This window comes from Ahaetulla prasina, chromosome 8, assembly GCF_028640845.1.
Source record: "Ahaetulla prasina isolate Xishuangbanna chromosome 8, ASM2864084v1, whole genome shotgun sequence".
NCBI lineage: Eukaryota > Metazoa > Chordata > Lepidosauria > Squamata > Colubridae > Ahaetulla > Ahaetulla prasina.
The window spans coordinates 43,881,254-44,169,611 of record NC_080546.1 but is presented as its reverse complement, the minus strand read 5'-3'; the positions used below and the strand labels follow the sequence as shown (position 1 = coordinate 44,169,611).

The window sequence follows — 288,358 nt, the reverse complement described above, 5'->3', positions numbered from 1 at the left end:
GCACTGGCTGCCTGTGGTTTTCCAAGTGCACTTCAAGGTGTTGGTTACCACCTTTAAAGCGCTCCATGGCATAGGACCGGGATATCTTCGGGACCGCCTTCTGTTCCACATGCCTCCCACCGGCCGGTACGCTCCCATAGAGAGGGCCTCCTCAGGGTGCCGTCAGCCAAACAGTGTAGGCTGGCGACCCCCAGGGGGAGAGCCTTCTCTGTGGGGCACCTACCTCTGGAATGAGCTTCCCCAGGACTTGACAACTTCCTGACCTCCGGACCTTTCACATGAGCTTAAAACATATCTATTCTTCCGAGCAGGACTGGCTTAATAGGGTTTTTAAACATGGATTTTATTGGGGTTTATTTTATATTTTGTATTGTATTTTAAATTTAGGCTATTGGAATAAGTTTTTTAAATAGTGTTTTTATTGAAATGTATTGTATTATTTTATTTGCCTGTTCACCGCCCTGAGTCCTTCGGGAGAAGTATAAAATAAATTATTATTATTATTATTATTATTATTATTATTATTATTATTATTATTATTATTATTATTATTATTATTTATTTATTCACATTTTTATACTGCCCTTCTCCAAAGACTCAGGGTGGTGTACAGCAGATAAAACAACAATAATCCAAAAATTTTTTAAATACAATACCAAGTTTAAAAATCTAATTTAAACGCTGTATGATTAAAAATATTAAATAAGAAAATTACAAAAGATAAAAAACCCTGTTAAAAGCCCACTAAAAACCCACAATATTAAAATCAATCAGGCCAGCCCTGCTTGGTGAAAAAAGAAGGTCCTGAGCTCGCGCTTAAAGGTCTGAAGATCAGGGAGAAGACGGAGTCGCACCGGCAACTCGTCCCACAGGGCCGAGGCCCCCACAGCGAACGCTCTTCCCCTGGGGGCCGACTGCCAACATTGGTTGGCCGACGGCACCCTAAGGAGGGCCTCCCTGTGAGAGCGCACTGGATGCACCGGACGATGGGAGGTAACTGGCGGCAGCAGGCGGTCCCGTAAATATCCCGGTCCCATGCCATGGAGCGCTTTAAAGGTGATGACCAACACCTTGAAGCGCACCCGGAAGACCACCGGCAACCAGTTCAGCCTGCGCAGGAGAGGTCCCCCTGTCAACACCGTCTGCGAATTGTCAGAGAGGTAGGAGGAGAACCACCGCAAAATGGTGCCTCCCACCCCCAAACCCCCCCAACCGTCACAGCAAGATACCATGGTGGATGGTATCAAACGCTGCTGACAAATTTAACAGGACAAGAACAGAGGAACAACCTCTGTCCCGTGCCCTCCAGAGATCATCAACCAACGCGACCAAAGCTGTCTTTGTGCTGTATCCAGGCCTGAAGCCAGACTGGCACGGTTCTAGATAAACAGTTTCCTCCAGGTACCGGGGAAACTGCCATGCCACCACACTCTCAACAACCTTCGCCAAAATCTAAAGTTAAGCCAGCCCTGCTCGATGGAACAAAAATGTCTTTAGCTCGCGTCGAAAGGTCCGGAGGTCGGGGAGTTGTCGTAACCCTGGAGGCAGTTCGTACCAGAATGAAACAAAAGAATTATAATTTAATTTAAACCAACCATAATAAACAAGTGAGACACACATTTATGAACAAAAGCCATAGAAATTATATATACAAAAGTGAGAAATTATTTCTTCTGGTATTGGAAGCTAGCCAAAGTCAGCAATCGCCATGCTTCCATGGGAAGGACATTACAAAACCAGAATGCCACACAGAAAATACTGGCTGTGGACTGCCATATAATGCATCAGACTATGTATCATCATGAAGTGGGATATATATATATATATATATTTGTCACAACAATATATATAAGCATCACACAAAAAGATTATATAGTATATAAACATATATATGAGGAAATATAAGGAAGTATAAGCATATATATATATATATATATTTGTTTTCTGAGGTATATATATATATATGAAGAAAAAAAGAAAAACAATAGAACAGGAACGGTAGGCACGTTTGTGCTCTTATGCACGCCCCTTATGGTCCTCTTTATTTATTTATTTATTTATTTATTTATTTGATTTTTTATACCGCCCTTCTCCCGAAGGACTCAGGGCGGTGTACAGACAAAATAAAAACAGACAAGACAATATACAGTATAAAATGCAAGATTAAAAAACTTATAATTAGCCTAAAAATTTAAAATGTATAAAAACTAAAACCCCATTTAAAATTAATAATAAAAATTATAAAATCAATAAAATTTAAGCCAGCCCCGCGCGAATGAAAAGATGTGTCTTCAGTTCGTGGCGAAAGGTCCGAAGGTCAGGTACTTGGCGTAAACCGGGAAGTTCGTTCCAGAGTGTGGAGCCCCAGAGAAGGACCTCCCCCGGGGGCCCGCCAGCCGACATTGCTTGGCGGACGGCACCCTGAGAAGTCCCTCTCTGTGAGAGCGTACGGGTCGGTGGGAGGCATGTGGTAACAGCAGGCGGTCCCGTAAGTACTCAGGCCCTAAGCCATGGAGCGCTTTAAAGGTCATAACCAAAACCTTAAAGTGCACCCAAAAGGCCACAGGTAGCCAGTGCAGTCTGCGCAGGAGCGGTGTTACATGGGAGCTACGAGCTCCTCTATCACCCGCGCAGCTGCATTCTGGACTAACTGAAGCCTTCGAGTGCACCTCAAGGGGAGCCCCATGTAGAGAGCATTACAATAATCCAAGCGAGAGGTAACGAGTGCGTGAGTGACTGTGCACAAGGCATCCCGATCAAGGAAGGGGCGCAACTGCCGAACCAGGCGGACCTGGTGGAAGGCCCCCCTGGAGACGGCCGTCAAATGATAGAGGGAGCCCCTCGTGGCTCCCACATAACACCCATCCTGCGCAGGCTGCACTGGCTACCTGTGGCCTTCCGGGTGCGCTTCAAGGTGTTGGTGACCACCTTTAAAGCGCTCCATGGCATAGGGCCGGGTTATCTACGGGACCGCCTACTGCTACTGAATACCTCTCATCGACCCGTGCGCTCTCACAGGGAGGGACTCCTCAGGGTGCCGTCAGCGAGGCAATGTCGTCTGGTGGCGCCCAGGGGGAGGGCCTTCTCTGTGGGGGCTCCCACCCTCTGGAACGAACTGCCCCCGGGACTTCGTCAACTTCCGGACCTTCGGACCTTCCGCCGTGAGCTCAAAACATACTTATTTCATTGCGCAGGACTGAGTTAGGTTTTAATTAATGGGTTTTAAGTGGGGTTTTATTTTTTATATTTTTAATTATTTTAATTGTTAGGCTTTATAATAAGTTTTTTAATTGTTTTTTAGATTGTATTTATCTGTTTTTTTAGATGCCTGTAAACCGCCCTGAGTCCTGTGGGAGATAGGGCGGTATATAAATTTGAACAATTTGAACAATAAATGGTCTTCAAACGACAGCCGCTCATCCAGGAGGACACCTAAGTTGCGCACCCTATCCTTTGGGGCCAATAACTAGCCTCCAACAGTCAGCTGCAGCTGCAGCTGACTGAATCGAGATGCCGGCATCCACAGCCACTCCGTCTTGGAGGGATTGAGCTTGAGCCTGTTTCTCCCCATCCAGACCCGTACGGCTTCCAAACACCGGGACAGCACTTCAACAACTTCATTGGGGTAGCCTGGGGTGGAGAAGTACAGCTGAGTGTCATCAGCGTACTGATGGTACCTCACCCCGAAGCCACTGATGATCTCACCCAACGGCTTCATATAGATGTTGAACAGAAGGCGAGAGAATTGACCCTGCGGCACCCACAAGTGAGGCCCCTCACGGTCGACCTCTGCCCCCTGTCAACACCGTCTGCGACGGTCGGAGAGATAGGAGGAGAACCACCGATGAGCGGTGCCTCCACTCCCAATCCCCCAGCCGGCGCAGCAGATACCATGGTGGATGGTATCAAAAGCCGCTGAGAGGTCTAATAGGACCAGGGCAGAGGAATAACCCCTGTCCCTGGCCTCCAGAGATCATCCACCAATGCGACCAAAGCTGTCTCCGTGCTGTAACGGGTCAGAAGCCGGACTGGAGCAGGTCTAGATAGACGGATTCATCCAGGTATTGGGGTAGCTGTCGCCACAGCACTCTCTACAACTTCGCAACAAAGCGAAGGTTGGAGACTGGGCGATAGTTTCCCAAAATAGCGGGTCAAGAGGGCTTCTTGAGGAGGGTCTCACCACCGCCTCTTTCAAGGCGGCAGGGAAAACCCCTTCCAACAAAGAAGCATTTATAATCCTCTGGAGCCTCGTGTCACCTCCTGAGTGGCCAGCACCAGCCAGGAAGGACACGGGTCCAGTAAACATGTAGTGGCGTGAAGCCTCCCCAACAACCTGTCCACGTCCTCGGGGGCCACAGGGTCAAACTCATCCCAAACAGACTCAACAAGACGTGCCTCCTCTCCCTCGCTTGGATCATCCCAATTTCGGTCCAGACCATCCCGGGCTGGCGATTTTGTCGTATAGATAACCACTAAACTCCTCGGCACGTCCCTGCAAAGGGTCATCCGCACCTCCTGATGAAGGAGGCGGGTCACCAGGCTGGGGCGGCGGGCGGTTATCTGCCGGCGCAATGAGGGTGGGCGTGGGCGCCTCGCCTCCCTCATTGCCACTAGGTAGGTCCTAGAATAGGACCTAACTAGTGTCGATCAACCGAACGACTGGACCTCCAGGTGCTCTCTAGGCGTCTTCTCCGGCGTTTCATCTCCTCAGCCCCTCGGAGAACCAAGGGCCGGACGAGATCTGCACCGGGTCAGAAGCCGGACTGGAACGGGTCTAGATAGACGGATTCATCCAGGTATTGGGGTAGCTGTCGCGCCACAGCACTCTCTACAACTTTCGCAACAAAGCGAAGGTTGGAGACTGGACGATAGTTTCCCAAAATAGCCGGGTCCAAAGAGGGCTTCTTGAGGAGGGGTCTCACCACCGCCTCTTTCAAGGCGGCAGGGAAAACCCCTTCCAACAAAGAAGCATTTATAATCCTCTGGAGCCAGCCTCGTGTCACCTCCTGAGTGGCCAGCACCAGCCAGGAAGGACACGGGTCCAGTAAACATGTAGTGGCGTGAAGCCTCCCCAACAACCTGTCCACGTCCTCGGGAGCCACAGGGTCAAATTCATCCCAAACAGACTCAACAAGACGTGCCTCCTCTCCCTCGCTTGGATCATCCCAATTTCGGTCCAGACCATCCCGGAGCTGAGCGATTTTGTCGTATAGATAACCACTAAACTCCTCGGCACGTCCCTGCAAAGGGTCATCCCGCACCTCCTGATGAAGGAGGCGGGTCACCAGGCTGGGGCGGCGGGCGGTTATCTGCCGGCGCAATGAGGGTGGAGGCGTAGCGCCTCGCCTCCCTCATTGCCACTAGGTAGGTCCTAGAATAGGACCTAACTAGTGTCCGATCAACCGAACGACTGGACCTCCAGGTGCTCTCTAGGCGTCTTCTCCGGCGTTTCATCTCCTCAGCCCCTCGGAGAACCAAGGGCCGGACGAGATCTGCGCGGGTCAGAGGCCGCAAAGGCACGACACGGTCCAAGGCCCCAGCCGCGGCCTGTTCCCAGGCCGCAACTAGTTCCTCAGTCGTGCCGTGGGCCAGATCCTCAGGGAATGGCCCAAGCTCCGTCAGGAACCTCTCAGGGTCCATCAGGCGCCTGGGGCGGGACCACCGGGTAGGATCCGTCTCCCTGCTATGGTGGGTGGCGGTTGAAGTCTAGGCGAAGGAGAAAATGATCGGACCATGACATTGGTTCTATTACTAAATCATCTAATATCAGATCATTTAACCACTGACCAGAGATATAAATCAGATCCAGCGTGCCTCCCCCCATGTGCGTAGGGCCATCATTTACTCGAATCAGGTCCAAGGCCGTCATGGAAGCCTGGAACTCCCGAGCTGCAGTCGATAATAAGCCAGCTGATGGCAAGTTGAAATCCCCCATAACTATAAGTCTGGGGGTCTCAACTGCCACAGTGGCAAATAACTCCAGCAGTTCGGGCAGGGCTGTGGTCACGCAGCAAGGAGCCAGGTACGCGATCAACAAGCCCAACTGATTCCTATGGCCCCACCTCACATAGAGGGATTCACAGCCGGCAATCTGAGGAACAGTGGCCTCCCTCGGCTCTAGATCTTCCTTAATAACAACCGCCACCCCTCCACCCCTACCCTGGGCCCTCGGCTGATGAAATGCTCGGAAACCTGGAGGGCACAGTTCAACGAGGGGAACCCCCCCCTCTGGGCCCAACCAGGTCTCCGTAATGCCCATAAGGTCCGCGGACTCCCCCTGAATAAGATCGCAAATCAAGGGGGCTTTATTTGCCACGGACCGGGCATTACATAACATCAACCGAAGATCCAGGCTCTGAGGATCATGGCCGCCCGAGGAACGGGTAGAGACTGAGGGGCCGGAACACGTGATCGCTTTCAAACATCGAGCACGTGCTCCCCACACTCGATACGGCCCCCCCTCCGCCATATCTGCCTCTCCCACTTAGGAATTCTTAGGAATGGGGTGAGGTCAATAGTAGAAAGTTTTTGGTTAAAGCTTTTGGGATTATGGGAAGAGACCACAGAATCAGGTAAAGTGTTCCAAGCACTGATCATTCTATTACAGAAGTCATATTTTCTGCAATCTAGATTAAAGCAGTTAACATTAAGTTTAAATCTATTGGTTGCTCTTGTATTATTGCAATTAAAGCTGAAGTAGTCTTTAACAGGAAGGACATTACAATAGATGATTCTATGAGTTAAATTTAGGTCTTGTCGAAGGCGACTGACTTCTAAGTTTTCTAAGCCTAGGATTTCAAGTCTGGTGGGATAAGGTATTTTGTTGTTTTCAGAGGAGTGAAGAACTCTTCTTGTAAAATATTTCTGGATACGTTCAATTGTATTGATGTCAGAAAGGTGGTGAGGGTTCCAGACAGGCGAGCTGTATTCTAGAATTGGTCTAGCAAATGTTTTATATGCTCTGGTTAGTAGTGTAGTATAGTATCAAGGAAGGACTCCTCAACAGACAATAGTGTTTAGGAAAGTACATACTCAGAGAGGTTCTCCCTCAAATACTGTGATTGTCGAGCTTAGAAAGCCAATCAATTTGTCTACATGAGTTGCAGCCAGAACTATGACAGCTATGAATGTGAATCTTGTAATAACTCATAAGAAATAACTCTTCCAAAATTCTGAGATGCATTATATCTGGGTTTGTTAACCAGAAAAAAAGTGCAATTCCTGAAGAACATTCATTATCTTGACCATAAATCTGATTAATTTAAAGGAAGAAGCTTCTCAAAAATTAAAGTATGATAATCTATGAAAATGAATGTCATTTGTACAGATGCCAATAGCCATTAATCAAATTAACTAATCCTGGGCAAGAATATTAACTGAAAATCATATTACCAGTTTTTACATGTAAAAAATGTAACTACATTCGAGAAGAAATATGAAGTGTTCTTTGATTTGTCTAAAAGATACTTCTAGTACTTCAAAATGTGTTTTATAGAATTAATATTAAAAATGATGGCAAAAATATTACAAACTTTATTATAGAGAGCCAAAAAGTTTTGTTTCCTTCAGATTTTGGAACCTAAACTGGGCATTTTTGCTTTACCATAAAATATTGAATTATAAAGTATCTTTTAATTGTCATAATTCTTACATTAATACATGAAAGTTCTACAAAACATTGCATTTTGGTTTATGTTTAAGTTGTTGTTAAAAAGTTTTATTCATTCTTTGCTTTTCACATTTGCAAAACTTTGAGTTTGGAGAAAGAAGCAGATTTCTTGCTTCATTTCATATTTAAATGAGGGCTAATCAGTTACACTCATATAACAGGTAATGTGAAGATATCATGAACTATCACAGTTATTTTTTAAAAATGAAAGAAAATAATATCAATATATATATATATAATATTATATATACACAATATTGGTTTAATGAGCAGAACCAACCCTAAATGCTAATGTTTTGGTTTGCTGCCAAAACCTGTCATAATTTCTATTCCCAATTAGTCTGAAGTGACATGATTCTATTGCACTAATGTTCACTGGGTTAAGAATAAAATTGTAAATATTGCATAAGGTGCATGAATAAGATTACTTTGTAAGTTATTATTCCCACTACTGCATTATGAATATAGTCACTGTCTATGGCATGCCAACGAGAAAGATTGGAAATACAGCTTTCTTTTAACAAAGATGCCTTTTTAAAAGGTCCAAAATCTGTAATGCATGGTAATTCATGCTAAAGCACCTGAGCTAGTTTGTTGGGCATTGCTGAATCAAAAAGAAAAACAACCCTGTGTAACAAATCCATGACCCATCCTTCAACTGGTGAGCATTGTTAGCTGATGTATAGTTTTGAAGGCTAAATGCTCACTTCTATGCAGATGATGTCCACATTGCTAGCTACATCTGGGCAAGTGCAGCATCCAGATCCACAAAAAAACAAAAAAACAAACAAAACCCCTCTTATTAACTGTCTCTATCACAGGTGATGCCAGAAACTCAGATATCCTTTATGGTTGCCTAATATCCTTTTCATTTTTATTTTTATTTTGGCCCAGTGTGCCGAATCATTCTTTGAAATTCCAGCTACTCTGGGAAACCATCTATGCTTTGCTGTGAAGCATTTGGAAAATTAAAAGGCTGCCAGAACTGAAGCTGGCTGCTAACTCTGTAGCCGATAAATTCACCAGGGGCCATTGTAAAAGGAAAGTACACCAGAGAACATTTTGCCTAAGGCTCTTACAACTTCAATCCAGCTCTCAGCCCCCTAGCTTTGCTTTATAACAAAAGATAGATCTATTTTTCATTAGTTTAAATATTTTGATTAAAAGCTATGGCACATCATTGATTCTCTTGTTAAATATTTTATTAGAAGACATTGCTTTGGACATAAATGACAGTTTGTATTTTACTAGCATCTTTTCAAAGCATATTTCTTAGGAACCACTGGCAGTCTAAGACCTACTTACCTGCACTTTATGTATATTATAGATAAACAATGTAGTTCTGACTGCACTCAGAGGCAGCACTGAATTCACTCCAAGTCATTCCCCTCCTTTTCCATGCAACATAGGAACTTCTCCAGTGCCAGAGAGATGGATAGCTTCTATGGCATTTTTGGAATATAGAAGAGGAACATTATTTTAAAAGGCATTATTTTCAAGTAACAGTTGAAATTTTAATTGAAGTTTCAATTAACAATGAAATCTACTTTTGTGAATGAGGAAACAAAGCATGCATCTTCTAATATCTTCCAATTTGGAAAAAGTGCAAAGAAGGCAACTAAGATGATTAAAGGCTGGGAGACAAAAAAAATAATATGAAGAATGGTTGCAGGAATTGTGTATGGCTAATCTAGAGAAAAGAAGGATTGGGGAGACATGATAGCAGTAGCCCAGTATTTGAAGTGCTGCCACAAGAAGCGAGAGTGTCAACTCATTTTCCAAAGCACCATAGGGCAGGACAAGAAACAATGGATTGAAAATAATCAAGGAGAGAAACAACCTATTAGGAGAAACTTCCTGACAATGAGAACAATTAACCAATGGAACAGCTTGCTGTTAAAAGCTGTGGATGCTTCATCACTGGAGGTTTTTAAGAAGAAACTGGACAATCACTTGTCTGAATTGATATAGGGTCTCCTGCTTGAATAGGGTATCATGTCCCCCTTAGTCCTTCTTTTCTCTACACTAGCCAGACCCAAATCCTATATTGCTTCTGAATATACTGAAGAGTACTTGGCCTAAAATTGAACCTTGGGGTACCCCACTACTTCTCTCAATATGAATGTAGTTGTGTTTAGAACTACATGTTGACAAGGGTTTGACAGCCAGTTACAAATTCATCTCGTGATGATGTTGTTTACCTGCATTTTTCTAGCTTACCAAGAAGAATATTGTGAGTGAACCTGGAACATTCAATTTAACATTAAATAAAGTGTCTGCTTAAGGGCATGTAATGTTTAGATATTTTGGCAATAATTGATTATCACTTTTTTGTCATCTTCTGATTGAAGAAAGTAATAGATAAAAGTAAGTATAAAGCAACTGTTGGAAACTGTTGTAAATCTATGCACAGGAAAATCACATTCATAAAGAGAAATTGATAAGCTAACAATAAATGGTTTCCAATGAGTATCTATGTCACGCATGTCAAACTTGCAGGCTTCGGGCCGGATGCATCACACGCTGGCCCTGCCCACCTCCAGTTTAGGAAAGGTGAAAAAAGTTGTGATACGTCACATGACAATGTGTCATCATGAGTTTGACACTCCTGATCTATGTGCTATCCCAACAATTACATTTTCCTAGACTTGTTAAATAAATAGGGTTGAATTTGAATTGTACCTTCATAAGAAATGATCAAAATTATTTTTAAAAATTTCTTGAATATGTGGATTGCTTTTTTAAAAAAAGGAGTTCTGTTTCTGCGTTTTTAATATACTAAATCTCAGCTGTTGCTCCTTTTACATGGCATCCACATGTTGGCCTAATATATTTTTGGCAGCTTACCAAGTTTTCAGTGAAACAGCTATTCTGCATATTGAAACAGTGGCAGAAAAGGTGAGCCAAATTTATCAATAGTTAAATGCAGAGTCTGCAGAGTCCTTTCGTTGTTCAGTTTCTGAGAGATTCAAAACCTATGCTTGTGAAGGAGCAAATCAGCAGCAGATGTGAAGGGCACAGAGCCCTAGCTTAAATAATGGAAAATAAATACAGTGAGCATGCTGAAGTCAAATGATTGGCAGTTCAGCTACCACAAATCAATGAAACACTGTACTGCAAACTGTTAACTATGAAAAAACTATGTGGCTTTTGAGAATTAATACATAATATTTAGCTTCTCCATATATCTGGTTTCCTTTCTTACAAGCGAGCCTCAACTCTGATTTGTCATCAACAGAAGCAACTTTGTAGTATACTTTTCATGTATGAGAAGCTGCAAAATTTCAACATTGAATTCAATGTCATTTTCTGAAAAAAAATGTTTTGTATCATTTACTGTTTTACAAAGGATTCTAGAAATTGGGATTTCCATTTCTTTTTCTCACTTCGGGAAAGGCACATTTAAGCCAAACATTGGAGTGCTTCCCTACATTAAGTAGATCTTCATAAAAAAATTGCTTACCATCAAAATATGAAGAAGAAAATATTTGGCCTAGAAGATTTTTATCCTAGCTAATTGTGGAAGTAAATTTGAGTTGTTGTTTTTTTACTCCCAAAACAACAAACAACATTTAGACAAACATTAGGAAACATCCAAAACTCTGACTTGTAAATATTTCAAATGACCAGGTTCTTGGGTCCTTTTCATATTTCTTGGAAAAAAATGCTTCACATATGAACAGCACCCTTAGACTTCATCAGAATCCTTGGTGTTCTCTGAGCTTGATTGTTTTCTTGGAGAGGTTTTATTAATCTTACTGTCATTATCTGACTTCAGATAATTATACTTTCGTCGGAAATTGAATTTTCCTTGTGTACTTCCTGGACTAACCAAAGAATCATGTAATGCTTTAACCAACATTTTAACTAGTAAGTACAACCTCATTCAACTGCTCAACAGACAGCAAATGTCTGAATTAAAAACCCACTGAGGCAGAAATTGGTTCTGCAGGTAGTATAATGAATTGAATTTACATCAAGCTGCACATCTGTACAGCCAAAGCTAGATGCCTATTTGCTAATAGGAGGAAGAATGACATAACACAGCATCTGTAGTCCAACTACATATTGTAGTCACTTTATTATTTGCAGAATTCTCTGTCACAAAAAGAAAACCTGTATTGAATTCCCTGCATTAAATGTATATGCCATCTCGTGCAACTGGACTGAAGACCCAATCACATATTGTTTTCTGTAATATAGAAACCACCATGAAGTAATACACACAATTACAACACTATTGCAAAAATAATAACTCTAATAATAGGAACAACCGTAACAGTTAATGCAGTGGTAGTCAAAGAAAACACTTATAAAGGTGAGTTTCTTTTTCTCTACCCATGAAATTCCACAACTGGAATAACCTGAAGGAAGAGAAAATTGTCTACCCAAAGGCTTGTCTACTTGACTGACCTGTTGCCAACCTCAGTCCACCCGGTTGTGGCTCTGGCAAAGGCAAAATGCGCCACCAACATTCATATTTGTCAGAGACTGTCAGACAATGGCTGGCACAGGATATTGTCATTTTATGTCATTTATTGCCAGATCATGCAGACGTGCACAATAACATACAGTGGACCATATAAAACAGGAAAGCAGTTTCTTTTCTGGACTAGGGCTCAGTTTGCACTTTGAATTGGATAAGAACACTTAATACATTTTATTTCCATTTCATTAAGTTCATGCATTTAATTATTTTCTTCTTCCATTTCATTAATCGTTACAATTTGGTACTAACCTTTTGGAAATTTTCAATGGCTTCATATCACTATGTAGCTGTTAGGTAGAATATTATTTGAAAGAATGGTTTTCCAGACATTAAGCCACAAGCATAAATAACTTTGATTCAATTAACTGCAGTTCTCTTCTTTGTGTGTGTGGGAATGATTGCTAATTCACTATAATGAGCTGAACATGTGTTTGTAAAAATATTTTTAAAATGAAAGATAAAAGATATCTGGCACTCCGGCTTAAATTAATACAGTGTGTCTCCAAGGGATGTTAAACTATCACTCTTGGGATTTTTCATTATTCACTTTAGTGACTCGTACTGCTAAAAGTTATATTTAAGCAACAGTTGGAGAACAACGACTGTCTGGCCCTGCAGGGAAAAAATATATCATAGGATAAGGAAAATCTTGGAAGGAATGAGGTGTTAGTAAAAGAGTTTCTTCTCTTCCAGCTGGGGCTTTTACTGCAGGCTAGATGACACTGTTGACTTCCTGTCCTCTGGTAGAGAATAATTAAGAAACCATTTCCCAAGTCTCTAAGCAGTTACAAATTCCAGGACTAGTGAGATCACTCAAGCCAAAGTTCAATAAGAGTATTTCCTTTCCATTTAGTCTTTGTCTTGGTTGGGCCATGAGACTTTTTCCCCTTATGCTTGGGGATTCTGTTTACTTCTTCATTCCAGTTTCCTGTTTACATTGAGAATATTTATGGCATTTTAAGCATTCGAGTTCTGTCAACATAGTCCACATATGGACACAAATAATGAATGATTTCATGGAAACTTGGAAAGGAATGCATACATTTTCATGTGGCAATAGAAGTATAAAAACAATAAAAGAAAATTTGCCCAATGTGTGAAGAGAATGAGGGAGTGTTTCAATCAATCCAATTAGAATAGAGCTGAAAGGGACTTTGGAGGTCTTCTAGTCCAACCCCCTGCTCAAGAAGAAGATAGATACCATTTCAGATAGATGGCTGTCGGTCTTTTCTTAAAAACCTCCAGCTATGAAGCACCTACAACTTCTGAAGGCAAGCTGTTCCACTGGGTGATTCTCCTCACTGTTAGGAAGTTTCTCCTTACAGGTTGTTTGTCTCCTTGATTAGTTACCATCCATTGTTTCTTAGTTAGCCTTCTGGTGCTTTGGAAAATAAGTTGACACTCTCGTTTCTTTGTGGCAGCATTTTAAATACTGGGATGCTGCTATTATGTCTCCCCTAGTCCTTCTTTTCTCTAGACTAGCTATACCCAATTCCTGAAACCATTCTTCATATATTTTTGCCTCTTAATCATCTTAGTTGCTCTTCTTTGCACTTTTTCCAAAGTCTCAACATCTTTTTTGTAATATGGTGATTAAAACTGGATGCAATATTCTGTGGTCTTACTAAGGCTTTATAAAGCACTACTAATACTTCATGTGATTTTGATTCTATGCCTCTGTTTATAAAATTAAGGATTGTATTAGCTTTTTTGGCTGCCGCTGTGCATTGCTGGCTCTTATTTAAGTGTTCATCCAGTAGAAGTCGAAGGTCCCCATTACAGTTCATGGTTTTACCTAATCTGTACCTTTGGGGTTTTTTTTTAGCCTAGGTGGAAAACCTTGCTTTTCTCCACTTTAAATAAAGTGGTATAGACTGTAGTGAATTTTATTTTGCCAAAAATTTTAATAGGTACGATAAAACAGAGTTTAAAAAAGCAATATGTGCATATGTCAAGATTAAAATAGAAGAATCTTTTTGGATGGTGATCCACTTTGACAAATTAGCGGATAATTGTTTGTACAATAACTTTGCTACTAATGGTTTAAGGAAAAACTCTTAATATTAAGTTAATTATTAAGACTGTGAAACATTGCTTAGACTTTCATTGGTGAGCTGGTGTTATTCTTGTCATTAAATTCAGTAGGCATAAGATGCTGTGCCTCAAAGAGATGCTTTGTGTCATTTTGATTGGTAGTTCAAATAGTTAATAGAGGTCCTGCACAGCACAGATTGTTAAGTTAGTAACATGGTTGTTAAGTGAATCTGGCTTTTCCATTGACTTTGCTGATTATAACGTCACAAAAGATGATCACATTTATTTATTTATTTATTTATTTATTATTTGCATTTCTATACCGCCCTTCTCTGAAGACTCAGAGCAGTTTACGGCCAAGATAAAACACATATACAAAAGTTAAAACACAATATTTCAATTAAAAATCTGATTCAATTGGCTGAAATATTAAAATAACGAGTAAAACTATAAAACCAAACCATCAATAAAACCACCCATTAAAATTGCCATTAGGCTAGCCCTTCTCGGTGAAACAAAAAGGTCTTGAGCTCACGCTTAAAGGTCCGGAGGTCGGGGAGTAGGCGTAGCCCCAAAGGTAATTCATTCCACAGAAAAGAGAAGGCTTTTCCCCTGGGGGCCGCCAGCCGACATTGTTTGGCTGACAGCACCCTGAGGAGGCCCTCTCTGTGAGAGCGCATAGGTCGATGGAAGGCTATTGGTGGCAGTAGGCGGTCCCGTAAGTAACCTGGTCCCATGCCATGGAGCACTTTAAAGGTGATCACCAACACCTTGAATTGCACCCGGAAGACCACCAGCAGCCAGTGCAGCTTGCGCAGGAGAGGTGTTATATGGGAGCTATGAGACGCTCCCTCTATCCCCCGCGCAGCCGCATTCTGTACCAGTTGAAGTCTCCTGGTGCGCTTCAAGGGGAGCCCCATGTAGAGAGCATTGCAGTAATCCAGGTGGGAGGTAACGAGGTCATGAGTGACCGTGCATAATGAGATCCGGTCCAGGAAGGGCGAATCAGGCGCACCTGATAAAAAGCTCCCCTGGCGATGGCCGTCAGGTGCTCTTCTAACGACAGCCGTGCATCCAGGAGAACACCTAAGCTGCAAACCAACTCCCTGGGGGGCCAGTGACTCCCCCCCCCAGTCAGCGACGGAACTAACTGACTGTACCGGGACGCCAGTATCCACAGCCACTCCGTCTTGGATGGGTTGAGTCAAAGTCTGTTCATCCCCATCCAGACCCGAACGGCTTCGAGGCACCGGGACATCACATCGATGGCTTCGTTGGGGTGGTTCGGGGTGGAAATGTACAGCTGAGTATCATCAGCGTACAGCTGGCAACTCACCCCAAAACCACTGATGATCTCCCCCAGCGGCTTCATATAGATGTTAAACAGGAGAGGCGAGAGAACCGACCGCTGTGGCACCCCACACGTGAGGTGCCTTGTGGCCGATCTCTGCCCCCCTGCCAACACCATCTGCAAGCGGTCAGAGAGATAGGAGGAGAACCACCGAAAAACGGTGCCCCCCACTCCCAAACCCCCCAACCGCTGCAGCAAGATACCATGGTCAATGGTATCAAAAGCCGCTGACAGGTCTAATAGGACCAGGATAGAGGAACAACCCCTATCCCGAACCCTCCAGAGATCATCAACCAACGCGACCAAAGCTGTCTCTGTGCTGTACCCAGGCCAGAAGCCGGACTGGCATGGGTCTAGATAGACAGTTTCCTCCAAGTACTGGGAAAGCTGCCATGCCACTACACTCTCAACAACCTTCTCTACAAAATGAAGGTTGGAGACAGGCCGATAATTAGCTAACATTGCTGGATCCAGGGAGGGCTTCTTGAGTAGGGGCCTCATCACCACCTCTTTCAGGGCAGTTGGGAAGATACGCTCTACCAAAGAAGCATTAATAATTCCCAGGAGCCAGCCTCGTGTGACCTCCTGTGTGGCCAGCACCAACCAGGAGGGACATGGATCCAGTAAACATGTGGTCGCATTCAGCCTCCCCAGTATCCTGTCCATGTCCTCGGGAGTCACAGAGTCGAATTCCCCCCAAATAATATTCTCAAGAACTGCCTCTGCCGTTCCACCCGAATCTACCCAATCAGCGTCCAGCCCGTCCTGGATCTGAGCGATTTTATCGTGCAGATACAGTCCAAACTCCTCAGCACATCCTTGCAAGGGGTCCTCCCAAGCTCCCTGAAAAAGAAGAGAGCGGGTCACCCTAAACAAGGCGGCTGGGCGGTTATCTGCTGATGCGATAAGGGCAGAAAAGTATTCCCGCTTTGCTGCTCCTATCGCCACTAGGTAGGTCTGAATATGTGACCATACTAGTGTTCGGTCAGATTCAGAATGGCTGGCCCTCCAATCGCTGTCCAGGCGTCTTTTCCAGAGCTTCATTTCTCTCAGCTCCTCAGAGAACCAAGGAGCTGGTCGAGAATGGCACTGGGTCAGAGGCCGTAAAGGCACGACGTGGTCCAAAGCCCCCACCGCCGCCCTTTCCCAGGCAGTGACAAGTTCTTCAGCTGAGCCATGGGCTAGATCTCAGGAATTGGCCCAAGCTCTGTCAGCAACCTCTCCGGGTCCATCAGGCGCCTGGGATGGAACCATTGAACCGGCTCCATCTCCCTGCGGTGTGGGTTTGCAGTTTGAAAGTCGAGATGGAGGAGCAAATAATCCGACCATGACAGGGGTGTAATAACTAAATCCCCCAATTCCAGATCATTCAGCCACTGTCCAGAGACAAAGATCAAGTCCAGCATGTTCCCCCCAATGTGAGTGGGACCATTCACTAACTGGGTCAGGTCCAAGGCTGTCATGGAAGCCATGAACTCCCAGGCTATTGCCGATGCTTCGCCTACTGACGGCAAGTTGAAATCCCCCATGACCATAAGTCTGGGGGAGTCAACTGCCGCCTTGGCTATCACATCGAACAGCTCAGGCAGGGCTGCCATCACGTGGCAGGGAGCCAGGTACGTGATCAGCAAGCCCACCTGCAACCCCTGGCCCCACCGCACAAGGAGAGACTCACATCTGGCTATCTGCGGGACAGTGACCTCCCTCGGCTCTAGACTCTCGTTAATAATAACCGCCACCCCCCCACCCCTACCTTGTACCCTTGGCTGATGGAATGCTCGGAAACCCGGTGGGCACATTTCTACAAGGGGGACCCCCCCTTCCATGCCCAACCAGGTCTCCGTAATGCCCATCAGGCCTGTACCCTCCTCTTGTATAAGATCTGAGATGAGGGGGGCTTTATTCATCATGGACCTGGCATTGCACAGCATCAGCCGAAGGTCAAGGCTCTGAGGATTCCAGCCACCCAGGGAACGGGAAAAGACAGAGGGACCGGAGTGCGCAATCACTTGTAAACAGCGAGGACGCACTCCCCGAACATGATATGGGCCCCCGCTTCCGCCATACCTGCCCCTCCCATTAACCATGTCGATTGAATAGCCCTCATGGCCTCGGGCACTAGCCTCCTCCCCCAGTTTTGCCTCCGAACCTACCTCTAAATTGTGAGCTCTTGCAAGGTCTGGCCCCCGCCCAAGTGGGTCTTCCCCCCGACCCAACCTAACCCTCCCTCCCCTTAAAAACTCTTTAAAAGCCTTGATTAAAAAACTCCTAAGGTTCCTTTTTGATGCATGTCACCTCTTGGGATTCCAAAATCCGTCATCAAGGTAGGCCCTCGATAGAGTGGAGGGCCAAATCTGCGAGAGGGGGGCATCTCGCAGTCCAAGAAGTTGTGCAGGTGAGTACATAGTGTTGTGGAAGTGATGAGAAGTCTAATCCCAGCCAGTCCAGATGGAAATATTTTCAACCGGGGACTAGCATAGATGACAAAATGAAGGTCTGAAGATGGAGAAAGACCTAAAATGGCCGCCTTTTCCGCGGACATCGCCAATCTGGCCTTCCCAGTCTCCAATAACCCCAAAAGGGTAGCCTCCGCCACTTAGGATGGAACTCAGCTACCTTGGCTACCTCGGGGTTCTTTGGGGACTCTGTGGCATCAAGACATCACCGCCGGCGACCCCACCACCACCACCAAACTGCCGCCGCCGGAGTTGTCGTCGCCGCCACCATAGCCACGAGCCACAGCTTCGCCCAAGCCACATTCCAACCACCAGCCTCACTCATCGCTCTTCAGGCTGTCCAGGTGACCCATGGACTTCCAAGGGCTCCGCGAGGTCCACTGGGTCCCACGATGAGACAACACCGTCGCCGCCGCCGCCACCGCCGCCATCATGCAGGGCCAAGTCAAAGACCTCCGCTCGCCCTGAGTCTCCTATTGGACCAGCCACCCTCCAGGCTGGAAGATGTTTCACCGGCTGAACCGAGGGCCAGAGAGTTCACAAGCGTCTTCCCCTGGTCGGCCTGGGCAGCTAGGAGAAGGTTGCCGCTGCAGCCACGCCGTCGAAGCACCGCCGTCGCCGCTGCCACCGCTGCCGCCGTCCCATGCCGACCGAAAACACGAAAACACATGATCTTGGGAAGGAAGAAAGTATATTAAATTATAAAGAAACCAGAGCTTTTCTTATTGGGATTAATGGAAAAATAATTAGAAAAGAATTACAAAATATTATTTTTATATTACAGGATTACTGGTGCAAACTTTATATGTGCAAAAATGGAAAGATTCTAAACAGGACTGGCTGGTGAAGATGATAAAATAGCAAGCAGGGCAAAATTAACCTGTTTGATTAGAGAAAGATCAACAGCTACACTTAGCTGTTGAAAACCTAGTCAGAAAAAAGACAAAAATCATATTTTGATTTATGGGTTTTAAGATTAGAAAGACTAGTTTATGGAAAGAAGGAAACTTTATCTATTGTCCTAATACTACTTTAGAGAATGATATTTTCAGCATCATTCATCTCATAACAGCTACTGGATACAGATTGTGACAGATTCTTTTAAAATGCAAATAGCCCCTTCAAGGACTCTGGACAAGGCAGAATAATTATCTTGTTATTTCGATGACTTCAGCTCTCTGCTGAAACAATTTCTTTCCATTGGCTATCATAATGGAAAAGCTTTACCTAGTATAAATTCAGAGTTTGCTAGTGTCCTAATACTGTCCAGTTAAATCTACAAGCCATGTTACCATTTCCTGAACTTAACTTGATATGATTTGACTTATTGTGACATCACTTTTCTCACTTTACCTGACATACTGTCTAGCCAGATTTTCTGAAACACATTTGCTGCTGCTTCATTTCCCCATCACCCCCAGGGACCTGGGGGAAAGGATAACACTTTGTAACATTCTGTGCTTGTCCTTTTTTAGATTTTTGTTTTCAGTTGTAAATGTACAAGTGGTATCTGTAAAAATTTGCTGGACTCTACAATGTAGTAAAATAACTTTCTTTTGCCTCTGCTTTATATCAGTCATAAATTTGTTTATAATAGCTCTAAAAGTTTATTATTTATCATATTAATTGAAAAACAATAGATCGCTCTCATTTATACATTAATCATGCATTTATGTCCATAAACCCTACTGAAATTAAGAATATACTGTAGGTATCACTTAAAGGGAATCCCTAAAATGAATATTTACCATATATATTCCTTTGACATTTATCAGGCTATTCAACATCTGATAAAAACACATTATTGCAACAAAAGAGACCGAGAGATAAGTCCATTTCAATAGATTATGATTTGTAAATGTTTCACTGAGTTGAACAATGTTTGTTCAGTCTTATTTGTGCATGTTGAAGACGGACATTTAAAGATATTTGGATACCCAATCTTTTGTTTCATTTTCTGGACCAGCCTTCTTCAGCTTTATGATCTTTGGATATTTGGAAACCACAACTTCCCAACCAGCATCCCTAGAAAGCATCCTGTTTATAAATACTGTTTTTGGGTTATTTTTGCTTTTAAAATTCTTCAGCCATCCTTCCTCCAATGAAAAAATAAGATTAATGCACCATTTTAATGTGATTTTCATCAAAAGCATACACATTACAAATAATCTAGCAATTTAAGCAACCTTACTGAACATAGGTGAAATATAGCAAGATATAAATTAGTGAAATCTTGGACATAAGCCTAGGGGTCCACTGAACAGTTCCAACAAGCCTCAGAAAATAACATTTAGATGCAGTAATTTAATTTGGTTTAATTATAATTAGAGGAAAATTAAATGCAGACAAATTTAGATTTTATCCTGGCCCAGTTTACTTTTCAGAGTGTTGCCTTGGCATGCCCATAAAAAACCGAAAACAGCCTGGCATTTAATTAGTTAGTATCTTACTATACAGAAATAAATTTGCCTGTCCTGTAAATCACTAAATTAGAATTGAAATAAATAACTGATTGGTAATTTAGTAATTTATCAAATAACCAAAATAATCCTAGTATATTGTTAATTATCTAAGATATTCACTTCATACACTATCCAGGTGTTCTTAAAAAAATCTCTTTCCTAACTATTTCTCTTAGCCAAAGCAAGGGATAAGGCTCAGGAGGTATGGAGTGTTAATTTATTTCTTGGGTAAAAGAGATACTCAAACAAAGATGAGCCTCCCTCTTCAGAAAGCACTTGCATATTTTCTAACACAATGTGTTTAAAAAAACAGGTCAGCCCAGTACTGGGCACATCAGCCAATTATTGTTTTTTTCCTTTTCCAATATTTTTCAGTTATTCAATCCAGCCTATATAATGAGATTTCCTAATGGCTTTCAATTTAATTATTAACAAGGTACGACAACCTTTTGGGGAATCACTCAAGATTATCTAATGAGCTCCACTGATACTTGAGATCGCTCAGACTATTTCTTTTTTACTGTTTTCATTTAAATTACAATTTTCTACTTCTAGGAATCTTCTGATGGCTCACTGTCAAACAAAGTAAGGGGGTGGGGAAATGAAAGACGTTTTCAAAATGCTCTTACTCTTTTCTCACAAGATGCCAGCTGGCTACAAATTATAAGAACTGAAATCCAACACATCTGGAGGTAGCAGTGTTCATATTTAACTCCTTTTTAACGTGCTAGATTTGCTTCACAATACATCTTGAAAATAGGAGCTGGTTTATGTTATGGAAATTTGTTCAAATTTTGTTCTTAATGATTGGACTGAACCACTTTGCAACTCTGCTTTCTTCCTTTGTCTTCTGTGTTTATTTATCTTCTATTCCCTACAGTTGCTTTCCACTCATAGTTCCCATCACCAATCTCTTTCCACTTATGACTGTATGACTGTAACTTGTTGCTGGCAATCCTTATGATTTATACTGACCATCAATTGTGGTGTAAATGTTGTACCTTGATGAACGTATCTTTTCTTTTATGTACACTGAGAGCATATGCACCAAGACAAATTCCTTGTGTGTCCAATCACACTTGGCCAATAAAATTCTATTCTATTCTATTCTATTCTATTCTATTCTATTCTATTCTATTCTATTCTATTCTACTTGTTCTTATTTTCTCATGTTCATTCTGTATCTGTGTGTTCTTCGATATTTAAAGGTGGGGGGGATTTAGCTAATAAAGCTATTGCTTTACACGCTTTACAGTTTGCTTCTCAAAAGAATAGCACTATAAAAGTACAGTAAACAATGTATTTCATTCAAAATGCCTGAAAAGAATTACAATTGGTATGTTTACACACCCCACATGCATATATGCACAAAGAAAAAAAGAAATATTCTGTAAATATCAAGAAACAGTGTTTGTACTCATAAAATTATAGTCTGCAGGGAATCATTCTGAATTTACTCCAGTTCATAAATACGTCACATTTTTTTCTTTTATATGTAGTGCCAGTTTTTCTACCTTTATATGAATTACCATTATATGCAGTATATTACTGAATGAAATGTAACAATTAGAGCATCCAAATAATATTTTGTTCTAAATCCATTATAGATTAGTATAATTCATATTGTACAACCTCACTGAAATTAGAACAATAATGCGGCAGAATATCTAAATGAAATTTGTGAGATGTAACATACTTACTGGAAAAATTAAAAAAAATATTTATGGAAAATTATTATTTCCATCAGCTATTTATGGTACATAGGTTGGAGTAACACAGTCTGTTTCCTAGATTCCCTAAATGGTGTGTAGGACTAATTATGCTGAATCCATACCTGTTAAATGGCCTCCTGGCTCCACTACAACACCTGTACCTTAAGCAGTTATTAGGCTGCTGATATACATGCTTTATATAAAAATAATTATGTACACATACAATTTCACACACATAAACCATGTAATCAGGACAACAAAGGCAAGGAGAAAATTTAATTTGATTTAATTAAAATTTAAAATAAAAAGGAAATAAATTATTTGAATACAGTTCACACGATAACTCTTCATGTAATTAATAGTTTTTCCTGTCTACACAATAGATATTACTCTTCAGAGGCAACCAATTAACACATTCACTGGGCCATATCCAAAACTTTACAAGGATATTGATGCCCTTTGGCCACAAGTTGTTTACATCTGCCACAGAAATTTTATTATATAGAACCTCTGAGTTCCTAACTCAATTATCTTGCTGTATATGAATGTGGTTATTACAGATGTTCCCTAAACATACAGATATTGAAGTGCTTTTTCTAGAATGAGATTCATTATAATTTTTTTTAGATTTATATACTATTTTTCATATAGGAATACAAGATAATAGAGATACCATTCTCTCTTGTCCACAAAACAACAACCTTATGAGGTGACGAGTCTGGACTATCACGCTATCATGCCTTTGTTGTCTTGTCTATGTCTAAGGCTGACCCTGCATTAAGATCTCCCTGGTCTTGGCCCAAGAGATTAACTACTATATCACACTAGTTTTTAAATAGTTCAATAGACATTATGTCATTCCTGTTTTCCTTCACTGAGTTTCCATAAAAAAGGTAAAAGGTGAAAAAGTCCATTATAAAGCATCCTTGCTAACAGATTAGAAGTTGACCATGACATCAGTTATTGGATACGATTACTATGCACAGCAATTAAAATAAACTGAATCTCTTTGGAATATTAAACCATTTGGCTGCAATTACATATGGGTGGTAAGTTGTTAACTAGCTCATAAAACTGTGCTTTTCACAACTATAATGTGAATAATCTCATCATAGTAAAGCAAATGTTTTAACCATACTGCTAATAAATAACTTAAATGACTATGGCATTGTAAGAGTGTGTACACATCATTCTTCCTGATGATCACTATCTTAGAAAGCTAAAAGAGGACAAGGATGTTTCAAAAGAATTCAAGAGCAGTAGAAAAGTAATTACGAGGGAAGCCAAGAGGCACAGGAGCTAATAATCAGGACTATCTGGAAAGTTAATGCATTCCAGACTAGCACTATGTTGAAAGCTGAAAACTGAAGTAGATGAAACAGGAACTTTGCTCTTGAAAATTAAGAATTTTCAGAACCTGACATATCGAATTTACATACTGATTTTATCTGACATCATATTCCAAACATATATTGTATACATTTTTTCTGTACTATCATTTCATCTCAGCTAGCTGTATAAACAGTAGTTCGAAGGGAGGAGATAGGAAAGGATAGGATAGGAATTTTACTTTAGTATTATAAAATATATAAAAACCTGGCCTGAAAGGAGCTGTGTTCTGGTCACAACAGAGGTGGTATTAAGCTGGTATGGACTGGTTTGGACGAACTGGTAGCGATGACTGTGGGTGGCCCTGGCGTAATGCCATCCTATTTATCCATGTTTTCAAGGCTGGACCCATGCATGGAAGGTGCATGCACGAGCAAAGCACATGCATGGAGGGCCAGGCACATAAGCGAAGGTGCACATGCACATGAGGTGGACCGGTGGTAAGAATATTGGAAAGCCACCAATGTGTCACAGCAATACAGGAAGCAGCCAGCCTTCTTTAAAACCAGAGCTTTAGCTTGAAAGATTAATTTATTTGTCCTGGTGTAGTAAGAAGTGAAGGTATCTATTTCTAATTTGTTCCAATTTTGGAGCATTCTACCTATGATGTTGACAACCTTCAAATGGGTGATAATTGGGTGTCTCTCATTTTAAAATAATCTTGTAAATCCCTGAATCAAATACACCCACACCTCACCAAATTATTAAGAGTAACTGTCAAATACACTATTCTAAAAGAAATTTGCCTTTTCTTGTATGTGATGTGAGATCTTCCTCTTTCCAGTGTGGTATTTTTGCAAAATATATATGAAACTAAAAGTAGAGAAATTGAAGATGAATCAGGCTTTGGTTAAGTTAATAAATACTCAAATTGTCATATTTTATACTGAGTACAGTTCACAACCCTGCTATACATACAGCTATCACTTTAGAATTTCTCATTTGTTCTGTAACCCCCTTTACAAATATTTTTGTGCATTCCAAGAATACGTGGAAGAGTCATGCAACAGAAACCGGATGTTCTGCTGTTATCCGGCTTTGCATATTGAAAATCTGCAGAAATTATGTGTACCAGTTTAATGTAAGTGACACAGTGAGTGACACAGTAAATCTGATAACAACAAATAGCTTTACTTGAGTCAGCTAATAGAAAAGTATATGTTTCCTCAGAATGAGTGTGTAATATGTTCTTCATTTCCTATGAAAATTGAAACTGTCTTCTATAAAAAGGTAAATGTTCCCCTTGCATATACGTGCTAGTCGTTCCTGACTCTAGGGGGCTGTGCTCATCTCCATTTCAAAGCCAAAGAGCCAGCGCTGTCCAAAGATGTCTCGATGGTCATGTGGCCGGCATGACTCAATGCCAAAGGCGCACAGAACGCTGTTACCTTCCCACCAAAGGTGGTCCCTATTTTTCTACTTGCATTTTTTACGTGCTTTCAAAGTGCTAGGTTGGCAGAAGCTGGGACAAGTAACGGGAGCTCACCCCATTACGTGGGATTCGAACCGCTGAACTGCCGACCTTTCAATCGACAAGCTCAGCATCTTACCCACTAAGCCACCGCATCCCTTGTCTCCTATACCTACCCCCTTATTAAGAAACATGGCAGTAAAAGTTAGTTTTCAAAGTCTCTTCTTGGAGCAGACACGCAAGCACTGCTGCAACATTTTAAGTTTATTCAATGTTTCATTTCCCCTGCATTGTAGAGTAGAATATTTCATATTTATATTTTTCACCAGTCACATGAATTTTATAAAAACAACAGCAAGTAGAAAATAATCTTATGTACATGCTAAAACACCGAAGTTTCCACACTCACCCTTCTTCTTCACAGTGTATTTGATTTTTCTCTTGCTATAGAGGGTTTTTTTTCCCCCCAGTGTCTGGAGCCGCATTTCTCAATCTTGGCAACTTTAAGATAAATGGAAGTCAACAGTCAGACTTTCCTATTCATGTTTCCCCAGCCATCTCCAGACTCCACACATCTTAAAGTTGCCAAGGTTGACAAACACTGATCACAGGTCTGAGACTTTTGGGTTTCTGGATAGAGAAGACCTGTCAGATGCAAGCAACCAGAAAAGCTCAGTGAATAGGCCAAGCAATTACTTCATTGTCAAACACCTTTTTACAAGAATCTCATCAGAGTGGCTGCCTTCCCCTGGAAATGGCAGATATAGTTTTAAGGATATGATCTTAAGAATTCCTCCCCTGAATCAACTCCATGCTGGAATATCTCTTTATTCCTCTAGGATTCCCTTTCCCTTCAGCTGGTAATTTCATCACAGGAACACCAAAACATAGGTAGAATAGAATAGAATAGAATAGAATAGAATAGAATAGAATAGAATAGAATAGAACAGAACAGAACAGAACAGAACAGAATAGAATAGAATAGAATAGAATAGAATAGAATAGAATTCTTTATTGGCCAAGTGTGATTGGACACACAAGGAATTTGTCTTAGGTGTATATGCTCTCAGTGTACATAGGGAAAATAAAATACATTCACCGAGAATAAAAAGATACAACACTTAGTGATAGTCAATTAAGAACATAATGTGGACAAGGCCAGGAATGATCACCACTGTCATTGCATTGTCATCATCAACATTATTATCATTCAATAAGTATAACAGACATAATTATTCAGATGTATTTAATACTTCCCCTTTTTTTGCAATTACGAAAGACTAAAGGTTAACAAAAACAAAGTTAGAATTCTGGGGACTATTGCCATAATTTTGAAGGGTCCAAATGGACCCATAAATCTGGAGATTGCAGCCATGATTATAATGAAAAGGTGTACAAAGTAGAATAACTTACAAACAAATGAGAAATTATTGTAAGATATAACTATCAATGGCAGCTTGTTATATTTTAATTGCCATGTTGATCACTAATTATCCCAGTATCATGTGCTAGGAAATGTATACAAGGCACTCATGATGCATTCAGGTCTTTTATTGATGGGCTCCACACGTCTTCCTGCTTGGCCATTCTTAATCCAGAATCTTGTATTAAATAGGCCAATGATATGATGGTTATTATGGCCTTAAACCGGGGTGCTATTGAGCAGGTTCTGACAGGTTCTGGAGAGCTGGTAGTGAAAATTTTGAGTAGTTCAGAGAACCAGCAAATACCACCTCTGGCTGGCCCCAGAGTGGGGTGGGAATGGAGATTTTGCAATATCTTTCCCCCAGAGGTGGCGAGGGAATGGGTATTTTGCACTACCCTTCCCCTGGAGTAGAGCTCTCCCAAAAGCACCAGGAATGATCCTGGAGGCTTGAAGGGAAGAGCTCCCTTGGTAACCCAAAGAGCTCCGGATCCAGGACGCCTCTGTCTTTTTTTGGCAAAGCAAAATGCCACAACCACATCTGCGATCAATATCGAGTTTAAATGGATTTTTGATTTAACCAGACAGAGCAATGTCGGGGCGCAAGGTGGATGTAAGTACCAGTCCTCAATCCTGTGTGTGGATTCCATTTGAGAAGAAAGGAAATGGCGTCTGAGTATAATGGGCATGAAAGTGAAAGTCAAAGAGATGCTTATTAACATTGTTACCATTTATAACTTTGCTTAAACTTGCTGGATTTTCCGTTTATATGAAGAAACTATAAAGTGAAATCTGGAAAGATTATACAACTGATTTAATCAACTTAAATACTGTGTTTACGAAAAGATTGGACTTTGTTTCAAATTATAAAATCAGAGTAAGATGGCTTCTATACAAATACAGCCTGCTGTCTTCAAGAAAGTTGGAGCCCCACTAGTTCAACTACATAAATTACAAGAGGAGCTGAAGGAATTTCTGAAGGCTCAAATTTTTGCTTGGGATAAAAAAATTAAGGAAATTGAGGAGCAAATATTGAAAATTAAATATTCAGCTGAGAATGAAGAGATCAGAGAAGGTGTGGTGGCAGCAATTAAGACTCTGGCTGAATGTATAAAACAATTGGATGAAAAAGTGGAAGAGATTGATCAAGTTAATTTGAACTTAAAAAGCAAAATAGAGGAGTTCCAGACCAATATAAAGTAGTTGGATGATAGAGTTGAAGAAATTAATCAAGTTAATTTGGATTTAAAAAATAAAATAGAGGTGCTCCAGATCAAGGCGGAGAGAGCAGAAGAAGAGCGGGTTTTATTGCAATACAGAGTTATGGAATCTGCATTGAGGGTAAGAGATCTGAAAGAAAATAAACAAGAGGATTTAAAAAAGATTTTTGCAGAGGCTTTTGCACAGCTGATTGGACAGAAACCAGTGGACTTTGAAATCCAAATTGAAAAAATTTATCGTGTTAAGGAATAGCCATAGGAAAAGAAAAACAGTAGTTGTACAGAAAAACCAGTCTATAGTTTAGAGCAGGGGTCTCCAACCTTGATCCCTTTAAGACTTGTGGACTTCAACTCCCAGAGTCCCTCAGCCAGCAAAGCTTGCTGAGGAACTCTGGGAGTTGAAGTCTGCAAGTCTTAAAGGGACCAAGGTTGGAAACCCCTGGTTTAGAGCATTATTAGATCATGTACAGCCCAATAAAGGGAGACTAGTGATGGAACTGTCTTACTTAGCAACATTATATCTAAAAGTTTGAATGGAGAAATAAAAAAATAATATCTGGGTCACATGAGAAGAAAAAAGAAATCAAAACAAATGGAAATAGCTGTTATGTTTTTCAGTTCTATTTTTTTTTTCTAAATAGGCTTGACTAATTCCTATACTACATCTGATTACAAATCAATTGTTCTCTTTCATAAAGCAAACAGGATGTACTTTAGAGTCTTTCTGTTCTTTATTTAGATCAAGTCATTTTGCAATAATTTATCTTTGGCAAACTGCAGTTAACAACATTAACATCATTTCCTTATTTAAGGAAGTGAGCAATCATGCTGCCTGAATAGAGGCACATAAAATTAGGGATTTTCTATCCTATGTGGTAGCATGACATCGTCTAAAGTCTTATGCTTGATATTCTATGATCTGGAGAGAGGTAACCTAGTTATTTTAAAACGGAATCAAAGTTTGACTATAAATTAGTTCTCATTTCAGTGCTAAATAAAAAAAATCCCAGTTCTCGGTGTCTTATCAATATAGCATAATATATATAAGGAAGAGAGGTAAGCGATCTGGGATCTTAATCAGGCTAAGAATTCGCATTAAAACTCCTCTGCCTTCAATTTTCCTAACAAATATATGCTCACTTGCAAATAAGATGGATGAAATACTCCTCTTAAACAAATACTATTCTGATTTTCGCAATTCAGCAGTCCTATGCTTCTCTGAAACCTGGTTAAATGAATCAATTGAAAATAGCAGCCTGAACATTCCAGGGTTTCAGATTGAATGATCAGACAGGATTCCAGAAACATCTGGTAAAAAGAAAGGAGGAGGCTTATATATATTAATAGAAACTGGTGTCAAGATTTTAAAATAATTTACAAATTCTGTGACAACAATTTAGAGACTCTAATTATCAACTGCAAACCTTACTATTCGCCCCATGAATTTTCCTCATTTCTTCTAATTGCTATTTATGTCCCACCACAAGCCTGTGTAAACAAGGCATTACGAACTCTAGCTGACCAAATCATGGAGGCTGAAGCCAAACACCCTGATTCACTGGCCATTGTTTTGGGAGATCTAAACAAGGCAAACTTAAAGAAAGAGCTACCAAAATACTTTCAGCATGTCAATTGTCCCACCAGAGGCAAGAATACTCTAGACCATTGCTACACAACACTAAAAGATGCTTATCAGTCTTTACCACGTGCAGCTGTAGGACACTCTGATCATTGCATGATTCACGTTGTACCTCCTTACAGGCAAAGACTTAAAGCCACAAAATCAATAATTAAATCAGTAAAGACATGGACGGAGGAATCAAAATTAAAACTACAGGCATGTTTTGACTGCACTGATTGGAATATTTTTAAAGATACCTCTGCAGACCTGGATGAACTCACAGATACTGTAACATCATATGTCAGCTTCTGTGAAGACCTATGTGTACCTACAAGGAACTTGCGGATACACAGTAACAACAAACCTTGGTTTACACCTAAACTTAAGCAGCTACGACATTCCAAAGAGGAAGCCTACAGAAAAGGTGATAAAATGCTGTACAATCAGGCCAGAAATGCACTAACAAGGGAGATCAGAGCAGCAAAAAGAAGCTACTCTGAAAAGCTAAAGAATCAGTTTTCAGCAAATGAACCAGCAAACATGTGGAAAACTCTTAAAAATATCACCGGCTATGGCAAATCTCCTTCCCAGGCTGAAGGTAATCAACAACTGGCAGATGACCTGAATGAGTTTTACTGCAGGTTTGAAAGGAAACTACAGCCACCTATCTCCACAACCCCCATCTCAGACACACCAACAACAGCCAAGCCTCCTACAACTGACCCCATTTCATTGGGTTCACAACCCCTAGTGATCACAGAAAAGGAAGTGCAGGACCTATTTCACAGACAAAAGCCAGGAAAAGCTCCAGGCCCAGACAAAATAACTCCTTCTTGCTTAAACGTCTGTGCTGACCAGTTGGCCCCCATCTTCACCCATATTTTCAATAAATCATTAGAGATGTGTTATGTTCCTTCTTGCTTCAAATGCTCTACCATCATCCCAGTGCCGAAGAAGCCCACCATCAAGGAACTGAATGACTACAGACCAGTTGCTTTAACATCTGTAGTCATGAAAACCTTTGAAAGGCTAGTGCTTTCCTACCTGAAAACCATCATGGATCCGCTGTTAGACCTCTTGCAATTTGCATACCGAGCAAATAGATCAACAGATGATGCTGTTAATATGGCTCTGCACTACATCCTACAACATCTTGAGTCTCCAAAGACCTATGCAAGGGTCCTTTTTGTAGACTTTAGTTCAGCATTCAATACCATCATTCCAGACATTCTTCTAACTAAGCTAAACCAGCTACAGGTACCGGAACAGACTTGTAAGTGGATCACAAGCTTCCTAACAAACAGGAAGCAGCAGGTGAAGCTAAGCAAGATCACATCAAATACCTGTACAATTAGCACAGGGCCCCCCCAAGGCTGTGTGCTCTCCCACTTCTCTTCTCTGTATACCAATGACTGCATCTCCAATGATCCATCTGTTAAGCTACTGAAGTTCGCAGATGACACAACAGTGATTGGTCTCATTCGAGACAATGACGAATCCGCATATAGACGAGAGGTCGAATGAATAGCCTTGTGGTGCAACCAAAACAATCTGGAACTGAACACACTCAAAACCGTAGAAATGGTGGTAGACTTTAGGAGAAACCCTTCCATACTTCCACCTCTCACAATACTTGACAACACAGTATCAACAGTAGAAACCTTCAAATTTCTAGGTTCTATCATATCGCAAGATCTAAAATGGACAGCTAACATCAAAAACATCATTAAAAAAGGACAACAAAGAATGTTCTTTCTGCGCCAACTCAGGAAGCTCAAACTGCCCAAGGAGCTGCTGATTCAGTTCTACAGAGGAATTATTGAGTCTGTCATTTGCACCTCTATAACGGTCTGGTTCGGTTCTGCAACCCAACAAGAAAAACACAGACTTCAGAGGATAATTAGAACTGCAGAAAAAATAATTGCTACCAACCTGCCTTCCATTGAGGACCTGTATACTGCACGAATCAAGAAGAGGGCCGTGAAAATATTTCAGATCCCTCACATCCAGGACATAAACTGTTTCAACTCCTACTCTCAAAACGACGCTATAGAGCACTGCATACCAGAACAACTAGACACAAGAACAGTTTTTTCCCGAAGGCCATCACTCTGCTAAACAAATAATTCCATCAACACTGTCAGACTATTTACTGAATCTGCACTACTATTAATCGTGTCATAGTTCCCATCACCAATCTCTTTCCACTTATGACTGTATGGCTATAACTTTGTTGCTGGCAATCCTTATGATTTATATTGATATATTGACCATCAATTGTGTTGTAAATGTTGTACCTTGATGAACGTATCTTTTCGTACACTGACAGCATATGCACCAAGACAAATTCCTTGTGTGTCCAATCACACTTGGCCAATAAAATTCTATTCATTGTAAATGATTTATAGCTTAATACAGCGTAATATCAATGAAACATGTTACTGGATAAAGGTTATGATCAGCATTAAATAGTAATAGCAATGGTTTTAACTAAGTGTGTTTCAAGATATGCAGTATAAACTACAAAATAGGCAATAATTATATCTTCTTTTACTCAGAAGGGATCTTAGTATCAAATTTTAACTACCATGAATTAATCAGGTTCTCACTCCGGATCATTCTCTTATCAGATGCTTTTTAAAAATGGAAGGAAGGAAGGAAGGAAGGAAGGAAGGAAGATAGATTTTTATTTTTCAATACAACATAATTATATTGGGTTCAAGTCATGTACAAACTTCTACACAGGAGCATGACATAATATAACATGTGACAGCTCTGAGAGCTTAAAGAAATTAGGTGGTATATATTATTTGGATACTTTCTCCAAATAATCCTTTGATATCCTTTTTTGCAACTTCTGAGCTCTTAAACTAGCAATAATGTATCATACATAGTCTGTTGATGTCAGAAACTATAGAGAACGTTATAAGTTAAAACTAGCAGCTTGAATTAGGAGTGGCAATGAATAAGGAAGCTAATGAAGATCATACAAATAATCATCGCCTTGCAATCACAATAGGGACCATAAAATTCATCATCAAGTGAGGTGATTATTAAATGAGGTATCACATGACTGCACCTAATTTTACAAGCTTTTTTTGCCACAGTTGTTAAGCAATGCATCACATGTCTGTGAAGTTTCACCTTCCCTGCTAGCTTCCTTACTGACTTTGCTTGGCAAGAGGCCAGCTGGGAAGGTTGCAAATGGAGATCATGTGACCACAGAATGCTGTAATCTTCATAAATGTGTGACAGCTTTCAAGTGCCCAACTCATAATCAGGTAAGAAGGTTTGGTGTTAAGCACTGATATTATGATACATTTATTGGCTATATGTTTTATTTAGACGAAGGGTTTCCTTTGTCTAAAATGTTATAGGTTTTCTTGCTTGAGCAGGGGGTTGAACTAGAAGACCTCAAAGGTCCCTTCTAATTCTGTTATTCTGTTCTGTTAATAAGGTGAAACAGATGTTTTCTCTTTTCATTGTAATTTTTCATTTTAAGTTCTTTATTTTTGAAACCTTAAAAAATCAGATTAAACCAGTTGATGTTTTAATAATTAAATGTGATATTCAAATGGCAAACCAAAAGAACCACTTGGAAGACTTTATTATACTGGATTTATAAAAGAGAAACTTCTCTTTATATATTTATTTATCTCTTCTTTCTTAGCTATATTCTTGTTTTTTTTCTTTATTTCTGTATTTTCATTTTTTATTTTTTTCTGTACTTTCTATTTTTTATTTTGTTTTCTTGCAATTTGTATTAGTTTTTATCTGTATAAATGTAATGCTTATTGAAATTATTATTTAAAAAACTTCAGTCTTTAACCTATCTTGGTTGAGGTCTTGGCCTCTTAAAGCAAAGAAGGTTATCCTTTCTTTTCTTTACATCCTGCAATGGTATTGCAGTTATTGGGGTGTTTTAAAAGCAAACTGAAAAATTAGGATAATTTCCATCTTAAAATACAGTGGTTTATTTTTCTAAGAATGGGAGGGGGAAGAGAATGTACTTTTATATGCTTCAATGCCTTTATTTCAGTATATGTTACTGTATTGTAAAATCAAAAGCTTTCCAAGTATACACTTACATGAGTTAAAATCACTCTGACAATCTGAGTTCATGGCTGAAACATAGCCCTTCCAAATATCTTTTAATTATTGTCTGAGCTTATCAGAGCAGTTTTTTAGAAAGCTATTGTCATCAATTAAACTGGATCATCTTTTAAGATTCTAGAGCTCCTGGGCAGAATCATTATCTTTTCCCCATTTTCTTCTTACTTAATCATATGCCCATTATTTTTCATTTTTTCACTGAAATCAATTTCAGAGTAAACAATCTAAAACAACTGAATGTTGACATTTTTTAACATCATGAATTAAAAAAATAAAGACATGTAATCATTTCAAAGGATACATTGCTTTGAATGCTGCCCCCTTCATATATAAGCCAGGGCAATAGTTGAGAAATTGATATAGAAATATGCTTAAGGCAGGGCTGTCAAACTCACGGCCTGGATGGGTCATGTGCTGGCCACAGCCTGTTTAGCGAAGGGGGGTGAGTCATGATACATCACATGACAACACGAGTTTGACACCCCTGGTTTAAGGAAATTCTCCATTTTCCATAGTTGCCACAAAAAATTAGCTTTGAATAACTGCTCTTGGTCTCTGAATTCTTTTTTACTTGCTGTTATGCTGAATAACTATGTTGTACCAGAGGTAAGTCAATATTTTGATATCTTTACTCACTGATGCCAAACTCAATCAATCTGTTATATCTGTAAAAAAAAAAAAACCCTTCATGCCAGCCAAAACAGATGGCAGTTGAACCCACTAAAAAAGAACCATAAAGAGCAACACTATTCTCTTTAATATTAATGAAAGAAACTGACCTTAATTCCAGTGGAGACCTAGACTGATATATATTTTCCAAATTTGCAAATATTTTTATCACCAGCTGGTCCATCAACTACACATATATTTACATGCAGTTATTACACTGTCACAAAGAACACAGATGCCAAAGAAATTAAAAAATATGGTAACCTTGAACCAGTCACTCTCTCTGAGCCCAACTCATCTCAAAACGCTTTCGTTGTAGGACAGAGATGAAAGTATGTTAGATATGTTCACACCTTGAGCTATTTGTAAAAATAATAAAGGCAGGATTCCAAAAAATGATATATGAAAGAAACATAGCTGAAAGTAGCTTTCACAAATGTTATTGATTTTATATCCATTGTTTTCTTTCCTTGCCATTCTTGCCTCTATATTATATCAATTCTTATATTACCTTTCTTCTTTAAATTATTTACCTCTTTTTATTGATGTTTTTTTATAAGTTTCATCAAAGCATGAATTTCTTGGTCTTTCCCTTTCAATCCAGTCACCCTTCCTTCTTAAATTGTTTTGCATTAGTTGACAACAAGAGTTATGGTTGACTCCTAATGATCATCCAGATTATTCAAGCCAGAAACAGTAACCCTATATTATGAATTAATAGAGAGGTCCTGTGCTTATTATACTTAATACAATGCCTGAATATTTTTTTTCCATACAATTTACAAAACATGATTAGGCTTAATTTAGACCACACTTTTTTTTTTACCTGTTATAGGTCAAAATCAGCTCTTTAAATTATACCTACAAACTAATAAGCAACCAACCAACCCAGGACTTGCAATGCAGGTGTCCAGGCTTCCACTGATAGCAGCTGGTGAGCATTCATGCAGCTACATTCTATATACAAGTAAAGCTTCCGGATGGTTTTAAATCATCAGATCATTCTGGAGTAAAGTGCAACAACCTAGTATATAATTTATTATCAACCGAAAGGATTAATGCATTTTATTTTAATGAATTTAAACTAAAAATAAGGGAGCATAAGTGTGTACTTGATGATCAGAAGAAAATCAGAAAGGTGTTATGGGTGATCATGTTTCACAATACACAATTATTGTGTATTAGTAATTAGTGTAAAATATATATTTCAAAAGTAACATATCAGTTCTAGAGTAGCATACTCTTTTTTTTTCTTTTTTCTTTTGCCCAGCAGACAAATTTTAAGACTTTATTTAAATCCAGATTTAGATTTGTTTAAATCCAGTAAGAACAATTTAGAATTTTATCTGGCCAGTAAATCCTCAGCTCCATTCAGTCACCCCAGTCCACCCCTTAATTAAGGGATTACAGGGTTGGGAAAAAAACCCCAATTTGGAATGCTGTTAAAAGACATTTTGAAATATAAATTTGTGATATCATGGAAATAAATGGTATTTTATGTCTTTCAACATTTATACTTCAAAAAGTTTGTAATATTTTCAGAAACTGATTTCCACCTATTGCCCCAATCCAGCATACAAAGGAGGACAAGGGTCACATGGGACAACGCGAACATCAGAAAATTATCTTTCCTTACAGTGGTTATATTTTTTAAAGTTGCTCACCCTTCCTTTCTTCCTTCCTCTTAGCTGCATACAGTATTTTCCCACTTTATTTCTCTCATTCTATGACTGCCTTGGTCCTCCTGCTATCAGTTCTTCTTGCTAGCCCATTTCCATTACAATTCATTTGATAATATTGTATACTTTCATTTGTTCTCTAATCCATGAGCAGGTCTTTCTATATTGTCTTGCAGTCCGGGCATGGATCTTTCTGCTCTTTGTGCCACTCTTAGCTTTTGTGTTGATTTTGAGGTTAATGTCCATGTTTCACCAGCATATGTTAAAGCAGGTAGCACACAATGATGGAAAACTTTTTTTCTTCAGTCATAGGGAGAGGTTATTCTGGAAAATTATGTTTAGCTTGCTGAGTGCCTGCCAACCACATTTAACACACCATACAATTTCTTTTATTATATCACCTTCCGTTGAGATCCATTGGTCAAGGTATTGGTCTACTAGATCTAGTTCTTCTGCAGATAGATAGATAGATAGATAGATAGATAGATAGATAAGTAGATAGGTAGATAGATAGATAGATAGATAGATTGTACCAAATTTACTGTATATTTTCTGATAAAGAAATAAAGGGAGATTAGTATAGATCTATTTCAAGCTTTTTAGCTCTCATCAGTTAGCCATATCCTTACTCGGATTTGAACTTGGGCTGCCTGCATATTAGACAGTTGTATTAACCTCTGAGCCATAAGTTCTCCCTTTATCAGCTAAGCTGAGGTTTTCACGGGTGTTTGTATATAGGTCTTTGGTTGTTCGGGTTTTCTCCCGTGTAAAATTGGAAATGTCTTGGCGACGTTTCGACGAAGTCTCATTCGTCATCTTCAGGCTTCAGCTTCGTGCTTCTGGGAGCAATGTGTGATCGCAGCTGTTTCTTCCTTTTAACTGCTTGTGGGGGTTTGAACTGATTGGGTGGGAGCTTGGCTGTGCTCTGATTGGATGGGGTTTTTTCTGTGCTCTGATTGGCTGGGGGTGTGTCCTGTGTTGGTGGGGGCTTGGTTGTGCGGGTTTGGGTGTGTTTTCTGGGTGTGCGGGTTTGGGTCTGCTTTCTGGGTGGATGTGCAGTGGTGACATCCTGTGTGGACCTTGTGAGTGTGGGTCTGGTGTCATTCCTCGTGTTAGGGACTCGTTTGTCAATAAGGGCGGGTTTCCAAATGGCTGGTAGGCGGGAGGTGTCATCTCGTTTGTTCATGCTGTGTGGGCGTTTTTCTATCTCAATGGCTTCTCTGGGTGCACATCCACCCAGAAAGCAGACCCAAACCCACACTGATCATGAAGCACGACCAAGGACCAGAAGCCAGACCGCAGCTGCAACATTAGCCATTTCAAACCCCTCCAATCCATTCATGCAGCAGACTGACACCCACTATGAAGATGTAGCACGACCACAAAGCCAAACAACAGCTATGCAGCTCACCAGATCAAATCCCCCTGCAGCACAGACTAGACTGAGCACAACCAAGCCCCCACCAACACAGGACACACCCCCAGCCAATCAGAGCACAGAAAAACCCCCATCCAATCAGAGCACAGCCAAGCTCCCACCCAATCAGTTCAAACCCCCACAAGCAGTTAAAAGGAAGAAACAGCTGCGATCACATTGCTCCCAGAAGCTGAAGCCTGAAGATGACGAATGAGACTTCGTCGAAACGTCGCCAAGACATTTCCAATTTTACACGGGAGAAAACCCGAACAACCAAAGACCTATATATATATATATATATATTTCTTTTTTTTTGAGGTTTTCGCGGGTGTTTGTATGAAGGTCTTTGGTTATTCGGGTTTTCTCCCGCGTAAAATTGGAAGTGTCTTGGCGACGTTTCGACGAAGTCTCATTCGTCATCTTCAGGCTTCAGCTTCGTGCTTCTGGGAGCAGTGTGTGATTGCAGCTGTTTCTTCCTTTTTAACTGCTAGTGGGGGTTTGAACTGATTGGGTAGGAGCTTGGCTGTGCTCTAATTGGATGGGGTTTTTTTGTGCTCTGATTGGCTGGGGGTGTGTCCTGTTTGGGTGGGGGCTTGGTTGTGCTCAGATTAATGTGAGTTGCAGGGGGATTTGAGCTGGTGAGTTGCATTGCTATTGTTTGGCTTCGTGTTTGTGGTCATGCTACATCTTCATAGTGGGTGTCTGTCTGTTGTATGTATGGATTGGAGGGGTTTGAAATGGCTAATGTTGCAGCTGCGGTCTGGCTTCTGGTCCTTGGTCGTGCTTCCTGATCAGTGTGGGTTTGAGTCTGCTTTCTGGGTGGATGTGTGGTGGTGACATCCTGTGTGGACCTCGTGAGTGTGGGTCTGGTGTCATTCCTCGTGTTATATATATTTTCTGAGGTTTTCGCGGGTGTTTGTATGTAGGTCTTTGGTTATTCGGATTTTCTCCCGTGTAAAATTGGAAGTGTCTTGGCGACGTTTTGACAAAGTCTCATTCGTCATCTTCAGGCTTCAGCTTCGTGCTTCTGGGAGCAAGAAGAAGCTCCCAGAAGCATGAAGCACGAAGAAGCACGAAGCTCCCAGAAGCTGAAGCCTGAAGATGACGAATGAGACTTCATCGAAACGTCGCCAAGACACTTCCAATTTTACGCGGGAGAAAACCCGAATAACCAAAGACCTAAACACACACACACACACACACACACACACACACACACATATTTGGTGAAAATGTATTAAAAATAATGTAAGATTGTTTACATTTTTCTGTCTGTTTGATGAATTATGCCCATTTTAGGGACAATTCCTTTAACCTGGTTCCTACCCTTGAAAAAGTACAAAATTTATCTTGGTCATTTTAGTCCATTTTTTGATTTTTCACAATCAAGCAAGACAACAAACTGATGGCAGGTGGACCAAGGTAGTCATTAAATTGATCCCACTTGATAAAAAGTGCCATGAAAGAGACCTAAAACAAGATGGATAGATAACATTAGCAAGTATTGTGGACCCAATTGGCAATTGGTTGGAAACATGCAGAAGAAGACTTCATCCTGCTGTGGATAGACAATGACTAAAATGAATGATGATGAATTTGTCTCATTAACTGAGAACAGAATATTCAAAGCACAAATAAAAATAAAATGAAATATTATACAACTTAGTGCCAGATTTGAATGGATCTTGGACCAAGTGGTCTTTAGGAGCCTTTTCCCTAAAGCAATTTGGTGTGTCTACCCATACTTATTCCTCATCCCATCTATTTAAACCATAGTACCTGGTAGTTTTCTAATAAAATATTTTAAATTATTATTTTCTCTTTTCTTAAGGAATTATAGCAGGGATGTCAAAATAGCACCTTGTGGGCCAGATGTGCTAATGTGCTCATGTGCTGGCCCTACCCCTGCCTGGTTTAGTGAAGTCCCGATATGTCACATGAAGCCACCATGATGAAGCAAGTTTGACACCCCTGAATTATAGCGACTGATACCACCTCAGAACGGATGTTTGCCTATGTTGGAAATACATATTTAATTTAGAAGTCATAGCTATTAATTCTCGAACAATATCCCAGTAGTGCTCTACATCAGGTTTTCAGACCATAGTAATACTACTTTTAAAACATTCTGCTTGTAAATGCTGGTGCTCAGACCCTTTGGTCACTATATCTATCAGCTCATTCCTTAATAAAAAGTAGCAAAATTTTCTCTTTGGTTATGGAAAATAAAATAAAAACATATGCAAGCATAGTGAACAGATGCTCACTTAATGGCATAATAAATGTTCTTATACTGCCCTATAATTAGGTAGCCAAAAAGAAGGACCACTTAAAAGAGTTTCCGCTGTGAGGAATTCTACAGATACTTGGTATTTTCACACAGTAGTAAAATGCTGTTAGAGCAGCTGCAAACTTTAGCCAGAGGAATGAAATAATGTGAATAGCTCCTTGCATACCAACTTCAGATGATTCTACCCCATCATTTCTTTTTCTGTTTGGGATAGAATTAAAGAAGAATACAGGGCACTCTTGTTCGATTGCATCAAATCCATCTTAAATAAACAGCTATCCTCCTCTTTCAGCAGCCAATATTCACTGCCTAATTAAATCAGAAGCACTCACATTCCCCAATGTATGAGCCTTTTGGCCTTTGCAAATAAATCACCAGACCATGATTTAATTCTAATCTCCATTCCCCAGTGGCTCACTTTTCATGTTTACTTAAATACTGCCCTTCAGTGTGATTTTTCTCCCACTGAGTACCATATATAGATCCCTTGCCACCTATGTGTCCCATAAATTGCTTTAAATAACTCACCACTATAGCTTGACAGTTTCTTGTCAAGAACTTCTCTTTTCTTTGCATATCTCTCTCAGGATTCCAGTTAAGTTTATCTTTCAACTCTCATCTAAAGTACATCTTGGAGGTGTTTCCGGAACAAGTAAAAAAGTAGCATAGCAATACTTTCAGCTAAAACTGCTATCGCTGATGACAATGAAAAATATTATTATAAATACATATGCAAATAAATAAGATAAATTATTTATTTCAAAATGCATATGCTGCCTTTTAAAAAAGACACTCAAAAAAGTTATAAGTTTTTTTTAAAAAATAAGATTGTTTCGAAATAAGTCTGCTTTGCTTGCTGTTCCCATTATTTCTGGTGAAAGAGAAACTCTCATGTTTCAAATGACTATTTTAAGAACCAGACATTTTCATGAAACTATCCACTGAAATAGCAAGCCTTTGACTAATGTCCAAAGTTTTTCCTGCTGCCACTGAATCACTATGACCATTTGACATATAATTGGGGAATTAAAAGTAGTTGTTAAATTAAATAGAATAGTTATTATGTCTTGAGCAAACGAATTTGCTATATTTTCCCCATGAACAATTTAGAATTAAATCCTTTAGCTTTCTGATTTGTATTATTTGAAAAGCGGCAGTTGATTAAACCCAGTTGATAAGGAATGACACAGACATTCTGAATTCTTTCCAAATGTTTAAAGCAGAATTAATCACCAGCATTTTCATTCATGAAGCATGAACATGACCAAAGAGCACCAACATTGAATATTTACTTCATATGATCTATAAAAAAATTTCAAGATAAAAAAAGAAATACTATAAAATATTGCAAAAAGGGCACTAAACTATTGATTAATGGTATCGTACATCCTGATGGAAAATAAGCAATTGAAGAAACTTCTTCTTTGAATTATCCTTAGGTTTTGTACAATGTTGAAACTTGTATCTGGTTGGTTTTTTTTCCAGAAATAAATTCCAAGTTTATACTAATTTTAAGTATATTCTCTTGATTTTGCCACAATTTTGCATAATATGAGGCAAAATATTAGGGTGAATAAGTGCTACTGCTACTGGCAGTGGTGTTATTGTATTTGTTTCTGTTTCAAAGACCACACGATGGTCTGATGATAATGATTTGGCTTGTCAACAAATCTTATCCTTAAACTTGGCTACCCAGTGAACTTCATAGATAAGTACAAATTTAAACCCCAGGTCCTTTTTATCAAACCCAAAGAAATTTTATAAGTTCTAACCAGTGCAGTAACTTAGAAAGCATCAAAAATTACTAAACTGTCATCATAATGAACATATTTCTTTGTCAGGAAGAGCTCTGTGCTTGGGGAAAAAATGACTGGCTAGTATTCATCCTAAAGTAATCAGTGACAGCAACATGACTTTAAATCAATTCCCCAAGCTCTGTTTTGCTTTAGGCAAAGTATATGGCCACTTCCCTTCAAAGACCCTCTTCAAGGAGCAGGGATTTCCCCAGCAGGGAAGCCAGTCATCTTAAGGCAAAGAAAGCCAAGCAGATGCCCGCTTAGTTAGGATGCCCAAGGCATGGTCTGAACTGCTGAGATAGCCTGGATAATTAGCTTTCTCTTCCCCCGCCCCCCAAAAGATCCTTTGAGTAGTAGAGAGGGAGAGACTGAAAAGGCCTTTCAGTGTATTCCAATCTAGACTTATAAGTGATGTAACCTAGGTATAATTGTACCGTTTCTGGTGCTTGTCTTTTCCTGAAAGTGTCTTTGCAGCTGCATTATTGGTTTAGGTTTATGGTTTATTTAATTTCTATACTGCCCTTCTCCCAAAGGACTAATTTTGACAAGCATATGAAAACTGTAACCTGATTTATTAATATATTTTTTTAGAAAAATGGCTGAAAGTGTTAGCCTGGGCCCAATTTCTTTGGTCCTGGTGCAATTAATATGCCTTTCACTAAAATATTTTAAAAAGGCATTCTGAAAACGCATTTCACATTGATAGAACATAGAACAATAGAGTTGGGAGGGACCTTGGAGGTCTTCTGGTCCAAGCCCCTTGTTGAGCAGGAGACCCTCTACCTGGCAGTCAGGAAGCTAAAATATTTTAGCCTGGGAAATTGGGAGGGTTTTTTTTGTTTTTTGTTGGAGCGGTATATTTCTTGCTCTGGGAGTCAAGGACATTTGCCTGCACCTGGATGGGAATGACTGAGGATTGTCTCCAGTTGAGTCTGAACACTGGATTGGACCATGTGATGAACTTGTGGATTTGAAGCAGGGTTGTGAACTTTCTTTTTTTTTTAAACAAGTTTTTATTGGTTTTTTAATTTACCCCCCTACACACATACATAGTTTATGAACAGAGTATTGGCTATATCATATCCCATACAATTCAATATATTCAAATATATTTTACTTAGTTACAATTTCTGCCAGAATATTCTTTTTTCATAATTTTTATCCATATCCTAATATTTCCTTGCTCATTTCACTAAGTCACATCTTCTTTCACCCTCAAGTTCTAATTTATCCATTTTTATTAATATTCATTCTCTTTCATTATTTTTTTAACTATTTCAATTTTTATCCTAATATATTCAAATATATTCGGGGTTGCCTTTCTTCCATTTCATCTTTTCCTTTTCACAGCAATCCTTTCTTCTTCCCTTTCCTCTTCCTCCCTTCTTTCATCCTACCTACTTTCTTCTCTCTTCTCCTACTCCTTCTCTACTTCCCCTTCCTTTCTCCCCCTCCTCCGTACTTTCTCCCTATCTAACCTTCGCCCCTACTCTTATTTCTCCTACCTTTCCTCCTCTCCTCTTTCCTTTCTTCTTTCTCTCTCCCTCCTTCTCCCTTTCCATCTCCCTCCTTCTTCTTATCTCTCTCCATTGCTGTATTTATTTTCATTTCAATATTTCTGGTGTCCAACCCTGATTTTCTCATTTATTAAATATATTTCTCAAACCTCCCCTCATATATTTTAGTTATCAACATTGTTTTCATCTTATTCCATTTATATCTTTCAATCAATTAATACAACCTTCCACCTCTTATTTTCTTAGAGTTTTTGTTCGCAATTGAATATTATTCTCTTCCAATAATATACATCATTTACTAACATTTCAATTTTATTCCCTTTTACATCTTAATTTCAGTCATTTTCACTTATGAACCGTACTATCACATTTCATCTGCTGGACTATTTTTTTTAAACAATGTACTTCTTATTTTTTACCTTCTTTTCAATTTTATATCTTGACTTCAATTAATTTTTCCATTCTTTTATTTATTTAAAATTTATTTCCTTACCATCAATTATAATTTTCTCTCATTCCATGAATTCTCAGAAACAAAAAGAAAAAGAAAACATATATCCCATTTTATCTTTCAAATTTCATCTACTTATCCATTTTACATTAAACAGTGTATTCCTTCTTTTTTACTCCCTTCATTCACTTCATTTCTACCTTTCTTACTACCCTTTTACAATAATCTATATATTTCTTTCTACCCCCAAAGCAATAGGGTGGTACCACCTAAAAATCATTTTCTCATAAGAAGTTCTACCATAAAGTATATAGAACAATATAAAAAGGCATGTCAGTTTTGCATCTTTTAATATGATGATGGTGATGATGTATAAGATATGCATTATATCTGTGGAATGTTATTATACCCCTCCCTAAGCAGTTTACACAATATTGCCCACAACAATCTGGATTCTCATTTTACCAACCTCAGAAGGATGGAAGGCTGAGTCAACTTTGAGCCAGTGAGAATCGAACTGTTGCAGAATTAGCCCTGCAATACTGCATTCTAACCACTGAGCCACCACAACTCTGGTCTTAACTCTTAACACTATTGCACTATTCTTTTTTTCCATTTAGAAATGGCTTTCTCTATGTTTTAAGAATATATCATGTTTTAAATATTCAGTTCAACCATAGTATACTATTGATATTAAGGATTTTTGGAAGCTAATCCACTGAATATTTACTCAGAACAGAATTTCTCTCAGTTCAGTTCAATTTCTTGTACTTATGGGAAGATCTGAATAAGACTTTAGTCTGGTTGCTAAGCAACAGACAGAATATTTTCTGTCACTCCATCCCCTTTTTATGAAAATAAGTCATCAAGAGGGCTGCTTCACCTTCAGTGAAATTATCACATTACTAGCTATCCCTGTAGGACACACCCAAGACATTTGGCTGGTTGAAACAAAAGACTCAATGGCACTGAATGGCATTGCATTATTCTATATGAAAAACTCACTGACGAAGGACACCTTCCACCACCCCCACCACCCGCAAACCTTAAATCAGTGAGCAATCCTTGGAACTGTAAAAGTGCTATAGCACAGATTTGTCTTATAACTTATGGGATGGAATTTCCAACAAATTCTGAAAAAATGGAATAGGGAACACAATAGTTAAGGAGCAGGCAAGGCTATTGCACAAAGGATCCTGAGTCAAGGCAGAGGAAAAATATTAAAAAGGTTGGCCAAATGTTTTAAACAATCTATTCGTAGAGCTTGCTTATGTTTCTTTTTTTAAATGCTTGCTTTGAGGTTATTTCTATCTGTAAAAATGGATGAAAATGTATAAATAAAAAGAGAACAAAGGAACTCAATAGAATAATGTTAACCTGACAAGAGTAAGTTATATTCTTAGTGACACAATTTCATCTTGGCTGTTTGCTAGGGCTGAATCTTTTCTTCGCCTTCTCTTTCCACTGCTATTATTATTTATTGGATTATTCTTACCCTGTCAATCCTTTCTGAGGAAAACTTGATAAAACAGACAAAAAAGGCTGAGATATAATCTGGGAGGAAATAGGTGAGCTATCAATGAAGAATATTTATACCGTTTTGGTTTAGCCATAATTTATGTTTGAAAGCATATTTCTGCATGCACAAATATCTGATTTTCATAAGAATAAAAATAATTATTCCATTGGATTGATTTTTGAAGGATTTGGTGGAAGGTAGGATTTTTGGCATTTTTGCAGAACTACAGTCCACAAGATTCATTAAAGAAAGCTGTAATAGTAAGTAATACTGGATCAATCAAAGGATTAATTGGTTCATGGATTAATGTACTATTCTGCTTTGACTAATTTGCAAGTAAATACTTTCAAAATTAATAATCTTGGACAAATCATATTGTAAATATAAATTTTCATGTATGTATTTGTTTATTACATTTCTATACTTCTACAAGCTATTAATCTAAGGACTCTTGTTGGTTAATATGTGATATGGATGAAATGGTATGGGGGAAAACAATTTAATACATCCATAGTACAAATGAAATCAAATCAAATACTGGAATAATAAAATAACAAGTGAAGAAGAACAAATACAATTAAAAAATAAGTGGTCTAATCCAGGGGTCTCCAACCTTGGCAACTTTAAGACTTGTGGACTTCAATCCCAGAGTTCCTCAGCCAGCAAAGCTGGCCGAGGAACCCTGGGAGTTGAAGTCCACAAGTCTTAAGTCTACAAGTTTATTTTTTATTTATTTATTTTTGTCACACAGTATATATAAGCATAAGCATGAAATAATTATACAATATATAAGCATATATATGAGTATGAGTTGTAATAACTATATTAATTGGATATAACAAAGAAAAACAATAGGACAGGAACGGTAGGCACGTTTGTGCTCTTATGCATGCCCCTTACAGACCTCTTAGGAATGGGGTGAGGTCAATGGTAAATAGTTTTTGGTTGAAACTTTTGAGATTTTGGGAAGAGACCACAGAGTCAGGTAGTGTGTTCCAAGCATTAACAACTCTGTTACTGAAGTCATATAGTCCACAAGTCTTAAAGTTGCCAAGGTTGGAGAATCCTGGTCTAATCTAATAAGAACATCCTTCAGAAGAATTCTGAATACAGTTGGGAAGAGAACCAGCTTGATTTCCACAGAACTAGCACTGCTTCTGAGAAGTAGCACAGCCTGGTTTCAGCTCCCTTTGCCTTCTGAAAGTGGATCAGTGGGACAGTTTCTCCCAAACGATTGAAGAGCAGATGTGGTATTCAGCAGGTTCTGACCAGTACTGGAAAACCAGTAGCGGACATTTTAAGTAGTTTGGAGAACCGGTAAATACCACCTCTGAGTGGCCCCACCCCATCTATTGTCTGCCTCCTGAGTCTCAGTTGATTGGAAAGAAATGAGGATTTTGCAGTATCCTTCCCCTGCCACACCCAACAAGCCACGTCCACCAAGCCACGCACACAGAACTGGTAGTAAAAAAATTTGAATCCCACCACTGTTGAAGTGGACGTTATAACTTAATACATATTACCCACAGTTTACAAAATTTACATTTCTTCCGTTACTACAAATAAGGTTTTTTTTAAAAAAAACAAACAAACTACAGTCTCTTCTTGTTTAGGATAACAGTCTAATTATCTGGCAGTTCACTCGTTTTCCAAGACTTCGTAATGTGCACAATCCATAAAATTTTTAGAGACTGCGATTAGCGAGCTCAAAGAGAGCCATTTTGAAAATATCTTTGCTGTCTCTCAACAGAAGACTTGCTGAGTTTGTATTATTTCAGGCAGACAGAAGAAAAAGTCTATAGTTTAAAGTTTGGAAGGTAGTTAAAAGTTATGTGTAAAAGCTCTGAATTCTTCACATCGTAATAGGCAATCAACCACTACATAAACAGTTGCAATAAAGATTCTAATCTAGCTAAGACATTACTTAAAAGTTTTCTAAATCAACTGGAGGACTTAATAAGGAGTTTAGTGTCTGGGAAGCTGCAATTTACTATTTACAGCTAAGACCTGGTACAAAGCCTAACAATAAAAGTTTGCCAAGAGTGTCAGGTGTTTTACTTTTACATTTTAAGATGTGAATCATCTGTTTGGAGATTTAAATTCATTCAAAGCAAATAGACATTCCCTAATGCTTCTCTTTTTCTAGCTTCAGTTTTGACTTTTTGCCTGGTCTTCACAATTTTCCAGTAAAGGACATACCCTCTTATTGCAGAAAACTGTGCTATAGAATGTAAGTGTTGTATAAGTATGGTTTTTTATTAGTATTCTGCCATCTTCACTGAACAAATGGTATACTGATTTGTTTTTTTATCTTGAATATATCTAATCAATTTTCTTGCTATGACCTTTTACATACCAACTTCTGCTATTATGAGACTCCAGTTTCTTTACAGCATTTGTACAGTTCTACAACAGAATATAGCAATAGCAATAGCTCTTAAACTTATATATTTCCCCATAGTACTTTACAGCCTCTTGAGCGGTTTACAATCTCAGCATTTTTCCTCCAACAATCTGGGTATTCATTTTACCAACCTCATAAGGATGGAAGGCTGAGTCAACCTTAAGCCAGTCAGGATTGAACTCTAGACTATATGCAGAGTTCTAACCACTGCATTCTAACCACTGCACCAGCATGGCTCTTAGTAAAGAGTAAATAAAAAGAAAATATATAGAGAAGTGACTTGCAACCTTTATCACATGTACAAGCAATTTTAGTAACTCTTCACATTGGTTTGTTTAGAACCAATGATCTGTATTCAACTTGTATTCCATTTCTTATCTATAGAGTGTGACAAATTCCTAAGCATCATCCCTTCAGTCCTCAGTCCTTTGAGGTTTACCAGAAATAGCAACATATCTTAACCACATAAATCAATTTTGTATTTCTTTCTTTTACTTCTAACAGCCTTAATCTTTAACCCATAGTCTTGTAGAATTTAATTTCTTTTAATTTCTTTTTTTTTGCCTTCTCATAGGATTCTTCAAAACTTTAACAAGTCTGTTTTGTAAATCCAATATAAAAAATTATCCAGGGTTGGTTTATTAATTATATTTCTGTTTATTTTTGAAACATCAACCTGGTTTACGTAAATGAAGACTCAACCACCCATGCCAAAGGGGTCTAAAGGTTGAATCGTGGCAACTGGACCAAACTTTGTTAATCTGACATGTTTCATTGCTCATCATGGTTCAACCTTAGACACCTTTGGTCTGGATAATTGAGTCTTCATTGACATATTGCAAACCATTTTTGGGAGAAACCTCTGAAGTTAGTTTGACCAGAACTGGTACATTCCAATGACTCTCTGACTTTGCCTAACTAATTTTGCTCTGATGGATGAAGTTGCTTGGATGAGCAACAAAACGTCTCAGATTAGCAAATCTTGGTCCAGTTGCCATGATTCAACCTTTAGACACATCAATGTGGTTTCTTTTGTATATCCAGTGAGATATCCCTTTTCATGTCATTCTCATAGTCTATCATTAGTATATCCACTTTCAAAGTCATCTCTGTCTTGTCAGATAAAACTTGTTCCTCATTTGCCGTTGCTTGCATAGCTTTTGGGGGGCACGATCTATCTATAGAAGCAAATGTCATTATTGACATTGTTGATATTAATTTCTGGTTCCATTTTTCAAAAGTGTCCTTCAGTATTTCCAATATTACAATATTGTGCATCATCTTATTAGTCCCAGTTAATTAGCTGTCATTAGTCTTGTGCATTTTTCTCCTTTAACTAAAATATTTAGTTCCCTCTAGTGTCTAATTTTTAAAATTAGTTATCTTTATTGTGTCTTGGAAAAAGTCCAAACAAATCTATTTCCCAAGGCAAGGATTCTTTATAATTAATTCCATAATCTTATTCCAAATTTATCTGGGCCCTTAATCCATTTACAACTTTCTAGGATCAAAGTCTTATTTAACTTTTTGGTGTTTATTTCATTTTTTAAAATATTCTTAATCTTATAATTAAAAATGTCTTTCACTAAGGATTGAAGGCAAACTCACCCAACATTTTCAGACTTGTCAATCGAAAGGTCCCTAATAGATTAAAAGTAGGTAACAAGCAACTACCAAATGTGATTAGAAAAGATGTTTGCACAGCTTTAAAAGGTAATGACCACAGTTGCAAGTAATATGGCTATTTGTGTCAACTCCGAGTACTCAAAACTGCCAAAGACCACTATCTTGCAGTCTTTTCTCAAGGAGCAGCTGTTCAAAGTTCACGTGGGCAAGTTTCTATTCTCTCCTTATCTGGAGAGGTTCCAAAGACACATTTTATTCACCAGCTGTTCATTATTTGATGGAGTTGTCCTTCATCTTCAGTCTTCCATTTCTTCCTCCAAGAATCCTTAGTGTCTTACCAGCATCTTAGTATTATTTTCCATTAGCTTTTTCTGTCATGAAATCTTACTTATCATTGATCTGAGTTTATTAAAATCAGCTTTGTGAAGTACGCAGGATACTGTCTCTTTTCTGCAAAACAGAAACGATTCCCACAAGATGCAAATAGTCTTGACTCTCCTGATTTTAGGAAGATTTTAAAAATCTGGTTTCTCCATCACTCATTAAGTCAGGAAATTGTGTGAACTCATTTTAGTTGTGTGTTATGGGTATTAGTGGCTCTGTTCAGTATGCCTTTAATTAATATATTTTGTATTGTGGCATTTTAAATTATTTTTAAGCACCAATCATAGTTCATCAGTGGGTGGCCATAAAAATAAAAAAGAATGAAAACATGACTTTTACCAAATTGTACTTCCTTTAAAAACCAAGCAGTCAGGCATTATACAATCACTTTTTCCAAAATTTCTGCTATCTTTAAAATTTTAGTGAATGTCATCTAAAAAACCTGTAGTTTTATCATACTTCTAATGTTGCATTGTTGGGGCATTATAAGAAACTAGAAAGCCTTCAAAATTCCCATTTTGTCAGACTCTAATTTCTCCATTTTGCAGCTGGCAATGAACCCTTTGTCACCCATTCTACAAATGTAGAATATTTTCCTACCATATTTGTGGGAATTTAGATCTTGGAATAGAGAAAATATTAGCTTGGCTTTTTTAAAGAGATGCTAATAAAGATGCCACTGTAATACAATCATTCACATTTTAATCTTCATTATATAAAAAAAATAGAAACCTCTGCCAATACCTTGTTAACATAACCAGAGCTTCACTGAGAAGGTTTTAATATTGTTCTGCCTGCAAATCATGTTCCTGCCCCCAATTTCTCAAAGGGAGATTTTGTAAACCCCCCTGCTTAACAACACACCTGTCCTTGTTGTGTTGGTCAAGTGGAGGAAATTGTCCATTATGTTCCCCACTGCCCTATTTACTATGAGATCAGAACCAAAATATTAATTGTAGATGAACTGAAGGTGCTTGAATTATCTTCTTGTAGTTCTGCTTCCAACCGTCAGCAACCACGTTGGTACTTTTATTCTACTTTCATTTAAACTTTAGGAAAAGTACTTCCATTCTTGGTTGCAACGTTGGCTTTATTTTGTTCTAACCTTTTACTTCTAATGCTTCTATTTCTCTGTCTTATAATTTCATGGTTTTGTTATTCTTGCATGTATTTTATGGCATTCCTAAATTATGATTTGTGATTACAACAATAATCTTATTTATTTACTATCTTAATTATTCTTTTATTTTTATTTTATTTATTTATTTTGTCACAACATCATATAAAAAGATTTTATAGTATATAAACATATATATGAGTAAATATTGGGAGGTTATAAGCATCCATATATATATAGGAAGAAGAAAAGAAAAACAATAGGACAGGAACGGTAGGCACATTTGTGCGCTTATGCACGCCCCTTATGGTCCTCTTAGGAATAGGGTGAGGTCAATAGTAGAAAGTTTTTGGTTAAAGCTTTTAGGATTATGGGAAAAGACCACAGAGTCAGGTAAAGTATTCCAAGCACTGATGATTCTGTTACAGAAGTCATATTTTCTGCAATCTAGATTAAAGCGGTTAACATTAAGTTTAAATCTGTTGGTTGCTCTTGTATTATTGCAGTTAAAGCTGAAGTAGTCTTTAACAGGAAGGACATTACAACAGATGATTCTATGAGTTAAATTTAGGTCTTGTCGAAGGCGACGGAGTTCCAAGTTTTCTAAGCCTAGAATTTCAAGTCTGGTGGGATAAGGTATTTTGTTGTTTTCAGAGGAATGGAGAACTCTTCTTGTGAAATATTTCTGGACTCGTTCAATTGTATTGATGTCAGAGTTGTGTTGAGGCGAGCTGTATTCTAGAATTGGTCTAGCAAATGTTTTGTATGCTTTGGTTAGTAGTGTAGTGTTTTTGGAAAAGAAGCTACGCAAGATTAGGTTTACAACTCTTAGAGCCTTTTTTGCTATGTAGTTACAGTGGGCTTTGGCACTTAGATCATTTGACATGAAAACTCCAAGGTCTTTAACGGGGTGGGGGTCATCTGTAAGGTAATGTCCATCAAGTATGTACTTAGTGTTTGGGTTCTTTTTTCCAATATGTAAGACTGAGCATTTGCTGGTTGAGATTTGGAGTTGCCAAGTTTTAGACCAAGTGGTTAGATGATCAAGGTCTTTTTGGATGATAGATGCATTGTCTGTGGTGTTAAATAGTTTGACATCGTCAGCAAAGAGAACACAATTACTTGCGATATGGTCACAAAGATCATTAATGTATAGTATGAAGAGTGTTGGTCCAAGGACGCTGCCTTGAGGAACGCCACTCTTGACAGGAACAGGATTTGATAGAGCATTGCCAATTTTGACCACTTGTTGTCTGTTAGACAGAAAAGCAGATATCCATTTGTGAAGGGGTCCTGAAATGCCATAGGATTTTAGTTTTAGGAGAAGTTTATCGTGTACTACTGAGTCAAAAGCTTTGCAGAAGTCTATGTAGATTGCATCTATTGTTTTGCCTTGATCAAGATTTGTAGTCCATATGTTTTTACAGTGAAGAAGTTGAAATTCTACTGGGAAGTAACATCTACTGGGAAGTTGAGTCTGTAACAATATGAGATTTAGAGGTGATATTCAGCAGGTTCTGATCAGTTCTGGAGAACCGGTAGTGGAAATTTTGAATAGTTCAGAGAACTGGTAAACTGCCCCCATCTATTCTCTGCCTCCCGAATCACAGCTGGTCGGGAGGATATGGAGATTTTACAGTATCCTTCCCCCACCATGCCTACCAAGCCATGCCATGCCCACTAAGCCATGCCCACAGAACTGGTAGTAAAAATGTTTGAATCCCATCACTGGTGAGACTGTTGCCACTTTTGCTTGTTAGGTTCAGTTTTCATGACACCTTCCAAACTTGACTAAAAGTTTAAAGGTCTGGAGTATTATTCTAAAGTCTTCTGGAAAGATTGTGGTACCAAATGATTTTAATCATAGGTAGGTTCTAAAGAAATGTAAGCGAAAACCAAAGAAATATCTCATTTTTGTGGAGTCTTGTACTCTTTGGGTCTATTAGGTATCAACCAGTCCTCTGAGTTAGACTCAACCCTAGCATCTGATATTTTTGATGAAAGGAGGAAATATGACTCCAATAATTCAGTCCAATGAATCCAATGAATCCATTGATTATTCAGTCAACGAATGTGAAGTCAAATGCCAATTGCCCTTCCTCAAACCTACTCTTTCTCAGTCAGTAAATAGGAACTGGAACTGGAACATCCATTTAGTAAAGATCTATAATTGCTTCCTTTCAGGTCTAGTAAATATTTTATACAGTATCAACTTCAGTATTTTCCCAGACCTTGTGGCAATGAAGGGACTCATCTGCTGCTCTCTGTTCACTTTTTCCATAGCAGACAGAGCAGATATTAAAATATAACATTTGAACAGAATCACAATCCAAGGCCTAAGTAAGAAAGTACTTAGAAAGTAAGTACTGTAGAGTTACATAGATAAAAATTCTCTGATTTTCCCCTCTAATTTTTTATCTCTATGTCACATCAGCATATTTGACATTATTTTTCTATAATTATACATCAAATTCGTCTGGTGCTTAATTTTTTAAAGTAGTTTCTAAAATAGATGTGTACCATATATGCCCTATATGACATTTTAAAGCTATGCCACTTTATTGACACTATGGTTATTTTTAGTATTATTTCTATAAGACATACTTTATTCCATCTTTTCCCAGTAAGTCAAAGAAGAACATATGTTGTTTTCTTTCTTTATATTGAATAGTTTAAGCTAATATATCATTTATTTATTTATTTATTTATTTATTTATTTATTTATTTATTTATTTATTTATTTATTTATTTATTTATTTATTTATTTATTTATTTATTTATTTATTTATTGTTTCAATTTCTATACCGCCCTTCTCCCAAAGGACTCAGGGCGGTTTACAGCCAAAGTAAAGACAGTTAATACAATTTTTAAGACCAGTTTAAAAGGAAAATTTAGAGTTGGTTGAAGAACTTAAAACCAATAAAACCCCTTATTAAAACCCCACTAGGCCAGTCCTGCATGGTGAAACAAAAATGTTTTCAGCTCGCGTCGAAAGGTCCAAAGAGCAGGGAGTTGACTGATACCTGGTGGTAACTTGTTCCAGAGAGTTGGTGCCCCCACAGAGAAGGCCCTCCCCCTGGGCGCCGCCAGCCGACATTGACTGGTCGACGGCACCCTGAGGAAAACCTCCCTATGGGAGCGCACTGGTCGATGGGAGGTCGCCGGTAGCAGCAGGCGGTCCCGTAAGTAACCCAGTCCTATGCCATGGAGCGCTTTGAAGGTGGTAACTAACACCTTGAATTGCACCCGAAAGACCACCGGAAGCCAGTGCAGCCTGCGCAGGAGAGGTGTTATATGGGAGCAATGAGTCGCTCCCTCTATCACCCGCACAGCCACATTCTGAACTAATTGGAGTCTTCGGGTGCTCTTCAAGGGAAGCCCCATGTAGAGAGCATTGCAATAGTCCAGACGAGAAATGACGAGGGCGTGAGTGACTGTGCACAAGGAATCCCAGTGCAAGAAGGGACGCAACTGGCATATCAGGCAGACCTGGTAAAAAGCTCCTCTGGCGACGGCCGTCAAATGCTCTTCCAACGACAATCGTGCATCCAGAAGGACGCCCAGATTGCGGACCTTCTCTGTGGGGGCCAATGACTCATCGCCATTTAATGGAACATCTTAGTATTGTGTCTGAAATAACTTTCATAGTAAACAGTTTGAACTTGATAATTTTCTTTTATAATGACAGATTATATATTATTGATTTGTACTGATCATCCCCTTAAGAGATACACTTACAAATTAAGATATTTCATATGTAGCTGGGGTTTTGTTATTTTAATAATTCCATACTTACCAAATCTCTCTCCCTAGTAACAACCTGATATAGAATCATTGTATTTCAACTATCACATATTTAATTCCATCAAACAACTCTGTGAAGAATGGAGCATTAGTGACTTTAAAACAAACTAGACAATTTTTTTGCGGTATTAATGCATATAATGTGGATTTTAAGACTACAAAAATATGGATGATCTTTTGTTCTCACTGTTCAGTCACAGTTATTTTCAACTCTTTGTGATCAAATGGACCATTTTTATCAGTCAGTAACTGCTTCTTTGAGATCTTATAAGATTACAATTTTGTCATCAGTAATAATATTAACTCAAGTATTTTACCTCTGATGCAGTGGTGAGTTTCAAATAATTTCACCACCGGTCCTCAAAAATGTGAGCGCGCATGCAAGCACTACTTCTGCACATGTGTGCACGCATGGCTTCTGCGCATGCACGTATGCACAGCTTCTGTACATGCATCTGCTCATGGCTTCCGCACATGCATTCACACACAGCTTTCACGCATGCACATACTCACAGCTTCCGTGCATGCACACATGCATGGCTTCCACCATACAGTGAGGCTCTACTGAGCAGCCTTTCGGGGCCTTCTGCCCTGCTCCCCTCCATCTCAGCACTCCGGGGTAGCAGCTGCTTCTCTCCACACTGCTGGGAGAGCATCTTGTGCAATTTAGCAGCTGTGAGCCGCCACTTTCCTCTAAATCTGATCTGGATAGCATTGCAGCACAGAGAAGCAAGAGTCAGGTTGAATGCTTTTTCTCTCAGCTGCTGCGCTTTCCGGATGGGACTTAGAGGAAAGTGGTGGCTTACAGCTGCTAAATTGCACAAGATGCTCTCCCAGCAAGAGCAGCAGTGGAGATAAGCAGCTACTGACCTGGAGAGCACATGGAGCGCCTCCACAAGCGGCCAAAGCTCCGCAAGGGATGGAAGAAGTGGCTGCAAGATCTCCGCTGCAGCGCTTTCTGGATGGGACTTCTTGCAGGTAAGAAGAACCGTCCAGTCCATTCCCAAACTGCTTCAGCCTCCTGTGCCCACCGCCTTTGGCCTAGCAGGCTGAGTAAACTGCTTCAGCCTGGGAGGCAATAGTTTGAGGCCAGAGGAGGGCAAAATCTATTCCAATTCTAGATTTGGTTCTAGAACAGTAATTATCTCCAGCCTTCTCTCTATTGAAAATTTATTTTAATCAAAGTCAAATATTAAAAAAGATGTTTAAAAAGAAAACCGAAAGACTGGCTATAAAACAAAAGCCAAAAGATTGTTACAAATATTATTAGCAGTATATTATGAAAGTTTGGATCTTATCTTGCTGGCAGCAAAACATAGTTTGCAAGGAAGTAGAATCTCTTCTTTGGTCTATTGTTTGAACTTACAGTGTAGGATACAAGAATGATATTAGAGCTGGATGGAAACTGTGTTTGTATGGATTTTGTGAAAACACAAAAGAAACCTATTGCATTGTAATGGGTGATAGTTCAAATTGACATTTAGTAATATAGTAGAAATAGAAACTGTTAGAAGTAGCCCTCAACTTACAGCCACTTATTTGGTTACTATTCAAAATTACAACAGCACTGAAAAAAAGTGATTTGCAACCAGTTTTCTCACTTACAACCATTACAGGATCATCATGGTCAAATGATCAAACTTTGACCACTTGGCAACCAGCAGTATTTTTATAATTGCAGCACCCTGGGGTCACATGGTGACCATTTGCAATCTTCCTAGCAGACTTCTGACGAGTAAACTTAACAACAGTCACTTAACAACATGTCAAAAAGGTCATAAAACCAGGCATGTTTTACTTAATAAACTTGCTTAGCAATAGAAATTCTGGTCCCAGTTGTGGTTGTAAGTCAAGGACTACCTGTACTATGTACCTGTACCACTCTATTCTCACCATTCAGTACAGACTATAAAAAGTCTGCACAGATCTACTGTTGAATGTCTATGAAAAAACCTTCCAAATGCAATCCAAGTAATATACTCCTCAAAAACTGAGATCTTATCATAATGTCATATGAAAGACAACAAAAAAGAGAAAGGGAACAGTCTTTGTTGCTCTTCAAGGTTCCTGAAGTCAATATTAATATTTCCAATTTATGACAATTCTAATCAGATCCGAAAACAAGTGAAAACCCAGTGCCGAATGATCCAACATTCATTTACATGTGGATGTTCATGCCATATTCTCTTTACATTTTCCTATTTTAATTTCATTTTTCATTAAATGTGCTTTAGAATACAAGCTAAACAATGGAGATCTTGAAGAGACTAAATATAAAGAGACAAAACTGTAATTATTTTAGTCATTTTCCTTTGAACATTATAAATGACTAGACTTAAAGCCATCATAATGCTGTTTTTTTGTAAAATATTTCAAATGGCTTCCTTTGAGTTCCAGCATAGTTGCAGACAGCAAATGCTTTCATTACTAAAAACAGTCTATTTACTCTATCCTCATTAACCTTTAGCCTTCTCTTTCCTATTTCCTGTGCACTGGTCCCAGACCTGATATGCATGTATGAATGTTCCATAGAAATACTGATTCAATTCATATATCTTTATAACTCTTTAAAATACAAAGAAACTATTTTTAATGCAATCCCTCAGATGTCGTGCGCGCATGTGTGTGTGTGTGTGTGTGTGTGTGTATGTGTGCATTTGTGCATGTGCGTGTATGTATATGTATTTGTATATGTATAGAGATTTATTCTAAAGAGCTTTCTAGATATAAAAGCAGGATTACCCCAGGGCCTGTGTCCCTCCAAAAGTTGCCATTAATTTATACTTTTAAATATTACATGACATTATATAAACTGAATGTAATATATTTCATTTCTATAGAAAGAAAAAAAATGCTATTGGCTAACTAAATGCTAACTTTATAATTTTTTTCCTTTAAATGGGGAAAAGCAAATTGGTTTCAAATTAGGCAAAATATGAGAAACTACATTTTAAATATAATTGCAGTATAGGACAGTGGGGGCTTGGATTTAACAAATTACAAAGGGTTTTTTTCGTATGTATGTATGTATGTATATTTGTTTTCTGAGGTTTTCGCGGATGTTTGTATGTAGGTCTTTGGTTATTCGGGTTTTCTCCCGCGTAAAATTGGAAGTGTCTTGGCGACGTTTTGATGAAGTCTCATTCGTCATCTTCAGGCTGGTGTTTACAGCTTCGTGCTTCTAGGAGCAATGTGTGATCGCCAAGACATTTCCAATTTTACGCGGGAGAAAACCCAAATAACCAAAGACCTACATACATACATACATATATATATACATATATATATATGACTATCAGGTTATTTTGTTCTAGTCTCTAATTAAAAATCAGCCAATCTCAGAAGCAACTGGCAAAATTCTTTACTGTTCAAAGGATTCAGCACTGTTGTAAATATATAAAGGTTTTGAACATCAGAAAATTAGAAACAGAGAAATTTTTTATTCAGATACAGTCCTAAATATGTTAGAATTCTAATTTTCCAGGTTCCAGATGGGGATTTTATGCAAATAAAATAAATGTCATATCTACCTCTTACATTTTCTAGTTCCACAATGTGAGGAAAATAGGAATCGATAGGGGAGAAATGGCAATGTCTTTTTAGATTTTATGTTTGTGGGCAAAATTAATTATTAATTAATATTTTAAAACATCCATATATTTTCATTTCAGACTATTTTTATAATGTCTTCATCACTTCTCATGCATGCAAACTGAAAGCAAGAATAGCAATTTATATAGTCATTTAATAATAACATGATATTATATGTGTAACATTAAAATATCCACAAATAATATATTTTAAGCTAAAACCATGCTTATTATTGCTTGAGGAAATGCCTTTGCCCTTTGTAATACTGCACCAGTCAGTAATAAGTTCTGTCATAATTAACTGTTGACTAAAAGACAAAGATTTAGTATGCCAACAAATTATCTGTCTAGTTGTGTAAATAAAAGTCAAGCCTGCTTTTGGTTCCAAATATACACAGAAATTTAAAATATAATTATAATTGTACATTAAAGCCACATTTCTATACAAAAGTACTGGCATAATTATGAATACCAAGAAAGTCAAATTATAACAGAACAACATGATGAATATAAGCATTAAGTTTAAAATATGTGAATAATCTATGTTATGATCTGCATTTATCAAATATGTTGGAAATTATAGGAAGTTAGCACCCATTTCTCTCCTAGAAAAATGAAATATTCTAGGAAACATTAAAAAGGCAGAATATTATATTTTCACTAAAGGAGAAACATGTTTCTAAAGACAAATGAAGAGTCTCAGCTTGCTGCACTGCCCCAGCAAATATTTTGGTGCCAATCTATCTACAGGACAAAGGCTGGGCCAGCTTATCTACAAAATAAAAGACATGGCCCTCAGGACAAGATAGGATTAGCCCTCACTCAAGATCCAAACGAGGACAAAGCTGTTAAGCCCATGATGGCAAACCTATGGCATGCGTGCTACAGGTGGCACGTGGAGCCATATCTGTGGGTATGCAAGTATTGCCCTAGCTCAGCTCCAGCATGCATACGCGTGCCGGCCAGCTGATCTTTGGGCCTTCCGGGCCCACAGGAAGTCAGGAAACGAGCTGTTTCTGGTCTCCGGAGGACCTCTGGGAGGATGGGGAAGGCTGTTTTCACTCTCCCCAGGCTCCTAGAAAGCCTCTGGAGTCTGGGTAGGGTGAAAAACAGGCCTACAGGACCCACCGTACAATCACGTGCCAAAAGCAGGGGTCGTGCACACATGCACAGGGTGCATTGAACCTACAGGGCCCACTGTGCAATCACATGCCAAAAGCAGGGGTCGTGCACACATGTGCATTGAACCTCGCACACCCATGCGTGACCCCCCGTGCTCTCCCCGCTTTTGGCACATGACAGGAAAAAGGTATGCCATCACTGCATTAAGCCATAATAGGAATGGCCCAAAGCAGTGGTGAAATCCAATTTTTTTTACTACCGGTTCTGTGGACGTGATTGGTGGGCGTAGTGTGGCTTGGTGGACGCGACTTGGTGGGCATGGCAGGGGAAGGATACTGCAAAATCTCCATTCCCACCCCACTCTGGGGCCAGTCAGAGCTGGTATTTGCCAGTTCTCTGAACTACTCAAAATTTCCGCTACCGGTTCTCCGAACTGCTCAAAATTTCCGCTACTGGTTCTCCAGAACCTGTCAGAACCTGCTAGATTTCACCCCTGGCCCAAAGCCCTTCATTACATCATCACCCAGCAAGATTCAACCAGGCCTGGGACTCAAGACAACATACAAAGTTACCCCTGCATGGCCCTATGGGAGCCTGACAACCAATCAGAGTACATTTCTTACACAGGACAGGAAGCTCCAAGGCGGGGCCCTAGGGAGGGTGTAAATCTCTTTCCCTCTCTCACCCATGTGCTTTTTTTGCCCAAACTATGTGGTCCTATCCACCATTAAACTATCTTTCCAAGCAGTCTTCTTGTTTCCAGTGTCTTTCTTCCCACTTGGAACTGATCCAGATGGACTTTTCTTCCAACAGAATATTGATGAGCTTTGAAATGGACAATAAAATATCTTTCAAAAAACTACTTTTGTTTCCATTCTTTTATTCTTTTATAGCAGAATTCTTTCTCTGTGACTTTTTTGAATTCTGAGACCTGCTATTCTATGTGCTTATCATTCACACACATTCCCATTACATACATCTATAAATAAATCTATAATTCAAAACAAAATACAGTATAGAAGCTTTGGACAACAGGAAAAAGAGATATTAAGAAGTCAGCAATAAATGTGGACATAAATTCTGTCCTGTTTCTTTTCTTTTTTTATGTTGTTTTTCAATAAAGATCAAATAGATGGCAATAAGGACAAGAGAAATTATATACATCCATGGAAGTATATTCTCTGAATATATTCCTCAGAATTATAAGGACTGCCAACATTTGCAAATCATATTCAAAAGCAAAAAACCTGCAATATTGTAACTTTTAATACTTTGGTGGCAAATAATTTTTGTTTTTATCTCAAGTGATAAAAATGTTAAGCTAAGATCTCTTTTATCTGACATGTTTGAGAGATATCTGCAAGTTTTTCAGTGATACAAAATATGAAGACTGAGCCATCTTGTCTTCAGCTAGGATTTCATTCAAGAGCTCAGAATCTACATCTGTTGGGCAGAAAATAAAAATTCATGTTGGACGTGAACTTACCTGTTTTATTTCAAAATAAATGCATATATTCATTTTATTTCACTCTAGCAAAGTGAAAGAAAATTTCCAGATTCTCCAACTGCAGGTATATATTCAAAGTATATTCAAGATATTTTTTTAAAGTGTGTTTTCATTTCTTAGCAAGTATGGGTAAAGGGAAGTAACTAGTGTTGAAAGAAAGCCTCCAAGTTTCATTTCTGTGTGTTATTGTTACATTAAACTGCTACTATCTTAGATTGGATGTTTATGTGAGGAAAGTTTAATCCTAAATAATGGTGGGTGGGGGTGGGATGAGTATAACCATGTCGCTAAGCAACAGCATGTTGTCACGTCCTGCTCTCACTTGATCCTATTGCAAATTGCACAGCTGAAAGCTTTCCATCTCAGAGACTATATGACTTAAAATTCATTCCAAGCAGGAGTGGGGGAGGACTACAAACCATAAAAGTTGGTGGTGCTACAAGAGAAACCAAAATGAAAATCAAAGCACTCTATAAATAAAGCCATTACAAGGAAAGGAGGCATGGAAAAAACCAGCCATTTCATTTAAAAAGTCTAGAAAGGGACATTAAGCAGAAGCAATGGCTTGATTTATCTGTTTCATTTTTCATTTCACTGCAATGAATGAATCCATTCTTGCTCATATAAATCACAAGTGTGAGTTTCATTCAGACTCAGACTGAGTAAGAAGGGTTAATACTCTGAAAATTCTGATTTGAATGGAATTTTCTCTGTGGGTTCTTTTTTTAGAAAAATAGAATACGCACATACACATACACATTACATACATAAAACTACATGTACGGGAAAGATCTCTCTGTCTCAAGGTTGTAGCCTATAAACTTTACAAAATTAGGCATAATATGTCTGAACATTGTGTTATCTTGTAAAGTTTAAATAGTGTCCTAGATTTCAATAAGTCTCAAAAAGCTTAAATCCAAGTACTGTTTGGTCATATAGCACACTATGTTAAATTCAATTAATTTAATTGCATGAGAGTTATTGTCTTTTAGGAATGACACAGTTCAGAAATATCTACATTAATAATTCACTGTCTTATCTATATTATTATGGAATGCTGCTTAGATGCATTATTCTTGGGATTCTGAATCCTGTTGTGTCAGAAGAAATGAGATTAGAAATATGTATCAAAGAGGACACTAGTCAAAATAAAATTAAGTCATAATGCTCAAAATTACTATCAGGCCAGTTACCACAGAGGAAATCTCTGTGGAGCCAATCATAAAGAATTTAGAAGGATGGAGAAAGATGCAATTATCCATTTGAAATGGTTGCCTTTTCCTCATTCTGACAACTGAGTTTTCTGATGACATAAAAGAATACCTGTGATATACTTTACTTAGATGTTCATACATGATTTAGATGAAAATAAATAATGCATGCTGTTCAATAAAACCAGCTCAAGAAATTCAATGAAAATTATCTTCCTTAAGAACATTGGCTAAATTCTGGAGGAGAAGATACCTATCTAGACATGAACATTTGCAGTTCTACAGATTAAAATTTGAAATCAAAAGCAAATGTGATATAAGAAGATCTGTTTTAAAAATACCATGTATTTGACTTGATTGGTAGACCTTGTTTCAGAAGCAATCTAAGACACAAGACTGTGTATACTCTATATTAGACAAGAACTTACATATGCTGAACTGATGGAACTTAATGTTGAAAGCTTTTATGTTAAGATACCAAAGTAAGTTTTCAGAAGGAATATTTTTTGAGGATTCTGTTACAGATCAACAATCAGTTACAAGAGAAGGAGTTCTAATCTCAGTTATGTAGATATTAGTTTAAAGACTAACTCTGCATAATTCTGCATAACACAAGAGATCAAATACATTTTTACTTGTCTTGGTAATAATTTTCTCTTTTATAAAATTAAAGTGGCACTTTGGATTCTGACACTTTTGATTTGGTCTATATTAAAAAGTTGACTATAGATACTAAAGCGGTAGAAATGTTAATTGTAAGCACTCATTTAATTTCAATAAAAGAATTTATGGGAAAAACTATTAAATACAAACTATCTGTGATAGAAAGGCTGATCTTATTAATCAAGAGAAATAGTGTGAAAGATGCAATGGGAAGGAAATCTTATTGTAGTTGGCTGGAATCTCATGAAAGGAAATAAAGAAGGCTTCCTGTTTGGGATATGAGCGCACATTTCTTGTCTCTCTCTCTCTCTCTTGATAAAAGTGCTTTCAAATTCCTGAATTATCAGACTATATAAGGACTTTCATCACTGGATAAATAAAACTTTTTATTACAAGTTATTTGCTTTTAAGAGCTATTGAAATGGCCACTAAATCTACGCATTCAACAGCTGACTTAATTTTAACTGCACCACTCTTTGCCAAGCCATGCAAGATGACTGAGAAAGATTCTTCCACTGCTTCATTAAAAGAAGTTCTGGCTCAGGTACTTCAAACTGATCAAACGAGATCTGGCAGAGCCTAAACATGATTTAAAACAGATGCAAAAAACAAAACAAAACCCTCAGTATGAGGATCAATTGCCTGCCCATAAGGCAATTACTCAAGGCAGTCATAATATTTTGCATAAATGAATTCCTTATTTAGAATCACAATTGCATAGGAAAACTCTACATGTGATTGGTACTGACAGCCCTGCCAAATAAACCTGACTGAATTTTTTTTTTCAGAAAGCTGCTTTGTTTGGGAACTATTTTCCAGTCAAGATTGATCATGTGATTAACATTCCTTTAATCAGGAGAAAGATCAGGAGAAAGAACTAATTCCAATTTTGTGCAATTCCTTTGTGTTACCACAAGATATGAGATTTTACAAATATTTATTCAAAAATCAGTAAAGTCTCCCATGAAGCAGAATTCTAGTCAACACAAAATGTCAAATTGTCCTGATTTTAGTATGAAGGTTTCAAAAGAGAGATTACAAAAGCTTAAACCTTCACCAAATTAATACAATTTCAACATTTCATGCATTTTGCAGCTCACTCTGCATTAATTGAGATCAGATTCACAGATTTGATAATGCAGAAGCCTTTATCCTAACTTTAAAATCAGCTCATGGAGAATAGAATAGAATAGAATAGAATAGAATAGAATAGAATAGAATAGAATAGAATAGAATAGTTGCAAGGGACATTAGAAGTCTAGTCCAAACCCCTGCTTAGGCAGGAAACCCTACACCACTTCAGACAAATGGTTATCCAACATTTTCTTTAACACTTCCAGTGTTGGAGCATTCACAACTTCTGGGGGCAAGTTGTTCCACTGATTAATTGTTCTAACTGTCAGGAAATTTCTCCTTAGTTCTAAGTTACTTTTCTCCTTGATTGGTTTCCACCCATTGCTTCTTGTCCTGCCCTCGGATACTTTGGAGAATAGCTTGACTTCCACTTCTTTGTGGCAGGCCCTGAGATATTGGAACACCGCTATTATGTCACACCTGGTCCTTCTTTTCATTAAACTAGACATACCCAGTTCCTACAATTGTTCTTCATATGTTTTAGCCTCCAGTCCCCTAATCATCTTTGTTGCTCTTCTCTGCACTCTTTCTAGAGTCTCCACATCTTTTTTATATTGTGGTAACCAAAACTGAATGCAGTATTCCAAGTGTGGCCTTACCAAGGCATTATAAAGTGGTATTAATACTTCACGTGATTTTGATTCTATCCCTCTGTTTATGCAGCCTAGAACTGTGTTGGCTTTTTTGGCAGCTGCTACACACTGCCAAAAAAGCCAACACAGTTCTAATAAGCCTGACTGTTTTTCATTCTATGAAAACTGCTATAGGAGACATCTGAATTTACCTATAGCTACGTTGTAAAAGCCTCAATTTAAAAACCTGTGTGCCTGCACCTTTTTTTCTATACTCAGTTTAGTTTATGTTATGATTACTTCCAAGATAGCAAGTCTGATCATATTGCCAATTTTACCATTTGTTTTTAACACACACTACATTTGTTTAACTAATAATGTTTGAAACTGTTGTGTAATCATCAGTGTAGGAAGACAAAAAACTATGCCTTTCATTTTGGAAAATTGTCAAGTTCCATGATTTTTATGAGGGTGGAGATTCGTTCTCTGAGCTTGTGGATTGGTTTCCAAATGTTTCATTACCAGGCTAAGTAACATCTTCAGGTAAGTTTAGAGGATGTCAATGTCAATGTTCTTCTGTTTATAAGGGTGAAGTTATATTTGGTTCAAAAAGGATTCCCAGTTGATGTACAATGTTATTACCGCAAATAGGCATTATTTAATTCTATGTACTATGATAGTGCACTGCAATAGGTACTATTAATGTTTATAAACTTAATTTAAATTCTATTATGTTTACAACAGGAATGACTGTTTTTCTGATAAAGAGATTTCAATGAAACATTGTATGATTAGCGATATCAATATACGGGCATTAAAAAAAAACTCTGTAAGGAGAGAAACAGTCAAGACTTTTATGGATGAATTTAATTTAATAGACCTAGCACTGATGTATCAACTAAAAGAATATACATTTTATTCAAGTATGAATTTGAAATTATTATCACCTTTATATTATCAAATTCCAGAAATTAATATTGATGTTTGTTATTGATGTCTGATCATAATGTGCAATCATCTTGAAATGTGTATTTTAAAAAGAATAGTAACTTGCTGCCTATGACCATTTTCCTATAGATCTATGCTGCTTATGAACAAATATAATGAAATAGGAAACACATTTATTCAAAATAAATTAGGTCAAAAACATAATTATATAATGTATTAGAAATATATGTGTACTTGAATATATGATTGCTTAGATAATTATACACAGAATTGTTACTATCTGTGTTTCCCCAAAAATAAGACCAGGTCTTATTTTCTTTTGTGCCCCAAAATAAGCACTAGGATTTATTTTTGGGGGGTGTCTTATTTCTTTTCCATGTACAGGAGGCCTTCTTCTGCTTGCTTGTGGCAGTGCAAGAGGCCACATGGCGTACCAGTGCCTCTGCCTCAAGGCAGGAGGGCTGGAGCTGCCTCACATGCCCTGCACTGGCTTACCTCAAGGTCCCACAGCCAGGCACCCATGCCACAACATCTGTCTCGCTTCGCGGCTGCTCTATTGTGGCTGTGAACAAGCAGAAGAAGTGTGCCGGTAGCCCCGTGGACTGCTGCTGCACATGGCTGCCAGTGTTGCCAGTATGAGGCAGATGTCAAGGCATGGAAGGACTGCCTGTGGGGGCTAAGGTAAGCCAATGCAGGGCATGTTGGGCAGCTCCAACTCCTCACATCGCCTCATGGCTGCAGCACCCTGAGCAACCAGATGGAGTGGGGCTTATTTTGGGTGTAGGGCTTATATTAGGCACATACACAAAAAACCACACTAGGGTTTATTTTCGGGATAAGTCTTATTTTCAGGGAAACAGGGTATTTACTGCTAAAATTACCTATCTTTTTATCATTTTTCCTTTTTCACTATTTTTCAAAAGCGCCTTCTATTTATTTCCTTGTATGTATTTTATGTTTATGGCCACTATTTTAAAAGCAATAAAATAATACATTAAAACATGAAAGAAAACTAAGGATAATACAGTTTCTGTGAGGAATAGTACAATTAATAAGCATAGTATAGTGCAATATAGATAGTACAATGAGAATAGTATATAGTCCTAGTGAGGAAGAAAACTTAAGATACATCTTAAGGCATTAGTTTGATTGAAAACAGCCTTCAAAAGAATGAGACTTAAGAGAGATGTGGAAATCAAATGAAGGGTTAATGACCAAAAGACTACAAAGTTTCAATTCTGGCAGGTAGGAAAGGAATGGAAGATAAAAGATGAACTAAGGTTAAAACAGTGACAGAGACTGTCAATATTTCTTGTCATCAGAAGGAAGGAAGACAAAGGAAACATTGGGCTCACTGTATATTTTAAATTGATTAATCCAATCAGATCACCAGTAGAAAACGGGGGAATACACTTTTTTTGTCTTTATCTTTACATCTGAAGGAATGTAAGGTACAAACTCTTTCTCCTTTTTTAATAGTAAAATATTCCAGTGGTCCAGAGGAATGCAATGGATTAAGCACAATTTTGAGATGGTGCCACATAATATTCTCAACTATGAAACAGGGATGAGCACTGCCCCCTAGAGTTGGACACAACTGGACAGAGGAAACCTTTACCTTTTTTTAAAGGAAGGCATTTCTAAACTGGCTGGGTAACCACAGTAAGAGTCAGTACCATGTTTTCCCCAAAATAAGACCCTGTTTTATATTTTTTGAACCCCGAAATAAGTGCTTGGCTTTATATGTGGGACGGCTTATTTTTGTGAAAGGCTTATTTTAGTGCATGTGCTCAAAAGCCCAATTGGGCTTATTATCAGGAGACTTTTTTATTTTTTTATTTATTTATCCCCTGGGGGCTGCCAACCTACATTGTTTGGTCAACGGCACCCTGAGGAGGCCCGCTCTGTGGGAGCGCACAGGTCGTTGGGAGGCAATTGGTGGCAGAAGGCGGTCTCGAAAATACCCCGGTCCCAAGCCATGGAGCGCTTTAAAGGTGGTAACCAGCACCTTGAATTGCACCCAGGAGGCTACCGGCAGCCAGTGCAGGCCGCGCAGGATGGGTGTTATATGGGAGCAATGCGGTGCCCCCTCTATCACTCGCGTGGCCGCATTCTGGACTAGCTGGAGCCTCCTGGTGCTCTTCAAGGGGAGCCCCATGTAGAAAGCATTGCAATAGTCCAGGTTGGGAAGTGACAAGGGCATGAGTGACCGTGCATAAGGAGTCCCGATCAAGGAAGGGGCGCAACTGGCAAATCAGGCGAACCTGATAAAATGCTCCCCTGGCGACAGCCGTCAAGTGTTCTTCTAAGGACAGCCGATCGTCCAGGAGAACACCTAAGTTGCGTATCCTTCCCCTGGGGGTCAGTATTTCCCCCCCCCCACAGTCAGCGATGGCGTAAGCTGACTGTACCGGGACGCCGGAACCCACAGCCACTCAGTCTTGGAAGGGTTGAGCTGGAGCCTGTTCCTCCCCATCCAGACCCGCACGGCCTCAAGACACCGGCCCATCACCTCGATAGCTTCGTTGGGGTGGTTCAGGGTGGAAATGTACAGCTGCGTATCATCAGCGTACAGATGATAATCCACCCCGAAACCACGGATAACCTTGCCCAGTGGCTTCATATAGATGTTGAACAGGATACATCCAGCAACCACTCAAGGAGCCCTCCGGGACCCTCCAGCAGAATCCCCAAGGGGCCACCAAAGCTCCATGGGGGAGGGAAGCCACTGTCACTGTTGCCGCCATCGCCATCTCTTAAGGGTATCGTCGTCGCCGGCGTCATAGATGGTCCAAAATGCAGCCATCACCCCGAAATAACAACTCCCTAACAACAGGACTCCAAGGCCCAAAAGGGATCCACCAGGCACCCAAACATCGCAGGGTTCCAACTTCCAAAAGCTGTTTCAAGTTGTTTCAAGTTCCAGGCGCATTTCATCTGGGCTGCAGGCCATTGCTGGTTCCCCAGGGGTGGGAGCCGCCGTCTCCCCAGCCGTCTCAGTCACCACTGACAAGCAAAATGTGCCGGCATAGGCCGAAACAACCGGGAGAAGTCCTCAGCGGCCTCCACCCCCAACCGGGCCCACAGGCCCACAGCCTCCCTCTGCGCCATGATTCCGATCTTTTCTTGCTGCTTTAGCTCTCCACCTCGGCTCACCACTTCGGCACGCCCACGCACGCCACCTTGGCTCATCCACGACCATCCTGCCTCCTCTGCTGCCCCAGTCGCCCTCAGCCACTGCTGACGGCAAAAACAAACTGCTGCCAGCAGTACTGGCCTCACCGGGAAAACGCTGAAGGCCGCCCGCTGCCCCAATCAGCGCCGCGCACCTGGAAACGCCACACCAGGAACCGCCGCCTACAGCCGTCCATGCCATGCCTCCGTTCCTGTCGGCCTGACCCTTCCTGACGCGCTGACGCAATGTTTCTGCAGCCGTTGGGGGGGGTTGTGCTAGTAAAACCCCACACACACTACCCACTTTTGCCATGCCTCCATTTCTGTCGCCATGCCTCCGTTCCTGTCGGCCGGACCCTTCCCGAGGGCGGAAAAACCCCTCGCGATGTTTCTGCAGCCGGGTGGGGGGGGAGTCATGCCAGCAAAAAACCCCACACCGCCCACGCCGCCCACTGTCATCATACCTTCGTTCTTGTCAGCCCGACCCTTCCCGAGGGCGAAAAACCCCTCGTCGGGCCAACGCGATGTTTCTGCAGCCGGGTGGGGGAGGGGTCATGCTGGTAAAAAAAAAACCACGCCGCCCAGCCTAGCCAGGAACAAACAACCAGACCATCGCTCCTACAGAACTACACCGCCATCTTGCTCATGCTTCTTTTAATCTTTTATGTCTTATTTTTGGGGAAACAGGGTAATAATAACTATACATTGAGTTGGAAATTTAGAAAAGTAAATATATTAAATAAACAAAGTTAAAAAGAAGAACAGATATATGAAAAACTATTTTAAAAAAGCAGAAAAAAAACTGCCAGAAACTCTATGTGCATTATATTTAAATATTATTCCCAAAAAAGTCAGTGATTCACACGACAATTTGTAGCTGTTAAAAAGCCTTCAGTTTCTACCAGCAGAGAAAATCTGACATCCACCCTTTTGAATATTTTATTGAATGTGAAGTTAACTTGATATTATTTATCAAGAAAATTCACATTTTAAAAGACCTGCTACTATTTATGTTCTATTTAATGGTATTACACTTCTTAAATGTTTGTTTCGTTGTTGGATTGCCACCTTATAATGATTTTGTAGCTATTTTGATACTTGTTTGGTTAATATTTTATTTTGCTGTTTTTATATGTTATATATTATTTTGTTATATATTATATGTTATATATTATTTTGAACTACCGAGAAATGATTGTTGGCATACAAATGAAATTCATAAATCAATAAATTCCCTGAATCATAAATAACCTCAATGTTGACTTTTAGCAAAAAAAACCCACCCTATATTTACTTTTTAATACAAAAAGGAAGTTTGTATTTTCAAGCCCTGACTCAATTTAATATATTAACACATCAGGTTTTTCAGATGAGTCAAAGTATCTGGTCCATATTTAAATTTTGAAACACACATTAGTTGATTATATAGCCACTATCATGAATTAGGAAGACAAAAGTCCATTTAGAATAAAAAAAATCTTTAAAATACTCATTACAAAGTAATTGATTTAAAGAAAGTATTCCAGATTCTGCCGAGAGCTTTGAATAAAACATTTTGTCCCTATTTTTAGGATAATTTTCAGAAAATTAAATATTTATGATCATTAACATCAAAAACCAAACTCTAACTCCAAAAAGCCCAAACATATTTGTGGCTGCTTGTAAACCAAGACATTCCGTTCTAGACCCGTTCCAGTCCGGCTTCCGACCCGGATACAGCACGGAGACAGCTTTGGTCGCATTGGTGGATGATCTCTGGAGGGCCAGGGTCAGGGGATATTCCTCTGCCCTGGTCCTATTAGACCTCTCAGCGGCGTTCGATACCATCGATCATGGTATCCTGCTGCGCCGGTTGGGGGATTGGGAGTGGAGGCACCGATATCGGTGGTTCTCCTCCTATCTCTCCGACCGTCGCAGACGGTGTTGACAGGGGGGCAGAGGTCGACTGCGAGGGGCCTCACTTGTGGGGTCCCACAGGGGTCGATTCTCTCGCCCCTGCTGTTCAACATCTACATGAAGCCGTTGGGTGAGATCATCAGTGGTTTCGGGTGAGATACCAGCAGTACGCTGACGACACCCAGCTGTACTTTTCCACCCCGACCACCCCAATGAAGTTGTTGAAGTGCTGTCCCGGTGTTTGGAGGCTGTACGGGTCTGGATGGGGAGAAACAGGCTCAAGCTTAATCCTCCAAGACGGAGTGGCTGTGGATGCCGGCACCCGATTCAGTCAGCTGCAGCCGCGCTGGCTGTTGGAGGCGAGTTACTGGCCCCAAAGGATAGGGTGCGCAACTTGGGTGTCCTTCTGGATGATCGGCTGTCGCTTGAAGATCATTTGACGGCCGCCTCCAGGAGGGCCTTCCACCAGGTTCGCCTGGTCCGCAGTTGCGCCTTCCTTGATCGGGATGCCTTATGCACAGTCACTCATGCGCCTGCTACCTCTCGCTTGGATTACTGTAATGCTCTCTACATGGGGCTCCCTGAAGTGCGCTCGGAGGCTTCAGTTAGTCCAGAATGCAGCTGCGCTGGTGATAGAGGAGCTACACGTAGCTCCCATGTAACACCGCCTCCTGCGCAGACTGCACTGGCTGCCTGTGGCCTTCGGGTGCACTTTAAGGTGTTGGTTATGACCTTTAAAGCGCCCATGGCTTAGGACCTGGGTACTTACGGGACCGCCTGCTGTTACCACACGCCTCCCACCGACCCGCACGCCCCACAGAGAGGGACTTCTCAGGGTGCCGTCCGCCAAACAATGTCGGCTGGCGGCCCCAGGAAGGGCCTTCTCTGTGGGGCTCCCACACTCTGGAACGAGCTTCCCCGGTTTACGCCAAATACCTGACCTTGGACATTTCGTCGCGAACTCAAGACTCACCTTTTTATCACAAGGGCTGGCTTAAATTGGGATTTTAATCTTATATTTAGTAATTTTAAACGGGGTTTTTTAGTATGGTAAATTTTAATCATTGGGCTAATTTAAATAAGTTTTTTAAATTGTATTTTAAATTTGTATATTGTATTGCCGGTTTTATTATGCCTGTACACCGCCCTGAGTCCTTCGGGAGAAGGGCGGTATAAAAATCAAATAAAATAAATAAATAAAATAAATAAATAAATAAAATTAAGCCAACCCATTCAGGGTTGGGAAACATTAACCAGTTGGGTTCTGCAGAAATCCATCATAGGTCAAATATTATTGATTTTTTATTATTACTGATATGTATAAAAGGAATTGAAGGGCTGCTTATCAAATCTGCAGATAACATTAAATCGGAGGACTGACTAATACTCAGGATGATTGAATAAGATTGCAAATCTAACTCCTATTGAAAAATTGTGCTGAAAGAAGAAAATGTTCTTCAACAGAGATGTACACAAACACATACATGTGTACATATATATATATATATATATATATATATATATATATATATATATATATATATATATATATATATATATATATATATATATATATATATATATATATGTATATATGTATATATATATATAAGGAGAAAAAAAATATAGGGCACACACATTCAGTAGGGTATTCATAGCCTGAAATATTTTCTGTCCTAAAGGTTGTAATAAAGATTTAGATATTTGATAGCTTGAAGGCACTTTAGTGTGAACATTAATAGCCTTAGCCTAAACCAGCAAGGTAAAAAGAGCTAACACAGTTCTGGGTTGTATTACAGTAGAAGCAGCAGTGAATCAAAGATGCATGAAATCCTTGTTTTTCTCTACTCTGCACTAGTACGATCACATCTGGAATTCTATGTGCAATACTAAGTATCACATTTCTGGATGGACATACACATATTCAGAGGAAGAAGTAAAAATGAAGAGTTTTACTGTAAAGACTATTCCAAAGACTTTACAGTTTCCAAGAGAAAGGAAATCAAAACAAGTTATGGAGAAAAATAAAGGAAAAGTAGAGATAAAGGATACAAGAGATAAAGCACACAGACTCCTGTAAAAAGAAATGCCGGTGAATGCGCTCATTAGAGCAGGGGTGTCAAACTTGATTTCCTTGAGGGCTGCAGCAGGGTTGTGTTTGACCTCTGGGCCCAGGTGGTCATGGCCGGGTTGGGTATGAACAGATTGACATCATTCGTGTTGGGGGCACACCTCCCAGACTCTGTTTTCAGCTGTGACAGCCTCTTCCAGCATTCTGCCAGCACTGGTAGACCTCTGCAGGAGGCCATCGCAGCTGAAAACGGAGCTCAGGAGGGCTGCACACGGCCCTCCTGAGTTCCATTTTTGCTGGCAGATGGTCCTTCACTGTTTCCAGGGCAGCCTTGCGGGCCAGATCTAAGCACCCCAGGGGCCAGATCCGGCCTGCGGGAGGTGAGTTTGACACCCCTGCATTAGAGCCATCACCCAGGGTTTAATGCAGAACCCTTTAAGACTCTATAAGAGTTGTAGATTAGTTTATCAAACTGTGAGGACATTTGTTGAAGATCTGACTCTAGTGCCACTGATTTTTTAGTACTTTATGACTATTGAATATAAGTAGAGTGCACATAATAGTTTAGGATTTATTCTGGGTTTGGGTTTTTTTTACTACTTTGTCTGGTCTTTGACTATAAAATGGCTAAACTGAAGTCAGTTGACTTTTTTTCATTCCTGGCACATGCATAAGTCACATGATCTTTGACTGTTTTCCTGCTAGCATGTAGCAAATTATGTCCGTGTAATGTTATACTATGTCTGTTGTGACCCAAGTTCCTGGACCCGGACTCCTGGACTTGGATGATTCAGAAAGTGAGGGAGAAGACCTGGCCAGCCCTGCTTCTCGTGAGCCCTTTCCCTCCCTGGCACCCACTCAAAGGGAGGAGGAGGGGCCGGCAAAGCCTGATTCCATGGAGCCTCCTTCTGATTTGGCAACGCCCCAAGAACAGTTTTGGAGTGATGCAAGATTACGAAGACCTGATCGGCGTGCGCAGCAGCGGAAGAGTTGGGACAAAGCCAAGTCATAATTGTCATGCAGTGATATCTGCAGAGACTATAAATAGGAGGCGGGACTTCCTGGTTTTTTGTCTTGGACAAAGTAATGAATTTGCGCGGGCAATCTGTATCAACGGAGGGAAGAATATATTTGTGAGTAATTCTGGCCTTATCTGTAATTTCCTTGTTATCTCCAGAAACTTGGCAGGCCCTTGGGTAGACGTAGCCAGGACATTTATATATATGTAAATAAATCAGAAAAGAGGCCTCTGACTGACTCTTTGCTGGGAGTATTGGGGGAAGGGAAACAGAACAATGTCCGTGTAATGTATCTCTTAAAATAAATTTAATTTCTGTTATATTTAGAAAACATGTTTCACTGATTATGCCCAGGTCAAGTTCCCTCTATGCAGACAGAAAACACTTCAACCTTAACAAGTATAAATATTTGGGAATATTAATGACTACTACGCTGCACTGTACTAAGATTATTGGTTTCCTTCTGGCTAACTTTGTATAGCTTTGAAGCAGCATACTGTAAAAATAAAGAATCTAGATCTCACAGAAATCACAGTTTACCTTCTTCCAGCAATATTTTTGTCTTTTTTCTAAATGGTTGGAATGGAAACTAATTTTCCTGAATAGATCATATGAGAATCATTCCCACTGTCATGTGAAATATGGTACTACATATATTTTGATTTAATGGATTTAAAATGCTGGCTTTGCAATGATGAGAATCGTTGAATTGTAATTAATCACATAAATTTATTATGTGCATATTCCATGCTATGAAGGAGTCAAATTTATTAAATTGAAATAATTGTTTCCATCCTGCTGTCATTTCATTGCCTATGAAGAATTGTGAATGATTCAGCTAATATTCTGAAAGTAAGAGATAACTATAACTCTCCTTTATAAAATATCCAGTGCAGCTAGAAAAGGGGCTTCGTTATATGACATTTAATCTTATCTAATTTAAATCAACCAGTGAATGGTTTTATCTTGAAGGAGATTTACTCCTTCAAACTGCAATTCAGAGAAATATCCAATAAGGGAGGGGTGAGGTGTCTAATATATCAGTTCTCAGATGAATGTATCTTTCAAATTTCAAAAGTCTACTTTTAATTCTTAATGTGTTGAAAGGAAATCCACAAAAGATGATTTTTTTTTATCATAAATTGGCTGCCAAACAAAGTGAATAGCAGAAGGAGCAATGAACACACGTAGGCTTCTGATACAGATGGATAATTTTCTAATTAATTTATTACCATATAAAGTGCCTATGATTGTAAAGCCTGTTGCAGTAAGAAAATAAATTGAATTTAATTTTTTGTCTTCAGAATTTCAAGATAAAATCTTGAATGTTTCTGTCTTGAGTTCAGAAGCTGTTTCTGAAAGCTGTCATGAAGAATGGACCTCACAGCTTCAATGCCTGACTACATATGGTTTAATATTCTATATTAGAATATTAAGTCATAACAAATGAAAATTTAATATAAAGCATAACAGGATGCAATTTCCAATTGCATCAATAAAATATAGTGTAGAATCTTGAAAAGAAATACAGACTTGGAAAGAAAAGTAGCTTTATATGGATTGTGTGTCTATAAAAATGTGCATTCCACTGCATGCAAGATGAACAGTAGCGTGTACATCTAAGTTCTCATTTTTCTGAAATTAAGACAAGGCTGTCTATGATGAGATACACATTTTGGTATATATGGCATTCAATTCTAGGCTGAGCAGTGATTTGAGATGTCTCCAGATGGATGGCTCCTCACGCTACCAGTCTGCTTTTTCTCTCTTAACAGATTTTGCTTGTGGAAAGGAAAAAAGTCAAAACAGTGGAAAACAATGTTAGCTACATAGTCAACACTAGAGGGTTATTGCACAATAAAAGCCTTGCTTGAATGCATCTTCAAGATGTATGCGACTTCTAAATTATGATAATTTATTTTCACCATATCCCGTTTTTAAAACTACATGGGTCCACAAGATTTACCCATGGTATTTAAGCTAGTTATTACTTATTTGGGTTTAGGAATTTCTTTTTCTTTTATTTATCAAGTTATTAATACAATCAAACGAGTCCAGAGATATTTCACAAGAAGAGTCCTCCACTCAACAATATGATTTCAGTAACAGAGTTATCAACGCCTGGAATGTACTGCCTGACTCTGTGGTTTCTTCCCCAAACATAGAATCATAGAATCATAGAACTGAAAGGGACCTTGGAGGTTTTCTAATCCAACCCTTTGCCCAAGGCAGGGGTCCTGATAGCATTCTAGACAAATAGTTATCTAATCTTTTCTTGGAAATCTCCAGTGATAGAACACCTACAACTCTGGGAGACAAGCTGTCCCACTAATTAATCGTTCTCACTGTGGGTTTTTATCGTTGTTTTTCTGGCAATCTAAAGTCACACACTACACACACACACACACATGCATGCACAAGAAGATATTGAAGTAAGGATCAAAGTAGGCAAGACTGTACAGACACTACTATCAATTATGTGAACCAATTTCAGAGAAGCAATATCAGGAGCTGAATGCTCAGCAAAGGACATAATATTAGAAAATATAAGAGCTAGAATATTTGTTGTTTCTTAATCAAGAAGGTTTCAATTTTAGTCTCAGTTGGTAACCTATTTTTTCTTATTTTGGAAAAACCAATTTTTACTAGTGGAAACAATTTTAAAGCAGAACTATTGAAGATAAGGGTTATATCTCTTGGAATTATGTCTACTGTCATATCCAAGAATCTATAATTAATATGACTGTTACTGAAATACATGTTTGAAATATTTTTTTCAAGTTTCCATTCTAAAATATTTTTGAAGAAAGAAAATGTACTGGATGTTTGGAAAATGAGTGTTGGAAAAACGAGGCTTATTAATATCTCACTATTATTCTGAAAATACATTAGGATGTAAAAATATATTTGTAACCTTTCTGCTTGCTTCCACTCTGTCTCTCAGAAAGTAGGAATGTTAAAATGAAATGTATTTTCAAAGAATGTTAAAAATGAATATAGAAACTGTTGCTGCTTTTTGTTAATTATTTTCAATAGTTTGTGAAAAAAAATGATTGTAACTATGAATTTTAAAATAGAAAACTTCTCACGGAATGGTTCTGTGTTTATACATTAGAAAATAAGTTATTTTGATGTTGGAATTCAGTTTTGTTTCATTTGTATGCTTATAAACATGATTATAATAGAGGTGGGTTTCAGCCGGTTCTGACCAGTTCTGGAGAACCAGTAGCAGAAATTTTGAGTAGTTCGGAGAACCAGTACTAAAAATTCTGACTGGCCCCACCTCCATCTATTCTCTGCCTCCTGAGTCCCAGCTGATTGGGAGGAAATGGGGATTTCACAGTAACCTTCCCCTGGATTGGGGAGGGAATGGAGATTTTACAGTATCCGTCCCTTAGAATGGGGTGAGAATGGAGATTTTACAGTATCCTTCCCATGCCACGCCCACCAAACCACACCCACAGAACTGGTAGTAAAAAATTTTGAAACCCACCACTGGATTATAACTATGAATTTTAAAATACAAATATAAATACAGTTTAGAATTAAGTGGTCCAAGAATTTATCTTCATCCAAGGCCATGTAGAGAGGTACAGCTGTAATAAACATAAATTTCTATTAGTGTGACTATATCAGAAAATCTTTTTAATTATCTCCAAAGATGATCTTAATTTTCTCCCATCTGCTGCTGGAATGAGTTGAGAGATGTTCACATAACAATCTCCCAGACTAAGAATTATATTGTTATATTGTGATGCATCTGATAAAATGACATCTACATCACAGTACCTCAGCATACGTTTTGGGGTCCACTGTGCTACTGGTATTTTTATTATTATTATTATTATTATTATTATTATTATTATTATTATTATTATTATTATTATTATTATTATTATTAATTAGATTTATAAACCGCCCTTCTCCCGAAGGACTCAGGGCGGTGTACAGCCAGGATAAAAGAAAGCAATATACAGTTAAAATACAATTAAAAAACTTATTATACTATATGGCCGGAATTAGAATAATTAATCTAAAAACCCCAATTAAAAACAGAGAAAAATTTAAAATTTAAAATTAAACAATTTAAGAAAGCCCCGCACGAACAAACAGATATGTTTTCAGTTCGCGGCGAAAAGTCCGCAGGTCAGGAATTTGACGTAAACCAGGGGGGAGTTCATTCCAAAGAGTGGGGGCCCCCACAGAGAAGGATCTTCCTCTGGGGGCCGCCAGCCGGCATTGTCTGGCGGACGGCACCCTGAGAAGGCCCTCTCTGTGCGAGCGTACGGGTCGGTGGGAGGCATGAGGTAACAGAAGGCGGTCCCGTAAGTACCCAGGTCCCAAGCCATGGAGCGCTTTAAAGGTGGTTACCAAAACCTTGAAATGCACCCGAAAGGCAACAGGAAGCCAGTGCAGTCTGCGCAGGAGAGGTGTCACATGGGAGCTACGCGGAGCTCCCTCTATCACCCGCGCAGCTGCATTCTGGACCAACTGAAGCCTCCGAGTGCATCTCAAGGGGAGCCCCATGTAGAGAGCATTGCAATAATCCAGGCGGGAGGTGACAAGAGCGTGAGTGACTGTGCACAGGGCATTCCGATCAAGGAAGGGGCGCAACTGGCGAACCAGGCGAACCTGGTGAAAGGCTCTCCTGGAGACGGCCGCCAAATGATTTTAGCCACCCCGCAGATCAAATCTGTATGACTGCAAATGGACTCTTGTTGTTTTCTTACACTATTAGCATAATGCAATACCCACAGTTAACATCACTTAACAAGAAGGGATACCACATGCTTTCCACTGTTTTAAAAGGGCAGTGCATATTATGCAGAATAATTTGTTCTGTCTGGGTTCCATTCATGGCATATGGATATAATGCTGTGGAGAGTGAAAAAGCCATTTACTGTGTATCCTTTCACCACATCCCCACCCTGTGGGCTTATAGAACAGCTGTTATCTTTGTAACACCAGGGTAGCTTTCCCAGGCACTTAATTTGCATGACATTGGATTTCATTCTCCTCATACTCAGCTGCTAAATCCTGGCAGACAGCCCACTTTTACATACACAGAGAGAGAGAGAGAAAGAGAGAGAGAGAGAAAGAGGGAGGGAGAGAGGGAGGGAGGGAGGGAGGGAGGAAGAAATAGTTCTCTAGTTGTTCTCTATGTCAGTTTCTTGACAGGCTTTCACATAGAGATTGGTAGAAACCTTTCTTAGTTTTTTTGTTTATCATCTTTATTGGCATGCAAGTATATCAAGGTCCCATCAATGCTATGAATAGCTACATTATATTGAACTGAGAAACTGGTCTGGTTTATACAAAAAAATTACCAATATTTACTCATTTGTTCATAAACTTGAAGTAAAGATATATTAATTGCTGACCAACAGACAATTTCTTATCTTAATTTAGGACTTTCATAAAAGGTACAGTTGAAAAGGTGTGCATAATTGACATTTTAAGAATAGGTTGTTGGCTGTTTTTATGGCTTTTATGTCTGATCCCAATCCACAGATGCTTCATGTAAAGTAATAAAAACTAGCCCATATATTCTATAATTTAAAATATAAAAACAAACCTTATTGCAATTTGTTCAATATATAAATTGCATAGTCAGAACTGCCCGTTTTTCAGCCAAAAGTTCCCAAGAGTTAGCACTGTCAAACTTAAAGAAACTGTACCATTAAGTTTATTAATATGTACATTAAGTATATTATTTCTGAAAAACCTTGCCAAGAAAAATGAAGGGTACAAAAAAAATGTCCAAATCAATGGATTGAAGGTAACCTTTGTAATTTGGTGAGATTCCAAGCTGTCTAATCATTTTCTGTCTTCATATTCTATTATTTCCCACCAAAAGAAGAGAGGGGAACTTTAATTTCATTCATAAAATAAACCTATGTATCTGCTTGAACAGAACGCTAATTGTATCAAATGACTGAAGAAAGAGAGCAACTTGGCATTTGTAGATGTAAATTTGATTATTCAAGATTTTTTTTGGGAGAAATTGTCAATTGCAATTAGCTGTGAAGAGAAAGGGATTGAAAATGTGCATCCAATATTATCATTTTTCTACTTTACATTTGTTAAGTTATAGTTCATAATTGTAAACATTGAAATGAAGACATGTGATTTGTTGGATATTCATGTATGTGAGACAAAACCTTGTAAAAGTTGGGATAAGTTGGGCATTGGAACTACGCAGATGAAACAAGCCTAAGCAATATTCTCTCTCTCCACCACTGAACACTCTGAAATTTTCAGGCATGCTTGCAGAAAACCCCATGCTTCAAAGATTTCAGCTCCCTTTATTAAGACTCCTGAGAAGCAAGAAAAAGAAATCGATCCTTAAACAACATGTAGTGAGAACCTTTTCCTTTTTCTTCTTGAGGGAATTTTCAGGGAATTTGAGGGAATTTAATTTTCATGTATAACTTTCTTTATATTGTTAAAGAGCACGTGTTTTATGCAGGGGTGGGTTCTACTTATCTTTACTACCAATTTGCAATGGGACCACGCACATGCGCTTCTGCGCAGGTGCTTTTGCGCATGCACAGATCGTCCATGATGACGTCCGGGCAGATGGGTGGAGCCTCCCGCCGCTTTTACTACCGGCTCACAAGAACCGGACCGAACTGGGAGCAACCCACCACTGATTTTATGGCATATTTTTCTAAAGAAAATTACCTACATAAGGCAAATCAGGTGAATAATTTCATTAGTATGTATTATAGAAGCCACAGTATATAGGTATTGTCATATAGGGAGAGTAAAATGCTAATTTTTAGTTTTAATCTGATAAAGAGCCACTTCATGGTAGAAGATGTAATGGTGAAAACAGACTTCCCTTTTTTTAAAAAAAACACTGTTTTTTAATCTGCTGATAGACAAATAGATAATTAAAGTATAACATATGAGGAATAATTTTATTTTATTTCCCTTTTATGGAAAACACTGTAACACAATAGTATGGTGTAGTGATTAAGGCACAGGACTGGAGATCTGTGATTCAGGAGATCCAAGTTCAAGTCCCTTTATGATCACAAAATGTATTGGCCACTCTCTTTCACTCCAACAATCTGACATGTCTAGTAATTTTATAGTGAAGATGTTTTGTCCGGAGGAATGATATAATGCAACAATCAATCAATCAGGTATACTAAAGACTTACATGAGTTAACATTTTGTTCTAATAATGATCAACTTGATAGTTATGTGAAAGCCACATGAAAGACCTGTATATTTCCATTTATTTATTTATTTTATTTATTTATTTATTTTGTCACAACAATATATGTAGGTATCATACAAAAGATCATATAGTATATTAACACATATATGAGTAAATATAAGGAGCTATAAGCATATATATATATAGGAAGAAGAAAAGAAAAACAATAGGACAGGAACGGTAGGCACGTTTGTGCACTTATGCACGCCCCTTATGGTCCTCTTAGGAATGGGGTGAGGTCAATAGTAGAAAGTTTTTGGTTAAAGCTTTTAGGATTATGGGAAGAGACCACAGAGTCAGGTAAAGTATTCCAAGCACTGATGATTCTGTTACAGAAGTCATATTTTCTGCAATCCAGATTAAAGCGGTTGACATTAAGTTTAAATCTATTGGTTGCTCTAGTATTATTGCAATTAAAGCTGAAGTAGTCTTTAACAGGAAGGACATTACAATAGATGATTCTGTGAGTTAAACTTAGGTCTTGTCGAAGGCGACGGATGTTTATGTTTATTTATGTTTATGATATATGTTTATTAATATGTTTATTATTTAAATTATTATTTAAATAATATATATAAATTATATAATAATAATTATAAATTATATAATAAAAATTATTATAATTTAAATTTTTTAAATTAAATTATTTAAATTAAATTATTTAATATATTATTTATACATAAATAATATGTTTATTATTTATGTTTATGATATTAGAAACGTGCCAGATATAGAGAGAGAGGGAGGGAGGGAGAGGGAGAGGGAGATGAGAAATTTAAAGAATAAAAAGTAAACAATGCAAGTAATAAAACCAAGACTTTCTGCATATATGTAGTTGAAACAAGTGTAAGGAACCAGTGGAACAGCTTGCTGTCAGAAGTTGTGGGTGCTTCATCACTGAAGGTTTTAAAGAAAATACTGGACAGTCACTTATCTGAAATGGCGAAGGGTCTCCTGCTTGAGTAGGTGGTTGGATTAGAAGACCTCCAAGGCCCCTACCAGTTCTATTCTGACTGATTGATTGACTGACTGACTGACTGACTGACTGACTGATTGATTGATTGATATAAGTTTCAAGAATATAAGGGTATTGTGGTGGAATGTAGTGTGGAGCCAGCATTTTAGAGAGCAAGGGGACAGCAACATTTAGATAGTTTGTTCAGAAGAAAGAGAATTAAGACTCCTCCCTAACAATTCTCAAAATATATCTTTAGTGAGGCAAATAGTTCCTTTAATTTGGCAGGATTTTTGCTATCAGGAGCAAAAATAAAGGAAACTGTTTAGAAGTAACTGAGTCTGCCTGTTCTTTGTTCTTAATATATAGAGACATATACCAGTAGTGAATGGTATTGTAGATTTCTTCTTGCATATAATCATTACTACCAATTAACAATTTTATACTCCAAAACAATAGCTATTGCCGCACACAGAAGCAAATATTAAAATTAAATTAGTGCTGTGATTTCTTCAGTATTTGGTGTTTTTTTTAAAAAAAAAGGTTGGGAAAAAAATACTAATTTTTATTTCTTTATGAAAAGAGATGAAAATATGAGTCATTTAATGTTAATTATATTGTGATAGGGGTGTAGACCCTCGTGTTAAAGGCACCGAGCTTGTCATCTGGAAAGCTGACAGCCTGGGTGCGAGACTAAAAAATATTTTATTTTTAAAATTAGACTTATTTATAAAAATAATAAAGGCGGGATATAAATAAATAAAGTAAAAATATTTTTATGTATTGCTAAATCATATTAAAAATACATGTGTGCATCCATGCACATATACATATCATACATACTCTACATTTGGAATTAAAGAAACAGAGAGTTGGCTCAAATTACAAATGGTTCTTCTGCATTTTGCAGAAGAAATTGTGGCCAAAAGGTAGCTGGATGTGAGATAATGGAAGATTTTGAGATCACCCTCATATTTTTGATACAGCTGTTTTTGTTTGTTTGTTTTGGGAATCAACCAGTGGTGGGATTCAACAGGTATAACAACCGGTTTGCTTCGTGCTCGCTTTTTGCGCACACAGTGCGTTTGAATTCAGCTCTAAAACTTACTTTCTACTTCAGCCCCGGTGAGTAAAACAGCTGAGCTGCTGCAATTGCTCTGCCGTGCCGATCAGCTGGGCTTCAAATGAAGGAAATAAAGGTAAGTAAAGCACAGGGGCGGGCAGGCAGGCCCAGCTGATTGTCGGACCAAACCGTTCGCTCCCAGCTCATCATCGGAGATACCGGTTAACCCAAGCTGGTCCGAACCGGTAGAATCCTACCCCTGGAATCAACAGCAGAAACTGAGGTATCCACTTCCCACCTGATAATCACAGGTTTCACCATGCTCTGAGCCATTCATGTAGCCCTTTTAAGGCCTCAAAATTCAATCTAACCTCACTTTTTTAATCACCTTGACATTTAATTTTTTGTTTATTGCCTTTTCAAGATTCACAATTTGCGGCTTTTTATTTGCTGGAGTGAGTGTCTCTTTAGTCCATTTACAAAGAAAGAAGCATGTGTTTTCAGCTTTTTAAGGTTTTATTTTTTGTAATATGCAGCAAAAGGATGACTCTATGTTGTTTTTGGGAAAGTTCTTAAATGTGAAGAATTTGAATGAAATTGATTTTTAAAAAGATATGGAAGTTAACTAAAAATATCCTCTCCTGTGGGAAAGAAATTCTGTGTTTATAAATTGCTGATAGGAAGACTTTGGAGGTTAACCACCAGATGGCTGCATTAAAAGCAAATTTATGACTTGAGGACTCAAAAACTAAGTTTCTTAACCCTATATTGCAACCAAAAAGTGCTGAAGAGAATCAAGCCTTTTTGTATAATAGTGAAAAGTAAATTATTGAGGAAGCTAAAATTGTAACTTAAAAGAAATAGATAGGAATATTAACAACAGATGGAAGATTATTTAAAAATAATAGGATATACTATGGGAAGGAAGCTAATCACTAGATTGTAAGAATACAAGTGAATGATCAGACAAGGAGACCTGAACATATCAGTAGCCTCAGATTGCAATGAACAAGGACATACATTCAATTTCACAGCTACTCAGATTGTTGGATGAGCAGGTACAAAGATAACCAGGAAAGATTGAAGCCTGGGAAAAGGGCCCCTGGTCAGTCAACAGGAGTGCTGATTTATCAGCTTATCTGGTACTTAGGAGCCGAGGACTCGGCAGCAGACGGAAACAACAGCCAATGACTTAATTAGCCAGTCATCAATACCCCAATCAACCAATACAAAGCCACACTCAATCAGGCACTATGTACAGAAATATGACACATAGAATAGCCCAAAGCATACAGTCTGGTAGAGAGAAGTTCCCTGAAGATGGACCCCAGCACAAGTCCAAAAACTGCAACATTATCCTGAGACATGTATATTTGCTTTCATTGATGGGTTATTATTTCTGATGCTGTCCAATGGATAATTTGACTGACTGGGTGCAATAGTTTAGTCTGCAATATATAGATTATTACTTTTAGTATATAACTATGAGTTATTATAATGAAATTATTAAATCTCTGATCATGTTTAATGGTTATTGTGACCAGATAGTTTTACTTTGGAAATATTTAATTAGTTCAAAATATCTGTGTTAACATTTTGTTATATAAATAAAGGTTTATTATTTTGGGTAATGTTTAATAATGGTTCCTATAAAATATACATTCAATGTATTTTTGTATTGGGATAGGTATATCAGTTTTTCTGTTTAATATAACCCTTAATAAAAAAAAATAGTGATGGCAGCAAGTGGATCAGAATAGAATAGCAATAATAGCAACAAAACAAAGCAAGAAATGCAAAAACTGTCTACTATTGACCTCACCCCATTCCTAAGAGGACTATAAGGGGTGTGCATAAGAGCACAAAAGTGCCTACCGTTCCTGTCCTATTGTTCCCTTTATTATATCAAATTAATATAGCTAATGCATATTCTTTACTTATATATATATATATTCTTCATGATATGTTTTTTTTTTACTTATGACAATGTTTGTGTATACTGTTGTGACAAAATGAAATTAAAAAAAAGATTTGCTGGATCAGTGAGATGAATGGAATAAAAATGTAATCAATAAAAGAAATTAAATAATGGAAGCTCAAAACACAAATACAATTCTAATGCTATCTGAGAATAGAATATATTAATACTATTATGATAATTATGGTCTCTCCACATTTTCCAATCTTGTTCAGCTTCTTTCAATAGTTTTATTCTCTGGCTGGTGTCAACTTTGATGATGTCTAACCACTATGCATTTTGGCTACCGCATTTCCTTTTAACATTAACCATTGCAAGCATACCTGCCTTTTCCAGTGAGCTTGATTACATGACATGGCCAAAATAAGTAAGTTATAATTTTGTGGGGGTTTTGTGATTTTTAACACTTATTTTACAATAAGTAAATATTCCTATAAGAAATAGTAGGAAAATTGAAAGAGTTTCAATGATAAAATGATAATCCTTTTTCTGCACTTTCTAAACACTATGCATACTTTTGTATTTTTGTATCATTCTTATCTTCACTGTTTTCCTACATTAAAACACCTGCGTAACCTTACTTTACAGAGAAGTTACTGCACCCTCTTGACCATTTTTGGTGAACATTTTTTGTACCGTTCTCATTTTACAATATTATTTTTTTTTAATGATGTATTCAGGGATGTGGATGATATTCCAAATATGGTTACGTCATAATTTTACATTAACATTGCCTATGATTAGGTTCCCATTTTATTTTAATGGAGCAAGTCACTAGGTTACAGGAACAATTTGCATTGAGAAGAAAAAATGTCTACAATGAGGCCTGATTGCATAGTTGACATGGTTGCTACCTGCAAATACTGCAGGATGCAAGGATGTATTCAGACATCTTTATTACCAGCTCAACTTTGGAACTGAACAAAATATATTATTACAATGAGAAAAACAATGAGAAAGAAATTAATGAAGTGATCACAATTCTGCAGCTGACAAGAGAGTAGTCACCACAGGAAATTAAATTAAATTGAATTAAATCTATGCTGATACTGTGGGGATTTCTGGCTTCATCAAATTGTATTTGTGACTATAAAATGTAATTTTAAATCAGGCTCTGTGCTAAAGCTCATTAATGATAAAAATGTGATATTCTTCAGTTTAAAAGTTTATATTATTAATAATTATCTTTTCAAGACTGAATTTTTCATAATTAATTGAATTAAGCTATGATTTCATTATCAGTTAAAATAATAATCAGTGATTATCCATGTATATCCATGAAATATCAAGGTATTAGAACTATGTTTGTTCTTTATTAGAAGAAGCAGTTTGATAACTATGCATATACACTTCTCTTATTATTATTCCAAGACTATGTACTCTCACTGTCCAATAATGGGCTAGAATAAAAATAAGAAAAAATAAATATTCACAATCTATCTGCTTGTATATATATATGTGCTTGGACTGGCTACACTTCCTATGGCCATGATGGTGAACCTATGGCATGTGAAGCCATATCTGTGGGCATGTGAGCGTTGCCCTAGCTCAGCTCCAGCTCACATGTGCACACTGGCCAGCTGATTTTCGGGTCTTTTGGGCCTACAGGAAGTTGGGAAAGGTGCCATTTCCAGCCTCTGGGGAATGGGGAAGGCCATTTTCACCCTCCCCAGGCTCATAGAAAGCCTCTGGAGACTGGGGAAGGCGAAAAACGGGTCTACCAGGCTCACCGTGCCATCACGTGCCAAAAGCAGGGGGAGCACTGGTGGAGGGGTTGCGCACACATGCGGGCGGGGTGGGGCACATTGAATTACGGGTGTGGGCACACACGCACATGACTCCCTGCATTCACCCTGCTTTTGACACGCAATGGCAAAAAGGTTAGCCATCATTGTCCTATGGCATTTAGTTTATATGTTACATGTTTTTATCATAACATATGTTATTTTAAATTTTATTTATACAAATATTAGCCTTTAATTATTGCCTTACCATTAAAAAAACAAATCTATTTCATTATCTGCATTTCAGAGATGAGATGAGATGAGATGAGATGAGATGAGATGAACTGCTAGAGGTGATATGTCATAAGGTCAATGACTCCCACCCTGTATGCTATTAGTAGCTGGGAGTTTATGGCAACTGCAGTTCATATTCATTTTAAAGAAAACCACCAATAAAACATAAAAATAGTTTTATCTATAAATCTGTAATGCTATGTTCAAAGCCTAAGAGAAATTTCATGCTGACCATCTGGACATGCCTTGTTTATCAATGAAGGGAAGAGCCTCTTTACCAATTGATACAAAGACCATGAACAAAAGTCTGAAAAAGAATCTGCTTAATAATCTGGAAGCATGTGGGTTTCAAAATGATTCAATTATTGATATTTTTGTAACTTTTTCTTTTTTATATAAACTTGTTAAATAAGAATTTTAGGTAAATCTTGCTTTCTAGTGATGTAGAGTCTAACAGAATCTTTCATAGTATTAAAATCTGTTAGTTGAGAAAACTTTAACTGTCATTGACAAGAATTTAGCAAGCTTTCTAGACCCATAGGTTGCCCAATCATTACGTTTTTTACAAATGCCTATCATGTAAAGCAAATGTCCATCATGTAAAGCTTTGCTGGCTGGGGAATTCTGGGAATTGAAGTCCTCCAGGCTTAAAGTTGCCAAGGTTGGAGACCCCTGATTTGAAGCACTTTCTTGAAATGCTAAAATTAATCTATTGGTTCAACAATTCCATTCTGTGTCCATCTTCCATAATTAGATAGTGAAACAATGTTTCATTGAAAACATGGAGGACAAATAGGCTTTTGTTGCTTTATTATTTATCAGAAAAACAACTTGTCTGATGTCAGCCTATTTGCATATGATTACTTGGCTCATCTCTCCACTCATATTTCTCATATGGTTACCGATCCAGTCTGAAGACATATCCTGGTTTCCAATCTTCTTTCCTAATCCTGGAATGCATCCACCTGTTTTCATACACCTATCCTGCCACTACTTCCACCTTAGATGAGACATACAGTATGTAGAAATTGAGGTGGAATACATTTGAGCTTTCAATGCAGAAGGAACAATCTTTCTCAATCTTTACCAACAACTGGATGGCAATTACTTATACAAGCTTACAAGAAATTCAAACATAGAAATCCATAACCTAAGCATTTCAGCAACCACCAGATTCAAGAACAAGTCCTATGCATAGAAGCAATATCCAACCATTTTTGCATTTCTTTCTTCTTCCAGTCCCGCATAATATATTGCTTGATCTCTTTAATTTAAATATTCTGATGTTTGTCCTTTGTTTTTGCAATGATCATATTTGCTATTATAATGTTTTTGCTGACTGTGTGAGAACTAACTTGTTCATTATTCATCTTTCAAAATAATTCCTCTGCTTTCCCCCATCCTTGCAAACTCTATTATTGTTCCTTCCCACTTTCTGCAGAAATTTATGATAATCAATGTGCACTCCACCTTCCTTTGCTAAAGAGCCAGTGGAGAGAGAAAAAATTAAGTTTCCCAGAGGGAAAAGTGCAAGCAGAAGATATTTCCAACATGCCAGTGAAAGCTTTGCAGGGTCCACTTGTTCTTTGAGAAATCAGTGGACAGCCTGAAATTCCTGTAGAAAATATAAGGTTTCAGGTACCTAGGTAGGGTATGCCAGAATTCAAGTATGTAGTGATTGATAAAATAAGCAAAGAAATATTAGGAAAGGAATAAAAAGTTAGGGGGAAATATATATATATATTGGCAAAAATTGTAATTAAGAAAAATATATTTCAATAGTTTGAACTGTATAAGATAAGGTCACTACATTGTTTATGAATTGTGTTTGTGTGGAGGGGGAAACAAAAAATCAATAAACATTTGTACAAAAAAAAATTATGTAGTGGTCAATGGTAAAATTCAGCCAGCTCTCTCATGCGATCTGGTAACACTGGTGCGGGAGGCTCCGCCCACCCACCCGGATATCATGTCCCATTTTTGACCCTCTGCACATGCGCAGAAGGCTCAGCACATGTGTGGAGGAGGTGTGTGTGCTCACTTTTGCGAACTGGTAGCAAAGGTAAGTGAATGGTAGTGATCATAACTTAAAAGGACAGATGCAGAAAAATAAATGGAGTTAAAAGCAGCGATAGATACATTTTACAGCTGACACTAACTGAATTACATAGTAACAGACTAAGATTTATTAAACTTCATATAAAAAGATGATGTACAGTGAGAGAGAGAGAGAAAGCAATTTCTGCTTTTATACACAGAGACATTTGAGTGTACATATAAATAATTTGACAGTTGTCTCATACTTCTATGGTCACAAATTAGACAGTTTTCTTCTTACATTGCAATACTTGTTAAAGTATATGTTACATTTTTTCTAAAAGCTGAAATCGTCTTGATTTTATATTGGCAAAATTCCAGCTAAAATGCTGTTACCAACCAGATCATTAAGAACCATAAGTTGGTTCAATAAACCTAACCTCTTCTTCGTTTGTGTGAAGAAAATATTTACAATATCTACAAATATCAGCTTCAGAAATCTTGGAAGACACATATTCTTCAGATTGAAAAACCGTACTGGGGACCACTAGAAAGATACTACCCAAATGACACATTGGCAAAACATAAATTATAATGCGTTAGATAAAACCAAAAGCCTGGCTGACTTTTCAGGTCATCCAATCTGTCCAATCTGAATGAAGTTTCTTTTATATATGGAAACACGTCATATTGTTTTTATAAGATAAGCTCCAGGAAAGGTCTATCTTATGGCCACTAAGAGGCAACACTGACTTGGTTAGATATAAACAATGAATCAATCTCAGAGTAAATCCCATTTACACCAACAGAACAAAATACCTATGATTAAGTCAAATCATAACACTATTCATCACTTCATGACCATCATGGTTTTGAACTTGAATTATGATTTAGGATGAAGTACATTCACCAAATCATTGAACTATTTATTTGCTGAGCTAAGCAGTCAAAAGAGAAAATGGAAAATAATTTTGTGTCAATATTTCAGAATATATTTTCATTATAGGAAGTATTGTTATTTTAATAGTCCATCCAGCATACAGTGCTTTAACTAATCATATACTGAAAAACAAATGATGCAATATTAATTTTAGGGTTATGTATCAATAATACATTTTCACCTGAATCAGATTTGTTCAGAGTTGCATGCTGGCAGATTTGACTTGTGGTTGAATCTGAAATCAGATTTAGGAAACTATTGACTCTCATGCAAAGACTATCATATATTCTACGTTGAGTTGCCGGAAGCTTTTGTAAACATGATAGTTGGTTTGCTTTCCAAATGTTCTAGCAAAACTGAATAAATCAGTAATAGTCAATTAATTTTCTGTTTCTGAAGACAATTAACTAATTTGAAGTTTTATTAGGACTATTATGTATGAATATTTACAAATTGTTTCTAATAAATTATTCTGGCAAGTAAAAATAAAGACCAATACTCAGAATTACAAAGTTAATGAGTACAGATAAATGTTCAGCAGCTTCCACGCAATCCAAAAAGCTAATCATGAAGAACTATTAATGTTGTGTATATCCACTAGTTTGCATGCTTACACTATAAAAACAATCTTGCAACTATGTCCTAACTGAAAAGGTTCAGCAACTTTGAATAAGGCCAGTAATTAATGCTTCCTTATTCATTTTGGGTGCATTATTTTAGTGCAGGTATACTGAACATTCAGAAAGATTCCCATTCTATGCATTTTGCTGTAATATTTGAAGAGCTCCACTTTCCCACATATATGTTTACCATTTTATGTATAGGGTTAGGTAACTGTAACTGAGGTTTAAAATTGTGGTTTACCATAAATGGCAGTGAAACAGATATTTCTGCTTGTTTGTTCACCTTTGCTCAAAAAGGTTGTTCGAATTTTTGCACTACAGGTGTGGTAGCCGAATTGGGAGATTTTTCATACAATCTGAAATCTTGCCATTGATCAGAAGATAAAGAAGAAAACTAGAAGTAAGATCATTATACTGGGGTTCTCCCTGAACTGCTTCTAATCCAGGCATTTATTATATGAAATATTATTTACATTCAGAACGTTTAATTGTGCTTTTCCCCCCTGTTCTTCCTTTTTCTTTCCTGTTTTTATTGCCTTGCCTTTTAGATTACAAACCATTTTGTATGCAGGAAGATTCTTGTTATATTAATTGTATGCAATTAGATAAACTGGGAATACTTTTCAATTGAATATCAGATAAACACAAAGAAATAAGTCAATAAATAATAAATTAGCCTAGAATCTTTCTCAGAGTTACCAACTCTTGGTTACAAATTCAAGATGACTATTAGATAGCAGCAAAGAACAAATCAGAATAAATTTGCCATTAACAATTTGTTCCCACTATTCAAAGTTTTTATATATTTTCCCCATATTAGGCTGGCACGGAAAAAGAGAATTTATTTTCTTTCTTTCTTTCTTTCTTTCTTTCTTTCTTTCTTTCTTTCTTTCTTTCTTTCTTTCTTTCTTTTTTGCTCATGATTGTCAATTATTTTGACAGGTTTCTGTCTACTATATGAGTATAAACTCTATCTCATACTAGATACTATATATTGTTTATACTAGATGCTACTCATAGATTAAAGTGTTTTTTATTAGATGCATCATTAAGCTTTTGTAAACAAGTGAATCACTAAGTAGCAAATGGAGTAAGGGCTGCTTGCTGACATGTAGGAGCAGACAAGCATTTGATTATTGTCTACAACATCACACAACTTTTACTCACCCCAGTGAAGTTTAGGAGAGAATCTAAATCAGTGGTGGTATTCAGCCAGTTCTATCTGGCTTCGGCGAACTGGTAGTGGCAGCTGCAGGAGGCTCCGCCCACCCACCGGGGCGTCATCATGTCTTGTTTTTGACAAGCTGCGCATGCGTTAAAGATCCTGTGTATATGCAGTGGTGGCACGTGTGGGCTCACATTTGTGAACCAGTAGCAAAGGTAAGTGAATACCACCGCTGGTCTAAATATATTTGCAGAATGAAAATTTGAAACAAGGGCAGCAGTTTTCGTTAGGGTACTGTATATACTGTATAAACTGAAAAATCTGGCCAACACAAGATTTTCAAAATTTTCTGAGCCCAATTCTTGAAATCTTAATTCCAAAGTGTTCCCAGAAATGTTCTGGGTGTTGTATGTGTGTGATGTAAAACAGTTTCAATTTATATTTGTGTGTGTGTGTGTGTGTAAATATATTTGTATAAATATAAATATATTTGTGTGTATGTATGTTAAACATAGACTAAACATTTGTATAGAAATATCAAGGGTTTTAAAAAATTGTATAGAAAATATCAGAACATAATGATGAATATATGAATATTAAACATAGCTTAATTATTCTGATTATAGTAGTAATGATATATAGCTACATCTTTAGATCAAATGATACAATGCTTGCCAGTAGAGCTATTTAAAAATTAAATGGCATGAGCGCCCTCTACTGTTACATTACTTTCTTAACATGCTCAAGAAAGCCAGGAATGACAATAAAAAAAAACAGTTAAAGGCTTCGTGTTTCTGCATAAATATATTGATGAGTACAGTGTTCTGCTTATTTCAGATACTCATGTAATTTAATATGGACAGATCAAAGGTTCTTTAAAAAGAATCAGTGTGACCTTTATAGAAATTGTAAAAAAGCAGAAGACAGAGAGAGCGAATTATATTTTAGCAGAATTATACCCTTAAGCTGTCATTCATGCATAACTTTTGCAGTAAGGTCTTATTTCAAGGCCAAGATGAGAGCAGCAGCACAGCATGGAAGAATCTATATTAAGACCATACATTATTAATAGCAACTCATCCAATATTTCATTTTTTTAAAAAAAAAATTAGAACAAAATATAGATATCTACTTCATTAACTGAGTAACATAAATTTTATTCATTTCCCACAAAACCAGACTTCACAAAATAAAATTATTAAAATACAGCAATGAATTATTACTAGTAAATTAGGGTAAATTTCTTTTTAGGTTACCGTACGTTGAATGTACAAGAGTTAATTTTATTATCCAGTCGCTTTCTTGTAACTGGCTCTGTTTTATCTAATCTGAATATTGTTCATACGTGTATTTAAGTTGGTAGGTGCTTCACCTCAGAAATATGTTGTTTAGCGTTTGATTCTTAAAGAAATTGAAAGCACAAATGATAGTATTAATTGAATTCAAAGCTCCACATACTTAACAACATTTCAAAAAAAAACCCAAAACCAAATAGAATAAGAAGGTCAGTAAAAGTTGAAGTGCTTCTGTTGAAAAATGCAACTCTACAAATAATAGCTTCCACATGGTTCCAGGTTTCTTTCTGCTTTCTTTCTGCTCTTGTTTTTTTTCCAGAACACTTCTAACTCACAAGTATTTTTAAGTCTCCTTGCAATCACTTGTAATTTTTAGACCTTGCCCAGATTTTAATAATATTCAGTAAAGTCCATATATTCCCAAACCATTATTTTTCCATCATTGTCTCCAAAAGCTGATTTGACTGCTAACAATTCCTTCTTTAAAATGTCATAGTTTCATTCCAGACCAGTCAAAACCCTTGAGAACAACGCACAAGGCAAAAATCAGTCTCTCTCCCTTCCTCCCATTCCACCTCTTGTAAGAGAAGAGACCTGATAGCCATATTAGAAGCATCAGACTGGACAACATGTCTTTTGAATATTGAAGGAGAGTTTAATATTGACTGTAAAACATTGTTCCAACTCCTCAAATGCTGTCTCTCCGTCAAAGCAAATTTGTCTCCTTTTTTGAAGGAGTTAGGGCTGTTAAGGTTCAGCCTCATCCGTTCAATTTGGGATAAATGCTCTGTAAAAGTTAGCCAGCGTAAGAAAAGCTGTGTGAGAGTTCTGACATTCAAGTTTTGCTTGCACTTTATGGGATCCATTTGGACACCATCTGTGGAAATACAGTAATCCAAGTAAATTGGCTGTTTCAGGTGAAAAGCACACTTTTCCAATTTCACAAAAAGGTGATTTTTGGAATAATGGTCAGTCGTTCTTCATCTTTAGTGTACATCAGGTAATGTACCACAAATTTGTCAATTACATCAGAAAATATCTGGTTCATAAACCTAGAGAACATCTCCACAATTAAGCAATCTAAATGGCATCATAATATATTCAAACTTGCTATATCTGATGTCAAAGATTCATGACCCTCTTTGACTCTAATGAGATTGTAAGCATTGCAAAAATGCAACCTTTTAGGGTTTGTAAAGGTAGGTGCTGAAGCTGTTGATTTTGATGATCTGATAAAGCCTTTTTGCAGGTTAGAATACTGTTGTGTTCGGCTGGAGAACACATGACCAGTAACCAGCAGTTGATTGGTTAACCGCCGATGCTATAGCCGGCGGGAGAATTAAGGAGCTCCTATTGGCTGAGCTGTTGACAGCTCCAATATAAAAGGACTGTCAGTTTAGAGCTTGCTCGCTTGCTCACCTCAGTTAATTGTTGGTAGTTAATAAAAGAACTGTTAATGGTTCTCCTGCGTTGCCTCACTTCTTGCTATTGTTTTGCAAATACAACAAATACAAATATGGTTTCAAAATTGATAGCTCCTTAATTAACAGGGAATATTGTCTCTTAGCATGTATTTTAGGCCCTGGGACCTAAAGTGCATTGAGAATATTCATGTAGGCACAGTCACAGTCTCCTTTCTCCAAATCTATTGTAAGATAAAAAAAATCTTAAAAGACGATGCAGTTAAAGTGCTACACTCAATTTGTCAGCAAATTTGGAAAACTCAACAGTGACCACAGGATTGGAAAAGGTTGGTTTACATTCCAATTCCAAAGAAAGGGAATGCCAAAGAATGTTCAAACTATTGCACCATTGTACTCATTTCTCATGCTAGTAAGGTTATGCTTAAAATCCTACAAGCTAGGCTCCAGCAGTATGTGGATCGAGAACTACCAGAAGTACAGGCAAAAATTTCGAAGAGGCAGAGGAACTAGAGATCAAATTGCCAACATATGCTGGATCATGGAGAAAGCTAGGGAGTTCCAGAAAAACATGTACTTCTGCTTCATTGACTATGCTAAAGCCTTTGATTGTGTGGATCATAACAAATTGTGGCAAGTTCTTAAAGAGATGGGCGTAACAGACCATCTTATTTGTCTCTTGAGAAACCTGTATGCGGGTCAAGAAGCAACAGTGAGAACTGGACACGGAACCACTGATTGGTTCAAAATTGGGAAAGGAGTCCAGCAAGCCTGTATACTGTGACCCTGCCTATTTAACTTATAAGCAGAGCACATCATGAGAAAGGCGGAGCTAAAGGAATCAAAAGTTGGAATTAAGATTCCTGGGAGAAATATCAACAACCTCAGATATGCAGATGATACCACTCTAATGGCAGAAAGCAAAGAGGAACTAAAAAAGCCTCTTGATGCGGGTGAAGGAGGGGAGTGCAAAATATGGCTTGAAACTCAACATTAAGAAAACTAAGATCATGGCATCCGGCCCTCTCAATTCCTAGCAAATAGATGGGAACAAAATGGAGGTAGTGACAGATTTTATTTTCTTGGGCTCCAAGATCACCACAGATGGGACTGCAGCCAAGAAATTAAGGCACTTGCTCCTGGAGAGGAAAGTTATGGCAAATCTAGACAGCGTACTAAAAAGCAGAGACATCACCCTGCCAACCTAAGTGTGTATAGTCAAGGCTATGGTTTTACCAGTTGCAATGCATGGCTGTGAAAGTTGGACCACAAGAAAGGCTGAGCATGAAAGAATTAGGCCTTTGCACTATGGTGCTAGAGAAGACTCCTGCGAGTCCCTTGGACTGCAAGGCAATAAAACCCGTCAGTCCTAGAGAAGATCAGCCCTGACTGCTCTTTAGAAGGCCACTTACTTTGGCCACCTAACAAGAAGGAAGGACTCACTGGAGAAGAGCCTAATGCTGGGAAAGATTGAGAGCAAAAGAAGATGGGGACGACAGAGAATGGGGTGGCTGGATGGAATCACTGAAGTAGTAGGCATGAATTTAAATGGATTCCAGAGGATGGTAGAGGACAGGAAGACCTGGAGGAATGTTGTCCATGGGGTTGCGATGGGTCGGACATGACTTCGCAACTAACAACATTGTAAGATTGTGAAGTTTCAGCCACTCCAATCCCAAGACCATTTGAAAGTGAAGATGGCTTGTGATATACAGGATTACAATTCAATATGCTGGGCTACTCTTATTCACATGAGGTCATGGCATGCATAATTGGGCCTGTTTTCAAAATTTTCACATCTATTGTTTTTACTTGCATTGGAGTGGTCAGGATGACTGTGAGGTCTGTAGAGCTTTGACTATTGCGAAGTTATAAAATTAGCTGTTGTCCCAGAATGCATTAATACTACAAACCTTTCTTCCTGACTCTGGGGTAGGATCAAGTCAACAGAAATTTTCAACAACATACTTTGATTTAGATAGTGTGGGGCCCCCTTTAATGTTTGAATAGCCCCTCCTGTTAGGCCTATTTGTATGGGTTCTTCTCTCTCTGCTGGGTACCTGTCGTCAGGTACCTGTCTTGGGCATCAAAGTGGTTGTGAATCGCTTCTAAACATGACTAAATGATAATAAAAAGTTGGTAAGTTTGGTCCAAAGCCTATGAAACTCCTTGCCTTATGAGTTTGGTCATTCATATGTGGTTAGTTTGAATTCAAACTAACCACACTTGAATTCAAACTAATCACATTTGAATCCTGAAGCTCAAGTCTGAATACAGTCAGACTTGAGCTCCAGGAAGTCACTGTAACCTTTCTTATTGGATCTCTGAAGTTACCTCTGAAACTGACATGAAGTTCTGATTGTTATCCATAATCAGTTCATTGTTTTTGATTATCAGAAGTGACCATTGAACTGCTGCAGCTGTCAGTACCTTCAGTACAAAGGAGATCTATGATCGGTTGGTTGAGAATTTTGCTGCTTGAGTTCTCATAAACAACTTAAATTGTTTATGAAGCTTTTAATCCTTTCTGATTCTCTTCCAAATCTTTCTCGCAAATTTCCATGAATTCTCTGTAACACAGGTTGTACTACTGAAGCTGCTGTGGGTGCCAAGCCAAAGGGACTGCTGGCTGCACCAAATTCTGCACCTGTTATACAGTTAATGCGCTGTTAAATTGTGTACTTCCTGTCAGCATCCACTATTGCTTGGTCAGCCATTGCTTGTGGCTTAGATTCTGTGGCAGTTCTTTCCATTGCACTCTGGTTAAAATTTTGGTGACTTGAGAAGATTAATGTCAGGTATAAAAAAACCAGGTATATACATGAATGTTCAGATTAACAGATGTATTGCTAAAAGCCAATTCACTAACTTCTCAACTAATGATCAGCACATAGAGTTAGATGAGGGGCAATGGCATTCAAGATTGGTTGGACTTCATTCTTTTGTAGCTATGTAAGAATTCTAAACTGATACCTCACTTCACTCCAACTCCTGACTCTGCCAGTCTCTCTCCTACAATATTGCATATTAAAAAAAAAACACCAAAAGAAAAAAAAAGATTCACGAATGGAATGAATGATATTTGAGAAATGGTATGTTAGATCATACTTGGAAGTTAGCCTTATGCAGAATGAACTCTTATTTATACAATCATTGTGCAAAGATCTTTACTAAGGCGCAATCATTATGTTGCAAAATGGGTTGGAACAATGCTATTTATCATTGAATAATTAAGCATATAAGCATCTAATTACTTCAGAACAGAGGCATACATTTCCTATAGCCAGTATTTGTTACTTTTATGAAGCCAATGAATATATGCAGTATATTATTGTATTACAAAGAAAAATATTTATGATCGGTAAATTCAATTAATGGAAATGAGTATAGAATTGTGGCTTTCTATTTCAATTCTATAAGCACATACATACAGGTAAAGCCTAAAGAAGTTTATAACTAAAATGTATGTGTAGGAGATTATATACTGACACCAGTATTTAAATGATATCTCCTAGAATAATGTTATTAAAATTCCCCAGAGTGAAATTTACAATTTAAATTGACAGGTGGCTAACTTGGTAAAGAAATAATATAGATGGAACCAAAATGCAGTTATATGTATTTAAGTGCAGCAGTAAAAATATAAAGTAGAGTTGGCCCACATAATTTGTTGCACCCATAGTATGGGATCAGCAATTGATAAATGCTAGTATTAGTAGTAAATAGAAATATTTAGCTACCAAATGTACTTATTGAAATCAAGTCACATAATTTTTTGTACCATTAAAAAGGATAAAGTGCTGTACTGGTTCTACTAAGTTTTAACTAAATAGCACATGAATACAAACATATTGCAGCCTATCAAACATGCAGTTTCTTATTCATCACATGACAAGCCAATGCCTGACTCAGAAGACAGATTAATGCCCATCACTTTTCTGGGAAATAAAAAAACAGGACTTGAGAGAGGTGCAGGATATATAATATTTTATAGAAAAGGAAAAGCCAAGAACAGTTAGCAATCACCAATATATGTTCTGTCATTTGAACACTATCAGGCCCAGCCAGCATGGCCAATGGTGAGTGATAAAATACCTTTAAGTTCAGCAAAATCTGGATACATTGCTAGGTGATAATAGCCCAGTATTAACTCCTGCAGTAAGGCCATGGATACTCAAAAAAGTAAACACCTATTGACTGTTACTTTTCCTAGCCCTTTATATTGTTACCCCCTTTCTCTTTCTCTAACTTTCTTTCTCTTTTCTCTATCTTTGGATTTATTACTACTGATATAGATTCAAATCAATGGACCTTTTTCATCGGCATGTAATAATCAACCAACCACCAGAGGGAAGTAGGCAATAGATAGAAGGCTTAAAGTTCATGCACCTACCTAATACTCTGCCTGTTCTGTGTTTAAAATGTTGCTAAATTTAGGTCACTTTCTTCTGCATTCTTCCCAGCCACACTTGCATGCAATACATGATGGTTGACTATTCTCTGGAGATACTTTTTTTGCCCATTCTTTTATTTCATGAAAATAAATCTCTTTTCTGTTATAGTAATAAAACTTGCTTCATTAATCCTTAGCTAATATAGATTTTCAATCCCAGGAACACACATATACAGAACACATAAATGTCTAACAGGGTTGTAGGTTTTGAAATGAAGTGCAAAAAGATTCCTTAAAGAAGAGAGAAAAGGCAAGTCTCATCAACAGCTAAAGGAAAGGTTCAAAAAGAAAGTGGAAAGCATTCAGGGGTGGAATTCAGCCTATTCTGACCGGTTCGGGTGAACCGGTAGCTCCGATGATCAGGTGGGCCCATCCGCTCACCCCTGCACTATACTGACCTATATTTCCTCTGTTTGAAGCCCAGCTGATAGGCACGGCAGAGCGGATTGCCACACCTCAGCTGCTTTACTCACCAGTGCTGCAGCAGAAGCTAATGTTTCAAGAAGTTTAATCCACCAAATTTTTATCCAAAGGGACTTTATGTCCTTACAAGTCCACCAAATGTGAAAATATGTAGCGTCATCACAATTACATCTCCAACATTTTGCTTGCATATCTGGATACATACACGATAATTTTTTAGGATCTAGATGCCATCTATAAAACATTTTATAAAAATTTTCCCTCAGATTCTGTGCCTGCGTAAATTTAACATTTCTAACCCAAATTTTTTCCCAAGTTTCCAATAATATTGGCTCCTGAAAATTTTGTGCCCACTTTATCATACAGTCCTTTACCAAGTCCCTTTCAGAATCTATTTCAAGTAACACATTATACAATCTCTTTATATGCTCCTGAGACTGATTTCTAATTTGCTTTACCAAATTTCCCTCGTTCTGCTCTATACCAATTTTCTGATCTCCCTTCCATCTAGCACATAGTTGCTCATATTGAAACCAAGTATAATTTTTCCCTTCCTCTCTTAATACTTGCAGAGATTTTAACTGCAAATTACCTCTTTCAGTATACAAAAGATCTTTATATGTAATCATTTCCTGATTCTGTTCTATGTTTATATTTTCTATTGTATGTCTAGGACTTGCCCATATAGGAACCTTATAATTTAGTTTATAAGAGTATTTTTTCCAAACACGCAGAAGGGCATTTCTTAGCACATGATTTTTAAAGGCCTTATCCACTTTTTTGTCATAAATTAAATATGCATGCCATCCATATAGCAAATCATAACCTTCTATATTCAAAATTCTGTCCTCTGTTAAGTTAAACCAATCACTTATTGCAGAGAGAGCAAAATTACAAAATGTTTTGAAAAAGAAGATAAAGTTCCTGCCACAATTTTTCTTGTTGGGAATTATTACGGATTGTACAGTAATTGAGACTAAACTGATTTTAAACCTAATAACAGCAGCAAGATTACTAATAGGACAATACTGGAAGAAAAAAGAAGTATCTACAATAGAGGAATGGATATTGAAGGTTGCCAATTTGGCTGAGATGGCGAAGATATCAGCCTTTTTGAAAGACAATACGCAAGAAAGATACTTAAAGGAATGGAAAAAATGGATTGACTATATTCAACGTAGATATCAGACTAAGAGTTATCAGACTGTTTTTGAATGATTATGATGCATTATTCTTGATTGTTTTTGGGGGAAGTTAGGAATTGATGATTGTAGGGGTATAATTAAGTTGGGATGCAAATTTTTTAGCATATGTTTGTTTTATTTTTAACTATACCTTGTGCCCGTTCCGGGAAGTCGGGGGGGGGGTTGTGAAGGGAGGGGAGAGGAGGGGGGGAAAGGGGGAAAAAAATTTGTAAAACTTTTTGAATAAAAAAAAGAAAAAAGAAGTTTAATCAAAATGCAGTTAACAGCAATAAGCCATCATTAGGAATATGTGTGTGTGTGTGTGTGTGTGTGTGTGTGTGTGTGTATACATACATACATACATTCATACATACATACATACATATGACAGGAACCAGAAAATGCCTCACAGGAACAGCTGAAGACAACTCCTAGAGAGGCAGAAAATGCATCTCAGAATAGAACTGCCCACACAGCAGACATAACCAATGTAACATCTTCCCTTTTTCATATTACATAAACAACATTATAAGCATTGTAAAACACAGTAAAAGTTCCAATGAAAACAACTGTAACATCTTCCCCTTTTCATATTAACACAAACTAACACATATTAGAAACATTATAAAACCTTATAAACATTATAAACCATTGTAAAACCTTATAAAACATTGTAAAAGTTCAGATGAGAACAATATCAACACTTTCTACAGATTAAGTCTGTCAAGTGGTCGCAAACATCTTTCACTCGGGTGACGACTGGTCCTCTTGCACTGACTGGCTCTCTTTGCATTACGGGCTTCTCTGACCTCACTGAGACTGCTGGGCTCTTCTCACTACTTACTTGGGTGTCCGGTGTTCAACTGCTGTCAGCTATATCCGCTTGCTCCAAGCTCTCATCAACATTGGTCTGAGACCTCATTCCTGTGCATTCCTTATTGTCAATAGGTAAATGGGCAGATGCATCTGGCCTGTCCACAGGATATGTAAAATCTGGCTGCTCAGCTACACGCAAATCTACCCGATTGCGACAATGTAGAGTTCCTTCAACATCCACTAAATAGGAGCGTGGAGCCACTTGTTGTAAGCAGCTACCCATTTTCCAGTGGCCTGTTCAATCTCCAGGCAGCGGTCTCATCACAGCATAACCACTGGAACAGCCAAGGTTTAGAGCTATGGTGTGTGTGTGCTCAGTGAACCGGTTATTACACTGGTTGAATCCTACCACTGGAAGCATTCAATATGAAGTCTAGCATTTCACCCAGTAGAAAAACTAGAAAGACTATAATTCTCCCTCTGATCATTCATGATAAAAAAAGAAGAAAGAATCATCTTTACACTGTACAAAGGGAGTCCAATAGAAACACAGCAAGACAGGAGAACTTGGGATATTGCAAGGGAGAGAATATCTGGGATTAGCTGGCTTGGTGAAAGTGAGTCTGTTACTGTGTTCCTATTATTCTCAAATTAAATTCCCACACTTAGGAATGTTCATGGAACACTTCACCACCACCTATTTGGATGAGTCTTCTCTTTTTGGTCTCCTTCCTGCCACTAGCCCTTCATCAGTCTTAATGAGCCAACAATTGTTGGTGAGCATCCACAAGTCTAACACAGCTGTTCTCAGCCTAGTTGGCTCCATATGACTTTGGCAGTCTTCCTTCTGTTCTATCTGTTGTCTGAACTTTAAAAATATTTCATTTGTCAACTGAAGGCTAAATTCTCCCTCTCTGCGATATACATATCTGCAGGCCAAGTTTCAGAAGCCAAGACTGCAAATTCTTTCAGTGTTTCAGGGAAGATGAAACACTTTTTTGGCTCAATGTTTGCCATTTTTGTCCACCCCAAGTATATCTTTGAAGAACTAGGTGCTAGACATACGGCTGTGATTTAAAAAAGTATAAGTTGTTCAAAATCATAAAGCACTTTATTCGCTACCTTCCCATTTCTCTAGTCTATTTTATTTTTATAAGATTGAATACTTTCTTTGATCTCCTTATGTAAGCTAATTTTTCCTAATCTTTCCTATTTAGTTGCCACCCACCAATTTATGATAGCTGATGAAATTCAGAAGCATTGAATGTGGTAGTATGGACATATCAGTAACATGGCACAACGCCAATTTCCTTATTGATAGCTCTGGAAATCACATCCTGTGGACTGGAAAGTGTAGTAATCAGCTCCACTTGGCTGAAGAACGTGGAAAAATATTTAGTTAAATTGACTCAACCATATATAAGGGTGGATACAAGTAGGTGGATCAACACCATTGGGGTGAGATGTTTATGCTTCAACAGTGTATTTTCAGGGAAAGGAGTGCCTTAATTTTTTTCTGTTGCAACAAATATCTTGTCTATTTTGGTCTCCCTCAGGATCCCATTGATATAAATCAAAGCTTTACACAATAAAGTGGGAATATGGTCAAGTCTTAACCACCCAGAATCAGTCACAGAAGTGTCAACACTGTGCAAACATAATGAGAATCTAAACCAGTGTTGGTCTAAATTCAAATACCAGGGATCTAGGATAGTGGCTAGGTCAGTCCAAGTCCAGGTCAAGACCCCAGTTACAAGTAATTCAAGCCATCTGGAAATAATTCCTTCTGAAGAATATGACCTCAAACCAGAGTAGATTTTATCATGGGACATGTATATTCACCTTATCCTGGGACACATATATTTGCCTTCATTCAGACAAGTTTTTATTCACCAAAAATACCCTATTTCTTAATGAAATATTTATTTACTGGGTCTGATTTTTCTCTCAGTTGGTGTGGCCCTAGAGTGCAGAACGATAGAAAAGGTAGCTAAGAACTTTGAATTGGCTTTATTTGTTGAAATAAGTTGTTCTGAGATATCTAATTATATGATGTTGTAGAGGAAAACATATATAAAGTTGATGGAAGGTAAAATAGACAAAATAAACAAAAATAAAATAAAATGTCATTTCAACTTTGAGAAAGGGAAGAATGAAAAAAAATCAATATAGACATGCCTTTATTTTATATTGTACAAAACAGAGGACATGAAACTCTGGCTGGTTTGCAAGATTCTGTTATTACACCCTAAAACAATAAAATGAAATTCCACTAATCCTTGTGATTGTTTCTTGCTTCATACCATGTAACCAAATACATGTACTTTTTAAGACAATGACCATAGTTATTTGTCTGTTTATTTAGGGTTGGTGGTGAGTGAAATTCTATTAATCTACTGAGAACATAATAATTACTTTGTCAAAAATGACTAATTTGGTTGTCTTTGAGAAGAATGCTTTGGCTTTGTTTGCATGACAAACAAAAATGATTGCCGTGATGTAGACATAGCCAGTTACAAAATACTTCCTAACCTAAAACTTAATTGGTGAGCTTTATTCATTCAATAATTTTAGTCATTTCTGATCTCCCCCATCTCCCTCTTTTTCTCAGGATGGCTTCCATTGTCCATCCATCTTATCTCTGCCACCATCTCCAATGTGTAAATAGATATCAATCCAAAGTTCTGGGTTTCATCTACCCAATATTTTTACTGTTTGAGAATGCCAATTATATCTGAGTGTATTCAGATATAATGCTAGATACATTTTGGGGCCTGAGGTACAGCTACTCATGGTACATGTCCGGTCAAAGCGAATAGAGTTCAAAGACAATCAAGTTATTCTGACATATATAGTAAAAATATACCATCTCTGATTTTCTTCCAATAAATATGCCAGATAAATATACCAAATATTCAGTACAGTTAATATTCTCCCATATTTTTTACCTGCTGTTATCTACTTCACTTTTGTCCTGGAAGATTTTCAGAAACATTCCTATATATAAGTATGAAAGTAGCCTCTGGTACCTTGGTGATTAAAACCCAGGTATCTGATTTGTAGCACTTGAACATTTTCTTGAAGAACAGCTAGATATCTCCCAATCTGTACTAAAAATACTGTCGTCTGATTTATTAATTTTTTTAGTAAGTTGAAATGACTTTCTTTGTGGGATATACCAGGCACTACTTAAAAGTAAGTCTTTTAAGATTCAGTAGAACTGAGTTTGCAGGAGATAACAGTCCAAAACATCCTTTCCTGCATGACCATCATCTTTGAATACACACAGACACACAGACACACACAGACACACACAGACACACACACACTTCTTTCTTCTACTAAAGAAATATTGTTTTGCTTATGAAAAGACAAGGATGATAAAAGTGTGAGTTATTTCTATGAAGGACATTAGATCCAAAAAGAGCAAAGGAAACAGTAATAGCCATTCTGTAGGAGATGAGGTGGTAACATAATCAAATTGACTTCAAAGTGTTTTTTCTTGTACAGTAAGTATTTCTTTCATTTGGATTCTGAAAGAGTCTAATCTTTAAAGTTCTGCTGCAGTTTTATATTTATGCCAAATGCTAAGTAAAAGAAAAGAGACTTGCAAGGATTAATGACCTGTGATATCTCTTTATTTTCCAGAGCAAACTCATCCAAAACATTTTCAGTCAAGGCTCCTTGTAATGATTATATTTGATCTCCTGCTTTCATTGCAGCCTTGGGCACCACAACTAAGAAACAGAGGGAGAAGTTTGGGCATTTCATACTGATATGGAAGGAGCAGTCGGTGTTTTTTTTGGTATTTTCTTTTGTATTTTTCTCTTACCATTCTTCAGAAATACTCCTTTATGTTTTGCCTTCATGGTTGGATGTTGGATCCAAAGAAAAAATAGCAACATGAACCTGTAGCATAGCTTTAATTCACAAAATTATATTCTGTGTTCCTGTAGTTATATGACTGGATGTAGTATTAAGGCAATTTAAGCCATAAATTTTTAAAAAATCTACACACACACATACACACACACCACACACACACACACGTAATATATAGAGGAGGGGTGTCAAACTCAATTTCGTTGATGACCGCACCAGGGTTGTGTTCAACCTCAGGGGGCTGGGTTGGGTGTGGCCAGAGAGGGTATGGCCAGCTCGACGTCACTCATGTCGAGGGTGCCTTTAGTGGCCCAAGCATTCTACCAGCAAAATCGGATTGCCGAGCTCTGTTTTTGCACTGCAGGCCAGTCCTTCTGTTTCCAGAGCGGCCCCAGATCTAAGCACTCCACAGGCCGATTCGGCCCACGGGCCTTGAGTTTGACACCCCTGGTAAGGAGGAACTTCCAACAACTGCTGGAAATGCAATCAAATTCCAGGTATATTTTATCATATGACTTATAAGTATTCTAAATTATATTAGATAAATATAATAATGGCAATGCAGAAAATATTTAAAATACAATATTAAGGAAATCTGAAGCCTTTCTTCCAGATATTATAGACAAATTTATTGAAAAACAGTTTGGGATATTGTTTCTCTACATGGTAATTCTAAAGTGCAAGGATTGTTCATGCTAAGGATTGGAAGGAAAAGGGGATGAGCTGGATGAAGCCTTTAAATTATTGAATTGGCAGAGATGGCGAAATTAACTACATTGATTAGTGACAATGGATTAGACAAGTTTATAAAAGACTGGAAGCTGTTTGTGAACTTTCTGCATGTTAAATACAACACAATACAAATACAATAGATGTTTAATAGACAGATTTGAACATTAGTTTTACCATTGGATTAATATAGTATAACTACTATATTAATAGTATCATATTAGATAAATATAATAATGACAATGCAGAAAATATTTAAAATACAATATTAAGGTAATCTGAAGCCTGCCCAGTGGTAAAACTAATTACACATACACTCATACAAAATGGTAAAACTAATCTTTCAATCCCAAACTGTTTTTCAATCGATTTGTCTATACTTTCTGCATTGTCATTATTATATTTATCTATATAATTTAGCATAGTTACAAGACATATAAAATACACCTGGAATTTATTTGCATTTTAAGCACTTGTTGAAAGTCCCTCTATATATTTTCACCAATCCAGAATCAAATATCAGCAATACATCATTTTATAAAGATTTTCTTTCAAACTGTAATTCAAAATAAATTTTAAACCATTAGTCCATATGTTCTCCCTTTGGTCTAACATTATAACATTTTTGCCCATTTTACCACAGAGTGTTTAACATATTCATCTTTCAGATTTATGTTAAGTAACATTTTATAAACTTTAGCAATCAGGTGGTCATCTCCAGAACATGAATTCATATTCAACTCAGAATTGTCTCCAACAAAAACAAATACTGGAGTTTTTATAAAGTTTAAATCATTTAAAAATTCCCTAATAATGAATGGACCATCAATTTAAAGGCAAGCATTTTGATAACTTAAACGACAGGGGTTCTTTTAATATAAGATATTCTTTGCTATTGCACATATTTCATTGGTAGAAAGAATTTTCTTTCACTAACAAAGATTTATAGACCTACTCAGAGTGAAAGTCATAAAAAAATTAACTTTAATTCTTTAACCAGTTATAAATTTATTATTGCATGCTAGCTAAATAATAGAATATAGTGATGGTGGGAGAGAAGTTCCATAAATGTTTCAGTTCCCTAGTTTTTTTGCTTCTAAACCTAGTTGCAAACTCTTTGACCAGAACTTGCTATGTCAGTTCTAAGGATGTATGAGGTATAATTGGCTCTATATTTTCTTATTTAGTGGTAGTTTCCTTTTATCACTTGTCTGTGGATAGAAAATCTTACTTCAAGAGCCTTTCCAACTGCCACTCTTGGGAGATCCACCACTTGTAACTTTTTGCTTTTATGAACAAAGTTTGGGTCTTTACTAAATCAGAGTCCTCTTAGTTTAGAACAGTATTATCTTTCTGCTTAAAAAGGCTGATGGAACATTATCACCTCTTAAAGGTAAAGGTAAAGGTTCCTCTTGCACATGTGTGCTAGTCGTTCCCGACTCTAGGGGGTGGTGCTTATCTCCGTTTCAAAGCTGAAGAGCCAACACTGTCCGAAGATGTGTCCATGGTCATGTGGCCAACATGATTAAACACCAGAGGTGCACGAAACGCTGTTACCTTCCCACCAAAGGTGGCCCCTATTTTTCTACTTGCATTTTTTACGTGCTTTCGAACTGCTAGGTTGGCAGAAGCTGGGACAAGTAACGGGAGCTCACTCCGTTACACGGCACTAGGGATTTGAACCACTGAACTGCCAACCTTTCCCTCGACAAGCTCAGCATCTTAGCCACTGAGCCACCTTAAGGAACACCATATATGCTTGTAAAGGTAGTATACCACAATGAAATAAATTTCTTAATTTTGCTGTACAATTTGTATAAGAAATAATAATAAGTTATCAAACTTGCTGATTCATATTTGTTCAACAATTTTACAAGAAACTAGAACAAAAGCTATGGACTAGAAGTCAATGGCAACCTCCCCACTATTTTGACAACAGTGTTCTGTGATACTGACTTGTGTGGCCGTTGTCCCATGAAAACAGTGCTTATCAGGTGTGCCATATTTTAATTTTGTTCCAGAATGTATTTTTATAAATGCCCATGTTCTTTTGACTTATATATAAATAATCAAAAAGCTAACAGGAAGATAACAGAAAAGGGCAAAACTCTCTTTTTAATATTAAAAGAAAAATAAAATAAAACCAAAGCAAACCGTGTCCTAATTGTGGAGGGAAGTTATATGTATTGATTAAATATTTAGACAATTCTGTCTTACAGAATTTCAGAATATCAAACTATTTTTAAAATGTTTAAATATTTAACTACTACTTATATTCCCACAGCCCAAATAAGTCCTACTATTATAGAAGTATCACGTTATATTTAGAATTTTCTGAGATCAAATTCTATACAGGAGTCTATACAAGAGTCTAAGGAGGAATGTTATGCTCCAAACTGGAATGTTATTTTTAAATTCCTTTGGACAATGAAAGGCAGGAAATGCTTATCACATTCATAGATAACAAAATCCTGAACAGGATAGCTAAGATTAAAGGAAACAGAAAATGACATATATATTTCATTATATGTAATAAAATTTAGCAAAATTTCAAAATAACAAAAACATTGGGCCAACACAGATAAGAGGCTTAGGTTTTCATCTCTGTTATCCAGTTTTCAGAGGTGGAATTAATACCCAAACAGAAGCTGTATGTAAGTCTAAGTACTATTGCTATTATAAAAAGAGGAGTTTGACAACTACTTATGTGGTGGCATAGTTGCTGACTACATTTAAGTAGCTATTTAGCCATTTAAGTAATTATTAATTTCATGTGCATTCCTGTTTGTATAGCCTCTTCCAAATACATGATGAGAAGGTGGATGAAGAATTATATTGAAGTTAATGCTATTTATTCTTACTGATATGGATTTGATTCGATTAACTTAAAGATATAACTCGGGTTAATACGGGTGAAGTTTTTTTCTTCAATTCCTAAATAATCTATCTAGACTTTACAATCTTGCATCTTTATTATTATACATGTGAAAAACCCAATCCTGCATCTTTATTATTATACATGTGAAAAAGCCAAATGCTTCACAAATATTTCTTTTACTAGCATTTGCCTTTATATAGATATTTAATTTGTTGATGTTTCCTGTTTTCATTTATTTAGCTTGCACTTTTAAAGTTGGAAGTTTCTTTAGGAACCAGGGGCCGCAGGTGTCAACTACATTGACAAGAAAATGATGAACCTAGTGTCACACTAATAGAGGTCTTGGCATTTCATACTTTTGTCATGATATCAGTCCAAATATGCAAGTAACAAAATTTGAGTCATGATATTACCATCCTTTGGTCAATTGATCCATGGATGCCTATGCCACTGATTGAATACAATTTGAAGTTTTTCTAGAAAAGATACCTTCTCCAAATTATATTTCCTTCCAACTAATTTTATTCAAAGGCAACTACAAAAAATGTCATTAATAATTCACAAACACAGACACACAGAGAATAAATGACAAGTTGAAAAAATGAAATCCTAGGCTTTAATGGTATAAAAGAACACCAGGGGGAGCTCTTTGCCTGCTATTGAGTTGCTGAGCATGAAACCCTGTGCATATGTATTTGCAAAGAAGTTGAAAACCAACCAACTTTATTTCTATCTAGCTTACAATTGCTGATTTGACTGTGCTTTTCTAAATAAAAAGGCCCGTTCCAGACAAAAACAACCAGAGAATTTCACAGGAGTAGAATAATTGTTTTCAGTCTATTGCTGTCCCACTTGTTTCCAAAAAAAAAAAAAAGTCCCAATAAACTAGAAGGAAGAAGAAGGAAACTGCAACGGAAAAACAACAATTTTCAAGTGGAGAATTATAACAGTGAATCGCTTATCAGAAGATACTGGGCCAGTTCTGCCTGTTATTATCTCCTGTGATGTATATTGTGGCTGCTGACTGTATTCCTAACATTTATTTGTTAGACTTATTCTCTCTCCCCTTCAATTCAAGTCAGGGTTCCTTTGAAAATTTACTCCGCAGCAGCATTTTTTATTTAATAAGGTTATTATTCTTATTCTTGTAAAGATAAACCTGGTCCAGTATATTTTCCATTTTTTTTCTTATATGCCCTCTAAACTTTACACACACACACACACACACACACACTTCAATTATAATTGTAAAAATACTTGTAGTTCCTAAAATGGTGGGGATGTGTGTACATCCATGCAATAATATTGGTCACTGACTTCAATAAACAATGATCAACAACCCATCTGGAAATTTCTACATGATTTTGGTTAAAGTTCAGTCTTTTAGCTCATTTGTAGGATCTGCTTTCAGTCGAGCTCAACTTCATAAATCACAAAGTAATAAGAGAGGCAATATATGAACCAGCCAAAGGAGAATTTTTAGTCAGATTAATTTGGTGGAGAGTTCACATATCCTTAAATCTTTCTCCTTGAAGTAAAGGGATTTAAATGTGCATCTTTCTAACCAGCTGCTCTGGAGCAGTAGTAGCCACACCAGAGTTGGGGGGAACAACAGTACTGACCCCATGCCTTCCCTTCCTTACTAAAGGAGCAATCAAGGCTGCTCTTTACCTGCTACCTCCCCATAGAGCATGGTGGAAATTCCTGCCATTCATTAAAGCTAGCTCTGTCCTTAGCGGTCAAGTGACAATCAAAAGAGCAGGTGCATTTTTAAACATTTATTTATTCCACTCTCCCACTGAGTGGCACTATGGGAAAGAGGGAGTGCTCAAATGCCACCAGCAGCTGTTCTTTGGCATCACACCTGCTGTTGGGCCACCCACTTGAGGGCACAGCAGCCAAAGCATCATCCATCCTCTCTCTCTCTCTCTCTCTCTCTCTCTCTCTCTGTGTGTGTGTGGCCTCCCAACACTCATTTCACCTTCTGAGGAAAAAGGTGTGGGAGAATATGCTATGAAGCCACCGAAGCAGCTTTGGAAGGCTGCCTGAGGTCTTCTTCTCTACCTGCCCTTAGCTGGAGAAACCAAACTGCAGCGCCTCATAAGAAAGAAGAGTGCCTTTACTACTAACGGTTGTTTCCCAGACTTTAGAGGCAACTACAGCCATTGTCTTCTGATTTTTTTTTTTACTGGACTAGGCTGGGAGCTGTGAATAACTGGAAAAGCAGGATGTGTCACTTTCACTCCCACCCTTATGCACTGATCCTCGTCCGCAGAAAAATAACAACTGACCATCAGAAGAGTGTACAGTATGCACGGAATGGATAATGGGAACTGAAATCCTACACATCTGGAAGCAACAGTTTAGGTAAAACTTCTACTGCTGTGCAAGAAAGCAACTTCGGCCAAACTTTATATTCTCGCGCGGGTCCCGTGAGATTATTTAAAGCAATCCACTCCCTTCCAACTGAGAAGAAATGGTTAAATTAAATCCGCGTCTCCCCTTCCCAGACATGCTTGCTTAATAATCCCTTTCAGATTTATTGTTGATTGCGGCCATTCAATGTGGGTTTAGCACACACCCCCCACGCCCCCATCCTTTCCTTTTCTCTCTTTTCTCTCTGCGCAAAGCTGACATCTAAGCAGGGACGCGGACAGACGCCCCGCTTCTGGCAAAAGAAAGAGAGCCTAGCAGACTAGATTTCCCCGTGTCCGCGTCGTGCCCCCCCCCCGCGACTGCCAATTTATTTGATTGACACCCTGTAGAGCCATTGGGGCTCAGGTCAAAAAAAGGGGGAGAGCTTCTGGAAGGCAGGCGATGAAGAGGCGGAGACTCGATTTACTCCGACTCAATGAAAAGAAAGGTGGGCGGGGTGGGAGATGACAACCAATTGGAGGCGGAGATGAAGATAGCGCGGACCCGCAAGGGGAGGGGGGGAGTTGCCTCTGAAAGTAAAGAGGGAAGAGCTCAATGAGTACCTTACAAAGTTTCTGCCTGGCTCGCTGCTGTGTGGTGTGTGCGGACAGGAGGCTTTCTCCCCCCCCCCCGCCTCCTTTCTTTTCTTCCCGCGGAATCAAGCAGCTCATCTGAGGGTCCGAAGCGCCGAAGCGAGAGGCGGCATTTAATGTCTTCCAAGGCAAACCTTCGGGATTACAAAAGTGGGCGACTGATTTTAACAGAGTAAAGGACCGGTTGCTTTCCTTCCCCGCTTCATGCTTCCTTTCTGTCTGGCTCTCTCGCCATCCGCGTTGGGATCCCTGCCCTTCACTTTCTTTCTTTCTTTCTTTCTTTCTTTCTTTCTTTCTTTCTTTCTTTCTTTCTTTCTTTCTTTCTTTCTTTCTTTCTTTCTTTCTTTCTTTCTTTCTCAGTTTTTTTTACACTCTTCCCTTTTTCTCACCTACCCCCCTCCTCCCGGGAGAAAACGCTGAGCTCAGCGAATTTGCAAAAGAGGCTGGCTTGTCAGAGCTCAGCCTGGACCCAAACTGGTGCTGCCGAAGGAAGTACGGAGGAGCGGCTTGCTTTAGCCGAGGCGAGAACTTTTGTTTAACAATGCCCAGCAGCAGCCTGGACTTGCGCGTACGTCCCCAAAGTCTTCGACCGGCGGCGACGGCAGCAGCAGCAACTCAAACTTCGGCCGGACGGGGAAAGAGAAAAGTAAGCTCCGGAGCAGCAGCAGCAGCCGCCCGTAAGTGAAGGAGGGACTGCTGGCACTTCTCCCCTTTGGAAGGCGGTTTCGGTTGCCTGCCAGCGGAGCCGGGAGGCAGGAGGGAACTCGGCTCAACTACTCTCCCACTCACCGGGCATTTTGTGGAAAAGAACCGGCTACCCGTCTTTTTGCGCCGACCTTTGGGGGGGGGGGGGCTGCGGAGTGTTGTCGGGCATGCAAAAGCTCCCCGCCCGTACAAGTAGCTTGAAGAGGGGACCTGGGATCAGCCTGCCTCTCCTTAGGAGGCAGCGGCGGCGGCGGCGGCTCCTGGACCCTCCGCCGACTCTTTGCATTGTGTTGGCCTTCGTATGCAGCGGAGAGAGAGGGCGAGAGATGCCCGCGGTGGCGGAAGCTTTGACAGCCCTTCACTTCCACCTGAGCGCTCCTGGTAATGTGGATTGACGCTGCTTGCCCGACGCTCGCTGGACTTTCCGCCTTGCTGGGTTGGTTGGTGTTGGTTTGCGGGCCGACCTGGATTGTGGCTGTCAGAAGGATTTGCATCGCTTTCCCACGTTATCCCTCCTCTGCATCATGGGCTGCTGGGGGGTGGGCAGCGCCTCTTCTACTTTGCTTCCCTGCCTTGTGATCTTCCTGCTGCTGCCACTTCGTGCCTCCGCTGAGCCCAGGCAGCTTTTCAAGGTGTTGGAAGAGCAGCCGCCGGGCACCTGGATAGGTACCATTGCCACCCGTCCAGGCTTCACCTATCGCTTAAGTGAGCACCATGCTCTTTTCTCCATAAATGCTACATCCGGAGATCTGCACACACTTGCCACTATTGACCGAGAGAGCCTGACCAATGATGTGATGGACCTTGTGGTGCTTTCCAGCCAGCCTACATACCCAAGTGAAGTGCGCATCATGGTGCTTGACCTCAATGACAATGCACCTGTCTTCCCAGATCCTTCTATTGTGGTGACTTTCAAGGAGGACACAGGTAGCGGCCGACAGCTTATCTTGGACACAGCTACTGATGCAGACAGTGGGACCAATGGGGTGGACCACAGCTCTTACCGCATTGTGGATGGCAATGAAGAGGGACGATTCCGACTTAACATCACTCTTAATCCTAGTGGGGAAGGGGCCTTCCTGCACTTGGTCTCTCGTGGTGGGCTAGATAGGGAAGCTTCTTCTGCCTATCAGCTGCTGGTGCAGGTAGATGATAAAGGGGAACCTCAGAGACATGGATTCCTACAAGTCAATGTCACTGTTCAGGATATCAACGACAACCCACCTGTTTTTAGCCAGACTCTCTACCAAGCTCGAGTGCCTGAGGATGCACCAGTTGGGGCCAGTGTTCTTCAGGTGACGGCCGCAGATGCTGATGAGGGCACCAATGCTGACATCCAGTATCGTCTGGAAAGGGCAGAGAGTACTGGAGGAGATGGAAGTGGGATGCTTCCTTTTGAGGTGGACCCTGAAAGTGGGGTCATCCGTATCCGGGAGGTTCTGGACTATGAATCTCAACGGCAGTACTCACTAACAGTTCAGGCTATTGACCGTGGAGTACCAGCTTTGAATGGCCGTGCTGAAGCGCTTATCCACCTGCTTGATGTGAATGATAATGAGCCAAGGGTCAAATTTCGCTACTTCCCAGCCACCTCCCGTTTTGCCTCTGTAGATGAAAATGCAGCACCTGGCACAGTTGTGGCATTGCTGACTGTGAGTGATGCTGATTCACCAGCAGCCAATGGGAATATCTCTGTATCCATTTTGGGTGGGAATGAACAGCGCCATTTCGAGGTCCAGAGCAGCAAAGTACCCAATCTCAGTCTTATCAAAGTGGCAGCTGCTCTTGACCGAGAACGCATTCCTACCTATAATCTCACCGTGGCTGTGACTGACAACTTTGGAAGTTCTGCTCCATCACCTGATTCAATCCCTTCTTCTCTGAATCCAGATGGGGCCTCTCCTGCCCCAGTGAGCCGCTCTTCTGTGGCCAGCCTTGTCATCTTTGTGAATGATATCAATGATCACCCACCTGTTTTTGGGCAATCAGTATATCAAGTCAATATTAGTGAGGAAGTACCACCAGGCAGCTATGTACAGAGCTTAAGTGCTACAGATCACGATTCTGGTCTTAATGCCAACCTGAAGTACAGCATAGTTTCTGGAAATGAGTTGGGTTGGTTTTGTATTAGTGAACACAGTGGCCTAGTTACTACTAAGAGCGCTGATACTGCCATGTCTACATCTCTGCTAGGTATTTCTGGTCAAGGCATGGCAGCATCTGGTGGGCTGGACCGGGAAATAGTTTCACAAGTGATGCTGAACATTAGTGCCCGTGACCAGGGTGTGCAACCTAAAGTTTCCTTTGCAAAACTGGTAGTGAATATCCTGGATGTTAATGATGAAAAGCCCCAGTTTAGTAAGCCACATGGGTATCATGTTTCAATAGCAGAGAATACACCTCTGGGAACTGAGTTGCTAGTCCTCACTGCTGTGGATGGTGACTTGGGTGACAATGGTACTGTGAGATACATCTTGCAAGAGAGTGAAATTGGGGGAAATTCAGGTGGTTTTCCAATAGCTTTTCGCTTGGATCCTGTTTCAGGTAGACTTAGCACAATCTCACAGTTAGACAGGGAAGAACAAGAACACTACTCACTGCATGTCCTGGCCACTGATCTGGGCAATCCTGCTCTCTCTTCAGAGACTCTGGTCAATGTGAGCTTGCTTGATGTGAATGATAACAGCCCCTTATTCTACCCTATCCAGTATTTTGCTCACATCCAAGAAAACGAACCTGCAGGCAGCTACGTTGTCACGGTGTCTGCTAGTGATCCAGATCTTGGACTCAATGGCAGAGTTAGGTATAGTATCTCAGCAGGAGATATTTCCAGGTTTCAAATTCATAGTCAGACAGGGGTCATCACCACAAAAACCACCCTAGACAGAGAGGAAAAAACTGCTTACCAATTACAAGTAGTAGCCAGTGATAGTGGCAATCTACAGTCACAGAATCAGGCCATAGTTACAGTCACTGTTTTGGACACTCAGGATAACCCCCCAGTATTCACCCAGGAAATCTACAGCTTTGTGGTGTTTGAAAATGTTGCCCTGGGTTATCATGTTGGCAGTGTTTCTGCCCACACTATGGATCTCAACATCAACATCACATATCTGATCACTACAGGTGACCAAAAGGGTATGTTTGAAATTAACAAAATGACTGGCTTGATCACTACTGCTAGTATTATTGACAGGGAAGAGCAAGCATTTTACCAGCTGAAAGTAGTGGCCAGTGGGGGAATAATAACGGGAGATGCTCTGGTCAATATAACGGTTAGAGATTTAAATGACAATTCACCCCACTTTCTTCATGCCGTGGAAAGTGTGAATGTGGTTGAAAATTGGAATACGGGGCATACCATTTTCCAAGCCAGAGCTGTTGACCCTGATGAAGGTGCAAATGGCATGGTTGCTTACAGCCTAAAGCAAAATCCTAAAAATCTGTTTAGTATTGATGAACAAAGTGGTGCTATCAGTTTGACAGGGCTTCTTGATGTAAACGATGGGTCTTATCAAGTGGAGATTATGGCCTCTGACTTGGGAGTTCCAGAACGTTCTTCCAGTTTCATTTTAACTGTCTCTGTTCATGATGTAAATGATAACCCACCAGTATTTGACCAGCTTTCTTATGAAGTCATTATTTCTGAACTGGAGCCTGTGAATTCCAGATTTTTTAGCGTGCATGCTTCTGACAAGGATTCAGGTACAAATGGTGAAATAGCTTATAACATAATTGAAGGAAATACAGGAGATGCCTTTGGCATATTTCCAGATGGCCAGCTGTACATAAAAAGTGAACTAGACCGTGAAGTTCAGGACAGATATACACTACTGGTTGAGGCTTCTGACAGAGCAGTAGAACCACTCAGTGCCATGGTAAATGTTACTGTTATTCTGCAAGATGTAAATGACAATAGACCACTTTTTAACAGCACCAATTATGTTTTTTATTTTGAAGAGGAACAGAAAGGTGAATCCTTTGTAGGTAAAGTAAGTGCTGTTGACAAAGATTGTGGATCTAATGGGGAAGTCAGATATTTGTTTGCACACATGCAGCCTGATTTTGAATTGAATGCTCTAAGTGGGGAAATAACAAGTACTCATCAATTGGACAGAGAATCCCTGATGAGACAAAGGGGAGCTGCTGTATTTACACTTACAGTTACTGCAGTAGATCAAGGGTTGCCAAAGCCTTTAAGAGATCAGGCAATAGTGCAGGTGTACTTAAAGGATATAAATGATAATGCGCCAAAGTTTTTGAAAGAACTGTACCAAGCAACAATATCAGAATTAGCCCCAAATTTAACACAGGTTTTAAGAGTTTCTGCTTCAGATGTCGATGAAGGTAATAATGGGCTAATCCACTATTCTATAATTGAAGGAAATGAAGAAAACCAGTTTGCGATAGACACTGGCACTGGCCAAGTGACTTTAATTGGGAAATTGGACCATGAAGCTACTGCATTTTACTCACTTACTATTCAAGCAGTGGATTCTGGGACAGATCCCCTTAGCTCCCTTTCTATGCTGAACATCAATGTTTTGGATGAAAATGACAATAGTCCTTCATTCCCTAAAACTATTTTATTTGTTGATATCTTGGAAAACATGAGAATTGGTGAACTTGTAACTTCAACCACTGCTACAGACTCAGATTCAGGTGACAATGCTGACCTTAATTATAGTATTACAGGAACAAACAATCATGGAACATTTAGCATCAGTCCTAATACTGCCAGTATTTTTCTTTCAAAAAAGTTGGATTTTGAAACACAATCATTGTATAAACTAAACATAACAGCAAAAGACAAAGGGAGGCCTCCTCGCTCTTCTACCATGTCAGTTGTAATATATGTCAGGGATTATAATGACAACCCACCCGTGTTTCCAGCTGGAGACATATTTAAGTCTATTGTTGAAAACATTCCTATTGGGACCTCGGTCATTTCTGTAGTGGCTCATGATCCGGATGCAGATATTAATGGGCAGTTGGCATATACAATCATCCAGCAGATGCCAAGGGGAAACCATTTCCATATAGATGAAGTCAAAGGAACAATATATACAAGTGCTGAAATAGATCGTGAATTTGCTAATCTCTTTGAATTAACAGTCAAAGCCATGGATCAGGCTGTGCCTATCGAATCTAGAAGATTTGCTTTGAAGAATGTGACAGTTCTTATAACTGACCAAAATGACAATGTTCCAACTTTTGTGTCCCCAAATGCTCTGGCTGTAGAACCTTCTGTTGTAATAGGTACTGTCCTAACTACAATTGTGGCTGCCGATCCTGATGAAGGAGCAAATGGAGAGGTTGAATATGAAATAATTAATGGGGTTAGAGACATATTTATTCTGGATCGCTACAGCGGAGAACTGAGAGTGTCATCAGCTTTAGTGCCATCCCAGCTAATGTACAGCTTCATCATTTCAGCCACAGACCTTGGCCCTGAGAGAAGAAAATCAACCACTGAGATGACTGTAATTCTACAAGGACTTGATGGCCCTATTTTCACTCAACCAAAATATATTACCATTTTAAAAGAAGGCGAACCTATTGGGACAAATGTGATATCCATTGAAGCATCTAGTCCTGGAGGGCCAGAAACTCTAGTGGAGTATTTCATTGTATCAGTACATTGTGAGGACAAAAAGTTTGGCCGCCTCTTTACTATTGGCCGCCACACTGGAGTGATTCAGACTGCTGCTGTTTTGGACAGGGAGCAAGGAGCACGCCTGTATCTGGTGGATGTTTATGCCATTGAAAAATCTGCAGCTTCGCCTCGGACCCAGAAAGCTGAGGTAAAGATTTTTCGCTTATTTCATTATTTCATTATTTTCCTATCCTTGTCTTCTCTCTCTCCCCATATAGCTTTTAATCTCCAAAATACAACACTGATGTTTGTTTTTTCTTATCATCTTAAACAGTCATTGCATGCAGTATTTATTAGTACTAATTCTCTCTGAATTCATTGTGACTTCTGAATAAACACTTTCAATCTTGGAAGTGTTACTTTCTTTAGAATTCACAAGGTATTGTCACACTTTAGAAGTAATTTGTGTGATGGCATATGAACAAAGATTTTTCTGCATAATTAATACTTGGCCTAAATATTTTGCTGGATTTGAACTAAAATGTAGAGTTTGAATATTTTTGTATTTGACTGACTCATTTAAGTAATAAATGTGAAGTGTAAGTTTTTTATTATTATTATTATTCTCTCTGTCTACTGGCCTTCAATTTGCATTACCTGTTTTATACCTGATATTTCTAAATGTAGGCAAAGTGCAATTAGAGAAAGAAATTTTGCTTTAGGGTTGATTTCTGCTTAAATTGTTATAAATGAATGTTTTTTTCTTGCTATATCACATTGTGACTTTTTCTTAATCGTTATACAATAATACAGTGTTGGATGAGACTCAGGGAAACTTAGCTGGTTCTTCCAAATGAGTTTCCCTTCACCATTCTTTCCAGTTTCTATTTCTCTAGCCTTGCCAATATTTAGCTTTATAAAAACATACAGAGAGGATGAGAGTTACAGAAGCCAAATGGTGAATATCAGAATGATTTTTTTTATTACAGTGGTTCAGGCTACATGGTTTCCAAAACATTACAAGGACATTATTATTATTGTTGTTGTTGTTTCAAAATGTTACATTAAATTCCTAATGGGCAATTTGTATCATGGATATACTTGTTTACATACCTTTCCTAAACCAGAGCCTGCTTTGTCTGGGGACATAAAGAAAATAAATGCCAGCTAAGGTGGGGGCTTTCTTTTTCCGTTTGACATTGTTTGAGCTCCCATTTCTGCATAGTATTCTGACTTGTGTTTTTGCTCACAAAAACTTGGAACACTCAGTCAGCAGGGGATGCCGGAAGTGGAGAGTGACTCATTGGCTTCTGTTATGGTGTAAGAACTTGAGCTCTGAACTCAAACAGAATTGGATAGTATAAAAATTGCAGCCAAGGAATAATACCTTAAGCATATAGTCTCACTTAATTAAGCGATCATATGAAATTCGCCTCCTCATAAGCATACTTTATTTTGGATTGTAAAAATGATGTATTTTAAATTGAAGTAAGCATGACATATACTTGTTATTATATGCAGTGATTTGATACCAGTTATGACATTATTCTTGATTAAGTATTTGAAACTGCAGAATTCTGAGATCTTGATATATGTTGCTTGATTAACCCATATAACAGAATTATTTACTCTGTGGTAGTTCCTGGATTATGTTTTTCCTTTTCCTAGTATGTGCTTGTTTTTATTTCCTCTCCAGATGTGTCAATGAAGTAATCAGAAATCAAGTCTGATTCTAAGGAGATGAATTAGAGCAATTTAATTTGTCCTTAAAAGCTTGCTGGCTTGCTTGCTTATAATTTCATTTAAAAATCAATGCATTTTTAACTGAATAGTAATTTAACTATTGTTATTGGAAGGAATCTTACCATGTTTTATATATTCAATGAATACTACTGTATAATACTATAAAAAAGGATGTCACCAACTGGTTTCTTTATCCTCAAGTTCAGTCTAAAGCAGCTAAAGCAAAACAAACTTTACATTTCACTATGGGTTGTGATTTTACATCCATTCATATTAGCTTGGTCCCACTGAACTTAATGTGGTTTAATATTTTATAGAACTATATGGAATTATTAATTTGGTTTTACTATTTGAATCCTAATGAAATTATATATGGTTGTATAGCAAATAGTTCATTAAGTGAGGCATTAGACTTATTTGAGTAATGAAATTCCTATGAAAACAGTACATTATTGCAAGGAAAAAAATTGAGCAAAATAATTACATTATTTGTACAGTATTTTATATTGTAACAGTAAAAACACAGTTTTATATGAAAAATGAATTTATTGTATATGCCGAAATCTAGTATTTGTTGTCAGTGCTGGTCTGTGCTTATGTTATATTGTCAGTGATGCTTTTTTAACATAAACCTATTGACTTGCATAAGCTTGCATAGCATAGAATTCCAAACCCTAATAATATATTAAATGGATCAAGGTGCAACTTTAGAACTGACATATAACAAGAAGAAACTCATATAAGTTTTTATTTCATTCTTTATTTTCTTACTTTTTCTAATATAGCAATATAAATTGTACTTAGACTTATATATTGCTTCACAGCTCTCTTTAAGCAGTTTTTATAGAGTTAGCATATTGCCTCCAATAACCTGGTTCCTCATTTTACCGCCCTTGGGAGGATGGAAACTTAGACCATTCAGAATCAAACTTCTGGAATGAGCAGTGAGTTAGCCTGTGATACTGCATTCTAACCACTGCACCACTATGGCTCTTATGTGCTGATTCTAAAAAATTTGGACAAATTATTACAAAGGAATGCCATTTTCCCAATGCCATATCTAAAGACTGTCATCTCCCCTATCTCCTGTCTCCCTTTGCAGGACTTATATACTTAATTGTTTCATTGTTATCGATTTCAATTGATATTCTTTATAGCAACAAAAACACTTTATAGCACTTGATCTTCTGTCAGTAATAAAACTTGCAGTTCTTAACTCCAAAAGGTAACATCCTGATCTTTGTTTGATTTTTCATGTTTTGAAATTAGAGCACAATTTAGAAAGATATTTAACTTTCAAAAAACTGGTCCCAATATTATGATAAAAGAGAAACTGCCTGATACTAATTTTAGGTAAATGGCAGTATCAGCAGCTTTATTGAACATCTTTACAGTAAGGTAGTACAGTATGAGGGTGAAAAAGAAAAGAAAAGACCAACTCATTGTTGCTGCAGGAGCCACTGGTTCCTGGATTACACATGGAACTAACACTGCTGATGCACCTATACTTAATGAGAAAAGAATGTTTCACAACAGATTATAAATTGGGAAAGAGATATGAAGACCCATATCTTTGATTGGGAAATATTTGATCAAGAATTTTTTAAGATGTCCCATAAAAAAGCAGGCAGTTTTAGAATCTCTGTTAGGGTTACAGTTTCATGCATGGTTTTGGTTCCCAAGAACTGTGTGCTTTATGATAAAAGATCAAATAATCATTATTTAAAAAAGATTATTTTAAGGATTTTTTTAAAATTTGAATTTATATCCCATCCTTCTCCGAAGACTCAGGGCGGCTTACATTGTGTTAAGCAATAGTCTTCATCCATTTGTATATTATATACAAAGTCAATTTTTATTGCCCCCAGCAATCTGGGTCCTCATTTTACCTACATTATAAAGGATTTAAAATTCACTTTTTAAAAGTAGGGGAACCATATGGTAACAGGATTGGCTTGAAAGATTCTGCAGCAGAAGAGTTTATGTTTCTTTATCAAACAGGTAGAGTAACATGTATGCAAGATTTTTTTCTTGTGAATTTTCCATCCTAAATCCATTTAGAATCATTCTTCTGCAATTTTATCTAGGTAGGCATTTATTAATTGGAATAATTAATACTGGAATTCCGTCAACTGGAATTGACGGCTGTATTTTCTTTTTTTCAACAAGATACATTTTTGATGATGTTTTAAACAAGCACTTCACCATAATATTAAGTTGTAGAAACATTTTGGTTAAATTCATCTGAAGAAAACTAATCTCATTTAGGAATTTCAAATGTTATCTTTAGCTGCTTACACAATAGAAGTGTTAGGTTTTTTAGCAGAGTGTATTGGAGCATCCTTGTTTCCCACACAATTGAATGTTTTATTAATTTCTCACATATTTTTATTATAATTATTAGACAAAGAAAAATATAGGACAATTACCTAAGTGATATGTGCTTTCATTGATTCTGAAATATAAGTATCAGCATACAACTGCAATTCTATGCACTAATTGAAAAAAGATGATTCCAAAGAAGACACTTTCTCTCTTCCCCTCTCTCTTTCTCTCTCCTTCCCTCCCTCCCTCTCTCCCCATTCTATTCCATTAATAATTTGGAATAGAAAATAAATACTGCATTTAGAAGAAGTCATGGAATCTATTCACGAGCAACTGAATAAAATGTAATTGTGTAAATCTGAATATACTATGTAGAGTTACCATATCTGGGCTGCAAAAATCTGGATGATCACCATATTTATTGTGTTAATTTTTGAAACCAGTCTTTGTGGTAAATTTAGTCTTGAGATATGTCCCTGTAAAGGCATTTGTAATTTAGTTGTATACAACTTATTGGTCTAACTTTACAGTGTGTAAGATTAAAAATTTATTATGATGGTCTAGGAGGTTCATTAAAATGATTGAATTTTAAAAAGCCCTCTGCAATGATTAAGATAGATGTTTTTCTTGGATTTTTCATATAACAATTTAGATACCCCGTTGATTTGTCTGTTTCTCCATTTTATTTCCTCCACTGGTGTTTCTGTAATCCATCATGAAGCCTCAAGCTGTGTGAATGAGAAAAGAAATATTTCCACCACAGGTGGATCAGATTGCCTGCACTTCTCAATTGTTTATTGGCTTCCTGCTTTTGGCTTATATTTGGATTGGTTTCTACTGGGTCCTAGACATAAGTCTTTCCTTGCAAGGTCAACAAAAAGCATTTGATTGCTAGTAATGTTACTTAGTGCCGATACTTTAGAACTTCTTAAAATTAATTTTAATAAGGGAAAGGAAAGTAATATACCAAAGACTGGCTTATTTGAGGAATATTATTAGCAGTTCAATAAGATACAAGCATGATTCCTTTGCTTACTTAATGGGATTGAATCCTACATAATATAGGCTCTGTTCACCTGTAAATTGCCACATATGTGTTCATTTTCTCATGAAATTGTCAGATTCTCCTTAACTGAATTACAGTTTGAATGTAACAGGATAAGACTTTTTTCTCAGATTATTGAGCCTTAGGTCTAGGTATCTTCATCAATCCATAGTTCAAAGTGAAAACTTCATTTTTCTGATGAAGTAACAAATTAGCAACAAATTAACTCATTTGCATACTTTCTGGGTGATTTAGTTTCCCTCTCCGTTTTTCCTTTTATGCTGCTGATGCCTGGAATCCAATAATAGCAATATGCTAATCATAGGGAAGATATTACTAGACATTGTTATTTTGGACTATCATATTTAGAGAATTGGTTTACTTTCTACAATTATATGATAAAACCTATGAAAATTAATTCATACAAAAGGATAGAGGTCAGGTGAAAGGTGTTTTTTTTTTTAACTGGAGAGTTTTGGTTGAAATTTTTGATACTTTTATATGATTCTTAAGGATATTTTGTCAAACATGAGAATGTTTGGCATGTTACTGAGATTTTCAGAACTTCCTTTGTTTGTCGTTTCCATTATCTTAGTTGGAAGCCAGGTAGTGTCCACCTAAGGTTTTCTGATCTGGCCTGCAAAATCGAATATTCCACTAGATGGCAGCAAAGTGGTACAGAACTTCCAAAGTGTGCTGCCATCTAGTTTTGTTTTGTATTTTTAAAAGCATAGATATATTAGTTCTAGTCCATCTTTCATCTCTATATGGCAAAAAAAAAAAAAAAAAGGCTAAGGATGATAACATTAATAAAATAGGATCATTTAAATTATAGTGGAAATTCATATATACTTTCTTTTTCTTTCACCCCGCCCCATGTGTTTGTGTGTGTATGTCCGTGTGTTTGTGTTTGTATGTGTAATGTGATTGAAGTCTGCACAAATTTGTTTGTGTGTTTAAATAAATATCTAAGCAGATGAATGGCAGTTTATCTAAGTGAAGAGGCAAGATAATTAAAGGTATTATTTATAGCAGGAAAATAGGTTAGATCAGCTAAAGTTCAACAGAAAAATAATGTAAGTTTTCAATAACATGTTTTACGAGAGAAAAAGAGCATTTTGAAATGTCAGACGTCTTTTTTCAATTACAGACTGTTTTCATTTTTGTAAAAAGGTTGGAAAAATAACTATACAATTTGTGTGAAATGTAGTTTGGCACAAGTTCCTTTATCTGTCAAAGAAATAAAAGTTTCAGTTACCAACTCATAATGCATAATTAAATATAATTAAACAAGAATCAATAACACCAAGCTATTTTAATCATATCCTTGACAGGGATAATTATGTAATAAATTGTCTAATGAATTTTTAGTAAAGAATAATGCAAAATGTATAGTTTGTGGAGAAAAGAGAGGGAGAGAAATATATGTGCTTGCCAAAATACTTGGCCTCAAAAAAAAATGAACAAGAAATAGTAACTGATAAATATGCATTACTATTATTGTTACTGTTACTATTAGTATTATTTTTCTCTGATCAGTTCTTTGTCTACTCTACATAGTATGTATGCAGTAGAAAAACTATAAAAAACTATAAACTATAAAAAAGCAATTATAAAATAAATAAGGATAAACACATTCCAGAAACCATTGTTCTGCTGTGATTTTAACAAGGGGCACAACAATCCTGCTTTAACAAACAAGGCAGGGCAAACTTTACTTGAAATTAAGATTCCATGAAAAATATGTATAATTAAGGTTGAATTTGTAGCAAAGTAATATTAATGTCTCTTGTATTACAATAAAATAAGAGACCATATGATATAAAACAGATTACCACCTCCAATACTAAGTCTCGGGAGCTTTTTATGGAAATAAAAATAGTGAATTGCTGCAACCTAGCACTTTGCTTAGAAATAAGCTCAATTCTTTAAAATGAAACAAAATGTAATTTGGATTTGTAATTTGGAACCCTATAGGAGGACTAGAGAGAACATCTCATCCATTTGTTTACAATTAAATGGATGGATAATTATGGACTTTTACATTAATATTCTTAAGAAATTTTCAAATGGACTTATTTGTTTGAAAAGATAGCTTCACTCTCTTATGTTTATATTTTGTACAGATTTCATGTAGTGGTACTATAAATAATGAGCAACTCATGAAAATTCAATTCTTTGTTTTCAAACATCTGAGCTAATATGAGCCCATTGATACTATGATATATATATACTATGGTATATTTATTTTTTATTTTTATTTATTTTTGTCACAACAGTATACACAAACATTGTCATAAATAAAACAACATATCTTGAAGAAATATATATAAGCAAAAAAAATATGCATTAACTATATTAATTTGATATAATGAAGGGAACAATAGGACAGGAACGGTAGGCACTTTTGTGCTCTTATACACGCCCCTTATAGTTATATTTCTCATAATAGGAATTTCCTCATCAGAAAGAGCTATTACCATCATAAATCAATGTTCAACTTTGGTTTGTATAAGAAATAACTCATAAAGTTTTTTATATTAATTCTATTTAATAACTAAATGCCATTATGTACAAACAGCGAACATGTATTATCTCTACCTTTTAAAGTTTAAGTTTTAAAATTAAATCTTAACCTTGCAATATCTTCATACGAATCTTGAAACTAATCATGAAAAAATAAATAAAATGGCACTTCAAGTATCTTATTGTCTTATATTTTTTTGAACCCCAAAATAAGCGCTCTTATTATTTTGGGCGCATGGAGCAAACCAGAGAAAATGGTGGGGAATGGCTGCACAAGCATTTAAATATTTGTGGGGAGGGCTTATTTTCAGGGGGGGACTTATTTTAGTGCATGCGCTCAAAAGCCCAATTGGGCTTATTATTAGGGGATGTCTTATTTTAGGGGAAACAGGGTATATATATTTGTACAGCTGTTACAAATATAAAATGCATATTACCTATTTTTGTCTTGAAATTGCATATTGCTGATATTACTTCTAGCTGTTATAAAAGTATAAGGAATTGAACTATTTTTGGGGTAGTGAATGCATTCATACTATTGCTATACATAAGAAAAAGTTTATTGAAGAAGAGTGTATCTGACAGATCGTATTAAATGGAACTCTTCATGTTGATTTTTGTAGATTTGGTATATGTATGAAATATATCAAAAAGCAAATATTTTTCCTTTCTAATTTTTAACATTTTCTTAATTTTTTTTCAGTAATCATAGAGCCCTGGGTAAAAATCCTTCATTAAAATACGAGCAAAAGCATGTGCAATCAATTTGGAAAGAAGAATTTTCTATTGTGGAAGCACCTCCTTCCCTCATCCAAAATTAATTTGTCTTCCTGAAAATACTTGGAAGCTTGTTTTGCCAGTTGAACCACTGGATTTTTCTTATTTCAGCTTAAGGATCACAGACCATTTTATCAAAATTAGCAGATAAATTTATGGGAAAACCTTTATCTATCTATAGCATTTGGATGTATCATACAATCATTTATATGTAGAGGGCTCACTGATTTCTTATATTAAAAATAACCATGTTTTTAGAAATCTAAAACATAATGTATAAAGTTATATTTGCAGTGCTTGTTTTTATATACAGTACACTATTAGTGGGTTTGTACTTGTAAGTAAATGCATCTTCCATATATAGTATATATGTCTATGTGTGCATGCGCATGTATGTGCGAGAAACACACACACACACACACACACACACACACACGCAGTATATACTATATACCCAGAATAATCTTTACTGTGCATATGAACAACTCTTGAGAACTTGATCACTTTTAATAGATCTATCATGTAATAATTTCATTTTTATGATTTTTGGCTTAAAATATTCATTATTGAGTCCACTGATTGTTCAGCCAAGTATTAAAGAACTTTGGCTGTTCAGTTCTTTCTTTCCGCTTAAAGAAAGAACTTGGAGAAGATTGACTGATGTTCTGTTTGGGTTGAATCTTGCCACATAGCTCGGGGAATAGTGATGGTTTTAATTTACATTTTTTAGTTGGATCATGAGTGGTTTTACATACTTCAGAGTCATTCTGGGATGCCTTGTATATTACTTATCATTGGTTTCCAGTTGAAGGATCTGATGCTTTATTGAAAAATTAATAACTTTTTTTTAAAAAAATAGCATCTAGTAATAGCAAGAATAGTAACATAAAATCTTACATTTTCTGTATTTGCTGCAGTTAAGAAGTGGAGAGAATGTGCAAACTTATGGTGTGCTACAGATGTTTTAAAGCAACATTAACAAATTCCATAATAATATTTCTGCTCCAGTCTCTGGCATGAATAGTCTTTTGGTGGATGACCAAGAGTGATAGGGATAGGAAACATGAAGCAAACAAATGAATACCATTTTGGTGGGGTGATGGAGAAAGGAAGATAAAAGAAAAAAATATTTGTTTTGAAAAACTAAGCTAAATCTACTTTTAGAGCTTATAAGGCTTGGGAGTGGTATTACCCACTTTACATTGACAAGAGACCATAAGTAGCTCATTGATGTTTTAATAAATAATGTAATTGTACTTGTAAGACTGTACAATACAATATGCAGTAAATATAAATGAAATGGAACTGGAATTGAACGTTAGCATAAATATATTTTGTCCAGAATCATATGCAATAGAAACTCCATAGAGCACCAAAATCTCTTGGACATTGCTACAGCTTCTAAGTTGTGCAATCTATTCATCTGCTGTTTCCAAGTCTAAGAGCACCACAGACTGAAAGAGATTCACGTGTTTTGCCTGCAATGTGATGCTTTCTATTGACTGCTTTGAGGGACCTCAAATCCTATTGTCCAAGGATTTTGAAGCAGACTCACAAGATTAACGTAAAATAAGTTTCTACAGAAGACTGTAATCAGTACTAGATCAGTGGTTCTTAACCTTTTTTAAAATCTGTGGCACAGAACTGAATATAGTACTGGTTCAATGACTCACCAGAAAATTATTAGCCATATGTGCATATTTTAAATGCGTAAGACATAGTTCAAGGGGAAGTTACACAGTTTTAACTTATACATTTCGGACATAGAAAAGAAGATTAAAAATCTTGTGGCATATTAGAAACAAGTCGCTGGCACAACTGTATGCTGCAGCATGCCTGTTGAGAAGCACTGGATGGATAAGATTCTGACAGTGGAGGTACCTTAAAAAGACACATACTGATGATCCAAGGAAATCAAGGCAATTTATAGCAGGAGAAAACATCTCTCAGATAATCAAACCCAAATTGGAGATGGTCCATTTAATTAAGAAATATGCATTCATTTTACAGTTGAAGCTCAATTTTTTTTAGTTTCTAACATTATTTAACAAATTAATTTTTATTATGTCAAATTTAAAGGGAAAACTAAGCAGCTTAGCCTTCCCCTATTAAAATTAGTGGACCCAAAGAGCATTCCACTTTCATTGGATTGTTCTTCTATTGTGTTTTATAGCACGGGAGATCATGAAATGGGTAATTTACTTAATCGATTGGGTAGTTAAATCTTCATTCTCTCCACCCCTCTTTCATTATTTCCTCCTTCCCCATTGCAGACTATAGAATATTATGAACAAAAAATGATTATAGTTTATTTACATGCATATGATCTAATAGTTGTTAATATCTATAAACAGATGATGCGATACTGTAACAATAATATTTAATTTTCTGCAAACTGTATGTTTTGTATCTTAAAGAAATGTTCTTAAAAGGTCATTAGAATCTGAAGTACTATTCTCTTATTTGGCATTAACACTCAAACTCTAGATGCTGATTAGTAATGGTTTAAAATAAAATCGTTTGAAGTTCTGTGGACTGCTTCTTCCATCATTTATAATGTTTCTCTGGTCACAAAGAAGAAACCCTTATTCAAACCTCTTTACAAACTTTTTTTAGGGAAACTTTTGGAAAGTTAAAAGGCTGTTGGGTATAGATGGGTTTCAATTGTCTGAATTTTCAAACTACTACAGAAGTTGATTTCTCTTTCTTTTTAATTGTTTTGCTTTTATCTTTTTTATTTTAAATCAGAAAGCACTTGACTAACATTGCTCTTTTTGGGTAACAAAAGTGCTGGAAAATCTTTAGACATTTTATTGCTGCACTTTTTCACAATAGAAAATAGCAAATAAAGGCCCTTTCCACTTGATTAGATAGTAAGGCGAACATCGTCTGAGTGAAGAAATACCTTAACATTCCCTGATTTTCCTCTCTTTTATATTATTGTCTCTCTCTATTTAATTTGACAAAATAAGAAAACTGTGCCTAATCAGCCACAATGCAGTCATTCAGAAAGAACTTAACTTTGCAGGAATTGATGCATTTTTATATTGCCTAATGACTTGAGGGAACGATTGCAACATGTGAAAAGTAAGGTTGGGGGAGAGAAAAAGAAAAATTATAGCCATCTTTTGGTTCACAGGATCAAGAGATGCAGGTCATTGACTTGATTTTCATGGGAAGATTGACTCTGGCTTGCTCGCAGACTTGGTGACTAAAAAACCTGATATTGACAGTCCCGGTTTGGGTGGGTGATGTGCAGCATTATACAGTGGTTCGTTGAAGCAAAGTAAGGCAGGATTTAAAAGAAAGATTTGAATGGAGAACAATAGTTCTAGTGTCCAGAACTGGACTTCTGTTTTCTTAGTTAAAATGTTATTTAGCATACAGACAAAAGAAATATTAATCATTAAAATGAGATATCCCAGTTAATTAACTGAATCGGAAAAGAGAAATGATGAATAAGCTGAAATCTATCCAAATCTAAATCTATGAAATCTAAAAAAAGTTGTTTTTTAAAAAAGACATGGAACAACAAATGTATGTATGTATATATGTATGTATGTATATATACATACAAACTGCTTTATAAAAGAACATATGCATATATGCATATGCATATGTTCTTTTATAAAGCAGTTTTTATAAAATATTCCTTGCAATATTTGTTGGTTACCCAATTTTGTAATTCAGGATAGTCATATTAATTCATTTATGAACAAGTCTGATTTCCTTCACATACATTCCTCACTTTAATGTTTCTAAATATAATTAATTTTCACACTCACAAATATAAACTTCATGAATTAACCTTTATTCTTATCTATGGTTATAAATTCTTACCCATCAGCATTTGGTGTCAGTTTGGACATTCCTTATTTTTGATCAAATAAATCCATCTGCCTACTATATATGAAAAATGACTGTGTCAAAAGCACCTCAGTATTTCACTTTTCACACTTCGTACCTCAGTATAAAGAACTAAGCCAGTATTTGTATTTCTGTCTATTGTGTTCAAATAGTTATGGAACTTCCCAGGATAAAAGAGACTACTAAATCATTTTCTATCAACAAAAATCAAATCTTATTTTTCTTGCATTTGCTGCCAGAATTAATGTCCTATTCATACATCACTGATGATACCAGGTATGCAAATAGTTGTAAGCATATGTTATATGACTACAGTGGTCAGTGGAAGCCAGCCACTGTTCTTCTATTCTAAAATACCTGTTGCAAGAAAATATTGAAAAATTAGAATTGGTTTGAGAAATTGTCTCAAAACACGAGTTAAGTAATTCTGATCTTTTTTACTTAATGACTATCTTTTTTCCCCCAGCAGACAGTTATAACTTAGTGTCCCACAATCTCTATATATACCTATGACAAATGTAAAAGATAAGACATGGAGATTTTGGTAATTTCGGAACGGAATCAGTGAATCTTCAAGTGATCTTGCTAATTAAAATATAATATTGAGAAAATGTAAACAATGCTGTAACCTATAGAGTAAGAGATTAACATATTTATACTTACAAGTGCTACAAAAAAATTGGAAATCACCTCTTTACAATCCTTTTTTTTCTTTTATTTCAGCACTTCTGTCTTGGTATTCTCCTTTTCATTCTAAATATTATTTCTTGTTTATTTTTGTTCTGCATTCAAAACTCTAATAAAAATTATTTATAAAGTTAATCTTGATAATCAAACGCAGTGATAATAAAGGTTATGTTACTCTATGTAAAAATTCCTAGATCAAACATATTTTCAGAGGCAACAATAGAATGAAACAAAAAATGCAGAGCTATTCGTTATTTTTGGTACCGATACATTCAAAGATGTTTGGATTATTACAGTTCTTCATTTGGAGAAATGGGTTTGTCTTTATAGAGAAAATACTTCCTGAAAACCTGTTATTTTTTTTGTAAATACTTCTACCAGAGCATACTTTAGCTAAAGGTAAATCTAGCATGGCCTGACATTCTTAAGTAGTTATATGTGCTACAGCTGTGTATCCTGATTGACACAGTAATTCCCTAAAACGAGTGTCCTGCTGATTTAACTGTGTGTGTATGTGGGTGTCGGCAGTATATCTACAGCACTTTCTTCCAGGGGGCACAAAAATGTTGCTGATAAAAGCTGCTTTGTCACTGTAATTCTCTTTGAATTTTTCAAAGGCCAAGGTGACAGCTGCCTTATTGCTTACAGGGGCATCAAGGGTGGTCTCAATTTTGCACAAGCTAATAATTTGTCTTAAGCAAAATTTGTCTTAAGCAAAGTGGTGTCTACCATTGTTTACTTCAACCACATTCTCCTTTTATGTGGTAATAGTTGCAGTTAAAGAATTGTTGAATGTGTTAACAATCCCTTATAAACTTTTTAATCATAAATTATTTATATGGGTAACGGTATGGGTAACGGTAGCAAATTATTTATATTGTACACCTCTCAGATGTACAATATAACTTCTCTGAGGAAGATAAACTGTTAAGAAATAGGACATATAAATGAATGCATGAAAAATGAATGAATGAATGAATAAATAAATAAATAAAATTTATTTGGATTTCATAAGTTGAATCATATTTAAATATCTTAATTGTACTGTCAAATATAATCCTTAATTCTTATGAAATTTAGTTACATTGAAATAATAAATTTTGATACATTTTTACAATTGGAATTGCTGTTTTGGTATGATACAATATTGGTTAAATTATAATTCAATGTAATGAAATTATTTCTTAATATGAATTTAAGTGAACAATTGATTAAAAAATCATTATTCTATTGATGTTATTTTTTATCTGTATCCATTACATCATGGAGATAATATACTCCTGTCATTATTGTTACAGATTATGAACTATCTATTGGTGCTATCTTTTCATTTTGGTCACAGAATCCTTTCTGCCTGCTTTACTCCCTTCCTTCTTTCCTTCTTTAAAAACAAAAACTAAACTTATTTTTCAGTTTATTATATTTCTGTGGTGAACAACTTGCCTTTTTTGTGTAATTGTTTTTTATAGTTGTTGCTGCTGTTCACTGATCATTTTTTTAAATTATATTCATAATTCATTTGAACTGAGGCATTTTCAAATAATGTGGGTGATATCTCCAATTGTCAAGTTACATATTCTCTTTTGTCAAATTGTAAGACCTTGAATGAGTAATGACCTTAGCAAGATTTGAAATATTGATCTCAAGATGAAAAGCCTTATATCCATTACAAACTTTACAACACTCACATCTTCCTACAGTTTTTCCTCAAAAAAGGAAAATACGTTTAACATTATAAAAATATGAAATTTTAGTTCCACACATATCCCCTCAGAATTAAAACACACTTTGTGAAACTTATTCCCAGAGAATGTACTTATTCCAGATGGAATTTAGTACAAATAAATATAACACATATATGTAAATTAAGCAGTGTCAATACCATGAAGAAATTAATTTATTACATTAACAGTAATTAGTTAACAGTTATTTGGAGATGAAATTTCTATGCACAGTGGGATAATTGGTCTGGATTATCATTTTAAAATAGGCTGAAGAAATAAATATGATTTTGAGGATACAGTATTATAGTATAGCCTTTATTGTCATTGTACATCATGTATACAACAAAATTGGTTTTAGCCTCACTAGTGCAATCCGTGACAAAAAATACAAACAACAGAAATAGTATAAAGAATAATCCCTATGCAAGTAATTAGGGAGGGAAAGAAAGAAAAAGAAAAATTAAAAGGGAAAAATTAACAAAATCTGTGACTTTAAAAATATGTAGCTTTTTAGTGGTAGATTCTCCTACACTCTAATGTTAAACTATAATCAGGAAGTGTAAAGGCTTCTAGAAAGAGTGGTAGCTTCTTCTCCCACAGCAAGAGCACACAAATCTCTGACCACAAGCATAAAGGTTACTCTGCAATTTCCTATTCCCCTGGTGTATGGATGTTTGTTCAGTGCACTCTTATGTTCTGACAGCAACATTTTTCCAAGTAGCTAATCAGTAGACTGTCAAAATCTATGTCACCATTGTTCCCTTGAGATTTGATTGGCCCCAACCCTGCCAGCCTTTTCGAAAACTCTTAGATACAGTTGTGTTCCCAGGCATGGAGATTAGAGTGTTAGTGGAGCCTATAGTATACAATGTTGTTTAGATTGATTTGGTCTGTTGCATGTGTGTTGTTGTGTTTTATACTATGGTTTGTATTATTTTTTACCTGCTACCATATATCCCAGAAGTGAGTCTGGGATATAAGATATGAGTACACCCCCTCACATTTTGTAAATATTTAAGTATATCTTTTCATGTGACAACACTGAAGAAATGACATTTGGCTACATGTAAAGTTGTGAGTATACAGCTTGTATAACAGTGTAAATGTGCTGTTCCCTTAAAATAATATACAGCCATTAATGTCTAAACCGCTTGCAACAAAAGTGAGTACAAGGTGTATACTCACTACTTTACATTGTAGCCAAGTGTCATTTGTTCAGTGTTGTCGCATGAAAAGATATACTTAAATTTTTACAAAATGTGAGGGGGTGTATTCATTTCTGTGATATACTGTAAGCTCCTCAGAGTCACTGTGTGGACTTATACAATATAACTGATAAGTATGCAAAGCATTGCATTAGTGCAGGGGTCTCCAGCCATGTCAACTTTAAGACTTGTGGACTTCAACTCCCAGAATTCTGGGAGTTGAAGTCCACAAGTTTTAAAGTTGACAAGGTTGGAGACCCCTGCATTAGTGGTTAGTTTAACACCTAAATGTTAATGACAGTGTAAAATCCATGACCATCCTGGCAACATCGCTGTGCAAAAGAATGTAAATTAAAAATGGGTTACATTAAAAAAAATCCTTCAGATTAGGCTCAACTTCTGGTAACTTAGTCAATCTTCCATATAGTTTTCTTAGTTTCCGTATAATTTTCTTAACTTTTCTTTCAAATACAAATTTTTGTCACAGCCCCAGAACATTTGAAGGAACATTCAGAGATGAAATATTGTTACTATAACAAGCACAGTGCGAACCTATTATGTTTTGAAAAGAAAAATAATTACATAGAGTACATCTCCCAGGCACAGACCTGAATTAATAATGCATAATAATAAGGACAAGGAAGGAGAGACTAAAGAATTTCTACTGAGTATTATGATTTGGAGGAGTGTTGGATTACAAATGGTTTTTCATGCCTTATTCTTAGATTAGTTTCTACTTTCCTGTCTATTTTATATCCTTAAAGTCTATTAGGCCAGAGGTCTCCAACCTTGGCAACTTGAAGACTTGTGGACTTCAACACTCAGCCAGCAAAGTCCACGAGTCTTCAAGTTGCCAAGGTTGGAGACTCCTTTATTAGGCCTTCCATCAAACTGCTAGTCATACCCAAGCCTGCTTGAATTATAATGAAGATCAGTCTGGCGCCTTATGTAACACAGATTACAGAGGTAAAGCCATTTTTAAGTGGTTATATGCAAGTGATTATAAGCAAATATTGTTGGTAATATTTGATATTGATAGCAAATCAATAAAATAAATTACATCATAACCTCAAAGCACAGAAAATAATCCTGATTGGTTATCTTGGTTAATGTTGATGGAAGACATACAGAATGAAGTGCACCCATTTGAAGAAAGCTGATGTTCTGTATGCTACAAATTATACAATATGTTAAAAAATAATCTAAACCAGGGGTCTCCAATCTGGGTCCCTTTAAGACTTGTGGACTTCAACTCCCAGAGTCCCCAAGTCTTAAAGGTTGGAGACCCCTGATCTAAACCCCAAAACTAATCATTACTCATTCGGCAGTAAGTAGGTACCCTTTATGTCTTCATTTTTTGTTTCAAACTGAACTCTTCACTCTGAAAAGCATGAAAATACTTTTATATTTGAATGTTTTATTTATGTTTACTCTTTAAGGGAAACTTAATGATTTGCCATAATAGTCTTCATGCTTTTGCTTATGATGCAGGTGTTCTATGGATTGGATTAGAATAATGACAAAGTAATTTAGGCAACAGGAGAAAAACATGAAAGTGAACATATTAAGAAATTGCATACATCCATCTGTGAAATTTCCTTGAATAGACATGTGAAAAAAAGATATGTAACATCCTTGTGTTTAATAGATTTAGTTTTCCTTTAGATTCCTTGTCTTTGCAGTTAAATGCATTTCATAAATAGCCAGTAAAAATAACAAAAAACTCAAAAAGTAAAGAAAACTAGGAAAAGTGTTTAATTTCAGTTGTGTAATGCTGAGCTTCATGTAAAACTATTTATTGCTTCTTACAGAAATAATTTCTGAAATGGAATCTAAGTAGCTTCTGTGAAGAAATCCCACATCCAGGTTTTGTATATGTTGTTTACTATAACAAATGATAGATTTCCTTCCTTCCATTGAACATTAGATGTTTTATGAGTAAATGTATTACAAAGAAAGGGTGTGCATATGCATGAAATTACTATAATATTTTTAAAGGTCAATTAAAATTGGAGACTAAGATTAGCCTTAATCCTGTTTTTCCCTTAGAGAAAAAATTTTCTTCGTTCAGTTGTAAAACAATATCTTGCCTTCCTTAAAATCCCCAGCGTTAACCAGAAGTGCTATAACAAATATAGCTTGTAGCTCTTAACAGCAACTCGAATGTGCTTGCTCATATTTCCCAATAATAATAAACTAAACTTTATCTTTTGGATGCAAATTGTTTTTTTTAATCCTGTCACAGTTGGAGAAACATCATTGTCAGTAATCTTGAAATAAATCTTCATAAATTGGCAACGAAAGTATGACACAGAGGAATCAATATAAGAAACAAGCTAGATGTACAGAAGATTATAGAACACAACTTTGAGGCTGGATCTTATACAGGTAATCTTCGAGTTACGAATGGAATGGAGCTTGCCCATTCCATTTGTAACATGAGGTTAGATGGGAATAAATCTTGTACCTTTAATGTGATCACTCCCTCCTTTCGCCCACGCATTTGCTAATCGAATGCACGGCTCATTAAGTGCACATGAGGTATTTCAGGGTGGGGAAGGCCATGGGGGGGGCTAGTGATGGAACAGGCTACCTGCTTAAGATCACCCAAGGCCTCCCCAACCCACTGAAATATCTCATACTCCCCACAATTGCTTTCCCCATCCACCCAATCTGCCTTGCCAGGTCACTTACCATGTGAGGATTTAGCAACCAATCTCTTCTCCAGCCTCTCAGCCATGTGCGCCCCTCCAACGCTCCATTTAGACCTCCTCAGGCCTTGCCCGACAGGTTGCCATCCAAAACAGACCTCCAATTAGGCTTGCATAGGCATCACCTAGCACATTGGAGGTCAAAATGGAGGGGTAGAGGGGTGAGCCTTCCCCTCGAAACTTCAATTATAGCTGGCAAAGTGCAAGATGAATGCTGCAGAGCCTCTGCAGTTGTTAATAAGGGTGAACAACTGCCATGGTGCTATAAGATTCATAGGTTCGGGACTTGTTAATAAACACTAGGAGGCACTAATCACATAACTTAGAATATTTGCTAAGGGATCCAGACAGTCCCCATATTATTAGACAGAAAATTCTTTGGAGAACTTAATAAAATTACCACAAAAATTGTTTGGGCAGGAAAGAAGGCAAGAATTAAATTATCCACTCTTCAAGATAATGGAGATAGGGGTGGCTTTGGACTTCCAGCATGGGAACTTTACCACAAAGCAGCATCTTTGGTTTGGATAAGGGAATGGGTCAATTTAAATAATAGAGGAATTATAGCATTAGAAGGCCATGACTTACAAAAGGGGTGGCACGCCTTCATGTGGGATAAAGGAAGTAAGGCACATTCATATTTTTATAGACATAGAATAAGAGACGCATTGGTACAGAATTGGCAAGACATAAAGAAAAAACACTATATGAAAATTCTTGGCTGGTTACCTACTATGGAGGTGATGATCCATCCCAACACACTAGACATAAGTAAGATGCCAAGATATTCGGAAATATTAGACAAACAGGGAAAACTTAAAAACATTCAGACGTTAAAGGAACAGGGAATATCGATAGATTGGTGGCCATATTTACAATTGCAATCCAGATATAAGAAAGACATGGAAGAATTTGGAATTGATATGGAACAAAATCAACTAGACAAATTATTGATAGGCCCAGAAGGAAAATTAATATCTAAATTATACAAATACCTACTAGAGTTTGATAGAATGGAAGAGGTCGTGAAAGAACCGATGATTGCATGGCCAAAGAATATAGGGCACAATATAGATTTAGATAATTGGGAAATAATCTGGAATAAAAATTTAAAATTAACCAAATCTATTGCTTACAAAGAAAATCAATATAAAATGCTTTACCGCTGGCACTTAGCGCAGATAGGTTGGCCAAAATGTACCCAAATCTAAGTCCAAAGTGCTGGAAATGTAATCAACATCAAGGTACCTTCTTTCATGCCTGGTGGACGTGCCCCGAAGTGAAAAAGTACTGGGTTAAGATACAGGGTTACAGGATATAACAAAATGCCAAATTGAACTGGAAACAGAAACATTTCTCTTGGGAATTTTTAAGATAAAATTTGATTAAAAAAACCAAGTTATCTGATTTTGTACATTCTAACAGCAGCAAGGATTGTGTTCATGCAATATTGGAAACTCAGTAACATACCACCAGAGAGTCTGATTATCCAAAAAGTATATGATTGCGCAGAAATGGATAGGCTTACCATGAATTACAAGAAAAAGAAGATTAAGAATACTATGCGGTCTGGGAAAATTGGTACACATGGACAATCAGTAGAAATAGAAAACAATATATATATAAGGCTATTGATGATTATATATATATAATGTATATAGAAATTATATGGAAGGTAAATCCGAAATATACAATAATGTCATGGCTCTGTTGAATATGTACAACTGTTATGAAAAAAAAGTAATAAAAATAAAATTTAAAAAGAAAGAATATTTGCTAAGGGAACACTCATAAATTGGGGATTACCTGCACTGCATTATGTATATGTGTATATATTTTATTCAGTTGTACACCACCTAAAGTTAATAGGCAAGGATAAAGATTTGATAAATAAATAAATAGTTAATTGACTGATAGTACTAATTGTAATGCTTCTAGGAATTCCCTATTATTCTGGATTTAACTTGGTCTAGGATGTTATTTCCTAGATGAAACTATACAGTAGTTAAGTATGTATTGTTCAGTTAAGATGTTTTGTGATTGAGCATGTCTTCTCACTACTACTTGGTGTTCATAATGTCCTCTGCTAGTCTTCTCCTTTTTGGAAGATGTTATATAAGCAGTCTGTTTCCTATTTCTGGTGTTCCAGGTTGCTGCAGTGTGTTTGTTTTTGATGAGTAGATTTGTACATAGGGATAAACCACACATGCATTTGTGCTCATCTGAATAATGTTATTATGAAGTGCCTCTTGTTGGATCTAGAGCTAGAGTTGTTACTTGGGTGGTGGAACAATTGGTTGATGTGAATGGTTTTACAATAGTTTCTACTTCGCTGTTACTGTGATAAGGATATGCAGTATGGGTAGTGTGTTGTTGTTTTTTCTTCCTGTCCTTGTGGAGATTGTTAGTTGTATTATGTGTTTTCTCTAGTAGTTCCTTTTTTACTTATATGCTTCTGGCTTTAGCCTGAGCAGTTTGGTTTGGAGTTTACTTTCCTTTTTTCCAGGTTGTCTTAGGGATGTAGTCTTGATGGTGGTTGTCAGCATTTTGTGCGTTTGGTGACATGATTTGTTCTTCTTGTACATGTTTAATCTGAGGTGAGCATCTATGAACATTAGCTGAATCAATTTTACCCAGTTATTATTTTATTGTAGATTTAATGCCCAAACAGCACTTTTATGTATTCTACCATCCAGATTACAATAAGATCTAACTAGAAGTTGCTACATTGCTATAAACTGGAATCAAGGAATCCAGACCCAGTTCAACTGTTGATTATAATCTTTTATCTCTGTATAGCGTAGCACTGAGATATATCAGGCAATATTACCAGAATCAAATTTACAGATAGTGTGAGAATGGGCCTATTGCAGGTCTATCATCTTCATAAGATAGAAGGGCTGTAATCCAGGCAATTGGGCTTCTTGCGAACAGCTCACATTTTATGGAATTTGCTGTTCTAGAGGCATAGATGAGACCAATGATCTTGCCTGCCAGCAAAAAGTGGTGGGATTCAAAGCAATGCACACAATTTGGATGGGAGGTTGCTTGTTTTTCTTACATTAATTTAGTGACATCTATAAAGATTTTGTATTCCAGTAGAGACAGCCAGTATTGAGCTGTGCTATAAATACAGGAAAAAAGTTAGCATTTTTCTGTTTGGTTTGATGATCACAGACTTTCAAAATTTTCACATTGTGCAAATTATATAGTTTAAACAGTAGAAATCCAGAACAGTGAGCACTGAAGAATTGTTTGCTTTATAGCAGACTGGTGTCTGAAAGAACTGAAAGTTGCATATCCAAACTCCAAAATATTTGGGATTTTAGAATAAATGAAATTTAAATCTCATATAGTAAACAACTCCTTATGTCTTTGCTTCATCTTTAATTTTGATGGCTAAGTCATAATGCTGTTTAATGGTATGCATTGTGTGACCAGGTTGTCAATTTCAGAGTTTCTTAAATTGTTTTTTCTAGTTTGATCCACACATGTTATCAGTATTCAGACTACGGATTCTAGATTCAGACATTGGGATTTAGAGAATAGTGGCTTTATGAAATCAGAAACATTCTGCCTTAATTATATTAAATAATGAATGGAGAGAAAAAAGTGTATTGGCAAAAATTGGTTTCTTACTGTTTAATAAATGAATCGAGATAGTTATCTATTCAGTGACTGAACAGAAAATAGACAATTTGTAATTTAAACCTATGTTTTAAAACAAAATGCATTAAACATTAATCCAAAGAAATCAATTTGATTATTTTTCATTTGTTATTCATTTTTGGATTGTGTATTATGACACCTCTTTTCGAATGTTTTAATTATTGTGCAATGGTTACAACTGTATTTTCAAAAAATAATAAGTAATTTAACCATACCTTAAACTTTTTTTTAAGGCTGAAACAGAAAGTTATAATAGCAATTGACATTCATACTAGAAATGTAAAACAAATTTGTCTGATTCTTCTTTTGAAGCCAAAAAATATGGATGCCAAAAGTAGAACATGTTACGATATAAGTGGATGTGCTATTTAGAGTTAGCTAGAGAGTCTTAACAAAATGACTGGAATCTTAATTAAATTCAAACAAAGTTGCAGAGTGAATAAGTATTTCATAAAGTTATATTGAAGTGTGCATTGTGGGGTGTGTTATATTCACATTTTATATACTAAGAAAAATAGTACAGAATATATGGTAGGGAGAATTGAAATCGGTAATAATTATAGAAATATTTTTATTTGTTTCAGTTGTCTATTTTCCTAATTTGCAGAAAAATGGTCTGATTAATGTTATTGATTGATTTGCATATTCCTAATTTGGACAGTCCCTGATTTTTGTAAAAAAGGCTAGCATCCTCTTTATCAAATTATAATTATAAAAGGATTTCTAATTAGGTATTCATAGAATTACATTGTGATTTTTGTTAAAAAAATAAAAAAATAGTGTGGAATTCTTAAAATAAAGTTTACTCTTTGCGTTTAGTACTCTGCTTCTTTGCCATCCTATCCTAGAATGACATGCATTTGTGATGAATGTAAATACGTAGTAAGGATAAAACTACAATAATACAAATATATAATTGTTATTTGGTTTGTTTGGCTGTTAATCTTGGGACATTGTTTATTTTCATAGGTTTTTTTTCCCAATGTTCTAGTATTAGTTTATGGTCTCCATAGCATAGGCCAAATAGATTACAGATGTGTTTGCATAAGGCCGATCATATGCCAAAAAGAAAACTTTAGGAATGTTGAGCAGGCACTATATGAATAAAAAGTTATTGAGCTTGCAGAGTTATATTTCTCTAAGCCAGATAGCCATACATAGAAGATTTTTTTTACGGTTAAAATAATACTGTATATGTTGAACTGCTTTTCAAATAGAATAATAGCCTACAACTTAAGTTTATGGCTAAATTCCTTTCTACTTTTCAATTTCTAGATAATAGTTTGGATATTGTCTTAGCCTCTTCATAATATTTCTAATGTGATTACAGAAGATGACTGAATTAGTATAAGGGATTTGTTTTGTAATTAAAATGATAATTCTCTCTTTTATTATCAGTCTTTGTTCTAGTTAGAACTAAAACTTTCAGCTCTCCAGGTAACGCCCTGCATTTGGTAGCTAATTAGAGGAATTGACTTGTCACTGCTTAACTTCATGAAGTTATTCTGTAGTCCAAAATAAAGAAGTCATTGAAAAGAATAGCCAGTACAGGACACAAATGTCACTGTATATAAGTATTTGAATATATGTGTGTATTGTTTAAATCCTAAGCATCTTGCTCCTGTCCTTTTGAGTCAACAGTCTTTTAAACATTAAATTTTTAGCTTTGACATTTGTGGGGATCTGTTCAGTGTTTAAACAACACTTCTTTCTGGCCTTAGCACATTTGTTTCCTATGTCAGCCACTTCAAGCCTTACATTTATTTAAATTTTTAATTTTTAAATGCATGTAGCAGCTGTAATAAGCGACTTGGTGTCTTTTGGTTATTTTGGATTCCATAGCTCTAGGAACTAGAGGAAGGCCTTGCTTGTCAGTAATACTTGGGACCCAGAATTCTGCTGCTAAACTAAGCTAAGGCAGGACATCAAATGACTGCACCAACCTATGAAGGCAGTCCCAGCAGTCCCAGTTGCCACTGTTAGGCAGATCTTGCATGGTTGCAGCATCCCATGGGCACTTGATTGCCATTTCCAACGTCTGTCCCCATTAATTTTGCTTGTTGGAAACCAACAGTGAATGTCACAAATATTGATCATGTGACTGCAGAATGCTGCAACGTTGTAATTGTGATCCAGTTGCTAAGCATATGAATATCAGTCATAACCATGGGGATGCTGCGTTGACCATAAATACAAGGATCCATCAAAGGCATATCTGTTCAATACCATCATAATTTCAAATATTTGCCGAACAAGCCAATATTAAGAAAGCTCTACCTTCATTAATAATGGGAGATGTTTCTATGAATCATGGGCCAAAAGATATCTTTGATGTACGATATTTGTGTACAGTTTTAGATTATTATACATACATACATATATCAGAAAACTATCAATAATAAATAGAGTAAATACTTAAAATAGATCTAGTCTAAACAAATTAATGTCAGTGATATTGCTGGTTTATCTTCTGCTCTAAACAGTATTATTTAATCATTTACATTTAATCTGTGTAACAAAAGATACACAGATTAAATGTAAATGATTAAATAATACTGTTCTTGAAATTAACCCAGTAAGTGAGAAATTGACTCACTAGGAAGCCTCTTCATTCTGAATATTATTTCTTGTGATATACATCTGAAATCAGTTATAAACATTGTTGCTTTCATCCATTTCATCCATTGTGCTAAGAACTGTATGCATGAATATTGCTAATCAACGTGGTGAAAAGGAATAAAATATTTCAGTAGAAGAGGATATACTGTATGTAGTTCAGGGTTGAATGATGAAGTCCTTGGTGCTCTCTAACTGCTGTTTGCTTGCAAATAAAAGTGTTTTTGTTCTTTCATTAAAATAGTGTGTAAATGTGTTTGATCTCTATGTGTCTGTTAAGGACTGATTTGTCTGAATGTCGAGCTTTTAGAGATGCACTCTGCTGGTCTTCTGACTGTCCCAAATAGTGCCTGTTACAGTTCTGAGACTATATGTTGTAGATGACTCTTGTTTTTTTCCCCGGACTACTGGATCTTTTGGTATACTTAGGATATTTTGTAGGAGTGTACTTGGTTTGTGTGTTACAGCAATGCCATAGCACTGTAGATGTGGGCCAGTGTTACGTTTTTCATAGTTGCAGCAGTTGTACTAGTCATCAAGCACTTTTTGATAAATTGTGTGGGTATCCATTTTGCTGGAAGATGTTGTGTAGGCAGTCTTTTTACTTTTAGAGATGCACTCTGCTGGTCTTCTGACTGTCCCAAATAGTGCCTGTTACAGTTCTGAGACTATATGTTGTAGATGACTCTTGTTTTTTTCCCCGGACTACTGGATCTTTTGGTATACTTAGGATATTTTGTAGTAGTGTACTTGCTTTGTGTGTTACAGCAATGCCATAGCACTGTAGATGTGGGCCAGTGTTACGTTTTTCATAGTTGCAGCAGTTGTACTAGTCATCAAGCACTTTTTGATAAATTGTGTGGGTATCCATTTTGCTGGAAGATGTTGTGTAGGCAGTCTTTTTACTTTTTCTGGCATCCTGAGTTGCTGCAGTGTATTTGTATATATAGAGATAAACCACATTTACACACTATTCAAAAAAGAAAATTAAAAAGCTAAGAAGGAAAAAAAAGAATAGGACATATTTTCACCAGCAACCAATACCCAAATAAGTAGGAATTAATATGTTAAGTAGAAAACAGTACCTTAATGAAGAAACAACCAAGGAGAAAACCATGCTTCCACCAACACTGATAGGGGAAGCTACTGTATATAAAGATACTGTATATAAACCCTAAACTCATGGATGATATTACTTAGTTAGGTAATGACATGGCAGCAAGCAAAAGGCAAATTCACCAAGGACTCCACTGAAAATCTATGTCTTGTCCAAAAATATGTCCTATGTCAACTATTGAAAACTAAGCAATCTATTACATAGTATTAAGTGTATGTGTGTATTATTATTCTAAAACAAATATTATATAACCAATATTAATCTAATTTCTAAAACATGCTATTTCTAATCACATTTTTCTGCAGAGCTGAACTGAATTATGAATTCTAAAACTGTATTGATTACAGCAAGATGCACAGTAGTGTAGAAAAGTAACCTAGGTCTTAATATACCTTATATAAAAGCCACTAAATACATATCAGGTATCAAGATAGCAAAGGCTGCTAAAATATTCATGTAACACATAATGTATTCTACAGGGAGGCAGGTGTATCGTTTGCAACTATTGAGTAAACAAATAATGTTGATAGCTTCTGGATATATAGTGAGAATCAGATTACTGAGATTTAAGTACATGGGTCCATTTTTAGGCTTCAAGTGCAACCTATCATTCAATGATATTTAGTTAAATATGATACGTAAGGCTGCTTTTTCCATCTTAGTCTGAGCCCAGACTCATGTTGAATTTCAAATTTAGAACATTGTGACTGGAAAGATGTCATCATTTAACCATTTGTATAATTCTTGATTAGATATTGAAATTACAGACATAATATTTTATTTTATCATAATTACATGGAAATAATAAAATTTTACAAAACTGATTATGTGCCATGAAGTTGGGGTCAAATCTTAGCATAATTTATAAAACATGAATATTGTAAATGTTGCTTTTAAAATTGCCTAATTCTGACAAACAACTCTTTTAAACTAAAATATGTTAGTATCCTTATATAGGTTATTCCTCGACTTACACCCACAGTTTAGCCATAATTTCTGCTGCTAAGCAAGACAGTTGCTAAGTGAATTGCACCCCACTTTAGGACCTTTATTGCCACAGTTGTTACATAAAACACTGCAGTTGTGAAGTAAATCATGCGGTTGTTATGTACATCTGGCTTTTCCCATTGACTTTACTTATCGGAAGCCATCTGTGAAAGTTATAAATGGGGCATGTTGCCAGCCCCTGAATTTTGACCATGGCAATGCTGCTATGTTCGAAAGCAGGAAAACCAGTCATAAGTCACTTTTTTAAGTGATGTTTGAACAGTTAGTAAACAAATGGTTGTAAATCAAGGATTGCCTGTACAAAGTCTGCCATTTATCATCTATGATTTATAATTAGACAATCTTAGGTGAAAAGAGAATAGATCTCAGACAGAAAAAGGGAATTCTGTGCAAAGCAATATGAGAACAGATTAAAGAAAAGAATATTTTAAAGAAAAATATCAATATCAACAATAAATCATAAGGATTACCAGCAACAAAGTTACAGTCATACAGTCATAAGTGGAAAGAGATTGGTGATGGGAACGATGAGAAGATTAATAGTAGTGCAGATTTAGTAAATAGTTTGACAGTGTTGAGGGAATTATTTGTTTAGCAGAGTGATGACCTTCGGGGAAAAACTGTTCTTGTGTCTAGTTGTTCTGGTGTTCAGTGCTCTATAGTGTAGTTTTGAGGGTAGGAGTTGAAACAGTTTATGTCCAGGATCTGAGGGATCTGTAAATATTTTCACAGCCCTCTTCTTGATTCGTGCAGTATACAGGTCCTCAATGGAAGGCAGGTTGGTAGTAATTATTTTTTCTGCAGTTCTGATTATCCTCTGAAGTTTATGTCTTTCTTGTTAGGTTGCAGAACCAAACCAGACAGTTATAGAGGTGCAAATGACAGACTCAATAATTCCTCTGTAGAACTGGATCAGCAGCTCCTTGGGCAGTTTGAGCTTTCTGAGTTGGCACAGAAAGAACATTCTTTGTTGTCCTTTTTTGATGATGTTTTTGATAGCTGTCCATTTTAGATCTTGCTATATGATAGAAGCTAGAAATTTGAAGGTTTCTACTGTTGATACTGTGTTGTCTACTATTGTGAGAGTTTGAAGTATGGAAGGGTTTCTCCTAAAGTCTACCACCATTTCTATGGTTTTGAGTGTGTTCAGTTCCAGATTGTTTCGGTCCCACCACAAGGCTAGTCGTTCGACCTCTCCTCTATATGCAGATTCGTCATTGTGTCGAATGAGACCAATCACTGTTGTGTCATCTACGAACTTCAGTAGTTTAACAGATGGATTGTTGGAGATGCCGTTGTTGGTATACAGAAAGAAGAGAAGTGGGGAGAGCACACAGCCTTGGGGGGGCCCCTGTGCTAATTGTACAGGTATCTGATGTGATCCTGCTTAGCTTCACCTGCTACTTCCTGTTTGTTAGGAAGCTTGTGATCCACTTACAAGTCTGTTCATGTACCTGTAGCTGGTTTAGCTTAGTTAGAAGAATGTCTGGAATGATGGTATTGAATGCTGAACTAAAATCTACAAAGAGGACCCTTGCATAGGTCTTTGGAGATTCAAGATGTTGTAGGATGTAGTGCAGAGCCATATTAACAGCATCATCTGTTGATCTCTTTGCTCGGTATGCAAATTGCAAGGGGTCTAATAGCGGATCTGTGATGGTTTTCAAGTAGGAAAGCACTAGTCTTTCAAAGGTTTTCATGACTACAGATGTTAAAGCAATTTGTCTGTAGTCATTCAGTTCCTTGATGGTGGGCTCTTCGGCACTGGGATGATGGTAAGCGTTTGAAGCAAGAAGGAACATAGCACATCTCTAGTGATTTATTGAAGATATGGGGCCAATTGGTCAACACAGACTTTAAGCAAGAAGGAGTTATCTTGTCTGGGATAACTTTTCCTGGAGCTTTTCCTGGCTTTTGTCTGTGAAATAGGTCCTGCACTTCCTTTTCTGTGATCACTAGGGGTTGTGAACCCAATGAAATGGGGTCAGTTGTAGGAGGCTTGGCTGTTGTTGGTGTGTCTGAGATGGGAGTTGTGGAGATAGGTGGTTGTAGTTTCCTTTCAAACCTGCAGTAAAACTCATTCAGGTCATCTGCCAGATGTTGATTACCTTCAGCCTGGAAAGGAGGTTTGCCATAGCCGGTGATATTTTTAAGAGTTTTCCACATGTTTGCTGGTTCATTTGCTTCTTTTTGCTGCTCTGATCTCCCTTGTTAGTGCATTTCTGGCCTGATTGTACAGCATTTTATCACCTTTTCTGTAAGCTTCCTCTAGGTGTGAACCAAGGTTTGTTGTTACTGTATATTCGCAAGTTCCTTGTCGGTACACATAGGTCTTCACAGAAGCTGACATATGATATTACAGTATTTGTGAGTTCATCCAGGACTGCAGAGGTATCTTCAAAAATATTCCAATCAGTGCAGTAAAAGCATGCCTGTAGCTTTAATTTTGCCTCCTCCGTCCAGGTCTTCACTGATTTAATTGTTGGTTTTGTGGTTTTAAGTCTTTGCCTGTAAGCAGGTACAAGGTGAATCATGCAATGATCAGAGTGCCCTACAGCTACTCATGGTAAAGACTGATAAACATCTTTTAATGTTGTATAGCAATGGTCTAAAGTATTCTTGCCTCTAGTAGGACAATTGACATGCTGAAAGTATTTTGGTAGCTCTTTCCTTACGTTTGCCTTGTTTAGATCTCCCAAAATAATGGCCAGTGAATCAGGGTATTTCGCTTCAGCCTCCATGATTTGGTCAGCTAGAGTTCGTAATGCCTTGTTTACACAGGCTTGTGGTGGGACATAAACAGCAATTAGAAGAAATGAGGAAAATTCACGAGGCGAATAGTATGGTTTGCAGTTGATAATTAAAGTCTCTAAATTATTGTCACAGAATTTGTAAATTACTGTTAAATCTTGACACCAGCTGTTGTTAATATATAGGCATAAGCCTCCTCCTTCTTTTTATCAGATGTTTCTGTAATTCTGTCTGATCGGTCAATCTGAAATCCTGGAATATGCAGGCTGCTATCTTCAATTGATTCATTTAACCAGGTTTCAGAGAAGCATAGGACTGCTGAATTGTGAAAATAAGAATTGTATTTGGTTAACGGGAGTATTTCATCCATCTTATTTGCAAGTGAATGTACATTTGTTAGGAAAATTGAAGGCAGAGGAGTTTTATTGCTTCTGTTCCTTAATCTGTTTAAGATCCCAGCCCGTTTACCTCTTCTGTCGCTTCCGTCATTTGGTTTTTTTGGTAATCCATGGCTCCGGGGGAATTGCCTCTTCCTGTGTTAGAATCTCCTCCGCGTTTTTAAAGACTGGGGGAGGGGGTGAGATCACAGAAAGCTGCTCCTTAAAGAAATGTTGCTTAATTTTTAGCAGATGGTCTTGTGAGTAGGAAATCCATAGTGAGTCGCAGAGAACAATTAGAAATAAAGAAACCATTAGAGAGCATTTCACCGAGGCAGCCTTCGTCGGCACCATCTTGGAGGATTCATATATGTTTTCTTATCTCACTATATCCAATTTCAAAATTTCATTAAAACCAAGTTCAGGGAGATTCAAGGTGATAGAAGAAAATAGTTCTTTATATGCAGTGCACAACTAAAGTGTATTGATCTATTAATTTGTTCCAGTAATTGTAATAGCAGCCAGGTGGGGTGTTTTGAAAAGGAGATTATATAATTTCATGGACGATCAGGTTATCTGTGGTTCTCAATACTAATGGATATTTATTTGCTTCTTATTTATATGCTTTTGTTTGCTGGTAAATGGCCATATTGCCTTCCAAATAAAATTTGTGGACTTCCCAAATACATCCAGTGGTTCCTGAATTAGATAGGACTCTTATGTTTTTAACATAAATGAACCTAAATCTCATTTACAGTGAAGTTATAATTAAAATTGTAATGATTTGGGCATCTCATCTCCATTTTAGTAAGTTTTAATTTATTTGCTTTATTTACTCAAATTTAACCATCCAAAGTCACCTTGCAAGTAGACCAAAGGTGGGTTTCAGCAGGTTCTGACCAGTTCTGGAGAACCGGTAGTGGAAGTTTTGAGTAGTTCAGAAAACCAGTAGTAAAAATTCTTCCTACCCCCATCTATTCTCTTGCCTCCTGAGTCCCGCTGATTTGGAGGAAATGGGGATTTTGCAGTAACTTTCCCCTGGATTGGGGAGTAATGGAGATTTTACAGTATTCTTCCCATGCCACGCCTACCAAGCCATGCCACACCCACCAAGTTCCACCACAGAACTGGTAGCAAAAATTTTTGAAACCCACCATTGAAGTAGACAATCATATAATTAGAATGCAGTATTGCAGGGTAAACTCTTCCACAGCCAGGAGTTTCATCTGACCAGTTCAGGCACTCAGCCTTTATCTGTTCAAGCTCGGTAAAACGATGACCCAGATTGTTGGGGCAATATGTTCACATTGTAAACCACCCAGAGAGTGTTATAAAGCACTATGGAATGGCATACAAGTCTAAATGCTATTGCTGTTGTACTTACAGCAACCAATCACAGTTTAGATTTCATCATGCATGAATCAGTACTCTCTAACTAATCAACTACAATTGTTGTTCTGGCCTATTGCACACTTTACTGTTCCAGCTACTAAAGTCAATATCCTAACATATTACTATAATTGCATTGTGTGCCAATGTTCACTTTTGAATGTCTTTTCCTGAAATGCTACGGCCCATGGGTTATCAATCTGTTTATCACCATAATTCTGCCTTTAGTGCAATTTAATTATGACTGTGACTATCACTAAGTATTGTATCTTATGATTATCTATCTCCTCCCAATCATAACTATAACCATGTTGCTTGTATTTTTACGATTTATATTGTTCTGTTTGTTTCCTAGTATGTTTTGATTACTTATTAGTAACCCATGACTATACTAAGTGTTGTATTTTATTTTTTATTGTTTTAATGTGATACACTATCTGACAAACACACAACATATAACATATAAATATTTCCTATTTCTAAACAGTGTTTCTTAGTGGTCTTCTTTCGCTTTTACATCTTTTCACCCAAATCACATTTGTTATTTTATTTTTTCTTATCCCCTTTTCTTTATTTACATTAAATTATCTAATACTAATAGCTTTACTTTTCTAGATTCTTATATATTTATTATTTACATATTATACATTTCTAATACATTTTGTACAATCTAATTTCTCTCCTTTATTTTTTCCTTTATTTCTTGACTGAAGCCGTTCATACCATTTATTCCAGATAATATAATAATCTGTCTCTTCTTTCTCTTTAATTTATTTTATTAACTTTTCCATTTCGGCACACTCTAAAACTTTCCCTATCACTTCTTCATCTGTTGGTATTTTTTCCTGTTTCCAATTTTGTGCATATGCTATTCGTGCAGCTGTTATATGGGCAAAATCAGATATCTTATTTCTTTGGTGTATATTTTCATAAAGATTCCTAGTAAAAATGTTTCCGGTTTACTTTCAACTGGTTGGTCTGTTATTTTTTTCTAGCCATTTTTAAAAAAATAATTATTCTTGATCTCTGTATTTTTTTCTTTTTCCCTTTTATGTACACTGAGAGCATATGCACCAAAGACAAATTCCTTGTGTGTCCATTCACACTTGGCCAATAAAGAATTCTATTCTATTTTATTCAATATTAGGTACTTTAAATACTTAATGGAATTTGTACTTGGGAAGTAGTATGAAAAAATCATGTGACTACAGGAAACAAAATATTATTAATAGAAAAATGAATTTCCTCATCTGCCTATCCATTTGAAAATGGTGTTAGGTTGTTAAGATTTCCATTTGGAATGGGATTTAGCATAAAGTGAGTTGCATTCTTTTTTCCCTGCTGTGGAAATTTTCCATACATGGAATAAATTTTGAATGATTTTAGTCTTAAGGATGAAAAGTCTGCTGAATGTTCATCTTTTTTGATAGGCTTTATTTAAGCTTACTGCCTGCTTCTAACTGCTGTACTTATTTTTAATCTACCAAAATAGCGACTAAAATCCCCATCCCCTGGAGATAGGATTAAAATAGGTTTGCACTAAAGACAGAATTGTATTTTTCTGGCAAACTTTTATTATTACTTGTAAGAAATTAGATATAATAATTTGTGTTTCTCTCCCTGTATTACTTTTTTTCTGTATCTCTTTTAGTATTATCTGGTTTATATAATTATATAAAGTGAATTATATTATTATATAATAGTTAATTATATAATTATTATATATTTTAAATTAATGATTGTCTTTATTTTTCTTTCTGGATTGCTGTATGCTGTAAGAAAGTCACTCTTTGTGAAATGGGCAGCAATGTACATTTGATTAATAAATAAACAGTTCTAAGTTCTGAGGCAATACACTGACAGATTATTGGTTAGTTACAAAAATCCTAGGTAGTTCTTTAAAAAAGATGTTTGATATTCTAATATATGGAAACAAAAATTAATCACCACAAATGTCTAATGTATTTATTATTTGCATTTGCACAGATTACTGCAAATTACACTTTTTGAAATCAAACTAAAAATGCACCTGTCAAATGCATTTTTAATTGTTTTAAGTATATTATTGTTGAAGGTCCACATTTGAAATGATAATATTAAATAAGAAATATCTACCTCCAGATATTCCTGAACAGAGCTTCTATATTGTTGTTAATTTTTTTATAAGTGTCCTAAATTTGGATATTATCTTGTTATAAGGATTACCAGTGAAGCGTAAAATATAATAAAAGGATGTATCCAGACAAATGGTTATGATTGTGTTGGTGGTATATTCAACAGTAGAAAGAATAAATCTTTCTAGATGATTCTTCATGAAGACTGACTTTTATTAGTGATGTGGTGCTAAAGGTGACTTTGCAATGTGAAAATGGGATAAAGAAACATGTATGTTATAAACTGTTTATATGTAGTATCATTAGACATCTGGTAGCTTCTAATATGGAACTGTTGATTTATTAGTGGTTTTTATTAGTAAAAACTTGAGCTCCATCTCTCACCCTTATGATTAATTTTTCATTGATCCAGTTTCACATATAATAAACATCTGGACCGAAAATCACTTTAAGGTCATATCGAACTCTATAGTCAGTTTGGAACACATAATAGTTGATATTATCAAACTGTGTGGTTTTTCTACATTTATATTAAAAAAGCAACCTACACTCTTTTCTAAGAAGGGCTTTGATAACTTAGAACACAGATAAAAGAAATTAAGTCTAGATTTAATTAGCATAGAGATTATGGAAACATAAGATCAGTGGTGGGTTGCTACCGGTTCGGACTGGTTCTTAAGAACCGTTGGGAAAAATCTGGCCAAGTTTGCAGAACCGGTAATGATGCCCAGCTGGCCTCGCCCCCGAACTGGTTCCCTTGTCCGAAGAGGTTGTAAAAAAATAAGGTTTTAAAAGGCTCCTCTGACGATCCCAGCTGAATTGCATGATCACCAGACCTTAAAAAAACATGTTTTCTACAAGCTCTTCAGCCGAAGAGCTTGTAAAAAAAACCCTTTTAAGAGGTTCTGGGCTGCATCAAGCAACTTCAGCTGGGATCGTCAGAAGAGCCTTTTATAATCTTTTTTCTTCTGGCAATCCCAGATGAGTTTCCTGATCATCACAGGCTTTTAAAATCACTTTTTTACAACCTCTTACAATAGTCCCCACCCATGTCCACCCGATTGCCCCCTCCCCTACTTATCTAATTACTGCTCCTTTTGGGCTCGCAAAGCCATGTGTGTGTGTGTGTGTGTGTGTGTGTGAGAGAGAGAGTGTGAGTCAGTTGTATTGTGTTGTGTGTGTGTAAAGTGTGAAAGTTGGTTTTTGAGTTTTTGTGGCTATGTGAGGTTCCTGCTTGTTGCAGGGGCCATTTTGGGTGAAGTGCAACTGCTTTTACATTGTGTGTGAGTCAGTTGTGTTGTGTTGTGTGGGTGTAAAGTGTGAAAGTTGGCTCTTATTGTTTTGTATACTTTGTTTATTATTTTTATTATTTATTGTTATTGAGCCATGCCCTCAAATAAGCCACACCCACAGAACTGGTAGTAAAAAAAATTAGAACCCGCCCCTGCATAAGATGGAAGAAAATACATGCTGAAGATGACTCTGTCAAAAGCGAAGATGACTGCTGCAGCTTTGAAGGCAATGAGTAGGTTGGAGTAGGTTCAACCCTTTCTGAAGAAAGAGAGACATGAGATTGTCCATGTGGTATTCCATATGATTGCTTCTAATGAAGAGGGTGCAACATAGCAGTCTCCAGAGGTGGGAGAATTTCAGGAAGAGGGAACAAGAATTGCCATTCTTGTTTCAGCTGTAGACAAGAGTTATGGTAAAGGGTTGAAATATGGAAATTTTATACTTAATTAAATAGTATTATTTAGAGTTCTCTTTGTACAATTTTTTATACCTGGATTGGGAAAGATTTTGCGCATGCTTATGATAAAGAGTTATGGAGTGAAGAATTTTATATCTGTTAATTAAGAGGAAGTAAAAAGACAGTAAAACTGTCTGTACTTGTGATACATCTGAGAAGTTTCTTTTTTTTTCTTCCCTCTTTTTTTTCTTCCCTCTTCCCTCTTTTTTTGCTTTCTAACATCCTTTTTTCTGTTTTTCTTTTTAGTTTATATTATATTTTACTGTTGTAGTTAAAACTGAAATAAAATTACATTAAAAAAAAGAATATGGAAAAATATTTTTAAGTAATAAGATAAAAGATAGTCATAGATAAACTGGTTCTTACTCACAGCTGTAAATAAAATTGGTCCAGACAAACTAAACAAAGGAAAATGATTATTCAGGCCTGTCATTGCGGACCGAGGGGAGCAGTCCACAATGGATAGTGGTATTCTCATTCAATTTTTTTTCAGTTTAATACAATTATATAGATTTTACTATTAAAAAAGTTAGGAAGCAGAAACTCCCCATTTAGTTTGCAAGTTATAAGATATATATTTTAAGAACCTGGAGCAGTGAGAGATTGAACTGGCCATGATGAATAACATGTAGTCTGCTATTACAGACATCTGTAACCAGGTAAGTCCTTAGAGGGTCACGATGAATCAGAAGATGTACAGAAGTGACTGTAACCTAATAACTCTATTTGTAATAAAACTCAGGAGGAACATTTGGAGCTTTTTGTCCGAGGCTTTGTCTTGGAATGTGTTCTCCAGCAAAGAACAATGTGGCTGCTGGGGAGAAGAAAAAAAAAGAATCCACTTCAGAATGGAGTGAAGTCTAACATTCAGAAAGAAGGAAAAAATCAATCAGAAGCAGGCTTGTAGGTGCAAATGTAAGCCAGATTGAGAGGTGATGTTATACTGATTAAATTTTAGATGCAGTCAAAGCTTTCCTCAGTTCCTTTTCACAACTGTTTTGCCATAAAGCTCAGTCTCTATTTTGGACTAGTTTATTCATGGTTAGTTTGTTTATACATGGTCTTTTACATGTATAAACATCTCACTTTTCCCTCCAAGTCCAATAGCCATGCAGGTTTCCCATTGCTGCTAGGTGCTTGCAAATGAAGTAAATACTTTTGATGAAAGTTTGTATCTTCGGGGTTTAGTCTGTTAACATATTGCAGATGGGCTAAGTGGTTTCAATTTGAATGCAAACTGCTTAAGCTGACCTTGTGTTGTTTTCTTCTTTTTTTCCCCCTCATAAAGATTTGTTAAACAAATCAGATTTCATTTCTTGCAGCTTATACAAAGTGTTCATGAATTTATAAAACAAGCAAATTTAAATTTTTTGAAAGACATCTTGGTTAGATTTAAATTTTATTAATCAAATATTTATTACTTCTGTAGAGCAGCACGTAAGTCCTACAATGCTAAAGGGGAAACTATATTTCATGTTACCTTTTTAAAAAATAGCATTAGTGTTGCATTCATAATTTGGTAACACTGAATGAAAACCTGTTGGAAAACATTTGGAACAGGGGTTACAGCTGTCCTGATATTAGAGAGAGTCTTCCAATTCAAATTTCAAATTCAATTTCATTCAAATTCAATTTCCAGAAATATTACAAGAAGAGTTATCCGCTCTTCTGAAAACAACAAAATATCTTATACCACCAGACTTGAAATCCTTAGAAAACTTAGAACTCTGTTGACTCCGACAAGACCTGTGTTTAACTCATAGAATCATCTATTGCAATGTCCTTCCTGTTGAAAACTACTTCAGCTTCAATCACAATAATACAAGAGCAAACAATAGATTTAAACTTAATGTTAACCGCTTCAATCTTGATTGCAGAAAATATGACTTCTGTAACAAAGTTATTAACACTTGGAACACACTACCTTACTCTGTGGTCTCTTCTCTAAATTCCAAAAGCTTTAACCAAAAACTGTCTACTATTGACTTCACCCCATTCCTAAGAGGACTATAAGGGGTGTGCATAAGAGCACAAAGGTGCCTACCATTTCTGTCCTATTGTTTCCTTTCATTATATCAAATTAATATAGTTATTGCATACTTTTGCTCATATATATGCTTATATGATATGTAGTTATTTTATGTTGATGCTTGTGTATACTATTATGACAAAGTAAAAAAAAATCTCCTTTTAGCAGATTCAAGATATTCCAAAAGGAGAGATCTGACAAAATATTTAGTAAACATACCTCCTAATTAATATGAGCAGTATGGTGGCCTAGAGGAAAGCTAAGGCTCACAATGAATAAAGGGTTGCAACAAAAGTAAAAAATAAAAACAAAAAAAGCTTCTTCCAACATGTTAAAAACAAGAAAAAAAGTCCCTTCCAACTCTGTTATTCTGTTAGTGATGAAAACTGTCACTGCCCACTCAGAAGATTGAAAGTTCAATCCTGGGTAATGGCAGATGTTTCTCTTTCCTAGGGTGCAAAGAAAAAACATCAGCTGTGAACACTGTGTAGCATCAGGAAGGGCATCTGGCCAGTAAAGTCTCAATTCCATCCAGTCGCCCCGACTCTAGCCCAAATTAAGGGATTGCAGGGTCACAAAAAGAGAGTTTTTTACTTCCTAATTAATATGCTGTAGACAACAATACATGGTCCTGAAAAGTTATGGCTATATTGCAGAGCCATAGGTACATAGAAAGTAAGAGCATGTTTGGCATAAAACTTGAGAAGACGTTTTTGTGAGGAGACAAAGAGAAAATGATAAGAAATTAATGTGTGGGATACAAGGAATTAAATGAAGGAATTAAAGTTTAAGATTTTCAATATGTTGCTATTGCTGTTATTAGATATGATATATCTAATATCAGCAATAGCAACATATTGAATAGCAACATATTGAATATATATGATATTAGATATTGATATATTCAATATGTTGCTATTGCTTGTTAAATATTAATGGATTTTTTTTTACTAAATTCAAATGATGAGACTTTAAAGATATGTTTATGGATAAGAAATAAGATATGGGAAGAATTTTTATAAGTCAAATATCTTCTCTATAGTTGAGTCCAGGAGAGAGAAAATTAGATCATTATTCCCAAATGGGTTTAGAATATTTTTCCCCCCGTTTATCTTCTTTGATTGTTGATATTTAGAATAAGTGATTTCATACATCCAAACACACATTATAAAATATTGAAAAATATTTATAAGATACAGTGTCCTAAGAGTGAATGAGAGACATATTCAAGATTGCACAGCTTAACATAATGTTCCAGCAATATTAAAAAGAATAAATTGGAAAACATAAGTACTACAAGCAGAAGAACAAATTATATAGCATAGAGGCTTTTCTTCTTTTCAACTATTTCTTGCTCTCAAGTTGCAATACATAGATAAGTATGAAACATTATGAGTGAGATATTTTATAAGATAATTTTTTTATTTTTTTCATGGTAAAAGGTTAAAGTAATTGAGGAGAGACAATGAGAATACCCTTGACTATTTTAATTGCCTTAGAACATCTGTACATGTTAGTCTTGTTCATAATTAAATGTTTACATATTAAATTGCCTGCCAAAATATAAAAGTAGAAAAAAAATCTACAGAAGAAAAAGATATTTTATTTGTGTTAATTTTTGCTATAATTATTATGAAAAATGAAAGTAATCACAGGCAATATTCAATCTCTCTAGTAGTTTGAAATATAGGATTGTCAACATGATTGCCAATGTCCGGATATGGCACAAGAAGAAGAGTCGCTCTAATGAAACTACTTCTTGTCTTTTCTAGAGATTAGAAGAGTATTGAAAAGTCTTCTTTGTTGTATAAAATATACCATATATGTCTGTGCAGATGTGCATGAGTACGTATGCTTATGTCTGTGATACATATACAGATATAGATTATATATAGAGAAATAGAAATATAGGCATACAATAGATATAGTATTCCTTTTAACCTATGCCATTGAAATCATCTAAAGTCTCTTTGCTAATGTTACTTTCTTCTATCCTTCTACCTCCATGAATTCTCAAATGATTAATTAGAAGAGCCTCTACTATTACTAAGACTAATGGAACCACAGTTTCCTGCTTATTTTAGGCGCACACAAATATTCATAAATTTGAACTGATTTTTTAAAAATATTTGCTTTGATCACTGTTAAAAATATATTAGCTTACTGTCAGATTACTATTATTTTACACAGCAGCCTGCAATTACTGCAGGCTCGAATCCCACCAGGCCCAAGGTTGACTCAGCCTTCCATCCTTTATAAGGTAGGTAAAATGAGGTTCCAGATTGTTGGGGGGGCAATAAGTTGACTTTGTAAATATACAAATAGAATGAGACTATTGCCTTACACACTGTAAGCCGCCCTGAGTCTTCGGAGAAGGGCGGGATATAAATGTAAATTAAAAAAATAATAATAATACTGTATTGTGGTATGATGCTGTTTAGAAGAAGGAATATATGAATCTAAAGGTATAGCAGTTCACATTTTCCAGCTGTCCTTAGAAACAGGTGGATGAAGTTGAAGCAGGAGCATGGAAATTTCAACCCTGGAAATTACTTCTGTAACTTTGGACCAGGTACTATCTCTCAACCCAATCTACCTTACAGGACTGTTTCTGTGAAGAAAAATGAAAGAACAGAAAACTAATAAATGCTACTGTGATTTCTAAGAGAAAAATATTATATATATTTAACAAATAATTAAAGGTTTTTATAAGAAAAAATCAGCAAATGAACTATTAATTTTCTCTTCATTGTTTAAACAGAGAAAATGTTGAATTCATTTTTAAATTATATTTTTATTCTCGGTTTGCCTGATTTCAATGTAAAGCAGGAATCTTAAACTACATTTATGTAATACATTCAAATTAAAAAAAACGTTTCTTAGCACTAAAGTGGTAAAATTAACTCGTGCATATATGTGATTTTTTTTTCTGCTGAGTTATATTTATATTACATAATCCATTTAAGTTTTTTAGGAATAGTTAAAAGAAAATGTTATCCGTTCTAAATCATATATTTGTGAAAAGCAGTCATTGCTTTTTATAGTAGTTATCTTCAAGACAGCTGAAAGTAGAAATCATAATTTCTTCACTAGAAAAAATATTTCACTATAATTTAGGTTTTAGTCAAACTACAATTGTTTTGCTAAAACAAATTGTTTTCTGAAAAAAGTTTCCTAAATTAAATAAACCAGAAAAGCAAGTATTTTGATTACATATCAGTTGTAATTTATTAAAAAGTTTGAACATATTTATATGTTAAATATGCACTCAAAAATGGTTCCATATAGTTTCAGTATCATGATTAAGTACATTAAAAATGTTTATCTGTTTACATTTATGTATGTGTGCTACATATAGGCTTGTTCCTAAAAAGCAAAACTTCTGCAGAATACATACACAATATAAATTCAATGAAGACTTTCTAGCGTCTTTTTAATACCATTCTTTGAAATGGTTGTACAGCTGAGATATGGTTTATAACTTGCAGAAGTTACTATACAATGTATACAGTGTATATAGAACTATACAAAATTACTCATGACTCTTTCTCATTGTTTTCCTCTGTTTAGAAAATATATAGCCCAGCTGGGTAGAAGTCAAATTAGTATTCAAATTTTCTCACCATTACTATGTGTACTGACTTTTATATGCCATTTCAGTATTAATAATTTATCACTTTAAATAGTAACTTGAAAACAGAGATACCTGAAAGGGCAGGAATTATGTCAAATATGACCTTCATTCACATAATTAATTTCTCAGCATTTTTATTCAGCAATAATCTTGGTTTTCTTTCAAAGGTTGACACTGATAAAATTTGTTACTGATCTACTAAGATCTCTGGAAAAATCATTAGTACCTATTATATTTCACTGCTAGGATGTCCATTTTATAAAATAAATTTGCTCTGGGAATGAATGGTATGGAAACCAAAAGAAGAACTAAGCAGGTTCATTGTTATACTACGTCTCCAGGATGATTAAGTAATGATTAAGATTGAAGAATTGGCTGAGAATCTTTTTTAAAAATGTGTAAGTTAATAAAAATATTTCTTTTTGTAACATTAATTGTTCCATTTCTCCATATTTTCCACTTTAATTAAAGATTTATTAGTACTGTTTTGGACTGCTCTACTTTTATCTGTTTTCAAATGATCTCCTGTCATGATATTTTTGGTAAATTATTAAACTATAAATTATGAATATAGCATTATTTTTTTAAAAAGCCACCCCTTTTTGAAATAAGAAACTTATGTTTTTTAAAAATATTAAAGAGTTAAATAGACTATTTGGTTTCAAAAGCCTATTGTGAAGAATTAAACTGGAAAGATAGACTTTAGGAGTGTAAATGAACATATTTCAGAAATAATGTGAAAATTACAAATTAAATGAGTACTTTCTTTAAACTAAATTTCTTGCGTACCTCATCTACATCATTATTACAAATTATGTGGTGTATTTGCTCAAATGCAAAATAAGTCTTTTGAAAATGTTGAAGTCTGGGAGCTGAAAGTCATCTAATACTAGAGTTTCTGCAGACAGGGAAACAAACTGCACATGCTGCTCAGAAATGCAGCATATTAAGAAAATAGAAATTAGTATTAATGGGTATTTAAATAATACCACAGATAAATTGCATTAACTTTTTCTATGTTGTTAGAAGTTACAATGTTAATTTAATATAGTATACTAAATATTAATTAGCCATTGATTCAGCAGTGTGAGAAATCAATGCTTAAATCATGCTTAAACATCTGGTGTATGATAAAGGTAATGTTAAGTGATTTTTACTAAGTATTCTGATAGGAATACTTTTTTTGCATAAGCAAAAAAAATACATATGAAGAGAAGAAGAAAATACATTTCAGATAAATAAGATAGATTCAGTAGAATAAGTTTTATTTGTTATATTTATTTGATATAATGGGCCATTTGGGGAGAAGTTTGGCTAAAACCAAAAGCCAATTAAATTAACATAATAAGAGTCATTGTGTCAGTTTGCCTCTTTGTTATAACAATGTAGTTTATACCTTTGTGCCATTTAGGAACTTGGTTCATATATTTAATGATGCAATTGGTATTTTTTAAAAAATCAGATAAATTTATATCAGCTGCATAACTACACAAGAAAAAAGCATTCACACAATTATGTAAAATGCAAATAGTCAAATATCAATAATTGTGCATAGATTTTAAGATTAAAATTTGTTTCTAAGAGGAATGAGAGAGTTTATCAATCACTGTTCTAGGGAAATAGTTGTGAAATAGCTTAATAGAATTATTATATAACAGTCAGCCATATTCAAATATGAGTGCTATTTTTGAAAAAAAAATATTAGCCATTGACTTCTTAAAACAGAAAAGGAGAAAGGGAGGGAGGGAGGGAGGGAGGAAGGAAGGAAGGAAGGAAGGAAGGAAGGAAGGAAGGAAGGAAGGAAAGAAGGAAGGAAAGAAGGAAGGAAGGAAGGAAGGAAGGAAGCCTGTATTATTGCTTTCACTGATTGGACAGAAACTATTCAGAGTTAAGTTTCAGTTTATATTGTCCAATCTAACCAGCATCTCTTCTCAAAATTGAAGTGGGAAAATCTTGGATTATGGCTCTATTATCTTTGTTGCTCCTTCCACTATACAGTTTTAGACATGTCCATCCTCCAGTGTTCACACATTCATGATCCAATCTATATAATCCTACATATTTTTACTGTTCAAATACCACATTCAGCAAGAGTTCCATTGGCTTCATCTGTGCTCTTAATTTTTTAAAAAAGGCCTTTGAGAATCCCTATGCTGCAGAAAAGGCAGCCGTTGTCTGGAAAGGTTGGCAAATAATTCAAACAATTATGAAGGCATATTAATTTCAAGGGGAGGTAAACATAGCCGTATGAGGGGCTGTCACTTTGGGGAGGAAAAAGAACTTATTCAGTTCCTGCTTTTCAAGCCACATGAGAAACACACAACTCCACTCTTTGTTATATCACTACACACTCAGTGGGCTTTCAAAGGCATTTCACTGTCAAGAGTATTGCTAACTACTTATCCACACTTGTGGCTGTTCTTGCGGTTCTTGGCCGATTGCCCAGTTTGCCTGTCATTCAGAGGGCTTCCCCACTCATCCCCCTCTGCACTGCTCCATTCTTCTTGATAACAGATATGCTCAAGCTGCAGGAACACATGCTTCTGGCTGCTTGTGATGCATAGTGATTCATAAAAGGAATCGTCTTAGTTTGTGAAAGAAAAGCGGTGCCTGGCCCATGCCTGAGACTTAGACAAGTCTTTATTGCTGCCTCATGTTAAATTGACATGGTGCTTAAGTTTACTATTTGTTTTGCGTTTTCCTCCTCTTCTTGCCATGTAAACCCTTGCACAAACTGATTTGGCAGAATACTTTACACTTATAAAAGAGTTCGCTTCATCATGGAAGTCCAACTTTGGGCATTCCAAATCAGGAATTATACACTGCGGTAAAAAGATTTGGCTCATTCTTTGGGTCTAGTTTTTGTTTCATTAGCCTTGCCACTCCTATCCAACCCTGTACCCAAGCTGGAAAGTATGGTAGGAATAAGTAATGCAAATAATACTGTGATGTTCATCTTTTTATACAGATTTGCAAAGGAAAATATTGTTGTCCTACTAATAAATTGGTTTCCCTTGCCACAAACAAATGCTTTTTCTATATAACTTATTTTTTAATTCATGGAGATACAAAGCTCTATGGCTTTTCTTAAAAACAGTACTTACATTTCCTCACCCTGAACAGTTTAGGGCTTCTTCCACAAATGTTATTAACTCTTTTCAATAATTTTTATTGCTATTTTTAAAAACAAATATACTGGATCGAAAAACTTGGTCTTATCTTAAAATAAAGGTTGCATTGCCCACATCTGACATTTTGGTGTGAGAATATTTTTATAACTTTATACCAGGGGTGAAATCCAACAGGTTCTGACAGGTTCCGGGGAACCGGTAGGAAAATTCTGAGTAGTTCAGAGAACCGGCAAATGCCACCTCCGGCTGGTCCCAGAGTGAGGAGGGAATGGGGATCTTGCAATATCCTTCCCCCAGGAGTGTGGAGGGAATAGGGATTTTGCACTATCCTTCCCCTGCCACGCCCACCAAGCTATGCCCATAGTAACAAAAAAAATTTGAATTTCACCACTGCTTTATACATTACATTCATTAATCATTTTAAACCAGAGTAGACTTTATTCACAGATGTATGATGAAATATTCAGGAAACAATGAAAAAATTAATCCAGACCCAAGGCCATTGAATTCTAAATATTGTTTTTGAAAATGCTATATTTTTTAAAACAAAATAATAGATTTGTTGTGGTTTTAACTTCATTGATATTGAGTGTTGGAAACAGAAGTTATTTAAAAGAATACATAAAGAATGGTTTTCAATAATGCATGCCTTTACAGGTAGTCATCGACTAACTATCACAATTGAGCCCAAAATTTCTGTTGTTAAGTGAGACATTTGTTAACTAAGTTTTGCCCAATTTTATGACTTTTCTTGCCACAGTTGTTAAGTGAATCACTGCAGTTGATAAGTTAGCAACCTGGTTGTTAAGTGAATCTGGTTTCCCCATTAACTTTGCTTGTCAGAAGTTTGTTAAAAGGGGATCACATGACCTTGGGACACATTAACAGTTATAAGTACTGACCTGTTGTCAACCATCTGAATTTTGATCACGGCCATGGGGGTGCTCCAAAGCTCATAACTGTGAAAAATGGTCATAAATCACTTTTTTCGGTGCCATCGTCACTTTGAAAGGACACTAAATGAATGTTGTAAGTTGAGGACTACCTGCAGATTTGAGTCAATGTAGGTTAGCCTCAACTTATGACCACAATCAGCAACAGAACTTCTGATACTAAGCAAGGTAGTTAAGTGAGTCATGCTCAATATTACAAACTTTTTTGCTGTGATCAGTAAGCAAATTACTATGATAAGTAAGTAAGTATGTAAGCACATTACTATGATCAGTAAGTGAGTGACGTAGTTGTTAAGCAAGTCTGGCTTCCCCAATGACTTTGCTTGTCAGAGCCCATCTGGGAAAGTTGCAAATGGCGATCACATGCAACCATCATAAGTACATGTCAGTTCCCAAGCACACAATTTTGTATTATATAGAATAGAATAGAATAGAATAGAATTTTATTGGCCAAATGTGATTGGACACACAAGGAATTTGTCTTGGTGCATATGCTCTCAGTGTACATAAAAGAAAAGATACGTTCATCAAGGTACAACATTTACAACACAATTGATGATCAATATATCAATATAAATCATAAGGATTGCCAGCAACAAGTTATAGTCATACAGTCATAAGTGGAAAGAGATTGGTGATGGGAACTATGAGAAGATTAATAGTAGTGCAGATTCAGTAAATAGTTTGACAGTGTTGAGGGAATTATTTGTTTAGCAGAGTGATGGCCTTCGGGAAAAAACTGTTCTTGTGTCTAGTTGTTCTGGTGTGCAGTGCTCTATAGCGTCGTTTTGAGGGTAGGAGTTGAAACAGTTTATGTCCAGGATGTGACGGGTCTGCAAATATTTTCACGGCCCTCTTCTTGATTCGTGCAGTATACAGGTCCTCAATGGAAGGCAAGTTGGTAGCAATTATTTTTTCTGCAGTTCTAATTATCCTCTGAAGTCTGTGTTTTTCTTGTTGGGTTGCAGAACCGAACCAGACAGTTATAGAGGTGCAAATGACAGACTCAATAATTCCTCTGTAGGACACATATGACTATGTGGACACTGTGATGATCATAAGTGTGAAGATCATTTGTAAGTCACGTTTTTCAGTGCCATTGTAACTTCAAACAGTCACTAAATAAATGGTCATAAATGGAGGACTACCTGTATTGAATTAAAATATTAAAATGGGAGAATATATGGTAATGAAAAAACTAACTATAGATTCACAGGAGTATCACCAAATTTTGGCAGAATTAGTTCTCCTACGTACAGCAAGTCAAGTTAAGAGACTTTGAATGTGGTTTGTTTTTTTTTGTTTTTGTTTACATTTATACCCCGCCCTTCTCCGAAGACTCAGGGCGGCTTACAGTGTATAAGGCAATAGTCTCATTCTATTTGTATATTTTTACAAAGTCAACTTATTGCCCCCCCAACAATCTGGGTCCTCATTTTACCTACCTTATAAATGATGGAAGGCTGAGTCAACCTTGGGCCGGGCTTGAACCTGCAAGTAATTGCAGGCTTTGTGTTCTTAATAACAGGCTTTACCAGCCTGCACTATTCATCCGATTTTCACCGAATGAAAACTGAAATATTTAAAATAAATAAACATTCCTAATAATCAAATTATTAGAAATAAGCAATAATCACAGATGTCCAAAATGTAGTGTAATACTTATAAATTTATAATTTGTAAATATAAAGTGTAAATCCAGTTTCATCTAGTAATTAAGCATCAGGGTAGAAAGTGGTAGACCATGATGAATTCAAGTCCTGCCTTAGCCATGAAAGTCAGCTGGGTAACTTTGGGCCAGTCACTGTCTCTCAGCAAAACCCATGTCACAGGGTTGTTGTGGGGAAAATAGGAGGAAAAAGATGTGACAGATATGTTCACTGCCCTGAGTGAGAAGTGGAATACATATAAACAAATAAACAAATTGTTAAGTAGGAGCTAGGGGGAAAAGGGGAAAAGAAAGATGAAAGGCTAAAAGAATACTTTTTTTTTCATAAAGTTTTTAATTTTTTGAGTTTGCTTGATTTTTTAAGAAGTGTTTTGTGGCCATCACATTTTCATCTCAGCCTTCACACCTATGCAAACTATGCAAAACACACACAATATGTAAAATGGAAATGTTCATTTAATGCATTTATCTTTGTTTTTGTTTTTTTGTTAGCTTTTTATTTAATTGAGAATAATGGTTTGAAACTACGATGATAAAATAAGAAAGAGAACATGAGAGAGCAAGATGTTTTTCTTTCCAAACTAGTAAATTCAAAATTTTGTTTCATTAGGATAAGTGAAATAGTATATAACATACATTTTTTGTTTGTTTTGTTCTAATATTTATGGTGAAAGGAACTGACAAACAATAAAAAGTTGAATTTTTAGACAATAAAATATATTAAGGCAACTGAGACAATAGCAAGAAAGTATTGCAGAAAGAAAGGAGTTCAAATTATATTGGACAATAAAATTTTGCCTGTGATAAACAAAGAATTAGAAGAGGCATTAGAGACAGACGGTCCAGGTAAACATGGAATATTTTGTAGGTCCTTTGAGCTCACACCATTGGCTTAATAGATCAATTCTCCAGATGCTGCATTGTGTCTCAAATGCACTTCTGTGCCTGGAGACAGGATTGATAAAAGTCAAAGCAAGAATCTGTATAAATCTCTGGCTAAAGCTTAACTTCTTTCTGCAAGATCTTGTTCCGTTAATCCTCCAAGACAAATTCTCTTCATCATGGATCAAGGCTGTCGAGTCTAACCTTGCCAAACTAGGTTTCTCACCAGCTTTAATACTCAAGATGGACTATGATCTATCAAGACAAACCTTGCAACAAAGGGTGGAGGACATCGAGAGGCAGGCGGACTTAGAGAAAACTCCCGTTTCTAGCTTCAGAAGCCATTAGATGTGTTGCTGCTCCTGCCAGCTATCTTAGTCACTTGGAGTCAGCAAACCACCAGAAAGCATTGGCACTTGCAAGGTGCCATGCGCTTCCATCAGCCATCCTGTATGGCAAGTATAAAAGGATACCATTCATGGAAAGACTCTGTCCCTACAGCTCAGGAGACGTGGAGACTGTGGGTCACATGCTCCTTAGATGTTTCTTTTATATAGAGATTAGGAAAAAACATATTCTGCCAATAAATGCTAGGTATCCTGGCCTTTTCGACACTACCTATCTTCAGTGGCTGCTTAAGGATGAACAGTCCACAACTACAGCACAGGTGGCCAGATTCTGCACAGCAGCACTGGGGATTCATCGCAAATACATGTCTTCTTCCCCATAACGATGTTATATAACAATTGTGGCAAAACCTTTGCAATACTTAGTCATTTCTGTAATGTATTTTGAACTTTGAGAGGGAATTTGGGGCGGGAAAATTGCACGTTGCTGATTGGTTGAAGCCTCAACCAAAAGAGTATTTAAAGAGGGGGTTTTGCCGGTTGTGATTGCTGGGGTCACAATAAACTAAAGAGCTGTTGTCACTCACTGGTCTCCTGCCTCTTCATTGCCCGAACTTAACATTGGCGACGAGGATGGGATGTTGAGGCAGTGAGATTGTAAAAAAGAGCTGACGGAACCAGGAATTCGAAAATCCAGCCAGTTCTCGAAGGCGGAAAATAGCGATGTCCAGCTACACGCCGCCAGCGCCATTTGACCCAGCAAAGGAGAAATGGGGGTCGTACATGGCTTGTTTCGAGTGTTTCCTCGAAGCAAACGAACTACAGGGAGTCTCGGATAATCAGAAGCGAGCATACTTCCTGAGCCACTGCGGTCCAGAGGTCTTCGATACGGCGGAGTCACTCTCAGAGCCAACGCCGGTACAATCGGTACCGTGGCAGACACTACAAACAACACTTCGAGCGCACTACGCACCGGTACCCTCAAAGTTTGTCCAACGGTTCGAATTGAGGCAACGGGTACAGCGAGAGGGCGAATCAATAAGCGTGTACATGGCCGCGTTGAGGAAAGCCGCAAACCACTGTGAGTACAGAGATTTGGAGGATTCCTTACTCGAACAACTCATTTGTGGGGTCAGGGACATCAGACTACAAAGGCGGCTGCTGTCTAAAAGCAACCTGACTTTAGCGATAGCCCTGGACGAAGCCAGAGCTCATGAGATGTCCACCAAGGCGGCGGAGACCTTGCAAAAGCCAAACGCGCAGGGTGCCGGGACAAAGACTACACCGGTCCACAGCGAGGAAGTCCAGGCCGAATCGGAAGGTGAGGAAGAGGAAGAGGTGTTCCACACCGGGAGGCTGGAGAGAGGTGACCGGGACGAATGTGTGAGTTGTGGGGGGCAACACCAACGGCAAAACTGCAGATTCAAGGATGCGCTTTGTCGGCGGTGTGGAAAAAAAAGACACATAGCTCGGGCCTGCCGAGCCCTCCAACCTTCCCGCCAAAAATTCAAACCGACCAATCAGAGCGCGGGAGCAGTGAAGCGGCCCGGGATTGGTCCATTTAAAAAGGGCGCGAAGTTAAACCAGACCATTGTTAGAGTGGGCCACGCATCGACACGACTAGAGAAGAAAATACTTACCCAAGTCTACATTGAAGGGGTGCAGTGCCCAATGGAAGTAGACACTGGGTCGTCAATCACAATTATGTCCTGGGACACCATCGTGAGAGACTTGCCAGCCATCGCAAAACGTCAGCTACAAACCCAGAAGCTGAGAGTGCAGGACTACCAAGGGAATCGGATCCCTGTTCGAGGAGTCACATCCGTCCAAGTCAAATATGGACAATTCAAAAAGACCCTGCCAATCACCATAGTAAACGGAACTCTATCGAGCTTGCTAGGGCTGGACTGGTTCCGAGCTTTGGGCATGGGAGTGACCGGGGTCCACAGGAGCGACGTCATCCTCAGAGACGAACTACTGAAGGAGTTCGAGGACGTTTTCAAGGATTGCCTGGGCAAGTACGTGGGGACCCCTATTTCTTTCAACCTTGACCCCCAAGTCGCCACCATCCGGTTAAAGGCTAGGAGGGTTCCATTCGCCCTAAAGCCCAAAATTGACCGAGAATTAGACAAGCTAGTAAGCCAGGGAATACTAGTCCCCGTCGATCATGCAAAATGGGAGACACCCATAGTAACCCCAGTCAAACCGGACGGATCGGTCCGGATTTGCGCTGACTACAAAGCAACGCTTAACAAAGCATTGCAGAAAAGTGCATACCCCGTTCCAGTGGTGCAACATTTGCTGCACTCATTAGGGCAAGGGCAGGTCTTCGCCAAACTCGATTTGGCCCAAGCCTACCAGCAGCTACCTGTAGATAGCAGCACAGCGGAGGCGCAGACAATTGTCACGCACCGCGGGGCTTTCAAATGTACGCGACTCCAGTTCGGAGTTAGCGTGGCCCCAGGGCTCTTCCAGAACCTAATGGAGCGATTATTACAGGGCCTACCAGGAGTGGTACCATACTTCGACGATGTATTGGTATCAGCTGAAAACTTAGAGGAACTCGGGGTAAAACTAAGGAAGGTGTTGGGCATTTTTAGGTCTGCTGGGCTTAAAGTTAAGCTCAACAAATGCCACATTGGGGTGAAATCTGTAGAATTCCTAGGATACCGAATAGACAGGGAAGGGATCCACCCCACGGAGAGCAAGGTACGGGCCATTAGAAAGGCCCCAGCCCCCCAAAATAAAACAGAATTACAGGCATTCTTGGGGCTTGTTAATTTCTATGCGGTATTCTTGAAGAATAAAGCAACAGTAGCCGAACCGCTACATAAGTTGCTAGCAAAGAAAGCTGTGTGGTCCTGGGGCAGAGAAGAGGCTAGGGCATTTGAGGGGGTAAAAAACCTTTTGTCCAGCGATAGCCTCCTCATCCAGTACAATGGTACGTTGCCACTAGTGCTAGTTTGCGATGCTTCACCATATGGGGTGGGGGCGGTGCTCAGCCATAGGTTACCGAATGGAACAGAAGCCCCTATAGCGTATTATTCCCGGACTATGTCCTCTGCAGAAAGGAACTACAGCCAGTTAGATAGGGAAGCGTTGGCCATAGTCTCCAGGGTTAAGAAATTCCACGAATACTTGTTCGGGCGAGATTTCGAGATAGTCACGGACCACAGACCCCTTCTAGGACTCTTAGCGGGTGACCGCCCAACACCCATGGCACTTTCTCCCAGGCTGACCCGATGGACTATTTTCCTAGCAGCATACTCCTACAAATTGCTCCACCGCCCAGGAAAAGACTTAGGGCATGTGGACGCTCTGAGCAGATGCCCTTTACCAGAGACAATTGAAGACCCCACCCCGGGGACACCCGTCTTGCTAATTGACTCTTTGGACTCTGGCCCAGTCACATCAAAGCAGGTGGCTAGGGCATCTTACAGGGACATTACAATACGGACTGTAATCGGTTGGGAGCAAAGGGGTTGGCCCGCTGCGCCGGGCGAGCGTTTCAAAGACTTTGCGAAAAAACGATCAGAACGGTCGGTTCAAGGGGGGTGTCTGTTATGGGGGGATAGGGTAGTTATCCCAGAAAAATTACGCAAAAACGTGTTGGAACTGTTGCATGTGGGCCACCCAGGGATTGTGAGGATGAAGAGTTTAGCGAGGAGTTATGTATGGTGGCCCTTAATGGATAAGGACATCAGCGACAGGGTAGGGAAATGCCAATCCTGCCAAGAGTCGAGATCGTTACCCCCTACAGCCCCAGTTAGAGAGTGGGAGAAACCCCAGGGGCCATGGTCCAGGATTCACATAGATTTTGCGGGGCCGTTCCATGGGCAGACCTTTTTAATTGTAGTAGATGCCTACTCAAAATGGTTAGAAATCATCCTCATGATAAGCACAATGGCCGAAGCAGTAATCACAGTCCTAAGGCATCTATTCGTAACACACAGCCTGCCCGACACCCTAGTCTCTGACAACGGCCCGCAATTCACGGCAAACCAGTTTGAGGGGTATTTAGCGGGAGAGGGCATCAGACATGTCCTCTCGGCGCCTTTCCACCCGGCGACGAACGGACTTGCAGAACGTTTCGTTCAGAGCACCAAGGAAGCGCTATCTAGGATAAGTCCAGGCGACTGGCAAACGAAAATAGACACTTTCCTGGCCGTCCAACATAGGACCCCTTGTGTAACAACTGGCCGCAGCCCAGCAGAACTCTTAATGGGCAGGAAACTCAGGTGCCCACTAGACCGACTAAACCCAACTTATACCCCAGACGGGTACAAGGGTATTCAAGGAAAAACCAGGGAAATGACAGTGGGTGACCCAGTGTGGGCACACAACTATAGCGAGGGCCCAATATGGTTAAAGGGGGAAATTCTGGGCATAACCGGACCCAAATCATACGTAGTAGACATGGAGGACGGCCGGGTATGGAAACGCCACATAGACCAGTTAAGAAAACGTATACCAAACAAACTAGAAACCAAACAACCAGGCCCTGACTACCAATTGTTTGAATCTGCAGCTGACTCAAACCCGAGGCGAGCGGAGGACTTATCTGATTCCGATGAAGTCCAGCGACGCCAACCGGTTCCTCCTGAAGGCAACAGGAACGACTCAGCCAACAATCCAGGGCCGGACGGCCTAGAGGAGGAGCTGGGAGGAACAAACAGTCCCTCTGACCAGCTCGACTCTCTCCCAGAGAATGAACTGCGCAGGTCAGAAAGAGTTAGGAGACGCCCTGTCTACCTGCGTGACTACGTAGAGAAATAGCATGTAAATATTATGTAAATAGAGGTACAAAGCATTCTGGGAGGGAAGGAGTGTAATGTATTTTGAACTTTGAGAGGGAATTTGGGGCAGGAAAATTGCACGTTGCTGATTGGTTGAAGCCTCAACCAAAAGAGTATTTAAAGAGGGGTTTTTGCCAATTGTGATTGCTGGGGTCACAATAAACTAAAGAGCTGTTGTCACTCACTGGTCTCCTGCCTCTTCATTGCCCGAACTTAACAATTTCCCTTTTAGTATTGAAACTACAACAGGCCACACAGTTTAGAGATTGCAACTATCGTTTAGTCAGACCATTTATAATTGACACTGGATTTTATTATAGATTTTAGATGTTATTTATTATTTTATACTATGTTTTTTAAGTGTATATATACTGAGTGCTTTTATTTGTTCTGGTCTAAGATTGTAATAATAAATTGTATTGCATTGGCTGAGTGAGAATTTGGGCATTTTTTTTTCATCTTAGCCCAGCATATTCTATACTAGTATCTGAAATTGTCTTCTGTTCCTCCCTAGGCATACTCTTAGTTTCTTGAAGGCTTCTTGTCATTCTGTTCAAAGGACTTTTGCTAGAAACTGCCAGACTGCCATGGAGGGTTAGGCCTTCAAGTGGAAGAGAAAATTTGCCCCCATTTAACTAGACAGCTGTCTTTTTTTTTCCTCTGAAAAAGAATGCCAGTAGTATGCAAATAAACAAACAAATAAATGTAAGACATCTGGTGACCTCTTTCTACTTAAGTCACAACCCATCTGTAAGTCTCTGATGAGGCACATGCATAAGACCGCTGTGGTTAGAAGAAAGAATTATCAAATAGAGTTTTGCCTTGCGAGTGCAAACTATATTCACCACATTTAAGCTAGCTCAGCATATTTGTGGCTTTTTTCCTTGGTTTCACAAGACAGTTGAAAATATTGTTGAGAAGGAGTACTGTTTCTATTTCAAAAGTGGAGGATGTCATTGTTTTGCTCAGCACAAACTATGGAACTGTTGACATTAAAAGATGGAAAAGAAGGACCAAATTTGGGTTTGATTGATTGATAGAGAGAGAGAAAGAGAGACAGAAAGAGAGAGAGAGAATTTTTCAGGACTGAATTTTAAAACAGTGATAAACAAAAAGAACCTCATTTTAGTTATTTATTTTCCCTATGGTGCTGGACAGATGGTGAAGTGAAACAACAATTGGAGTACGTCTTCTTGGCAGATCAAGCCAGAACCCTTCTCAGTTTTTTCAATTCCTGAAGGTTTTTTGGGGGTGGGGCGATGGGATTAAGAGGATATGGGAGGGTAAAAGAAAAACTCTGATATATGAATGGTTTCATTTTCTCTGAATCCAACCCCTTTGTGTGTATTAATCAATACTTATGATTAGTAATTTATTGCACCATCAGTGCCTTATTTACTCCATTGTTGTAGGATACTAGGAAATTAATCTTCTATGTTGTGAAAAAAGCTGAAATTTTATGGCTATATAAATAAAAATATACTGCATGTTTGTGTTTTGTGACGGACCACTAAGTAAGTAACTTTGTAGACTAGAACTTAGTTTGACTATTAAGCACTGTCCTAATATAGCTTTGGTTGGCTTAGTTACATTGCTGCACATAAGATTCTTCAAGGATAAAGAACAATTTGGGGAGAACAAAGGGTCAACACATTTGGATTAGGTAATTAGAAAGTCTGTAAGGAGTAGATTTTCTTCCATTGGAATAAATTACCAGCTTGACAGTTTGAAAGTGCTAGTTTATAAGTGACAGATCAGATGATAAATGATGGGGCCTTTGGCTTTCTAGCTGAAGAAGCAGAGGTCAGAGCTGTAAAACGATCAAGTGGTACTTTAACTAGACAACTGATCTAATAATAAAAGGCTGCAAAAAACGATTGACAAGAGCAAAGTTAAGCTAAAGCCCTAGTGCTTAAATTTCATGAAAAAGAAAAAAAAAGGCTTCTGCAGCATCTGATCTTGTGAATATGAATTAATAACGTCAAGTTCAGGAAAATCTGAAGAAAACCATTCCTGGTATTCCTGGTATTACTCACTGGACAAAATCAAAGAAACTCCTTTAAGTTAACAGGAAAGTTGTCTAAGCATATATGATATTGAAGCTTTGGCAATGGTCTGTTTCAAATTAATACTAATTTCATAATTTTTCATAATGATGCCATCTTTTTACTTACCATGATTTTTTTCAGTCTCCTAAGCTACATTGTTGAGTAATGGTTGTTATTGACTGACACCAGGATACCTAGGTTCAAGTTTGCTTTCAGCCATGGAAACAATGAGTTTGGGCCATTTTTCTTAAATCTGTCTGTCTGTCTGTCTGTCCGTCTGTCTATCATCTACCTACCTAACTACCTACAGTACCTATCCACCTATAACTATCTATCTATCTATACAATTTGTATGCCATGTGAGTTCCAATGACTCTGTCACTCACAGCAACTAAAACAAGAATACAATTTATAATAAATGAAAAATAAAAGTTATTGTGAATGGCACACCAGGCAGGAACAAAGCTAAGAAGTTACACTTTCCTTGACAAAGACCTGAATGAACAATTAGGTCTTCAAATCTCTACTAAACAACACAAGATGAGGGCCATCTGGACATCACATGAAACTTTTTTTCAGAGGGCCTCTACAGAGAGACTATATGTCTGGCATTCTGATAGAAGGTTGAATTGAAGGAACCCTGAGCACACCAACACTACAAAATTGAATCAATTGGCCAGATATATGGGAGACAGTCCCTCAAGTAAAAAATCGAATAAATAAAGTAACAAGGCCCTGTGATATAGTTTTATTTTTGTGGGGATCATCTGAAGAATTGTTATGCCACTTTTACTTTCTGAAATAGAGATTTAGTTTAATTAAAGCTTTATATTTTGACAGAAAATAAAATATCAGATAACCTAATTTGTTCCCATCTGTCCGTCCATCCATCCATCCTTCATCTTTTAACTTAATCATGCCACCCAGAATTAAGTTAAATGCCTAATATAAATTTTTTAAAAAACCATAATTACCCAAGATATTTTTTGTTTCACTTTCAAATGAATTGTTAGGCCTCTGAGTGTAAATGAGATTTCCAGTGCTACTGCATATTACAAAGTTCACTATATTTTCAAGTTATATCACATTGTCATCAGTTATTTATGTTTATCCTTTTTTAATCATACTGAATGGTAATTATCTAGGCTTTATTTCAGTTAATTCTCTGCATACTTATGAATTTTTGCATAAAATAACACCTATGGGTTGGCTACAAATGTTTTGGACTAAAAGGGATATTGTGAAATTGGATCTGATAAAATATTAGTGACTACCTGAAATATCAATTATGCATGATAGTATAGTATGAATAAATAAATTGGAGAGTACTACCTTAAGACACAATTTGTTGAAATTTAATAGGATTTTTTACTTTTTGTTATTTTAAAAGACAAAACTTGATTGGTAATAAAGACTTTGCTTTATGGCCTGCTGCATATTATCTATATCTATACCTTGGGAAGTTGGGACAATCAACAATTATAACTTAACATATCCATGCCTTGTTAATATTAGAGTAAAATATAGAAAGGAATGTCTATGGAGATTTTCAGTCATCCAGGTCATGGTTGTCCCAAAGGTGCTTTTTCAAGAGGCAACTGGACTTTCTGATTTTTGATTTCTTTTTTTTCTTTTTTCTTTTTTTTGTGTGAAGATATTTCGCTTCTCATCCAAGAAGAACTGAAGAAGCTTCTTCAGAGCTGAAGAAGCTTCTTGGATGAGAAGCAGGGGTGAAATGTAAATTTTGTTACTACCGGTTCTGTGGGCGTGGCTTGGTGGTGGTGGGTAATGTGACTGGGTGGGCGTGGCCAACTTTTTTTTTTACTTTTAGAAGCATTTTTTCTACAACCTCTTTGGCCGAAGAGGTTGTAAAAAATGCTTTTAAAAGCCTCTGATGATCAGGCAACTCAGCTGGGATCATCAGAGGAGCCTTTTAAAAGCATTTTTTCTACAACCTCTTTGGCCAAAGAGGTTGTAGAAAAAAATGCTTTTAAAGGGTTCTGACGATCTCAGCTAAGTTGCCTGATTGCCAAAACTCTTTAAAAGCATTTTTTTTACAACCTCTTTGGCCAAAAAGGTTGTAGAGAAAATGCTTTTAAAAAGTTATAACGATCCCAGCTGAGCCGCATGATTATCAGAGGCTTTTTTTTAAACTTTTAAAAACATTTTTTTGTTTGAAGAAAAAATGCTTTTAAAAGTAAGAAAAAAACCCTCTGAGGATTGCACAGCTCAGCTGGGCATGGGGAGGGGCACGGATTTTTGCTACTGGTTCTCCAAACCACCCGTTGCCATTGCTATCGGATCGGGTGATCTGGTTCGAACCGGGAGCATTTCACCCCTGATGAGAAGTGAAACATCTTCAAAGAAAAACCAGAAAGTCCAATTGTCCCTTGAAAAAGGACCTTTAGGACTATAGAAAGGAATGTATGTTACTTTGAACTCCCTGGAGCAAAGGTGAAATCAAAATTAGTAATAAATAAAAATATTGCACATTTAGGAATGTATGGTATATTTCTATTTGGATTTAATAATTCATATTAACTGAATTAACTATTCAGATTTGATTTAATTTGAAATAAAATATATATTTATAGGACAATTTGCTAGTCAATGGCCTTGTAGATCGTATCCATGCCTCTCATACCAGAAGTAAATAAATTAGTTTGAAGGCTAAATATATATAAGAGCATAAGTTCACAAGATAATGAGTGCTGGTGTATGTCTATGTGTAAGTGATTCTAACTCATGTCTTTTAAATCAAGTTGAAGGAAATCTCAAGTGAATAGAGGTAGAACAGTGCTGAAATACAATTACTTTTCAATCTGTCTATGTCTTTGACTATTGAGTTGTTCCTTACTTGTTTCTTTTTTCATTTACTAATGTATTTGCTTTCTGTCTTTACTGAAGGGAACTCTATCAGAACTGTGACATTATCTCCTTGGTGGTCTTCAGGTTTTGGTAAAGTTATTGCTTAGGGCCCTCTTACTTTCACTATAGATATAAACCAGCTGTTGTCTGTCTCTTCTTTATTGGGAGATAATTAGTATGTGTCTACCTAAGAATGGATAAGCCTTTTAAATGCTGCATCAGCAATCCTGTGAGAACTAAACAAACTTGCTTACATAGAAGAAAGAGTAAACAACTTCAGCAGATCTTTCAGATGCTACCATTAAAGTCTCCAAAGAATATAAACAGAACTTGTGAAAAATAAAATATGTTTGGGTTAAAGGTGAAGAAAGACAAGTAATTCCAAAAGAATGTTCAAATGACATGCTTCTGATACTAACTATTAAGTTTCTAAGATTCCCTTTCATACAGAAGAGTCTATCATGTCCCATTTTTATGCTAAAAGTTGCAATCCTTGTTTTAGTTGTGATACTTGCCAATATATAAATAGTCAGGGAGAATTTTACACCACCTTGTCTTTATGTCAGGCAGCATTTAATGGTTGAATGATCTTGTCCCCTGGGTCTTGGCAGCTGTCCTCTAGAGGCCAACTTTTGGGGATTACACTGACAGTCAATCAGTGGACCATGTCCAATATAAACTAGACTAGGACCATTTAAATTCAGTTATTATCAACAAGTCAAATTAGCTTTATTGGAAGCTAGAAGCTTTTCTTGAAAGATTTAATGACAATATGGAATTTTAACAGACACTGTCTTATTTCTTGTTTTTGTTTGGGAAACTTCTTAAAGGATTAAATGATGCACTATTTATCTGAATTGATACAAACATAAATAATTTGAAAGAGATACTTTTATTCAATTAATTCATTTTTTCCCTTACTTTCACTGTAGGTGGAAATAACTCTGCAGGATGTCAATGACAATCCACCAGTGTTTCCTACAGATATGCTTGATCTAACTGTAGAAGAGAATATAGGGGATGGATCTAAAATAATGCAACTGACAGCTACAGATGCTGATGAGGTAGGAAGTGGTTACTTTTCTGAATGAAGTTACAGTGCTGGTGTTACAGTGATTTGAATACCCAGATTGATTTTCTATAATATAACTGAAAAGTTAAGAGTTATTAGGGGAGTAGGACATAGAATGTAATTACTTACTGATTAAAATGGAGATTGATATAATTTACCACAAATATGTTAAGCTGAAGACTCCCAAGCACTTGAGCTAGGCAGGGAAGCTTAAGGACTTGTCTCTTTGCTTATATTATTTGTCTTTTCTTATGCCAACTTTTCTGATCATGATTTCTGTGTAGTTTCTTTGCCTATTAACGAAAAAGCTATGCAGTCCCGAGAAGGCAATTTCAAAGAAGTGTTATGAATTTCTGAATAAAAAGTTATTTTTTGATATCTGTACTGACTTCTGCTTTCTGACATGTGATATGATTAGCAAGACTAATTAAAGGTATCACTAAGGGTTGACATCAGGTTAATGGTACTCATTTAATCAATGATTATTCAATCAGGGACCAAAGAGGACTGGGCAAGATTCTCTAACTGTATCTCAGGTAATAGCCACAATAGGAGAACTGGCCTGACCTCTAAAATAAGGAGTGGTAAAGAATTGTGGGTTTTTAGAACCTGTGTTAGAGTTGCTTAGTTTCAGTGCAAAATAATTAATTTTAGGACAGGTTTAGAAGACAAAGCAATGAGTTTAAATTACTGTTGATATCAGTAAGAACTTCACCCTCATGTTGGCTATCATCTATTTCATTTGGCTTAATTCTTGCCTGCAATAAACTTTTTATTAATTTGGCTAAGTCTTGAAAGTCCTTCCAAGTCCTAGCATGAAATCTTAAGATCCATATAAAATCAGGAGCCTGTGATTTATTGCCATTTTGGGCAGCCTTACACTATAAAGTTTTGTTGAAACAATGCCACTTAAGGGTGAAAATATTATCTTTTATACTGGTATTCTTGATGTTATCATTATCTGTTGCTGTCACGGATTCGGTATAAGATGAGAACAGCCTTGTGAAATCAAGAGAAAAGATTCCAGTAGTCAGGTTTGATTATGTCATGATAAACTATGGTTAAGCACAGTATGAGTTTTTATTTTATATTGTGAAATAAATTCTTGGATACAAAGAAAAGCAGAGCAGCACCAAACTTTTGTTCATAAACATATGGAACAAATCACATTTTAAGTTGCATACAAATCTCAAGTGGTAAATCTTACACTTAAAAATTCTTAATGTTTTTGTATGTAGTTCCAAAAAGTTTTCCAGTTATTGTACATACTTTGTTGTGTCTACTGCACCCCCGAGCCGGGCCTCCTGGCTGAGAGTGATTCAGAGAGTGAGGGGGAAGAGCCGACAGGGCTTCCCTCTGTAGAATCTTCCTCTCTGGCTCCACTCCAGATTCCAGAAGCAGATCAGGTGGAGGAGGAGGAGCCGACACGCCCTCTTTCCCCTGACCCCTCCTTCTCCTCCCTGGCAGAGCTCCAAGAGCCAGCTGAGGGGAATCCAGTGTGGATAGATGCAAGGCAGCGACGCCGAGTGAAGTGTGCGCAGCAAAAGGAAGGAAGGGCTGAGCCCAGGAAGTGCTGAGTCACGGAGCCACACCCCACAGGGTGTGGAGCTGCCTTTGGCCTCTGTGACAGACAAAGACTGACTTCTGGGAGCTTCAGCTGTGTTATTTTGTGATTCAGACTTTGACTTCTGTTTATCCCTGAACTGCAAATTATGCTGGTCTGAGGAGAACTTGGCAGGCAATCGCAGGTTCATTGCCAGGACTGTTATCTGTTGTCGGAGTAAATTGCTGGCAAGGAAAGTCAGCTTGCGTGTCTTTTTGGGTTGTGGTCGGGAGGGGACATAACATACTTTTTGATACAAAGTGCAGTACTTTGCACATACTCAGGAGTTTTCCTAAGTAAATTCAAGGCATCCAAGAATCAAATAGATCATGGGCTGGATCTAGGCTTAGTTACACAACATTCTTACACTAATTTAGATCCCCAATAGTATTTTATCGCAGGATAAAATACTGCTTCACTATAAAAGATAATCTCTTCACAGTGCCTTCTATCCATTTTGGTGCCAGGGAAGCAATGGAATATCTACTAATATGATCCAAAAGTATTCTTGATGTTTCAGGTTATGGTTCTTTATCGAGAAACATTTTAAGGATTCACTGGCTAGAAAGCCTTCTTTTGAATTTTTAAATATGTCTTTTTAATGCAAGTTTTGTAACTTCATTGTTTATTGTAGGTTTAGATGAAATATATCTCATCTTAGGTTTTTTCCCCCCAGGGTGCAAATGCTTTGGTAACTTATACCATCATTAGTGGTGCAGAAGATAGTTTTCATATTGATCCAGAATCAGGTGAATTGATAGCTACCAAGCGATTGGATCGAGAACGCCGTTCCAAATATTCTTTGCTTGTTCGTGCTGATGATGGTCTGCAATCTTCAGATATGAGAATCAACATTACTGTTAGTGATATTAATGATCATACACCTAAGTTCTCCAAACTATGGTATTCTTTTGATATAGCAGAAGATACCACTCCAGGTAAACTGAATACTTAATATGAAATTAATGCAACTATTTTGATTAGTTGATGGATCATTTTTGAATGTTAAAATGAGATTAAATAGATAGATGATAGATAGATAGATAGATAGATAGATAGATAGATAGATAGATAGATGTTATAAATATAGATGATATAGATACAGATATAGTTAATTGTATTCTTGAATATCTAAGGTAATGTATCTCTATTATCAGAGCTTTATGAGGGAGCAGGAAGTAAATTTAACCAAATTTATCCTATTATTTTTTACTACAATAAAAACATACTAAACAGACCTGTATTTTATCTGCAGTAGAGTTTAATCCTTAACTTCAAGAAAAGAAAGAAATTCAAAGACAGGAAGCACAGTGACAGCCACTGATATTTTATAACCTCTCATTATATAAGAAGGCTGCAATAAAAAAACCAGTATGTTCTATTTTAAAGAAACTGTGTAAATTCCAAAAAAAAGGGCATTTTGCCAATAAGGTCGTAGTCAATTTTGAAGTATATTTTTCAAAAGACTATTATTCGATTTCAGGAAATACATCTGTCACTGAGTCGAATATATATTCTCCTTCATCTCATTTCCCCACATAGATCTTGTTTTCTCTTTTTTTCCATCTCTCTATTTTATTATTTTATTTTAATTTAATTTATTTAATTTATTTATTTTGTCACAACAATATATGTAACTATCATACAGAAAGGTTATATAGTATATAAAGGTATAGAAGAAAAGAAAATAGGACAGGAACGGTAGGCACGTTTGTGCGCTTATGCACGCCCCTTATGGTCCTCTTAGGAATGGGGTGAGGTCAATAGTAGAAAGTTTTTGGTTAAAGCTTTTAGGATTATGAGAAGAGACCACAGAGTCAGGTAAAGTATTCCAAGCACTGATGATTCTGTTACAGAAGTCATATTTTCTGCAATCTAGATTAAAACGGTTGACATTAAATTTAAATCTATTGGTTGCTCTTGTATTATTGCAATTAAAGCTGAAGTAGTCTTTGACAGGAAGGACATTACAATAGATGATTCTATGAGTTAAACTTAGGTCTTGTCAAAGGCGACGGAGTTCCAAGTTTTCCAAGCCCAGGATTTCAAGTCTAGTGGGATAAGGTATTTTGTTGTTTACAGAGGAATGGAGAACTCTTCTTGTAAAATATTTCTGGACACGTTCAATTGTATTGATGTCAGAGATACGGTGAGGGTTCCAAACAGGTGAGCTGTATTCTAGAATTGGTCTAGCAAATGTTTTATATGCTCTGGTTAGTAGTGTAGTGTTTTTGGAAAAGAAGCTACGCAAGATTAGGTTTACAACTCTTAGAGCCTTTTTGCTATGTATTTGCAGTGGGCTTTGGCACTTAGATCATTTGACATGAAAACTCCAAGGTCTTTAACAGGATGGGGGTCATCTGTAAGGTAATGTCCATCAAGTATGTACTTAGTGTTTGGGTTCTTTTTTCCTATATGTAAGACTGAGCATTTGCTGGTTGAGATTTGGAGTTGCCAAGTTTTAGACCAAGCGGTTAGATGATCAAGGTCTTTTTGAATGATAGATGTATTATCAGTGGTGTTAAATAGTTTGACATCGTCAGCAAAGAGAACACAATTACTTGAGATATGGTCACAAAGATCATTAATGTATAGTATGAAGAGTGTTGGTCCAAGGACGCTGCCTTGAGGAACGCCACTCTTGACAGGAACAGGATTTGATAGAGCATTGCCAATTTTGACCACTTGTTGTCTGTTAGACAGAAAAGCAGATATCCATTTGTGAAGGGGTCCTGAAATGCCATAGGATTTTAGTTTTAGGAGAAGTTTATCATGTACTACTGAGTCAAAAGCTTTGCAGAAGTCTATGTAGATTGCATCTATTGTTTTGCCTTGATCAAGATTTGTAGTCCATATGTTTTTACAGTGGAGAAGTTGTAAGTTGCATGATAATTTTTTCCTGAAACCAAATTGTTTATTGGAGAGTAGGTTGTTTGCTTCTAAGTATCTCTATGTATCTTTCCTATATTAGAAAAGCAGTTGTTTCCCCAGGTTGGGTTATATTAAAAATAAATGTTCCTTTACATTAAATTTGTCGTCTTCTGCACCTCAGAGACGTTGCATATTAGCAGTCAAGAGATGTTGAAATAAACCCTGGAACCGTTTGGTCACTTCTGTCCATAAATCTGATGTATTATATACATAACTATTGGTCATCTGTATAAGTTTTTGGCTTTGTACCCTGTTTTCCCCAAAATAAGACATTGCCTGATGATAAGCCCAATTGGGCTTTTGAGCACATGGGTTAAAAAAAAAATAAGACAGGGCCTTATTTCCAGGGAAACACGGTAGTTACAAAATATTTCCATTTACAAAAAGCATCAGGAAGAGGCATATGTCAGAAAATAAAACAAAAGCATTTTTGCAGATTCCTTTCTGTTCCAATCAGTTTTACCACCAGTTTTTCTTTCTGCTGATTTTAAGCCATCACTTCAAACATCATGAGATGTAGCATAGGAAATGAAGCTGTAGGAGAATAGCAACTTTTTGCAATTCCCATTCACTTGATGTGTTGTTGATCTAAAATGGTAGAAGCTCTGATCGAATTTTTTTCTATTGTTTTCTTCTCCCTCTTCCCCTATTTAGGTTCTTTAGTAGCAGCTATATTAGCTACTGATGAAGATTCAGGTGTAAATGGAGAAATCACATACATTGTGAGTGAAGATGATGGTGATGGGACATTTTTTTTGAATCCAGTTACTGGCGTTTTTAACTTAACCTGCACATTGGACTATGAAGTACAGCAGTATTATGTCCTTACAGTTTGTGCACAAGATGGAGGTGGGCAATCCACCACTAACAGAGTTTATTTTAATATACTAGATGTAAATGATAATTCACCAATATTCAGAATGGGGTCCTACAGCACTTCTTTGATGGAGGACTTACCTCCAGGCTCTACTATCCTTGTTTTCAATGTTACAGATGCAGATGATGGTATGTATTCTTCCATATTTTAACAGTCTGTATTGTGGATGTTATAGCACAAATATAGTATTCAGATGGCATACCAAATATAATAATAATCTCTCCTGTAATTATACTATATGTTCTGTGCCCATAATATACAAGGTCATTACTAGTTTAATATTGTTTATTCTTTATAACAATAGCTTTGCAGGATCACAGAAAGAAGTTTTCATTCCAGGTTGCAACATTTTTTTGTAAAAAAATCTTAGTAGCTAGTCTAGAAACACATTTTCTGTATGAAACTATACAATTATCATGCTAGTTCCAGTAATGCCATTGCCAAAAAGTATAATATAAGTACAGTTTGAGTGAAACGTGAGTGAAAATGTCTTATTGACATTCTATTGACACTCAATTCACTGAGCCGCGGTGGCTTAGTGGTTAGAATGCTGTACTGCAGGCTACTTCTACTGACTACCAGCTGCCTGCAATTTGGCACATTGAATCCCACCAGGCTCAAGATTGACTCAGTCTTCCATCCTTCCAAGGTGGGTAAAATGAGATCCCAGATTGTTGGGGAAATAGGCTGACTCTGTAAACCGCTTAAAGTAAAAGCACTGTGAAGCGGTATATAGATCTAAATGCTATTGCTGTTTCCATATATTCTGCCACCGATAGCCTCCCAACGACCTCTGCGCTCCCACAGAGTGGGCCTGCTCAGGGTGCCGTCGACCAAACAATGTCGATTGGCGGCTCCCAGAGGGAGAGCCTTCTCTGTGGCAGCACCAGCTCTTTGGAACGAGTTACCTCTGGGGTTACGCCAACTCCCCGACCTCCGAACCTTCAAGCGGGAATTAAAAACTTTATTATTTAATCGTGCGGGACTAGCCTAAATGTATTTTAAATGTATTCTAATTATAGTTTTTAAATTTTAAAGGGTTTTATGTTGGTTTTGACTGTTTTAGCAATTTGGCCAATTAATATATTAGTTTTAAATGTTTTTAAATTTGTTATTTATATTATGTGTATTTTTGTATTTTTAATATGGCTGTAAACTGCCCTGAGTCCTTCGGGAGAAGGGCGGTATAGAAATTGAATTAATAAAAAAAATAAATATTTGTAGGCATACACACACAAGCACACATAGGTGGCCCTCACTTACGGACTGTTATTGGGACTGGAAACTCTGTTGCTAAGCTTCACAGTTGTAAGGCACAATTGCTACCATTAGGGAAATCCCACATGGTTACAGGGCCCTGCAGTCATGTGATCATTATATGCAACTATATACCATCTTATTTGTTTGTTGGAAGCTGACAGTGAAGGTTACAAATAGCAGTCAAATGACCATGGGGATGGTTACAGCTACAAAGACCCATTGTAAATTGTCCTTATTTAGCACTTCATAAATTCAGTCTCTGAATGAGTGGATTTTAATCAGGACTATCTGTATTTATTTTATAATATTTACAATCTTTCAAGTGGTTTCCAGGTAGGATACAAGTAAATCAAGTCCAAAACACAAAGGCAAAGTTAAAATTTCAAAGCAGCAATTTAAAGTAGTACAAATAAAAAGCCGGAGAAGACGCCTAGAGAGTACTTGGAGATCCAGCCGTTCCAAGGCTGACCGGACACTAGTTAGGTCTTATTCTAAGACCTACCTAGTGGCATTGAGGGAAGCGAAGCATTCTTACGTTTCCTCCCTCATTGCATCGGCAGATAACCGCCCGGCCGCCCTGTTTCGGGTGACCTGCTCTCTCCTTCATCAGGAGGTGCGGGATGACTCCTTGCAGGGACATGCCGAGGAGTTTAGTGGTTATCTATATGACAAAATCGCTCAGCTTCGGGATGGTTTGGATCAAAATTGGGATGATCCTGGTGAGAGGGCGGAGACTCGTCTTGTGGAGATTGTGTGGGATGAGTTTGACCCTGTGGCTCCCGAGGACGTTGACAGGTTGTTGGGGAGGTTGAATACCACCACATGTTTACTGGACCCGTGCCCTCCTGGCTGGTGCTGGCCACACAGGAGGTGACGCAAGGCTGGCTCCAGGGGATCATTAACGCTTCTTTGTTGGAAGGGGTTTTCCCTGCCGCCTTGAAAGAGGCGGTGGTGAGACCCCTCCTCAAGAAGCCTTCCCTGGGCCCAGCTGTTTTGGGAAATTACCGTCCAGTCTCCAACCTTCGCTTTGTTGCGAAGGTTGTAGAGAGTGTGGTGGCAAGTCAGCTACCCCAATACCTGGATGAAGCTGTCTATCTAGACCCATTCCAGTCCGGCTTCCGGCCCGGTTACAGCACGGACAGCTTTGGTCGCGTTGGTGGATGATCTCTGGAGGGCCAGGGACAGGGGTTGTTCCTCTGCCCTGGTCCTATTAGACCTCTCAGCGGCTTTTGATACCATCGACCATGGTATCTTGCTGCACCGGTTAGGGAGTTTGGGAGTGGGAGGCACCATTTAACTCCTCCTATCTCTCTGACCGGTTGCAGACGGTGTTGACAGGGGGGCAGAGATCGACCGCGAGGCGCCTCACTTGTGGGGTGCCGCAGGGGTCGATTCTCTCGCCTCTCCTGTTCAACATCTATATGAAGCCGCTGGGTGAGATCATCAGTGGCTTTGGGGTGAGATACCAACTGTACGCTGATGATACGCAGCTGTACTTTTCCACCCCAGGCCACCCCAACGAAGCTATCGAAGTGCTGTCCCGATGCCTGGAAGCCATACGGGTCTGGATGGGGAGAAACAGGGTCAAGCTCAATCCCTCCAAGACGGAGTGGCTGTAGATGCCAGCACCCCGGTACAGTCAGTTGCAACCACAGCTGACTGTTGGGGGCGAATCATTGGCCCCAATGGAAAGGGTGCGCAACTTGGGTGTTCTCCTGGATGGACGGCTGTCGTTTGAAGATCATGTAACGGCCGTCTCCAGGAGAGCTTTTTACCAGGTTCACCTGGTTCGCCAATTGCGCCCCTTCCTTGACCGGGATGCCCTGTGCACTTGTCACGCTCTTGTCACCTCTCGCTCTTGTCACCTCTCGCTTGGATTATTGCAATGCTCTCTACATGGGGCTCCCCTTGAAGTGCACCCGGAGGCTCCAGTTAGTTCAGAATGCAGCTGCACGGGTGATAAAGGGAGCCGCACGCGGCTCCCATGTAACACCACTCCTGCGCAGGCTGCACTGGCTGCCTGTGGTCTTTCGGGTGCACTTTAAGGTTTTGGTTATTACCTTTAAAGCGCTCCATGGCTTAGGGCCAGGGTACTTACAGGACCGCCTCCTGCCATCACACGCCTCCCACCGACCAGTACGCTCACACAGAGAGGGAGTTCTCAGGGTGCCGTCCGCCAAGCAATGTCGGCTGGCGGCCCCCAGGGGAAGGTCCTTCTCTGTGGGGGCCCCTACCCTCTGGAACAAACTTCCCCCCAGCTTGCGACAACTACCTGACCTTCGGACTTTTCGCCGCGAGCTGAAAACGTATTTGTTTACTCACGAGGGACTTAGGAATTTTATATTTTGATATTTTAAGGGTTTGAATTTTAATTTTTGATATAAATTTTAAGGGTTTTAGAATTGGCCAACTATATAATAATTTTAAGGGTTTTAGAATTGGCCAACTATATAATAAGTTTTTTAAATTTCTTTTTACTTGTATATTGTTATTATTTTATTGTGGCTGTGAACCGCCCTGAGTCCTTCGGGAGAAGGGCGGTATAAAAATCTAATAAAACTAAACTAAACTAAACTATTATGATCATAAGTATTTTTACAATTAACCAAATTCAAGGGTAAACATACTTGAAGGAAGCTCCTTTGAACAAACATTCAGCCTGATTTCAATGTCATCAGTACTTACAATCCCTTCTATAACACATTGTGCAATTTTTATTTGCAGAGAATTAGAGAATGTTGAACAAAGTATATATGTGTGTATTTAGCATAAAATGTATTCAGAACATTTTTATATATACATACATACATACATACATACATACACACACACACACACACACACACACACACACACACACACACACACACATATATATATATATATATATATATATATATAAATAATAAAGCATCTGTAGTTTAAAATAATAAATAGTAGTGATTAATAATTGAATGTTAGTCTGAATTCATATTTCATATTCCTTTTTCTGAGAAACCATTGATTCTTTTAATATCTGATATTTATTACAATGTGAAAAAAGTAAAATGATTAAAAAAGACAAGCTAGAAAATAAAAATCCATTAAAAATAAACTTGAGCTTTTTTATATTAAATTAGGTAGATAATATTTCCACATTATTTATTTAATGCTATGAATGCTTTGCTTTTAGCATAAGGATGCAATAGGTAATGGATATTGGTTTCAGTTCAATATATTACACATTGTAAAAATATAAGATGACATTTGAACTCAGAGTTATTGCTGTCTGTATTATTCATTATGAGTTCAAATGTCATCTCCTATGCTTTCCAATGTGCAATACATTCACCAGCTTTTATTGCAATGTTGTGCAGAGGACATTATAAACTTACTGAAATTAGGATACACAGCTTTTCTTTCCTTTATTTATAAATAAGAGTTTAGAATTATTCATTTAAATAATTGATATAGCTGGCTACAGAAATAACTCTGGGTGGCTAAAAAAATAGGAAATGCATCAACTCAAAAGTAACCCCTCCTCACCTCTGTGTGTCCAAGGATAAACTGTCAACCCCAGTCACCACCAGTAGTAACTTTTGACTATGGCACACTCATATAATTAAATACACATTTTCCACATTTAATTGCTAGTAATCAAACTGCTGACAATAATAAAATTTGTTAAAATTAGACATTAATTTTCTTTAACGAACCGTGTAAACCTAACTTTGGGTATTTACTTCAAACAATAATCTGAAATACAATTATTCAGGATGCAGTAGTTCACTTATGAATGATTGCCTTGGACCTCAACTAAGGTCATGTCCCAATTTACTTCTACCACATAAAATTCCCTTTTGTCAGTGGAAAGATCAACTGTTACAGCAGACGATATTTTGTTAGCAAAGTGAAACAATAGATTGGAAAATATGTGGAACAAGGAAGAAACTGAATTACCCATGCCCAAATTCTAGTCATACCAGCAAGATTTCTGTCAGCACAAAATTAGGCTGAACTGAATCTGGTAGGAGTTCTGAAGTGCTAATTTCCATATGGTTTGGATTCAACTTAGATTCAGGCAAAAATTCAGCTGTAACTTGATAGTTTTTGCTACACACAGCCTAAACATAGCCAGCTGTATTGATAAATGATTTGGATATATTTTCTAAGTAGATTTGTACTGGAGAGCTAACTAAATACCTGTCTCACTGATTATCAATTATACCTATACAAAATCAGTGTCATATCAATAATTTATTATGGATAATCTGAATTATGCAGGAGACAACTCTTCTTAACTTTAAGTAAATACTAAATATTTGCTAACCCATTCCATTAAAAAGTTTTTGGTGGTAGACAGATAAAGAAACAATTGAATCAATCAATTCATTAGCCATTTCATCTGATATGATATCATCTGATATTTCATCATATCAGATGAAATGGCTAATGAAATTTCATCTGATAAATTTGTTAAAATACTTAAAATACACTAATTCAGATCATTTGCTTAACCAGAACCAAAATACCTTCAACAAGATCCTGAATTTTAAAAAAAATGATAGACAGATTAATCTTTCATTTTTAATTTGTCAAATTTATATAGCCAACCTTCTTGAAGAAAAGTCACTCTAGGCACTGTAAAACAAAGGTAAAACAATAAATACCAAGCTAATTATTAGTATTAAAAACGTATCCATAATTCACCAGTCCCTGGGTTCTCCAGGCATGACTGTTCACCGGGGGTCTGATTGACTACACGGATTCACTCGGGTTCCGACCAGGGGTGGTATTTACTTAACTTCGCTACTGGTTTGCAAATGTCAGCAGACCCTTCCACTCATGTGCAGAGCATAAAAAACGGGACGTGATGATGTACAGGTGGGTGGGCAGAGCCTCCCGCAGCTGCCGCTACCAATTTACCTGAACCAGATAAAACCGGCTGACTACCACCACTGGTTCTGACTGATTGTTCACCCAGGTTTCTCCAGGCCCGATTTTTCAATACAGTTTTGAGGAACCTGTGATAAAACTAGTCTCCTTAGGTGGAGGGAGATATTTCATATTGCCACAGCAAAAAAGGCCTGGATCCACTAAATGTAGCTATGTATAAATTATATAAATGTAGTCACATATAAGTTTGTATTGTTTTATGTTCATAATGATTGGAATTATTAAATCTTTCTTTTCAACTTCTCTTTTTTAGGTTCTAACTCACAGTTGTCCTATAGTATTACTTCTGGAGATAGCCTAGGACAATTTAGTATTGACAAAAATGGTGTTCTAAGCATCAAGCAAACATTGGATCGTGAAAGCCAATCTTTCTATAGCCTGATTGTTCAAGTTAATGATATGGCTTCTACTCCAGCCTTCAGATATACAAGCACAACACAAGTATCTATTATTCTTCTTGATGTCAATGATAATCCTCCCAGTTTTATCTCCCCAAAACTGACATACATTCCAGAGAATACGCCCATTGACACCATTATATTCAAAGCCCAAGCAACTGATCCAGATAGTGGTCCAAACAGCTATATTGAATATAATTTATTAAATCCTTCAGGAAACAAATTCAGTATTGGAACTATAGATGGAGAAGTAAGGTTGATTGGAGAACTTGATAGAGAAACAGTTTCTAATTACACCTTGACTATAATTGCCACAGACAAAGGACAACCATTTCTCTCTTCATCTACAGATATAGTTGCAATAATCCTTGACATCAATGATAATAACCCTCTTTTTGCTCAAAAACTGTACAAAGTTGAGATTGCAGAAAACACTCTGACGGGGACAGATGTAGTCCAAGTATTTGCAACAGATAACGATGAAGGTTCCAATGGGCAAGTTCGCTATACTATAATCAGTGGAAATACAAATAGTGATTTTCGGATTGACTCTGTCACAGGAGTAATAACAATAGCAAAGCCTTTGGACCGAGAAAAAATAGCATCCTATTCATTAACAATTCAATCAGCTGATCGTGGAAGTAGTCCCCGGATTGATACCACTGTCGTCAGCATTTTTTTGTTGGACATTAATGATTACATTCCTACATTTGAGCTGTCTCCCTATACTGTAAATGTCCCAGAAAATCTAGAAACATTACCAAGGATCATTCTTCAGGTTAGTATATTTTAGAAAGGAATAATAATATTTAGTAAGATCAGAATGTATATGTTATTGTACACACACACATCTGCACACACACACACACACACACACACACACACAGAGAACAGCATATAACAGTGTCTAACTTACTTTGAGTTAACTTGAAAAAGTCAAACAAGATTTGACCCAGTTAGACGGACTGTGCATCCATTTAACAAGGTGCTTTGTACCATCTTCACACTGTGTTTGTATGTGTGTGTGTGTGTGAAAATAAATATATATATATATATATATATATATATATATATATATATATATATATATATATATATATATAAATATATATATATATATATATGTAGGTCTTTGGTTGTTCGGGTTTTCTCCCGTGTAAAATTGGAAATGTCTTGGCAACGTTTCGACGAAGTCTCATTCGTCATCTTCAGGCTTCAGCTTCGTGGAAGCTCTTTGGACTTCTAGTTTTCCATAGGTCCTGGTCAGATGGTGGATTTCCTCCCCGTAGAGGTGCAATATTTGTTTTCTGAGGTTTTCACGGGTGTTTGTATGTAGGTCTTTGGTTGTTCGGGTTTTCTCCCGTGTAAGATTGGAAATGTCTTGGCAACGTTTCGACGAAGTCTCATTCGTCGAAGCTGAAGCCTGAAGATGACGAATGAGACTTCGTCAAACGCTGCCAAGACATTTCCAATTTTACACGGGAGAAAACCCAACAACCAAAGACCTACATACAAACACCCGCGAAAACCTCAGAAAATATATATATATATATATATATATATATATATATATATATATATATATATATATATATATATATATATATAATATTTTACAACATTATATATATATATGTTATTCTTGTTCAGCAGCAAGTTCAGAAAAGTTTTAAGTAGCTAAAAATAATATTTAAATATGTACTGTACATATAATAAGTTCTGTTTTAAATCAATGTAAATAAGTTTTTAATGGATAGATTTTTTTTATTCAAAAGTTTTACAAAATTTCCCTTCCCCCTCCTCTCCCTCCCCTTCACAACCCCCTCCCCCGACTTCCTGGAACGGGCACAAGGTATAGTTAAAAATAAAACAAACATATGCTAAAAAAATTTCGTCCCAACTTAATTATACCCCTACAATCATCAATTCCTAACTTCCCCCAAAAACAATCAAGAATAATACATCATAATCATTCAAAAACAGTCTGATAACTCTTAGTTTAATGGATAGATTTTTGTCAAATAAAAAACCACAAACATGAAAAGTGTTTGAATGAAGAGAACATAAACAAAGCCATTATATTCAAAGTAACATGCTTCATTGCTTCTATAGGTTGTGGCAAGAGATGATGATCAAGGACTAAATAGCAAACTAACCTATTTTCTTATTTATGGAAATGAAGATGGTGCCTTTACTCTCTCAGGAAATGGAGAGCTCCACCTTGTACAGAGCTTAGATAGGGAAAAAAAGAAGGAATATATCATGTTGGTCACAGCTGTTGATTCAGGTAAGCAACATATAAGCTTTTTACGTTTTAATGGCATGAAAAAATTCAGTGAGCAAAGGATTATTCTCTTGATTTTTTAAAATATATATATTGTAGTATATATAAGAATGGATATATAATCTATTTTGTTCTATTTTCAAAGCTCAATTTCTTTACTCAAGCATAAATACAATGTGGGCCTAGCTCTGTCAAAGATAATTAAATGTATAGTGTTATAATTATATTAACACTGTAAATATTGTTCCATACTTCCAAGTTTCCAGTACAGATAATGATCTGCATAATATATGCAACAATGACATATGTAATACTTTATCTAAGTATGTACATTTGGTAACTTTTTGTTATCTTGATAAGATTCACAGGAAATTTTACTGGTATAAACTGCAGAAAAGTCTTCTCACAAATTGGTTGTTTCACAGAGCTCCATTCATGTGGTACGAAAGCTATTCATAAAGCATTGACTGGTAATTCTTGTTTTCATAAAAAATGTACTGATTTTTTTTTAAATCTACTAATTAGTTTTAATAAATAATTTTTTTATTTCCATTTTTCAACATCATATTTATGTACAAACTATTATCCATCATTAATCATTAATTTTTATTTATTACTAATTCAGGCCTGCCCGACTGCCACTTCCTTTCTACACAACTTCCCTCTCTACCCTCTACTACTTTCCCTTATCCTTCATCCCCTTCACTTTACTACTTCCTCTCCTCCTTCTCCACTCCTCCCTTCTTCCACCCTATCTAACCCTCTTATTCCCCTTCTCCTTCTCTACACTTTCCTATCTACTTTCTTCCTCCTTCTACTCCTCTCCTTTTCTTCCTGAAATGGCAGTCGAGCATCCCCAATATCATTTTAATTTTTTTAATTTCATATCTTCAAAAATTACTGTACATTAATAATCAGTCCATGTATCACTTGTTGATTCATTTCCTCCCTTCCCCCCTCCCTTCCCCCCAGACTTCCCAGAGCAAATACCGGGTATTATAACCAACAATCACAAGCTAAAGTATACAAAATATGTATAACCTCCCACCTTAAAATTTTTTTTTAAAACTATAAATCCCCTCACAATAAAAATAAAAAAGATAGGAAAGAATAATAAAAAAAAAGAAAAGAAACAATACCAACTTCACATATTGCTTCTTCTTACAGTCCATTTTTTAAAATTAATCCATCTTATCAAATTCAATTTTTTTCTTTTCTCACTTGTATATTCCTTCAAATTTCATAAGTCCATTTCTCAAATTACAGTCCATCTTCTCGAACTCAAATTTTTATCACTTATATATTTCTTCAATTGCCATAACATTTAATGTCCATTCTTCTTATAGTCTTATAGTCCATTTTAAAAATTAGTCCATCTTCTAAAGTTCAAATTTTTTTTTCCCCGCCCACTTGTATATTCCTTCAGATTTCATAAGTCCATTTCTTAAATTACAATCCAGCTTCTCAAATTCAGGTTTTCAAGATTTAATATTCAATCTTCCAATACTACTCCATCAATCAAATATCAAGCAAATAATCATTTAGACTACATCCACAATATAACAGTAAACAATTAAAATCATTACATCCACATTATCTGAATTCATAAATTTCACTTTCCAACCTTCACAATTGAGTAATATCATCCTATAGATTTATACCATACAAATAGCAAATAACACAAATCCTATAATTTATATCCTAAACAGATCAATTCCAAAAATTAACCATAATCATCCTATTCACATCTTAAACATTCCTCCCCTCTCCCATTCTATTTTCCATCATTTCCAAACCAGTTAACTTAGCATCTAACAACAAAGAATTCCCACTCTTTAAAACATTAATATAAAAATGTCTCGCTTTCATAACAGAATTAAGAAAATACTTTCTACCTCTAAAATTCACTGACAAACCCATTGGGACTTCCCATGTAAAATGTATCTGATATTTCTTAAGCTCATCCACCAAAAAAGCAAATTCTCTTCTGTTTCTTAACATTTTAGGAGGAATTTCCTTCATCATTTTTATATCTTGTCCCAATATCTGAAATTTATTTTTATAAAAGGCTTGCAAAATTTCATACCTAACCTTTTTAGTTGTAAAATAAATAACCACATCCCTAGGTACTCTATTTTGTCTTGCCCACCAAGAATTAACACGATAAATTCTTTCAATATTAGTCTCAAAATCTTCTGGCTCCACACCCTTTATCTGTGCAAAGGCTTGCGTAAAAATCTCCTTTAAGTTTTCCTTCCTATTTTGTTTCAACCCCCTCACCCTTATAGCATATTCCATTAATCTATATTGTAATATTACTCTTTCTTCATCTGCCCTATCTACCTTTGCCTTTATATCTTCCATCTTATTATCTAAGTTCCAATTATTTTGATCTTTTTGAATTTCTTCTATTTTCCTTTGCAGCTCTAAATTAGCTTTATTAAATTCTGCAAGATCATCCTGCATCTGAATACAAGAACTTAATATTTGCGCAATTGCATCCTTTACCATTTTCATTTCCCTCTTCTGCTCTTCCACCACTTCCTTGAAATCCAACATCTCTTTCTCTATTCCGTCAAATTTTTGATCTATTTCTAAAAAGTGACTCTCCAAAAACTCCTGTAAAAAATTTCTTACTTCCTTTTTGATTTCTTCTTTTAATTTTTGAATCTGAGCTAAAGAAATTTCAAAGTTTTTAATAACTTTTGGCACTATTTGCTTAAAAGCCATTTTTAAAAAAAAGGATAACTTAATAATAGACCAAGAAAAAGAAAGAAAAAAAAATTATAAAAATTTTGAAATGAAAAAGAAGATATATAGGAAGATACTGACTAATTGGAAGAAATGAGAATCTTATGATTTATATTTTTTCTTCTTCCTTGGGATTATACTAATTAGTTTTAAGATAAAATAAAGAGGGCTTTTCTCCATTGTTTATGAAATAAGCTGTAGTATTTATTTCTGTTTTTGTAAAGACTATTGGAAGCTACACCAAACAGTCAATTTACACCAAACTTGATTTTAGCTAAAATGCCAAGAAGGGATTTTGAGTGTAGAGAAAGGATAAGAATTTTAAAATGACAAGAAACTGAAATTTGCCTGGATTAAGCAGGAACTAATGGAAGCCATAAAAAAGAGAGTTATGGATCCAGGTCTGTTATACTTTTTTTAAAAAAAGTTGATTGAGACCAATTTTATATTTAGAATGAGAAGTTGATTCATTTTTCTTTTTATCTTTTTATCTCATGCAGTTTTTAGCAACATGAGTTGAACTTCAGAACTCTTTTAAACTTTGTTTTGGAGAAGTTTCTTTAGAAAATTATTGCAATTCCCTTGTATTCCAGAGAGTTTATTAGTTAATAGCAAAACCTAGAAAGTAGACAATACACTGGCTTTTATTTTTTGGAATAATCGTATGATATGTAAATAAAAATATTCTCCTTTGAATTTTAAAATATATAATCTTCTCACTACCCATTTCTAAGGCCCTTCAATGTTGTCAAAATCTATCAGTAGCCATATTTTGAATCTGGTTCAGAGCCAGAGATAAAGCTAGCTAAATTTTTTAATAGTTCTCTGTAGGATAAGCAGAAAAATGTAGTTGTCCTTTGACATGATAGTACATAGCAACTTCTTTAATTTGTTTTAACTGTGAAAGAGATGGAAATTTGCATTATATTTTCCTTCCTATTTTGTTTCAACCCCTCACCCTTATAGCATATTCCATTAATCTATATTGTAATATTACTCTTTCTTCATCTGCCCTATCTACCTTTGCCTTTATATCTTCCATCTTATTATCTAAGTTCCAATTATTTTGATCTTTTGAATTTCTTCTATTTTCCTTTGCAGCTCTAAATTAGCTTTATTAAATTCTGCAAGATCATCCTGCATCTGAATACAAGAACTTAATATTTGCAATTGCATCCTTTACCATTTTCATTTCCTCTTCTGCTCTTCCACCACTTCCTTGAAATCCAACATCTCTTTCTCTATTTCATCAAATTTTGATCTATTTCTAAAAGTGACTCTCCAAAACTCCTGTAAAAATTTCTTACTTCCTTTTGATTTCTTCTTTTAATTTTTGAATCTGAGCTGAAGAAATTTCAAAGTTTTTAATAACTTTTGGCACTATTTGCTTAAAAGCCATTTTTTAAAAAAAGGATAACTTAATAATAGACCAAGAAAAAGAAAGAAAAAAAATTATAAAAATTTTGAAATGAAAAAGAAGATATATAGGAAGATACTGACTAATTGGAAGAAATGAGAATCTTATGATTTATATTTTTTCTTCTTCCTTGGGATTATACTAATTAGTTTTAAGATAAAATAAAGAGGGCTTTTCTCCATTGTTTATGAAATAAGCTGTAGTATTTATTTCTGTTTTTGTAAAGATTATTGGAAGCTACACCAAACAGTCAATTTACACCAAACTTGATTTTAGCTAAAATGCCAAGAAGGGATTTTGAGTGTAGAGAAAGGATAAGAATTTTAAAATGACAAGAAACTGAAATTTGCCTGGATTAAGCAGGAACTAATGGAAGCCACAAAAAAGAGAGTTATGGATCCAGGTCTGTTATACTTTTTTTTTTAAAAAGTTGATTGAGACCAATTTTATATTTAGAATGAGAAGTTGATTCATTTTTCTTTTTATCCTTTTATCTCATGCAGTTTTTAGCAACATGAGTTGAACTTCAGAACTCTTTTAAACTTTGTTTTGGAGAAGTTTCTTTAGAAAATTATTGCAATTCCCTTGTATTCCAGAGAGTTTATTAGTTAATAGCAAAACCTAGAAAGTAGACAATACACTGGCTTTTATTTTATGGAATAATCGTATGATATGTAAATAAAAATATTCTCCTTTGAATTTTAAAATATATAATCTTCTCACTACCCATTTCTAAGGCCCTTCCAATGTTGTCAAAATCTATCAATAGCCATATTTTGAATCTGGTTCAGAGCCAGAGATAAAGCTAGCTAAATTTTTTAATAGTTCTCTGTAGGATAAGCAGAAAAATGTAGTTGTCCTTTGACATGATAGTACATAGCAACTTCTTTAATTTGTTTTAACTGTGAAAGAGATGGAAATTTGCATTATATTTTATAAATATTATATGCTTATTTATATCACCTTTGTATAATAGAATGTATACAATTAGTGTAATACACTGACAATATTAAGAGAGCAATATTAAGAGAACAACAAAAAATAACAAATTAAAGGATTTATAACTTCCTTTTCTTATCTTATTCTCAACTTTATTTGTCTGTGTCAGTTATCTAATGGTTTATTTCCCTTTTCAGATTAGTTAAGGACATGCTAGTAACTGAACCTGGGAGTTTCTTTATGAAAAGTCTATGAGATAATAATTTAGTATCATAGAAAATATTTATCTTTTAAACAATTAAACATAGCTTCTGTTTTTTAAATATATGTTTCTCAGTATCACCTATGCAAGCAAAGCTGTGCAGATCAAAACTTTTTTTTAAAAAAACCCAGCTTGTCAAAATTACACTCATTCGTACAATCACTGACCATAAATCAAGCCTTGGGTATTACCTCAAAGAGTTTTATTACCTGTAAAAAACATCATTTGGTTATTTTCAAGTTAGCTTTCCTTATATAGAGTCTGTTTTATATATTCTGGAGTCTTTTGTTGCCTGCTTATTTTCTTTTTTTAAGAACATATGTGACTGATAGAGTTGACATATGTGAATATAAACATTCACATCAACATGCCATTTGATAAGTAATTCTTAATGTGTATTATTTTCTGTTTGCTGTGATGACAAACATGAAATCAAATAAGGCAGATAGAGAAGATAAATGGAAAATGAAAATGAAAAGGTCTTAAGGCATGTTAATTTTATTTCCTTTAGGAACTTTTGTCCTGCTTTTCTATTAAAAATACTCAATGGATCACAGATAAAACAATCTGCAATTAATATGAATCGGGTGTGTGTGTGTGTGTAGGAGCAATTACACAACTCTGTATTGCACAATTCTGCAAATCTATAAATCCACAATTTGTATTAATGCAAAGAGAACTTTGTAAACTTCTAAAACTGTTGCTCTTGCATGTGGCTCCCTACATAGGAGAGTTATGAAGCCAGTCCTGTCAGGTAATTGGCAAATTGATTTTGATCTAACAATTAAGAAAGCATTTTATTGTCATCATATTGCTTTATGAAGGTATAAGCAAGGTAAGACTTAGATGCAGATCAGTCTTAAGTAGTCCAACATTGTTTTGCAAAACTGTCTTCAGAAAATTATTGTTTACCTCCTTGTGTTCAGGGACTGCTGTGGAAAACTTAGAAAGCAAACATGCAAGAATTTCTAAGTGATTGGAACTATGGGATAATCTGTTTTCTCAATAAAGAGAATTGGCATTTCTTAAAAAAAAACAACCTGCAGAGTTCTTGTCCTTATACTGGTCTTAATTATATTTTTGCTCTATATATAAATGCATGGCCATATGCACATGCCTTTATGGTGTGTACATATGTGTTTGTACATTTCCTTTGTGATTTCAACTCATTTCAAGTTTGAAAAAGTTAATATGAATTGCTCCAGAGAATGGAGAACTTAATCTGCAGTTAGTTTTCACTAAACATTAATGTCATAAGAAGCTGAATCTCAGATGTGAGTGGTTTCTTAAGTCTGCCTCTAAAATTTATGTGGCTGAAATCAGCATGAGATGACTTTTCCCCATGGCTGTTGGTGGCTATGATTCATATAAGCCAGGAATGGGAAATGGGCAGGTTTCCAAATGTTACTGAATTGCAGATGAGGCAGGGATGTTGGGCATTGTTGTTAATTTGGATGATCACAGATTGCTCATCATTGACATAAGCCCTTAATCTGAAGTGTAGAAACTGAAACTGAGTCATAAAATTAGCAAGGCCAAAAGCTTGGTATATGTCCATTTTGTTCATAATTAAAACACCACTCGTACTCTTTCATTTAGTTTATGTAAGCCACAAAGGAGAAATGTGATTTATAAAAAAGCACCAGGCACAAGTTCTTTGAAGTACTGTTACAGCAATTAGAATGCAATTCCCAATTGCATTTTAAAAATTAATGAGTTCTGATACACGTGACACTGTTTAGAGTAGTACTGTTCTTCTGTTGGAGGGTGGGGGAGAATAAGAAAAGTGAAGCTTATCACAATCTATACATTGAAGTTTAAAATATGGGAAAATACATAATGGTTGTTAAGAAACGATCAACTTTTATCTTGATTTAAAATGTTGACATTTCATTTCATTTCATTAATAACCTGTTGCTGCCCAACTCCCAGAGATTCTTAACAGTTTATAATTTGTTTAAAACAACAACAAATTAGAACAATAGAATGACAAAACTAGATGGGAACAAATGAAATGAATTATTAAAAATGAGGCTTCAAAGGCTGGGTGAATAGTCAAATCTTCAAGAAGCTTTGAAACAACAGCAGGTTGGGGGCCTTCAAATCTTAGCGTGTGTGTGTGTGGGGGGGAACTTCATTCCAGAGGACAGGTTCTGATATACAGAAAGTGCACTTACAGGGTCCCGATAATTTAATTTTGTTTAATTGAAGAATCTGGAGTGCACTCCATCTGCCAGGTCAAATAAATCAGGCAGATGCTATGTGAATTAGCTGCTCCTTCAGGTAATCAGGCTCTATGCCATGTAGGACTTTATAGGTAATGACCAACACCTTGAATCATATCTGAAAGCAAACTGGCAACTGGTGCACATTAGAATGCATGAGTGTTACATGGGTATACCATGGTAGGCCTATCCCTTCCCTGCACCACTGCATTCTGGACCAATGAAGACTTCTGGATGGTCTTCAAGGCTTTCAAGGTTTTATTATTTGCTAAATTTTAATTGCGGCCAAATTGAATAAGTTTTTTAGTGGTATTTTAATAGTATTTATTTTGTAATAGTACTGTTTATTTTATCTGAAACACATTTAATGAACATTTAATTTTTGCTGTTATTTTTTGAATTATGCTGCTAACCAGATTATATGGTTTCTAAGATGACCTCAGTAATTTTTACACTTATTGTTTGGTCTTTCTGTTTGCTGTGATGACAAACATGAAATCAAATAAGGCAGATAGAGAAGATAAATGGAAATGAAATGAATTATTAAAAAATGAGGCTTCAAAGGGCTGGGTGAATAGTCAAATCTTCAAGAAGCTTTGAAACAACAGCAGGTTGGGGGCCTTCAAATCTTAGCGTGTGTGTGTGGGGGGGGGGGAACTTCATTCCAGAGGACAGGTTCTGATATACAGAAAGTGCACTTACAGGGTCCCGATAATTTAATTTTGTTTAATTGAAGAATCTGGAGTGCACTCCATCTGCCAGGTCAAATAAATCAGGCAGATGCTATGTGAATTAGCTGCTCCTTCAGGTAATCAGGCGCTATGCCATGTAGGACTTTATAGGTGATAACCAACACCTTGAATCATATCTGAAAGCAAACTGGCAACTGGTGCACATTAGAATGCAATTCCCAATTGCATTTTAAAAATTAATGAGTTCTGATACACGTGACACTGTTTAGAGTAGTACTGTTCTTCTGTTGGAGGGTGGGGAGAATAAGAAAAGTGAAGCTTATCACAATCTATACATTGAAGTTTAAAATATGGGAAAATACATAATGGTTGTTAAGAAACGATCAACTTTTATCTTGATTTAAAATGTTGACATTTCATTTCATTTCATTTCATTAATAACCTGTTGCTGCCCAACTCCCAGAGATTCTTAACAGTTTATAATTTTGTTTAATTGAAGAATCTGGAGTGCACTCCATCTGCCAGGTCAAATAAATCAGGCAGATGCTATGTGAATTAGCTGCTCCTTCAGGTAATCAGGCGCTATGCCATGTAGGACTTTATAGGTAATGACCAACACCTTGAATCATATCTGAAAGCAAACTGGCAACTGGTGCACATTAGAATGCATGAGTGTTACATGGGTATACCATGGTAGGCCTATCCCTTCCCTGCACCACTGCATTCTGGACCAATGAAGACTTCTGGATGGTCTTCAAGGCTTTCAAGGTTTTATTATTTGCTAAATTTTAATTGCGGCCAAATTGAATAAGTTTTTTAGTGGGATTTTAATAGTATTTATTTTGTAATAATACTGTTAAAGTGCCATCCTATGTAGGATCAGAAATAAAATATAGGTTCCTTCTCTCTTTCTATCTTCATTTATGACTGTGAATTTTATCTGAAACACATTTAATGAACATTTAATTTTTTGCTGTTATTTTTTTGAATTATGCTGCTAACCAGATTATATGGTTTCTAAGATGACCTCAGTAATTTTTTACACTTATTGTTTGGTCTTTCTGTTTGCCTTTCATGCAAAACCATATTGTGCTTCTTTTGTCCTTCTATGTATAAGAAAGGGTTACATTTATAGTCAGCATGCTTTCCTGGTATACTTCTGTAGGCTTAAAATAAACCCAAACCATACTGCTTCACGATCTTGATTTGTTACAGCTTACTTGGATCCATTAAGTGGTTTGGCAAATTACATATTTCCCAAAAAACTTGTTCTAATTTCCCCCCTTGTGCATTCCATGCTGTGGTCTTCAAATAACTATTCCTTTTAAAGGAATTCTGTGAAAATTAAAATGTTTGCATATTTCTACTATGTGCTTTCCCTTGCATCATACGAAGCTTTCTATTTTGTAAGTCTTACAATCAATAGCATTATTTGACTTAGTATCCATAATTCTTAAACTATGTCAAATTGTAAGTTATTATATTTGAGTTCTTGTTATATATATTGTAGAGTGACATATGATATCCTTTTCATAGCTTTCTCTAGAAGTAGTTCCTTTATCCAAAATTTGGAGCAATCAAAAAAGATATTAAAACCATTGAAATTAATTAGACTGTTAAAATGTGTTTTTCAATATGGTTTGCTATATATATCTTATGTAATTATTAAGATTTCTTTAAAAAAAACCTATCATCTGTTAACTGCTCCACTTAATTTTTAACTCAATATTCAATAATCCATATTCAACAGCTAAATATAATTTATTAGCAAGAAGTTAACTATAAGGTTGTCAGGATTAATTGAGGTACAAAACTGAAACTATCAGGGTGTCTTTTTCATTGTATTTTAATGCACGTATTATAACATGAATTCAAAGCCTACATTACTTGACATGAGATTTTGAAGGAAATACAATATTCAAAATAAAACCATCTGACTCCAGTCAGATACTGTGCTTATGGATTATATTACTATATGGATCATGACAGGTGATGTCATCTTCACTTCAGAGTTGGGAGTTTTTCAAAACATTACTCTTAAAGAGAAGATGAATTATACAATTTCAGGCTTATTTGGACCTAGCCCTTCAGTTTTACATTCTAGAAAAAGGGGTTCAAGCAACCAACAGAGAATCTTACCTTAATGGATTCACTCATCAACAAGAAAGGGAGCTTATACTCATTTTGTAAGATTGTATATCCTAATCCTTTTACTTTCTGATATTAGTATGTTGAACTGCTGGGGGAACCTTGTTTCAGTGATCATGTTCTACAGTCATTGGCTTGGCAGACTGCCTTTGTGGCATTTATGGCCATTTCCAGGGTTAAAGGCAAATGAACTGTTGAATTCTATGGATATTTCTGCTTGTGGCTTCCTAATAATGCTGAGCCAAAATTCCAAAGATCATTACTATTATGATGACTAGCCTTTCTCTGTGAACTCTGGCAGACCACAGTTTCTTACACAAAACACATCAAAACTAAGAAAACAGAAACTGGCATCTGTTGCTAGAAGTCCAAATGACAGTCCTGTCTAACTAGCAGAATTGAAGTCTATCTAGAATTGGTACTATTTATTTTGCATTCAAAATCCAGGACTCTGTAGTGACCATAGACCAGTTGTAGTCCATAACATACTTTTGAAGCAGTTGTTAGGCATTTACCATGATGTCACAAAAGAAAGTTGTATCAGTCAGCGTATTTTATTAAAGTGACAGATAGTTTTCAGGAAGGACATGCCTCCTAGATAATTTTATTAATAATGCTTCCAAATAGACAAATTATATCAAGGAAGGGCTCCAAGGCAATTTTTCAGGGTCTTCCTAATATATACAACTAGACTTTCTCTATATTTGTTGTTACTATTCACAAACTAAACTAAACTAAACTAAACTAAACTAAACTAAACTAAACTAAACTAAACTAAACTAAACTAAACTAAACTAAATGCTGCCTGGATGTTAAAAATATATGATTTAAGAACTGTCTTTGAATTTTATTTCATTTTAGCCATTATCTAAAACTGTTTTAACAAATATAATTTGCAACCATCTGCAAAACTTACTCAGCTTCAGGAATGAAATATGTGCTTACTTTACTTATGCTTAAATAGTTTACTAAATCATGATTGACTATATATGTTCAAGAGTGAAGAGAGGCAAGGAAAATGTAGCGTAGGACAAAACTTAAAAACAAACATGTTCAATAGATTTTGAATGTTCAAGTAATTGTTTGGACAGTAGGCCATTCCTTTGGAATGTTGTGTTTTGTTTATGATTTGTTTTACAGCACCGCTAAACACAGACTGTCTATATATCTATAGATGTGTGTGCCTAAACATACACACGTAAATAATATTGCCATAGAGGATGAATTCAGCAAAGATTTCGGAAAGGAAAAAGAGAAAATTTTATTGTTTCCTGTATTCTTACTTCTATCAAGCCACCTACTGAATTTTCTAATTCATTCCCTATGCCTAAGAATAGAGAAATGACTTTACTTTCTGCAATTTCTGAGCATAATGTTCCTTTCTCTGCCTTTCTCCATCCTGGGTCATTAAATTCTAGCTTGGTTTTTACCGGCCAAATTGTACAAGTGGTGCATGCAGCATTATGATGTGAACGGTCTCTGCCAGCCAGTATCTATCAATTCAGATTAACCCATCATTTTAAATTTCAGTGGCAAACATTTCACTTCATAGTAAGGGTTTCAAAATGTTCTTGTGTGGTTTTCCTGTCAGAAAGGGATCTTATTTTTTTGAATTATTTTGGATTTCTAACATGGTAAATTGTGAAGTATTAAATGTGATATAATAAATAAAGATTGGGATAGCCAGCAATAACATTGTCCCCTACATAACTTCCAGCATTTCAAAACCTTTTTCTTTTTCTAGGAATTCCCAACCTCACTGGTACAGGAACCATTTCTGTCAAAGTAGATGATGTCAATGACAACGTGCCCAAGTTTGCCTTTAATATGTATTCTAAAACCATTCCAGAGGATGCACCTACTGGGACAGATGTTTTGCTTGTAAATGCTTCAGATTCTGATGGCTCTGTGAACGCTGTCATCAGGTATGAATACTTATTTTGGTGCTTATCACTGAATTCCTTTAGAATTCGTTTGTCCTTATTCTGGAACTGATTTAATAGAGGGATCCTTGGTCCTGTTTGAGCTTGCTTGTTTTCTTGCAGATGTTTCATCTCTACCCATAGCACTGATGATGTTACCTAATTAGGGTAATGAAACATCTGCAAAAAAACAAGCAAGCTCAAACAGCACCAAGGACCCCTCATTTCAATCCTGATCTACAAATACTGTCCTTCACTGATTTAATGGAGCCTGAAGATTTTATATTTCACTGAACAGTTTTCCTATACTTTACTTTAATCTGAAATAGATTGTTAAAAATATGCAAAATGTATATGTCTAAATTTTAATACTTTTGTAGTTTATGACAATATACCAACATTAAAAAATGGTGTGAAATATCAGCCTGCCATGTTAGTGCCATCTGTAGAGTTATGGAATTTACTCAGTTTGGAGGTACTTAGGTATATCATTTACTAGTGTAATTGCTGTGCTAAGGTAGAATAGAATAGAAGAATAGAATAGAACTTTATTGGCCAAGTGTGATTGGACACACAAGGAATTTGTCTTGGTGCATATGCTCTCAGTGTACATAAAAGAAAAGATACGTTCATCAAGGTATAACATTTACAACACAGTTGATGGTCAATATATCAATATAAATCATAAGGATTGCCAGCAACAAGTTATAATCATAAATAGGTAGCATCCTTTGTAAGATGAACATAAATTTTATTTTTGGAATGAAGTGGACAAAGCTTTTGCAAAGAGTGTTCTTTTCTGCATTAAAAACTACATTGGCTTTTAATAAGAATGTAGTAATTTTATGGAAAAAATTAGAAACAAAAGTTCCAAATGCTTGCAAAAAATATAATTATCATGTACTAAAATTTGGTTCTTACTTTTTGAATTTGTTTACAACAAATTAGGAAAGATTTTTTTTCCCATTCAGAAAGCTTATAAGTAGCTAGTATTAATGGGGCACGATTATGGCCTAATGTTTTTTACAATTTTTTTCACAATGATATTCTTTTTTCTTTTGGTAATTAGGAAATTTCTATAATTTATTATTACCAGGAAACGAGGGAGGGTTACATAAAATTTAAGTGGCAGTAGCAGGTTTAACATTTTCTCAGTGGAGTTATGTGTTTTTAATAGAATGCAGAGAAGCTTCATGTTTGTTTCTAATAACTTTTGTCATTGAATAAAACCAGAATAATCTCTTTTCCATTTCAGTTTAATGTGAACATCAGCTTGTTGTTTTCCAAAAAACATGGACATGGAATTTAAGACTCTTGCCTCATTTTTTGAAAAAATGTTAATCTTTTCAAAGAAGCAAATTCAATATAGTAATCAGTTTAACCATGCTTAATTTAAAATAAGTCATATATTTTTGTTTGATTGAGCTGAAAACTTATTTGATTGAGCTTAAAACAAGCTTAAAACTGTAGTATTGCTGCCATTGCTATCATTTGTCTAAAATGTGTTGTAATGAAATTACACATCATTTTATTCTACAGGATTACACATCATTTACATTGTATAGGAAATTATTTGTAGAAAGTCTTACATATGCAGAAATAATACTAGAAAATAGAGTTTTGCTATCTTAATTTCCTGTATTTTTTTAGTAAGAAATATTTGCACAAGCCTATTTTATTAATTTTTGCTGTCATCTTCAAAAATTCATAAAGGTAAAAGTTCAGTCCCTGCCAGTCATGTGCAACTCTAGGGGGCAATATTCATTTCTGTTTCTTAACCGAGATTATATTTTGACTATGAGGTCCATTCTTATAGAATAACCATAGTAATTCTTATTAGCATAGTTTGACCCAACTTTCCCTAAATTTGTATCTTTCAAGTGTATTTCCAATATTCCCATTCATCCCTAGCTATTCCAATATATTGTGAATTGCACTTTAATATATCTGGAAGGCATCTGCTTGTGAAAAGATGTTTTATAGGTTATTGGATTAGTTCTTGAGACAGACATTTATCAACATTACAATTACAAGAGGTGGGCAACATATTTAAAAATAATATGCCAATTTGCTATTGTTGCTGGACAATCTGCAGAAGATAAAATATTTGTTTGCTTACTTTGGTAGTGAGGTACTCAAGGAAGTCATGTTCCTTTAACATTTGGTCTGATCTAATAGTATTCTTTTATTTCTGTACATCTGAAAAACTCAAAACAGTCTTGAACAATAACTTTTCCACTACAATATATTCTGCAGCTGGATCAGTCTGAGTTTTTTTTAGCCATTCTGGATGCAAAAGAGATTAGATCAAGATCAACATAAGGAATGATACCGTGAAATACTTAGGGAAGGAAGTATTACTACTGACCATTCACCTAATCAAATATTTCTTCTCTACAGTCTACCAACCAGGCAGTCCTTCTCGGTAGCATAGAAAATGGTATGCATGAGTACTGTTAGTTTTTATGGAAAATAGTTGTGTTGGATTATGGTTAAAATGAATTCAGTTCTCAGTTATGTAAGAATTCACCTTGTAATTTTCTACTAACAAAAAAAAATGACATCATGTCCAATTGTTAAGTGAAAAGAAATTCGCAAGAGTAACAGTCTGGGCCAGATGAAAACATAAGGGATTATATTCAGCATAGCCAGTGGGGAAAGTTCTAAGAATTTTGGTTGCTGATGCAGGCTCAGTGGATAATGTAATAGAAAGCTAGTGGTGTTACCTTCATTGTTAAAAGATTTGTATATTAAAATACAGGAACTTTGTTTTTCTTCGTAATTTTAGGTTAATAGTGTTTTGGTAAATTATAAACATTATAAACTCATACATTCCTATGAATAATAAATGATACATTTTTGAAGGCATGCTTGTTATCATTTGTATAATTCATACACTACTTTAATAATTTTCTATTCTTTTCATATCCTATTTTGAGCTAAAATTAATAGTAAATTTAATAATTATTATTGATAAGTTTTAAATATTTTTTTCTTTGATTCTGTTTTCCGAATTGTAAGAGGTGTTCATCAGTGGAACAGATTCTATGAGTTTTCAGTGGTCTCTCTTTTACTGGAAATATTTAACAGGGTAGTCATCTGCCAGGGATGCTATCATAGTGGATTTGTATAGTGAACAAGGGTGCTTAGACTATAAGACTTCAAAAATCCCTATCATTCTTTACGTACTATGATTCTTTGATTTATAACTGTACTGAATTCTCTCTATATATGTGTACATGTACATGTGCATATATATATACATACAGTTTTATACATATTGTTATACTTGTATAGGCAATATCTAGATTATATAGCATCTAGATTATAAGGTATTAATTATTATTTTTTTAATTTGAATTTATATCCCGCCCTTCTCCAAAGACTCAGGGCGGCTTACAATGTGTTAAGCAATAGTCTTCATCCATTTGTATATTATATACAAAGTCAACTTAATTGCCCCCAACAATCTGGGTCCTCATTTTACCCACCTTATAAAGGATGGAAGGCTGAGTCAACCTTGGGCCTGGTGGGACTTGAACTTGCAGTAATTGCAAGCAGCTGTGTTAATAACAGACAGACTTAGTCCGTTGAGCCACCAGAGGCCCTTTTTTTAGATTTAAATTTAGAGAATTAAATATTTACTATCTTCAGAGAACAGTATAACGGTAGGGTACTATCAATTAAAAAGAATAGGTGATACATCAGAATCTAAAAAAATGGAAACATAAACAAAGAACATATAAACAAATATATGAATTAAAACAGAAAGTGTGTGTGTGTGTGTGTGGGTGTAGTGTGTATAAATAAATAAAGAATCTAAAAGACTATAAAAGAGGAATTATATAAGTGTAGGAGAGCATAAATATTAGTATGTGGAAGACTATATCTGTAAAATGAAAAACTAGATGCTCATTAAGTCTAGTTTATGGCACAGGTCATTATCCAACAAATTTTAAGCACTATAAATAATATAATATGTATAGAATCTGGTAACGCTGTATATTGTCACAGGAATGGTATGTGAAAGCAGCAGAGAGGTGTAGAATTTTTCTGTATTTCCTTGATATTTTTGTAATGGTGAGATAAGGCTAGTACAAATGTCTCTGTTATATAGGCAATGGAAAAGATTGGCAGATCATACAATTTATTCAAATATGAATTATAAATCAATATATTTCACAATCCAGTAAGTATGGAAAATGTTTCCTTTTTGAATTTATGCAGCTATAGTCTCAGTGGTGGAAATTCACAATTCACAATCAACCCTTCCACCGGACAGATCATCACAAGTGCTCTGTTGGACAGAGAGGCTAAAGAGAATTACACTTTGATCGTTGTAGCCAAAGATGGTGGCATTCCAACTCCTCTTTCCAGTTCAGCCAGTGTTCTTGTCACAATTGCAGATGTCAATGACAATCCTCCTAAATTTCAGCATCATCCTTACGTCACTCATATACCCTCACCAACAAATACAGGTAAGAGAATAATACAAGCATGATAATAAAACATCTACTCCTAAGAGATAATAAGGAAAAAATAATAATTTCATTAAGCCAGTCCCTGAGTATTTCACATACAATAAATTAACATTTAAAAGATTGGTAAGCATTAAAGATTTATGTTGGTATCTATGAACATATAAAGGAATGCCTTAAGTTCACTGCAAACTTAATTTCTGTAGTCTACCAAATTCAAGAAGAGACTGTAAATAATTTAGATTACTAAAAACACTTTTTAAAATGTATTATATCTTGTAAGTTACATGGGCAAAAATAATGAAGTTGTTGTTGCCTCTAATTTGAAATCAGTGATGATAACTAGAGAAGTAGAATAATATTTTCTTCCTTTATTGAAATATTTTTTCAATTTTTGTTATTAATGTTTATTAATACTCTTTGTATTTACATGTAATTAAGATGCCATGTCTGATTTATGTAGGTCTTACTCAATGTAATTATTACTTTTTATTTCATATGAACCGGATCAGAATTCACTTGTAATAAACATGTCACAATGTGGTACAATATATATTTATTGGAGCAAAATTTTGCAGTGAAAAATTAAATTCAAAATCTCTTTAAAATTGCTTCATAGTTCTGATTTTCAAAATACATTTTTAGTGAATAAGTTTAATTTTCATGAAAAATCGTGACCAAAAATAGTTAAAAGTAATGTTGTCAAAGGCATTTCAAATTGCAACAGTTTGTTTTGAAGGGGAAAAAAAGTTATATTCTTCATAAAGCAATCTGTGGTTGAAATAAAATAACTTAAGAGACAGTTCAGCTAGTACAAACGTTTTTGAAATACCGCAAAATATCTGCATCTGCTTATAACTGGCAGCTGAGTATAAAAGATTACTCAGTATTCAGTGCCATTATGTTTGCTGCCATGAATGTTGGGGATTTTTTTTTAACAAAAACATTTACCAACTCCTGCCTATAACTTTTTTTCACTCAAGTTTGTTTCTGGGAATAAGAAATGATTCAATGTTATTCAAAGCATAACAGTTCTAGACTGAATAAATTCCTGAAGTTCATTGTTACAGCACTGATATGAACTTTTTAATTGTCCCTTGTAGGTACTTTTGTATTTGCAGTGACAGTGACAGATGCTGATGCGGGCCCTAATGCTAAACTTCACTATTCCCTTTCGGGAAAAAATTCTGAAAAATTTCACATTGATCCATCAAGAGGAGCAATTATGGTGGCGGACAGACTTTCTGGAACATCCGAAATTACCTTTACTGTGAACGTAAATGATTGTGGCTTGCTTCCAAAGACTGATTCCACAACTGTGACTGTAAGATTTGTAAACAGAGCTGATTTTCCTCAAGTGCATGCTAAACAGCACAAATTCATGTTTCCTGAAAACCAAGCAGTTGGCACTTTCATCACTTCTGTTTCTGGGGTGTCATCGAGAGGCGATTCTTTGTCCTACTATATCGCTAGTGGCAATCTTGGAGGTACCTTTCAGATTGACCAATTAACAGGGCAATTGTCAATCAGCCAGCCTTTAGATTATGAAGCTGTACAGAAATACATTGTCTGGATTGAGGCTAGGGATATGGGCTTCCCACCATTCTCTTCGTATTTAAAACTGGAAATAACAGTGATAGATATAAATGATAATGCACCATTATTTGAACAGGATCCATTCTTTGTTGAAGTAATGGAAAACCTTTCACCTTCTAAAATAATTACTGTAGCTGCAGTGGACAAGGATAATGGACCAAATGGACAGTTGAATTATGATATAATTAATGGCAATATAGAAAACAGCTTCACTATTCATCATACAACTGGTGAAATTAGAAGTGTCAGACCTTTAGACAGGGAACAAGTAGGCCAATATACTCTAACTGTAAAAGCTTCAGATAGAGGTTCTCCTACACAAAGTGTAGTTGTCCAAGTACTTATCAATGTATTAGATGAAAATGACAATGCACCCAAATTTTCTCAGATATTTAGTGCTCTTGTGCCTGAAAATGCACCCTTGGGTTACACTGTTACACGAGTCACAACTTCAGATGAAGATACTGGAATAAACGCAATCAGCAGATATTCAATAAGGAATACAAATATACCATTTGTTATAAATCCTAACACAGGAGATATAACAATTAGCAGGGTTCTAAACAGAGAAGATACAGATCGCTACAGGATTCGAGTTTCAGCACATGATTCTGGATGGACTGTTAGCACAGATGTGACCATATTTGTGACAGACATCAATGACAATTCTCCACGATTTACAAAACCGTCTTACTACTTGGATTATCCTGAAAGTAATGAAGTTGGATCCAGAGTGACCCAAATATCTGCCACAGATCCAGATGAAGGAGTGAATGGACAAATCTTCTATTTCATAAAATCTCAGTCAGAGTTTTTCAGAATTAATGCATCTACAGGAGAGGTTTTCAGTAAGCAGCCTTTAAAGTTCCAAAACTCCAGTGCTTCTAACCATGCCAATCTTAACAGACACAGCTTTATAGTTATCGCCTCAGATCGAGGTAGCCCTGGATTGATGAGTGAGACTACAGTCACAATAAATGTTGTGGATAGCAATGACAATGCACCCCAGTTTGTCTTCAATCAATATTTTACACCTGTTACTAAAAATGTGGCCATTGGGACCAAACTAATTAAAGTAACTGCAGTTGATTCTAAAGACTTTGGTCTGAATGCAGAAATTGAATACAGTATTTCAAATAAAAATCCTACAGATAAATTTGTTTTAGATAGTAAGACTGGATGGATTTCAGTAGCATCTTCATTGATGAATGAGATGAATAAAAGCTTTCTAATAAAAATAAAAGCTAAAGACAAAGGTAATCCCCCTCTCTCATCAGAAGTGCCTGTACAAATAGCAGTAACAGAGGAAAATTACTATACACCAGAGTTTTCTGAAAGACATTTAAGTATTACTGTTCCTGAAAGTCATGCTGTTGGAGGGATTCTCAGGACCATGTCAGCAGGGGACAAAGATGCTGCTATGAATGGAATAATCCAATATAATATTTCTTCTGGAAATGAGGCTGGATGCTTTGCAATTAATTCATCTACTGGTGCATTATATCTTACAAAGTCCCTTGATTATGAGTTACGCCAAAAGCATGAGATTACTGTAAGTGCTATAGATGGAGGGTGGGTTGCTAGAACTGGATACTGTAGCATCATTGTGAATGTTATTGATGTGAATGATAATTCTCCAACTTTTAGCCCAGAAGAGTATTTTCCCAGTGTTTTAGAAAATGCTCCTAGTGGAACAACTGTTATTCATCTCAATGCAACTGATATTGATTCTGGACATAATGCTGTGATTGCCTATGCAGTTCAGTCTTCAGACAGTGACTTGTTTGTTATTGATCCTAACACTGGAATTATAACCACTCAAGGCTTCCTAGATTATGAGACCAAGCAGAACTATCATTTAACTATAAAAGCCTTTAATGTTCCTGATGAGGACAAGTGCAGCTTTGCTAATGTCAACATACATTTAAAAGGAACAAATGAATATGTGCCACGATTTGTATCTAAGCTTTACTATTTTGAGGTTTCTGAAGCTGCTTCTAATGGAACCGTTGTAGGAGAAATTTTTGCAAGTGATCGTGATTCAGGGATTGATGGAGATGTCCACTATTTAATATTTGGTAGTAGTAGAAAAAGGGGTTTTAGGATTGATCCCAGTAGTGGGCAGATTTATGTCACAGGTCCTCTTGATAGAGAAAAGGAAGAACGTATCTCTCTGAAAGTGCTTGCAAAAAATGCTGGGACCATCCGTGGTGCAGATATAGATGAAGTGGTTGTGAATATCACAATATTAGATGCCAATGATCCCCCCATCTTCAACTTGGAGTCCTACAATGTCCGAATCAGTGAAGGTGTTCCTGTGGGGACCCATGTCACATTTGTAAGTGCCTTTGACTCTGATTCTCTCCCTAGCTGGAACAGGTTTTCCTATTTTATTGGTAATGGAAACAACAATGGTGCCTTTTCTATTAATCCACAGACAGGGCAAGTTACAGTGATTGCAGAGCTTGATCGAGAAGCCTTGCCAGTTTACAATCTCTCTATATTAGCAATCGATTCAGGAAGCCCATCAGCAACAGGCAGTGCCTCTTTATTAGTAACTTTGGAAGATATCAATGACAATGGCCCCATTCTTTCTACCATTGAAGGAGAAATAATGGAAAACAATCGGGCAGGGACTTTTGTGATGACGCTCCAGTCCTCCGACCCTGATCTTGCTCCAAATCAAGGTCCCTTTTCTTATTATTTGCTTAGCAGTGGTACAGCAACCAATTATTTTAGTCTCAGTACTGCTGGAGTTTTAACCACAACTAGAGAAATTGATAGAGAACAAATCAGTGACTTCTATTTGTCAGTAATTACAAGAGACTCAGGCATTCCTCAGATGTCTTCCACAGGAACAGTTCATATAAAGGTAATTGACAAAAATGACAACCCATCACAACCTAGAACAGTAGAGATCTTTGTTCACTATTATGGAAATCTATTTCCTGGAGGAACATTAGGCAGTGTAAAACCCCAGGATCCAGATATTTTAGATACCTTTCAATGTTCCCTTACAACAGGAGTTACAAGCGTCTTCAATATTCCACCAGGTACTTGTGACTTGAATTCCCTGGCAAGATCAACAGATGGAACATTTGACCTGACAGTTTTAAGCAATGATGGCTTGCACAACTCCGTTACTAATGTCATTAGAGTTTTCTTTTCAGGATTCAATAATGCCACACTTGATAACAGCATTCTTCTTCGTCTTAGTGTGCCATCCTTGAAAGAATTTTTGACTAATTATTATCTTCATTTTCTACGGATTGCCAACTCCCAGTTAACTGGACTAGGAACTACAGTACAGCTCTATGGGATATTTGAGGACAACAATCAAACTTTTTTGATGGTAGCAGTGAAGCGGAACAACTACCAGTATGTGAATACTGGTAGTGTGACTACTTTCTTTGAAAGTATCAAGGAAATTATCTTTCGCCAAAGTGGTGTGCAAATACAATCTGTGGATCATGATTCTTGCTTACAAAACCCTTGTCAAAATGGAGGCAGCTGCTTGAGGAAACTGGCTGTGAATCCTAAATTAAGAAGCTATGACAGTGTGCCAGTCATTATCATGGCAAATGAACCTCTTCAGCCTTTTACCTGCAGATGCATGCCAGGATATGATGGAGCACTGTGCGAAAACGATGTCAATGAATGCTTCCCATTACCTTGCCATAATGGTGGAACTTGCCATAATCTGGTAGGAGGATTCTCTTGCAGTTGTCCCAATGGCTTTGCTGGAATAGCCTGTGAGAGAGATGTAAATGAATGCCTGTCCAACCCTTGTAAAAATGGTGCCCTCTGCCAGAACTTCCCAGGAAACTTCAACTGTATTTGCAAACCTGGTTATACAGGTAAGATATTGTTTCTGTATGTGTAGTTCCTATTAACTGAAAATAGAAATATGGTATCTATGGGCTTAATTTTTTGTTGTAACTTTTTGTTCTGATTCTGTTGAAGATAGTTGGGCTATACACCCAATGTTATTATCATTCAAGAAATCAGCATTAAATGCTGTCAACATTAATAATATGAATTTTATTCTTTCCTGACTAGTCTCTCATTGGCCTAGATAAAAAGTATGCAAATGAAAAGAAACAAATCTGTTTCTTGAGTGTTTCATAATAAGCAAACAAATCTTTCTTCTTATCTATATAATTTAAAGGAAACTACATAGATCATGGAGAAGGATATCTTTGTCTAACCCTTTCTCTTATATTTAGCTTTCCATAGGCATGACATCTTCTTATATGTTAACTATACTAAGAACAATTTCATCAAATGTGTCCCCATATGAAATTTAGATGCAGTTTTATAACATCATTTGCATATTTGAAAAATAAACTGTAGGCCTTGGAGACTTCCCTTAGAGATTGGAGTTCTGAGATGTGCCAGAAAACAACTTCAACCCTGGCAAAGTTCCACTCTCTCCATCTGATAACTTTGTTGAATAATCAGGATATTGAGCCACTGTGTGAAATCTATTAATTCATAGACATAACTTCATGTAACATCTCAAAAGTGAAACAGCAAGAGCTGTCAGCTGCTTTTCTGTTTAAAAAGCATGCCGCAATGTTGCCTAAATCATTATTGGCATAAGAAACACCTGTTTCTTATGCCAATAATGCATAAGAACTGTGCCTGAAGCCGTATGTAATTATTCATAACTGATCAACTGATTTAATTAATCTAATTATATGAGATTGTGTTACACATTGACTGAGCAAATCAAATTATTTGGCCAGCAGTATATAGCAGTTGCACAGCACAACTATGTGACACTAGCTGCAGAGGTTAAATAACCATGTTCGTGCATAGTAGCTAATGAAGCTACTGATTCCCATACCTGACTATCATATTTATTTCTTGGCACAACTATCTTTCTACATTATATCTCTGTAATTTTCTTCATCTGTAAAAATATAGATATTGGAAATATATATCTATATGTGGCTAACGAATATCATACATTTTTTAACTATATGCAGTAGATCTACATTATATATCTTTCTGATTTCTTCAAAACTATGGCTGTTTCCTCCCATGCTACCATATTTAATAAAAAGGTAAACATTTCCCTATCAGTAATGTCTGACTCTAAGGCATGGTGCTCATCTCCGTTTCTCGGCCAAAGGAGAGTTGTCCAAAAATGCGACTATGAAATAACTATTAATTAGTCCCTCCCATTTTAACTGAATGGGCAAAATTAGTAACAAGCAATATGAACCATTCATAAGTTCACTGAATCATTCATTTTCTGTTTGTTAAACTTGGGCGTATAAAGAGAGAGAAAGAGAGAGTTTTGAATGCAAATGTAATTATACATAGAATGAATTTATAATAATAGATTTCTTGAATATTTCAGGAAAAACCTGTGACTCCAGCATCAACTATTGTGAATGCAATCCCTGTTTCAATAGGGGATCCTGTCAAAATGGAGTGGAAGGATACTATTGTCATTGTCCATTTGGTGAGGAAGAATATTTCTGTTTTTGCTTCATTCAGATTTTTTTTTTTAAATTTATATCCCGCCCTTCTCCGAAGACTCAGGGCGGCTTACATTTTGTAAGGCAATAGTCTCATCCATTTGTATATTATATACAAAGTCAACTTGTATTGCCCCCCCAACAATCTGGGTCCTCATTTTACCTACCTTATAAAGGATGGAAGGCTGAGTCAGCCTTGGGCCTGGTGGGACTCGAACCTGCAGTAATTGTAATTGCAGGCAGCTGTGTTAATAACAGACTGCATTAGCCTGTTGAGCCACAAGAGGCCCACACTCAGATTCACTCAGAGAATTCTACCATTTGTATTCTAGTCCTTAACACAGCATGCCCAAGCATTTTTAAAATTCTAAATGCAAGGCCAGGTGCTAATAGGCAATACATAACAGCATGTTCCTCTGTTCTACTCCAATAACTTAACAATATTCAGATTCATGCTGCATATTCTAAATCTGTAAATAGAGTCATCCTCATCAATTTGTCTAGCTCTTTCCTTAAGATAATTCCTGGCATTGAATTAAATTATCCTGTGTTAAATTACTCTCAGTGTCCAATATTAAAAGGAAAATTTCTTCCCTGTAGTATTTTTGTCTGTACTAAACTAAATTTTATACATTTTGTTTATCATGTTTAATAAGCTAACATTTTCAAGTTTTGTGGAATGCTTCAGTCTAATGGCGGTCAGCAATCAGTAGACTGCTAAAGCAGTATAATAAAATGAAAACCTTTATTTTAGGAAGGATTTTCAAAACTAGCAAATTTTATAGAAAATCAAAAAAGGCTTTGTTCTTTCAAGATAAGGAATCCTACTTAAAGAGAATAAATGACTAAGAAATGGTAAATCAAGCAAGTAAGTAAATGAAAGGCATAATATAAGAGAATGAAAGAAAATATAACTGAATTTGTTTTATATCAGTAGAATCCTTATACAGTTTGCTTTGGTAATACTACTTCCACCTGCAATCTTGCCATTTTTCAGCATTCTCACAAAACGGACTAACATAGACAAATTAACATTAACAAATGATTTATTTCTGGTCAAATAGTCCAACTTTATATGACTTCTTTTTGCTGTGTGCAATCTTGATCTTTAAATCATTCCAAATGCACCACATGGCTGATTTTTCATCATTCTTTGGGATTTAAAAGAAGGTAACTCCTGCTACAAGATCTATGTTTAAAAAAATAATATTTATAATTTCATAGTTATACAAATTTATCCTAACAGGTTTAAGATATAGCACTATCAAACTATATAATTACTACAAGAGTTGCATCCATTTATAAGTATTGCCAAACAATACTCTTTTAAAAAAATGTACGCATAAAGCCAGAAGGACATTTTGCAGGACAAATGCTGAACATGGTAGTAATTATAGAAGAAGTCAGAAATTACTAGCTTAGACTGTGAGGCTACTATGTATAGAAAATGTAAAAGAAGATACAGCATCTGGCTATAATCATATGCAAGTCTTGCATGAACTTAAAATCCATGTTAAATTACCACTGTTCACATAAAATAGAATTGTTGGATTTAGAAATATTCCTAGGTTTCAGCTGGCTCAGTTTCCCTTCAGTCCCAAAATTATTGTTACAGAGTGAGGGAAGAGTTGGGCTCATTCCTATTGTCTCAAATGATATTTGAGAGACAATCCTTTATCCTGCCTTTGCTAATCAGAGCAGAAATAATGAAGGGGCTTAATTTTCTTCTTGTTAGTCTCTAATATTATCTGAGTTTTATTTTCAATACTTATCCTTTCTGTTTTCTCAAATCCATCAAATTCAGTATTCCGCAACCCCTTCATTTTACTCTTAAACCAATTCTCTCTTGCCCCAATATTACTTATACTCTTTACTTATCCTATAAATTGCTATCTAAAGAATGCTATATATTCCTACTAGGTATGCAAGCCGCTTCATTTAATACCAATTGAAGCTTTTAAAGCTTGTTTACATGCATTCTTATAATCCATTACAATAGTTTAATTGAATGTTATCAAAGGATGAATAATTATAGCAATTTTACTTTGTTTGGAGATGTATTTCCAGCAACTTAGGCTTCCACAGACATCATTCTCCTAAGATCATTCTCCCAGGGCTGTAATCACAACAAGTATAAATTTCCTTGTCTATCCAAATCAGAAAATATTTACTGCAAAGTAACTCAAATTAAAAAACACCAAGTAACTAAAATATATAAATAAAATAATTCATCAGTAATTCAATTTACTTTAAAAAAAAAAGTTTACTACACGCAAATAAAAAGACCAAAGTATCCACAAAAGTAATTTATCTTTATTTGAAACTATTAATTTTATAATTAGTTTTGTACCTCTATTTCAGAGTTCTATTTTTGTTTAAGTCGTATCATTACTCTAATGTTGACTAAGTAAAGTTATAAAAAAATAAACATAATACAACAATACTAACATCCTGAAAAAGAAACCACATACATTAAATATAAGCATATATTTTATTCAACCAACAAAAATCTTACTTGAACTGCAGTACTTTTTTTAACAGATGTTGGAATTTGCGTAACAAGTTATGGTAAATAATTTTTAAATTATTGCTCTGGATTTATATTTTAAACTATACAAGTTGTTAACAGGATATTTTTCACATACTTATAATTAAGGGGGAAAAACAAGCTTATTAAAATCATAATAGAGAGATCTACATCATTTTTTTACATATTAAAGAAATATTACTTATTTTTATTTTATTAATATTTAATATTAATAAGAAAGAAATATGACTGCGACATTCCAAATATTTTAGTTTTTGATAGGAACACCAGCCCATGGCATTTAATTAATTCTGGAATGTTGTACAACAATACTGATGCTGATTGTGTTATTTTTACAGGTGTTTTTGGAAAACATTGCGAAGTAAATAGCTATGGATTTGAAGAATTATCTTACATGGAATTCCCCAGTATGGATCCAAACAACAATTATATTTACATAAAATTTTCAACTATCAAAAGTAATGCTCTTATGTTATATAATTATGACAACCAGACTGGTGATCGGGCAGAATTCTTGGCCCTTGAGATAACAGAAGAAAGGTTGAGATTTTCATACAATCTTGGCAGTGGGACATATAAACTTACCACAGCAAAGAAGGTGTCTGATGGACAATTTCACACTGTTATTGCTCGGAGGGCAGGAATGGTAAGCATTGTTTTAATGGAAATTTAAGCTCCAATTTATTTCAGGGTATTAAGTACAAATAGAGGGTTTTTAAAAAAACAAAACAAAACAGAATTATAGCTGAAACTGGACAAGCTTCTTTGTTTAAAAAGAATGCTCTTAAGCATTTAAATGGCTGCTTCAAAAGAAAAAAAATCTAAAATGAAAATAATGAAGGGGATTAATGACTATCCTACTCTAATTAATTTGTACACTTGGGTGGAATAATTACTGAAGTCTAATTAAGAGATAAGTTTAATTCTTTGGATAAGGCAAGGATATAAACCATTGTTTATCTCTTTTTTTTAAAAAAAGAAATCAATAATAAATTGGAACAAATTGCAAAATAAACTATTTTTTCATGGATCATATTTCCAAACACTTTAATTTGACAAAATTTGTTTCATTAGGGAAACTTTTAAATTTACGGTGTGCTTTAAGTTAACCATCACCAACAAATCAAACTTTTTTTTTCATCACCAGCAAAAATAGGATAATTAGGTTTTAAATGGAATATCAAGTAAAGTTTTTTTTATATATCGTGAAACAACACATCTTATTATTTTAAAATAGAGAATAATATCCCTACTAATTAATAATGATTAATATTGTTAAAAATAAATGTAAACCATAGGAATCTATATAACTTTAAAGTATGGTATCTACAAGGTAAACTACACCTTGGCTTTTTCTGGCTTTTTCCATTAACCAAAGCAAGTAGGAAATCCAGGATCCTCAAATATAGTCTAACAAATCATAACATATTCAATAATGAAAAAAAGAATATTAGTGCAGTTGTGGACACAATCGTATATTAAAGAGAACAATAATAGTTTGCCAATATTTTATTATGCAGCATCGTATATTTGTATGTTAGAACCAAGTTAGGCAGATATAATTTTCTAAAATAAATAATTTTAACATCTTAGTGTAAATCAAGGAATGTTTAGCTGAACCAAATTTAGCATATTGGGGGTATGTGAAACTGACACACACACATACACATCAGAACTTGTAGGTGTGAATAGAACATCATATAATTTTCATATGTTCCCCCCCCACTATCAAATATTTTAAATACTAGGCAACCAGCCTGCGTTTATGGCTGTTTGCAGTGTCCCATAGTCACATGATCACAATGCTCACTGCAGACAATGATTCGCTTAACAACCATGGTATAATCTCCATACAACTTTGTATCCTTCATAAATCTATAAGCTGGAAACATGACAGAGAAATATTAAAAAGTAATAATAATCACTCACTGTTTGTCTTCTGGGTAACTTAATTTCAGTGCTGGATCTTTTCTCCTTCCCTATGTTTTTAAGTGCAAAATACAAGGCAACTGTCATTTTTATCATTTTCATCTGTGGCTACAAAGTATTTTGCTGCATGAAAAATACTTTCATCACCCAGATGATAAAAATTTGTGACACAACTTTTCAATGCATACTTACCATTTCCTATAAAACCTTTAGATTTGTAGGAGAAATTGATAAAATTATTAACTTGTTAGGTTTATTTATTTATGTTCAAATTTATTTGCTGCCCATCTCGCAGTCCAACCTGACCATGACTGGGGATTCATTGAGGTTTGAGATGCATAGTACAAACTGAACAGCTAACACCACTAAATTAACTACAAAAGTAAAGACATTTGAATTTTATGAAATCAAAATTAAGTAAACTATGGTTTCAAATAACTCTATTTTCAGGTACATTTTATACATTTTACAGAATATTTAGCAATATAATTGCTAAATTCATAGGCAACACTATTGTGTCTGAAAAAAGACTTTCCAGACGTTTATCAGCCTTGTAAGGTTAGACCAGGCAGGAAATATGGCTAGGTGAGTTAATTCTACCTTTTTGTAAAGTTACATTAATAAAGTCTTGCATTCTTCCCTGTCCCCTTTTTAAAACAAGAAACAAGGTTTTTTAGAGCCTCTTGCCTCAACCAGTTTTCTATTCAAAAGGCAACTTAAGGCTAAGTTAACAGTAATAGAGTCGGAAGGGATCTTGGAGGTAACCTACTCCAACCCCCTGGTCACACAGGAGACCTGGACTAGGGATTTGAACCGCTGAACCGCTGACCTTTCTGATCGACAAGCTCAGTGTCTTAGCCACTGAGCCACCTAGTTAGGCTAGGTGTCTTATCTGACCATTCCCTTGGCTGTGTCTCATTGCCTGTCTCCCAAGTCATTTTCACATACCATTATAGTTGGTAATCAACTTGAAATTCAAAATGTTGCTGTTTGAAAAATCTTGTTATTAATTTGTTTAGACATTCAGATACTTTGAATTGTGAGATAAGTGGCATTTAAATTTAATAATAAATAAATAAACAAACAAATAAATACTAATTATTTAATTATAGTGATAGCCCAGCTCTGCATCTAATATTCTGTTTAGCTTTATTATCTATATACTGTATTTTTCCAGGTATAAGACACTACTTTTTCTTTAAAATATTCACTTGAAAATTGAGGTGCGTCTTATACACAGGAGGCTGAGGAGAAGGCCGTACATGCAGAAGAGCCTCTACCTTATATGCAGCTCTATCATTTCTCTCTATTGTAGTTGTTTCCTGTATCACATTGCCACTTTAGGCACTAACAAGATGGCTTCCGCACAGTGATAGCTTATAGTGTGCTTACTACAAGAAACTACATGAAAAATGGGGGCGTCTTATACATGGAAAAATATAGTATTTACATGCATTCAGTTCAGTTCTTTGTATCAATAATTGAACATTATATAGATAACATGCAATATATAGCAAAGAATCATCTTGTGTTTGCCTTCTAAGACTATGAAGGTAACCTACTTAAAATGCAAGAGGAATAAGAGACTGCAGGGTTCCATTAAGCAGATCAAGGTGTGAACAGATTTAAGGCTATTCATCAGAATTCTTAATTCAACTTCAGTAGTGTATTGTACTGTATAGAAGAATCTGAATCTTTTTCATGAGCTCTGATACAGCATGTTTGTAGCCCAAGGCCAACAGCAAGTTGGAAGGACATCCATACTATAGCAATTTCCTCTTATCCTTTTCATCCAAAAGAACTGATAAAAAACAGCTTCAATATAATTAAAGATATTGGTCCATTTAAGTCAGCTTTAACAATCCTGTTTCAGTGTGGAAAGAAACATGTAAGTGATAACTTGCCATCTGAAATAGTTTCCTGTACGATTTAGACTGAATAACATTAAACCTTTTGGGAAGTTCAAGATATATGGTCATTTTATTTTATGGTAACTTTTGTTAAAAACTCAGCATAGATATTTACATTTACAGCTTGATTATGTGTCCACTGTTGTTCCAAATTAGGATTCTTGGCTTGTTTGCACCTTTTCTTAAAATGAATATGTGGCAAACCACTCTACTAAAAAGATAATCAGGATTCTAATCAGCCTCTTAATCTTAATTGGGTCCATGATAAAATAACTGCACCATTTTTGAATAACAAGATTGCATGATTTTTATTTGTAATTTAGGGGGATGTTTCACTTTATCTAAAGAGTTTCATATAGACTGATATGAAAATTAAATAGCCATGGAACATTAACTTAACATCAGGTTTTTTTTTTCCTTTGTCATGTAAGTGTTACAGACTGCTACAATATGAAAATGTTGTTTGTTTCTAGAAAAAAAACAGAAAGTTTGTTCCCTTCATTTTATGTTTTTATCCTTGCAAGGATATTATCCTTGCAATGTGTTACTTCACAAAAGGAAAAATACATACCCATACTTTTTTGATGAAAGCACTATGATTTTGTTTCCTGGAAGAAGAACATTGTCTTCTGCCTATTGAATCATTAAGATTAATAAGTATATATGCACTAGGCATGCCAAATTATGCCATTGTATCTGTCTCTTTCCATTTCTGTCTGTAACTTCAAAATACACATTTATTAATATTAATAATAGCAACAGAACTTAATGGGATTTACTTTGAATGGATATGCATAGGAGTGGCCAGAGGCCATATAACCTCTGAAAGGCTGAAGGCCGCATACAACAAAACAACAATTTAACATGTGTGAAGTTATTTTTTTCTTCTTTTAAGGTAATGCCTGAGTTTTTAAATATGTTCAGCATATTGTACAATTTCTACTACAGTTTTTATATTTGTTTTCTTTCTAAAAACGTTCCATCAGTTTTCATCAATAAAATTCAGAGAGAGCTTTTACATAGCTTGAGGACGTCATACAATTGTGAAATACTTGTTATCCTATATATAGGATACAGAGTAAATTTTCTAGGAATAAAGGAAATCATGAGTTTTGTCAGGTGAACATTACATGTATTGTTGACAGCTGATAATATATATACATTAATATATATTTCTTTTTATAATGTATAAAGAACTGTGTTATGGAAACAGACCATCCAAAATCCAATAGCATTCCTTAAATAGTGGAATATTTAATATTAAAATAATTTAAACTTGATTGATTGTTACGTATTAAGCAAAATGTTATTCTTGATTTCAATTTTGTAGGCAGCGTCCTTGACTGTGGACTCTTGCTCTGATGAACAGGAACCAGGCTATTGCACTGTTAGCAATGTGGCTGTGTCTAGTGATTGGTAAAGATAATTTCCTTTAATTTTTCACTATTAGGAACTTTGATTTTATATACTCTGATCCGCAAGAGATTAAAGACTGTTTTGAATAAGGAAAAGATACAAATCTGAACTCATATGAATTATTAATTCAGTTATTGGAGAAAGCAAACTGCCATCCTTTCTCCATTCCTTTCTTTTAGAAATGACTAGAGTTAATATCTGTCATGAAAATGTTCGAAGTACGGATAGTCTTCAATGTATGACCATTTGTTTAACGAAGTCTCTGAAATTATGACCATGGCCTCAATTTAGGCATTTGGCCTAATGGATGTATTTATGAATGTTACAGTGCCCGAGGGTCATTTGATCTCCATTCGTGATAATCCCAGCTGGTTTTGACAAAGTCAGTGCAGGAAACTGGATTTACTTAATGACTAAGTGATTCGCTTAATAATTGCAGGAAAAAAAGTTTATAAAACCGGGTGCAGTCACATGATGGTTCAATGACTGCATTACTTGACAACAGAAGTTCATAATTTTGTGATCATAATTTGAGGACTTTACATACTGTCAAGGTCTATGAGGAGTACAAATTGTTTTATAACAACTACTTAAATAGATGAAATGTATGTATGATTAACCAAATTCTGCATTACTAGCAACATTACTGTTATGCATAATCTATATCAGGAATGATAGACTATTCATTAAATGTTACTACAAATCAGTTGTGACCACTAGGTACTTGATAGATGTTAATCAAACATAATTAAAAATAATGAACAAATATCGATAATTTTACTCATAAGAAAAGTGAATTTGTAAAGCAATAGACAAGGATATTTTTTTAAACTCTGTTTAAAGATGAAACATGAATAGCTCAATAGCCATTTAGAGGCAGAGGTTCACATTAGAGTGAATAAAGGTCAGCAGGAAAAGAGGCTACACTGAGTCCTTTGGGAGATAGAGCGGTATATAAATTTAAATAATAAATAAATAAATAAATAAATAAAGTGTCCTAAGGCATCAAAAATGACAAAGTGATAGAAACGTGAACAAATCTCCACTCTTATTTACTGTATGTGTAAAAAGAAATTGGATTTTGCTTTGTTTGAGCTCCCATCTTGTATTGCAACAACGTAATTGTGTGAATCTTTTGAATTCAATGTTTTTCTTCTAGGTAACATACTGGTATTTGATTTTAAAAGCAATATATATGAATTAAATGCAGAAGAAAAAATATTTATGACAATGTACCCAAAAATGGTTTGAAATCATTGTCATTAATGGCTTGAATTAAATTGAATATAGATAAACCAATTAAAATTAAACTGGTAAAAATATTATTTACTTACATTAATTTCATAGTTGACTTGCATAGTTGACTCACCAGGAATCAAGATTTGGAAAAGAGAGAGGTATTCTTAGTAAAAGATTTGTTGTAATTACTGTTTGATCAAATTCAATCAAAATTAAAAATAAAATGTATATATATAAAATGTAATGTTTATGTTGATTGAAAAAATAGTCTAGCTTTCTCTCTATACAGAGAAAATTTTGTGTTTCATTTAAATAGTTTTTTGTAAATGATATTTTTGTCACAAAAATTACAAATTTGCTTATGTATAATGGTTAGTTACTCTGTTTTCATTCATTCTCCCCACTCATAGGACTTTAGATGTGCAGCCAAACAGAGTAACCATTGGAGGTATCAAATCACTAGACCAAGTCCTTCAAAGAAAAGGACAGGTAGAAAGCTATGATTTTGTGGGTTGCATAATGGAATTTGCAGTCAATGGACGACCCTTGGAACCAAACCAAGCATTGTCAGCTGAACGCATCTTAGATCAGTATGTCATTCTTTGATAAGTATAAAAAAACCTAGATTTTTAGTTATGCTTTTTATAGTTGTAATTTTATTGTGCTATAAATCAGAGGTGAGTAATATGGGACTTCATACTGTATGTAGTTTCCCTCCTTTTTTGCATTTACTTCCACAGGTGAAATTCAGCCGGTTCTCACTGGTTCACCCAAACCGTTAGTAAATTGCTTAGGTAGTTCAGAGATCCAATTAAAAATAAAGTGCAAGAGAGGTTTTTCTCTCTGTCTCTCTCCCTTCAGTTAATAGTTTCACTTAACAGTTGCAGCTGGAATGCAGCTGATACATGCTGAATCAAGTCAATAAACAACAGAAACTGACAGGATTAGGGCAGAGAAACCCATCAATCGCCCATCTAAGGATGGGATTAAACTCTTCCCTTCAGGAAGAAGGACAAGATTACAAACATTTTCATTATAAAGAGTATTAAGTAACCTTTCTGTGATCAGCTGATACTCCCTGGAGTTTCCCAAGACCTTTTATAGCTGCTGCATTGTTGGCTACTTCTTGTTTCTTCCTGGCAGAAAAGATACAGGAGGGGACAGTAATGCAGCTTGAATATACAGGCAGTGAATTTAATGCATGTGTGGTCCAGCAAGCTGTATTGCTTCTGCTGTGAAGCACCCAATTTAGAACATAGAGAACAATAGAGTTGGAAGGGTTAATGGCTTTTGGCAGCACACCCAGGCTTTCAATTAGCCTGAGCAGCTGCTCTTAGTTTCCCTCTCAGCTGCTGTGTTTGCTTTGGGGTTGACTTTTTTTTTAAAGCGGAATGGCTGTTTTTAAGTTTTCTGCATTGTTTTAGCGGTTCCTGGCACTGTCCTTTTGGGGTGTACCTCACTCTTTTTGAAAGCCTCTAGTGATGGAGCACCCACAACTTCTGAAGGCAAGATATTCCATTGGTTGATTGGTCTCACCCTTAGGAAATTTCTCCTTAGTCCTAGGTTGCTTTTCTCTTTGGTTAGTTTCCATCCATTGTTTCTTGTTATGCCTTTTGGTGCTTTGGAAAATAGATTGACTCCCTCATTTTTGTAGAAGCCCTTCAAATTTCCTGACAGAACAATTAATCAGTGGAACAACTTGACTCCAGAAGTTATAAATGCTCCAACACTGGAAGTTTTTAAGAAAAGATTGGATAATCATTTGTCTGAAGTGGTTTAGGGTTTCCTGCCTAAGCAGGGGGTTGGACTAGAAGACCTTCAAGGTCCTTTCCAACTCTGTTATTCTATTCTATTCTAAATATTGGAACAGTGCTATTTTATTGTGAGTTGGACTAAGGAAAAATTTCCTAAGGGTGAGACCAATCAAGTTGGCCATGCCTAGCCAGTCATATGACCCATTTCCCATAGAAAACACTGGGAGCCACAAAATTTGGGCAGGTGTGAATGGTGGGGGTCATATGACTGGGTGGAGTGACATTGAGTTGGCCAGTCCCATGACTACCAAGCCACACCCACCTAGTCACATGACCATCAAGCCATGCCCACCAAACCACACCCACAGAACTGGTAGGGAAAAATTTTTGATTTCCCCACTGTTTACTTCTCTAACTTCACTGTCAGATATCAGACTAGATGCTCTATCTATTGTTCATTATTTTTGTTTCTATTTAATTTTAGTCCCATTTTTCACCATGTTCCTTGATTTTCATTACAAGAGTTTCAAGAACATTTACACTTCAGCTGTTAGGGTAGCATAGCTTATTATTACTTTTTCCTCCAATTTTTAAACCACATTCATTTTCTTTCTTCCTCCCTCAATATACATTCCAGATACGGGATGAATATATAAGGAAAGAATATAAATAATGCATCTGGAGAAATCTTAAGTTCAAATTTCTATAGAAATTACAAATATCACACACTTTTATTAGAAAACAGAGAAGAGACCATATGTGGCATTCCGATTTGCATAAAAATATGGAATAGGTGGATGTACATATATATGTGGCTGAATTGCAATTAAATTACTTTGTTTATTTAGGTGTCCTAGACTAGAAGGAACTTGTGCAATTAACCCTTGTCAACATGGTGGCACATGTCTGGATCATTGGTCATGGCAACAGTGTACTTGTAAAGAAGGACTAACAGGAAAACACTGTGAAAAATGTAAATATAATATTTATTTGTTTTTTTTTCTGATAATTAGCATTTCGATTTTATGTATGGAATGAGTACATAATGATTGGACTCATTCTATCAACATATAGAAAGTTAAATATTATACAAGTAATTCTACAATTAGCAATTGTAGAATTGTTAACAATTGTTAACAAATTAACAATTAAAAAAAGACCTAATATATAGTTGCAGATATTTTACCACTTTTCATCAGGAAAAGGGTAGAAAGCAAACTGTAGATGACAAGAATTTATTAATGAAATATTATTATTTATTTTAGATCTTACAGCTGACACTGCTTTGTCCTTAGAGGGCAAAGGACGTCTTGATTATCATATGAGGCAAAATAGAAAATGGGAGTATATGATGAGATATTATACTGGAAATGCCATTATGGAGCCTCGAAGTATGGGTAGTCTGGAAGTGAAATTCAGGACAAGGAATAAAAGTGGAGTATTAATCCATATTCAGGAAAGCAGCAACTATACTACTGTGAAGGTAAATAAATTTGGTTGGGCAGCTAGCTATGTAATGTTCTTTATGTATTCTGAATTCGTCCTAATTATTTTAGCTTAGAAATACCAGAATGTTGACTAGTGCTGGGCAGAGCTCCAGCTACTAAAACAGCTGAATGATTTGGCTTCTAATCAGTTTTGTCTTGACTCCATGTGTTAGGTATTTGAATGGCAGCTGGAACAATGTTAACCACATATATTCTTAATGAAACATCGGACGCTACAAGTATTCTTCCTTATTCAGATTCCTATAAAAACATCATGTTCCAATTTAGAATCTTTTAAGCATACCAACACCTAAGTCAATTTTCATGTCAAACTTTGTCTTCGGTAAAAACATTTATATTGAGTTCTAGTTAGCCATCTATATCAATACACAGTAAAATGGATTGATAATTGATTAACATGAGAAAGTAATGGATTCACTCCTTACTAATGGCTTCGGTCATATTTGCACCATGCCTTTAAATTGCTCCTGCTATGTGTTCAGATGAGAGAGGGAGGGAGGCAGGGAGGGAGGAAACAGCAGATTTTTAAAGATATTTAATTTGGCTGAGGTACATATTTTTCCTTGTCCATGTCTCTTTCTCTCTTTCTCTCTTTCTCTGTGCCTGTTTTAGTGTTCAGTGCACCATTTCATCGTTTTGTTTAATTTTCCAGACACGCAACAAAGAAAACTTCCACCTCAAGTGTCTTAAAAAATGATGAAATATTGTTCCAGTCAATTTACCGTTAAAAACAGAAAAGCACAGCAAGTCAGCAGTAGATATGTCAGTAATGTAGACAACTAGACATTTGATAATGAGAATGTACAAAGACCTTTTGGAACACAAGCCAAAGTTTTTAGGGATCTTGATGTTCATGATGATGAGTGCATATGAGTGCTACATATGGATTGAAATTTCTGTGGAAATAATATTTCTTCATAAATCTAAAATCAACACAATTTTGAGTTATGGCTATTACTGTACATATTTATAGAATGCGCAAATACTTGAATTGCATAATGTTTGTGGAAAAATTGGAGTAGTTTTGTCCTGCAGTGACTTATGTATCACACTAAAAATTGCTATAGTTTAAACCACTGTACACAAAATATATAGGTATCAAAGTCTTCATCATAAACTTCTACTTCTTAAAAAATTCTCTATTTTTTTAACTGCAGATAAAAAATGGCAAAGTGCAGTATGTTTCTGATGCTGGAGTAGGTGGAAAGGTGGAAAGAAGTATTCCTGAGGCTTATGTTTCTGATGGTCACTGGCATCTTCTGTTAATTGAAAAGAATGGGACTTCCACAGTGATCACTGTTGACAAGATACATAGTCGAGACATTCTACATGTCACACAAGATTTTGGAGGACTAAATGTCTTGACAATTTCTCTTGGTGGGATCCCAGTTAACCAGATTTCTAGAAGCAGTGAACCAGGTAAAAAGAAAAATAATAACATGAATGGTCAATCACAGATAAGGGATATATGGTAATAATACAAATGCAGAAGCAGTTAATACAAGGCTATCTTAATTTAAAATAGCAGAGGGACTGAATAAGCATCCAAAGTTCCAGAGTCCATTTATGCATTATATAAGATTCCTTGTCTTCCCAGAATTTCTGTGGAAATTGAAGTCCTGAAAAGCACTGGTCCTGAATTGCATCATAATAGTGTAACAAAAATATTTTGTAAACTTAGTCTGTATCGCCAAAAGGGGAAGAATTACTTTTATTTAATTTTATGATATTTTGGAGTATTCAATAGTGCAGTCTTTTCAGCAACAATTTTCTAATAATTCATTTAACCAGAAGCCATACATTGTAATTTTTAATCTTCTATACTGTGCTAAAACAGCTTCTTTGTTATTATATTTTTCCCAGGTTTATTTTAAAATATATTGAATTAATTCATATTCAGATACTAAGGACTAACAAAAGCAGTATAGCTGATGTTTTAGATTTATTTATATTAAAATTGTCTATTTTAAGGAATTTTCACCATATAAGGAATTTGTTGAAATGTTATTCTTCTTTTTTCACTGGGTATAATATAAATAATTAAATCAACAATAACCTCAATTCTTATAAGGTGTGATGTGAATAAAACCAACTTTCCCTCCAACATTAATGGTTTTAAGATTGGACAACCATTTGTCTGAAATGGTATAGAGCAGGGGTGTCAAACTGATGGCCTGCGGACCAGATGCGTCACATTCAGGCCATGCCCATCCCAGCTCCATGAATGGGAAAAACTGTCATGAAACATCACGTGATGGCAAGTTTGACACCCATGGTATAGAGATTCTTGCTTGAGCAGGGAGTTGGACTAGAAGTCCTCCAAGGTCCCTTCCAACTCTATTATTCTGTTAACATATATTGATTAGTCAAATGTACCTCCTACTTTAACATGCAATAAGCCTGCGGGATATTTCCCCCCTCCCACCCCAGTGTAATGGATGTTCCATGTTAAAAAGCTACAAGAATCTGCCATTCTGTAAATTCCATTTTTATACCAAGTTGTCTTAATATTGAATTGCACTTCATATGCCATGCCAAAGATTTATAGAAAGTTATAACTGCATGAACTTGTATGTTCATAAATATTAACAGAACAAATTAAGTTATACAGTAACTGCATGAACTTGTATGTTCATAAATATCAACAGAAAAAATTAAGCAAAAATTAGTATATAACAATTCAAGATATATACAAAGGTAATGAAGAAAAACACATCTGAAGAAAAATGTTCTGGGAAATTTACCACTGCACAGTAAAAATTACTTAGTATCCATCTCTTTAGATTACATTACAAATCCCTAAAATTCTTTGAAATACTTCTGAAACCTAGAGATATTATTCTTCATTTCAATCACAATTCAAGAGAAATCATTGTCTTCTTTTTTTCAATTGATTTGAAAATTTTCAGTTGAATGCCTTCAGTAAAATAAATAGTATTTCTTGTTAGTGTTATGCAGACTTAATGATACAAGGGTGAGTTGATTCAGTCCATGACATGTATAGTTCATCTATGTTCAAAGTGCATATAATACAATATTGTTTAATCTTCATGTCATATATGTGCATATATGCAGATATCAGCTCAAACATTACATAGTTTGTGGGTATATTGAATGCTCATTTGTTTGTAGCTGTCATTGTGGACATTTCTAGTTGGGACCAGAGTAGGATACCTTTCTGCCAAAGTATATTCTCCAGTTCAGTTCAGCTTCCTTTGCTTAATCTGTATTAGTGTTTGAGATAAAGACTACTCCATTTGGGCTGGCTGGTTGTGAGCTAATTAATCATATTTAGCCCTGTAGACAAGCCAACCACAAAAGGCAACAGCAAAGACATAGTTTTATTATTTAATATAATATGTACACCTTGTCCCCAAGCCTCAGGTCACGACCTACTTCCAGCCTTGGGCAATTTAGAACAGGGCTGTGGATGTGGCAGGTGAGTGTGTTTGCACACCATCCTCACTTGCGTAAACAGTGAGGGACCGTGTGTGCACATGCGCCATTTGCGCAAGCTGCTTGTGCAGATGGAGCTGTGTACATGCACGCTTGTCAAAAACTCACACTGAACCACCACCGCCTGCTGGTCTGCAAAGCTAAAAAGGTTGTGGAACTCTGATATATATCTACTCCTTTAATACAATTCCAGTACAAACCATTAGGTATCTTCATGACTGATCAGAATGAGGCAGGTCAAAACCAGGTGATTTGGAAAAAGGATCACTAATGACATGCCACAAGAAGATAGCTTGAACCATTCCTTTTGCCAGACATTGTCAAAATTATACTGGGTAGATGTTAAATGAGTAGCTGTTTTTCATAATGGCCTATGGAATTTCAATCTTGTGCTGGACTGTACAGTATCCTGGTGAATAGTGAGGGCCTTATTGTTCAGATCCTTTGCTATAGCTGGATGAGATCTTATTGTCTTCTAATGTGGGGCAGCATGAGATTGCTAAGTACTTGTAACCAACACACAGGAGTGAGATGCAATGTGCCAGGTATGATATGCGTTGTCTGGCAGAGTTGGACATCAACCATGTGAGTATTGGCTGCTGTTAAGACACATATTGGCGCAATATTTAGCTGTGGAATAAACCAAAGCCAAGACTGCTTGTTTGTAGGGTTTTAGCCTCAGCATTCCAAGATGTTCCAGCCATGATCCATGGTGCTTTCTTACTAAAACAAACAGAACAATCTGTCTTAACTGAAACTGCTACGAATGTGTTTTAAGAAACTTGTGTGTTGTCATTCCTACTAATACTGACAGGGCAAAACAGTAGTGTATAAAAGAGAGCAAAACCCAATCTCCACTAGCACAGATGATGTTACCTAGTTTGGTAGTGAAATTACTGCAAGAAAACAGCCAAGTTTAGAGAACACCAAGGACCCCATAGCTCAACCCTGAGCTAAAAATATTCTTTTCTATCAGTTAAAAAAATCAAGTGTCAAAAAATATGCCACAGACTAGCACTGGGCAGAGAAGCAAAAAAAAAAAAAGGGGGGGGAGGGGGGGCTTGGAAAATAAATTCAAATGCAGTGATTATAACTGCAAAGATCAATTCATGCAGGCTAGGATGTATATGAAAGTGAATCTAGAGTTTTCACTGCAAGAATAAAGACCAGGTTCACATGATCATGCTTTATAGAAATGGCTATAATATTGGGAAAGGGGAAAGGAAAGGAAAAAAAAGGCAGTCAGCAGTAAGATGGGTGAATTCAGTTACAGCAATGATGGATGCATTATTGGAAGATATGAAGGCTCAGGCTTGGAACACAGCATCCTGAGAAAATCTAATTTTGTGGTCACAAATGATGGCCACAAAAATGACTTGAAGGCCCATAATTATCATTACGGGAAAGGGAAAACACGGAAAGTCAATTTAGAATAACAAATCTAAAAAAATATATGTAACTTTACTATCTTCATCGGTTCACACTTTCACTCCAAATAGTGTTTATTTTCCCATGGTCCTTGGCCTCACATAATTTGCAACTTGTGGAATGGGCAGAAAACCATTCCTGTATCATTATACAGTAGACCCAGGGTGAATGGGCTACCACTATCTCAGATGAACTACAACCGATCCCAAGAGGCATGAAATATATCTTAGTCTACACAACACAGCTAATTATGTTTAGATGATACTAGAATCCTGTAGGATTGTGATTCTACATGCCTCCTACGTTCTCACCCACACAGATATTCATCAACCACACCAGGAAGAAACAATTACTCATATTACTTTTCTTGGTTTAATATGCCCACATTTAAGAAAAATAAATTTTATTTCAAATTCCCTGCTTTTTTTCTACTCATAATTGATTAAAATAAGCAAGTCTGTAAGGTTATTCACTCACTACTTGCACAGAAATGAAGCTGATGGAAGTAAGATGCTAGAGGATTTAGCAATAGCAATAGCATTTAGACTTATATACTGCTTCAGAGCCGTCCCTGAGCAATTTGCAGAGTCAACATATTGCCCACAACAATCTGGATCCTCATTTTACCAACCTCAGAAAGATGGAAGGATGAGTCAACCTTGAGCCAGTGAGGATAGAATCCTGGCAGTCAGCAGAATTAGCCTGCAATACTGCCTTCTAACCACTGCACCGGATGGCTACTGGTCCATTTAAATGGAAAAAAACAGCTGATTGAAGGAAGATCAACAGCTGAACTGAAGAACTGAATTATAGGCTCTTTCCTTCTCTTGCTGAATTATGGGCTCTTTCCTTCTCAGCAGGATTCTGACTAGCATGTTTCAAATCCAAATATGGACTTTATTACAAATTTATTGTCTTTTTGGAAGAAAACAGTTTTTTATTTTATGTTCTCAGAAAAGTTTTCTTCAGATTCCACTTTTTCACAAAGTATCCATCCATCAGAAAGGACACCTACAAAATAATGTTTACTTTTCAGTCCTAAAAAGAGTTTTAATTACTCAGTAATTAATTCACATACAATGTATGTAAGTTGTTACTGTTGTTCCTTCAACTCAGTCTTGACTCCTGATGAATGCCTGGACAAGTCCCTGAAGTTTTCCTGGCAACACTTTTGCAAACTGTTTGCCATTATCATTTTCCTAAAGTTGGCAGAAAATGACTGATGCAAAGTCATGCAACCATCTTCTGTGCCTAACTTACCCATTGGCTTTAATCATCACAGAACACCAATGTGATCTACTACATTACAAGAGCTTTAAATGAATTTGCATTCTTTTGTTGCTTCTATATACAGTTGGATACATTGGCTATTCAGTGTTCCCTTAAGACGGTTCAAAAACAGTATCAAAATCTAAGGATCAATATGACTGGTACTTAATAAATAATAATTATTAAATTGTTGTTTGACTCAAACTGGTTTTTGTCCATTAAACATTGCCAAATAATTGTCCCAAAAATGAGTTTGTGAAAAAAATTGCTTGTCTCATTTCAAGCTACAAACCAGAGGATTAATAAATAGGAAGACAGTGCATGGATTACTTTTTTCATTTTGACTGTAGCTAAGTTAAAACCAAAAGAAAAAAACAACATCCTAGGAAAAACAATGCATATGATTTGAAGAAACAAGAAGTCAAGTCAAGGTGTTTTTTTTAAATTTCAAAACCTGATAGAGTTACTTTGATATAATGATGGAGCATGGTGGCTCACTTGGTTAGAACAGTGGGTTGGAGGTTAGCAAGCCTATGTTTGAGATACGAGTGTTTCTGCATGGTGGGACGAGGTCCCATCATCCGCTCAAGCTTCTTAATAGCAACATGAAAGGAGCTCCCATGTGTGTCCCCGAGGCAACGGTGATATCACCAGCTAATCTTTTCAATTAGGAAACACCTTAAAAGGTACCTGTGACACAAACAGGATGAGGATACAATAATAATCATCTAAATGCATTCTAATCCCTAAATGTAAAATAAAAAAATCCAGTCCCAGCCATGAAATCAACTGGGTAATTTTGGGCCTGTGAGGAACATAGGAGGAGGAAAGTGTGTTGGATATGTTCACTACTACCTATTAATTGCAAAATAATAAAGGCAGGATACAAACAAATCTTAAATTAAAAGCAAAAACAGCACCCACATTTAAATGAGATTTTATTCATTTTATTCTGTTTATTAATGTAAACCAGGCAACCTATGCCTTGTTGGGTCATAATTTCAGAAATATTTCTTTACCAAGTTCTTCAATGCCTTCATAAGAGCTTCTAATGTAACTTCTTTTATGGAAAACTTTGGATATATTTAGAGATGTTTCTACCTTGAAAATAACTAATGTTGAACTGTATTATACAGTAATCCTTGATTTATGACCACAATTGAGCCCAAAATTTATGTTGCTAAGTGAGAAATTTGTTAAGTGAGTTTTGCCCCATTTTACGGCTTTTCTTGCCACATTTGTTAAGTGAATCACTGCAGCTGTTAAATCAATAACACAGTTGTTAAATGAATGTGGTTTCTCCATTGAGTTTGCTTGTCAGACGGTTGCAAAAAGTGATCATGCAACCCTGGGACACTGCAACCGTCATAAATATGAGTCAATTGTCAAGCTTCTGAATGTAGATCAGGTGAACATGGGTATGCTGCAACAGTCACAGGTGTGAAAAATGGTCGTAAGTCACCTTTTTCAGTGCCGTTGTAAATTTGCTGTTGTAAATGCACTTGAGCTACTTTGCTTCAAAACATTTTACTCTATGGTGCACTGTTTTGGCCATTAAAGGTTACAGGAATCAGAATTTTAGTTGTATATAGATTTAAAATAGTTTTTGAGAGAGTATACATGGTTTTTTGATGATGCCAGATGCCGAGGGATTTACACTATTTGTTTGTTTGTTTGTTTGTTTTTTATATCCTGTCTTTATGTTTTGTATAAATAACTCAAAGTGGCAAGCAAACCTAATCTTTCTGCCTCCTATTTTGGGATTGAGCTGAGAGAGGGTGACTGGCCCAATGCCATTTAGCTGGTTTTCATGATTAAGGAAGGACTAGAATTCACAGTTTCCTGGTTTCTAGCCTGGTGCCTTCACCCAAAACTGATTATGCTATGTTACTGACTTTCTGTAAGTGCTAAACATTCAAATTTAGTGTTGATTAAAGTTGTTCCAATCCCTACCTAATTGACATAAATATAGATCCAGTTTGGTTTAGTGGTTACATCATTAGGCAAAAAGTCCCATGAAAGCCAGCAAAATATCTTCGGCCCAATCTCTCTCTCTCAGCCCAACTCACCTCACAAGGTTTTTGTTGCGGGGAAAACAGGATAATGAATGTCTCTTGGATATTTGCCCCCTTGAGTTATGTGAAAAAAATAAAAAGGTAGGAAATAAAGTTTATATGAGAGATATATTTAGTAGGTTTATTTTGTTTTAGGATCTGACATATAAATCCCATTTGATGATTATTGCTTTATAAAATTATTTTTATCCATTAGATTGTCAATTAAAATGGTTAAATTAGTTAAACTGCAACTTTCAAATCCATTTTTTCTATTTTCTTAGATTTTGATGGATGCATTGCCTACCTGAAATATGGTGAAGAAAGCCTTCCCTTCACAGGACAACATAGCCTTGCTACCATATCTAAATCAGATTCCTCTGTGAAGATTGGATGTCGTGGTCCCAACATCTGTGCCAGCAATCCTTGTAGAGGAGAACTAATGTGCATTAACCAGTGGTATACATATGAATGTGTTCATCCTGGAGCCTGTGCATCTAACCCCTGTCAAAATGGAGGTACTTGTGAACCTGATGAAAGAGCTGGATTTATTTGCAGTTGTCCAGAATCACACACTGGAACAACATGTGAAATACTAGTTGTGTGCCTTGGTGTCATATGTGCCCAGGGACATGTATGCAAGGCAGGGATAAATGGTGCCTATGTATGTATCCCTCAGCTCTATCCAGCTGAACTTTCTTTACCACTATGGGCTGTTCCCGCCATTGTGTGCAGCTGTGCTACTTTGTTGGCATTGCTTGTGCTTAGCTTGATCCTCTGCAATCAGTGCAAAGGAAAGAAGGCGAAAGTTCCAAAAGAAGAGAAGAAAACAAAGGAAAAGAAAAAGAAGGGCAGCGAGAACGATGCGTTTGATGATCCTGATAATATACCGCCCTATGGTGATGATATGACCATCCGGAAGCAACCTGAAGGAAACCCAAAACCTGACATAATCGAAAGAGAAAATCCTTATCTCATATTTGATGAAACAGATATATCACACAACACAGAGACTATACCTAGTGCTCCTCTAGCCTCCCCGGAAGCAGAGATAGAACACTATGACATTGATAATGCAAGCAGTATAGCTCCTTCAGATGCAGACATCATTCAGCATTATAAGCAGTTCAGAAGTCATACTCCTAAATTTTCCATTCAAAGGCACAGTCCATTAGGGTTTGCAAGACAGTCGCCTATGCCCTTGGGAGCAAGTAGCTTAACCTACCAGCCTTCATATAGTCAGGGTCTAAGGACGACTTCACTAAATCATTCTGCTTGCCCTACACCAAACCATCTTTCTCGTCATAGTCCTGCTCCGTTCTCCAAAGCATCCACTTTCTACAGAAATAGTCCAGCAAGGGAAATGCATCTTTCTATAAGAGAAGGGAGCCCTTTAGAAATGCACAATGAAGTCTGCCACACTGCTATCTTTAATTATCCCAGTAGACTAGGGAGAAGAAGCAAGAGTCCTCAAATGATGACAGGTCATAGTTCCAGGCCTGGAAGTCGCTTAAAGCAACCAATAGGACAAATTTCCCTCGAAAGTGGTCCTCCTGTAGGGCTTTCTATTGAAGAGGTGGAAAGGCTTAACACTCCACGCCCTAGAAATCCAAGTATCTGCAGTGCTGATCATGGAAGATCTTCTTCTGAGGAAGACTGCCGAAGGCCTCTGTCAAGAACAAGAAATCCAGCTGATGGTATTCCAGCTCCAGAATCATCATCTGACAGTGATTCCCATGACTCTTTTACATGTTCTGAGATGGAGTATGATCGCGAAAAACCCATGGTGTATACTTCAAGAATGCCCAAACTATCTCAAGTTAATGAATCAGATGCTGATGATGAAGACAATTATGGTGCTAGACTTAAGCCTAGGAGATATCCAGGCCGCAGGGGAGAGGGTGGTGGTCCTGTAGGTGCACAAGCACCTGCCCCTGCATCCAGCATTAATGATACTTCTCCTTTGAAACTTGGACCTCAAGGAGGGAACTTCAACTGGGACAACCTTTTGAACTGGGGCCCTGGATTTGGGCATTATGTGGATGTTTTTAAAGATTTAGCATCTCTTCCAGAAAAGACAGCAACAAATGTAAGTGAAGAGTGCAGAAATGGTACAACGCAACCAAAAGATGGAGAAGCTGAACAGTATGTATAGAACTTTGTACTGACATTATCAAAATACAAATACATAAAATACTCAAGCCATTTTATCAGTGTAGATAAAAAAGGACACACTTTGTTTTAGCCAGGGCCAGTGGTTAGACACATTTAAAATAATTGCAACTATGCTGCTGAGAAGGACAAATACTTTTTTTGTTGTTTTATTTAATTACAATTGGTTAAATTTGTTTCTACTGCATGCATTATATTTTCAAGCAAAATATCTTATATGTGGCATCTGGATCTTTATCCTTTATTTCTTGTTTGGTTTGTGATTTTTAAATTAAGAATGATTAGTTCTAAAAATGGCTGCAAAATGTTTTGTTGTGAAGGGAGTGTTTGTACACAAGTTGAATATGTTGTTTTGAAATGTAAAAATATCAACTATGTTGATTTGTTGAGAGAAGCAATTTTGCAGATGCTGAATGAAGGAATGAAATTATTGTATTCTCCCTGAAACTATATTTTCTATCCTTCAGTTGCTCAAATCTGAATATTGCAAAGAATGATAAGCTTAAGCTTATTATTGTTTCATGTTCAAGAGGTCCTGTTAACCAGTTCAAGCTCATGAGCACTTTAGGATTGCATTATTTTTGACAAGGATGTGTGAGAACTTCTGAATGATTTTTTTCCTTGTTTCCCCAAATTGCAGTATTTTTAGCTTGTATGGAAACTGATACACATTATAAAATTGAACAGATAACAGAGTTTATAGAACAGATAATGTGGCCAAACGCAAAGTGAGAATAGAAAACTGTTTTGGTTCCAAATTAATGCCAACTTGAATAATAACTTTGGAATGACAAACCACCCTATTGATATTTCAGTTCTGTCATCTGGAGAAATGAGAAGATGCTATAACTAATAAAAATGATGACTCTAACTCACAGGGGGCATAATGGGGATTATTTGCCTAAATATTAAAAAGGTATATAGCACGATACTAAGCATTATTATGGTTATTATTCTAAGCACTGCCTTCCTGCAGGACTTTTGAGTGATCTTTGTGTTACACTGCAGAGTATTCTGTGATAGAAGATTTTGAAATAAACATATTTATTAAAAAATATAAGTTGTTGCACTCTTGGAACAGGAGACCAGTTTTAAAAATGTACTCATAGTGCAGTCATAGAAGAGTCTACTCAAGATCAAGTTCCATCAAATTCAGCATGTACAAAGTTGAAGCCTGGGTTGTAATTTCACTTCCTATCCCAGGGGGTAAAATCATCTAAACTTAGTGAGAATTGCTTTTGAGTAGCTGTGTATGATTGCTCTATTAGTAATGCAATACAGATACTCTAGTATGAAAGATATACATATGGAATCAGCTATGAACAGCAGAAATAACTTTTATCTTTAAAATGCATTGTGAAAATATGGGAGCACAGTCTGTTTCTGACTGTGCTTTTATGTATTTTAAAGACAAAAACAGAATGTTATGAGTATTTGTATGCAGCATTCTTTATTTGTATGATACATATATGTATTTTGCTCAGGTATTCATAACTGAGTATAAAGTTTATCCTAAGAAGTTTATCCTAAGAATTGATTCTGTAATAAGGGGAATCCTAAATGTCACTTATAAAAGGTAATATTTTTAAACATCTCTGTTTTAAATTTGGGGGATTATACAATGCCCTTATGTTTCCATGAAGCTTCTATTATACTGTGTTAAAAATGTGGGAGGGGGGTTTGGGAGTGGGTTGTTTCTTGTTAATATTTTCTCTTCCATTCTTTCCGCCTGTTTCTTAATCTAAATTCTGTTTTTGGTATCAATGTTTTCCTATACAGAATAGTTTTCTTACTTTCAGGAAAAGTAAGAAAAATACTCTTTTTTTACATTTGTTACTTCTGTAACATTCATTTTTTCACATTTTGATAAAATTGTAACAGACCATATGCTTTTTAAGTGTACAATGCCAATAATAGAATTAAAATATTTATTTAAAATATATTGTGTGCAGTAATGGAAACAAGTGATCATGCAATTTAACAACATCTCTAGTATATTTAAAGAGCACTAAGTTGTCATTTTGGCTAGAGACCCAGAGACTTCTAGTTCTAATACCATGAGCTTTGACCAATCACTTTCAGTCCTACAAAGAAAACAATGGCAAACCTTTGGGAAATCATGCCAAGAAAACTAAAAGGACTAGTCCAGGCAGTCACAGTGTTGAAAGGCACAGCCCCCCCTCCAAAAAAAAAAAAAAAAAAAGCCTAGAGCAGAATTCCAGATGGTAGACAGTTATCCACTCATTAGTGCAACATTCACATGCAAAGAATATTGGTTAAATAGAAAACAAGTTTAGATATACCACATTCTGTACCAATATCATGAACTATAATGAGTCACCTGAAGGTACAAGAAATATATAAACTTTGAGCTGGGCAGGACAATATCATTTAAGTCAGCATTTCCAATGGAAAGTATCTATCACCTTCTAGTAATTGAAATAATCTATCAATAAAGCCAATAGCAATTTTCTATTGTATTTCTAAGCTGTGTATCAGATGTGAAAAAGAAAGTACACCCTCTTTTAGTTATATGGTTTTACGTATCAAGACATAGTAAAAATCATAAGAATTATTAACAGGTAAATCATTAAAAGGTAAATAAAATCTCAGATGATCAACAGCATATGACATTTTAATATATCACCATTTATTTTACAAAAAGAAGACCTGCTAAAGATTACATGATTTTTACTATGTCCTGATACATAAAACCCTAGAACTCGAAAAGAGTGTATTTTCTTTTTCATGTGACTATATATGGTATATTGTAGTATACATTTAGCACCATGAATGTAACTTTTAAGTCCTGTTCAGATGCTTGACAAACAATGTGGCATCAGACATTTAAAACTAAAACCCGTACTCTGATGAATCATCTAATATGTCTCCTGCTATTATGGTTGACCAGATGTTAGGTACCTGGTAGAACTTCTGCTGATGGTACCTATAATTTCTATTTATTGATTCCTACTCAACTTTACTGGAAAGTTTCATATTTACACTATCTAAAATTTCATATTTACACTATCTAAAACAAAACTTTACTTCATTTCTCATTAAGACTGTGTCTGCATAGAATTTATACCACTAGTTGTAACAAATATTTGGCTAGCCAAGGAATCTGCACCTGGTTTTTGAAAAGTTCAGGCAGTTAGTGATTGTCAACAGTGCTTATCTTTGACAATATATAATAGTGGATAAACTAAAAAGCAGGATATTTTATACTCTGGTATAAATTTATAAAGAAAAATATCTTATCAGGATGTTGTTGAACATTACTATGTCATTAAAAGCTGGTGAGACAAAACAGTGTGCAGCAGAGGTGGGATTCAGTTACCTTTCCTACCAGTTCGCACTTATGAGCACATATGCGCATGTGCAGTAGTGTGCATTACGTCTGGCCGGGTGGCCGGAGCCACCTGCAGTCGCCTCTACCGGTTCATGCAATCCAGACAGAATCATCTGAATCTTACCACTAGTGTGCAGTTACTGTATTTCTAAATTTCTATGAAATGGTGGATAGATCAACTGATCTATTTATCTGGGACTTGTCACTGGAGGTTTTCAAGAAAAGACTAGACAGCCATTTATCAAGGATGGAATAAGGTCTCCTGCCTTGAGGTATTAAATATCTGTTTTAAAAAGTTGCTGTTTGGATCAAGTATTGTCCTCATAATACTGATTGTGCATTGAACAAACGTTTTTGAAATTAATCCCAGGCATCGTAAGACTTACAGTGTTCTGGAGAAAATGTCTATATCAATTTACTTTGTTACAGGAAAAATATTCATGTTAGTACTGACCATATGAAATGTGTTTCTGTTTTTACATTCACAATACATCTATGTCTTTTTATCTTGACTTCATATGTGAGCCAAACGTATTTTTGCATTGAATTGCCCAATGAAAACATAAGTGGAAATTCTAATAGTACTTGAAAAATGTATTTTTTTTAAAAGAGAGCCAGAGGCAGAATTTCCTTTAGAAAAATTTCTAGATCTGTATATAATTGCATTAACTTCAAAGATGAAGAGTAGACATATATGTGACTGCTAATTCCATTTGTTGCAGCGGTAAAATCCCTCCTGTTCTATCTGGCTCACCGAACCGGTAATGCCGGCGGTGGGAAGCTCTGCCCACCAGCTGAGACATCATTACATCCCAGTTTTTTACCATCTGTGCATGCACAGAAGGTTCTGTGCATGCGCAGAAGAGGCATACATGCGTGTAGCGTGCTCATGCTTCCGCATGCTCCCGTTCCCGAACTAGTAGCGAAGGTAAGTGGATTTCAGCACTGATCTGTTGTGAAAGTTTTTATCTGTTGCATTCAGTGCTCTCTAGTCTCAGATGAGTCTCTCAACGAAGGACATTTTACTCTAGAATGCATGTTTTATTTAGTCTTCTAACTCAAACTAGAGTTTGAGTAGAATTTTATAGGTTCAATTCCAATACTACATCTGTTCAATATGAAGGATTATACAATTCCCTCGTCTTGCATAACCTTTGCTTATGTTCATAATTTTGTTTTGTCAGACTATAAAGATGACTTAAAACACAAAATAATCAAAATCATTCTAAAAATCTCTAAAAGTACAGCTTCCTAAAGTATCATATATTATATAATTAATTATAGTAAATATTAAATATAATGACAGTAGGTTCATAAAACATCATATGCATTAATGGTATTTTACAATTTGTGCAAACAAGATTAAACACATTACAACAAAACATGAGCATAGAACAAACATTAGAAGGCAGCCAAAGAAGAATTGACTTAAGTTAAAAAAAATAATTTTAAAGGATGAGGAGAATATGAGAGACTCATTCCTGATTTGCAACCTACATTTTGGTTTCATCATAGCTTTTTTTAAAAAAATGAGAAAAATCCACCATTACATTGAATGGCCTTGACAAATTGGTTTTATATCCAAATTATACAATGGTCATTTAAGAATAAAGGAGCCAGTAAGTTCCACACTGAAAAACATATAGACATACTACAATATATCTATTCTCATCTAGCATAACTCCAACATAAGCTCCCAAGTACCAGAATAGATTCCAAAATATATGTGGGAATATGTATTAATGCACCCTTTTTTCTTTAAAGAAATGGACATTTTTCTCAATATTGCATTACACAGGCAGCAGATGGCAGCATTTGGCCAGCATTGCTTGAGCTTGAAAGCTAAGCTGGGTGAAGCAGGTTAGTAGTTGGATGGGAGACAAATTGAGAATATTAGGCTTTAAACTAGTACGTGAAGAAAAAGGAAAAAAAATCACTGAACACATCTAGGACTACATCATAGAAAGTGGCAAACATCTTCCATATTATTGCCTGGAAAACCACAGTACGAGTTCATTAAATCAGAATAGTTGAATTTTATTGGAAGGAAACTAACTTTACTATTTCTAATATGTTTTTTTCAAGATGTCTCCCTGGTATATAGGTCTATGAGAAAACATAAGAAAGTCAGTTAAGAAAATCAGGAAAAATGTGAGTTTCAAAAGATAACTTAGTTTTTGATTGTTTATATGTTCAGGTAGCGATAGTTTTCACTTCCCATCCCTGCTTTGTTTTTTATGGCTTCTTTGGACATCAAGATTTCTAAGAGAAAACTAGAACCCATGCCAAACAGCTAGAAGACAGTTTATTTAATTAAGTATCCCATACAAAGTGAATCAGCTTAGCCATGAAGACACATTTTTTCACCAAAGAGATACATTCCCATCATTGAGGTAAAGAAAGCAAAATGATTTTCAGGTGCCATCCATTACTTTCTGTCTGGAAGCTGACTAGAATTGGAAAAGAGTTCTGTGTATGTCAAAGCCTTCTGTGATCACTTTTTTAAAAATCAAACATGCCTTTGAAGATTAGCACAATGCTATTATACTGTGGTTCTTTTGTTTCTTTTATCCACTTTTTGTATTATTTCTTACATCCAGGGGATCAATATTAAGGGACTTTTTTCTCTATTATTTTATGTAGCTTGGTATTTAATATTCCCTCTTCCAAATACAAACTTGGACAACTGGGAAGTATTCCTGTATCTCCAAAGGTAACAATAGGAGGGAAGAACGTTTTAATGGTAACACTACATCTTCCTTGTTACTTCCTTGCTCCAAAATATTGTTATACCTTGGGTTATCTTCTACCCTTTAGATCTATACTTCTTTAAATATACTTTAAGTGCACAGGATTACAAATTATGTATGTGCATGCATGTTGTATTCTTTGTGTAGTAAAAGCTTTTAAATATATTTTTTTCCCTGCCGTTTTGAAAAAAACTCATTTTTCCTCCTTATTTTCTCCTGTGCAATAAAAATAAAAAAATCTAGCGGAGCACAAGTTTCCAAGGCCCTAAATAATTGAGACTGACAAGGGTTGTTGTTTTTCTTCAGTGCAACCGAAGTTTCCTTCGTCTCATGATTTTAGCTGCTTCTGTTTTGACTTTATGATTTCCCATGATAGCTGTAATTGGATACACACTAGGCAATTTGTTGTATTTCAGATGACATTTAATACTAAAAAGAAGCCAGCAACGAAGGACAGCAAGTGCATCAGAAAACTAGATCCTTTTTATTCCAACTATGACATAATTGAATCCGCAGTTATCTAAGTGATATAATGCAATGTATTCTATGTTACTCTCTGCCTCCAATTTCAGTGGTCAGTAGCTATCATTAGCTAAAGCAGTTTAATATAATCTTTTTTTAATTAAATAATAAATTTTATTCACAGAGGACATTTGATACCCTGTGATCAATATCATGTAATCGCTGATTCAAGTAAAAAAATAATGCAACTCATCCAGAAATTAAATGCAAAACCACTGTAATAATGTTCTATTGTTTTTCTGCCTTCGTAACAGCAGTAGGAGAGAGGAAGGCAAGGACATTTTATGAATTCATTAAACATTTAGCTCTTCAGACATTTCTCAAATTTAAGCAACCATTTCAAATGGTTTTAGAACAACAATTTTCTGAAACATAAATATACATCAGATATAATTAGTGCCATCAAAGTAGACCTAATTTCTGATAACTGCATGAACAAATACTTTCTCAACTTGCCTTTAACCAATATTGTAGCTCTTCCAGGGGCAACTCAATAAATACTTTGACCCCATTCATGTACTTTACCTTATTATTTCACTTTTTCAATTTCCCAGGGACATTTGCAGCAGTAGTCTCTCACTTCAAAGGAGATATGAGTCTGATTAGGAAAAGCTTCATTCCTTTTCAGCAGTAATTACTTGCACATTGACAGGAGTGATGGTTCAATTACTCGGTTATGTCTATCATTCTAAACAATACAACTCTCCTACTTCCCTCAAGTTTGTCAAACTTGTCTGCTCATATTTTTGGTCCAAAGATTGTATATTTCTGCATTGCTAATCATAATCTCAATAGAGTAGTAAGTCTTCACTTGATCTATGATTGATTGATTGCTTAATTGATTGTTTTTTCTTATAGTCGTCTACCTCCATATCCATGATTCAAAAATATGTTTCTTCCACCACTTTCTAAGAGTCTACTCTCACAATTATGAATTATTGTTATTTCTCTAATTATTCTGTGCTGTGATAAAAATAGTTCTATTTTCTATCATCCTGCATATATTTTCAATTAATATTAATTCATTAATATTCAATTTACTTTTCTATCTTTGGGTCTATGTATTCTGGAGACAAAAGAAACCATTCTTAATTCTTTCTTCTTAAGTTTTATTGACATTTTTAACATTTAACAGTAACCCATTTTTATTTTTATTTTCATAATTATCTTTTATTAACATGTTTTAACTTTCAACTAATGGTGTCATCTGCATGGATTGTTTTGTTAACATGTAGACTTCCAGTTTTGAATAGAATTCTGTCTTTTAATATGTTTGTTGGATAAATTAATTAGATGTGGAAACAACATGTATCCTTATTTTATGCTGTTTGGTGTTTATCCATGTTCAATTTTTGTATTAGATTCTTGTTCAGTATAAGGACTTCAAAAACATAATTAAATTTTCTGGCTTTAATTATATTTCATGTAGCAATTAGCTATAATATATTTTGTGTATCATATAAAACTGAATGCAGTACTTCCCAGACTGGTTTTACAGTAAATAGAATCATATTCTATGTATATATGGTATTGGAAAATGTATATATGGTATTTCTTCTTCACATCATATTTGTAGCCTATTCTATGCCTTTGGTGGATATTTTCTATGAATAATTTATCAGTCTTGCATCAAATGATAAATTTGTACCTATCAGTCTGATCAGTTATTTACAATTACCATATACCTTTCATTCATTGAACGGACACATTCAGTTTTCCCACAATTAAAAATATTAATATTTAGTATAAATTGGCCTGGACATAAGTATTGCCAATTTACAAGTCACTGTTTTTTAATAATTTGTTTTAAATATTGAGTGACTAATCAAGTAAGTATCTAAGAAACATTCTAGTGAAAGTCTGAATAAAATGCATCAGAATAAGAAAACTTTTGTAGAATTATTGTAAACAAATGAGCATTATCTAATTATTCAGAATGTATGTGTTGGGTTATTCTTTACAGAATTTAGATTATCATAATATCCCAAACTTTTTGGGAAAAAATACCAAATTATATAAATTTCCCTTTTTAAATCAATTTATAATATTCTAATGTCCATTCTCTTGGGAAATTTCTATAGAATAAGGTACATAATGTATGAAGTTGTACATGAATCTCATAGTAGTAAGGGCTGTTTGCAAAGACAAAAGTTTTGCAGAGATAAATTGAAAGGTTTAGTGTAAACTAAATATTGGCATATTAGCTTTTATTTTTCTTATTTATTAATAATTTTTATTACTATGTCTCATTTTTCTAAATTTTGCTTAAAATTTATTATCAGTAGTGTGATGAGCATATAAATACTATATGTATCTCAGTTCTATGCAAAAAATTAAAATGTATATAATTGTGGTAGTGTTAAAATTATGTATAGTATACTGTGTAGTACATAGGCATATTTGACATTTACGGTAAAATGTGTGTGTGTGTGTGCTGAACAATCTTGTGTTTAAAAATATGTAGCAAGGAAACAATCTTGAAATTGAAAATATATTCATAAATGCTTAATAATTTTTTTAAATAAATAAAAAACCTATATATCTAAATCCAGGAACAAAATAATTCCTCAATAATTTGAATAGATTTATTCTGATTCATGTACTCTTTCCCTTGACCAAATGAGTAAACCAAAGGCTTTAGTCAGTTAAAATGTATTCCTTCCTTTGCTTGGAACAGGATATCAAAACGCATTTTAACTACTCTAGGATCTCTCTCATTACAATTGTTCCTTCAAACAATTTTGGTTTCCTAATCAAGTTTTCTGCTAAATCTGTGCAGTTTCAAGGCAATTAATCTAAATAATGCTGCGATTATAAGATCACTCAAAGGGAGTGTGTTTGGGGGTTTGCAGTGGCACTTAGCTCTTGAAACTATGAAAGACTCTGTGTTTCCACAGCTGCAGCCTGCTATAAAAGATGCTGTGCCATTCTTTTATTCCTCTTGCTGGAAAAAATAAATTGCATCCAAATGACCTAGATTTCTACTAGGGACCCTGTTTCTTGATTATCATGATCTCATGACTAGACAGAAGCAAGATGCAAATTGCCTACTGAGCACATTTACTTTTATTGGGGGGGGGGGAATGTTCTCAAAGTTTGCCAAGATTGCAAACTGATACAGCAAACTAAAGTCAGCAAGAAAAAGAAAACCACACACACAGATTCCAGAGTGAAGCCACCGTAAATCAAACCATTAAACTACATGTGGCCAAATGCTTGTTTCGTGACTACTTTGTCTCATTTTACAAACTCCTTTCCCTCCCTCCCACCATCCACTGTATGAGCACCAAAGAAGATAAGTATTTTGAAATCTGTTGGGATTCAAGGAAAAGGGAAAGAATGAAAAAATAATAGAATCTAATATAATCCAGAAGTATTTCTTTGAACATATTTTGATGTACTTGTCTTTGTTATTATGTAGGCTGCTAAGAATCATTGAATAGGAGTTGCTTCTAAAGTGGTTCCATATATTTATAAAATAATTTATAGCAAAATTTAGGCCACTGAATTGAATCCCTTGTTCAGGCCAGGAATCACATTAAATCACTTCTTATAAAATATTACGTTCTTTTTTTCATAAGAACATGTTCATTGAGAGCTATCCCCACCATTTGAGTTACATGATGAGACTGGTCTTGTGAATTGGATTTTTTTTAAAATTTCTCCTAATGTTTGGTGTGAATCTATCTTCCCATTATCTTATTTCATTATATATCAAGTTTGAATTTTTGTTGTTAGTTGCGAAGTCGTATCCCACCCATTGCGACCCCATGGACAATGTTCCTCCAGGTCTTCCTGTCTTCTACCATCCTCTGGAGGTGTAAGCTCACACCTACTGCTCCAGTGACTCCATCCCGCCACCTTGTTCTCTATGGTTTTTTTTTTATTTGCATTTATATCCCGCCCTTCTCCAAAGACTCAGGGCGGCTTACACTATGTCAAGCAATAGTCTTCATCCATTTGTATATTATATACAAAGTCAACTTTTATTGCCCCCAACAACAATCTGGGTCCTCATTTTATCTACCTTATAAAGGATGGAAGGCTGAGTCAACCTTGGGCCTGGTGGGACTTGAACCTGCAGTAATTGCAAGCAGCAATGGTCCCCTTCTTCTTTTTCCCTCAATCTTTCCCAGCATTAGGCACTTCTCCAGTGAGTCCTTCCTTCTCATTAGGTGGCCAAAGTATTTGAGTTTCATCTTCAGGTCCTGGCCTTCTAAAGAGCAGTTAGGGTTGATATCCTCTGGGACTGACCGGTTTTATTGCCTTGCAGGGACTCGCAGGAGTCTTCTCCAGCATCATAGTTCAAAGGCCTCAATTCTTTGGCACTCAGCCTTTCTTATGGTCCAACTTTCACAGCCATACATTGCAACTGGGAAAACCATAGCCTTGACTATCCACACTTTTGTTGGCAGGATGATGTCTCTGCTTTTTTCACACATATGTGTTAGTTGTTCCCGACTCTAGAGGGCGCTGCTCAACTCCGTTTCAAAGCCGAAGAGCCAGCGCTATCCAAAGATGTCTCCATGGTCATGTGGCCAGCATGACTAAACGCCAAAGGCACACAGAACACTGTTACCTTCCCACAAAGGTGGTCCCCATTTTTCTATTTGCATTTTTTACTGCTAGGTTAAAACTGCTAGGTTGGCAGAAGCTGGGACAAGTAAAGGTCACTCACCCCATTACATGGCACTAGGGAGTCAAACTGCTGAACTGCCAACCTTTCGATCAACAAGCTCAGTGTCTTAGCCAGTGAGCCACTGCATCTCTCTGATTTCTGTTTATGCAGCCTAAAACTGCATTCTCCTTTTTTTAGCTACATTATATATGCTAATTCACATTCCAAGATTGTTTTCACAAGTACTATTAACAAGCTAAGTATTAGAAGGGGCAGTTCATTCAAACTGGGTTCAATTATAGAAATGTACATGGATTCAGAAATGCAAAATGTATAGTTTCGTAAATTCTTTTCAGTACATCCTAGCCTAGCAACCACAACTGGAATTGGCAATTCCACTGCTAAGTATTGCAGTTGTTATGCAGTTTTCAACACTGTTGTAACTATAAATGATAGCTAAACAATGCAAACAAATAAGCAAGAATTACCTATTTATCACTTAAATGTTAAAAAAATTTTATGTGCTTTCGAACTGCTAGGTTGGCAGAAGCTGGGGCAAATATTGGGAGCTCACCCCATTATGTGGCACTAGGGATTCAAACCGCTGAACTGCCAACCTTTTGATCGACAAGCTCAGCATGTTAGCCACTGAGCCACCGTGTGAGGATTTAATGGTATTTAAAAAAAAATTAAGGGGGACTATGAGATTTTAGTTCCCCTTAAATTTTATTGCCTTAGAGCAACAAGGTTGAAATGGGATAGAATTTCAGAGAGTCTGCATGGCCACCTTCCTACCCATTTTGTTCTCATAAAAGCTGCAACATCTTTGAAGATGGCTTATGTGTCTTTACAAGAAACACAAGTAAACAATAGAAGTAGAAGATATCTGCTATGTGTTATACAAATGTATGTAATATGTTGTTATACAAATGTATGTAATATGTTATTAACCTCAAGTTTTGACCACTTGTTTAGAGAATGTCCAAAATTATGACAACATTGAAAAAAATCACCAACAAAAGTGATTTACAATCAGTTCCCACATTTACAACTATCACAGTATTTCTGTAGTTAGGTAATTTACAACTGGTTTACACTTATGACAATTACATGTTGGCACTATCAACAAACTCAGTGGAAAAGCCAGCAGTGAAGATCATAAATTGTGATCAGGTTATATACCCCTTAAATATTGTGGTGATTTCCTTAACAACCATAAGCAAACAGGTTATAAAATCAGTCAGTCACTTGATGCCTTACTTAATGACTGTATCACTTAATAATAAATTTTCTAGCCTCAATGTGGTCCTAAGTCGAAGTCTACCTGTACATTTTTAACACATTCACCTTATTCATGGAGAAGAAATAGAATGTGTAGCTTCTCTGGCCTTGCTCTTGCAATATAGAATCCCCACTGTGAGGGTTAAAGTCTGTGGTTATATTGTAATCTTACTTGACAGATGCATTTCAAAAACTTCGCATGATTGGGAAATGTAGGGCAATCAAGATGCTTGATCTCATGAATGACTGTAACTACATTCAGCTTAAGAGGATTACACATTAGTTTCTGAACTTCCCATCCCTAAGGGAAGGAGACTACAATGCAGCAGGATGGGTCTTCTGCATTGTATGTATATCTTCATTCCCCGCATAATAATGGAAACCAAATTTCTGAAAAGGCAAAGCAGTAAAGTATAATTAAATGGAAAGTCTAATCAGCACTCTCCATTTTCAATTAGTGAAGGAAAGATGATTATATTATATTTAAAAGATTATGTATAATTAGGCAGTCAATGTAACACTATATTGCACAGAAATCTGATTGTCTGAGATAATTCTAAAACACATCAAGAATGTGTATGTAGTTCTTAAAAAGTACATTTTTGCATGTATAAAGGCAATTAATTTGGTCTTTCTGGAACTCATTGACACTTGGAAATCTGTTCAGTAGAAGAGAATCCAGTTAAGAATCTAGTGCAGACCAATTCAGAATGCATCCTGCTGTTTTATTGGCAAAGAACTATAGTATGTGTGTTTTCTTTTGCCTTAACAATGGGCTTATAGCCTAACTGTAAAGATCCAATTTGTATTACAAGGAAGAATCAACAGGCCAGATTTTAAACTCTAAAAAACCCCAAACTTAAACAATGTACCACTTTACTCTGGGTCCAACTCATATGATATAATTAATTGGAAGACTAATATATAGGTGTTAATAAACTGATTTTTTTTAATGTTATGGAAGACCAAGCAGCCTGCAAGTCATGTTCTTTACAATGCAGTAATTGGCTCTATCAGAATCACTGTAGAATTTTATTTTATTTTCCTTTTTTTAATATTATTTATTATTTTATTATAAAATAATAAATGGGCTCTATCTAGCAAAATTGAATTCAATGGTGAAAAAAATAAGGTTCTACATTTAGACAAGAAAAAAAAAAGCACAGGTACAATATATGTGGTACCTCACTCAATAGTAGGAACTGTGAGAGGGATCTTGGAGTCTTAGTGGACAACCATTTAAATATGAGCCAGCAGTGTGCTTCAGCTGCCAAAAAAAGCCAACACAGTTCTAGGCTGCATAAACAGAGGGATGGAATCAAGATCACCGTATTAATACCACTTTATAATGCCTTGGTAAAGCCACACTTGGAATACTGTCACAATTTGGCCGCCACAGTTTTGTAAAGATTTGGAGACTCTAGAAAGAGTGCAGAGAAGAGCAACAAAGATGATTAGGGGATTGGAGGCTAAAACATATGAAGAACGGCTGCAGGAACTGGGTATGTCTAGTTTAATGAAAAGAAGGACTAGAGTGATAGCAATGTTCCAATATCTCAGGGGCTGCCACAAATAAGAGGGGATCAACCTATTCTCCGAAGCAACTGAAGGCAGGAGAAGAAGCAATGGGTGGAAACTAATCAAGGAGAGTAACAACTTAGAACTAAGGAGAAATTTCCTGACAGTTAGAACAATTAATCAGTGGAAAAACTTGCCTCCAAAAGTTGTGACTGCTCCCACACTGGAAGTTTTTAAGAAGATATTGAATAACCATTTGTCTGAAGTGGTGTAGGGTTTCCGGCCTAAGCAGGGAGTTGGACTAGATCTCCAAGGTCCCTTCCAACTCTGTTTTTCTATTCTATTCTAAAAAATAAAATACATATCAATAAAACAAACGAACAAAATGAAACAAAACAGAAGTATACATTTAACCGTAACAACAAAAAAGAACAAAATAGTGTGCAAAAAAAGATGCAAAAGTGATCAATTAAATTTAACTTTTAACATGTGGGATCCACCCTGGTTGGGTGCTGAAAGAAAATAAAAAGTAGTAAATTCTCTTTCTTTTTTACACACATACACACGCACATACACGCGCACAAACACAAAGAAAGAAGAAAAAGCAGTCAACAGGTTGAGTTAAATATTACACTAATCTTCAAATCCCTCTGTTAACCATCTGTTATTATATTTAGCACATAGAAAGTCCACAAATTTCCAATGTTTTATAAAGTGTTTAGTCTAGATAAAGGTATCTCTAATCAAAGCAGTTAATTTCACCATCTCTGCTAATTCAGTCAATTTCAAAATCCATTCTTCAACAGTCAGCATCCCTTTTTCTTGGCAAGTACAATCCTGTCACCAAGTACAGCTGTCACCATGTGAATTATATTATACTCAAAAAAAAAATGCCCATTTTACCATACACATTTTACCATATTCATCTTCTAGGTTCATCTTGACTTGAGTAACATTTTACATGCTTTAGAAATCAAGTGTCATCTCCAGAACATAAATTATTTTTCAGTTAGACTAAATTGAAATAAAACTTTTTAAAAATCAAATTTAAATCTTCAAAAATTCTGTAATAATTAAACCAAACACAAGCAAATCATTCATTTACTAATTGTTCTCTGGTCTTTATCCTAAATCCCCCTTTTTCAAATAACAATGTTATTTTCTTTCTCTTTTATCTCTTTATCTCTGTTTTTTACAAGAGTTCCAGCAAAATTGACCTTTTAGAAGTTGGTAATTACTTTTTACCATCCTTATAACTAGAAATGTTTAGGAAAAAGATTTATACAGGAACTTTTTTTTCTTAAGAAAAGAAGAATTAAGTTTACCTCCATGGTCTTTGAGGTAGCCGTTATTGTCACAACAAAAATATGCATATTTGTCACTTAAGCAACTTTTCAATTGTCTGTTACTATGTTGCAAGCAACAGCTGGTGTTTTATACATGATTACATGTAGATTTGCTTGAGATTTCTAGGTAATAGAGACAGACAGGAAGGCTATGTTAGTCATCCGTAAGAAATTGTCAACCAAGAGTAAAAAAAAAAAACGGGAGTCAAGCTAAATAATGAAATAATGAAATGTGATTTTATGACACAAGTTCCAGCACGAGGAACAGTTTTAAGCCTAGGCAATCTAGGCATCAAATTTTAGGGGTCCCAAAATTCAGAAGATTTCTGAAATATACAATATAGGCAGTGGTGGGATTCAGCCAGTTTGCACCACTTCAGTTTGGCAGTTTGCAGTTTGGCAAACTGGTTGTTGGAAGAAATCATTAAGGTAGAGAACCAGTTGTTAAATTCCTTGAATCCCACCACTGAACATAGGAGTAGAATCTGATCATCTGTTTTTCAAAAACACTTACCCACTAAGTTGATGGAGTAGTAATGAGGAGTTCATAAACTTCTTGTTGCAAATCACACACATACACAAACACACACAAATATTATTTCAGCTATGGACCTCAGGAAGCTGATATTATTTCTAAAGCAAGACAAAGATCTTATAGGAAAATACTGAGCAAGAAAGTCATATAAATATCAATTTATCAAAGTGATATCCAGAAAAAATTGTAATAGCACACTGTGTGTACCTGTATACTTGTTTGAGCATTAAATTTAATTTTGCTGAATTGTTGCCATTTGACAACAGTGGGTACTGTATTTTGATTTACAAGAAAAAATAATGTATTTTGATTTACAAGAGGGTGGAAATGTCAAAGAAGGGGAAAAAATGTTCTGCAAATCGGATGATAAGCCAAACCACAGGAAGCGCCAGTGTATGACTTTGCCTAGGGGCCAAGATATGTCAAGCTGGGCCTATCAGCATGTCCGAATTAGGTGTGGTATTGCAACACTAATGTAAAAGAGACAGAATTTGCATCACAATCTTGTAATGCACATTTCATCATTTTCTTCTCATTTCCCTGTGGATTCCCAGGCTATAAGAATGCATTTTATTTATTATTTGTAAAATGTCTGTCTTTCATTTCTGTTCATAAGGCAATCGGAAAAGAAAGACATTTAAAATCTTATAAAACTCTTAAGATTACTACTATCACTATTAAAACTAACTGAAATGGAATATTAGAGTTTTTGTTGCTGTTTTAACTTCTTGACTTCTTTTCTGAAAGTAAAACACATGCAGCTCCCAAGGGAATGTGTTTCATAGTTTGGGGGCAATACAGTTGTGTCCAATGTATAAATATCAGAAAGCAAGAGGGTATATATGTGTGTGTGTGTGTGTGTGTGTGTGTGTGTGTGTGCAGACTGATACCCACCATGAAGATGTAGCACGACTACGAACGTGAAGCCAAACAATAGCAATGCAGCTCACCAACTCAAATCCCCCTGCAACTCAGACTAACCTGAACACAACCAAGCCCCCCCAAACAGAACACACCCCCATCCAATCAGAGCACAGCCAACCCCACCATCCAATCAGAGCACAGCCAAACCCCCAACCTATCAGTTCAAACCCCCACTAGCAGTTAAAAGGCAGAAACAGCTGCGATCACACATTGCTCCTAGAAACACGAAGCTGATAACACATGCCTGAAGATGACGAATGAGACTTCATCGAAACGTCGCCAAGATACTTCCAATTTTAGCGGGAGAAAACCCGAATAACCAAAGACCTACATATATATATATCCCCCTGCAACTCAGACTAATCTGAGTGCAACCAAGCCCCCACCCAAACAGGACATACCCCCAGCCAATCAGAGCACAAAAAAACCCCCATCCAATCAGAGCACAGCCAAGCTCCCACCCAATCAGTTCAAACCCCCACTAGCAGTTAAAAGGCAGAAACAGCTGCAATCACACATTGCTCCCAGAAGCACGAAGCTGAAGCCTGAAGATGACGAATGAGACTTTGTCGAAACGTCGCCAAGACACTTCCAATTTTACGCGGGAGAAAACCCGAATAACCAAAGACCTACATACAAACACCCGCGAAAACCTCAGAAAACAAATATATGTATATGTATATATGTATGTATATGTATATACGTATATATATACATATATATATATATATGTATATACATATATATATGTATATATACCTCAGAAAACAAACAAATATATATATATATATATATGTTTTCTGAGGTTTTCGCGGGTGTTTGCATGTAGGTCTTTGGTCATTTGGGTTTTCTCCCGCGTAAAATTGGAAGTGTCTTGGCGACGTTTCGACGAAGTCTCAAAACCCCCACTAGCAGTTAAAAAGGAAGAAACAGCTGCAGTCACACTGCAATTACACATTGCTCCCAGAAGCACGAAGCTGAAGCCTGAAGATGACAAATGAGACTTCGTCGAAACGTCGCCAAGACACTTCCAATTTTATGCGGGAGAAAACCCGAATGACCAAAGACCTACATACACACACACATACGCACACACACACACACACACACATATATATGTAGGTCTTTGGTTATTCGGGTTTTCTCCCGCGTAAAATTGGAAGTGTCTTGGCGACGTTCCGACGAAGTCTTATTCGTCATCTTCAGGTTTCAGCTTCGTGCTTCTGGGAGCAATGTGTAATTGCAGTGTGATTGCAGCTGTTTCTTCCTTTTTAACTGCTAGTGGGGGTTTGAACTGATTGGGTGGGAGCTTGGCTGTGCTCTGATTGGATGGGTTTTTTTTGTGCTCTGATTGGCTGGGAGTGTGTCTTCGTGTTCGTGGTCGTGCTACATCTTTATAGTGGGTGTCAGTCTGCTGCATGTATGGATTGGAGGGGTTTGAAATGGCTAATGTTGCAGCTGCGGTCTGGCTTCTGGTCCTTGGTCGTGCTTCATGATCAGTGTGGGTTTGGGTTTGCTTTCTGGGTGGATGTGTGGTGGTGACATCCTGTGTGGACTTCGTGAGTGTGGGTCTGGTGTCATTCCTTGTGTTAGGGACTCGTTTGTCAATAAGGGCGGGTTTCCAAATGTCTGGTAGGCGGGAGATATCATCTCGTTTGTTCATGCTGTGTGGGCGTTTTTCTATCTCGATAGCTTCTCTGATTATTCTGTTGTTAAAGTGTTCAGTTTTGGCGATAGTTCTGGTCTTTTTAAAGTCAATATCGTGTCCTGTGGCTTTAAGGTGTTGGACCAGGGAAGAAGTTGGTTCCTCTTTTTTGACTGAGTTCTTGTGTTCTTCAATGCGTGCACTTATTCTTCTGTTGGTTTGTCCAATGTATGTGGTGGGGCAGGCGGTGCTTGGAATTTCATATACTCCTTGATTTTCTAACTCAATTTTGTCTTTGGGGTTTCTTAGGATGGTGGATATTTTTTGGTTTGTGCAGAATGCTGTCTTGATGTGTTTGTGGAGGATCTTGCTGATTCTTTCTGTGGTGCCTTTTATATCTGGGAGGAGGGCTGTGCCGTTTTCTTGTTCTCTGTCTTGGATTTTAGTGGGGGGTTCTTGTTGGATTAGTTTGGTAATCTTATTTCTCTGGAATCCATTGGATGTTAGTACGTTTGTGAGAGAGTGTAGTTCGGTTTTTAGGTGTTGTTCGTCAGCTAAGTGTTTTGTTCTAGAGATGAGTATCTTGGCTACGGAGTTGATCTGTGCTGGGTGGTGGTGTGAGAGTGCGTGCAGATAGCGGTTTGTGTATGTTTTCTTCTGGTAGATGGTGTGTCCTAGGGAGCCATTGGGTTTCCTGTAGACTAAGACATCTAGGAAGGGAAGTTGGTTGTTAACTTCTGTTTAATCAAGCCCCCACCCAAACAGGACACACTCCCAGCCAATCAGAGCACAAAAAAAACCCCATCCAATCAGAGCACAGCCAAGCTCCCACCCAATCAGTTCAAACCCCCACTAGCAGTTAAAAAGGAAGAAACAGCTGCAGTCACACATTGCTCCCAGAAGCACGAAGCTGAAGCCTGAAGATGACGAATGAGACTTCGTCGAAACGTCGCCAAGACACTTCCAATTTTACACGGGAGAAACCCAAATAACCAAAGACCTACATACAATCACCCGCGAAAACCTCAGAAAACAAATATATATATATATAAACTGACACCTTAATTTGGAAAGAATTAGTAACTTTTCTGCAAATGCAAAAGAATAATATATATTTTCTTGAGGAATAATACACTTAAAGAGTAGGACCAGTAACATTAGCAGCCATCTTTGTGATTTAGGATTAAATTAGTGTTGTGAAGAAAAAAATACTAATCTAATGAAAGAAAATTGTTTCTTTTAAAGAAGAAAATAATCTCATGAAAATTGTCATGAAAAGGATTTGTTTAAGAAGTGAACTATACTTTTCTACAGTTTATAGTCTTAACTTTCTATCTTCCAGGAAAGATGCAAGATAACTGTCCTGTTTTACTTTGTATTTTGCTTTATTTTTATAGTGAGAAGTATAGCAGAGAGGGAGGTTTCTGAAATTAATTCTGTAGTACTATGGTTGCATGTCGGCATTATAGATATTGTTATAGAAAGAACAAGATGTTCATGTTTCAGAGAACTTAAATACTTGAGTATTTGCTCATACATGGAATTATCATTTCAACCAAACTCAAAGGAAGTTATACACTGTAAATTTTCATGGATGTTTATTGGTGAAAATACTTCTAGGAAATTCTGTGCAAAGCAATGAATATGTATTGATATCTTGCCAGCCATATTCCTAACTTAATATCTACTATAAGGTTACTAACAAAACATAAACGCCGGCACATATTTATAATCTTAAATAGTGTTATGCAGACATAACTTCACTAATTAAGTGAAGCTATCTTCTACTTCTTTCTCACAAACCCATTTTCTCAATCAGACCGGTTAAATTTTCTGTTTCCTTCCAGCTCATCTGAAGTAAAAACAACAGCAAAAACTGCAGCATTTAACCCACTAGTATTTTCTCCTGGGATACTTCTTTGCTTAGCATTTAATTGCTGTTTATTATACCCTTTCAGGGTTTTTTTTCTTCTTCTTTTAAGCCTTTATTTTGTGGTAAAGCTATGATTTATCTCCATTGCTTCCCTATGGGAACTTTATGAGGCTATTCCTCTGTCCAGAGTAAACAATGTGCAAATTACCCCCCTTAATCCAATGCTGTGCTAGTTGAACTAAATTCTGCTAAACTGGCAAATCAATTTTGATAAAATAAGGTCAATATTACAATAGAAATACTTCACCGAGTACAAAGGGGTACTAACTGTAATCCAGAACGTATCTAACTGTTGTGACCCAGGCCCAAGTAGGTAGTAGAAAACTCAGTCAGTGAAAAAACAAACAACTATTCGAACAGCTGAGAATTACTTCATTCTCAGCATAGTTCAGCTAAATTAAAGCAAATTCTTCCCAAAATAAATTCCTCAGTCTTATCACAAACCTTGGTCCAATTAGACAAACTGCCAAAGGCCTTTCTTGGCAAACGTTCAGAAGATACCGATACAAAATAAATGTAAGAAGACAAAGCTATCAATGTTGTTTTCCAGCAAAGCCCAAATGCCATTGCTGGACTTTTTTAAGGCTTATGGGAGGGGCTAATCATCTCTTGGCCCTACTCCCAAGTCGTCCTCTTTGCTTGAGCTGCTCTTGCCTTCAGGCAGCTCTTCTCATGCATGCATTAGAAACAAGCTCCTCCTGTTCCTCTGCCTCACTACTGTCAGGCTCTGGAGGCTCTGGAGTCCGCACCTCACTCCCCGATGGCCCTGGCCCCACTTCAGCCTCTGACGTAGAGCTCTCATCCGGGCCTTCCCCAGGCTCCAGGACTGGCCCACACTCTTCCTCAAGCTTATCACTATCTGACTCCATTGCCAGCTCCCAGGCTGATGGCAGACCACAACACTAACCCTGAAATATTTCAGTATGACAGAGATATTCAACGTAAGGAATAATTATTATTATAACAAATGATATAAAGTAATGATGACTACATTATCCCTTGGATGGTTAGGGTTAGTAGCAGGATAATAACTAAAACATATGTAATGTTGTATCTCATTTTACTATGGCAGCAGATGCCAATCTTCATTGTAATAGCAAGTATGGAATTTCACAATATAGGCTTTTTTTAATATCTGACAAGCAGGGAAAATTTTAGTGTTTTCCTTCCTTCCTTCCTTCCTTCCTGCCTGCCTGCCTTTAATCTTGGTTTTCCTAGTGATGTTGGAGAAATATTGGTCTGATTAAAATCATGCAAATATTTTCGGTTGTATGTAATAGGTAATGTAAAGTACATATGCAATGCTTTAACTGAACATTTAAATTTCACATAGAGAAAGAATTTAATCTGGATTCAGAGTTTCAATGAAGCAAAGTTTTACTAATACTACTGGTTCTTGTCAGTGCTCCTTGCTCTACCTGCTTTTCATGTGAAAGAGACATTTTTTTCAACAATTTTTAAATCCAAGTAAAGAAAAGATAGAAAGATACTTTAGAAGGAGAACCTGTAGGGTAGTTTCTGTAACGCTTCTTTGAAGGCAAGTAACATTTAGTGATAGCAAAGTCATATGTAAAACAAACAAAAATCCTTGAACTAAAAGCAGATCCCTTGGCAATATATCTAGGCTGGTTTTTAAATTATTATTTTAGCAGCTTAAATACAAAATTCAAGACATACAGTATATTGTTCAATAAGAGGAACAAGTACTTTGAAGCTTCCAGGGTTTTTTTGGTATTAAAAAGTTAATAGTTGTTGGGCAACACAAACAGAATTCTGGGTTAGATACTTTTAATATTACAAGCTGTTCTCATCCTCTTTCCTCTTTGTATTCAATCTAGACAACATCCTCTTTGTATTCAATCTAGACAACATTCTAAGTTTTGAACTGTATTTTTCTATGATTCCCCTAATATCATACAAGTATTTAGTTTCTTACTAAAAAATTACTAAAAATTTACTAAAAATTCTACTAAATGTTCATCACTAAAGCCTTCAAAAATATATAAAAGTCAAATATATTTTTATTTGTTATTTTAGCATATAACACATTTTTATTTTCCTAAAGACATCGATCAAATATTTCAATTTTCTCATTTTTTCCAAAGCCTCATTGGGTTTCTGTGTAGGTAATACTTGGCGAGTATTTGGAGACAATACTTGGAGAATACTTGGAGACAAACAAAAATTATTTTCAGTCTCAAGGGTTGATTATGCATCATAATGCATCATTCCAGGGAAAAAGTAATACAGTATATAAACTAATTTTGCACCATTTAGATTTAATTTGAATTTTTACATTCATCTATAATGCTAAAAACATGATGTTTTTCATAAAAGGAACCAAATGTGATCACGAAGTAACATTGATTATAATTGTGGGAAAAAGAAACTTTTAATATACTGAATCTTAAACACTGTAATTTTTTTTTAAAAAAATTATACTTTCAGTGAAGGACATTGGACTCTTAACAAAATGAGGATTGTTAATTTCTATGTCCTTTTAGTTCCTGATGTGAATTTGGGAGAAGGCTACACTTTATTGCCAAAGGATCATCTTACAGTATTTTCTACAATTTACACTTTTTTCTAAAGATGATTCCATCATAGGAATTTCGGCTTGCACTCCTGGATACAACACATCACTTCATGTCCTTTCATCTCTGAATTGCACTCCATATTTTCCATGTCCAGTGGGAAACTAGACTCAGAATTTTCCAGGTGCTTCCATTTTTGTCAATAGAAGATTAAGCCCAGAGTTAACCATACGATTCAGCATATTTTAGTAATCTCTGACTCAATTTTCCCTTGATTCACAGTGGTTCACAGGCTGAAACTCTCTTCATTGTTTGGCAACTTTCTGAAATTTTAGACATTCTTGACTTTCAGGTTTCCATGCATATGGAATACCACATATCTACAAATAACTTTGCTGTCTAACCTAGTCTATCAGTACTCTTTTCTCGCTGATCTCTTAGAACCGTGATGGTGAACCTATGGCATGCGTGACACTTGTGGCATGCAGAGCCATATCTACAGGCATGGGAGCTATTGCCCTAGCTCAGCTCCAGCGCGCATGCATGCATTGCCCAGTTGATTTTTGGCTGGTGCCACCCACACCGCCCCTCCCCTCCCAGTAGTCCACACACGGCAGGTTTTGGATACCAGGTAAGTACAGGGTTTGTGCGGAGGCTCTGGGAGGGCATTTTTGGCCTCCGAAGTACCTCCAGGTGTGTGTATGGGAGAGGCCATTTTCGCTCTCCCCAGGTTCCAGGAAAACCTCTGGAGCATTGGGAGGGTTAAAAATGGGCCTACAGGACCTACCAGAAGTCTGAAAATGGGCTGTTTCTGGCCTCTGGAGGCTTCAGGGAGGTCTGCTAGGCCCATAACGGGGGGGTCATATGTGTATGCGCAGGGGAGGGCAGGGGGATTGTGCATGTATGTCCAGGGGCTGGGGCACAGGGGAGCATGCATGCACCTCCCCCCTGCACAACCCCCGCTTATGGCATGTGACAGCAAAGAGGTTAGCCATCACTGTCTTAGAAAATATCTGAAGAAAACAAAGCAGCAATTTATGCTTTGAGGTTTCTAAATATTAAAATAAACATTTCGTATTTTAGATTATTTATCCTATCCTAACTGGACATATACAGATATATTCTTTATACAGATGCATGTACAGAGATTGTTCAAATATGGACAAAAAGTGCAGGTTTGTATATGTATTCTGTCACTTTAAATACATATCTTCTCTTCTGTCCTATGTAGACTTACTATATTGCTAAGAAGGGAAAATGGGGGAAATGTGCTAATATTTCCCCCTTGCTTTTCTCTATAAACTATGGGAAGTTTCTAGGGAGAACCAAGTTCATTTGTTTAGAAACAGTGAGAGCTATGTTCAAAATTCAAGATATTTGGAAATCAAAATTTTGAATCTGCAAATTATTAATTGAATTAAGCATTTCATGATACATGTTGCTTACTCACTATTGCTCTCAGATTTATCTATGAAAGTCATTTTGCTTTTCATGTTTAATAAAAACATGTTTTGTTATTTGGTGAGGATGCTAAAATATATTTAGGTTTTCTGTTTAGAAAGAGTTGACTACCTTGATAAGTGGTGGAAAAAAACCATCACGTGTGGTGATATTCTTCCTTCATCATCCTTATCTACCTATTATTTTAGGAGAAGAGAAAAGGCAGGAGCTACCAAGATTTTTAAGTACTCAGTGAGTATTTTAAATAGGAATTATTATTGTTTCTGCATACAAAACAAAAGAACACAGATTAACCCCATTATTTATAATGACATAAATATATATAAAAAGGATTTGATGGCAAATTTGAAAACTGTATCTATATCATTTCATTAGTAGAATATTAACATTAAGGTAGAATAACTTTAATTTTAAGGTGATGGCTTTGAAACCAAGCGACTGTGAGTTCTTGCCTTAGGCATGAAAGCCAAACTGGTGATTTTGGGGCCATGTATATTTGACATCTTATAAATAAACACATGGAAAATATAATAAATAAAATAAGTAAAAATAATCTTTAAAGTAACCAAATGAACAAATAAATGATACTTGCTGTTATATTAAGCCTGAAGCCAGTAGCTAAGCAGTGCAAATATTTTTCTGAAATGTGTTTATGTTTGTTCTGCAAACCAATTAAATCAAATACCAGGCATCACCAATTAACCAGGCATAGTGATTGATGGAGAACTTCTTCCTTCTGTTTTCTAATATCCATTCTGTGGGGAAAGAATAAATAAAATATTAGCCTGCCTACTTAAGCTTACTTTTTATCTTTTATTTTCCAGGAACTCAAGGCTGAACTGAATTGCACAGATATTCTCACTTGATTTAGATGTAAGGAATGGAAATTTGCATATCAAGGATGCATGTATTTTCTCCAAAGGTTAAACAAAAGTAGCAGATGGAAACAAAAAGAAATATAAAGGACTGAAATCATTATTTCAAGAAGAGATATTAACAACAGTATACATTCTTGCAAAATGTTCTCTAAGTCTACAATATAATATCCTCTACTAAAATTGGTTACTTCTAGCCTTAGATTTCTTACAATGATTTTCACAGATCGATTGTTCAATTGTGTGTGTGTGTATGTATAAGTGTCATTTTCTTAATTTTAAATTTGCCATTGTCTAGACTTCTACTTCAATTAAACATTATGCTGTTTTTGAAGGTAGATCAACTTACTACGCAAATCCTTTGAAAAGAAGTATTCTTTCGTTTTCTCTTAGGGACAAGTCTGTTTTATTGCCTTAGTGCTCAATTTCCAAAACTATATAGTCATAGGACAAATGTCAATAGTTAGAATGTTACACAAATATGAACATCATAAATTAAGAATGAGGTATTTACATAAAAACTTCAGCTAAGCTATACATAATAATTCATTAGTATTTTACTGTATAGCCAACACAGGGTCATCTAGCTGAAGTCTCTCCTTCATTTATATCCATGAAAGTTTGAAGACATCAATATTTTATATGATGGTCAGTAACATGTTGGACTGAGGACAATAACTTTTGAAACCATGACAGATATAGTCATTTAGCTATATGGGTGTTATTATGACTGTCATGAAGATATAATGGTGATTGCCCTGTGCTACGTCATTGTCTCACTGTCTGGATTGTTCTCATGTCAAGCTGAATTATTTTACCCAGCTATAACCTCTTCATGGAAACGATAGCTTAAACAGATAACTTTACATCCTCAGTACAATGGTTTTAGGGAAGTGGATTTTAAGAGCAAGATCTCATAGAAAGAAAACAAGAAAATGGGCTTCAGTTTGAGTTTCTATAGAAATTTAAAGCTAAAGCATCAACCCAAAGAATTCCAAGGGAAAATATGTAGACAAAACTGAAGACAAAGGAAACTAATGTGGCTTAGTGCAAAATTGAAAATTAAAAGAGACATATATTGAAGATGAAAATGTCACAGATCACCAAGAACATATATATATATACATATACATATACATCAGTAGTGTGATTCAAAAAATTTTTACTACCAGTTCTGCGGGCATGGCTTGGTGGGTGTGGCATGGCTTGGTGGGCCTGGCAGGGGAAAGATATTGTAAAATCTCCATTCCCACCCCACTCCAGGGGAAGGTTACTGCAAAATCCCCATTTCCTTCCGATCAGCTAGGCCTCGGGAGGCAGAGATTAGACAGGGGCAGGGCCAGAGGTGGTATTTACCGGTTCTCCGAACTACTCAAAATTTCCACTACCAGTTCTCCAGAACTGGTCAGAACCTGCTGAATACCACCTCTGATATACATATACATGTATATGTAGTCCAATTTATAAAGCTGTTAGGAAAACTAGAGTACAAAATGAGCAGGCATTAGCAATAAAGTTAAGAATAAAAAGGGCTCCTTTATATAATTTCAAAGAGAAAAAAATAGAAACAGTGCATAAGTATTCAGTGAAGAAGATGGAAGAAATACAATAGATAACAAGGTAAACAGAATTATATATTCAATTTTTTATTTTGGATCAGTCTTCTCTGATCAAAAAATATGTGTTCTGGTAGATAATAGTGAAAAGTAGGATAAAGAAGCAAGACTGAAATCCACTTAATTTAATGTGCTCATATTTACAGGATCAAATGAATGGCAGACTAAAATATGTGAAAAGGTTAATAAAGGGGGCTAAGCTATCTTTGAGAAAATTTCTAGAATGCATGATATACCATGAAAAAACTGTCATGTTTTCAAACCATAAAATATAGGAAACTACAAATTAGTCAGTTTTACATCAATAAAATAAAGATTCTAAATAACCATAATGTGATCCATTTTTGAATCTTATATATTCACTATATACAGTATTAGAGCAATAGCTAGAAATAAGGATTAATTTGTTAAACTTTAATTATGTCAAATCAATTACTTGATTAATTATTATTTAATAGCTTGAATTGAACTGAATCAAAATTTTAATTGGATCTTGACTAATAAGCACACCATGTCAATTACCAAGACACCTTCATTGGTTGTTCAAGCAGTCTAAAATGAAAAGCTACTGCATTTTCTACTGCAAATTTTAATTCCAACTTAAAGCTGGGAATTCAATTCAAAGTAGCCCCTTCCAAATGTATAATTCTACAACTAATGTAACGTGGTTTAGTGGGCACCCTTATGTATGTATCATCCAAAGTTGTGGCTAGTGCAAAATGCAGCAACAAGGTTGACATGCAGTGCTCTTAATGAGATGAGTTTAAGCTTGAAACAATCACTTAAAATCAAGTTTTTTCAGATCCACATATATTTATTTCTCTTTTTGTCATCTATATACTTAATTTATCAATTCAGCATATTTTCCATTTGAGTAACAATTTGATATGAGAAATCTATGAGCAGAGCTGCTATTTTTGGCTTGAAGTTGCCTAAGAACATTTGTTTTCATCTGAATTGTGAAGACATCTGCCTCTGATAAATGTTACCATGGAAATAATAGCAAGCCATAATATATAAAATGACTTCATATAATTTAATATTTGTGTTTTATAATTGTTAGAATTGGCCTTCTTTCACAGAGACATTGTGAAAATGTGTGTTATATTATTTGACTTTATCTTCCATGAAAATATTTATCTCTGAAATAGAAAACCAGCCATGCACATAAATGATATTACATGATTAATCTGAAAAAGTAATTTGGAGAAGATCTGAATAATGTATAAGATTACCCACCATAAATAAGTAACTAAGTAAATTTGCTGTCTATATGATAACCAAAATATTTGACGGACGGTAATATAAACTGGCAGGCTTACTTTACCTTTCAGTTCACAGGTAAGTATGCTTCAGAGTTACAGGGTTGCCATGCATCAATGTGTAGCAATACAGTATGTATAAGGATTTTTGGCGTAAGGACCACTTTTTGCCTTTAGTAGCATGCTAGGAGATTTTCTCTCCAAAGTAAGTCAGATAGAAAACAGTTGATAGGGTCATGGCAAAGAACTAAATATAATGAACTGAGTTTAATAAAAATATAGCAAACAAATTAAAGACAGATAATGTAATTACCTTTGTTGTGTTTAATAACTTTCACCTTATCACACATTAAAATTTACAATGTTCTTACCAGGGGTGAAATCTAAAAATTTTCCCTACCGGTTCTGTGGGTGTGGCTTGGTGGTAAGATGGCTGGGTGGGCGTGGCCAATAACAATAAATAATAAAAATAATAAAGTATAAAAAAACAATAAGAGGTACCAAAAACCAACTTTCACACTTTACACACACACAACACAACACAACTGACTCACACACAATGTAAAAGCAGCTGCACTTCACACTTCACATAGCCACAAAAAGCTCAAAAACCAACTTTCACACTTTACACACACACAACACAACACAACACAACAGACTCACACACAATGTAAAAGCAGCTGCACTTCACACTTCACACAGCCACAAAAAGCTCAAAAACCAACTTTCACACTTTACACACACACAACTAACACACACACACACACACACACACACAATATGCCACATACAGCTTTCTGAGATTTTGTGTGTTTGTGTAGTTAGAGTGAAACACTACAGAAACACACCAAATCTCAGAAAGCTGCATAACTATTTTATTTTATTATTTGATTTGATTTGATTTGATTGTGGACTTCAAATCCCAGAGTTCCTCAGCCAGCAAAGCCAGCCAGTTGATCACCAAGGAAATAGATTAGCTGAGCGATTGATTCTGTCTGGCTGAAACTGAAATTGCTTTCGGGCTGGAAAAAGAGCCATGCGTTCATCGGTAATCAGGTAAGTGCCTTAGAATCTCTACTCTTACTTGTAGAAAACATGTTTTCTACAGGTAAGAGTACAAGTAAGGTTCTGCTGATGAGGAACTCAGGTGAGATTGCCAGAAAAGACTTTAATTTTTTTTTTAAAGTTTAAAGTCTCTGCCGATCTCAGCTGAGGGGCGGGATCCTCAAAGGCTTTTTTTTAACTTTTAAATGCCTGTTTCGGCTGAAGCAAAACCGGCTTTTAAAAGTTAAAAAAAAAACACCTCTGCAGATGGTGTGGCTCAGCAGAGGCAGGGAGCGGGGCCAGGGATTTTTGCTACTGGTCCTCCGAACCAGCAGCCGCCATCACTACCGGATCGCGCGATCTGGTCCGATCCGGGAGCATTTCACCCACTTAAGCATGGGAGGCTGCATGCTGTCCTGAAGCCTCAGGCTATGACTATCCAGTAGGCTGTCTTGAGGAAATGTATTATGAGATATTCATCACACCCTGTTTTATTCTTCACTTAATCAGGATGCCAAGATAGCAATCTGTCATTTGAACTGCAGAAACTGCTGAACTCAAAAGCACAACTTTTGGCTTATTTATTTTATTTCTTTATTAAACATACTTGCATGATGTCACAACAAAAAAGAATCACCCCAAGAAGTTCACATTAAAAAATATTAGGGGTTATAGAATAGAATTCTCTACCTCAAGAAATGTAACAGGCATATGTAACAAATGAATGAAAGTAGAGTAAAAGAAACCACTTAGGCCTCCAACAGGATGGATTATTTGCTTATAACCTGCCTTTCAGGACTCTCTTCATAACCCCCAGAATATACCATTTACTGTATAGCAATTGATAACTCTTGTCAAAGGAAGGTCTGGCCTAGACAGGAAGGGACGATGGAAGACCTTGTGCTACTGTTAGAGGTGATTTTTATAGATTGTGTTCAATAAAATACAAACAAACGCCGGGATTTTATTTATTTTTTTGACAGAACAATTTACTTACAATAAATGTCACTTAACACAAAGATCCTTTTTTATTAAGGAACCTTTTTTTTTTTGAGAACAGAGTATTCACATTTATTAAAGTTTACAGATCAAGAGCCGTCATTGGACAACACATTTTCTTTTCATTGTCATCCTTCTTCGTTCCATCCTTTTATCTTGGTATTAAAAACAACAGATGAAACAAAAAATGATTCCAATTGGAATCCAAAAATGATACGAAAAAAAATGATTTCTGCAGGCTGGTTCCATCACACATTCAGGAATCAGCCTGCAGAAATATAATTATATTTCTGTTTAATTTCTAATTAAAGGAACCATACTCCTCTCCATTCATTCCTAGCTTGTCAGAGCTTTATTCAGCAATGAATCAATTTACCAAAACATTTTAAACTTTTAACAAATGTAACTTTTTAAAATTTCTCAATTTTTATTTAGTCTTTTCCATTCACTTGTGCGATTTCTTATGAACCTTCAATGATTGATAATCAATTACAGAATATATGGTATGTCAATGTTATATTGTGCTACTTATGCGATATGAAATATAAGATGGAGACACTCTGGTTGCTCTGTGCAGCCTGGACCTCTACAAATTTGTATTATTTATTTATTTTTATAAAATATCCATGTTCCGATCTTAGTACAAAAAGCCCTTTCCCCTCTAAAAAACTAGTACATGAAAGATATTTAACCTAAGATCAAATTCACATTGGAAAAGTGTATATGTATACACACACACACACACACACACACACACACACACAGAGAGAGAGAGAGAGAGAGAGAGAGAGAGAGAGAGAGAGAGAAATGTCAGACTGCTATATATGAATATATTATATGTAACTTATTTATTGCTAGAAACTAAATAAATGTTTGATTTACTACTTGAAAAGAGCAGATGGACCAGAAAGTAAGTGAATTAGAATGATAAAGTAGCCGGATATGTTAATTGTAACCACTGCTAGGCATATGATCAAAAAGCAGCATCCTCTTGAGTATTTGGGAAGGGCCAATCAGAACCTAAGGATTTTGAATGGTCCTATAGAGATGTCAAATCAGAAGCAAGAAGGGACCTGACAACCTGGACTCAAAGGAAATGCGAAGCCTGGACTTTGTTCCTGAAGATTTTGAGAATCCTTTTTATCATTGCTACTGACACGAGTGCTCTTCCTTTGTTCTCTGCATAGTTTTGCTACTGAATACCTAATTGATCTGGCTGCCCAATTAGATTTACAATTGTGAATAGAGGCTTACTTCCTTCAGTTGGAACATGAGTGTATTTGACATAGTTCTTTATGCTAAATATCTTGCCTGATTATGTAGATAAGTTAAAGCATTCACAGAGGTCTAGGATTTTACTATCAGTAAAGCTATTGGTTCAAATGCATACTGGGAAAGTGACTCCACACTTTATTTTAGAGAGAATTAGCATGTTATACAGTATATTCTGGATTTCACTGATAAAATATTCCCCAAACTTCGCTCTAGAAATATACTGTAGAAAGGTGAGTTTTCAGGACGCTTGCTTCATCTGATTTCAGTTATTTGTGGATTTATTCATAACAGAAGGTTTTGTTTTGTAAAATGTTTTAAAATAGTGAAATACAAAACAAAACAAAAATCCTACAGTACTGGCAGGAAAAGAAAATTATGAGCAGTGATTATACAGAGAAAAGGAGGGAAAGCCAAGATATACTATGATGATTAAAATAAATGCAACCCAAAAGAAACAAACAGAAAGCAACAAAAATATATCCATATAATAACTATTGACAGAGAGAATTCAACTAATTGAATTCTTAATTTTGTATTCAGTTCATTAAATACAGACAATATAGAAACATATAAAGACTATTCAAAGGCAGATAATAAACTCAACTTCTGGAGATATTCCTTAATCAAAATGAAAGGGTAAATACATGCAGTTTATTGTGTGATAAAACGTCTGATCAGTTTATTTAAAAGATAACGTCTTATCCATTCCTTTGCGTAAAAAGTGAATTTAGCTGCTTGCAGGTCAGTATGACATTGTAGACTTAAAGAGAATAGAATCATCCTGAAGGAACTTTGTAATAATCCTAACTTTCTGGTGTAAACCTTCCTAGTGCTCCTTGGAGGCTTGGTGGAATGAGATTTATATTCCTTAAAAATTGACATTGAGTCACTGTCTGCAAACTCCTTCAGTGGGAAGATCACTTTGATTGATTAAGTTGGATGGATCACTGCATATTCGACACAAGTAGTATCTACAGTTGTATTGCTACAGTTGTTGACTGGAATACTCTTTCTTTTTTTCCTTTTACAACCTTGTAATCCTTTGATTCGGGGTAGAGTCAGGGAGACTGAATGGAGCTGAGTATTGATTGGCCAGATGCCCTTCCTGATGCCTACCTAGAGTTCACAGCAGATACTTTCTCTTTGTGCCCTGATAGAGAAACATCTATCACTGCCTAGGCTTGAACTCTCAGCCTTCCAAGAGGGAGGCAAGCATCTTTACCTCAAGGCACTGGGCCACTCTTAATTGGAATAGTCTCTTTGTCATGATAAAAGAAGTATTGAATTAAGGTAAACTGAACAGATTCCTGGTTTCATCTTTGAAAATAAAGTTTTGTACTGTTGTAAAGGAAATAATTGATTCTTGCCTTATTGATTATGTATATTATGTACATTTATTTGCAATTAAAGTACAATTGGAATTTTCAGAGATAACATAACCTCAAAATCTCTTTGTCTCTATTAGGAGCAACAATATAGCAATATGTTCTTTAAATGTTCTTCCATTCTATGTCTGGAATTGTTTCTTGATATCCTCTGTTGGACTTTGACAGGAAAAGGTGGCCTATGTTTCATTTGAACTGCCTCCATATCATACTACACCACCAACTAAATAAGAAATGTGATTCTATACATAAAGGAAACATTCATGTAGTGTTTAAGTATTTTACTACTAGTTTGATTCACATTAATATTGTAGAATTATTGCACATTTATATGTTTGTGAGAGGGGAAATCGAAGTATAATTATAGTTGCATATACAGTATTGGAAGCAAGATATTGGAGAGCTGGAATGATTCATCTTACCCAGCTTTAAACACCATTAGCACATTCAAGAATTAAGGATAGAGGGGTGGTCTATAAAGTTCTATTGCTGTTACAGGAGATCCTGGTAAAGTTCAGCAGACTAAATCTACAAACAAGTTATAGATATATAGAGGGATGCAAAATATTTTGAATACACACATTTTCAGGTATAGAATGTTGTATTCCAATTACAGAATGTCACTGATCTTAAAATAAGTTTTCTGATACTGTTCTGAATTTACTGAAAATTCCACAGCTACTCCTCTCCATATTTTGCAATTGGAGGAGTTGCTACAGAATTACATCTTATAGCCCTAAGGAACCTGCATCATAACAAATTCATTTGTCTTATATCTACTCTATGAACACCATCTTCCTAAACATAATACATTAACTTAGAGTTAGACACATGCTGAAAACATTTTTAAGCACTCTGGATTTTTTCCAATCAATGTTATTTTATGCTATATAAACCATATTCACTGAAAGCTCTTCATTTTGTACACCATTTCAAGATGTTTTTGTACAAAAGGTGGAATCTAAATAATGTTAAGTTGACAACATTTTACACTATATTTCAAAAGAGAAATCACGTAATATTCTCTTGAGCACAAAGGAAAATTAGATTTACAGAAATCACAATTCTCTTTCTTCATATTCAATAGGATGTTCCAAATAACTGTTGATTTACATTTATTCCACTCCCTACCAGAATGGGGAAATATGTCATACCATCCCTCTTAGAGTTCCATTCTTCTGGGTTTGTGATGGCAAGTTTGGATTTATCAGAGGATCAAAGATTGACATTCATTAAATACCAAGCACAATTGTTCTGTTCATCTTCTGGACACTATTTGAAGAACAGCACTAAACCTATCTAATTTCATTATGTTCTTGCAGTTTTTTCCCTGAAACAACATGACCTATATTTATGTAGTACTGAGAAAACTAAAGGCAATAATAAAATAACAGATTTGTCCCCAATAAAACCACACAGAAACATGTTTTTGTTTGTGAAAAGGCCAGATACCTTATGTTTTGTGCCAGCTATATAAATACAGTATGTATATATGAAGGTATACATTAATTAACGATTAACACAATGAAGCAGTTTTTCCACCCATTACCTCACTGGTATAATGTCAAATTAGTACAGTGTAGTTATTGTTAAAACCTATGCATATGGGTTTTGACAATAATAGAAACTGCAACTTGACATCATCCTTTGGCATCCATCTTTTCTAGCAGAGTATTCAGGCAATTTGAATAGATTTTTTCACTTAGAAAAATGAATTTATTTCAGGGGCTTTTGACCTATTGTATCATTTTATTTTCTCTTTCCGTATGAATGACTCCAGTCAGCAATGCATTTAAAACTGGAAATTCATTTGTCCACGTAGCCTGTCAAAGCCCAAATTGCTCCCAGCTATCTCTATTTCAATCATGTCTTCTTTCATTTAATCATTCTGGATTCATTTCTATACAGTTCTTTCTCTTTTTTCAGCCAACTTCTATGTTCACTCAATGCATGAACTAGTACTTAACGACAATGTGCTGCTTAAGTATTATCATAACCACTGCAAGATGAACTGTTCAAATGGTCAGGCTTTTAAACTTCTATCATTGCCGGTAAGTCATTCCTTCTGGCTCTCACCACTTCATGCCAGATGTTCTGGGACTGATTTTGGTTATTCAGTGGAAAGAAGAATGTATACAACATAGCTCATAGACCAAGGATTTTATTCAATATATACCAAGGAGTTAGTTTCCTTAAAAAAGAACTCTAGTGCTTTTTAGTTTAAATCAGATCCCAAAGCCTATTATAAATAGTTAGCATAACTCTATCTTTTTATAATGTCTAATGTTATAAATAGGATAATTTTTACTCCAAATTTACCATCATTAATTAAAATGGGCATGATCCAGATATAACTAATTTTAATCTGACAGTATAATACATTTTTGGCATTTAGAGAAGTTAGACTTAAAAATGCTTTTGCTTTGGCAAAGACTATAATTTACAGTTGACATAGCCCCTGCATATTTTCACTTGTTAAGTAAGCCATTTTAAACAGGTTTGATTATTGGTGTTAGTATTATTCTTTCTATAGTTTCTCATATCACTGTCTCCCTGACTCCTATAGCCATGATGAGGTAACAGCTGTCAACCTTGTCTGGACTCAAAGAGTTGCATGGAATATCCAGGTATTTGGATATGTCAGAGTGAGCATAATGTGACTAGTTTGAGACAACACACACACACACACACACACACACACACACACACACACACGGCAAAGTCAGGCAATCAATCATCAACTATAGCACAGAAGCACACATGGAGAGAAGAACGCTCTCACAGGGCCTCTTTTATCGGTGCCTTGAGGCCATTCAGGTCTGGATGGGGGCGAACAGACTCCGACTCAACCCATCCAAGATGGAGTGGCTGTGGATACCAGCGTCCCGGCACAGTCAGCTAACCCCATTGCTGACTGTGGGGGGCAAATCGTTGGCCCCCAGGGAATCGGTGCACAATTTAGGCATTCTCCTGGGTGCACGGCTATCTTTAGAAGACCATTTGACGGCTGTCGCCAGGGGAGCTTTTTATCAGGTCCGCCTGATTCGCCAATTGCGCCCTTTCCTGGATCGGGACTCGTCATGCCCTCATTACTTCCCATCTGGATTACTGCAATGCTCTCTACATGGGGCTCCCCTTGAAGAGCACCAGGAGGCTCCAGCTGGTACAGAATGCGGCTGCGCGGGGGATTGAGGGAGCACTTCGTAGCTCCCATGTAACATCTCTCCTGCGCAGGCTGCACTGGTTACCGGTGGTCTTCCGGGTGCAATTCAAGGTGTTGGTCATCACCTTTAAAGTGCTCCATGGCATGGGACCGGGATACTTACGGGACCGCCTGCTGCCGCCAGTTACCTCCCACCGACCAGTGCGCTCTCACAGGGAGGGCCTCCTTAGGGTGCCGTCGGCCAACCAATGTCGGCTGGCGGCCCCCAGGGGAAGAGCATTCTCTGTGGGGGCTCTGCCCCTGTGGAACGATTTACCTGTGGGACTACATCTTCTCCCTGATCTTTGGACCTTTAAGCGTGAGCTCAAAACTTTATTTTTCCACCAAGCGGGGCTGGCTTAAATGACAAATTTTAATACTGAGGGTTTTTAGTGGGTTTTTAAAGAATTTTAATTTATTTTGTAATTTTTTACTTAGAAATTTTAAATATACAGCTATTGAATTAGATTTTTAACTGGATATTGTATTTTAAAATCTTTTGGGTATTTGTATTTTATTTATGCTGTACACCGTCCTTGGAGAAGGGCGGTATAAAAATTTGAAAAATAAATAAATAAATAAATAAATAAATAAATAAATATATATATACAGCCTCTTAAAGTCATATCAGCCAAAAAACCTTGCTGACTCAGTCCCTGCCTTATATTATTGTAACAGCTGGTCAACTTTTAAAGTATTTCCCTGACAGGATAGAAAAGCATTTGTAAATATCAGGGTTGCAGACTAGAATAGCATAAGAAATCAATGGCAAAACTGCAGGGTTGCTTGTTTCTGCAGCAAGATTGCAATTTATTATTTTGATCTTTCTCAGCTATGGGTTGGGCTATGGTATGAAAAAATCTATGCACAGTTATGAACAGGTGACCATGTAGCATCTGTATCTGGAGTACATGCTTATTATAATGTTAGGGCAACTTATATATGCCAAACTGCATAATAAATACATCTCTGAAGAAAATTTCTGGGCCTATACATATAGCTGATAAATGTAAAGTTCTCAGTAATACAGGAATGGTCTATGTATGTGCAGCTTTTTCATATTCTAAAATATTATTATGAATTGGTGCATTGTGGTGGCACTAAGTGCTATTGCTAATAGGTTTGATACTGGAAGAAAGGCCAAATAGCAGTACTTTAATCTCCTTTTTTAGTATCATGAATGTGATGATTGTGATAAAGTTACAGCAACAGTGTTTCTGAAGAACTACACTTTATCTGGCTTAATAGGGTTTTAAATATGGATTTTATTGGGGTTTATTTTATAGTTTGTATTGTATTTTAAATTTAGGCTATTGGAATAAGTTTTTTATAATATTGTTTTTATTGAATGTATTGTCTTTATTTTATTTATGCTGTACACCGTCCTTGGAGAAGGCGGTATAAAAATTTGAAAAATAAATAAATAAATATATATATATATATATAAATAAATAAATATATATATATATATATATATATATATATATACAGCCTCTTAAAGTCATATCAGCCAAAAAACCTTGCTGACTCAGTCCCTGCCTTATATTATTGTAACAGCTGGTCAACTTTTAAAGTATTTCCCTGACAGGATAGAAAAGCATTTGTAAATATCAGGGTTGCAGACTAGAATAGCATAAGAAATCAATGGCAAAACTGCAGGGTTGCTTGTTTCTGCAACAAGATTGCAATTTATTATTTTTTGTAAATAATTCAAGCAGCAAATGTATCTAATACACCTTCCTTCTATTTTCCCCACAATAATAACCCTGTGATACAGATTGGGCTGAGACAGAGTGAGTGGCCCAAAGGTTAACCAGTTGGCTTTCATGCTTAAAGTGGGATAAGCTCTCACGGTGTCTCAGTTCCTAATTTGATGCCATATAAATCACACACCCAGATTAGAAGAAAGAGAAAGTATAATTTTATTGACAACTTTATGCTGAATAAAGTGCATTAGGTCTTACTTTTTTATATCAAATTACCCTGTATAAGTGTAATTTCTTATTTCAGAAATTGCTTCCGTGTTTAGCAGTACACTCTGTAACTGTTTGTCTTTAACAGAAGAGCAGCATCTATGGTCAAATCTTCCAGGAGCTGTTTTACTTGAGAGCCAGCCATAATTGAAAAATAAATAAATAAATAAATAAATATATATATATACAGCCTCTTAAAGTCATATCAGCCAAAAAACCTTGCTGACTCAGTCCCTGCCTTATATTATTGTAACAGCTGGTCAACTTTTAAAGTATTTCCCTGACAGGATAGAAAAGCATTTGTAAATATCAGGGTTGCAGACTAGAATAGCATAAGAAATCAATGGCAAAACTGCAGGGTTGCTTGTTTCTGCAGCAAGATTGCAATTTATTATTTTGATCTTTCTCAGCTATGGGTTGGGCTATGGTATGAAAAAATCTATGCACAGTTATGAACAGGTGATCGTGTAGCATCTGTATCTGGAGTACATGCTTATTAAAATGTTAGGGCAACTTATATACGCCAAACTGCATAATAAATACATCTCTGAAGAAAATTTCTGGGCCTATACATATAGCTGATAAATGTAAAGTTCTCAGTAATACAGGAATGGTCTATGTATGTGCAGCTTTTTCATATTCTAAAATATTATTATGAATTGGTGCATTGTGGTGGCACTAAGTGCTATTGCTAATAGGTTTGATACTGGAAGAAAGGCCAAATAGCTGTACTTTAATCTCCTTTTTTAGTATCATGAATGTGATGATTGTGATAAAGTTACAGCAACAGTGTTTCTGAAGAACTACACTTTATCTCCAGATGGTCTTAAGAAAACTTTCTGATTCCTATATTCAAGAACTTTCCATTTTAATAACAGCAACTATTTTGGATAGAAAAGCATTTGTAAATATCAGGGTTGCAGACTAGAATAGCATAAGAAATCAATGGCAAAACTGCAGGGTTGCTTGTTTCTGCAGCAAGATTGCAATTTATTATTTTGATCTTTCTCAGCTATGGGTTGGGCTATGGTATGAAAAAATCTATGCACAGTTATGAACAGGTGACCATGTAGCATCTGTATCTGGAGTACATGCTTATTATAATGTTAGGGCAACTTATATATGCCAAACTGCATAATAAATACATCTCTGAAGAAAATTTCTGGGCCTATACATATAGCTGATAAATGTAAAGTTCTCAGTAATACAGGAATGGTCTATGTATGTGCAGCTTTTTCATATTCTAAAATATTATTATGAATTGGTGCATTGTGGTGGCACTAAGTGCTATTGCTAATAGGTTTGATACTGGAAGAAAGGCCAAATAGCTGTACTTTAATCTCCTTTTTTAGTATCATGAATGTGATGATTGTGATAAAGTTACAGCAACAGTGTTTCTGAAGAACTACACTTTATCTCCAGATGGTCTTAAGAAAACTTTCTGATTCCTATATTCAAGAACTTTCCATTTTAATAACAGCAACTATTTTGGATAGAAAAGCATTTGTAAATATCAGGGTTGCAGACTAGAATAGCATAAGAAATCAATGGCAAAACTGCAGGGTTGCTTGTTTCTGCAGCAAGATTGCAATTTATTATTTTATTTATGCTGTACACCGTCCTTGGAGAAGGCGGTATAAAAATTTAAGAAATAAAGAAATATCAGTTCATCCAGATATCCCATGAAGATGAAACACCTAGAGATTCGCTGTTGGCAATTGAGCGAAGGATGAAACAAATAACTCCTAAACCTGTGTTTAATTTGTGTTTTATTTTTATATACCCTGCATAAACACATCTAAAGTGCTGCAATATTTCTTTACCTAAAGGACACTTCTGCAAAATATGCATGCAAATGATCCATAAAATCTTTGGCAGGGATAGTGAATCCTTTCTTGGTTGTTCTTGATCTCCCTCCCATCAATTTGATAGATGCTTAGGTCAGTGGTGGATTTCAAATTTTTTTACTACCGGTTCTGTGGGGGTGGCTTGATGGGCGTGGCATGGTTTGGTGGGCGTGGCTGGTGGGCGTGGCAGGGGAAGGTTACTGCAAAATCCCCATTTCCTCCCGATCAGCTGGGACTTGGAAGGAAGAGAATAGATGGGGCAGGGCCAGTCAGAATTTTTACTACCGGTTCTCTGAACTACTCAAAATTTCCACTACTGGTTCTCCAGAACTGGTCAGAACTTGCTGAAACCCACCTCTGGCTTAGGTGCTTGAAACTATCTTTCTGATATTTTGCAGGTTTCTTTTCTAATGAGAATTCTGTGATATATGTTAAAGAGATACATATTGCTCCTCAAAAAGCCTGGAGAGGGGATTGAAAAGATTGGCTTGTTTCTAAAAAATGAAAAGGAAACTTCATCTAATTGAAATCACATTTTTTTTAATCCATTAGTTTAACAACATGCTGCAAAATACCATTCTGGAATTAAGAATTAAACTTTTTCCCAAATATAATGTATTTTTTTAAAACTTTTCTTATTATTGCTGTCCATACCAGACAAATATTAGAGCTGATATTTTACAAAGAAAGAACTTTATTTACATACTTTTGCTATGATACTTTGAATAGTCATATACGCAAACATACATATAAGTATATATATATTCTGGTGTGTGGTTTTTTAAAGATATATTACTAGTGAAAATCAGTAAAAATATTTCAGAGCCATAGTTCTTTTTTCAGGTTTTGTCTACAGTCTGCTGAAACATCTAATGATGAAAATTATAGTATTATAATCTGTAACTTAATTCATGAGGAAGATACAAAGAAAAAAACTTATAGTTCCAATTTATTACATTATATTCTATTTTGCCTGTCTGACAAGGTGAACAAATTTTTACAATTTCATATATATTTGAAGACAAATAAGGGAAGAAAGTCATCTGTGTTGTTAAATTTGTTTATCACATCTAAGAGTGATGTAAAGCAATAGTAGTCTTTTAGGATTAAGTTACTTATGTAGTTCTATTCTTTTCTTTTTTGTCTGAGTGGGCAGTTAAACACTTTTTCTCCCCTAGGGAAAGAAGTACTCGTAAACTAGATTATTGAATTGTAATATTTATTTCATAAACTCATAAAATTAGAAACAATAAAATGGTCAAATAATCAAATGTACTGCTGAATGAAAGATTCACTAGGAGATCATTGATCATCCAACCATTTCTAGAATAGCTCTCTAAAGAAGGACGCCATGTTGTATGACAGGTTTCTCCCTTAGCTAGCAGTTCATTATCCCTGCGAGTACCTAAACTTCCCTTACTGCAGCTTTGAAGAAATGAGTTCCAGTCTTTCTCTCTGAAGCACAAGGAATAAACTCTGTTCCTCTTCAATGTGATAATCCTTTATAATCTGGTACTTACTTCCTACTCTTCAGATATTGGGGTGACATTATGCTTTGTCTTCTTTGACTTCATTGCATGCTCATCACACAGGATCTAAAAACTTGCTTTTTATTTTTATTTATTTGACTTTTCTTTTATTTCTAGCAAAGGACCTAATTCTGGTTAGTTTGCTATATTATACAAGCTTCAACTCATTCTGAAATTTAATTTTTCCAAGAAGAGTCCCTAAATTTTTGGGCGGCTACTTTGTATTATTCCTTAACTATGTTTTTCTCTTTCCATTTCATATAAATTCCATTTTTCATTTCATCATAATAGAGATCCCTGAATGTACTGGCTTATTAGATTTTTCACATTTTTCTTTTGTAGGTTTTTTGAAATTGCACCTTCAGTGTCTCATTTTGTAGAATTTGTCATCTTTAGTGGATAATTTTCTCTTTCTGTATACTGTATCATGCCTGTTTATTTCTTCATGGATTTGACTTATATTTCCACATATATTTTTTTTATTTCTTTTTGTCATATACACAAACAATTGTCATAGATAAAACAACATATTTTGAAGAAAATATATATATATATGTAAAAAATATGTATCAACTATATCAATTTGATATAATGAAGGGAACAATAGGACAGGAACGGTAGGCACTTTTGTGCTCTTATGCACGCCCCTTATATTAAATTAAATACTTAATTTGTCAGTATTTTTTCTTCTGGAAGTCTGATTCTTCCCAAGTCCTTATTTAGATGTCACACATCCAAGAATATCATGATTGCTTTCCTCCAAGGTACCAGTCACCTTCATTTTTTCAACCAATTTCTCTCTATTGGTGAAGCTTTAACCAAAAACTGTCTACTATTGACCTCACCCCATTCCTAAGAGGTCCGTAAGGGGCGTGCATAAGAGCACAAACGTGCCTACCGTTCCTGTCCTATTGTTTTCTTTCATTATATCCAATCTATATAGTTATTACATACTTATGCTTATATATATGCTTATATATTATATAATTACTTTCATGCTTATGCTTATATATACTGTTGTGACAAAATAAATAAATAAAATAAAATAAAATAAATAAATAAAGATTTTATTCAGGGCAGCAGACTCATCTGTGGTCTGTGAGACAACACATCTGTGAGAAAGAACAAGAATTTGCTGAATTTCTGACTCTTGGCAGCAGATGTCAAAATGATTGAAATAACCCTTTTTCAGTATTGGGCACTTTTCAAAAGACTGATCATCTGACAAAGAAATTCTTCATCCATGCTTTTTTGCCAGGGCAGGTGATCGATAATAAACTCACACAACAGTTCCACTTTGGTGTCTCCTCTTTTTATTATTATCTAAATACTTGCAATATGATTTCCCTTCTCTAGTTTTTGAATTTTTTTGCCAGGATATTTTTTCTATACATACAGTGCAACCATCTTTCTGTTGGATCTGTTTCTTTTGTATATATTACAGCTTTCAAGCCATATGTGCCAATCAGGATTATCATCTGACAACCTTCAGTTTTTCCTATCACATTATACTTAATTTCCTAATATTTCTTGTTTGCTTGCTCTAGTCATGACCTCTCGGAAGTTGCTTCTCTATTTGCATACTGCAAAATATGCTAAAAACTCTTGTAGGTTTATGATGCTAATTAAAAATTAAAATATTCAAAGTAGATAAATATGAACAAATCCAATTAAAACACCCACAATGAACTTAATAACCAATAAAAATCAGTACCATAATCAAATAATAATATCCTCACAGAATTATGTCTATTTAAACTAAGATATTACAAATTAAAGATAGTAAAAAAGGAAACATCAAATTAATGTTCTCTGAAAAGCTTCATTTTAATTAACTTACAACATGTAGGAAAATTGTTCCATAAGGCACACTATTAGGAAAATATGGTGCAACTAGAAGCTATTTCCAGGATGAATACAGTAAATGGGCCAATTATAATTAGACAAATCAGTCTTTCAGATATATTAGGCACTGGACCATATATGGCTTTATAGGGCAGAATAAACCCTTTGAACTGCATTTGGAAAATAATTTTGTTTGGTTCATAGCACTGAAGATACGTGCACCTGGTGTCAGGCACCTGGTATAAAACCTGTTAGTGAATGGGTTTGCACTTTTTTTTTTTATCAATTTGACTTTTGAGGGTTTTTTCAAAGGCAGAACCAATACAGTACATTGTGATAATCAGACCTGAAATAATGAAAACATGAAAAATTGTGAGATTTTTCTGTCTCAGGTAGTGCCACTGTCAGGGTTCCAAGTAAAACCCCCAATGAAAGAAGACTCCAAGGCTAGAAGTTCCTCAAAGTTCCACTTTATTGGAGATGTTATATTGGCACATCTGAGAAAACCTGAATCTGAAAGCTTCCGGGTTTTTCCCACCCAAAAGAAAGTCAAAGTTCTTTCCTCTGCACCCACATGTCCATTACATGGTCCAATAAATCCACAGTCCCAACTGAAAATACCTCCCAGTCATACCACTCCAGGTGATTCCCAGAAAAAAGAATGTTGTCATGGCTAGATAACTCTACAATTCCATGAAATCCCCCCTCCCAATTTCCTATAGCACCAAGTGGTGGCAGCCCTGAAGATCCAAAGAAAAAGATGGCCTCCAGGCTGACAGGCTGCTCCCCTTCAATGGATGATCATGTCCTGCAACAAGAGGAGCATAGGGGGTTAATTCAACTAGTCCCTAACCACCTCCCCCCCAGGGGGAGGGGTATCTGATAACCCAAATTGGCTTATCAGACAGTCATGGAACTGCTTTAATAATCTCCTTATTAATCTCCTTTACATCCCAGCTTTTAACCCAGGTAGCCTCAGACAAAGGATACCCTTTCCAATGTACTAGATATTGTAATTGACCTCTGTATAATACAAAGTCTAGGATTTTCTTAACCTCATAATGGTTCTCCCCCTGTACCACTGTAGGTTTGGGGGCTGGTCGGGTCGGTGATCTCAACCTTGAACTGACTGCTGGCTTTAGCAACCTGCAGTGAAAGACAGGATGCACTTTTCCTAGTATGCATGGGAGGTTAAGCTGAACTGTTACTGGGTTAATTACTTTCACTATTGGAAAAGGTCTTACAAACTTTGGCCCCAGTTTTTTACTGGGCAATTTCAATCTAATATATTTGGTTGATAGATAAACTTGATCTCCCACACACAGAAGTGGGAATGAAGAGATTGGTGTTTGTCTGCTTGCTTTTTATATGCCTCAGCGGCTTCCACCAGTGCTTTATTGGTGTCTTCCCAGCCCTACTTTAATGACTCCATCCATTCGGTTAGAGCCAAAACTCAACCAGGTACCCCTGTACTAGGAGGTTGTGCAATGCTGCCCATGCTGAGCTGGTCAAACTGTTCTGGTAGCTTGACTGGCTTTGTATCAGCGGCGGAAAACCCACTCCTGGAATCACTGAGATTTATTTATTTATTTATTTATTTTATTTGTCATAACAATATAACAATATATATATACAAGTGTTGCATAAAGGGTTATATAATATATGAACATATATATGAGGAGAAACGAGGTACTAAAAACATATATATACATAGGGGAAGAAACAGTAGGACAGGAATGGTAGGCACGTTTGTGCTCTTATGCACGCCTCTTAGAGTCCTCTTAGGAAAGTGGTGAGGTCAACCGTGGACAGTTTTTGAGTAAAGCCTTTGGGGTTATGAGAAGAAACCACAGAGTCAGGTAATGCATTCCAAGTATATACAATTCTGTTACAGAAATCGTGTTTTCTGCAATCTAAACTGGAGCGGTTGACATTGAGTTTAAATCTGTTGGTAGCTCTTGTGATATTGTTATTGAAACTAAAAAAGTCATTGACAGGAAGGACATTACAACGGATGATTTTATATGCTAAACCCAGATCTTGACGAAGGCGACGAAGTTCCAAGTTTTCTAGACCCAAGATATCAAGTCTGGTGGAATAAGGTATTTTATTAGTTTCGGAGGAGTGGAGAATTCTTCTCGTAAAATACCTTTGGACACGCTCAACTGTGTTGATGTCAGATATATGGTATGGGTTCCAGACAGGAGAGCAGTAATCAAGAATTGGCCTAACAAATGTTTTATATGCTCTGGTCAGTAGCGTGGTGTTTTTTGAAAAGAAGCTACGTAAAATTAAGTTGACAACTCTTAGAGCCTTCTTAGCTATATAGTTGCAGTGGGCTTTGGAACTTAAATCGTTAGATATAAAAACTCCAAGGTCTTTGACAGGGTGGGGGTCATCTGCGAGGCAATGTCCATCAAGCATGTACTTTGTGATTGGGTTCTTTCTTCCAATATGCAAGACTGAGCATTTACTGGTTGAGATTTGTAGTTGCCAAATTTTAGACCAAGCAGTTAGATGATCAAGGTCCTTTTGAATTGTGGATGTATTGTCAGTGGTGTTGAAAAGTTTGACATCATCAGCAAAGAGAACACAGTTACTTGAGATATGATTACAAAGATCATTTATGTATATTATAAAGAGAGTAGGTCCAAGAACGCTGCCTTGAGGAACACCACTCTTGACAGGAACAGGATTTGATAGAGCATTACCAATTTTAACTATTTGTTGTCTGTTTGACAGAAAAGCAGATATCCAGTTGTGTAAGGGTCCTGAAATGCCATAGGATTTTAATTTTAGGAGAAGTTTATCATGTACTACTGAGTCAAAAGCTTTACAGAAGTCTATGTATATTGCATCTATTGATTTACCTAGGTCAAGATTTGTAGTCCATAGGTTTTTACAGTGGAGAAGTTGTAAATTGCAAGATAATTTTTTCCTGAAGCCAAATTGTTTATTTGAGAGAAGGTTGTGTAATTCTAAGTGTAAGGTAATGGATTGGTTGATGATGGATTCCATAACCTTGCAGGCGACGCAACATAGGGAGATTGGTCTATAATTATCAACTAAGCTGGGGTCGCCTTTTTTGAAAACTGGAATGACTGTGGCTAGTGACCAGAGACTGGGAAGGGAACTGGTAGTAAAAGCTATATTAAAGATTATACTTCGGGGTTCTGCTAGATTACTAGAGAGTTTTTTTAAAAAGTAAGCACAAAGTCCATCAGGTCCAATGGATAGAGATGGCGTCAATTTACTTAGAGCTTTACCAACATTTTCTTCTGTAAAATCAACATTAGTTAAGTTGTCATGCTCATTGCTTGTACAATTAGGAAATGTGGGATGAGTGCCATCACTGTTGACAAAAACTGATGCAAAGAATTTGTTAAAGAGGTTTGCTCTAGTTACTTCATCATTGTATACATTGCCATCAGAATCTTTTAGTGGTGGCATGCATCTAGAGTTTTTAAGCTTGTTGTTGACAAAATTATAGAAGGCACGACTGGAATTAGTGCGCAGAAGATTCTCTTCTTGCTTGGTGTGGTAATTTGTGTATTCAGTTTTTATTTGGTTGCATATAGTTCTGTAGCGATTTTTAAAATTAGCTACATAGCCCTTTTTGTTTCTTTTCCAAAGGGATCTTTTTTTAGATTGAAGCTTTTTTATTGATATGGGTAGTTTGCTTTTCCTGATCTTGGTGGTAGTTTGTGGTACGTATAGTTCGATGACTCTGTTGATTTCGAGTAGGAAAACTCTATAGTGGTCTTCAGCAGTAATACAGGTTGAGAACAGATTTTGCCAGTCCAGAAATGAAAGATCATTGTTTATAAGGTCATAATTGGCTTTTTTGAAGTTGTAAATGGGAATGCTATTGATATGATGATTTAAGTGACAACGTATATTAAGATGGAAGTCAATCATGCAATGTTGGAAAAGGGTTCTCTTATTTGTAGTCCATAAATGGTATTGTTGTTGTTGCAGAAGATGAGGTCAAGGCAGTTGTTTAGTCTTGTACTGTTAGTTACAAGTTGTTCAAGACCTAGGTTTGTAACAGCGTTGTATATTGTAGTGTGGATTGGATCAGTTGTACTTTCGTTTGTTATCCAGTTGATGAGAGGTAAATTTAGGTCACCCAGGAAGATGATGAGACCCAGCCGGTTTCGGTGCTCTCCATTCAAGGGCCTGGGTCTGCTCTGTTCTGCTTGCCCTCATCTGCAGTTCCCACAGCGTCGTTCTGGTCAGCAACTCCTGGGATGGTGCAGCTCCTGCGGCCTTGCCCCATAGAGAGGAATCTGGTTGAGTGGCTTGTCATGGTACCAGCTCTTTGGGCCGGGCACCCTGTTAGCATTCCACTTCGGCAGCCTCTGCTGCCTTCACCATAGATTCAGAAGGGGAGTAGATGTTCTTGACATGGACCATCAAACCAATCCAAAGATCCAAAGAAAAAGATGGCCTCCAGCCACAACCGGTGCTTCAGTTAAAGCTAAAGGAAAATATTTAGGCCTTTAGATGCCCATCTATCAGTCAGAAATCCAGAAGGACTTCCACCATGCCTTCAGATCTTCAAAGACTTTCTACCAACATCAGAGTTCTACCACCAGAGATGCTTTAGCTATCACCAGTTTCCTTAACTATTTATTATATATCTGTCCATCCAAATATCATCTCAGTCTCTATTATGTAATACAGTGTATCCCAATTTCTCACAACTCAAATGAAATTACTCTACCAGTCTCTCTCTTAAATAAAAAGTACCGCCAAGCATGTGTGATACCATTATTTCAGGTCATTCTGTCCTATCCACTTCATTAATCAAAGTTAAGATACTAGAAAGGGTGTCCAATTTGCATATCCATGCAACAATACATAGATCACTACTATATTTCAGATTTTGCTTTGTTCAATCTGACTGATAACTCTGGAGTTGCTATGGTTTTTCATCCAAGTATTAATAAGGCCTGACCTGCTAAGATTTAAGGTTCAGGATCAGCCATAGTTGGCTGAATGCAATAATTTAGCTGTGTTAACTGCCATGGTTCACACAGTTTACAACAAATTGACCTGTTAAGTACAATTAATTATAGCAAATCTTCACAAAGTTCTCATTATATTTTTCAAGGGTGATGCAAATACAATGTTTTAATTACTTAAAGAAGGTGTAATAAAGACTGGCCTTTCACTGAATTCTGGCCCTGGGTATTGGAGGAGTGTGATAGAACGTAGTAAGATAGTATTTCCAGGTTGGAGGGAATGCATTTCAGAAGAATAAGAGATAGCTCAGTGCAGATATTTTCTGTGGGGAAAAAAAGGGTGAAGGGACAGCACCTCCCTAATAGTTCTTAGAGTTTATGCTTGATGTCAATAGTATATTTAGTATATATAATATATATAGTTTATGCTTGATGTCAATAGTAAAGTGTTGGCAAGATTCTGTCTATAGGTATGAACAATAAGGATCTCTGTTTGGAAGAATAAAGTGTCTTTCTTGGTTCTTGAGCCTGACAATGTGCTTAAGTGTTTAGTATACTTATTTTGGGCTTTATTCTCTTAATTTGTTTTTAATGGATATGGCAATTATTTTATTGTTAGCCATCCAGAGTTGTATGTCCATTGGATAGCTATGACAATCTATATAATAAATACTTAATAGCTGTTTTTATTTCATTGGAGACAATTACCTTCTTGCACTGTTTCCTTGGCAATAGTGATTAAACCTTCACATATATAGAAAATATTCAAAACCACTCCCTCCTGATAAATGCTTTTTGAAAACACGGATTCCATATATTTTGGAATTTATGTCTCTTTCTATTCATATTATTAGGACATACAAGTTAATCTTTTTCTAGTTCATATCATTTTCAGATGTATTTAATTATGACACCACTCCATTCTATCCAATTTTCACATCAGTATGTCATTTTAAAAATATATAGCATGAAAATGTGCATTGTTTCAAATGTATTTTTCTTAACTTAAACTCCCCCCATATAATCCTAAAGTTATTTTTATATAGTTTTTTTCTTCCCCCCCCCAAAAACTGCACTGCAGAATTTGGAGACAGGTAACCCAAAATAGTTTTAGGTAGAATAGAATAGAATAGAATAGAATAGAATAGAATAGAATAGAATAGAATAGAATAGAATTTTTTATTGGCCAGGTGTGATTGGACAAACAAGGAATTTGTCTTGGTGCATATGCTCTCAGTGTACATAAAAGAAAAGATACCTTCATCAAGGTACAACATTTACAACACAAATGATGGTCAATATATCAATATAAATCATAAGGATTGCCAGCAACAAAGTTACAGTCATACAGTCATAAGTAGAAAGAGATTGGTGATGGGAACGATGAGAAGATTAATAGTAGTGCAGATTTAGTAAATAGTTTGACAGTGTTGAGGGAATTATTTGTTTAGCAGAGTGATGGCCTTCAGGGAAAAACTGTTCTTGTGCCTTGTTGTTCTGTTGTGCAGTGCTCTATAGCGTCGTTTTGAGGGCAGGAGTTGAAACAGTGTATGTCCTGGATGTGAGGGATCTGTAAATATTTTCACGGCCCTCTTCTTGATTCGTGCAGTATACAGGTCCCCAATGGAAGGCAGGTTGGTAGCAATTATTTTTTCTGCAGTTCTAATTATCCTCTGAAGTCTGTGTCTTTTTTGTTGGGTTGCAGAACCGAGCCAGACAGTTACAGAGGTGCAAATGACAGACTCAGTAATTCCTCTGTAGAACTGAATCAGCAGCTCCTTGGGCAGTTTGAGCTTACTGAGTTGGCGCAGAAAGAACATTCTTTGTTGTCCTTTTTTGATGATGTTTTTGATAGCTGTCCATTTTAGATCTTGCAATATGATAGAACCTAGAAATTTAAAGGTTTCTACTGTTGATACTGTGTTGTCTAGTATTGTGAGAGGTGGAAGTATGGAAGGGTTTCTCCTAAAGTCTACCACTTCTATGGTTTTGAGCGTGTTCAGTTCCAGATTGTTTTGGTTGTACCACAAGGCTAGTCGTTCGACCTCTCATCTATATGCGGATTCATCATTGTCTTGAATGAGACCAATCAATGTTGTGTCATCTGCGAACTTCAGTAGCTTGGCAGATGGATCGTTGGAGATGCAGTCATTGGTATACAGAGAGAAGAGAAGTGGGGAGAGCACACAGCCCTAGGGGCCCCCTGTGCTAATTGTACAGGTATTTGATGTGATCTTGCTTAGCTTCACCTGCTGCTTCCTGTTTGTTTAGGAAGCTTGTGATCCACTTACAAGTCTGTTCCGGTACCTGTAGCTGTTTTAGCTTAGTTAGAAGAGTGTCTGGAATGATGGTATTGAATGCTGAACTAAAATCTACAAAGAGGACCCTTGCATAGGTCTTTGGAGACTCAAGATGTTGACTCAAGGTACCTATTAATATTGGAAAGGCAAATTAGGCTTCTTTACTTATAAACATAAACCAAAAGAAAACTTTTAATTACCTTCTTCTGTTAATCCCAGTAGCTAGTGAAGTTTTTCCTGTGCTGCCAAGGCAATAGAATTTTTTTTTTTTTTTTTATTGGCCAAGCATGATTGGACAAACAAGGAATTTGTCTTGGTGCATATGCTCTCAGTGTACATAAAAGAAAAGATATGTTCATTAAGAATCACAAGGTACAACACTTAATGATAGTCATAGGCTACAATTAAGCAATCAGTAACAATCAATATCAGTATAAATTGTAAGGATAAAAAGCAACGAAGTTACAGTCATAAGTGGAAGGAGATGGGTGATGGGAACGATGAAAAGATTAATAGTAGTGCAGATTTAGTCAATAGTTTGACAGTGTTGAGGGAATTATTTGTTCAGCAGAGTGATGGCGTTCGGGAAAAATTGTTCTTGTGTCTAGTTGTTCTGGTGTGCAGTGCTCTATAGCATCATTTAGGGGGGTAGGAGTTGAAACAGTTTATGTCCTGGATGTGAGGGATCTGTAAATATTTTCACGGCCCTCTTCTTGATTCGTGCAGTATACAGGTCCTCAATGGAAGGCAGGTTGGTAGCAATTATTTTTTC

The 288,358-nt window shown here is 36.4% G+C and overlaps 1 protein-coding gene across 2 annotated transcripts; it reads left to right on the top strand.

Annotated features, from left to right (window-relative positions):
• The first annotated feature begins 111,037 nt into the window (after positions 1-111,037).
• Positions 111,038-239,005, top strand: FAT4 (FAT atypical cadherin 4). Of its 2 annotated transcripts, XM_058192931.1 has the most exons (18): positions 111,038-117,536; positions 176,019-176,150; positions 178,438-178,699; positions 181,347-181,697; positions 188,018-188,940; positions 190,275-190,449; positions 202,625-202,805; positions 207,030-207,280; positions 208,384-210,428; positions 211,314-212,733; positions 214,245-214,349; positions 217,252-217,559; positions 222,083-222,168; positions 223,818-223,997; positions 226,010-226,134; positions 226,427-226,644; positions 227,827-228,088; positions 235,161-239,005. In XM_058192931.1, the coding sequence occupies exons 1-18, from the start codon at positions 112,257-112,259 to the stop codon at positions 237,029-237,031; spliced, it is 14,175 nt and encodes a 4,724-aa protein (XP_058048914.1). In that variant the 5' UTR covers positions 111,038-112,256; the 3' UTR covers positions 237,032-239,005. The 2 variants fall into 2 exon arrangements, with proteins under 2 accessions (XP_058048914.1, XP_058048913.1); XM_058192930.1 differs by having other exon boundaries at positions 208,384-212,733; positions 235,161-239,004.
• The last annotated feature ends 49,353 nt before the right edge of the window (positions 239,006-288,358 follow it).

Bases quoted from the DNA above. Each gene is read 5' to 3' on its own strand.
- FAT4 (XM_058192930.1), top strand. From the start codon at position 112,257: ATGGGCTGCTGGGGGGTGGGCAGCGCCTCTTCTACTTTGCTTCCCTGC. The intron at 188,941-190,274 runs GTTAGTATATTT...TTGCTTCTATAG, and splicing joins TACCAAGGATCATTCTTCAG to GTTGTGGCAAGAGATGATGA. The intron at 214,350-217,251 runs GTGAGGAAGAAT...TTATTTTTACAG, and splicing joins CTATTGTCATTGTCCATTTG to GTGTTTTTGGAAAACATTGC.